At 41.0% G+C, this 288,358-nt stretch overlaps 6 protein-coding genes, 3 long non-coding RNA genes, 3 other non-coding genes and 1 pseudogene across 19 annotated transcripts in view; 4 read left to right on the top strand and 9 right to left on the bottom strand.

Annotated features, from left to right (window-relative positions):
• Nucleotides 1-1,268, top strand: part of CHST4 (carbohydrate sulfotransferase 4) — a 9,611-nt gene extending 8,343 nt beyond the window's left edge. For all 3 annotated transcript variants that reach the window (XM_032325308.1, XM_032325306.1, XM_032325307.1), the window contains exon 2: nucleotides 1-1,268. This exon is cut by the window's left edge. In XM_032325308.1, the coding sequence (XP_032181199.1) occupies nucleotides 1-262 (262 nt within the window). In that variant the 3' untranslated portion in view covers nucleotides 263-1,268.
• Nucleotides 1,269-35,646: 34,378 nt separating this feature from the next.
• TAT (tyrosine aminotransferase) lies at nucleotides 35,647-48,210 on the bottom strand. Its single transcript, XM_032326313.1, has 12 exons — nucleotides 48,086-48,210; nucleotides 47,233-47,479; nucleotides 46,976-47,080; nucleotides 43,642-43,709; nucleotides 42,135-42,293; nucleotides 41,799-41,937; nucleotides 41,333-41,385; nucleotides 39,971-40,123; nucleotides 39,220-39,348; nucleotides 38,799-38,882; nucleotides 37,734-37,832; nucleotides 35,647-36,833 (listed from the first exon to the last, which is right to left on the bottom strand). Exons 2-12 carry the CDS (start codon nucleotides 47,465-47,467, stop codon nucleotides 36,693-36,695), a joined length of 1,365 nt encoding a protein of 454 aa, XP_032182204.1. The 5' UTR covers nucleotides 47,468-47,479; nucleotides 48,086-48,210; the 3' UTR covers nucleotides 35,647-36,692.
• Nucleotides 48,211-54,969: 6,759 nt separating this feature from the next.
• On the bottom strand, nucleotides 54,970-55,073 carry LOC116580347. The gene has a single exon (XR_004281605.1). It is a non-coding gene; the product is annotated as a U6 spliceosomal RNA (small nuclear RNA).
• Nucleotides 55,074-74,263: 19,190 nt separating this feature from the next.
• Nucleotides 74,264-84,712, bottom strand: LOC116579267. 2 transcript variants are annotated; one of them, XR_004281198.1, is made up of 3 exons: nucleotides 84,443-84,712; nucleotides 79,878-80,031; nucleotides 74,264-75,396 (listed from the first exon to the last, which is right to left on the bottom strand). It is a non-coding gene; the product is annotated as an uncharacterized LOC116579267 (long non-coding RNA). The 2 variants fall into 2 exon arrangements; XR_004281199.1 differs by lacking the exon at nucleotides 84,443-84,712 and adding an exon at nucleotides 81,858-82,003.
• MARVELD3 (MARVEL domain containing 3) lies at nucleotides 84,669-97,188 on the top strand. Of its 2 annotated transcripts, none has more exons than XM_032324379.1 (3): nucleotides 84,669-85,185; nucleotides 87,794-87,927; nucleotides 91,538-93,663. In XM_032324379.1, exons 1-3 carry the CDS (start codon nucleotides 84,800-84,802, stop codon nucleotides 92,146-92,148), a joined length of 1,131 nt encoding a protein of 376 aa, XP_032180270.1. In that variant the 5' UTR covers nucleotides 84,669-84,799; the 3' UTR covers nucleotides 92,149-93,663. The 2 variants fall into 2 exon arrangements, with proteins under 2 accessions (XP_032180270.1, XP_032180269.1); XM_032324378.1 differs by lacking the exon at nucleotides 91,538-93,663 and adding an exon at nucleotides 96,360-97,188 and having other exon boundaries at nucleotides 84,713-85,185.
• A 3,526-nt stretch (nucleotides 97,189-100,714) lies between these two features.
• Nucleotides 100,715-176,015, bottom strand: PHLPP2 (PH domain and leucine rich repeat protein phosphatase 2). 3 transcript variants are annotated; one of them, XM_032324375.1, is made up of 19 exons: nucleotides 175,848-176,015; nucleotides 167,746-168,014; nucleotides 157,142-157,275; nucleotides 140,312-140,502; nucleotides 134,071-134,196; nucleotides 132,434-132,588; nucleotides 130,238-130,384; nucleotides 129,634-129,864; nucleotides 128,256-128,458; nucleotides 124,359-124,419; nucleotides 121,090-121,185; nucleotides 119,135-119,290; nucleotides 116,334-116,534; nucleotides 112,577-112,739; nucleotides 112,231-112,361; nucleotides 111,495-111,605; nucleotides 110,500-110,694; nucleotides 108,378-108,609; nucleotides 100,715-105,595 (listed from the first exon to the last, which is right to left on the bottom strand). In XM_032324375.1, exons 1-19 carry the CDS (start codon nucleotides 175,944-175,946, stop codon nucleotides 104,441-104,443), a joined length of 4,056 nt encoding a protein of 1,351 aa, XP_032180266.1. In that variant the 5' UTR covers nucleotides 175,947-176,015; the 3' UTR covers nucleotides 100,715-104,440. The 3 variants fall into 3 exon arrangements, with proteins under 3 accessions (XP_032180266.1, XP_032180268.1, XP_032180267.1); XM_032324377.1 differs by lacking the exon at nucleotides 119,135-119,290; XM_032324376.1 differs by lacking the exon at nucleotides 134,071-134,196.
• On the bottom strand, nucleotides 131,001-131,128 carry LOC116580393 (annotated as a pseudogene).
• Nucleotides 176,016-179,722: 3,707 nt separating the features above from the next.
• On the bottom strand, nucleotides 179,723-262,646 carry AP1G1 (adaptor related protein complex 1 subunit gamma 1). Of its 2 annotated transcripts, XM_032323353.1 has the most exons (24): nucleotides 262,543-262,646; nucleotides 237,035-237,238; nucleotides 225,387-225,511; nucleotides 218,406-218,547; nucleotides 216,776-216,872; nucleotides 215,556-215,632; nucleotides 214,691-214,699; nucleotides 212,277-212,372; nucleotides 211,721-211,801; nucleotides 211,421-211,519; nucleotides 208,315-208,370; nucleotides 207,089-207,202; nucleotides 203,563-203,703; nucleotides 202,745-202,799; nucleotides 198,873-198,995; nucleotides 198,606-198,695; nucleotides 197,005-197,132; nucleotides 195,424-195,528; nucleotides 194,598-194,739; nucleotides 194,280-194,406; nucleotides 189,356-189,463; nucleotides 189,094-189,254; nucleotides 185,552-185,650; nucleotides 179,723-183,927 (listed from the first exon to the last, which is right to left on the bottom strand). In XM_032323353.1, the coding sequence occupies exons 2-24, from the start codon at nucleotides 237,233-237,235 to the stop codon at nucleotides 183,826-183,828; spliced, it is 2,478 nt and encodes an 825-aa protein (XP_032179244.1). In that variant the 5' UTR covers nucleotides 237,236-237,238; nucleotides 262,543-262,646; the 3' UTR covers nucleotides 179,723-183,825. The 2 variants fall into 2 exon arrangements, with proteins under 2 accessions (XP_032179244.1, XP_032179243.1); XM_032323352.1 differs by lacking the exons at nucleotides 214,691-214,699; nucleotides 262,543-262,646 and having other exon boundaries at nucleotides 237,035-237,261.
• On the top strand, nucleotides 196,269-196,402 carry LOC116580368. The gene has a single exon (XR_004281621.1). It is a non-coding gene; the product is annotated as a small nucleolar RNA SNORA70 (small nucleolar RNA).
• LOC116578821 (60S ribosomal protein L10-like) lies at nucleotides 196,306-196,840 on the top strand. The gene has a single exon (XM_032323354.1). It carries the CDS (start codon nucleotides 196,463-196,465, stop codon nucleotides 196,763-196,765), a length of 303 nt encoding a protein of 100 aa, XP_032179245.1. The 5' UTR covers nucleotides 196,306-196,462; the 3' UTR covers nucleotides 196,766-196,840.
• Nucleotides 206,723-206,807, bottom strand: LOC116580379. Its single transcript, XR_004281632.1, has one exon. It is a non-coding gene; the product is annotated as a small nucleolar RNA SNORD71 (small nucleolar RNA).
• Nucleotides 219,023-225,042, bottom strand: LOC116578822. The gene is made up of 3 exons (XR_004281061.1): nucleotides 224,190-225,042; nucleotides 222,450-222,452; nucleotides 219,023-219,035 (listed from the first exon to the last, which is right to left on the bottom strand). It is a non-coding gene; the product is annotated as an uncharacterized LOC116578822 (long non-coding RNA).
• Nucleotides 262,647-267,357: 4,711 nt separating the features above from the next.
• Nucleotides 267,358-282,717, bottom strand: LOC116579186. The gene is made up of 6 exons (XR_004281165.1): nucleotides 282,683-282,717; nucleotides 280,394-280,480; nucleotides 279,386-279,469; nucleotides 275,810-275,998; nucleotides 273,817-273,862; nucleotides 267,358-267,834 (listed from the first exon to the last, which is right to left on the bottom strand). It is a non-coding gene; the product is annotated as an uncharacterized LOC116579186 (long non-coding RNA).
• Nucleotides 282,718-288,358: the final 5,641 nt, after the last annotated feature.

Genomic DNA, 288,358 nt, shown 5'->3' with positions numbered 1-288,358 from the left:
ATTCTTGCCTCACCTCCAGACCTGGGTGTACAACATCACTAGAGGCAAGGGCATGGGTAGTCACGCCTTCCACACTAATGCCAGGAATGCCCTCAATGTCTCCCAGGCCTGGCGCTGGACGCTGCCTTACAAGAAGGTTTCTCGACTTCAGAAAGTCTGCAATGATACCATGACTTTGCTGGGCTACCACCTTGTCAGATCGGAGCAAGAGCAGAAAAACCTCTCCCTGGACCTTCTGTCTGCATGGACTCCCTCCAAGTAAGTCCACCAAGAGGGCGGAAGAGGCTCTGTTCCCAGCGGGCACCAGCCTCAGGCGAGTTAACTGAAGGTTTCTGAGCCTTAATGACATCTCTGCCGGTGTACGTGGAAGCTTGAGTCGGTGTACGTGGAAGCTTGAGTCGCACCCACAAGCTTGAGTCACACCCACAAGCTGCTCAGGCTGAGAAATGTTCGTGTCTCTACTCAGGCCTAGAAGAGATTCGGCAGCATATTCCGCCCCTGACAAAGGAGTATCGCCTTTTTTCTCTTTTTGGCCTTCCTCTCCATGGATACCTCAAAGACCTGGTGGCTTGGAGTCCTATTCGGCATCACACAGATCAGTGGAGTAGATCCATAAACTTTTCTGTCCCCATCTCACCCAGTGGGAAAGGGAAGAGGCAGGAAAACCAGGGAAATGGGTCTCCTGCCGAAAAGCCCACCAGCACATTCCACAGGGATGAGAACTCTGAGCCCACGGAACTCCTGGTGGATTCAAAAAGGGGACAGAGAACAGTATTGGCAGCTTACGACGAGCCAGGCCGTCACAGCTACCCGTTATTGCAAATACAAAATCAGATCCCTGCACAACAGAGCGAGCTCTTAAATTCACGGGGGTGGCTGTCCCTGATGTAGACGTCATTTCCCCTCAGGGTTTGCCTAACCCGTGGAAGAGTTTGACTTGTGAAGCTGCCATCCGTTCACGCTAAAATTCCAAACAGGATTCTGTTAGGAGTTCCCCTGGTTATGCTTTCTAATTACTTAGAGTAGTAAATGCTAACTAATTCTTATAGGATCCTAACCTGATAGCATAAGCATCTTTACAGATTTTTTACACTTTTGCTATTAGATATTACCTACACATAAAAAAATTGCTAAGACAATATTTGGTGTTAGCTGTTAGACTGATCGATAACTGACTATCACACTGTGCTTTTAAGAATCTGTAGAAATTAGGCAACTAGCAACTAAGCCCTTTCTTGTGTGAAGTGTGAGTTGTGATAATAACTGTATGTATCACCCTAGAGTCTGGGCAAAGGGTTCTTTTTTTTTTTTTTTTTTAATTATTTATTTATTTATTTGACAGACTGAGATGACAAGTAGGCAGAGAGGCAGCAGAGAGAGAGAGAGGAAAGCAGGCTCCCTGCCGAGCAGAGAGCCCAATGCGGGGTTCGATCCCAGGACCCTGGGACCATGACCTGAGCCGAAGGCAGAGGCTTTAACACACTGAGCTACCCAGCCGCCCCGCAAAGGGTTCTTTTAATGTGCTCCTCAGCCAGAGATCTTCGGTCTAGTGGCGGCTGGCACTGTGCAGCCCTGCCGGGTCACCTCTCCAAATGTCTTTGCAGCATAGGAAGTCTTTGCAGCACTCTAGGTCTAGTGATGCATCTGAATCTACAGTTAGAAATTCATTTTGCCATGCCCCACCTCAAGTCAGCTGGAGTTGGAGTCCGCCAGGGTGGGAGCTGGGCTTCTTTGTATTGATCAAGCGACCCTGGTGATCCTTTCATGGCCAGCCCGGCAAGACCACACCCTCCACCGGGAAGCAGCACTGTCTGCCTTGCTTCTCCGAGACAGGATGCCCTTTTCGGGACATGCCAAGTACCCACGCGGCTGACCCCTGACACTAGCGCGGTCCTCAGGGTAGAAGGAATAGGAAGACAGTCCTATATTGTCTGGAACTCCAGGGACCTTTGAATCCAGGCTTGCTTAATATTTCACTTTGTTCCAGACCTGAAGGATACTACCCCTTCCTCTTCCCTTTTGTGCCTACTCCCACTTTGGACGTGGTCCTCAACCTCATTAAAGTGGCCCTCGGTGGCAGAGGGAATGCTCACGCTTGATTCTGCAGAGGAGCTCCTGGGCTCTGGCGCTACCTGAGATGCGTGGGTAGCTACCTTGCCAGCTGGATCTAGCAAAGTTCATGTATATGTGGCTCTAAAGGAGTGAATTTATTCTAACATATAAACCTAAGCCACTCTAGATACACCTCAAGAGCCTAGCTGGGATCTCCCAAACAAATGCTTGCTTTTTGCCTCTATGAACCTTCCAAAACCAAGAAAAGTTTCCCCAACATTGAAAATAAGGCCAGGGCAGTAGGTGATGGTGCAAAAAGAGTGAAGAAGTCCAGTGAGGGGGACAGACAGTGACAGACTCAACTTCTTCCGATTTTCCCTCTGAAATTCCGCCTCCACCTGAATTGTCTTAATGTTAGCAAACTTCCTTAGGAAGCATCTCTACAGGATGCTGGAGTGCAGAGCTGCTTGCTTCTCCTTCTCCAAAGGAGTCATTACATGCTCAGAGCCCATGGGCTCTGGAGCCACAGCCACCTGGGTGACACTGCTATTACCAGCTGGGTGACCTCCAGCAAGTCCCCTAACATTTCCATGTCTCAGTTCCCTCAACTGTAGGGTGGGCAGAATAATGGCGGCCCTGACTTCCTGGAGTTACTGGGAGGGCTGATGAGTTAATAAATGGAACACGTGTAGCAAGCATTTGGCACACGAGCTAGCACTAAGTGGTAGCTGTGACCATCTTGGTAACAAGGATGGTTTTAGCGCTCCCGGGAACATCTTCCATCATTGCTGTAACATCTTCATCAAGGCGATGTCCAACAGGATCACAAGCCCTTTGTGGCGTTTCTGATCACATTGATAGGATCAGAATTATAGCTTTCTGATAGTCTGTATTATCTATATCAATTGTTCTCAACCCAAAGTGATTTTGTTCCCCAGAAGACATTGGTCAATGGCTAGAGACATTTTTGGTTGTCCCAACCGGTGTAGTGCATATTCCTGGCGTGTAGCAGGGAGTGGCCTGGGATGCTGCTAACCCTTCTGCTATGTACAGGAAAGCCCCCACCCCCCCCCCAGCCAAAATTCTCTGGTCCAAAATGTCACTAGCACAGCTGTTAAGCAACCCTACTCTGCACTTGTCAGATGCTGAATACATGCAAGATGAAGAGCCCGTGATTCAAACGGATTTCTCTTCTCTCCTCATTCAGTCACATCCAGTCTTATTCAAATAGTACTCCCCCAGGCCAAGCGTCCTGACTGGGGAGATATCGCAACCCCCAGGGCTCAGGCACTCGCTCAAGTCATCTCAAAGGGAGTAAGTAGTGCTGTGGGTGTTTTAAAAACAGAGCAGCATCACAAGGGTCTGATGAGAGGGAAGTGAGCAAAGCCAGGCTTCCTGGGATTAGTTATGCACTGGCCATAACTGGTCTTGGCTTATATCCACCCTAATTCCATCAGCTGTGGCCAGAAGACAAGAGCTTAATGGGGGCAAAACAGGGTCATTTAGGGTCTGGGGGAAGATGGGCAAGACAACTGAAGCCAGAAGCAGACACTGTGCTAGACAAATGAGCTGTCTGACATGTCTGGGAACAGAAGAATCATTCATAAATGTCAAAAATTCCACAGGCACTACAGGACTTAAACCATGGCTCCCCAATCTTTTTTCCATTATCACCCCCGCCAGCAAGCCTACTGTAGACATTTTTGTTCTGATCGTCCTCTACCATGAAATGTTAGTACCACAAATATATTGCATATTTTATACAGTTTTTGTGGCCATCTAAAAGGCCACAAATCATTGTAATACCTACATTTGTTGTCCCCCACAAACCACTTTTACCCCATCGGTGGCAACAGCAGCTCCACTGACAATGCACGACCCAGACCACTGTCCCTGACACTTCGCTCCCTCCCCAGCTCCTCTCCATTTTCCTCAACATGTCTTTTGTCACCCCCCTAAACTATGTTCCCTGCTCTCACCAATAAGATTTGTACCTTGCTCAACTGTAATTAAATGTGATTATGCAAAGTAACACACATGAGAGCAACTTGTAAGGACCTATGAAAATGTTTCTCCTTCTTATTAGAATAATGATAATTAAACAGGTAACTCGCACTGCCACCCTCCCTGCCAGCACTAATCTTAACTATTTGGGATGGCTGCTGACCCTGTTTGCCTTGCCACGTTTCAAGATGGCTTCTTATGGTCCTGGAAGAACATACTGTTTGTTTTTAAGTTTATGACAAGAATGGAGAACAAGTGCAACAGGTACATAGCCCTGCTGTTCATGAAGAATGAGGTGTGTTTCAGGAAAAGTAAGCTATTGTTCCACCCTAAATCAATATGGATTTAAATGGCTAATGACAGATAATGTAAACATGTTGGACGAATGGGATAAAGGCCCCCCCCCTGTAGGGGTGAGGTGAACTCCTGATTAGCTGATGAAATGATGAGATAAACCAAACAGGAGATTTTAACAAATGCCGTACATGAGCCCAGGTGAGTGCACACGCGCGCACACACACAGCATTCCGAGAGCAAATAAGCTTGAAAAAGTTGACAAAACTAAATTTAACCAGGTTTTCAAATGCAAGGCCCTCAGAACTTCAAATATGTCCATGTGCATATTAAAAAGGAAAAGAGCATTTAGTGGTTCTCCCAAACTTCTTTGACCAAGGAAGCTTCTTTCCCCCTCAGTATACCTAGTAACACCTGTCACGGGAATGTTTCGAGAAAGGCCAGTCTGAGAAATGCTGAGCTGTCTTCAGCAATCCTAACCCTGGCTGACCCCCAACACTCTGGCTTCTTTTTGCTGCCTCCCGAGCCCAGGCCGGCAAATGCTGAACAGAGGAGATCACACGGGGTTAATTCACGGGGGCTTTATGATCACCCACATCAGTGTACGATTAACCTCAACACTCACAACTCTTTCCCCTTCAACGTAAGAACTTTCCCTAGTCCTATCCTGGCTGCATACCTCCCCCTCCTCCCAGAGAAAAGAAAAGCCATCTGATACCCGACTTCTTCCACTCCTCACTGTGAATGTCTGAAGCTCCCTAGCATTCTGTCTCGCTCCTGATACTGTTACAAGATAGAGACTGTTCTGTCTCCTGTGGAAGGCTTAGCCTCCCCACTACCAGAGCTTTGGATTCTATCTCCTCACCTTTTCAAGCAACTGTGTATTTTCAGTATTCACTCCCTCGTCGACTCAACTTCTCAACTGAATCCTCCTCTTTTTAACCTCTGTACATACTCACATCTTGAAAAAAATTTTCTGTCCTTCCCATATCCTTACCCACCTACAGATCTTCAATTTACACTGGGGTTAAACCCATCCTAGATCAAAACTATCCCAAGTCAAAAATGCAAGTAATACCCTTAACTGAGTATCACAGCTTAGCCTGGCCTACCTTAAACATTCTCAGAACATGTACATTAGCCTACAGTTGGGCAAATCATCTCCCAGAAAACCCATTTTATAATAAAGAATTGAGTATCTCCTGCAATTCATTGAACACTGTATTAGAGTGAAAACTGGGACAGTTGTATGGGTACAGAATGGCTGGCTGTGTATTAGCTCTTAATGCCCGTGACGGTGTGGCTGACTAGGAGCCACAGCTTGCCCCCCATCCAAGCTCACGACAGAACTGAACCACTTATCCCCAGCTTGGGAAATGGTAAGAATTCAAACTCTGATGTACGGTTTCTATTGTATGCATATTGTTTTCACACCATGATAAAGTCATAAAGTCATTAGCCTGAGCCATCAGAAGTCGGTGAGTCACCAGTGATACTAGCCTCTCCTCACCTCACAGCCAGACTGCTTTGACTAGTTGTCTATAATCAGTGGCTTTTTATTTTCTCACCTTTTACTTCCTCCTCTACCCACTTCAGTCTGGATTTTTCCCCCTTCTCTAAACTGCTCTAGATAGTAAAATTCCATATTATTCATTCACACAATGGACATTTTCCAATTCTCATTTCACCTGAACTCTCAGCAACAAACTTGATCAAGAACTTCCTCCTTCTTGAGACACTGTATCCTAGTTTTCCTCCTATTTCTCTAGCCACTTCTTAATTTTTTATAGAATTATTCTCTTCTACCCTGCTATTAAATGTTGGCATTACTTAAGGCACAACATAGAACCTCTTCTTTTCCCACTCTATGCTTTCTCTCTAGACTATCTCATTTATGCCCACAAACGTTTTCAAAATCACCTACATGTAGATGATCCACAAATCTGTATCTTTTTTTTTAAGATTTTATTTATTTATTTGACAGAGACACAGCAAGAGAGGGAACACAAGCAGGGGGAGTGGGAGAGAGAAAAGCAGGCTTCCCGCTAAGCAGGAACCCAGGTGCGGGGCTCAATCCCAGGACCCTGGGGATCATGACTTGAGCCAAAGGCAGACGCTTAATGACTAAGCCACCCCAAGACCCCCCAAAATCTGTATCTTTGATGTATATCTTCTCTGAGCTCCAGATCTATAAATCCAATCACTGACTGACATCCCTTGAACAACTCAAAAGATGTATCAGACTCAATTATGTCCCAACAGCACATCATGATCTTCCCCTCCTTCCCCCTAGACCACGCCAAACATCTTCATCCCTTCTGGGTCTCTTCCCCACTTTTTCAACCTGTTGCCAAATCAAAACACTGGACTTTGCCCTTGACTTTTCCACGGATCAATCATCAACAACTGTCGATTCTATCCCATCAACATTTAAGTACATGTTTTCCCTTTTCCATGTCCCTCCAAATCTTCACCCTGTTTTGTTCATGCCATCACCTTCTCCTGAAGCATTGACCGGTCTTCCTGCCTCCAAGCTTCCCACTTCAGTACAATCTACACTGTACTGAAAATTCAGAAAGTCCAAATTTCTTAATATAGTTTAAAAGATTTTTATTCATTTATTTGACAGACAGATCACAAGTAGTCTGAGAGGCAGGCAGAGAGAGAGCGGAGGAAGCAGGCTCCCCACTGAGCAGAGAGCCTAAGACCCAGGACCCTGAGACCATGACCCGAGCCGAAGGCAGAGGCTTTAACCCACTGAGCCACCCAGGCGCGCCCCCCCCCCCAAATTTCTTAATACAGTTTAGATAGCCTTTCATGCTCGGGCTCTCGCATCCTTCCCTTGTCACTCCCTCTTAGACTGTACCTTCCTACCATCTCAAATTTGTAGTTCTGCCAGTGTGCCACATACATGTCTGCATCTTAGATCATCCTATTTCTCTCACCGAGAATATGCTATTCTGTCCCATCCCCAACTTCTCTGATCATTTTTTTTAATTCCTTCTCAACTAAAACATCTCCTCTGGGAGTTTTTCCCAGCTTGACCCTTAGGTCTCTGTTCAGTGTCCCTGTACTGGCTTTCTACTATCACAGCACTTAATACCATATAATAAAACCATCCAATGTTTGCATCTTTGAGCTCTTTGAAGGCGGAAACTATCTTGTTCACGTGTCATAACTGATGTCTGACACAGTTCCCTGCCTCAGTTCCTGACACTCATTAAATGTTTAACAAATGAAATCTTGACCTTATTTGTATTATAGGTAAAGAGCTCAGTCTTTATGTAATACTTAAAAAAAAAAAAAAGGCTAATCACAGAACCGTCTACTATGAGAAAAACAGTGACATGTTTAAAGATTCATATAAGGGGCACCTGGGTGGCTCAGTCAGTTAAATGTCTGCATTCAGCTCAGGTCGTGATCCCAGGGTCCTGGGATTAAGCCCTGCACTGGGTTCTCTGCCTATGGAGAGCCTGCTTCTCCTCCTCCTTCTGCCCACCACTCTGCCTACTTGTGCTCTCCCTATTTATGCAGATAAAAAAGAATCAACATTTAAAAGTTTCCTGTTTGAGAGAAATAAGGGAAGTTGAATCTCAAAGCCAGTAGCTCAGAAGTGCTGGGTCAAGTGGGGTGGCAGATGGGAGGTAGGGGCTAAAGCAGAGATTCATAAATTAAGGTGACATATATTTCTAATAGTGATATCACTGTGGCAAGAGGAACTACAAATTATGCTGGTTTCTGAAGAGTTGCATGTGTTCACAGGGTATAGCATAAGAACAAATCAGGTGCCACCTGGAAGCATATGGCAAATACTTGCTTAGTGATTGCCTTCCAACTGGCTTTTAGCCAAATCTCCAAGCAGAAATTATAAAAAATTATATAAAAAAGGAATTATTTAAAAAGAAGCTAAAATTACTAAAATCGAATAAACTATGACAGAATTTTTAAAAAGGAGGGATATAATTACAGAAAATCAAGAGACTTGAAAAATAGGAACCTATCTTGAACAAATATATGATACTTGAAAATTTAGAGAAAATGGGCTTTTCAGTTTATTTAAGTGGGAAGGGGCACAAGGAAAAGGAGAGAGAGAATCTTAATCAGGCTCCACACCCAGCACAGAGCCCCACAGAGGCTCTCAACCCTGGCATCATGACCTGAGCCAAAAGCAAGAGTTGGACACTTAACCTTCTGAGCCACACAGGTGCCTGAGAAAATGGATATTTTAAAGAAAGATGTAATTTATTAAATTGACTATGGAAGAAACAGAAAATATAAGTAGGCTTGTAACTTACAACCATGAAAGAAATTGAATCAGTGTCTTAACATCTACCACCCACTGTGGTCTGATTTCTCATGCAGCTTGACTTCTGAAAAAGAATAAATGCTGATTACACTTGCATTACCATTTCCAATCAGTGAGCTATTCAGTTTTTCATCAGAAATGAATAAAATGACATTCTGATATCTAAACTGAATAAGAAGCAAAAAATCCTGACTCATGGGAGTTGAATCCCTACTGAGTCCTACAGGTGGTCATGGTTCTCTTTGTGTTTAAGCCTTACATCCTTTATTAAGGGAATTTCCTTAGAAAAAGAAAAAAAAAGTTCTTTCAAAAATTTTCCTGAAAGGATGTGCAAAAAAAAAAAAATTAAAATAAGCTGAACAGATATCTAAGGGAAATGGAAATGAGTAAGAAAATATCAAGGCTTAAACCTTATTAAATGTGCTTCTTAAGAAAACCCAGAAATTTGTGAATTTTCAAAAAAATGATGCATAGAAGGAAACACCTTGAAACTTTTAAACCTAAGTTCTCATGAAGCTTATTTATCAAAATCTCAATTATAACTGAAGAGTCAAATTAATACATAAAAGAGTGATTCTTAAACCTAACTAGATGGTTCACTTTAATTCCATATATGAATTAGAAATAACTGGAAAATTTATTAATAATTTTACTGTGTATTAAATTGAACCATATAAAATTGTATGGAAACTGATATTTTACCATTTGAAGATTTAAAAAAATGGCAATTCTATATGACCCAATGTGTTTATTAAAGGAGGGGAAAAAAAGGTGTCCAGACCATGCTGAACTATTTTTAGTTGTTTGGTTAAAATTCATTTGTTACTAATTATTATTTTTATTCTGTTTTAATACTCCCTGCAAATAATCAAGAATTGGTGGAAATGGTTTATGAGAACATTGCAGGAGACATTTAAAGTGGACAGAATTCTATTTACTGGAATTTGGTTTATTTAAAATTGAGACAAAGATCACCATTACTCAAATCTTGCATTATTCAAACATTATTCAAGACTGCAGTTGCAGAACACTGTACTGGGCAGGAATGTAGTTTGGTGCCCAAAATTAAAGAACATATAGTCAAGTAATATGAACTTCTACGAATGTATTAATTGGAAATCAAGGAAATGTCAATAATTAGAACTGGTTTTATGGAAGTAGATGAATTGACATTGGTATTGAAGGTCATCTGAGCTTTGGCAGATAGGTGAAAGCCATTAGCAAACATAAACACAGGTGAATAAATATGGCCAGTTTGAGATCAAAGAGCATCTATCTAAGACAAGTTGCTGGAGAGTATTGATAGAAAAGAGTGACCATGAAAGGAGGGGCCAGGTGGTTTTTTTCCAGTGCCTGACTGTCTAAAGATCTCTAGGAAGGTAATTATACCAAGAAAGTAATGTTTTAGGGAGACTACTCTGGTAATGGCAAGCAGGATAGCTTTCAACAGAAGAAGAGAGGAGCCGGTGAGTTCAGTTAGGACAGTCCTGCCATGATCTGCATAAGAAGATAAAAAATTGGGGTGCCTTGGTGGCTCAGTGGGTTAAAGCCTCTGCTTTTGGCTCAGGTCATGATCCCAGGGTCCTGGGATCGAGCCCCACATCGGGCTCTCTGCTCAGCAGGGAGCCTGCTTTCCTTTCTGTCTCTCTGCCTGCCTCTCTGACTACTTGTGATCTCTGTCAAATAAATTAAAAAAAAAAAAAAAGAAGAAGAAGATAAAAAGTCCAGGACTAGGGTGATAGATGGTAGTGTAAATAAAGGGGAAAAATGAAGCCAATAGACATTTTGGAAAGAAACCTGGCAGTGTTGGTGGCATAAGGGGTACAAATCAACATTGCAGGCTTCTGCCTTAGCGGATACCTTCACTAAGAAGTGATATCTAATGTAAACATTTTTTGTTTTTATTCAGCGCTATATGTATATTTGGTCCTCAGTACATAAATAAGTTCTCATCTTTATATCAGAGGCCAATCATTTGTGTTTTCAAGGCTTCAATACTTTCAGTACGTTCTATTAATGTCTGTTTTGGAATAAAACCCAAACTAGTCTTTTAAAAACATTAGTAAATAAAATAAAATAAATAACTAAAATCGAGAATGAAAGCAGGGATATTACTACTGACTTCACAAAAATAAAAAAGATGATAAAGGAGTGCTACGAACAACTACATGCTAACAAATTAGATAACAGACAAAATGAACAAAATCCTAGAAAGACACAAACTACCAAAAACAACTCAAAAAGAAATAAAGTCTAGAAAGACCGATAACAAGTAAAGAGATTGAATTAGGGGTGCCTGGGTGGCTCAGTGGGTTAAGCCTCTGCCTTCGGCTCAGGTCATGATCTCAGGGTCCTGGGATCAAACCCCGTATCAGGCTCTCTGCTCAGCAGGGAGCCTGCTTCACCCTCTCTCTCTGCCTGCCTCTCTGCCAACTTGTAATCTCTGTCTGTCAAATAAATAAATAAAATCTTTTAAAAAAAGAGAGATTGAATTAATAATTTTAAACTTTCCATAAAGAAAACCCCAAGCCCAAATAGCTTTACTGATAGATTCCACCAAAAATTTAAAGAATTAATATGAATCCTCTTGAACTCTTCCAAAATAAAGAGGAGGAGGAAATACCTCTCAACTTGTTATACAAGGCCAGTGTTACTCTGAGACAAAAACCAAAAAACATGTTACAAGAACCCCTACTTAACAATATCTCTTATAAATATAGGTGCAAAAGCCTCAACAAATACTAGTCAACTCAATCCAGCAACATGGTACACCAGAGTAAGTAGGAATTATCCCAGGAATATGAGGTTGACTTTACATCAAAAAATCAAATAATGCAATATATCATACTAATAGAATATAAAAACAAAAACCAGGGCATCTAGGTGGCTCGGCTGGTTAAGCATTTGACTCTTGATTGTGGTTCAGGCCACGATCTCAGGGTTGTAAGACTAAGTCCCAAGTTGGGCTCCATGCTGAGCATGGAACCTGCTTAAGATTTTCTCTCTCCCTTTCCCTCTGCCCTTTCCTGCCAGCTTGTGTGCACACGGGTACACGCTCTCTCTCTAAAAAACCAAAAACACCCACAAAAAACAAAACCCTTTTGATAATCTCAATAGATGTAAAAAAAAAAAAAGTACTTGATAAAATCCAAAAACCTTTCATAATTAAAATACTCAATAAACTAAAAATAGTAGGGAACTCCTCAAACTGCAAAAAGGGCATCTGTTAAAAACCCACAGATAACAACATACTTAATGGTAAAAGAATGAATGCTCCCTCCACCCCCAAGATCAAGAACAAGATAAGAAAATTCATTTTCATCCTTTTATTTCGTAAGGTATTAGAGGTTCTATGAAGGTCAAGTGGGCAAGATATAAAAGGTATCCAGATTGGAAAGAAGACATAAAATGATATCTATTTTCAGACAACATGATCTTATATATAGAAATCCTAAGGAATCTACTAAAAAATAATAGAATAAAGGAGTTTAGCAAGGTGGCAGGATACAAGATCAATAAACAAATACCACTTCTATTTCTGTATACTAGCAAACAATCCAAAACATCATCTGGCTTCTTTGCAGAAATTGACAAGCTGATCCAAAAATACTGTGGGAAAGAAGTCCCAATTTCACAACTTATTACAAAGCTCCAGTAATTAAGACAATATGAATGGCTCAGTCAGTTGAGCATGCAACTCTTGATATCAGGGTTGTGGGTTTGAGCCCCATGTTGGATGTAGAGATTATTTAAAAATAAACTCTTAGAGGGGGCGCCTGGGTGGCTCAGTTGGTTAAGCCTCTGCTTTTGGCTCAGGTCGTGATCCCAGGATCCTGGGATCGGGCCCCGCATTGGGTCCCGCATAGGGCTCCCTGCTCCACAGAGGAGCCTGCTTTCCTTCCTCTCTCTCTGCCTGCCTCTCTGCCTACTTGTGATCTTTGTCTGTCAAATAAATTTTAAAAAAAAAATTAAAAAAAAAATAAATTCTTAGAGATGCCTTGGTGGCTCAGTTGGTTAAGCATCCAACTCTCAATTTTGGCTTAGATCATGGTCTCAGGGTCATGAGATTGAGCCCTGTGGAGGGCTTTGCACTGGGCATGGAGCCTGCTTAAGATTCTCTCCCTCTCTCCTTCTGCCCCCCCTCACCACTCCACTCACATGTGCACTCTCTCTAAAATAAATAAATAGATAGATAATAAAACCTTAAAAAATGACAATATAGTACTGGTGTAAAGATAAACAGATCAATGGAATAGAATAGAGAGTTCAAAAATGAACCTTTGCATATATTGTCAAGTAATCTTTGACAATACTTTGACAAGTAATCTTTGACAACCCAAGACCAATCAATAGGGAAAGAATAATCTTTTCAACAAATGGCACTGGGACAATTAGATCTCCATATGTACAAAAATGAAGTTAGACCCCCTACCTCACACCATATACAAAAATTAACTCAAATGAATCAGAGGCCCATATATAAGAGTTAAGACTAAGATGTGGTCCATATACACTGTGGAGTATTATGCCTCCATCAGAAAGGATGAATACCCAACTTTTGTAGCAACATGGACGGGACTGGCAGAGAGAGTCAATTATCATATGGTTTCACTTATTTATGGAGCATAACAAATAGCATGGAGGACAAGGGGAGTTAGAGAGGAGAAGGGAGTTGGGGGAAATCGGAAGGGGAGGTGAGCCATGAGAGACTATGGACTCTGAAAAACAACTGAGGGTTTTGAAGGGGCCGGGGGTGGGAGGTTGGAGGAGCCAGGTGGTGGGTATTAAGGAGGGCACGTATTGCATGGAGCTCTGGGTGTGGTGCAAAAACAATGAATACTGTTACTCTGAAAAGATATTTTTTTAAAAAAAGACTATATAGCCTTTAGAAGAAATCATAAATCTTCATGATCTTTGGTTAGGCAGTGGCTTCTTAGATATGACACCAAAAGCATAAGCAACTAAAGGAAAAAGAGATAAGTTGTACTTCATCAAAATGAAAAACTGTTTTGTTTCAAAGGACACCATCAAGAAAGTGAAAAGATAACCCACAGGATGGGAGAAAATATTTGCAAAGCATACATCTGATAAGGAACTTGTGTCTGGAATATACAAAGAACTGTTACAATTCAACAATAAAAAGAAAAATAATCCAATTTAAAAATGGGTAAAGGATGCAAACAGACATATCTCCAAAGAAAATATACAAATGGCCAATATATACATGAAAAGATATGCAAAATCATTAGTCATTAAGGAAACACAAATCAAAACCACAATTAAAGTGCTCGCTTTGGCAGCACATACACAAAACCACAATTACATGCCTACTATGATGGCCGACATAAAAAAGGCAAACAATGTTTTGCAGTTCCTCAAAAGGTTAAACATATGACCTAGCAATTCCACTTACAGTTATGTGCTCAAGAAAAGTGAAAACATATACCCACACAAAAATTTGTACCTGAATGTTTATAGCAACATTATATTTTAAAAGAGTTTCTTTATTTGTCAGAGAGAAAGAAAGAGAGCACAAACCAGGGGAGCAGCAGGCAGAGGGAGAGAGAGAAGCAGACCCCCTGCTGAGCAGGGAGCCTGATGCAGGACTTAATCCCAGAACCCTGGGATCATGACCTGAGTGGAAGGCAAATGCCGCACAGACTGAGCCACCCAAGCGTCCCTATAGCAACATTATTGATCATATCCAAAAAGGGGAAACAACCCAGATATTCATCAACCAATGAATGGATAGAGAAATTAGTATAATTTATATAGTGTAATATTCTGCCATAAAAAAGAATGAAGTACTGACATGTGCTACAACATGGATGAACCTTGAAAACACCATGCTATAGACATGAAAAAGACCACAAAAGACCATAAATTGTATGATTCTGTTTCCATGAAATGTCCAGAATAAAAAAATTCATACAGACAGAAAACAGATTAGTGGTTGCCTAAAACTGGGGGTGAGAATGGGATATAGAAGTAGAAAGTGAATTTTAATGGGTATAGGATTTCTTTCAGGGGTGATAAAAAGTGTTCTAAAATTGACAGTGGTAATGGCTGCATAATGTTTTGAACATACTAAAAACTACTAAATTGTATAATTTATCTTTTTAAAGATTATTTGAGAAATAGCGCTCACAGGAGTCGGGGGCAGAGGGAGTCAGGGAGAGGGAGACACATACTCCCTGCCTAGCAGGAAGCCCAACAAGGACAATAACACAAGCCGATCCCAGGATCCTGAGATCATGGTCTGAGCCAAGGCAGATGCTTAATGCTTAACGGACTGAGCCACACAGGCGCCTCTGAACTGTATACTTGAAATGCATGAAACGTTTAGGAATTACATCTCAATCAAGAAAGCCACTGAAACAAAGAGAAGAGAAACCTCCAGGGGTTTCCCAGACCACACAGTCCTTCCCTCTCCGTTCACTCACTCCTATTCATGTTCTCTTCTTTCTACCAATTTTCTGGCCTTTGCACCTGTGGTTTCTGTATCTCAAGCCCATCTCCTTCTCATTATTTAGTCTCAATTCAAATCCATCCTCCTCAGAGACAATTTCCCACAAGTCTCTCTCCCTTCAAATGATGTCTTCTTTATTTTGGCAAGGGAAAAAAATTAGTTGAAGTGACTCAGAGGTTAATGTGACTCGGGTACTTAGCTGATGTGTATCAGGCAATCCCTCAAAATGACAAAGCTCCCTGAGCTAAAGCAGGATGCGAGTTTTTATACATAGGGCACAGAAGAGAGTGGCCCATGGCTAGGATCTCATCCCAGCTGCAATTTTCTTTATCTGTAACTGCTGCAAAACTTTGCAGCTAGAATGGAAGGGTTATGTTGGGGTTTCCATGCCTCTTTCTCATGACTGTTGGTGCAGTCTTAACTTTGGTAGCTGTTGAAACAGTTCTTTTTTTTTTTTTTTTAAAGATTTTATTTATTTGACAGAGAGAGAGAGATCACAAGCAGGCAGAGAGGCAGGCAGAGAGAGAGGGGAATCAGGCTCCCCGCTGAGCAGAGCGCCCGATGTGGGGCTCGATCCCAGGACCCTGGGATCATGACCTGAGCCGAAGGCAGAGGCTTAACCCACTGAGCCACCCAGGTGCCCCAAAACAGTTCTTTTGAGAGCTATCTTTGTAAGCCCTGTGAGTCACGCTAGTTAAGGTCCAAGGGAAGGGGAGGTAGAAAGGGAAAATGGGGAAGGAGAGGAGAGAGAAAGAAAAAGGAAAGGAGGTAACGATCAAAACAAGGAAAACCAGGGTCTGTTTTAATTCTTTCATAATTTTTTATAATGCTTCTCAGTATGGTAATGGTGTCTTAGTTATTTGCATGTTTATCTTAGTTATTTGCATGTCCATCCTCTGACAGGATGTTTCCACCCCTTGTTTGTCCACATAGTAGATGCTCAATAAACGTCTGATGGCTGACTGGACAAATTCTACATCCAAATGGTAAAACCAGAATAAAAGCATGAGCAAACTCTTTGAGGCTTTCTAACCATGCATCTCGTTTCTCATGAACATAACTAATATCTAAGGCAGCTATGGGCTGAGCCTCCACTACCTGGGTGCTTATCAAAGTTAGGAATTCTTGGGCAGCACCCTCCACAGACTGGTTCATCTGTGCTTTTAACTGCACATCTGCTTTGCCTAGAGAAACAAATGTATATAACAATAGGTAAAAATCAAAGTCTGGTAACATTCTGTGTAGTGCTTCCACTTGGGGACCTCTGTGTTAAGAAAAAGAAGAGAGGCTCAAAAAATAAAACTCAAAAGTAATTCCAGAGCTCTGAATATGGTTTGTTTTTAGGTAACATTAAGGGATTATTTTTCATTTCGTTAGATGTTACAATGTTATCGTGGTTGTGTGGGATGTCTGTGTAAATCTATGTATGGGGGCACCTGGGTGGCTCAGTGGGTTACACCTCTGCCTTCAGCTCAGGTCATGATCCCAGGGTCCTGGGATCAAGCCCCACATAGGGCTCTCTGCTCAGCGGGGAGCCTGCTTCCACCACTCTCTCTCTCTCTGCCTGCCTCTCTGCCTGCTTGTGATCTCTGTCTGTCAAATAAATAAAATCTTAAAAAAAAATAAATCTATGTATGCATACATGTAAGTACGTGCATATATACATAGTCTCTGTTACTGATGTACCGTACTTCAGTACTTACGGATGAATTACGTATCTTGGGTTTGCTTTAAAATGTACCAGAAAAGAAAAGGAGGAAGCAAACTGGCAAAATGGTGATTATTTAGAGAACTGGATGGTGAATACACTGAGATTCATTATACTACCCTCCCCACTTCTCTGTATGTTTGGAAGTTTCATAATAAAATATTCTTTTAAAAATAGTCTCAACTTAGTGAAAGCTACAGTCCCCCCAAGAGCATTTGTGGTGGTGAAGTACAGTCAGAAATATGTATTTGCCCCAAAGTCATCCAAAGTTGAAGGGGAATGGGCAAGAGGTAAGGTTTATGGGCCAGACCTTTTGGGTACGTTTCTTCATATAATCCCCCCTTCCCCTGCCCCCAATTCTGTTAGGTTAATGCCACCTTATCAGTGTGACTGAATTTAGCATCCCTAATCATGAGACAAACTGGTATTGCATGCCTCCTGGTGGAGGCAATGGGACCTACAAATCATCTCTGAAGTGGTCCTCCTGCCCAAAACTGTTCAACCTGAATCTAATCACGAGGCAGCAGTTAAGTGCTGAACATGGATGTTCTACCAGACAATGGGCCCGGACACTTCAAAATTGCCAGTATCAAAAAAGAAACTTTTTTAAGGAAAAGTGTATTGAGGGCGCCTGGGTGGTTCAGTTGGTTAAGCAACTGCCTTCGGCACAGATCATGATCTTGGAGTCCCAGGAGGAGTATCGCATCGGGCTCCCTGCTGAGCAGGGCGGTCTGCTTCTCCCTCTGACTTTCCCCCTCTCAGGTTCTCTCTCTCTCACTCTCTCAAATAAATAAATAAATAAAATCTTAAAAAAAAAAAAAAAGACAAGTGTATTGCATTAAAGAAGACTAAAGAGATAGGACATCACAATGCAATGGCTGAACTTTGATTGGATCTTAGATTCAACAAAGGCAGGCTGAAAAAAGACACTATGGAAACAATCAAAAACTTTCAAAAGTGGACAGTGCGTTAGATAATATTTTTAGCTACTGTAAATAGTGCTGCCAAGAGTATTTATAAACAAAGTTTTATTTACATTCCTTTTTGCAATTATTTTGGATATATATAAATCTCGAAGTAGAATTGCTAGTAGTTGTATGTTTATCTTTTCAAGGAATTAACAAATGGTTTTCCACAGCAACCACACCATTTTATATTCCCACCACCAACATACAAGAGTGGCTATTTCTCCCCGGCCTTGCCAACACTTACTACTTTATTGTTTGTTTTTGTTAGGGTCATCTCAGTGGATGAGAAGTGATACTACACTGTGGTTTTAATTTGCATTTCCTTAATGACCAGTGATGATGTCGGACATCTTTTTATAAGCTTGCTGGCCCCTGCACGTTTTTTTCTGAGAAATGTCTCTTCAAGGGCATATGATTTTTTTTCAAGATTTTATTTTTAAGTAAACTATACCCAACGTGGGAACTCACAACTGTGAGATCAAGAGTCACATGCTCTACTGACTGAGCCAGCCATGCTCCAAGGGTGGATGATTTTTAACTGTATCTTTAATGATGCATTTTAAATTAAAATAAAGGGATTAAATTTTGTGTTTCTGTTTCTGAATAGAATTTTCTCTAATTACTGATGAAAATTAAAATATCAAAATGCGGGGGGCACCTGGATGGCTCAGTCAGTTAAGTGCTGGACTCTTGATTTCAGCTCAGGTCGAGATCTTGGGATCATGAGATCGAGCCCCATGTCAGTCTCCATGCTGAGCACAGATGGAACCTGCTTGAGATTCTCCCTTCCTCTGCCCCTCCCCCCATTCACGTGCTCACGCCCCCTCTCTCAAATAAATAAATAAAATCTCTAATAAAAAATTTCAAAATGCGATTTCATTGCATTGATTAAGCTAACTGTAGCTGCTTTAACAAATGAATCCCCAAATGTTTGATGACTCAGACACAAGTGAAGTTTCTTTCTTGTTCAAATAAAGCCCAACATGTTCAGTAAATGGCTTTCTCAAGCAGCAAGGCAGACACTCAAGCTCCTTTTGTATGTGCTCTGCCATCTTCAGCTCAAGGCTTCCAAGGAGTCATTGGTCCAGCATTTGTAAAAGGGTTGCTGACACGGGGCTGAGAGCCCAGTGAGGCTGGAGACCATGCACCAATGGCACCAATTTACCATATTTTTAAGTATAGAGATGGAGAGGGCTCACAGTTAGATTAATTCCAGGTAAAGACTTTGCGAGGTAAATGCTATAGAAAATTAGAAGGGGAGAGGCTGAACTGGCTGGCAAGAATGTGAGTATTGCACCGGGGGGTACACACATAAAGAAGCAGAAGAGTAACAGTGCGAGAGAGTGAATGGACCGAGGGGAAAGGTACAGAGAGATCAGAGGGCTGAACAAAGTCAAGGTGTAAAGTCATGAGCAAGTTGGAGGGCAAGCAGATTGAGAGGAGTATACGATGCATCAAGGTTTAAGATTCTTAAAACTGTCTACTTCAGGATGACAATGAAAAAACAAAGGCGTGGCTATGGGAGTGGGCGGCCAAAAGGGAGTAGGATTTATAGCGGCTCAAGTTTAAGACCAGCAGGAGGCCTTGAGGTTAGGGTGTTGGTTAGTCAGTCATCTTCAGAAATGTTGAAATGTCCCACAGGTCAAGGCCCTAAGTAAACAAAGGAGAGTGTATAATGTCAAGAAGAAAAGGTATAATGTAAAGAAGCCTCTATGTTAAAGAAATAGAGTTACCGCAGGACTCTCTCTGAGAAAGAGTTCGAACTGGCTCTAGGCAAGACAGTGTCTCTGGGGGAACAGCCAAGTTACAGTTAAGACAAAGAGGAAAGGAACTGTGGAGAGCCATGCAGCAGGAGCAAGGAGTCATGTACTAAGCAAGGCATGAGAGGCCAAGGCTGTAGATAGTTTGCCTAAGGAATGCGAGCAGATGCAGGGAGTCTCGTACTAAGCGAGGCCTGAAGAGTGGGAGGAGTGAGAGATTAACCCAAGGACTGTGAGTGCATTCGCGGGTGACGTTTGATAGATACCAGGAGTCAAGGGAAAGGCGCATGATCTGTAGAACAAAGAAAACCTATGGAGTCACATACGTGCTCACGAGCACGATGCGTGCACATAGATAGTCCTTCTGATTGGTAGTTTTGTTAGTCGTGGTATACTCTGATTGGATATAGTTCGCACTTGGTGGAGATATACTTGGGGGTCTTAGACTGGGGGGGGTCCCCGGCTGAAGATTGTGAATAAAGAAGTTTGCCACTCACCTCGCCTACGGGTCGTTCTTGCGGGTCGAGAGCGACAACTGGTGCCGAAAACCCGGGGACCGAGACGCCGGACGTGGAGCGAGGATTGGGGTAAGAGCAACGATAAGGAAAGTGTGCACCCATTTCTGTCTTTGGACAGGGAAGGTTCTCTGGGGACGATCATAGACAAAGCTATTTAGGCTCCTCAGGGACTATAGTAACAAAAGATTTCCGGAATGGGAAACGAACTTGCTAGATATAGGATAGAGGGCCCCTTAAGAGACATCCTTAAGGCAAACGGCACTCCTATGAAGTCAAAGACAGCTCGTGACTTCTTAAAAGAGGTAGGGGAGATTGCCCCCTGGTTTATAGAAGAAGGACTTTTGAATGTCCCTCAGTGGGAACACCTGGGCGAGGACTTAAAACTCTGCCCCTCTACATCCCCGGGGACTCTCGCCGTGTGGTCCCTGGTGAAAGTATGTTTGCATTCCCCCCGAGAGCCCCTGCAGCGAGTACTACAGGGAGGGGAAGTTTTTTTGCAAGTGAAAGAAGAATCCCGTAAGGGCTCCTCCCGAGACCCTGACTCCGAAAGCGAAAGCTCAGAAGGGATGTCAGAAAGCGAGTTGCAGGAGCTAGGAAAGATAGAGGCAAACAACAAGAAGGAGGAATCTCCCGGTCTCCAGACAGACTTGGAAGCCATGAGGCAACGATTTGAGGATAAAGAGGCGGAATTGCAAAAAGCATTAGGAGAGTTAAGAGTGCAGGGAGAAGTAATGGCGCAGCTGAGAGCAGGGGCGGAAGCCGCAGTTGTAGCGCAATCGAAATTAAAAACGAAAGTTACGCCGCTTCCACATTCTAGCTCCACGGCGCCACCCCATGAGTGGCCCCCGCCTTATAAGCCCAGCTGCACCAAGACGTGCTATTGTTCGGGCTGCGCCGCGGAGAATTGGAGAGAGGTCCTTGGCCCGGGAAAAGGTTTTTTTCCAGTGTTAGAAGATCAGAATCAGCAGAGGTACCACCAGCCACTGGATTTTAAGTTGGTAAAGCAGCTGAAGGAGGCAGTTACCGGCTATGGGCCCCAGGCAGCCTTTACGGTCTCCCTTGTGGAGTCGCTGGGAGCACTCTACCTCGCTCCCGAGGATTGGGCCAACTTGACCAGGGCGATATTAAGTGGAGGACAATATCTAGAATGGAAAATCCAAAATCAGGACAATTGTCTGGACACAGCACGGAGAAATGCAGCCGCGGGTAACCCGCAATGGAATTTGGAAATGCTGACAGGCACGGGGCCATATCTCGGGGCCCAAGTGCAGAGTACATACCCCCCTGCGGTGTATTAACAGATAGCCACGGCGGCCCTCAGGGCTTAAAAGACTCTGAGAGGGGCAGGAGACTTGCAAGGCCAATTATCCAAACCCAACCCGGTGCTTGGGTGGCACCGAGGTTCCCTTTGTGTTTTCCCACAGGATGTGCCTGCTCCACTCTGGGTGCCGGAACGCCTCACCAGGCTGGTGGCCGTGGAACCTGTGGAGGATGCTGCTAATGATGATGATAGCAACGACGACCGTCCTGCAACCTGTCCCCGTGAAGGCGGAGTCAATTCAACTGTGGCCGAGACAAGAGACTGCCCAGCTTCAAGCCCTTCTTCAGATGGCTCAGCATAGAGTGCAATCTTCTCACCCTAACTCATGTTTGTTACTGACGCTTATTTTAATGCAAGCTTGCTAATAGCTTTATGAGCCCTCTTCCTGTCTCATTTCCCCTCTCTGACACATGCATGGTATGTTATAGGATCTATTATAGGTGTGCTAGTAGTGGTTGTTATTTTTATGTGCCTTTTACCGTGTGCGGCTAAAATTATACTTGTAGAAGTTTACAAGTTGAGAGCCATCGTGCGTAAACAACAGCAGGTCCATCGTGGGAAGCTCAAAGAGCGACCTTAATCGCCACATAGGTGCCCTCTGACCCTGGTATTATAGAAAGTGTTTGACATTATTCCTCCTCAGGCTGGAAAAACAAACAAGCCTAATGAGAGTGACTCTGATGCTCTTAAAGCTGTTGCTGCTAAAACACATGGCAGACTTGGCCATGGTGGCTCCAGAGACTAGCCATTCCCCCTCAAAATTATAGCTGGCAATGCTGGGTCGGTAGCCAAAGACGGGTAAGACTGATCCCTCACCATAGCAACCTAAGACAGGGGCTCCTCGGCTAGGGGGAGTACCCGATGACGGGTAAGCATGTGTGCAGAGGATTGGCGACCTAAGACAGGCACGATCCCTGCCATATAAAAATACAAAAAGGGGGAGCTGTGGAGAGCCATGCAGCAGGAGCAAGGAGTCATGTACTAAGCAAGGCATGAGAGGCCAAGGCTGTAGATAGTTTGCCTAAGGAATGCGAGCAGATGCAGGGAGTCTCGTACTAAGCGAGGCCTGAAGAGTGGGAGGAGTGAGAGATTAACCCAAGGACTGTGAGTGCATTCGCGGGTGACGTTTGATAGATACCAGGAGTCAAGGGAAAGGCGCATGATCTGTAGAACAAAGAAAACCTATGGAGTCACATACGTGCTCACGAGCACGATGCGTGCACATAGATAGTCCTTCTGATTGGTAGTTTTGTTAGTCGTGGTATACTCTGATTGGATATAGTTCGCACTTGGTGGAGATATACTTGGGGGTCTTAGACTGGGGGGGGTCCCCGGCTGAAGATTGTGAATAAAGAAGTTTGCCACTCACCTCGCCTACGGGTCGTTCTTGCGGGTCGAGAGCGACAAGGAACATTCTAAAGAATTTGGGAATGACAGGGAATTTTATCTGCATTGGAACTCAGATTCCTGGGGGAAAGGATCAGATTGGAGGGAGCTAGAAGCACGGGAATTTCTATCACCATATCAGAAACTAGATAATGTGAAACTGTTCGGCCTTCAAAACACTGAGATATGCCAAGATATGCCGGATAAAATCTAACAAACATTCTCAGATTCAGAGCTAAACTTGCAAGACAATAAGGCAATCTCCCAAGAAACACAAGTAAAGAGGGACTGAAAACTAGGACAGTAATAGTACACTTAAGCTGGGCCTACCTCAGCAATCCAAGAGTTTGGATTTTAACACTAGGAGGGGAGCCCATAGGCCCATGTAAGGCAGGGAGTTAAAATTTAGACTCTGCATGAAGTCAGGGCCCTCCCAAATGTTAAGCTTGAATGAAAAGATGGATTTTTTAAAATCCTTCTTCGTCTGACTTCTAAAGAGAAACAACAACAACAACAACAACAACAACAACAACAAAAACAAACGACTCTCCCCCTGAGAATCTGTAACCATGGGCATTCCTTCACAGGGGTTTGGTGTTCAAATGTATTCCCGGACTATCTCAATAGTCTGGGACCTCAAGTGGAGAAATTACATGAAAAGGAGTTTCTGTCCAGGCATTCCAATACTGGAAAAGATGGTCCAATGGGTGTTAGAATACTTTGCAATCTGCCACTCCAGTCTATATTTTTGTTAAAGAGAAATATGATCAACACAACACTTTCAAGGATAATAAAGGATTACATTAACATAAAATTGGGGGGGAAACATGGACTTGAAATACAAGATCAAGAGAGAAAAGGAATAATGTAAAATTTCTAATACCATCCCTGTTGAAATGCACGTTCTACAGCTAAATTCCACTTAATGGACATTTGGGATTTAGAGGAACCAGTTAACTGAGACCACAAGGAAGCAAGCACATTTAGAGCGTGGGACAGTTCACAGGACAACAATTTCTGCAACACATCAGTGGCATGAAAAGATTAAGAGAGATTTAAGAGCCCTAAAACTAAAAGTAAGGCGCGCCTGGGTGGCTCAGCTGGTTAAAGGTCTGCCTTTGGCTCAGGTCGTGATCCTGGGGTCTTGGGACAGAGGCCCACATCAGGCTCCCTGCTCCGTGGGAAGCCTGCTTTTTCCTCTCCCTCTGCCCCTCCACAACTGCTCCTTCTCACACACACTCTCTCTCTCTCTCTCCCTCTCCTTTTCTCCCTCTCTCTCAAATAAATATTTTTTTAAAAAGTAGTATTTGAACCTTGTTTGGATCCTAATTTTGAATATAACTGAAGAAATCTGATTATTTGGTTCAATGTGGCACCATGATTAAGCAATCCGGTTTTTAGACATGTATACTGGGTATATAGGAAAAATGACACATGCCTAGGATTTACTTTATAATCCAAAAAGGAAACAAGCAGGAAAGAAAAAAATATAGCAAAGCCTTGATAATGAACGATGGGTATATGGGTGTTAATTGTACTCTTGTTTCTACTTTATGTATGTAAATTTCAAGGTCAAAATTCAAAATTATTTAGAGAACACATGCTTAAAGAGCACTAGTGTAGCATGTAAGTTACACTAGAAATTTCTTATTCTTCTCAATGTGGAAGCCCAACTGATGTTTTTCTGCTTCTATTATAAAATGCCAGAATGAACACAACCTAACTCTACACCTAAAGGAGCTGGAGAAAGAACAACAAATAAAGCCTAAACCCAGCAGGGAAGAGAAATAATAAAGAGCAGAAATCAATGAAATAGAAACCAAAAAACAGTAGAACAAATAAACGAAACTGGGAGTTGGTTCTTTGAAAGAATTAATAAGATTGATAAACCCCTGGCCAGACTTATCAAAAAGAAAAGAGAAAGGACCCAAGAAAATAAAATCATGAATGAAAGAGAAGAGATCACAACCAACACCAAAGAAATACAAACAATTATAAGAACATATTATGAGCAACTCTATCCCAGCAAATTTGACAATCTGGAAGAAATAGATGCATTTCTAGAGACATATAAACTACCACAACTGAACCAGGAAGAAATAGAAAACCTGAACAGACCCATAACCAGTAGGGGATTGAAACAGTCATCAAAAATCTCCAAACAAACAAGAGCCCAGGGCCAGAAAGCTTCCCAGGGGAATTCTACCAAACATTTAAAGAAGAATAAATTCCTATTCTCCTGAAACTGTTCCAAAAAATAGAAATGGAAGGAAAACTTCCAAACTCATTTTATGAGGCCAGCATCACCTTGATCCCAAAACCAGACAAGGATCCCATCAAAAAAAGAGAATTAAAGACCAATATCCTTGATGAACACAGATGTGAAAATTCTCACCAAAATACTAGCCAATAGGATCCAACAGTACATTAAAAGGATTATTCACCATGACCAAGTGGGATTTATTCCAGGGCTGCAAGGTTGGTTCAACATCCACAAATCAATCAATGTGATACAATACATTAATAAAAGAAAGAACAAGAACCATATGATATTCTCAATAGGTGCTGAAAAAGCACTCGACAAAGTATAGCATCCCTTCCTGATCAAAACTCTTCAAAGTATAGGGATAGAGGGCACATACCTCGATAACATCAAAGCCATCCATGAAAAACCCACAGCGAATATCATTCTCAATGGAGAAAAACTGAGAGCTTTTCCATTAAGGTCAGGAACATGGCAGGGATGTCCATTATCACCACTGCTATTCAACATAGTACTAGAAGTCCCAGCCTCAGCAATCAGACAACAAAAAGAAATCAAAGGCATCCAAACTGGCAAAGAAGAAGTCAAACTATCACTCTTTGCAGATGATATGGTCCACTTTATGTGGAAAACCCAAAAGACTCCACTCCAAATCTGCTAGGACTTGTACAGGAATTCAGTAAAGCGTCAGGATATAAAATCAATGCGCAGAAATCAGTTGCATTTCTAAGCACCAACAAGAAGACCGAAGAAAGAGAAATTAAGGATTCAATCCCATTTACAATTGCACTCAAAACCATAAGATACCTAGGAATAAACCTAACCAAAGAGGCAAAGAATCTACACTCAGAAACTATTATAAAGTACTTATGAAAGAAATTGAGGAAGACACAAAGAAATGGAAAAATATTCCATGCTCACGGATTGGAAGAACAAATATTGTGAAAATGCCTATGCTACCTAAAGCAATCTACACATTTAATGCAATCCCTATCAAAATCCCATCTTTTTTTTTTTTCAAAGAAATGGAACTTATAATCCTAAAATTTATATGGAACCAGAAAAGACCTCAAATAGCCAGAGGAATGTTGAAAAAGAAAGCCAAAGTTGGTGGCATCACAATTCCAGACTTCAAGCTTCTATTACAAAGCTGTCATCATCAAGACAGCATGGTACTGGCACAAAAACAGACACATAGATCAATGGAACAGAATAGAGAGCCCAGAAATAGACCCTCAACTCTATGGTCAACTAATCTTCGACAAAGCAGGAAAGAATGTCCAATGGAAAAAAGACAGCCTCTTCAACAAATGGTGTTGGGAATAATGGACAGCCACATGCAGAAAAATGAAACTGGACCATTGTCCTTACAAAACACACGAAAATAGACTCAAAATGGATGAAGGACCTCGATGTGAGAAAGGAATCCATCAAAATCCTGGAGGAGAATACATGCAGCAACTTCTTCCTAGGAACATCTCCAAAGGCAAGGGAAGCAAGGGCAAAATGAACTACTGGGATTTCATCAAGATCAAAAGCTTTTGTACAGCAAAGGAAACAATTAACAAAACCAAAAGACAACTGACAGAATGGGAGAAGATATTTGCAAACAACATTATCAGATAAAGGGCTAGTACCCAAGATCTATAAAGAGCTTAGTAAACTCAATACTCAAAGAACAAATAATCCAATCAAGAAATGGGCAGAGGACATGAACAGACTTTTCTGCAAAGAAGACATCCAGATGGCCAACAGACACATGAAAAAGTGCTCCACATCACTACGCATCAGGAAAATACAAATCAAAACCCCAATGAGATACCACCTCACACCAGTCAGAATGGCTAAAATTAACAAGTCAGGGAATGACAGATGCTGGCGAGGGTGCGGAGAAAGGGGAACCCTCCTACACTGTTGGTGGGAATGCAAGCCGGTGCAGCCACTCTGAAAAACAGCCTGGAGGTTCCTCAGAAAGTTGAAAATAGAGCTACCCTATGGCCCAGCATCCCACTACCAGGTATTTACCCTAGAGATACAAAGGTAGTGATCCAAAGGGGCATGTGCACCTGAATGTTTATAGCAGCAATGTCTACAATAGCCAAACTATGGAAAGAACCTAGATGTCCATCAACAGATAAGGATAAAGAAGATGCGGTATATAAATACAATGGAATACTATGCAGCCATCAAAAGAAATGAAATCATGCCATTTGCTACAACGTGGATGGAACTATAGGGTATTATGCCCAGTGAAATAAGTCAATCAGAGAAAAACACTTATATGATCTCCCTGATATGAGGAAGTTGAGAAGCAATGTGGGAGGTTTGGGGGGTAGGAAAGGAATAAATGAAACAAGATGGGATAAGTCATAAGAGACTCTTAGTCTCACAAAACAAACTGAGGGGGGCTAGGGGAGGGGGGTAGGGAGAGGGTGGTTGGATTATGGACATTGGGAAAGGTATGTGATATGGAGTGCTGTGTGGAGGCCAAGAAAATTAAGGCCATCCCACCTCAAGCTTAGCATTAGCACAAGTACAGTCATCTTAGCTTTGGTAGCCATCTCAGGCCCCTGTGACCAAGGGCTGAATTTTCCCCCACCCTGCTTTAGTTCCAGAGACCCCCCACCCTGTTTTAGTAACAGGAATACCTAACCCTGTGAACACTTCCAGGAAAAATCTCTACACCTAACCCTGTAAACACTTCAATAAAGTACCTAACCCTGTAAACAGCCCAGCAACAGCTAATCAGCCTAAGGCAGAAAAGTCTGAAACTTCTCCCCCCCCCACCCCCCCACCCCCGCCCCAAGCCTCTTGTAATGACCCATAAAAACCCCTGCCTTAACTAGCCTCGGGGTCCAAGTCCCTACTCCGCTGTGTTTTGTATACTTGGGCCCAAGTTTAAGCTTGTCGAATAAACCCTCGTGTGATTGCATCGGTGCTTGGCTCCTTGTTGGTCTCTTGGACATGAAAACTCAGGCACTACACTGTGAAGTGTAAACCTGATGATTCACAGATCTGTACCCCTGGGGCTAATAACATATTATATGTTAATTTAAAAATTTAAAAAACAAAATAAAATAAAATGCCAGAATGAGGAAAAACACTGTGTACCCTGAGATGAATCAGCAATGATGAAGTCACCTCACTAGTTTCAGTCCCCAAGAAAAATTATAAAACTAAGTAATATCTAGTGTGGATTCCCTAATAAAAAATGGTATCACCCCTTTTAGAATACTAATGTCTAAAAAAAATGTCACAATCTTTGTGGATATGGCTAGCATGAGAAAAAGTTACTATTTTCCACCATTAACAGATAAATGAAGCTGGTAATTTTATTCTTACCTTTCTTTCAAAAACCTGAGATTCCTTTAAATGCCAGACAAATACTCGATCTTCCTGAAATCTGACTCCCTTGCACCTTTAAAAAAGAAAAACAGCCTACTGAAATACAATTCATACTATAAAATTCACCCACCTAAGTGTAGAATTTAATGGTTTTTAGCATATTCAAATTTGTGCAACCATCAACACAATCAATTTGAGAACATTTTCATCACCTCTCCCCCCAAAATCCTGTACCTGTTAGCAGTCACTCTACACCTTCCACCCACCAAATATACCCTCACCCTCACCTCCAGGCAATCACTAATTTATTTTCTGTCTCTATCAACCTGGCTAATTTAGACATTTGACATATACAGAATCACACAAAATATAGAGGTTTTTTTTTTTTACTCAATTCTTTCACTTAGTACAGTATATTCAAAGCTCATTGTAGCATGCATCAGTACTACATTCCTTTTTTTACTGCCAAATAATAGTCCACGGTATGGCTATGTCACACTTTATTTTTTTAAAGGTTTTATTTATTTATCTGACAGGCAGAGATCACAAGTAGGCAGAGAGAGAGGGGGAAGCAGGCTCCACACCTAGGAGAGAGCCTAATGCGGGGCTCAATCCCAGGACCGTGGGATCATGACCTGAGCCGAAGGCAGAGGCTTTAACCCACTGAGCCACCCAGGTTCCCCTATGTCACACTTTATTCATCCATTCATCAGCTGATGGGTATTTGGTTTGTTGGCTATCTTTTAGCTATTAATGAATAATGCTGCTATGGACATTCTTATAAAAGTTATACGTGGACATAGTTTTCATTTCTCTTGTTATCTTTACTCTAGGAGCAGAAATGATGATCATATGGTAACTATATGTTTAACTTTTTGAGAAACTACCAAACTTCTTTCCAAAATGGCTGAACATTTTACATTCCTACCAGCAGTAGATAAACATTCCAATTTCTCCACATCCTTACCAACACTTGTCTGCTTTCTTAATTGTAGCCATCATCAAGGATGCCTGGCTGCCTCAGTTGGTAGAGCAAGCAACTTTTTTTTTTTTTTTTTAAGATTTTACTTATTTGATAGAGATCACAGGTAGTCTGAGAGGCAGGCAGAGAGAGAGAAGGGGAAACAGGCTCCCCACTGAGCAGAGAGCTCGATGCAGGACTCCATCCCAGGACCCTGAGATCATGACCTGAGCCAAAGATAGAGGCTTAACCCATTGGGCCTACCCATGTGCCCTGAGCAATCAGCTCTTAAGCTCATGGTCACGAGTTTGAGCCCCACCTCAGGCAGAGACATTACTTTAAAAGAAAAAAAAAAAAAGTTAAAAAAAAGTAAATAGCCATGATAGTAAGTGTGAAGTGATATCCTATTGTGATTTGGAATAGCATTTTCCTAAAGGCAAATTATGTTGAGCAACTGTTTGAGTGCTTATTGACCATTTCCTTGTTATCTCTTTGAAAGTAAACTTTCTAAATGTCTTTGTCTCTGGGTCTTCCTTCTGCCCTACTAATATTTTCAGTTAAGCTCAATAACTACTTGTAGTTCACATAACAAGAAGATTAAAAAGTAATGGCAATACGCTGGTCTTTGCATTTTCTCATTCACTCATTCATTTATCCATCCATTCATCCAATATCGATTGAGAACTGATTATGTAACAGAGGCTGTTCTGGGCACTGAGCATATACAAGAAAATAAAACAAAAAAGTCCTTGTCTTTGTGAAGCTTACATTTTTGTGTCTTTCTTTTTTTTTCAGCTTTATTGAGATATAATTGGCATACAGCACTATATAAAAGTTTAAGGAGTACATCGTAACAACTTGACTGACATATATTTTGAAATGATTTGTAAGGGGCATCTGGGTGGTTCAGTTGGTTAAGTGACTGCCTTTGGCTCAGGTCAGGATCCTGGGGTCCCAGGATCAAGTCCAACATCAGGATCCCTGCTCAGCGGGGAATCTGCTGCTCCCTCTGACCATAACCCCCATCCCCACCCATCCTGCTCTCTCTCTCATTCTCTTTCAAATAAATAAAAGCTTGGACACCTGGGTGGCTCAGTCAGTTAAGCCGCTGCTGCCTTCGGCTCAGGTCATAATCCCAGCGTCCTGGAATCGAGTCCCACATCCAGCTCCTTGCTCTACCTCTGCCTGAACTCTGCCTGCTTGTGCATACTCTCTCTCTCTGACAAATAAATGTATAAATAAAATCTTTTTTTTTAATGTAAAAAAAAAAAAGCTTTACAAAAAATGATTTGTGCAACAAAACATCCATCATCACATAGATACAACAAAAAAGAAAAAAATTGTTTTTTTTCCGTGATGAGAACTCTTTTTTTCTTTAAAGATTCTATGTATTTATTTGACAGAGAGAAATCACAAGTAGATGGAGAGGCAGGCAGAAAGAGAGAGGGAAGCAGGCTCCCTGCTGAGCAGAGAGCCCGATGCGGAACTCGATCCCAGGACCCTGAGATCATGACCTGAGCCTAAGGCAGCAGCTTAACCCACTCAGCCACCCAGGCGCCCCCGTGATGAGAACTCTTAGTGATGAAGGAGCACCGGGCTGGCTGAAGACAAAGCAAAAGCTGGCGCCTTGCACCCCCCTCTCCATCCGCTCCCCCTCTGTCATATGTGTAGCATCCCTCAGGCAGCCCTGACTACCATGAACAATAAGCAAATAGTTAACTTGCAAAGCTCACAATCCTGCTAGACAGGAGTCTCCAGTGGCTTACAAATGTCCTAAATCTCACTAACAAAGACGATTGATAGCAGGATTGTGACACCCCACCAAAAAGTCTCCCAACTATCTTAATGTTAATGGCTGGTCTAAAGACAACATTGATCCAGCCGCAAGGGCAAGGCCTCTGGTAGGCCTGGGACGTCCTGGCACCTTGTAGGCCCTCTTTAGCATATGAAAACTCCACTGAAACCTCCCTTCCCCTCACCTTCCCCCAACCGCAGGGTACATAACCTGCCATCCCTCACAACCCGGGGCAGCAGCTCTTCCTGCCCACGGGGCCTGTCCCCGTGCTTTAATAAACCACCATTTTGTACCAAAGATGTCTCAAGAATTCTTTCTTGGTCATCGGCTCCAGACCTCAGCCCACCGAACCTCACCTAGGTTCTAGAACTTCATCATTAGGATCTATTTTATTAGATACAAAGGAAACATGGCGTAAAATTTACCAGCTTAATGATTTCTAAGTGGAAGTGTACAGTTTAGTAACGTTCAGTATATTCACACTGTTGTAAAACAAATCTCCAGAACTTGGTTCATGTTTCAAATAGGAAACTCTATACCCACTAAACCAGAAATCTTTTTTCCCCTCCCCTCAATGCCTGGTAACCACCATTCTACTTTCTGTTTCAATGAAACTGACTACTTTAGATACCTGGTAGAAGTGGAATCATACATTATTTGTCATTTTGTGACTGGCTTATTTCATTTAATATAATATTCTCCAGGTTTAACCATGTTATAGCATTTCCTTCCTTTTTAAGCCTGAATAGTGTTCTGTTGTATGTATATACCACATTTTGTTTATCCATTCATCCATCAGCGAACATCTTTGGATTGCTTCCTGTGACTACTACTTCTATGAACACAGATTTACAATATCTCTTTGACACCCTGCTTTCAATTCTTTTGGATATATGCCTGCAAGTAGCGTTGCTAGATTATACGGTAGTTCAATTTTTAATTTTTTGAGGAACTGCAATGTTTTCCATTGTGGATACATCATTTGACATTCCCACCAAGAGTGAACAACAATTCCAATTTCTTCACATCCTTTCCAGCATTTTTTTTTTCTTTTCCTTTCTTTCTCCTTTCCATCCTCCCTGCCTTTCTTTTTTCTTTGTAATCATCCTAAAGGACATGGATATCTCATTGTAATTTTGTTTTGCCTTTCTCTGATGATTAGTGATGTTGAGCATCTTTTCACCTTTCGTTTCCTTGGTTAGGTTTATTCCCAAGTATTTTATTCTTTTTGATGCTATTGTAAGTGAAATTAGTTTCTTAATGTCCTTTTCAGATTGTTGATTGTGTATAGAAACACAACTGATTTTTGTGCATTGATTTTGTATCCTGCAACTTTGCTGAATTCAGTTGTTAGTTCAAGTAGGTTTTTTTCATTTTTGCTTTTTTTAATTTTAATTTTCAATTGAAGTATGGGTGATATGTTCTAACAGATTTTTTTTCTTCCTAGTAGTTTTCTTGGGGGAATATTTAGGGTTTTCTACCTATAAGATCATGTCATCTAATAATAGACATAATTTTACTGCTTCCTTTCTAATTTGGTTGCCTTTTTCTTTTCCTTGCATATTTGCTCTGGCTAGGACTTCCAACATAATGGTGAATAGAACTGTAGAACTTGCCAGAGTGGGAATCCTTGGAAGAGCTTTCAGACTTTCACTATTATGTTAGCTGCAGGATTTTCTAGAGTGGCCTTTATTATGTTGATGTCATTTCCTCCTATTTCTAGCTTGCGTGTTTTTATCATGAAAGAGTGTAGAATCTTGTCAAATGCTTTGTCTGCATCAACAGAGATGCTCGTGTTGTTTTCATATGTTGAACTATTCTTGGATTCCTGGAATAAAGCCCACTTGATCATGGTGTATAATCCTTTAAATGTGCTGTTCAGTTTGGACTGCTAGTACCACCTTCACCTTTTCTGTATTGTTCCAATTTTAGTATACATGCTGCCAGAGTAAGGACTTCTGTGGCTTTTTAAAATGTGGCATGATGTACTCTGAATTCCATAATGTACTTTATATTTCAGTGCAATTACTGAATTACTCGTTACCAAATGAGTAAACGCCTCAAAGAGCAAGAATTCTTTTCCATGCTTGAAACGCTGAGAGAAAATTCGGAGACGCTTACTAGTTCATCTCACTGCTTCCTTTGCAGAAATGGCATCACCTCCTACATAATCTACTTCAGCTGGAATGTCCGAAAGCGACTGCTTCTTTGGAAGGTGCGACCCACAGAAATCATCCCGATTTGCAGGTTCTAGGAAACCCCATGAAACTTGCTTACAAAAAATATACCCAAATGGTTTAAAATACTCAGACTATGAATAAGATGTACCGGGAATTCCGTTCTTCTCGAACTACGAAATCTGTAATTCAACCTTTAAGGTGCTTAAAACACAGCCCCTCCCGACGGTAATGTGCGGAGTGTGTGGAGCAGAGCGGTGGATTCATTTTTTTCTGCCTGAGTAGAGATCCGAACAGAAACGCCAGATACTTGGGACCATGAGGAACACAATTCTTTGGAGTAAAGTTTCAGGGACCACACAACTGTTGTCAGCTAACAACAGCTACGGGGAATTTCTGCTTCTGTATCACAACTCATCGGACTTGTTGGGATTGGCCCAGAGGGAGGAAAAGAAAAATGAACATTTCACTTATTTAACAGGTGTTTACAATACCTAGAGATGTGTCAACTTCCGGGACGTCTCCCGCCAAATGTGGCCCAGACAGGGGACAAACGAAGAAGAGAATCTCTCCACAGGGCGCGGGTCCCAGAGAGAAGCTGCAGGAGGAAACACCGAAGCCCCCAAACAAGAAAAAGCCAGCGCCAGCTAAAGTCCTCTCAGCGTCTACGCCTGCGCCCTGTGCGACGCTACGGAGCCCGCGATGGCGCATGCTCCCTGAGCTGCACGGCGCCCCGCACGTGCGTCGGCGCCTGCGCAGCGAGGGTTTCTCCGCACCCGACTCCACTCCTGCCGGGTTAGGGCGTTGTTGCTTTTTAGGGTGTGGGGTCTGGTGTGTTGTGGGACCAGCTGTGTGGTACTTGACAGTTACCCGATAGGCGGTGTTCTGGCCTAGCATGAAAGGTGAATTCACAGACTTTTTTAATGCAGTGTTTTTTGAGACGCTCCGACGCCTCCGTCTCTCCTGCGGCCCTCCGAGAGCGCACTGGAAAGCTGTTCCTGGGGGAATTTTAATCTTGTTTGGAAGCAGCCCCGCCCACGACTTCTTTTTATCTAAACATCCAGGAGGTGTCGGACACTTCAGAAATACCCCTTACTTGTCTTCCATAGGAAGCTGAATTACAAAGTTGGGTAATACTTTGAAGAAAGGAAAACTTAGCGCGCGCACGTGCACACACACACATATACACACATACGTTTACCTATACACAGAATAATCTCAAAGAATTGGCCAGCAACTGCTAACTGATTACCTCAGGGGACACGAGACTGGGTGGGTGAAGGACACGGGCAAGAGAAATGTTTTTGGCTTTTTGTTTGTTTGCATCCTCTGAAATTGCTCAGTGTGCATGTATTTTTTTTTTTTTAATGTTTTGAGTATTTCCTTGACTCCTCTATCAAAATGTAGACACTAAGTTGGAAGTTTAAGACGTCTGAGTAGAAATCAGTAAACTGGTTAGAATTATATGCACATGTTAAAATAAAACGTCTTGTGTAAACCACCAAGTCTTCCTGTATAGTTCTGGACAGAGATCTTTTGGGGGTTGGGGCCAGGGGGGTATAGAAAAAGAGGAACCGGCTACTTTAAGAAAATTATTGGCATTGGTGGCATACAGGAAACATATCTTTATCATCTCAATTGTTTTATGTTCCCTTTGGATTTGACAAATTTATAAGGTAAATTCTAGTGGGAACTCACTAAATATGGACTTTTGATGTTTTATTTTTGTAAAGGAAATTGAACGGGTGTGACTGGCAGGGTTGAGACCTGAAGTTCCTCTTCTAGATAAGGAAAATTTCTCTTAGTGAGTAATCTCCAGATTGATTATAGTATGCCCCTGCCCCCAACCTTGCAAGATAATTTCATGCTTTTTCCTTTAAGGGAGGTCATGAGGAAAAAAACTTGTCAATAGGGCATAAGAGGATTTGCAGGCAAGAGGTCCATAATGAAAGACATCTCATACCTCTCATTCCCTGGGTCAATAACCCCTTCAGTTTCATTCAACAGTGAGTGGTTAGTGGATCTAGAGTATAGGAATTCAGCACCAGAGATTGGGAGTCCAAAAAAGTAGGAAGTGGGAAGTCAAAGGTCAGAGGTTTATAATGTTGCTTCTTGGTTTGCCTTGTTTTTAAGTAGGAAGCCAAAAGTTGAACTCCCAAATAAGATGTTTCAGGAATAGTGTTTCTTAAGTAATTCCCAATGTCAGAACATGGACAAAGAAATAAATGAAGCCTAGAATGCACCAATCAGACTGAACAATGAACAAGCACCTGGAAATAGGAATTCCCCACAGAGGAGAATAACCACATCACAAAAGAGCATACTTAGTAAAATTTATTTTTTTAAAAAAAGAAAACAATAATTTATGCTCTTGACAAAATAAAGGATCTTGTCAATATAAATGTTTCTTAGAAAACATATGAAAAGATAATATAATATATATATCAATAAATCAATATTAACCTTACAGAAAAAGCAATGATTCCATAAAAATGATAAGTGAGGATCTTTCTGGCCCTTACACCACAGTATTTTGGGAAGGTCCTATGATTCCTCCTTTTTTTTTTTTTCCATATAGATGTGCCCTCATTTTAAGAAACCCTGATGTACACACATCTAAATTTAGAAAGTTCATTGATTACCTTTAAATCAATAATTCTACTTATTTACTTATGTATGTAATACACTCCAAGTGGGGCTGAAACTCATGATCCCAAGATCAGGAGTCACATGCTTTACCGACTGAGCCAGCCAGGTGCCCTGTACAATCAATAATTCTTTTAAAAAATCAACAAGAAAGTTTCTGTAAGGGATCCTTCAAATTAGAAAATTTTCCTACTGTGTTTAAAATGTAATTAATGAAATATATGTGTCCCCAACTTCTTTCGTTTATAGTTCTATTGCATAAAGCAAAGTATACCTGAAGTGAAGCAGTAACAGAGTTGGGCCTCAGACCTGACTGGAAAGAGTGTGCTCTTACTTATAGCATGAGGAGATGTTTGGGGGCACAAATTCTCTCAATCTTTTATTTCTCTCATCATGAGCATTTTTTACTTTTCTTGTCTCTACCAGTTTCTGGTAAATTTTGCTCACCTAGTACTCTCAGGGAAAAAGGAGGAAGTCATACAGGAGGGGGCAGATTCCTGAATTAGTGAGTCACTCCAGCAGAGCAAAGTGAGAGGAGATTCTGGGATTCGGTGTGTGTACATGGACATAGTTGGGGGGAAAGCAGGAGCAATTCTGAACCCTTGATCTGCTTTTGAGGCCCCTCTCCCAGTAGGGGCATCTGATTCCACTTTAGGAATAGCAACGCCCAGTCCAGCCCTCCCTGAATGGGACACATACTCAAGAGAATGAACTTGGGCCTATTTGTCACACTCCTCCTGGCTCCCTTCAGCACAATGGTAGTGCAGCTCACAAAACTCCTGGATCCGGCTACAGGCCTCCAGCATCATCACTTTGGGGATCGTGATTACCACTCGGAAGAAATTCGGGTACTCGAAGCACTGCAGAAATAAGAGCCTGTTATTTTTGTAGCAATTGAATCTGGTACTAAACCTCCCTAAAATGATCAGGGTCCTAATCAGCAGAAAGCAGTGACGTCATTGACTCAGAGCTGTCGGTTTGCTCAGTTCCACCATGGAAGGTGAAATGAAATGGGGTAACTTATGTCAGGGGGTTTTAAAATGGACCCAGGAGGTTATTAAGAAGATGGACTTTAGGCACCTCTTCACTGGTGAATCCATGAACTTTTGAACTGGGCCAAACCACCAATCTTACAAGCACTCAGCCAGAATTCTTATTTACTCCTTCCTGCAACTTGCTGTATAAGAGTCTTTGCTCAGTGATAGCCTTAGTAACAAATTATATTCAGCCAAGATTAGTTTTCTGCCACCAATCAAAATTCTATAAACAATAAATATAAGCATTTCCTTTTGTCTTTAAAAACCCTTGACTTTTGTTCCGGGGGGATGGGGAGGGTGGGGAGTGGAAGGACACTATTTGGATTGCTGTCTAAATCTGTGCTCCCCGAATTCCAATTCTGAGACACCAAATAAATGCTTTTGTTTTATTTTGGTTCTGCTTCTTTTCTCAGTTGACACCATCATTGAGGTGCTAAGTCTATAACAGTTAATTCGTCTTATAAAGGGACTTGTGGGACAGGCTTGTCTCCCCTCACCTAAAATGTTCCACCACAACTTTTCTCCCCAGTACAGATGGGATAATGATGGGGGAGAAACACATCTTAAAATCGAGGCCACGAGACACATCAGTTTAAATCTTATCAAATGAGAATACACTTTGTTGGGGGAGGGGGGGAAATCAGGTTAAAGACCAGCTCAGGGAGAGCTCCTGAGGCTCTAGAAACAGTTGAGAATGTCCTGAGGAGAGACACAAGCACTCACCGTTGCTGGGAGGCAGTGGACTGATTGCTCAGCAACTAACCGCTCCGTGAACTCCACATCATTCTCAAATTCTGGGAAATGTTCCATCTCAATTCCAACCTATACCAGTAACAGGGAGAAGCAAATTTATCAGAAGGAGGGAAAACAGACCAACTCCCTATGCTAGAAATTAAGGTAGGGACTGCTCTACAAAGTATCTTGGAACGCCACTACTGAAAACTAAGAGTTCTAACACTTATGAGGTCATGGAATTTTTCATAGGGAAGAGAGAATTATATTTATATTAATATTTAAGTTTTTTGAAGAGTTCCTTCCTGGATGATGATAAATGAGAGCTGCAAATAGAATGCCAGTATTTCTCTAAAAAGCATTACAGGCCAGGCAGTTCTTGATTGCATGGAACAATCCTACCTATTGCAAGATACAGTATCCCCAGTCCACAAAAATGCCAAGAGCATCTCCCCACAGCTGCCATAAGGCATTCTGCAAACAAACAAAACTCCCATATATTCCCACACACTCCTAGGGAACCAGTACCATTCCTAGTTGAAAAGTACAGTGGTGTGGAAAGCCTCTTATTTGTGTCTTTTCTTTTTCTTATTTCTATCTTCTGTCTTCCCTGTATCTACCCATAAAATGATTTTCTGAATCAAGGAATTAAGAAGTCATTTTATTTTTTTTTTAATATTTTATTTATTTATTTGACAGACAGAGATCACACGTAGGCAGAGAGGCAGGCAGAGAGGGAGAGGAGGAAGCAGGCTCCCCGCCAGGCAGAGAGCCCGATGTGGGGCTCGATCCCAGGACCCTGGGATCATGACCTGAGCCGAAGGCAGAGGCTTTAACCCACTGAGCCACCCAGGCGCCCCAAGAAGTCATTTTAAAGGGTGTTTTGTTGTTGTTGTTGTTGTTGTTGTTTAACACTGAGGTTAAATCATGTTAGTGGGCAATTCAGAATAAGGAATTCCTAAACTGCCTGGCCCGGAAGCTCAGTTGGTTATCTCTGTGAGTGCTGCAGACTGGCTTGTTTGCCCTATACCAACTACCCGCCACCCACATACTTACCATGAGGTACATGGCCCCGGAAGGGCGGACTGGCTGGAGTCCAGGGATGGCAGCCAATGCCCCATAGCAAAGATCAGCATTGGACTGTAACAGGAGGCAGGAAGATGTCAAGGGACAAAATTTAAGTGAAAGAAAACCAAGTCATTAAAAGTAGAACCCACACGGAAGGCAAGGAGCCTAAGTTTGCTCTCCTGGCATAAAGGGTCAACAAGAAAAAGTCTTATCCCCGGAAGCTTTCAACCAGGAGCTGAGTGAAGTACCAGAAATGAGAGAAATGTCAGGTGGCCGGTTACACTGATGCCATCTCCTGATTTGGAAGCCCCGTCATGGAACACTGCTCCAGAAATGAGGACCCATTATCCCTAATTCCTCTGGTGACTTTCCCTGCCTGTCAGAGTGGAAGGCCACAGGCTGCGCTTACCTTCAGGAGGCTCAGGGTGTTGTGGTAGAACTCCTGAGGGGTGCGATGCAGGATGCTTTTCAGAGCTCCCTGGACAATGGTGCAGGGTCCCAGGATCCGCTGACTCAGCTTCACCAGCCCATCTCGGATCTAAAGTGCCCCGGCAAACAGATTATTTAGCCTTCCTTAAGCATTCCAGCTTTGGGGATTCTTGTTCTGACCATTCTTTTTATCAGGCTTTACATCTCTGAAGAAGCAATGGTGCCTAGTGACATTCTTGGATTAGAACGCTTGGGTTTTAGCCCAGCTCTGTCACATACCTCCTGTATGACTCTGGGCAAATGATACAATGTCTTAGTGCCTCACTTTTCTCAGCCATAAAAGGTAGATGATACTAATCCTGACCTCATTGGGTTGCTGGGAGGATTAAATTAAATGATGTATTTTGAACACTGGCACATCGTAAGCCTGCAAATAACACCAGGGATCATTGCCGCTATTGTTTCCTTTTTTGCGGTCTGAAAACTAGAAGCGGATGGAACTTCTTCACAGAGCCAGGTACAGGAAAACTGAGTTTTGGAAAGGAATAACCAGTACTCTCTTTACCAGCATTTTTCCAGGCACTCAGAACTACAGGACCAAGGAGAAAGAAAAAAAAAAAACCCAAAACACTACAACAACAAAAAAAATCACCTCCCAACCACTATGCATGCAAAGTAAATATATACATATATACTAAATTAGAAGTACCATTTCACCAAATTGTTCTTACCTCGTTGCCAAAAATGTCTCTTCGGTCATGAATGAGGATCCAACCCAACCTCCAGCCAGGAACCAGCCAGCGCTTGGCCAGACCTCCACAGGACAGGATGGGCACGTTGCTGCTGAGGGTGGCCAGAGGCTCAAATGTGGAATCCGAAAACACCTGAGGAGAGTAGATGCTTTTTAGAGTTGTCTCCTGGCTTACTTTCCTCCAGATCCCATGCCTCCCACCCTTTACTTTGTATAATTAGGGACGGGGCCTTGGATTCCTGGGCTCATCCTACCCAAAGCATGAATGGGAGCCCAAGAGGCTTCAAAGGAGACTGTCCCAAGATATTTAACCTGGTGTCTGGTCTGGATTAAAGGAAGCCTACAGTGAGGACACTGACCCCGGCCCAGGAATATGTATATGTATAACTCAATGAAGCTTGCTCTAGGGAATGAATGCCTGTTGGAATTAGAAATCTAAAAGTAAAATTGGGGGGTGCCTGGGTGGCTCAGTGGGTTAAAGCCTCTGCCTTCAGCTCAGGTCATGATCCCAGGGTCCTGGGATCGAGCCCCACATGGGGCTCTCTGCTCAGCAGGGAGCCTACTTCTTCTTCTCTCTCTGCCTGCCTCTCTGCCTACCTATGATCTCTGTCTGTCAAATAAATAAATAAAATTTAAAAAATATATAAAAGTAAAATTGGGGCCCACAACTGTTTGTCTGAAATTCCTGGGCCCATATTTGTTGCAGAATGCAGAATTTTTTGGATTTTGGAGACGTTATGTAGCACATTTATCATATATTACGTTATGTAGCACATGTATCATATATTACGTAACACCCCAAAGGCAGTCGGGAACAGCACTCCTAATCAAGCAGATTAACATCTCTGTCCCTTTCCCTACATTTTTGACAAATATATAGATCTGTAAGTGAGATACATCAAAAATCTTCAAATATCTTTGTATCAGGTCAAGTCACGTTTTTCCACCAAATGAATTTCAAAAATCTTCAGATTTCCAGCTTTTTGGACTTTGGAAAATTGGCTAAGGTGTCGTAGATCTGTATGTATGCTTTTTTAAAGTGTGGGGGGGGGAGGAGTAGAGGGAGAGGGAAAGAGACACCCAATGTGGAGCCTGACAGAGGACTCCATCTCACAAAACTGAGATCACAACTTGAGCTAAAATCAAGAGTCAGATGCTTAACCGACGGAGCCACCCAGACACCCCAATCTATGTATATTTTTAAGAGTGCAGGGATACTGATTTGCTGTACTGAAATGATTAGCAATTATAGAATTACTTCTGGTTATTCTAGATGCTAAAGGTCCCATGAAATAATTTGGAATTGAGATTACTGTAGTGATATATCCTGCCCAAGACTTACCATGTCTCCATAGATCTCATCAGCTAAGATGGGTACACACTGCCTTGCAGCCACTGAAAAGAAGAGAAATGGGCTGAAATCATTTACTGTGAATTGCCTTAGCAATTAATATTCACCTGGACTTGTTTTATTTTGCATTCCATGTTTGTGTGTTTTGTTTTCCTCTTTAAGAACTATATACTCTTCTTATACTCTTCGAGGGTACAGAGCCTAAATTTTCCATTTAATCAACCGGATATTTCAAACCCTCTCTTCCGCAGAGGGGAATGGTGCAGGGGCAAGTGTTGCCTTCTTCCCCTTGTAGACAAGTCCTACCTTTCCAGTGGCATGTTATTCACTGGGAAACCCCGTGGAGCTCCCCCATTTCCATCCTCAGCTTAGAATGGACTCTTTTCTCATTCCAGGAAACAGTTAAAGGATTCTATTCCCATATCTGCTTCTGTCAAATGAAGTCTGATGGACTTACCAGCCAGAATTTTCTGGAGATGACTTCTACTGAACACTGACCCACAGGGGTTTGATGGGTTGTTAACGATGAGACAAGCTGTCTTTTCATCAATCAAAGATTCCAGTTGTTTCAAGTCGATTTCCCAAGACTTCTCTGGCTAGGGAGGAAGAAAGGGTGAGACCAAGATGATTCTGAAAAATTCAGGGGTAACATTCACCTAACACTGTCTTCTAAATAAAATGTGTTTGTGGCCTCCACCACCCACTTCCAGATCTTTCTGTGCTAAGATGATTGTCATATATTATTACGACATAATAATTGAGCACTTGGGTCTAAAATTAAAAAGTTGTTTACCAATAAATTGTAGAGTTTGACCTCAATTCCCATCGATTCAGCCAAAGTCCTGTAGAGAGAGAAACCAGGTCTCGGAACTAGGATGTTTTGTCCTGGGTTGGCCAACACAGCTAAACAAAGTTCAATAGCCTGACTGCAGCCACTAGTCAGAATGACATCCTGAAAAGAAATAAAAGGCTCACTTTGTTAGGAGTTCCAACAGCAATAGAAGAAAAGAGATTATCCAATGGGTGAGTGGCAAGCAAGAATAAACTGAATTTTACAAGTTCTAAGTGAAGTAGTAAAGGACTATACTAAGACAAAATTAAAAGAAATTAATGTTTATGTATATCTATATCTAAATGTTGAAAATGTTGACCACTTAAAAGACGTAATTTACGCCCAGGGGGCACCTGGGCGGCTCTGTTGTTTAAGCATCTGGCTCTTGATTTCAGCTCAGGTCATGATCTCAGGGTCATGGGATCCAGCCCCAAGTCAGGCTCCACACTCAGCAGAGAGTCTGCTTGAGATTATCTCTTTCCCTCTTCCTCTGCCCTTCCCTGCTCTTTCTCTCTCTCTCTCTCTCTCTCTAAACTAAATAAATAAATCTTAAAAAAAAAAAAAAAGGAAGTAAATGACTTTAAAATGGACATAGCAGCTGTGACTCAGAGATTTCCATGAGAGATCATTTTGACCTTGGACTTTTTCACTTGGCTAGTTATTTTGACCAAAAATTTAAAGCCTGACTCTTCTCTGAAATATAGACTGAGGGCACCTCTTATGTTAAGAAATATCAACCACACAGAATAGACAGTAGAGGGAGAGGGACATTTAAACTTGGCACAGCCATCAATTTGATATGCCATAGTACATTGATCTTCCCAAATGAGTGGACTTCAGGAGAAAGAGGAAAGTTACAAACTTAAGAAAAGATCCTATTGGTAAAAATTTTTTAAATGTTACTTATTTGGTGTTCATGAATTATTGTTTTTTAATGAACTTTTGTGAAGAATCAAATGTAGGGGGAACTCGGAGTCCTTTGAGGCTCCTTAAGACAGGAGACCACATAAGTTGTATGCAACATCATCATCATATTGTAATGACATTAAATATAATCATGGATTAGGGGATGCCTGGGTGGCACAACCAGTTAAGCATCTGCCTTTGGCTCAGGTCATGATCTCAGGGTCCTGGGATCAAGCCCTGCATCAGGCTCCCTGCTCAGCAAGAAGTCTGTTTCTCCCTCTCCCTCTGCCTGCCACTCCCCCTGTTTGTGCTTGCTTGCTCTCTCTCTCTCTCTCTCTCTCTCTCTCTGACAAATAAATAAAGAAAATATTTAAATATATATGTATATAACCATGGATTGGCAGCTTCACTATATGAGAAGTCCTCAAATTGCCAAAGGGAAATTCTCCACACCTTCCCCCCACCAAACCCTCATTCCTTGTGGGACAGAAACAAGGAAGAAGATACATATTGTCCAATACTGCAGTACTGCTTCAGAGCTGATGCATTGTCTAAGACTTACCTTAGCTTCCAGGGGTGCCTCTGGCCGGTGGTAGTAAGAAGCAATCTCCTCCCGACTGGATAAGTAGCCTGAAAGTGTAGATGGGAGAAGCTGACCACTACGCCTGAGAGCCAAGAGGGCTTCCTGCGACCTTCTGTTCCTGCTTAGAGTACGTGCTATTCAGGTTAGCTCTCAGCCACCACAGAGAAAGGAGATTGACTTTATGTTTTACATTTTTATAATAAGCTGAAATGTATGGGGGCTCCTGAGTGGCTCAGTCAGTTAAGCATCTGCCTTCATCTCAGGTCATGATCCCAAAGTGCTGGGACTGAGCACACATCAGGCTTCCTGCTCAGCAGGGAATCTGCTTCTCTCTCTCCCTCTGCCTGCTCCTGCTCTCTCTCTCTCTCTCTCTTTGTCTCAGTGTCTCTCTCTCTCTCTCTCAAATAAATAAATAAAATCTTAAGAAAAAAAAAAGCTCAAATATGTGATTAATAACAAGGAGAACTCTCCAAACCATAAAATACTCTGTACCATCTTGGTTACTGTGATTATGTTTTAAGCAGGATTCAGATTATTTCTATATCCCTTCCAGGCACTATATTTTTTGAAAAGTTACAATCGATGCATTCAATACACTGGGTCCCTTTTAAGTTTTTTAGATCATATGATATACCTATTTGTGGTTTTGCACAATATTTTTCTTTTACATTCTATTCTTGAACAATATTTCCAAATGTTGGCTTACAAACATGAAGTAGAGTTACCATGATATAAATTATCTTTTACAAAATTGCTTTCCATAAAGATTCCACCTCCACTCAGAAAGTCCAGATGCACTATTTCATAATGTTCCACTTAATAAAAATAAATGTTCTTTTTTTTTTTTTTTTTTAATAAAGATTATTTATTTATTTATTTATTTGACAGAGAGAGATCACAAGCAGGCAGAGAGGCAGGCAGAGAGAGAGGAGGAAGCAGGCTCCCTGCTGAGCAGAGAGCCCGATGCGGGCCTCGATCCCAGGACCCTGAGATCATGACCTGAGCTGAAGGCAGCGGCTTAACCCACTGAGCCACCCAGGCGCCCTAAAAATAAATGTTCTGAAGTTATACAAATCAGCACTTCCTTAAGTATTCATAAGGAAGAGCATTTTCTTATATATACATTATGATCTGTATTTCTTTTGGCATGAAATGTTCACATCCTTTGAATATCTGTCACATGGAGAATTGGTTCTGGTTTTTCAGGTTGAATCAGTTCCCTAATACTTTGGGTATAAAAGTTATAAACTTGTTTTATAATCACATTTTAGTCTTTTTTTTTTTTTTTTAGATTTTATTTTTTTATTTGACAGAGAGAGAGAGTGATCACAAGTAGGCAGAGAGGCAGGCAGAGAGAGGAGAAACAGGCTCCCTGCTGAGCAGAAAGCCCAACATAGGGCTCGAGTCAGGACCCTGAGATCATGACCTGAGCCAAAGGCAGGGGTTTAACTGACTGAGCCACCCAGGCTCCCCTTTTTTTAAATTTTTGTTGTATGAAACTTTAAAAAGCGTAAAAAACAAACCTAAAAGTTTTGTCCCTCAGACCTCTCTGAAGTATTTTTAAAATTCTATTTTAAGGGGCACCTGGGTGGCTCAGTGGCTTAAAGCCTCTGCCTTCAGCTCAGGTCATGGGATCAAGCCCTGCATTGGGCTCTCTGCTCCGCAAGGAGTCTGCTTCCCTCTCTCTCTGCCTGCCTCTCTGTCTACTTGTGATCTCTCTGTCAAATAAATAAATAAAATCTTTAAAAATAAATAAATAAAATAAAATAAAATAAAATTCTATTTTAGTGGGGCATGGGGTTGGCTCAGTCGGTTAAGCCTCTGCCTTTGGCTCAGGTCATGATCCCAGGGTCCTGGGATCGAGCCCCACATCAGGCTCTCTGCTCAGCAAGGAGCCTGCTTCTCTCTGTCCTTCTACCTGCTGCTCCCCTGCTTCTGCTCTCTTTCTGTCAAATTAATAAAAATAAAATCTTTTAAAAAATTCTATTTTAGCATGAAACTGGATTTGTATTCTGCATTAGAAATATGTAATTATGGCTTGGCTCTGTGACAACAAGGATGGACCCTAGAGGGTATTAGGTCAAGTGAAATAAGGCAGGCTGAGAAAGACAAATTCACTTACATGTCAAATCGAAAGAGCAAACAAATGAACGAACAAACAAACAAACAAAAAAGCTAAATCAGACCTATAAATACAGAGAACAAACTGATGGCTGCCAGAGGGAGATGGGCTGGAGGATGGGCCAAAATGGACAAGGGGATCGAGTTATGAAATGAGTAAGTTATGAGGATAAAAGGCACAGCACAGGGAATACAGTCAATGATAACTGTAATGCCGTATATGGAGACAGATGGTCGCTATGCTGTGGTGAGCACGGCATGACATACAGAGACGTTGAATCACTATGTTGAACACCTGAAGCTAAGGTAATATTGTATGTCAACTGTATTCAAACAAAAAATAAAAATAATTTTAGAAAAGAATATGTTGCTAGGTGCACATAATAGAGAGATGGGCAACACTGAAATAAGGCCAAAGGATCACGGATTTTATTACAATGCTTGATGTGGAAATGTTTAATAGATGGAGACAGTTAAACATAAATAAGAATAGGAATGGTTTAAATGGGTGAAGAGGTCAACTGTATGGTGACGGACAGTAACCAGACTTGTGGTGGTGATCACTTTGTAGTATATAAAGTTATTATATTATATAGCTGTACACCTGAAACTTATATTTTAAAACCACCTACATAGAAATATTCCATAGGAATATTTCTTTCTGTCAGAAAGAACCTTCTCATCTTCAGGAGGAAAACCCCTTCTTTATATTCTAGTTTGTTTTTATCTCTTTCACCCGAGACGATTAAAACAGCATTTGAATGTGGTTAGAACTCAAGTTAAAATAATCGTCATATGTATGGAGAAGGGGAAATAAAGCCAAGAAGCTATTTACATATGCATTAAGTAAATTAATTTAGGACCTGGAGGGTTCAGTAAGCAAGCAGCTGCAATGACACCCCAGGCCTTCCTATTAGAATTAGCAATGATAGGATGGGAGTGCTATCTGAGAAAGAAGGAAGCTTGGAGGAGGGCTCCGTGTGCCAGAGGAAGCGAGGAAAGAAGCTGGACTTTGCTGGCTGTGTTTTAGCATTCTGAGATCGCGTTCCCCAAATCCAAACGACCACTGCATTTTAGCCTTTCCTTGGGAACTGTGCATCAAGGAAGCAAGGAGAACCGCTAGAAATTTATTCCTCATAGAAGGGCACTAAAGATTTGGAAGCCACTGGTTAGAGTCTCAGGAGAAGCTTACCAATGGAGGGGGCATAGCCGTTATATTTCCCCGAGTCCAGGGCATCTTTCATGGCTTGGGTAACTTCAGGGTCTGTAGGCAGGTTTCCAAACACAGTAGGGTCACCTTTTCATGGGAGAAAAGAAAAAGCCCCCAAGATGTTACTTTTCCACGCCCAGTGCTCAGACTCCCCCTCTGCTCCCATGTTCTCCAACCAGCTGTAAGGACGGCGGTCAGAACAACAGCGATCGCCCCTCACCCAAGAGCCCCCAACTCACCAATCGACAGAGCAATCATGGTTTTGTCTGGATTTGGCTTCACCTTCATGCTGTCCACGATGGCCCGGATGGGATTGAAAGTTTTGTTGGACATGTCTGAAGGCTTCACAGACCATCTGGCCTTCCTGCCTTTCCTTTTTTCTGGTAAGGAGCTTCTCCCACCAATGTTGACATGCATATCCAGAACGGAGGGGAGGCTGCTGTTGCCGTTCATCTGAATCACATACGGGTCCATCACTCGTGGAGCCTATGGGAAAAAGGAGGTCCCTGTGACTCTAGCAACAGAGCACCATCCCGAGGGGCCATATTTGGACCTACAAATCAGAGTGCTTTCACTAAGCATCTCTTTTCAAACTGCCTTCTTTTGCCAAATTTCTCATGCTTTCTTGTGAATGAGGGGAATTTTAAGACCTGCTGAGATAGAAGACAAAGCAAGAACCCACTGTATAACATTAGCAAAGACCGTTCCATTGAATACTTATCTACTGTGAGATTTGCTGTGTGCAACCCTAATGCCTGTAAAATTTTAACAGCTCTCGGTGCAACTGAAAGGAAATGACATGAAAACTGTGAAACCGTCAAAGATTATGTGTTGCCTCCTTTCCAAGCAAAGCCTACCCAAGAATCTCCCTAATGCTTCAACAGACCATGTCTTGCCCTCTGCAGAGAAGAACCAGGAAAAACAATTCCACGTGGTTAGAAATTGAGCATTAATCTTGTCATCAGTAAAAATAAAGCCCTGTCCCATAAGCATCTTACTGCCCTGTGGAAAAAGAAGTCAATACACCATAGAGGGAAAAAAAGCTTACATCCCAATTACCACCCCCAGATTAGCTGAGGCTTGAGATTTTACCTTCCAGCTAAAGGAGAAACAGCCTCTAAGTAGAGAAACCTGGAAGCTCTCTTAGTGTCCTTTCACAGGTTACAGTGACAACGGCCTCAGGTGCAGTTCTTGACTCCTGAAATAGTCTGCACATATGGGCGTTGGGCCCAGAACTTTTGTGCTATTGGTTAGGGTGCGATGGAGGTGGCCAGCCCTGCCGCCACTCCCCTCCTCATTTCTGAGGCTTCTCACCTCGAACCCTTCCCCCACCCCACCAGCAAATCAGGAGTTTGTCCTCACTTCACACATCTGGAATTTTCTGTGTTAACTCTTTCTGGACACTTTGTGAGACTGTCAGAGGATCCGTGACGATTACAGTCGGCAATTTTTATTAAATCTCTTTTGATCCGAAACAACCCAGTAACAAGTTAACAGCACAGAAACGTGTAAGGTAAAAAGTGAGAGTCGTTCCTTGTACCCTGGTCTCTGTATGCTCTATTCTTTTTTTTTTTAAATATTTTATTTATTTATTTGAGAGAGAGACAGTGAGCGAGAACATGAGCGAGGAGAAAGTCAGAGGGAGAAGCAGACTCCCCATGGAGCTGGGAGCCTGATATGGGACTCGATCTTGGGACTCCAGGATCATGACCTGAGCCGAAGGCAGTCGTCCAACCAACTGAGCCACCCAGGTGCCCCTGTATGCTCTATTCTTGCTTCCAGGGGTCGGGAGTGGTCATGATTTGGCCATTTCTATCATTCACCAAGATGGATTCATAGGTAGGTATGCAGACGACAAAATACATAGATACAAGATAGATACACAGATACATAATTTCAGAGGTTTTCAAAACACTGAAGGGATCAGGTTTACAATTTGTTCTGCAACCTGTTTCTTTACTTCCTACATCTTGTCTTCCTTTCCTGGTCCAGGAGGTTCTACTTCAAGTCACAACAAACTGTGCAGTTGAAGCGAAATAAGTCCCACTCAACAAATAGCTTAAACGACAGAAGGGTTCAAGGCAATTAAAACCTGAGCAATGTCAACTTGTCCTCTGAATTCTCCCTCATGTACTGGTTAAGGAGTTACTGGAAGAAAAAGATGTCAGTTGAGGTCTAAACAAAACAACTTCCCTAAGCACACACAGCGGAAATCTCAGCATTCTGGCAAGCCTATGGAAAATACTGTCCATTCAAGGGTTAAGAGAAGCCTGGGGACTCCATGGCTCGGCTCCTATCTGTTTATTTATTGGAAGACAAAGAGTTGTTACATAAGTTCTTTCTTCTCCATTTACTTTTGGGTGATTCCAGTCTCCAGGGGAGTTGAATAACCTTTCTTCTCTTAGTGCTTTGAAGAACTTATCTAACACATTCCCTTCCCCAAACCAAAGAAGCAAGCATTCACTACCTCATCTTACCAGGGGAGCAGCAGAAGCATAAAGCAAGGACAGGAAGCCTGCCAGGTCAAAGAGAATTTTAGTTCTAAAACTGGAAGCCAGGCACCCTGAGCTAGAGACCTATTGCTGCTCTGTTTCAAAAATGCAAACACACAGCCTGTTCTTGCGACATCCAAAGACACAGGGAAGGAAAGACCTGTCAGTTCTGTTATTTGGCACCCTATAGCAAAAAGCAAAGCCTACTTTGTTTTACTAAATGGTGGTTAAATATGGCACAGATAGATGTATACTTCACAGGATGGACAAGGGTTCAAATTTGCATACTTGCCAACACAATGAGAATATAGCATTGTTCCCAAAGCACACAGATTTTGTCAAGGGAGAAGACCTTTCTCTCCTAAATGCTTTTATTCCTCAACCACCTCTATTTGAAATACATACATGAGGACCAGAGAACATAAGAAAAAATTAAAAGCATTTAAAATCCCATCACCAGTCCTAACACATTAGTCTTATTCCTCCCCCCCCAAAGTTGGGAATTGTGTTCTATACCTTTTTTTTTTTTTAAACTGAGATAAAATTTGGGTAACAAAACATTCACTGGTATCTTCATTTCAGAGTATAAGATTCAGTGATTTCTGGTACACATTGGACATCACCACCATCTAACTCCAAAACATTCTCTTTTACTCTTACTTTTTCAGTAGTTAAAACCCTCATATAGTAAATTCAAATAGAGATGTTTATAAACTAATCCCCGAACACCTTTCCCCACAACCCCACTCCATAAAGATGGCTGCTTTAGTCATTTCTTGCATATCTTTAGTGTTTTCTGTTTCTTTTCTTTTCTTTTCTTTTTATAATTGAGAAAGAGAGAGGGTGAGAGAGACAGTGAGCACAGCTGGGAGGAATGACAGAGGGAGAGGGAGAAGCAGGCTCCCTGCTGAGCAAGGAACACCACGTGGGGCTCGATCCTGGGACGCTGAGATCGTGACCTGAGCTAAAGGCAGATGCTTACCCCACTGAGCCATGAGCCACCCGTGTTTTTGGTTTCTATATAATATTTATGTAGCTGGTTTTAAAGTTGTTTGAAAATCTGTTCAAATCATATTTGTTCTGCAGTTGCTCTGTCCCTTATTGCAGCCACTAGTCAAAAGCAGCTACTGAGTACTTAAAAAGTGGTGTTGGTATAAAATACACATCAGGTTTTGAAGACTTATATAAAAGTAATGCAAAATAATTCATCAATAATTTTATATTGATTACATGCTTAAATATTTTGGATACATTGGGTCAAATAAAGTACACTATTAAAATTAATTTCGAGTCGCGCAGCGGAAGCGTGCTGGGCCCATAAAATGAATTTCACCTACTTCTTTTTACATTTTAAAGTACTTCTACTAGAAAATTTGAAATTACTATGTGATTTGCATTGTGTCTATTGAATAAGGCTGTTCTTTTTTTCATAAATCATTAAATTTTTTAAAGTTTTATTTATCTTTTAAAATTCAACTAGCCAAGGTACAGTACATATCATTAGTTTTTGATATAATGTTCAATGATTCATTAGTTGAATAATGCTGTTCTATCGCTTGCCTTTTAAAAAATCTTAACATGTTGTCTTGACATCCTTTCCATTTTCATACATGGAGATCAATTTCATTCCTTTTAATGGCCATATAGTATTCATTTAATCATTCTACTCTTGTTGACATGGGACAGATTCTCATTTTTTTCTCTTAAAATAAAGCATATTAAACACACTCATTAATAATGATTGAGAAGTTTTGTAAGTATCCTATAATGTGTGGGATAGTTTCCTAGAGGCAGAATCACATTTTGAATACTGATAGACCTGCCAAACTGATCAGCTGATAGGCTACAGAAAGAAGAGACTATATAGATATGTTATCTTGACAACCTGCCACTCAAGAATTAGACTCTCAATGATCTCAGCTACACATGAGACTCAGGTTCAACTCCCCCTCCCACACAACCACACAGTCTACGGGCTTGGTGTTCAGTCCTCACCAGGAAGTTAACACAGGAGCTCCAGATTACTCAGATAATCAATTCTGGGGTAACAGCAGTATCAACCCACCTATGTCTCTGGTGTTCCATTCCTTTTCATTGTTTGGCCTCTGGGGTATTCCCTTTTTGTATCTTTGGAGCTCAGTCAGACATTTTGTTATATATTTTTAAAAATATTTTATTTACGTATTTGAGAGAGAGACAGTGAGAAAGAGTGTGATCAAGGAGAAGGTGAGAGGGAGAAGCAGACTCCCCGTGGAGCTGGGAGCCCAGTGCAGAACTCGATCCCAGGACTCCAGGATCATGATCTGAGCTGAAGGCAGTTGCTTAACCAACTGATCCACCCAGGTGCTTTTTTGTTATATTTTATCCAACATTTCTAGATATATATATTTAGATTAAACTGTAGTTGATACATAATGTTACTTTAGTTTCAGTATACAGCATGGTGATAGGACAATTCTACATGTTATGTTGTGCCCATCACAAGTGTAGCTACCATCTGTCACCGTAGGACACTATTACAGTATCATTGATGGTATGTACCCTATGCTGTACCTTCATTCTCATGACCTACTCATTTTATAACTAGAAGTCTATACCTCCCACTCCCCTTCACTCATTCTGCCCATCTTCCAATTCTCTTCTCCTACTTCTTCAACCATCAGTTTGTTCTCTACTTATAGGGCTGATTCTGCTTTTTTTTTTTGTTTGTCCATTCATTTGGTTTTTAGATTCCACATTTAAGTGAAATCATTTGGCATTTTTCTTTCTCAAAGTGACTTGTTTCATAAACATAATACCCTCTAGGTCTACCGATGTTGTCCCAGATGTTAAGATCTCATTTTTTATGGCTAAGTAATATTCCATTGTGTATGTGTGTTGTATATGTGTATCAAACCTTCTTTAACAATTTATCTATCAATGGACTTGGGTGGCTACTATATCTTGGCTATTATAAATAATGATGTAATAAACATAGGGGTGCATATATTTTTTTGAATTAGTGTTTTGGTTTTCTTTGCATAAATACCCAGTAGTGGAATTACTGGATATTTCTATCTTCAATTTTTTGAGAAAATTCCATACTGTTTTCCACAGTGGCTGCCCCAATTTGCATTTCCACCAATAGTATATGAGGGCTCCTTTCTCTTTACATCCTCACCAACACTTGTAATTTCTTGCTTTTTTTTTATACTAGCCATTCCAGCAACTGTAAGGTAATATCTCAATGTAGTTCTTTGATTTGCATTTCCCTTATTAATGATGTTATGCATCTTTTCATGTGTCTGTTGGCCATCTGCAGGTCTCTTTGGGAAAATATCTATTCAGGTCATCTGCCCATTCTTTAATCAGATGATTTGAGAGTTCTTTTGGTATTGAGTTGTATAAGTTCTTTATATATTGTATATCAACCCCTTATCATATATATCATTTGAAAATATCTTCTCCCATTGAGTAGGTTGCCTTTTCATTTTGTGGATAGTTTCCATCACTGTGCACAAGCTTTTTATTTCAGTGTAGCCCCAATAGTTTATTTTTGCTTTTGTTTCCCTTGCCTGAGGAGACATGTCTAGAAAAATGTTTCTATTGCTGATGTTAAAGAGATTATTGCCTATGTTTTCTTCCAGGAGTTTTATGGCTTCAGGTGTCACATTTAGGTCTTTAATCCATTTTTAGTTATTTTTGTGTATGATGTACGAAGGTGGTCCAGTTTCATTCTTTTACATGTAGATGTCCAGTATTCTCAAAATGATTTATTAAAGAGGCTGTCTTACCCCATTGTATATTCTTGTCTCCTTTGTCATAGATTAACCATATAAATGTAGGTTATTTCTGGGCTCTCTACTCTGTTCTCCTGATCCATGTGTCTGTTTCTGTGCCAGTACCATACTGTTTTGATTATTATAGCTTTGTAGTATCTTGAAATCCAGGATAGTGACACTTCTGCTTTTGTTCTTCTTTCTCAAGATTGCTTTGGCTATTCGGGGTCTTCTGTGTTTCCATACAGGTTTTAGAATAATTTCCTCTAGTTCCATGAAAAATACAACTGATGTTTTCATAGGGATTGCAATGAATCTGTAGATTGCTTTGGGTAGTATGGATATTTTAACAATACGAATTCTTCTTATCCATGAGCATGGTATGTCTTTCTATTTGTTTGGATCATCTCAGTTTCTTTCAAAAATGTTTTGTAGTTTCCAGAGTACAGGTCTTTCATGTCCTTGGTTAAGTTTATCCTAAGTATTTTATTCTTTTGGTACAATTGTAAATGAAATTATTTTCTGAATTTCTCTTTCAGCTATTTCATTATTAGGGTATAGAAATGCAAAAGATAGCTGAATATTTTGCATCTTGCAACTTTACTCAGCTTATTACTTCTAATAGCTGTGTGTGTGTGTGTGTGTGTGTGTGTGTGTGTGAGAGAGAGAGAGAGAGAGAGATCTTAGAGTTTTCTATGTATAATATGTCGTCTGCAAATAAGGATGTTTTAACTTCTTCCTTACCCATTTGAATGCTTTTTATTTATTTTTCTTGTCTGATTGCTGTGGCTAGGACTTTCAGTAATAAGTTGAATTAAAGCAGTGAGAGTGGACATCCTTGTTTTGTTTCTGAGCTAAGAGCAAAATCTGTTTTCCACTTCTGAGTATATTAGCTGTGGGTTTGTCATATATTGCCTTTATTAAGTTGAGGTATGTTTCCTCTAAGCTCACTTTCATGGAAGTTTTAATCATGAATGAATGTTTAATTTTGTCAAATGCTTTTTCTGCATTTATTGAGATGACCATATAATTTTTATCCCTCATTTTGTTAATGTGGTGTATCACATTGTTTTCTGGATATTGAGCCCTCCTCTCATCTCCAGAATAAGTCATACTGAATGGTCCTTTTAATGTATTGTTGAATGTAATTTACCAGTATTTTGTTGAGGATTTTTGCATCTATGGTCATCAGGAATATTGTCTTACAATTTTTTTTTTTTTTTTTTTTTTTTTGGTTTGGGCTTTTTTTTCCCAGTGTCTTTGTCTGGTTTTGGTATCAGGGTAATGCTGGTCTAATAGAATATATTTGGAAGTTTTCCTTCCTATTTTTTTTTTTTTGAGTAGTTTGAGGAGAATAGGTATTAACTCTTCTTTAAGGTTTGGTAGAATTCAAATGTGAATCCATCTCGTCCAGGACTTTTGTTTGTTAGGAGTTTTCTGATCACCAATTCCATTTCATTATTAGTAACTGGTCTGTTTTTCTGATTCAGTTTTGGAAGGTTGTATACTTCTTGTTATTTTTTCATTCTTATAGGTAATTTATGATCCAATCTGTTGGCATATGGTTTTTCATAGTAGTCTCATATAATCCTTTGCATTTATGTGGTGTCAACTATTCTCCTCTTTCTTTTTTTTTAAATTTATTTTTATCTTTTTATTAACATATAATGTATTATTTGTTTCTGGGGTACAGGTCTGCAATTCATGAGTCTTACACAATTCACAGAAAAATATGGAACACTTCATGAATTTCAATGTCATCCTTGCACAGGGCCCATGCTAATCTCTGTATCATTCCAGTTTTAGTATAAGTGCTGCCAAAGAGAACACTATTCTCTTTCATCTATTATTTTATTTGAGTCCTCTTTCATTTTTCTTTGATGGGTCTGGCTAAAGGTTTATCAATTTTGTTTATCTTTTCAAAGAATCAGCTCTTGGTTTCATTCATCTTTTCTTTTCTTTTTTTTAATCTTTCTCCACTTTATTGTAATTTTAAAATTTCTTTTCAGCATAACAGTATTCATTGTTTTTGCACCACACCCAGTGCTCCATGCAATATGTGCCCTCCCTAATACCCACCACCTGGTTCCCCCAACCTCCCACCCCCCGCCCCTTCAAGACCCTCAGGTTGTTTTTCAGAGTCCATCGTCTCTCATGGTTCACCTCCCCTTCCAATTTCCCTCAACTCCCTTCTCCTCTCCATCTCCCCATGCCCTCTATGTTATTTGTTATGCTCCACAAATAAGTGAAACCATATGATAATTGACTCTCTCTGCTTCACTTATTTCACTCAGCATAATCTCTTCCAGTCCCGTCGGTGTTGCTACAAAAGTTGTGTATTCATCCTTTCTGATAGAGGCATAATACTCCATAGTGTATATGGACCACATCTTCCTTACCCATTTGTCTGTTGAAGGGCATCTTGAAAGGGAAATTCCACAGTTTGGTAACTGTGGCCATTGCTGCTGTAAACATTGGGGTACAGATGGCCCTTCTTTTCACTACATCTGTATCTTTGGGGTAAATACCCAGTAGAGCAGTTGCAGAGTTATAGGGAACCTCTATTTTTAATTTCTTGAGGAATCTCCACACTGTTCTCCAAAGTGGCTGCACCAACTTGCATTCCCACCAACAGTGTAAGAGGGTTCCCCTTTCTCCACATCCTCTGGAAACATGCTGTTTCCTGTCTTGCTAATTTTGGCCATTCTAACTGGTGTATGGTGGTATCTCAATGTGGTTTTTTTTTTTTTTTTTAAGATTTTATTTATTTATCAGAGAGAGAGCGGGGGAGAGAGCGAGCACAGGCAGAGAGAATGGCAGGCAGAGGCAGAGGGAGAAGCAGGCTCCCCGCTGAGCAAGGAGCCCGATGCGGGACTCAATCCCAGGACGCTGGGATCATGACCTGAGCCGAAGGCAGCTTCTCAACAACCGAGCCACCCAGGCGTCCCTCAATGTGGTTTTGATTTGAATCTCCCTGATGGCTAGTGATGATGAACATTTTTTCATGTGTCTGATAGCCATTTGTATGTCTTCATTGGATAAGTATCTGTTCATATCTTCTGCCCCTTTTTTGATATGATTATCTGTTTTGTGTGTGTTGAGTTTGAGGAGTTCTTTATAGATCCTGGATGTCAACCTTTTATCTGTACTGTCATTTGCAAAGTCGATGTACATTAATCAGTGGCTTTCTTATACACTAACAATGAAAATACAGAAAGGGAAATTAGAGAATTGATTCCATTTACTATAGCACCAAGAACCATAAGATACCTGGGAATAACCTAACCAAAGAGGTAAAGGATCGGTACTCAAGGAACTACAGAACACTCATGAAAGAAATTGAAGAAGACACAAAAAGATGGAAGACCATTCCATGCTCTTGGATCAGAAGAATAAACATTGTTTAAATGTCTATACTGCCTAGAGCAATCTATACTTTTAATGCCATTCCGAACAAAATTCCACCAGTATTTTTCAAAGAGCTAGAGCAAATAATCCTAAAATTTGTATGGAATCAGAAGAGACCCCGAATCGCTAAGGAAATGTTGAAAAACAAAAATAAAACTGGTGGCCTCACGTTACCTGATTTCAAGCTTTACTACAAAGCTGTGATCACCAAGACAGCATGGTACTGGCATAAAAACAGACACATAGACCAGTGGAACAGAGTAGAGAGCCCAGATATGGACCCTCAACTCTATGGTCAAATAATCTTCGACAAAACAGGAAAAAATATACAGTGGAAAAAAGACAGTCTCTTCAAGAAATGGTGCTGGGAAAACTGGACAGCTATATGTAGAAGAATGAAACTCGACCATTCTCTTACACCGTACACAAAGATAAACTCGAAATGGATAAAAGACCTCAATGTGAGACAGGAATCCATCAGAATCCTAGAGGAGAACATAGGCAGTAACCTCTTCGATATCAGCCACAGCAACTTCTTTCAAGATAGTCTCCAAAGGCAAAGGAAACAAAAGGGAAAATGAACTTTTGGGACTTCATCAAGATCAAAAGCTTCTGCACAGCAAAGGAAACAGTCAACAAAACAAAGAGGCAACCCATGGAATGGGAGAAGATATTTGCAAATGACAGTACAGACAAAAGGTTGATATCACTCATCTTTTCTATTTCTATTTCTCATTTAGTTCTACTCTGATCTTTATTATTTCCTTCCTTCTGTTAACCTTTTTCTTCTTTTTCTAGATTCTTTAAGTATAAGGTTAGATTATTTGAAATTTTTCTTGATTCTTGAGGTAGGCCTATATCACTATAAACTTCCCTCCTAGAACTGCTTTCACTGCATCCCAAAGATTTTGGACCACTGTGTTTTCAATTTCATTTGTCAACAAGTATTTCTTCTTTTCGTCTTTGATTTCTTTGTTGACACACTTGTTGTTTAGGACCATGTCATTTACCTTCCAAATATTTGTTTTTTCGAGTTTTATTATAGTAATTGATTTCTAGTGTTATACCATGAGAGCTGCTTGCTATGGTTTCAATCTCCTTAAATTTATTGAGACTCATTTTGTGGTCTGACATGTGATCTCTTCTGAAGAATGTTCCATGTCACTGAAAAAGAATGTATATTCTGTTGTTTAGAGGGGATGTTTTATATATGTATGTTCAGTCTATCTGGTCTAATGTGTCATTCAAAGACTTTTTTTTTTTTCAAAGACTTTAGTTGACAGACAGTGATCACAAGTAGGCAGAAAAGCAGGCAGAGAGAGAGGAGGAAGCAGGCTCCCTGCTGAGCAGAGAGTCTGATGCGGGGCTCAATCCCAGGACACTGGGATCATGACCTGAGCCAAAGGCAGAAGCTTTAACCCACTGAGCCACCCAGATACCCCTCAAGGACATTCTTGATTGATTTTCTTTTCTTTTTTTTTTTTTTAAAGATTTTATTTATTTATTTGACAGACAGAGATCAGAAGTAGGCAGAGAGAGAGAGGGGAGGAAGCAGGCTCTCCGCGGAGCGGACAGCCTGATGCGGGGCTCGATCCCAGGACCCTGGGATCATGACCTGAGCCGAAGGCAGAGGCTTTAACCCACTGAGCCACCCAGGCGCCCCTTGATTGATTTTCTGATGGGTGATGTAAATAGGGTTCTACATTTGTTTCTGTTTTAAGATTTATTTATTTAATTTAGAGAGAGGGGGAAGGGGTGGAGAGAGAGGGAGAGAGAAACCTAAGTTTCATGTGCTCATCATGGAACCTGACACAGGGCTTGATCCCACCACCCCAAGACCAGACCCAAGCCAAAACCAAGAGTCCCATGCTCAACCGACTGTGCCATCCAGGGGCCCCTAGATTTGTTTTTAAGTTCAAGTACAGTTGTCACACAAGGCTACATTAGTTTCAGGTGTACAACATAATGATTCCACAAGTCCTAGATATTTTTGTAACTGAAGATTCTCTAGGCCATTCTGACCTTAATATTGCCAAAAATGGAATTCTGTCTCCTAGTTATTTTGAAATTGTCACTTTCATTTTGTACCTAATTCCCGTACCTTTCTGAACCTTTGATGAAATGTTCTATTCTAGAACAAACATTTTTACAGTTCCTGATGTGCACTGCCAGCTTGCTTTCAGAAGGGCCAATTACCTCCCTACTGGTAATTGTTTGCAAATCCTGGGAGTTGTTTTCTAAAGAAATCTTTGCCAAATAGATTGCCAGGTGGATAACGAAAATGGCTTTAAGGTGTTGCTGTTATTTCTGTCCCTTTTTATTTTGATGAGGGTGGTCATTTTCATCTATTTCTTTAGTTCTTGGTGTTTTGTGAGTTACCTGCTCATGTCCACTATCTGACTTAGAGGGTGACTCGTTTTTTTCTTAGGTGAGAACCAGACCTAGGAAGTGACTGCAGGGGAACAGCACAGCTGCTCTGAGATCACCTGCCCGGCCTCCTCTGTCTCAACCCAGCTGGCTCAGATTCAGGTTTACAGATCAAAGAACAGCCAGCAGCACAGGATTTTGGTGGGTGGTCCTGCAAATAGTGCAGCTGACGCAGAATCTGCTGGGTTACGGGGGTGTGAAGGGGGCAAGGGCTGCTCTATCAGGTCATCCACATGGACACGCCCTCAGACTCAGTAGCTGACAACTGAACCTAGATCAGAAAGAAAAACAGCCAAAGCAAACAAGTTTTGGTAATTTCCCTCTTCTGTAGCTCATGTTTTCTCTCAGTAGAATCCTGAGGGTAAAAACAAATCAGAGGAACCATGTCTATTTAGGAAGCCTTACTATTCTGCTCCCGGGCAGACAGGTTCCAATTCACTGTAGACATACTCAGATCAGCCATAGTTATGACTTTCATTTAAAACCTAACAACTTGGGGTGCCTGGGTGGCTCAGTGGGTTAAAGCCTCTGCCTTTGGCTCAGATCATGATCCCAGGGTCCTGAGATCGAGCCCTGCATGGGGCTCTCTGCTCAGCAGGGAGCCTGTTTCCAGGATCCCATCCAGGAGCCCATGTTACATTTAGCAGTCATATCCCCTGAATCTAATCTGAGATAGCTTCTCAGACGTTCCTTATTTTTCATGACCTTGGTGTATAGAATATTCCTCAATTTGGGTCTGTCTGATGTTTTTTTTATGGTTAGAAGGGAAGATCAGTTGAACTATTGTTAATGTTAAGGGCTCTAAAAGTGAAAAAGAAAGTAAACTGACATCTATTTGCTGACCGAAATGCCTGCTGGCCATTCTATTTTGGCTTGTTCTCTGCATAACTATTAAACCATGCTCCACTAACTCAGTCATTTTTCTTTTATGAGAACTTGGGTTTTTTCATTTGTGGATGGCTAGAACCTCAATCCGACACCAATTATTAGCATTCTTAGGAAGAGTGTCATTTGTACTTACAGAGAAAGCCCCTAAATAAACAGGCCCAGATTCCTGGGAAATAATGTGTGTTCTTCACATTCTGATGTTCAGAATAATCCAGAATTTATTTTTTTAAAAAAGATTTTATTTATTTGACAGAGAGAGACACAGCAAGAGAAGGGAACACAAGCAGGGGGAGTGGGAGAGGGAGAAGCAGGCCTCCCACCAAGGAGGGAGCTCGATGCAGGGCCGATCCCAGCACCTGGGATCATGACCTGAGCCGAAGGCAGACGCCCAATGACTGAGCCATCCAGGCGCTCCTGGAATAATCCAGAGTTTAAACTATGCTCCAATTCCTCAGTCTTTCTCTAGATCACGATCACTAATTGGTTTGTAATAATACATTATTGTTTTCTAAAATTGAAACATAATTCATATACCACAAAAGTCAACCAAGTGTACAATTCACTGGTTTTTAGTAGATTCACAAGGTTTCACAATCATCACGACTATTTAATTCCAGAACATTGCCATCACTCCAAAAAGAAACCCCATACCTATTAGCAATCCCTGCCCACTTCTCACCGCTCCCCACCCCACCCCAGCTCCAGCTGCCCTTGCCCGGCAACCAGTAATCTACTTTTTATGCCTATTCTGGATATTTTCTATAAATGGAATCATATATATACAATGTGGTGTTCAAGAACCCTTTTTGGAAGTCAGAAGCTGAACCCAGGTACTTTCTCTGCCCTAATAGTGCTAGTCTCCCCTGTGAAATGGTGCCTCTGCTTGAATGGCAGAGAAAAGTCACAAATGAAGGAAAAGGAAAGCACTCTAATGCCCCTTCAAGATAATATTTAATGACTCATTACGCTAAATTTAATTACTTTTGTGATACTAGTTGCCACTTCTTGAGACAACCATAAAGATAACAACTTTGTCTGGTGTTCTCTTTCTAAATGAGTCCTCTGAGTTGGAAAGCGATTTTCTTAGAAAATTACACACATGCAGGGTGCCTGGGTGGCTCAGTGGGTTAAGCCTGTGCCTTTGGCTCCAATCATGATATCAGGGTCCTGGGATCGAGTCCCGCATCAGGCTCTCTGCTCAGCGGGGAGCCTGCTCCCCACCATCTGCCTGCCTCTCTGCCTGCTTGTGATCTCTGTCTGTCAAATAAATAAACAAATCTTAAAAAAAAAAAAAAGTTAGCTCCTCCAATTCTTTTTTTTTTTTTAAGATTTTTATTTATTTATTTGATAGACAGAGAGAGATCACAAGTAGGCAGAGAGGCAGGCAGAGAGAGAGGGGGAAGCAGGCTCCCCGCTGAGCAGAGAGCCCGACGTGGGGCTCGATCCCAGGACCCCGAGACCATGACCCGAGCTGAAGGCAGAGGCTTAAACCACTGAGCCACCCAGGCACCCCAGCTCCTCCAATTCTTACAACAGGAGACAGGTACTATTACACAGCATAGAACCCAGGCACAGAAAGGTTAAGGAACATGCCAAAGGTCACACAGGGACTGAACAGCAGAGTCAAAACTTAGGCCATGGTAGCATTCTTACCCACCAGGCTATACTGCCTCGTAGCCACTAAAACACCCCACCCTGTGTTCACGGTACTTAAGTGACAGTTAAAAAAAATCTATAAAGGCAATAAAAATCATTAACTTTTGTGACTAATTAACCCGAGCCCCTGGTTAATTAGGCCATTCGGTTTGCTGGCCAGTTATCAAATGACGAAAGGAAGGCAGAGCCAATCCTCTCTGGTTGGCTTTTGTTCTGTTAACATTTGCTGAGTGCCCTTGACGTGACAAGCACTGTGATGGGCACTGGGGATAGATAAATAAAGAGGCTCCTAGACAGATAATCACCGCCATGGAAGCCTACAGAAGATTCACAATGCACCCAGAGGAGCAGAGAAGGCTTTTTTGACCCTTGTGTTGCAACTTGAAGAAGGAGTCCATTTGCCAACCAGACAAGCAAAGGAAGTCTGGACTCACTGTCTGGCAAACCTCCTACCCTCCAGACCTGAGGCCAGGCAGATTCCTTCCCCTCTCTTTACAAACTGATTTCAGTCCCCTAGAACACAGGAGCAGCTCTGGCTCCCTACATCTGCCAGAGCAAATATTGAGAAATGTCCGGCTCCGTGACTTCAGTGTTGCACCTTATTGCGTGTGCCACAGGACGGATCCATTCCCCCACCCCTGGCCACCCGAAGGAGAATCATGTGGATTGAGAGGCAGAGGAAAGTCCCAGCAAATCCGGGAAAAACGAGAGGCTACTGAGGAACGCAGACGGTGAGAAAAGAACAGAAAGAGAATGACCAGAGATTGATCCTGCTAAGTTTCCTGCACACCGGGGCACGGGGAATGCAGAGATGGTGATGGAATATTGCCTGACTTCAGGACAACAATCCACAGCGACAAGGCATGTGAATGCCAACTCTCTCCCAGGAACCCTGTCTCCTTTCTTAAAAAATAAATAAACTAAGAGTTACAAACATACCCATGAACATACATCAGTATTTTCTCGAGAGATTTTATATATGACCAATCTATCAAAGTGACCGGTAAATTTGCTCACAAAAGTTATAGATTTTTACTTCTCTACTGATTTTTTTTAACTACCATTAAGTTCCCACTTAGGTGTCAGTGAGCCCTAAGATGAAAATTATTAACTGCAATGCTTATGTGTCTTGTGAATATTTGATCAATGTATTCTTGGCTTCTTGTGCTTGTGCCAAAGTGTAGACTCTGGGAAAGTGTATGTATCTCTAGTTCTTTCACATTTGTGCATTTCTGAGGGCAGGGGCCATATTTATTTAACTGGTTTTAAGATTTTCTTTTATTCTATTTGTTTGACGGAGAGGGAGAGATCACAAATAGGCAGAGAGGCAGGCAGAGAGAGAGGGGCAAGCAGGCTCTCCGCTGAGCAGAGAGCCCGAAGCAGCCCAACCCTCTGAGCCACCCAGATGCCCCTATTTAACTGGTTTTATACAGCACTAGTTTCACGCACAAGGGAACACTTAATTCAATTTAATCAAGAAGCGGATGCTTATTCCCAAGAAGGGGTTAAAGTAAGAGCACATTCACACGTCTCAATTTTTAAAAACTCATAAAACAAATGTAATTTACAAGTACCAATTTACAAGTACCAAATAAATGAGACCAAAATATGCATCCTAATTAATAAAAATGACTCAGTCATTTGGCTGAGTCAGTGGCTCAGTTGGCTAAGCGTCTGCCTTGGGCTCAAGTCATGATCTCGGGGTCCTAGGATGGAGCCACATAACCAGCTCCCTGCCGAGCAGGGATGATCTAGCCTCAGAAGCCACCCTTTGTCATTTCTATGGTATCCTACTGGATACATAAGATTAGCACTATTCAATAAGGAAGGACATTCAATCAGAGAAAGACAATTATCATATGATCTCCCTGATATGAGGAATTTGAGAGGCAGAGTGGGGGGTTTGAGGGGTAGGGAAGGAAAAAATGAAACAAGATGGGATCGGGAGGGAGCCAAACCATAAGAGACTTTTAATCTCACAAAACAAACAGGGTTGCAGGGGGTAGGTAGGGTGTGGAGAGGGTAGTTGGGTTATGGACATTGGAGAGGGTATGTGCTATGGTGAGTGCTGTGAAATGTGTAAGCCTGACGATTCACACAGACTTGTACCCCTGGGGCAAATAATATATTATATGTTAATAAAAATGTCTAAAAAAATAAGGAAGGACATTGAGGGGCACCTGGGTAGGTCAGTGGTTAAGCATCTGCTTTTGGCTCAGGTCACAATCCCAGGGTCATAGGATCGAGCCCCACATCAGGGTCCCTGCTCAGTGGGGAGCCTGCTTCTTCCTCTCCTACTCCTCTGCTTGTGTTCCCTCTCTCGCTGTCTCTCTGTCAAATAAATAAATAAAATTAAAAAAAAAAAAAAAAGAAAGGAAGGACATTGATGTCAGGAGGCAGAAGTCACTGTGGGCCATTTGGATTATGGCTACCCCATCATTCATCAAGTTATACAAACCAGATACCTAAGGTCATCTCTCCTCTCATCCTTATATCTACTACTGGTATCCCTTTCCTCTTTTTTTTTTTTTTTTTAAGATTTTACTTATTTATTTGACAGAGATCACAAGGAGGCAGAGAGGCAGGCAGAGAGAGGAGGAAGCAGGCTCCCTGCTGAGCAGAGAGCCGATGCAGAGCTGGATCCCAGGACCCTGAGATCATGACGGGAGCTGAAGGCAGAGGCCCAACCCACTGAGCCACCCAGGTGCCCCTCCCTTTCCTCTTTTGATTCTGTCAGTTCTGCTTCTTATATTGCAGGGTTCTGTTGGGTGAGTATGTACTTAGAAGTGTTATACCTACTATACCCTTTTATGATTATGAAATTTCCCTTTTTGTGTTTAATAATATTTTTGTCTTAAAATCTATTTTGTCTGATATTAGTATAGCCACTTTGGTTCATGTAAGGTTACTCTTTGCATGTGTATTTTTCTCCATCTTTTTACCATCAGCCCATTTGTGCTTTTGAATCTAAAGTATGTCTCTTGGGACACCTGGGTGACTCAGTTGGTTGGGCATCTGCCTTCAGTTCAGGTCATGATCCCAGGGTCTTGGGATCGAGTCCCACATCAGGCTCCTTGCTCAATGGGGAGCCTGCTTCTCCCTCTGCTTGCTGCTCCCCCTGTCTGTGCTTTCTCTCTCTCTCTCTCTGACAAATAAATAAAATCTTTTTTAAAAATTAAAGTATGTCCTTGTTGTTATCATATAATTAAATCTTTTTAAAAAATATTTATTTATTTGAGAAAGAGAGTGAGTGTGGGAGGTAGGGGCAGAGGGAGAGAGAGAATCTCAAGCAGACTCTGCACTGAGCATGGAGCTCAATGCAGGACTCTATCCCAGGACCCCGAGGTCACCACCTGAGATGAAACCAAGAGTCAGATGCTCAAGTGACTGTGCCCCTCAGTCACCCCAAACTGAATCTTAAAAAAAAAAAATTCAGGGTGCCTGGGTGACTTAGTTGGTTAAGCGGCTGCCTTCAGCTCAGGTCATGATCCCAGGATACTGGGATCAAGTCCCACATCGGGCTCCTTGTTCAGCAGGGAGTCTGCTTCTCCCTCTCCCTCTGCCTGTTGCTCTGCCTTCTTGTGCTCTCTATCTCTCTGTCAAATAAATAAATAAAATCTTTAAAAAAAAAAAATTCAGTCTGACAATCTCTGCCTTGAATTTGGGTAGTATCAATTCCTCTAACTTTGCCCTCTTCCAATATTGTGTTGGCTATTCTAGGTCATTTCCTTTCCAAATAAACTTTAGGATATGTTTGTCAATAGTCATAAAATAACTTACTGGGATTTTTGGGGGGTGGGTCATACTGACTCTATAGAAGAACTTGGGAAGAAATGACAATTTGACACTATTGGCTCTTCCTATCCAAGAACATGAAATATCTGTCCATTTATTTAGTTCTTTGATATTTTTAATCTGAATTTTATAGTTTTCTATATATATATCTACATATAGATAGATATAGATATAGATGTATATATACATATATATATATATCTTGTACCTACTTTGTTAGATTTGTGGCTGTTTCATTTTTTTCAGTACTAATGTAAATGGTATTATGTTTTTTAATTTCAAATGTCACTTGCTCATTGCTGGTATATATAGGAAAGTGGCTGATCACTATATCTTAACCTTGCATTCTGAAACCTTGCCATAATTGCTTATTTGTTCCAGGAGCTTTGGGGTTTTAAAAAATTTTCTATGTAAATGATCATGTCATCTGTTAACAAAGACAGTTTTCTTTCTTTCTTCCAAATCTGTATACATTTTATTTCCTTTCCTTGTCTTATTGCATTAGCTAGAATTCCAAGTATGATGTTAAAGAGCAGTGATGAGAAGGAACATCCTTGCCTTCTTCCTATTCTTGTGGGAAAGCTGAATTTATCACCATTAAGTATAATATGACCTATACGTTGTTTTACAGATACTCTTCATAAAGTTAAGAAAGCTCCCCCTTTATTCCATGTTTACCAAGAATTTTTATCATGAATGGCTGCTGGAGTTTATCAAATGGTTTTTCTGATTCTATGGATATGATCATGTGGCTTTTCTTCATTAATCTGTTGATGTGATAGATTACATTAATTAATTTTCAAATGTTGAAACAGCCTTGCATACCTGAGATAAATTTCATTGGGTCATGTTCTATAATTCTTTTTATACATTGTCAGATTTAATTTGTTAATATTCTGTTGAGAATTTTTACATCTTGGTCTGTAGTTTGTCAGGTTTTGGTATCAGGGTAATGCTAGACTCACAGAATGAGTTAGGAAGTATATTCTCTGGTTCTATCTTCTGAAAGAGATTGGAGAGAATGGATATGCTTTTCCTCCTTAAATATTTGGTAGAATTCACCAGTGAACTCATGTGCGCTTGGCACTTTCTGTTTTGGAAGGCTATATACTGTTGAGTCAGCTTCTTTAGCTGATATAGCAGATACAGGCCCATTCAGATCATCTATCTTGTACTGTGAGTCTTGGCAGATTGTGCCTTTCAAGGAATTGGTCCATTTCATGTAGGTTATCAAATTTGTGAACAGAGAGTTGCTCATAGTATTCCTTTACTATCTTTTTAATATCCATGGGATCTGCAATGATATCCCCTCTTTAATTCCTGGTATCAGTAATTTGTGTCACCACTCTTCTTTCTTAATTATCCTGGCTAGAGTTACAGCAATCTTTTCAAAGAACCAGCTTTCAGTTTTGTTGATTTTCCCTATGGATTTCCTGTTTTATATTTCATTGGTTTCTTTTTTAAAAAAGATTTTATTTAGTTATTTGAGAGAGAGTGAGAGAGAGCCCAAGTGCGGAGAGGGCCAGAGGGAGAGAGAGAACCTGACTCTGCTGAGCAGAGAGCGCGATGTGGGGCTCAATGCCGGGACTCTGGGACCATGACCTGAGCTGAAGGCAGATGCTTAATGGACTGAGATACTTGGGCACCCCTATTTCATTGAGTTCTGCTCAAATTTTTATTATTTCTTTTCTTCTACTTACTTCAGATTTGCTCTTCCATTTCTAGTTTTCTTTTTTTTAATTTTTAAAAGATTTTATTTATTGGACAGAGAAAGACAGCCAGAGAGGGAACATAAGCAGAGGGAGTGGGAGAGGGAGAAGCAGGATTCCTGCTGAACAGGGAGTCCAATGTGGGGCTCGATCCCAGGACCCTGGGATCATGACCTGAGCCGAAGGTAGACGCTTCACAGCTGAGCCACCCAGGTGCCCTCATTTCTAGTTTTCTGGAGTAGAAACTTAGATAATCGACTTAAAATCAACCTCTCCTTGTGAATGTTCCATGTGAGAATGAGAGGAATGTGCACTCTGAACATTGGTTGGATGAAGGGGTTTATCTATGTCTTTTATATTCCTAATCCTCTTCTTTGTACATAAGTATAAATACAGACAGTCTCTATGTGTATATATACATAGGCATTCAAATGATAAATACAGTTTGCATAAGGTCCCTTGAATATATAGGTATAATTTGCATGGATATAATCTGATGGTATACTTTAATAATCCAAACTATTGATATATGCTTGGAAAATTTTACCTCTGCCTTAGTACTACCAATCTCCAAAGAGAGGAAAAAGGAAGCCAGAATCACCAAAGAGACTCTAAGCCCCATGGAGAGCATTAATCTTCCCAGAGTCTATGACTTCTTGAGGGCCTACTAGGGGGAGTGTACTAGTTTACTAGGGCTGTGGTACAAAGTACCAAGAACTGGGTTGCTTAAATAACAGAATTGTAGTGTTCCAGAATTCCAGAGGCCAGAAGTCTGAAATCAATGTATCCACAGGGTTGATTCCCTCTCAGGGCTGGGAAGGAGAATCTGTTTCATGCCTCTCCCCAGCTCATAGTGGTTTACTGGCAATCTCAGGCATTCCTTGACTTATAGGTACATCCTCTTACTTTCTGCCTCATCTCCCTGTGCACTCTCTCTATGCACCTGTCTGTGTCTAAAATTCCCCTTTTAATAAGAATGTGAGTCATATTGGATTGGAGGCCCACTCTACTTCACAACTAATTACACCTGCAATAACCCTATTTCCAAATAAAGTCACATTCTGTGACTGGAGAGGGAACATAATTCAACCAAGAACAAGGAGCAACTAGGAGGGTTGGTGTGACAAAATGGAAATATATAACAGAATTTGAGCTCCAGTCTTAGGCTGTGAACACTCTGTTGTTGACCCTGAGCAAACTGGGCAAAGGGGGGTCCTATAGATGATACCAATGCTTATCTTCTGGTTCTGTTATTCTCAAAATAGCACAGAAGAAGAAGACTTAAACATAAAGTTTAAGGGAAGACTTAAAACATAAAGTTTTAAATTAGATGGATTTAAAACAAGCCATCAACGAGAGAGAGAGAGAGAGAGAGATCTTTTGAGAGGACTGTAGAATGAAGAGGCCCAGGACACAAGGGGCAGGGTCCCTGGGACTGGTTTGCAAGAAGAGCTGCCCTCACCCCACACGGTATCACAGGACCACTGCCTTCAGGCTGTGATCATTTCCAGCCTTTTCGGAGTTGCAACACCAAACACGTTACAGTTGTTTATTTGATTTTGTGACATTGCCCGTCACTCTCTACCTCCCTGCGGCTTCCCTCTCCCCCAAGCCCAGCCCAAAGGAACTGCCAAACATGGACTTACTTTTAAAAATCAACTAGGTTGGGCGCCTGGGTGGCTCAGTGGGTTAAGCCGCTGCTTTCAGCTCAGGTCATGATCTCAGGGTCCTGGGATCGAGCCCCACATCGGGCTCTCTGCTCAGCGGGGAGCCTGCTACCTCCTCTCTATCTCTGCCTGCCTCTCTGCCTACTTGTAATCTCTCTCTGTCAAATAAATAAATAAAATCTTTAAAAAAAAAAATCAATTAGGTCTTGCCAATTTTGTCATACCCTAAGATAATTCTATCCCCTTTGTCAAGGATATAAACAAGAGCAGATGGCCACTGGGCACAGAAATGGATGGAGGAGAGAACACTCTGGACTACCCAAAGGACCATATTTAGGAAATTATAAATTATTATTTTTTAATCACCTTACATTATTTTATTTTTTTAACAGATTTTATTTACTTATTTGACAGAAAGAGAGAGAGGCAGCAAGAGAGGGAATACAAGCAGGGGGAATGGGAGAAGGAGAAGCAGGTCTCCTGCCAAGCAAGGAGCCCGATGCAGGGCTCTATGCCAGGACCCTGGGATCATGACCTGAGCCGAAGGCAGACCCTTAATAACTGAGCCACCCAGGTGTCCCCACCTTACACTATTTTAAAGCACTTTCACTATAGCAAGTACATAAATTTGGATGTCCAAAGTTACTGGAAAAAAATATTAAACATTAACATTATTTGGAATAAGAGATTCTAGACTTATGGGTGACTTTTTTATGGGTGATTTTAAGTTCTTCTCTACATTTTTCTCCATTTCAAATATTTCTACTATAGTAAGTGCTTCTAATAATCCAAAATAATAATATTGACATTATTTATTTATAAAGCATTTTCATTTCTTTATTTGACAGAGAGAGAGAATGGAAAAGCAAGGGGAGCAGCAGAGGAGAGGGAGAAGCAGGCTCCCTCAGCAGGGAGTCTGATGCAGGGCTCAATCCCAGGACCCTAGGATCATGACCTGAGCTGAAGGCAGTCACTTAACCACTGAGCCACCCAGGCACTCCAATAGTATTGACTTTAAAAGATGAAGCTTATTCCTCTAGTTAGCAAATGTTTATTGAGCATTTACTACATGCCAGGTACTGTTACAGCAGTCAAAAAACAACAGCTCCGGTGGGGCTTCCATTTTGGCAGGTCAGGGGGTAAGAGATATTATTAGGCACAGATCACTTATTCCTCTGTGTAAAAGTTCACTCTGAGCATATTTTTTGGGGTAGCAGATATAGGGAATAGGGGATAACATGAGCCCCCTAAGAAGGACATGATGCAGAATGGAGAAGTCAGAAGGTGAGCAACACCCTTTGTCTGTGTCCAGATTTTACTGGAAACTAGCTCTTGAAGTCAGAGCTTCACCCTCCCCAGTCCCAGGCTGCTTCTTGTACTCAACTGCCTTCCCAGGGACATTGTGAAACCTGAGTTGGGAATCACCCACAGCTGGGTGCTACTGGTCAAGGTGGTGCTAAGAACAGGACAGGGCATTCTGCTGACGTCAGTGTGCAGAAAGCCAACAGGACCCACACTTATCAGCTGATGCAGGTGCTGTTCCTGGGCAGGCCAGTGGGTTCTCTCTGAGTCACCTTTGAAGGCAACATTCTGGACATTTAGTGAGATGAAAACATTGAAGGAAACTGTTTTTGTTATTACTGATGTCCTAAGATTCTGAGAACTGCTAGTGTTTGCTAGCACCTCGCAGACTTTTTCACTGAACACTATAATAGAAACGATGATACTCCTAGAGGGCAAAGGGCATTACCAAGTGCATGAAGTCCTAGAGAGACCAAGAACAGAGACAGGTAATTACCCAGGACTTTGATTTGCTAGGACCATGTTTCAGAATGGACCACCAGAGTGGCCCTTTAAGAAAATGAAGGCACATCAAGATATAAAAATATCCATATTCCCTGACCCCAGAAATCCCACTCCTAAGAATTTATCCTAAAAAGTAAATTATTTCCGCACTCACTATAATATTGTAACACTGAAAACATCCTAAGTGCCCCAAGTGGGGGAAAAGCTAAATAAATTGTGATAACATCACATGTTTAATGAATACACATTATAATTAGTATAATCACAATTGTAAAGGTATATATTCCATCACAGAAAAGTGTATTAGTTTTCAACTGCTGCTATAACAAAATGCCCCAAAGTGGGTGTTTTAAACAAGAGAAATTTATTGTCTCACATTTCTGGAAGCTAGATGTCCAAGACCAAGGGGTTCATAGGATCGGCTCCTTTTAAGGGTTGTGAGTAGAGTCTGCTCCAGGCCTCTCTCTCAGGCTTGCCAAGGGCTTTCCCCTCCCTATCTCTTCACATTGTCTCCCCTATTTGCATGTCTTGTCTGGCTTCAAATGTCTCCCCCTCTTTTTTTTTTTTTTAAGATTTTATTTATTTGACAGAGAGAGAGACACAGCGAGAGAGGGAACACAAGCAGGGAGAGAGCGATAGAGAGAAGCAGGCTCCCCACTGAGTAGAGACCAATGTAAGGCTTGAGCCTAGGACCCTGGGATCATGACCTGAGCTGAAGGCAGACGGCTAACGACTGAGCCACCCAGTTGCCCCAAATGTCCCCTTTTTTTAAAAAAAATTTAATTTTTTAATAAACATAATATATTATTAGCCCCAGGGGTACAGGTCTGTGAATCGCTAGGTTTACACACTTCACAGCACTCACCATAGCACATACCTTCCCCAATGTCCATAACCCAACCACCCTCTCCGTACCCCTCTCCCCCTGCCCCCCTCAGTCTGTTTTGTGACATTAAGAGTCTCTTATGGTTTGTCTCCCTCCTGATCCCATCTTGTTTCATTTATTCCTTTCCTACCCCCCAAGCCCCTCCCCATTGCATCTCCACTTCCTCATATCAGGGAGATCATATGATAGTTGTCTTTCTCTGATTGACTCATTTTGCTAAACATAATACCCTCTAATTTCATCCACGTTGTTGCAAATGGCAAGATCTCATTTCTTTTGATGGCTGCGTAGTATTCCATTGTGTATATATACCACATCTTCTTTATCCATTCATCTGTTGATGGACATCTAGTTTCTTTCCATAGTTTGGCTATGGTAGACCTTGCTGCTATAAACATTTGGGTGCATGTGCCCCTTCAGATCACTACGTTTGTATCTTTAGGGTAAATACCCAGTAATGTGATTGCTGGGTCATAAGGTAGCTCTATTTTCAACTTTTTGAGGAACCTCCATGTTGTTTTCCAGAGTGGTTGCACCAGCTTGCCTTCCCACCAACAGTGTAGGAGGGTTCTCCTTTCTACAGATCCTCGCCAGCATCTGTCATTCCCTGACTTGTTAATTTTAGCCATTCTGACTGGTGTGAAGTGGTATCCCATTGAGGTTGTTTTTTTTTTTTAAGATTTTATTTATTTATCGGGGGGGGGGAGAGAGCGAGCACAGGCAGACAGAATGGCAGGCAGAGGCAGAAGCAGGCTCCCTTCTGAGCAAGGACCCCGATGTGGGACTCGATCCCAGGACGCTGGGATCATGACCTGAGCCGAAGGCAGCTGCTTAACCAACTGAGCCACCCAGGCGTCCCTCCCATTGAGGTTTTGATTTGTATTTCCCTGATGCGTAGTGATGTAGAGCACTTTTTCATGTGTCTGTTGGCCATCTGGATGTCTTCTTTGCAGAAATGTCTGTTCATATCCTCTGCCCATTTCTTGATTGGATTATTTGTTCTTTGGGTGTTGAGTTTGCTAAGCTCTTTATCGATTTTGGATACTAGCCCTTTATCTGATAATGTTGTTTGCAAATATCTTCTCCCATTCTGTCAGTGGTATTTTGGTTTTATTAACTGTTTCCTTTGCTGTGCAAATGCTTTTGAACTTGATGAAGTCCCAATAGTTCATTTTTGCCCTTGTTTCCCTTGCCTTTGGCAATGTTCCTAGGAAGAAGTTGCTGCGGCTGAGGTCGAAGAGGTTGCTGCCCATGTTCTCCTCAAGGATTTTGATGGATTCCTTTCTCACATTGAGGTCTTTCATCCATTGAGTCTATTTTAATGTGTGGTATAAGGAAATGGTCCAATTTCATTTTTCTGCATGTGGCTGTCCAATTTTCCCAACACCATTTGTTGAAGAGACTCTCTTTTTCCCATTGAATGTCCCTTTTTTAAATAAGGACACAAGTCACATTAGATTAGGGGCCCACTGTAATGACATCATGTAACTTGATTACCTCTGTAAAGACTCCATCTCCAAATACGCTCACAGTCTGAAGTACCAGAGGTTAGGAATTCCACATATCTTTTTTTTTCCTCCCCAGAAAGTCATGACACTGGTTTTTTTTGTTTTTGTTTTTTTAAAGATTTTACTTACTTATTTGACAGAGAGAGAGATCACAAGTACACAGAGGCAGGCAGAGAGAGAGAGGGAAGCAGGCTCCCCGCTGAGCAGAGAGCCCAATATGGGGCTCGATCCCAGGACCCTGAGATCATGACCTGAGCCAAAGACAGAGGCTTTAACCACTGAGCCACCCAGGAGCCCCCATGATACTGTTTTACAACAAAACTGTGTTCTGTGACATAATGCTAAGAGAAACGTTAACAATGGCAAACTCTCACTTGGCATTTAAAGTGTTTATAACACTGCCTAAGACATAGAGTCTTAGGCAGTGTTATAAACACTTTAAATATGTTAACTCATTCAATCCTCACAGCTATGATGTATTAGTATCCTCATGTTGCCAATAAGAAAAATGAGGCATAGCAATGTTGTTATTTTCTCAAGGTCACATAGCTAGTAAGTCATGGAATCAGACTTTGAACCCAGGCAATTTGGCTCCACTGACCAAACACTCAACCTCCTCATCATATTGCAAAATGGTATGTGTTATATTTATAACAGTATTAAAATATATTTCACATATTTTATAAGTATACACATATATGTATATATTTCTGCAAAGTTTTAATAGACTGTGCAAAAAAGAAAGTTTATAATTATGAAGGGTTATTTTTTATGATATTGCATTACTTTTACAATTAATACATATACATGCATTTATAGACTTTTCCTAAAATCAAAGAATGCTTTGAAAATGCTTCCACAATCTGAGAAAATTCTTTTTTTTTTTAAATTTTTTTTTTAAGATTTTATTTATTTGACAGAGAGAGAGAGAAATCTCTGTCAAGTAGGCCGAGAGGCAGGCAGAGAGAGAGAGGGGAGGAAGCAGGCTCCCTGCGGAGCAGAGAGCCCAACGTGGGGCTCGATCCCAGGACCCTGGTATCATGACCTGAGCCGAAGGCAGAGGCTTTAACCCACTGAGCCACCCAGGCGCCCCTGAGAAAATTCTTAAGGATACCGTACATCAAAAGATTCGTGATGGGGCACCTGGATGGCTCCATCAATTGGGCATCTGCCTTCGGTTCGGGTCATGATACCAGGGTCCTGGGATCAAGGTCGGCAGGGAAAATGCTTTTTCCTCTGCCTACTGCTCCTCCTGCTTATGCTCCCCCCGCCTCTCTCTCTCAAATAAATAAATAAAATCTTTAAAAAAAAAAAAAAAAAACCAGAGATAACACCCATTAGGGATAGTCAGCCTCCACAACAGCCCAGTGATCCTTGCCTTCCAGTGGTCATGGCCTCACATGATCCTTCCACAGGCAATAAGTGCTGACCTGCGTAACCAATGATTCCACTGAAGTGGTGATAGCATGTGACTCCCAAGGCAAAGGTCAAAATAAAAAACACTGCAGCTTCCACTTTGGTCTCATGGATCTCTTGCTCTGGGGAAAGCCAGCTGCCATGTCTTGATACCCAAGCAGTCCTTTGGACAGCCCCAATGAAGAGGAACTGAGGCCCCCGCCCCCAACAGCAGCAGCGATAACTTGTCCACCACGTGAGTGGCTGACTTTTGGAGCAGATCCCCGAGCCCCATTAAAGCCTAGATAACTGCAGCCCAACCGAACTCTTGGCTGTAGCCTCACAGGAGGCTCATGAACCACCCAGCCAAAGGACTGCTGAATCTCTGTCCCATAACACGCCCCTCCAAGAAGTCCACGGCCTCCTCCCTGGCAACTGTGACTATGCTGCCTCATGTAGCAAAATCAACTTTGCAGATATGATTAAGAATCTTAAAATAGAGAAATTATCCTCGATTATCTGGGTGGGCCTAGTCCTGGAGCCTGAACTCTATCCTGCCTGGGTTCTAAAACTTATTTTTTGGGTAGGGGCTTGAGGGGTTGAGCGCTAAACCTTTTGCAGCCTTTTGAAATGGTGGCTACTGTAGGGGGATGATTCTTAATTATGCATGGGGACAGCTTACATGGAGGGAGGGGTATCCCTCAGGCTCTGATGACTCAACCTGCCCTTGATAATTTTCTTTCTTCTAGAGGAACCTTGGGGATAAGGTATAGAAACTACTTTTTGTTTTATTTTGTAGAGTATTAAGAAAAGTTATTCAACACATGGAAATGAGACAAGAGATAACTGCGTGTCTTCAATGTTCTAAGAAGCACTGGGAGACAGGCCCACACCGAAAGTACTGATTCTCTAGGAGTAGAGTCCTCTTGTTTGATTTATCACTGGCTCTTGATAGGGGCTCAGGTTCTACAAACTTCGATGCTCTTCTGGATTGGTCGACTGCAAATGCTTTTTGGAAACAAAAGATTAAAGGGATTTTTTGTCTAGTAGAAAGAATAACTTTAAAGTTTATAGCTTATGGTCCTGCAGCTTGGGTGACCAACTGTTCCCATTTGCCTGGGGATGGAGGGACTTCCCAGGACAAAGAACTTTCAGTACTAAAAGCAGGACTGTCCTGGGCAAACCGAGGCTATTCCTCACCTGCTACAAGACAGCAGCCAGTGTGGGAGCCCACTTGACCATCTTCTTTTGGTGTGTTGTCTTTCACTAGCTGGAAATACTTTGGTCTCTCCCATAGGCCTCTGGACCAGTTTTCTCATACTGCTTTTCTGTCATTAGTAATAAACAATCCAAATAAATAAATTAAGCTAAATAAATAAAAAGGGCTAAATAAAGCTTTGACACACACTTCACCATTTGCGTAAGAGTCATGCTTGTTTGGGGTGCCTACCTGGCTCTGTCAGTGGAGCCTAAGACTCCTGATCTCAGTTTTGTAGGCTCGAGCCCCAGCCTGGCTGTAGAGATTATTTAAAAATAAAACTTAAGGGGGCGCCTGGGTGGCTCAGTGGGTTAAGCCTCTGCCTTTGGCTCAGGTCATGGTCCCAGAGTGCTGGGATCGAGCCCCGCATCGGGCTCTCTGCTGAGCGGGGAGCCTGCTTCCCCCTCTCTCTCTGCCTGCCTCTCAGCCTACTTGTGATCTCTATCTGTTAAATAAATTAAAAAAAAAATTAAAAAATAAATAAATAAAACTTAAGGGATGCCTTGGGTGGCTCAGTCAGTTGAGCATCTGCCTTCGGCTCAGGTCATGATCTCAGGGTCCTGGGATAGAGCCCTGCATCAGGCTCCCTGCTCAACGGTGAGTCTGCTTCTCTCTCTTCCTCTCCCTCTGTGATTTCTCTTGTTCTCTCCCAAATAAATAAATAAATAAATCTTAAAAGGTAAAATAAAAATAAAACTTAAAAAAAAAAAAAAGATCATGGTTTTTAGCCATTTTAAATAAGCAGTACAACAAGAGAAGGGGTTTCTTTGGTGAGAAGAAGTGGAGTAATACTGCCAGGGGACCAGGCCCTGGGGAGGCTACTGGGGAAGCTGTTTCTTTCTTTCTTTCTTTTTTTTTTTAAGATTCTATTTACTTATTTGACAGAGATCACAAGTAGGCAGAAAGGCAGGCAGAGAGAGATAGGAAGAAGCAGGCTTCCCACTGAGCAGAGAACCCGATGCGGGGCTAGATCCCAGGACCCTGAGATCATGACCTGAGCAGAAAGCAGAGGCTTTAACCCACTGAGCCACCCACATGCCCCTGTTTCTATTTTTCGGTCCATTATTAATCCCCTCTTTCTTGAGCCTATAGATATGCTTAAGTCTCTTCCTTCTAGGAAAATTTTCTCCCCTTCCTCCCTCCAATGGTCCTGCCCCCTATCTTCTCACCCGAGTGCAGTCTGGCTCCTTCCTAGCAAGAAGGAATCATCCTCCTCCCAAGATCTAGTGAAGGTCACTTACAGTCCAGATACAACTGAAAAGTTTCTAATCTTGGATTTACTGAATTCTCTGTAATAAAAAAAGTAATAAAAAAATTTATTGCACCAATATCTGGTAGTCATTGGGTACCTGATGTTCTGTGAGTGTTTGTTTTTCATCGAGCATTTGACATTCTGTTCCCCAAGTTCTTGGCCACCTGGCCACTTACAGATCACCTGCTCCTCATTGGCTGATGGAACTAAACACCTCCTTCGTATCACTCAAGTCCACGCCTTGTCGTCTCCAGTGCCAAGGCCTCAGTGTGGGCTAGCTCGCCTTCTAGGACGTTCTGGAATATTATTACTATTGCTTCCATGATTAAAAGACATCTCTGGTGGCTCTGCAGGACCTGAAGTCATAAAGCTAGCATGTACCCCAATATACAAACACAGCTGACCCTTGAACATGGGTCTGACCTGTGCAGGTCCACTTACATGGGATGTTTTTCAATAAATATGGTACATCCCTGTAAATGTGTTTTCTCTTCCTTATGATTTTCTGAGTAATATTTTTTTAAAGATTTTATTTATTTATTTGACAGAGAGACACAGCGAGAGAAGGAACACAAGCAGGGAGAGTGGGAGAGGGAAAAGCAGGCTCCCCGCCAAGCAGATAGCCCAATGCAGGGCTCGATCCCAGGACCCCGGGATCATGACCTGAGCTGAAGGCAGACACTGAACGACTGTGCCACTCAGGCACCCCTTCATAACATTTTCTTTTCTCTCGTTTACTTTATTGTAAGAATACAGAATGTAATACGTATAACATACAAAACATTTGTTAATGCACTGTTACGTTACCATTAGGCTTCCAGTCAACAGTAAGCTGTTAGTAGTTAAGTGTTAGGGAAGTCTAAAGTTATACGTAGATTTCCAGTGGGGTAGGGGCTTGGTACTACACCCCCCCATGTCATTCAAGGGCCAAATATACTTATTTAAAATTATACCATTGTATTAACATGTTACTTAATATTATAAACCAGATACAGAGAAAAAAAATTCCCCAAAAGATAACATTCACACATTAAAGTGCTAATATGTCTTTCCTACCCCACAGTGGAGGTTGTACGCCCTTGCTTGGAGGCCCCAGACCCACAGCAGTAAGTGCAAGTCTATAAGGCTGATTTTCAAGACTGGTCACGATTTGGTCCCTGCCCCTATTTCCCCCTGACTTCCTCCCTTGTTCCTTGTGCTGGTCCAAGTGGAAGGAATGGAAGCTGAAGCTACCCAAACCTGCCTACTTTCTATTCACTGCCCCCCCACTTTGTTTGGAATGCTGCCCCCTGCCTTTGTTCCCCAAGCCCAAACCCTTTTGTCTTATTTATTCCTAAAAGCACTCCTTCTTCTGGCAAGCCATTTTTTGGTTGCTTCTGCCTCCCTCCATACTCGGTACACTCACGCACAGCTTTTCTTTTGCAATATCGTGTATTTCCCTCTCTGCCTTCTAGAGCTGTGAGCTTTCAAAGACAGTCCGGGCGGCACGGGGGTAGCTCAGTCAGTTAAGGGACCGACGCTTGATTTCAGCTCAGGTTATGATCTCAGGGTTGTGAGTTCAAGCCCTGTGCAGGGCTCCATGTTCAGTGGAGAGTCTGCTTGATACTCTTTTCCCTTTGCCCCTCTCCCTACTTGTGTGCATGTGTGCACACATACCCTCTCTCTCTGATATAAATAAATAAATCTTAAAAAAGAAAAAAAATCTCATTTACTTAGGAGTCCACAGTACCTGATAAACAGTAACAGCGACAGTAATGACAGCTAGTACTTTTGTAGTATTAAGTATGTCCAACCACTGCTTCAAGTGTTTTACCCATATTTACTTGATTTAAACATCAAACATCCCTATTCTGCCAACAAGGACACTTGGGCACAGAGACGTTGAGGGACTTCCTGAAGTCATTTACATAGTATGCAAAGTTCAAGGAATGCTGAACTAAACTGAACTGTGTGTTTTCTATCACACCTGTGATCGGAGAAACAGTCACCCACGCTCAGGTGAGCTGGGAAACGCTCAGGCTGAGAAAAAGGGAGATGGCGCAGACACCCCAGCCTGAGCCTGCGCTGCCCCCTGCTGGCCATCTCTGCCTTCGCGGCTGACTTCACTGTCTGCAAGTCCCTGTCACCTGAGTTTGAGCCTGGAGTCTGGCGCCCAGCACGGAATACTCTAAGAGGGAGAGGGGCCAGGAGAACGTCGTGAGAATATGCAGGGGTAACCCGTGGATTCACACACCTGAAGGGCTGTCTTCCTGATAGGGACGGCTGCATGAAACCACTCAGAATTAAGAACAGAATTGGGAAAATAAACCCTCTGCCCCCAAATGCCATAGAATGTACCCCAAACCAAGAGGAATGTTTATTATTTTAAAGAAAAAACTTAGGTGAGTGTCTGGATTCGTCTCACATTAGGTTCCTGTTCAGTTAGGATAGAAAACGAATTTACATGAATACATTAGTTCTCAAACGGGGTGCCTCAAAGAATTATTAAAAAATGCAGATGCACAGGCTTCACTGAGAGCCTGCTAAGTCAGAAGAGGCAGCGCATACTATTTCTCCTCAGGGAGAGCCCCTCACTACATTTCCCCAAACGCACAAATCTCTAAGACCGTTAAGCATGCAGCTTTCCCAGTTTAAATGACGGCAATGCCCTTCTGTTTGGGCCTCAGCAGAAAACTGTGTTATTTTTGCAACACCAAACTGTAGATGTTCGATCGCCATGAAAACAAAAAAAGTTCTGCCTATAGACATGCAAATTCTCTCCTGTCTGGTGACGGCTCAACTGATTGTCCTTTCCCTCATGACAAGCAATCACTTTTGCCTCCTTCACACACTCATTATTCCCGACCTATCCTGGGTGTGTTCTTCAGATTTTCTTTTGAAACTGTTGTAACAGCTGCCCGAGTCCCTCAGTGATGACTGAGTTAAATAAGATGTTTAGCATGTGTCCACTTTATACCTGAATGAGAGTTCTGATCTTACCTTTCAGGAAATTTCTCTTGAACACACCCCTTCCATTCTTTGGCCATCAGCTATTGGTGCTCTTTATTTTGGCTGAACATTCAGGGGTTTCATCAGAAAAGGGTTCCTGCCCTTGGAATCTTTCATCATATGCATAACGTCCGTCCGAGGGTTCCTGGAAGACAGTGGAATAACCAGAAGAATTTATACTTCCAACGAAGGCAAAGGAGAGGTCAGAGCATTGGTTCCTAATCTTTTCTATAAAAATGAAAAGAACATACATTAGACTAAAATTAAATAAGCCCATCAAATTTTCACTGGGCTCTAACTTAGCTACCTTACTGACTCCTTCCTTACTTGTGTAGTTCATTGATTGATCAGAAATTACACATAGTTGGAAACTTTTCTTTTGAATGCCCCTTATGCCGTCCTGTACCTTATGCAAGATATGGAAGATATAAGGTCCCTGTCATCTTTCTCAGAACACAGATTCACCAACAAGAACTAATGTAATTTATCCAACAATTAGTTATTGAGCACCTTTTAAATGCCAGGCCATTATATTGTCAAAAACATCATTCCAGGCAGTCGACAGCCTAGAGAGACACCGACAAATCAATACAAATAAATGTAAATTTTTCAAATATTGGGACCAATAGATAAACTGCATGTTTTGAACCAAAACTGCAATATATTTTGCAATTCAAAAAATTTCCCTACTCAGAAAAAGGAGAGGCCAAGGTGAGCTCGAGTCATGGAAGGTACTATCTTTTGCTGAGTAGCTAATCCAATCCCCTGCTCCCCGGCCAACTTAGAGGCATAAGAGAACCATTTACTATGCCCATGGATTCTGTGGGTCGGGAATTTGGAAAGGCCCAGTGGAGACGGTTTATCTCTCCTTTGTAAGAGTAAGAACTGAGCAGGAAGATCCAATGGCTGGAGGTGATTTGAAGGCTAGGGTTGGAATCATGAACTTGCATTCCCCAGCCTTTGGCAGGTGACATGGGCTCTCAGCTGAGACTGCAGATCACCCACACGTGGCTTTCTCATGTAGCCTGCTCACATTACTGTGACTGCAGTCCAAGAGAGCCAGGGGGAAGCTGCATGGCCTTTCATGACAGGCCCTAGAAGCCATTTTGTCCCTTTTGCCACATTCTGTTCAGGGCTAGCTTCAAAGGATGTGACCTGTGCAGTCACCCAGGACCCCTTGCTTAGAACATCCTATACTTGGTTTAATACTCTGCCGTCACCGTCTTGAAATTCCTAATAATATTTACACAAAGGGCCCCACATTTTTATTTTGCACTGGGCCCTACAAATTATGTAGCCAGCCCTGAATCTCTTCATCCAGACAATTGCAAAGGACTGCCCATGCTCCCAGTGTTGGGGATAAAGACTCTCCGTCTTAAAGGGGCAGTGGGAAGGTTCTGGAAGAGTATGTGGGACTGGAAATTTTATTGTGACCTGTTTTAGAAAAGGCAATCTGCCCTAGACAGTTTGTGGCAAAGTTAAGTCATCACTTGGACTTTGGAAAGACTTTCTTCCACAGCCTCCCACAAAAATATATCCAGATCCCCCTTGTTCCACAAGGCATCCCAAAGGGAGTAAAAAAGCAATATGTGGGGTGCCTGGGTGGCTCAGTGGGTTAAAACCTCTGCCTTTGGCTCAGGTCACGATCCCAGGGTCCTGGGATAGAGCCCTGCATCAGGCTCTCTGCTCAGCAGGAAGCCTGCTTCCTCCTCTCTCTCTGCCTGCCTCTCTGCCTACCCTTGATCTCTGTCTGTCAAATAAATAAATAAAATCTTAAAAAAAAAAAAAAGCAATATGTATCTGTCAATCCTTCCATTTAGCAAATCCTGACTAAGCACAGAATGGGGAAAATTTACAGATGACTCTCAGACACCCAGCCCGAGTGGACTTGGTGTTCAGAGTGATGGAGTCTGTGAAGGGAGAAGAGAAAGCAAAGGGCGAACTACTGTTAAAAAAAGAGAAAACACTGACCCTCAGCCCTGGGTCCAGGGTCAAACGTGCTTTTGACAGGAAGCTACACCCTGGGTGTCCCGCAGTGTTCTGCTCAGGGGGACAGCAGACTGGAAGACCACTGATCTGAGTCAGGGCAGGCCAGTGTCACATAAACAATGAATCTTGGAACACTGAAAAAATAAAATTAAATTAAAAAAGAGAAAACAATGTGGTGCCTTCGGGGCATCTGCCTTCAGCTCAGGTTATGATCCCAGAGTCCTGGAATCAAGCCTCATGTCTGTCTCCCTGGTCAGTGGGGAACCTGCTTCTCCCTCCCCCTCTGTGGCTCCCCCTGCTTGTGTGTGTTCTCAATCTCTCTCTGTCAAAAAAATAAATAAAATCCTTAAAAAAGAAAAGCCCCAAATGGAGTCATTTGTACCCTTTAACAGCAAACCAGTAAGTAGTGGATCGAGGTAAAGATGCCAAACAAAACAAAAACAAGGGAAATAAAAAGGTAAGATGGTAAGGGTGTTGGTTTATTCAAAAAAGGGGTTCCAGGAGCCCAGAGGGAAGGTCTGAGAGAAGCAGCGCTTTGCCATCTCACTAACCATACCGTGTCTGCCTGTTCACCATACTTCCTGGAAGGCCACAGCTGTCCCAGGCTCAGAACAGGGTGCTGCTCATGTAAATATCTGTGCAAGGCCCGAGGATTTGGCCCACGGTGTTTCTGCAGGATGATGTTTGGCAGGTAGGCCTGTTGACTTCACCCGGCAGCCCTTCCTCCTACCGCAGTCACCACTTCTTAATCCTTTTAGAGTTAGCTCTAAAGGTTAGATTTCCCTGGGGCTCAGCCCAAGGTCCTCCTGGCATTTAAACGTCTCCCTCTTTAGGTAACCGCCTTTATTCTCACAGAGTATCTCTGCCCCCTCTTCCTCCAGACTCATTCATCCGTCCCTTTGCAGCTGGACGTCTACAGTTGGATGAATCATGGCCACCTCAAACTGAGCATGTCTAAAATGGAACTCTCTACTTTGCCCCACACCCCGTTCCCTCCAGTCTTCCCATTTCAGTAAGCACTTGCCTCCACCACCCTCACCCCCCTACATCCAATCCATCCTTTAAGTTCTTCCTCCAAACCACAACCCGGATCCACCCACTTCTCACCAGCAACGGAGCCACTAGCTCCCCTGGCTCACGTTGCTTTGGCAACTTCTTAATTTATCTCTTGCATCTCCTCTTGGCTCCTTGTCCTCCACCCTCTACAAAAAAGCCACAGTGATCTTTTCAAACCATGTATCAAGGGTGCCTGGGCCACTCTGTGGTTAAGTGTCTGACTCTGATTTTGGCTCAGGTCGTGAGATCAAGCCCCTTCAGACTCTATGGTGGGTGTGGAGCCTGCTTAAGATTCTCTCTCACCCTCTGCCCCCTCCCCTTGCCGCTTTCTCTCTCTCTTAAAAAAAAAAAGAAAGAAAGAAAAAAAAGAATAGTAACAATAATAAAAACCTAAATCAGAGCAAGCCACTTTCTTGCTCAAACTGTTCAATGTTTTCCCATTACTTTCAGAATGAAAACAACCCCTCACTGTGGAGACCCTACAACACCGGGCTGCTCTGCCCCTCAGCCTCATCCCACATCCCCACTCTGTATTACCTAGCTTCTCTTTCTGGCACATTCTTTCAGCTATCCCCAAAGCTGCATTCCGGGACTCAACTCAAAGGTCCCTTCTGAGGTCTAAGGAAAGAAACCTGCCTTCCTCATTAAATTTTAGACATGGTCTCTTTCTTCGTTTAGTGCCCTTTCTCTCTTTTCCCACACGTGCTAGAAGGGAAGCGCCACACAATGGGAGTTCGCCACTGTCTCCACGGCCTGCCAGGGTAGCTGCTCACGTGTATTTCTCTAATGATGGCAGTTTTTATGTTTTTGCTTTTTAAGATTTTATTTATTTATTTGACAGACAGAGATCACAAGTAGGCAGAGAGGCAGGCAGAGAGAGAGGAGGAAGCAGGCTCCCTGCTGAGCAGAGAGCCGGATTTGGGGCTCAATCCCAGGACCCCGGGATCATGACCTGAGCCGAGGGCAGAGGCTTTAGCCCGCTGAGCCACCCAGGCGCCCCCGTTTTTATGTTTTTTTTTTTTTTAATATTTTATTTATTTATTTGAGAGAGAGACAGTGAGAGAGAGCATGAGCGAGGAGAAGGTCAGAGGGAGAAGCAGACTCCCCATGGAGCTGGGAGCCCGATGCGGGACTCGATCCCGGGAATCCAGGATCATGACCTGAGCCGAAGGCAGTCGCTTAACCAACTGAGCCACCCAAGTGTCCCCGTTTTTATGTTTTTAAACATCTGTACTTGGCAAAGGAAAAGCTGACTATTCTGTGCGGTTACTTTAAAAAACGTTTATAAATCCGAAACTGTTGGCAGTAGATGAACTGGCCTCAAGCCCCCTGAACAACGCCGTTTTAAGGAGAGCGGGAGACGGAGGAAGCGAGAGAGGGCAAGTGCAGGGGGGCACGGCTGGGTGGCTGGAGGGGCAGGAAACATGGGCGAGTGACTAGATAGGCACGCGACGGGAATGCGCACCCAAGGGGCTGAGGAAGTCCAGAGCTCGCTTCCCTATGCCACCCACCTTCCGGGGTCACGGAAAGGACGCGTCCGGCAAGACTAGGCGCGGCGGGCGCAGGGGTATCCGCTGAGCGGGGCGCAGAGCAGCGAGTCACCCCCTTCCCGGGCCCTCAGCCCCGCACACGCTCCCCGCGCGCCTGCACGCCCGCCACGCACAGCCGCGCCCCCTACCGGCGCGCGCGCTCAGGTGAGCGCCCTCCGAGCCCGCCGCGCGTGCGTGCAGGTGAGCGTCCCGCCCCGCTCCCGCTCCCTTTCCCGCCTCCGCCTCCGCCCCCGCCCCGGTGCTTGGCCACCTGCCCGCGAAACTGGTGGTAGATTGTTGCCCTCGGGTCGCTCCGGGGCGGGGACACGGAAACTGGCCATGGAAGGTACGTCGGGGGCTCGGGAGCCCCGGGCCCGGCCGAGAGAGCGGGACCCAGACCGGCACCCCCGCCCGGACCGAGACCGCCACCCCGAGCGACACCGGGACCGATCCGGGGACCGGCGGAGGGAGAGAAACGGGGGCGAGCGGAGGGACGGGGACCGGGACAGGGGAAGGCACCGAGACCCTCGCCAGGACAGACACCGGGTCGGGGACCTTCGCGCCGGTGAACAGAGAGTCTGGGAAAAGTCCCATCAAAGTCGGACGCGGGACAGACCCCGGAGGCCGACCTGGGACGCAGCCCCGCCCCCCTGGCCCGCACCTTGGGAAACCCCGGAGCTACCGCCCCACAGGAAGGAGCGCTTCGGAGCCAGTGGCCCGGCAAGGTGAGGTGGGGCTGCGGGGCGCCCTGCGACATGGAGACCCGGAAAGCCTGGGTCTGAGACACTCCCCCTTCTCCCCCGCTGCGGTGCTCCAGCGCCCGACTCCATGGTCTAGGAAGGCGGCTTCAAGGAAGAACGTGCCATTCCCCCCTTTTGTGGTCTTAGAGGACACCTGGGAGGGAAGGAAAACCTTAAGGTGCCCCACTTCTTGATCCGAACCCGATTAACAAAGCAGAAACCACCCCTGTTGGCAGTGGCAGGGCCGGGGACCAGATGAGGAGGAAGAGAAAACTTCAGGAGCGGAGAGGGAAGGAGTGGGAAGGAGGGTAGGTAGGTGGGGTTAACCTGAGGCTCCTCCCTGACCTCTCCCCACCCTTCCGAGACGGGCCCACAGGACCGCCCCGTGGGGCTTCGGACCCTTGTCCTGTGTTCCAAAACCAGCCTTCCAAAGTCCCGTCAGGGTCTGATGAGGTCAGCCCAGTGAAGGGTTAATAGTTAAATCTGTAACCTCTTGTAGGGGTATATGTATTTCAAAACAGACTGCTGGGAGAAGCTACCCTTATACCCAAAGAACTGAATCCACCTAAAACTCCCCCCCACTGAAGGGCAGAGATTGCCCACCGTTGTCAGTGAAGTCTTCTGGACAGCCTCCTGCAAATCCCCTGACTGTTTCAGATCCCACCTCCCTGAATGAACAAACTGGGCTGGCCCTGCCTTTTAGAGCACAGATGATTCTGGTAAGGTCTTGTGAGGTGAAAGCCTCATGCTATCCTGGAAGACTTAGGGAGCTGCGAGAGGGAGTGGAAGGGAGGAGAGGAGGAAGTCAGCTCTAGACTCCACAGCCCCGTCAGGAGTTGGGTCTTTTTTCCATCCAACATTCCATCCAGCTCCACAGATATTACTGAATTCCCAGGTTGTGTGCCAGGCCAGCAAGGAGACAAGTAGGTACTGGAGTGCCGACTGCCTTCTGGTTTTGGACACCTGCTCTATTCTCTAAGGTAGAGTCAAGCTCCTCTCTGCTGTAGGATTTGAAGGTTTAAACTCAGTCCCCTTGCCAGTTGTGTCCACATAGCGGGAAAGCTGTTATCCTGAGCTTTTGTTACATTATCTAAAACCAACGAGCCAAACTCTGACAAAGGTTATACCCAGATACAGTTCGAGGCACGAGCTGTTGTGTGTTCCTGATCAAAACCACATTGCATTGGTAGCTCCCGAGCTTCATTTTGGGTTTCTTTTTAAATCAGTATCCTTGTCCCTCACCATGACCCCCTGCCCCCCGCCCCCACACCCAAGGTGAGTGAAGGGATTACTTTTGCTTTTTTGGCTCATAGCCAGCTGGTGGTTTGAAACCAAAAGACTATTTCTGCCTTTCTTCCACACAGTAAACTTTGATTTAATGGGCAGGATGGAGGGGCCAGGGCTCCATTACTTAATGGGTGAGATCTACTGACAGTGTCCACAGTCTGGTAGGAGACTGACAGGTAAATCTGCCACTGCAGGGGAAACAGATTTGGAGAGAACAGACCCCCTGCCTGAGATCTGGAAGGTTTCCTGGAGGACATTGACCTCGAAGCTGAGTCCTGGAAAAGGAGCAAGAATGAGGGGACTTGGGTGGCTCAGTAGTTAAGGTTAAGCATCTTCCTTGGCTCAGGTCATAATCCCAGGTCCTGGGCAGCCTGCTTCTCCCTCTTCCTCTTCCTCTGCTCCTCCACCGCTAGTGTTCTTTTTCAAATAAATAAATAAAATCGAGAAAAGAAGAAAGAAAAGGAGCAAGAATGGTAAGGCTGGGAGAGGAAATGAAAGGGGTTCCAAGCAGAGAACTAGCTTCCACGGTGACCTGCAGAACGGGAGTGCAGGTCATCTTTTGGGGGGCCAGGGGAGAGGAGCAGTTCACTATGGTTGGGTCTTTGAGTGTGATGTTGTAAAGAGAGATGAGCAGGGCCTTGTGTGTTGTGCTGAAAGTTTGGACTTTATCCAAAGCCATGAGAGTTTAAGGATTTCAAACCCCAGAGATCCATAATGAGAACACTGGAAGGATCCCTGGCGCCCAGCAGGTAGAAAGCTCGGGATATGCTGGAGAAAGCTGGGGAAGGAAAGAAAGTGCCAGAACTAGCAGAGGAAAAGGGAGAGACAGGAAGACACACAGAGTTATCTGTATTACCCATATGCCTAGAGGATTATTGTGGATTCAGCCCTTTGCAAAGTAACAAGAGAAGGCAGAGAATGCCAGCCTGGGCATCAGAGTCTTGTGAACGTAAATTAGCTTTAAAGAAGGCCTGGTCCATGCTGAAATGGAAAGTTAGGCTCACAAAGGTGGCTCCCAGCTACCTGGTTAGATAGCTCCTGCAGGTGGGCAAACCAGCATCCAATCAGTGCTCAGAATTATAGGGATGTGTGGCATGGTGGCTTAGCAGTGTTGGGCCAAGTGTTTGGATACCCTGTGGGGCCCCTAAACCAGAGAATTCTCTGGAATATGAAATGCTGCAGCAAAATCTGTTTCTGTTCTGCACATCTCTTTAATGTCTCCTTAATGCCAGCGTGAGATGTTCAGGGTTCTAATATTGAACAAGCTGTTGAGTTTGAAGCCTCTAATGGCCATGTATGTTTTCAGTTACAGTGAACCCACTGCAGGGAGATACCTGCCCTCGAACCCCAGGTCTGGACTAGAGGAAGTGGAGTATTACCAGTCAGAGGCTGAAGGACTCCTGGATTGCCATAAATGCAAATACTTGTGCACTGGGAGAGGTAAGCCATTTGGGAGGCATTGTGACCGTTTACTGTTTGCTGATGGTTCTGGAAGGGGTCTGAGCTGGTGAAGTGAAAATTCAAGCAGACTTCCCTTTTGGGTTCCTAACATTTTCATTTATACAACTGCATGAGGTTCTCATTCCCCCAACCCCCCAATAAAGGTAGGCACATCTGAAAGGTACAGCGAGATTTCCAGTGCTTCTCTTCAGATGTCTGGCGGCCAGGCGAGCAGCCATGCTTGGGGTGTCAGGTAGCAGGTGGAGCCGCAGGGAGAACCAGCTGTGAGCTGCCGGCCGTGGGAGGGCTGGGTTAGAGACAGAAAGCCACCTGGAGGGGGCAGCCTGGTAGCAGTTCATGCCACAGGATGTCTTTTAAAATTTGTTGTCTGAGGGGCGCCTGGGTGGCTCAGTGGGTTAAGGCCTCTGCCTTCGGCTCGGGTCATGATCCTGAGGTCCTGGGATCGAGCCCCGCATTGGGCTCTGTGCTCGGCGGGGAGCCTGCAGAGAGAGAGAGGCTCTCTGCCTACATGTGATTTCTGTCTGTCAAATAAATAAATAAAATCTTTTTAAAAATAAATAAATAAATAAATGAATAAATAATAAAATTTGTTGCCTGAGATCCATAGGAAGAAATAGATCTTCCTTGAAGGCCCAGGTTCACACACATACACGCACGTCGTGAAACAGTACTTACCTTATTAGATATCAGCTATGTGAGCAATTTCTGTTCTACCCTGTTTTACTGAGAACAAACCGGGGAAAAAAATGTTATAGAACATGCAGTTTGCAGAATATGTAAATAATATGTGTCAGCTCCAAGTGTGGTGCCCCGAGTTCCCATCCAAGCATTCGTCCTGGCCTTGCCAGTAATGAAGAAAATCTGGTTTGCCACGGTGAGCCCTTGTAGCTCACGTGATTTGGTGAGAAATTCTTCTAGGCTGCCTATGACTAAGGGGGAAAACTTCTCAGCCTAAGGGAGAGAAATCAAGGAACTTGTACCTGAAAGTGTATCATAGGGTGATTCCAATAATGCACATAATTATGGGGTTCTCTGGAACTTCCTTTAAAGAGCTCTAGGCAATCCAGGTATAAGAATCGACACTCTGGTTTACATGTATTGGCACAACCTCGTTGCTTCTAATTTGCTCAATAATTCATGAGACTCAGAGAGGTATAGTAAGATAACAAAGCCACACAGCTGTTATATAAAAAAGTTGCAGTGGAAACTCAGAGCCTAACTCTAAGGCCTGAAATGGTTTACTTGCTTGACCTTTCTTTCCTTTGTGATTATTTTACTAAGAGGAGAGGGCAGGACTTGAGCCTCCCGACCAAAACACACCTTGATTTAGCTTTGACTGCTTCCGGCTGTCTGGCTTTGGACCTAGAGATCATTTCTGAGTCAAGAGAGTGGAAGGCTGGTTTAGAAGTCAGAACCCTTGAGGGCTTATAAAGATCTCTGGATATGCAGAGGCCCACATCAGTATATAATTCTTGTATGTAGAGAAACAGCCATTGAACACCAGGAACTTGTCTCCAGCAGGCAGTGCAGGCCTGGATAAAGGTCACCCGAAGATTTCCACCCCAATCTTCAGAGTAGGTCTCTTGTGACTGCTTTTCCATATCAGTGAACTCATCTCCTCCCTCAGCAAACTGGTGGAAGTGGGAGGCTGCTATGGCAAGACATTGGGAAAACCCTAAATGTCCTTTACACTGGAATTTTTTAAATTCATTGTGGTATTCTCTACACCTTCTAAAAATACAAAGTAGATTGGGCGCCTGGGTGGCTCAGTGGGTTAAGCCGCTGCCTTCGGCTCAGGTCATGATCTCAGGGCCTGGGATCGAGTCCCGCATCGGGTTCTCTGCTCCGCGGGGAGCCTGCTTCCTCCTCTCTCTCTCTCTGCCTGCCTCTCTGCCTACTTGTGATCTCTCTGTGTCAAATGAATAAATAAAATCTTTTAAAAAAAAAAAAATACAAAGTAGATTTATATTTGCTGAGATAGAAAAAAAATGTTCCTCCTATATTCTTAAGTGAAAAAATAGGTTATATAATAGTGGCTAGAGTAGGACCCTGTTCTTCACCTAAAAGCAAGTAACAGAAAAAATGATGAATGTATGATAAAAGTCCAGAAGAAAAAATAATGGTATTTTTAAATAGTTGGATTTTAGGTAATTGTGACATTATATGTTTTTGTCTTTACTTTTTCCCATCAGTATATAGTATTTTTATAATTAAAGACAACAGTCTTTAATTATACTTACTGCCTTTAAAGACAGTAAGGCCGTCTGCATCTTGGAGGAGAGTGAAGAGCGTAAAGACAATACTTGACAGTCTGTCATTCCCACTGGAGAGTGTGTAGATAGAGGTACCATGACTTCATACATAAACCAGCTGGACCCAGGCACAAAATCCCGTTCTCTAAACACCCACCAGGGAGCTGCTGACCGTCTGCTCGTAGTCAACTGACCTACCAGGACTGTGCCAGCATATACAGTTTCCAGCTCAGAACACCTAGCTTTATAGAATCCTGAGGAAAAAGAAGCCACACACAAAAGAGTACATAACTGTATGATTCCATTTACATGAAATTCTAGAAAGGCCAACCTCGTTCCTAATGGCAGAAAGCAGACCAGTGATTGTCTGAGGAGGATGGTGAGGCATTGACCCCAAGCAGTCTCTTGGGGGAACTTTCTGGGCAGATGAAGATATTCTGTATCTTGCTTCGGAAGACCTGGCATTTGTGTTTGTCAAAACTCACCAAGCTGTACACTTAACATGGGTCGTTTTGTTCCGTATCCGTTATATCTCAATGAAGTTGATTTTAAGGAAAGCAGCCAGTTTGGGCAGAAAGGCTGGAGCTCTTTCCTTGTCCAAGACAGAGAAGCCAAGGGTCCCCCAGAGAACCTAGCCCTGGGAAAAGAATCACAGCCCGGATTTGCTCTTGAGGGAAACCAAAGAAAACCAAGTTAAATTGTAAAACAGACTTACTGAGTTGAAATCTAAGACCAGGGAAGCCCATTACGTTTCTTTAATTCAGTAAACCTTGTGGGTTTAATTAACTTGATCTTTGCTCTTTCCAATATATGTGAACCATGGTTAACATTTTGATGTATGACTTCCATGCTTTTTTCCGACTTCATTGTATTTTTTAAGCTCTATGTTATTTCCTTCAAACTTGGAGAAGTTTCCTCTTTCCAACTGAAGCAAGCCACAAAACGTATCTAGAGAGGAGATCGGTCTTTCTTAGTCTCTTTGGCAGGGAAGGGCTGGGGCAGAGAATGTTCTCGCCTTCCATGGAGGATGCCTTTCTTTCCGGTCGGGAGCTGGCCTGATTTCTCCCGCCATCTTCCTGCACCCCGGCAGCGGGAGGCACCCTTGAGGGTTACTCTTATTTTTAGCTCTGAGCACCTCCGACAGCATTTCCAGAGCCCACAGTCCCCCGCTCCCATCTCATGCCCCTCACGCAGCTGGGGCAGCTCGGGCCTCCCGGGGCGGAACCCAGAGCCCGCTGCGGCGGCGTGAGCTACCGCGGGGAAGAGGAGCATCGAGGCGGACGTCTCCGAATACGAAATAGCAGCTCTCAAAATGGTAACACACCCTTCTTTTGCAGCCTGCTGCCAGATGCTGGAGGTGCTCCTGAACTTGTTGATCCTGGCCTGCAGCTCTGTGTCTTACAGTTCCACAGGGGGCTACACGGGCATCACCAGCCTGGGGGGCATTTACTACTACCAGTTCGGAGGCGCTTACAGTGGTTTCGAGGGCGCCGATGGGGAGAAAGCACAGCAGCTGGACATCCAGTTCTACCAGCTGAAGCTGCCCACAGTCACTGCGGCGATGGCCTACAGCGGAGCCCTCATGGCCTTCTGCTGCCTCCTTGTCCTCCTGGGCGTCCTGCGGGTCCCGTGGCACTGCCCCCCATGGCTGCTGATTGAAGGCTCGTTGGACGTGCTCATCGCGGGGGCCTATGTCCCCGCTCTGTACTTCTACTTCCACCAGCTCTCGGCTGCCTATGCGTCCCCGGTGTGCAGAGAGAGGGAGGCGCTGTACCAGAGCAAAGGGTACAGCGGCTTCAGCTGCACTTTCCACGGGGGGGATATAGGAGCTGTGGTCTTCGCCGTCCTGAGCATCGGGCTCTTTGCTCTGGGGGCTGTGCTGGCCATCCGAGGTTACCGGCAGGTCAGGAAGCTCAAAGAGAAGCCTGCAGAGATGTTGGAGTTTTAGGCCTTTTAAGCCAACCCGCCAAATGTCAGCGGTGGAAGTTACTCCGAACCACTGTCTTTCACGGAATACTTGGCCATGGGACTTGCCTGCAGTTGAAGAGGGTGGGGCTAACATCAGTGTCCTGGGGGGGCCAACATCGGTGTCCTGGGGGGGCCAACATCGGTGTCCATCGGAAACTCCAGGTTACACGGAGCAGCGTTCTCTGAGGTTATAAGTTCTCGAGTCCTCTGCTGGTGAGCAAGTCAAAGTTACTGAAACAGACCAAAACTGGAAGTCAGGACCCATGAGGAAAAGGCCCGGGCTGCAGCAAAATGCACTTTTGATTAGCTCAAGGGAGATAACCCCGTGAATCTGAAGAACCATATGTTCCAAGTTGGTGGAAAGCCCCATACACCGGAGACAACATTCCGGCTTGAACTTTTGTAAACACAGCTGTCTTAAGCAGATGAGCCCCAAAGTTTTTCCACACTGAGGGCTTCACTTCCTTGATGCTCTGCAGGCAGGGTGTAGGGAAGCTGGGAGACTCCGCCTGTAAGTTGGAGGTAGGCGTGGGCCAAGCAAAGAGGAATCAGATTCATTCAGTGGGCTGCAAAGAAGCTATTCTAACAAGCCCCTTCCAACGGCTTTGAAAACTCAATAAGTGTTTTGTACCTCTTGTAAATGTACCATTGTACGGAGAATTAAACCCAACATCTGGAATTCAGGATCCATCCAGAATAAAAGAATGTAAAATCTTTCCCAACAGAAGAATGCACTTTTGGTCAGACGGCTTCATGGGTTCTTACTGCATGTTAAATTGTGACTTCAGGAACATTACAACATATTCTGGGTACAAGTGAATATGATCTTTGCTTTACATAAATCCAAAAAGAGTCCAAAGAAAAATTTTAACTTGGAGGTGATGCTTCTCTTTACAGCACATTTTTAACAGTATACCCTTAAACACAGGCAACTCGTCATATTTAAAAGGGGAGTTCCATTTCGGTTTAGAAGGTGAAATAAATGCTTATCTATGATTAGACAGTTTCTTGAAGAATACATAAGAAAGCATGAAGAGTATTGGCTTCCGGAGAGAAGGAGATTTTATTTTCCATTTTAGCATAGCTTGACTGCACGTTTCAGTTTTATTTCAGAGAAATAAAAAACTTGATTTGCTCCCCTCTTTTTTCACATTTACAGTGCAAACACAGAAGTAGATGTCTAATTAAGCGGGATATTACATGATCAGCCACGAAACCAGCCTCCCCCCAAAAGACCCCATAATGAATAACAAAAATCTCATGTCTGTTTTGGTCTCCACGTCCCTCTCTAGAGCCCTCACTCTGCTCTCTTTCCAGAGACTTGTCCCCTTCTACCATCAGAATAAACTGCTGGCTCTGGCAATCACCCTTGTTCTCTTTTGGGAGCTGTGAATCTTAATGCCCTAACAGCAAGGTTAGAAGTACATGAGCCTGGGGGTGCCTGGGTGGCTCCGTTGGTTAAATATCTGCCTTCAGTTCACATCACCATCTCAGGGTCCTGGGATGGAGTCCCTGCTCAGTGTGTGTGGGGGGAGTGTCTGCCTTTCCCTCTCCCTTTGCCCCTCCTCCTGCTCGTGCTCTCTCTCAAATAAATAAACAAAGTCTTTAAAAAGAAAAGAAGAAGAAGAAGAAAATACATGAGCCTGTTTGATATTAATAGCTAAGTCAGGCCAGGCCTGCCTGGTCTGTGATGATACTCAGTGGCCATATTCCTTCAGCAGACCCAATAGCACTGGACCCGGCATCAGACCATTATTCCTCTCAACTGTCCTATCCAGGGGGGGTAGTTGACAAGATCTAGATTTATTTCATTTCAGCCCAGCAGATACATGCATGGATCACGACTGCACTGTTTTGGCCAAATCTGCCCCAGGAGGAAGCGTTCAGGTTTCTCCATCTTGTAGCAGGACAGTATTCCTGTCTCCCTTCAGGGGTAAGATGTTAACCTGCGTGCAGAAGGAAAACCAAGGCAGAGAAGGGTATTGGATACAGGGGAAAAGTGCTCCCGCTGAAGTAGAGCGATGTTTGGGCCAATTCACTTGTTCTACTCCGGGGAGCAAGTGGCCAGTCCCTTACAGCGCCTGGGTGGTGAGTGGGCAGTTCTGATCTGATGTTATTTTCAGATATAAATTAGAGGAATGTAGCTTGTCGACTGTCGGAGACTTTGGCTGCTGTGTCCCGCGGACATCCCAGGAATTCGTGTGGGCCCGGCAGGAGTTAGGACCACCCGGCCCAGGAGATGGTGCCTCAGTCTGTTAGAGAGACTGGTACTTCGCTGCCCAGTTTTTAAATGTTACGGTACTCCCCAGTGTACTAGCGAGGCTTCCCGATTTCTGGGAAACCACACTTCTCATCATTTGTCTCATTTCTTAAATCTCTCACTAAGCCCCTTCCATTGTCTAAACGTTACTGAGTAGCATCACTTTCCATTTGCATTCACATTTTATGACTTTCCAAATATTTACATGTACTTGCTTTCACCGGGGCCTCAGCCCAGCCCCGCGGGATAAGACAGGCCGGCACCACTTTCCCTTGTCAGGTGAAGTGTGGGAGGCTTCTGGTCAGGCCACATCGCCTGCAGCGGAGTGTAGGGACAGGAGCCTGGCGTTCCCACTTTAGGTTCACATGCTTCTCTCTGAGTTCTATTCTCTGTACCCTGGGGCATGACAGGTGACATTCTTCCAGAAGTACACCTAAGCAGAAGGCAGGGCCTCTGTTAGTGATGAATGAAAGCTGATCTTGGACGAGAAGATACTCATTGTTCAGTCACCTCTCGTTTCCTTAAATGCATAAGAAACCCCCAAGTGAACAGCCCACGTGTTGGTCAGCTGAACAGACCGGTCTGTCCCCACAGTGGCATCGGAGCCCACATAACGAAGTTTGTGGACGCCGTGGGAGCAGATCTGAAAACACCTCCTAGAATAGTAAATGAACAAGACTCAGAACAGTGTGTGGGGTATGCTTCCTGGTGAAAAAAAAAAAAAAGAAAAGAAAAGCAGGGAAGGGGGGAATGAAAGGCAGATTTGAGTCAGCTTTTATATGCATGAAGGAACACTGGAAAGTTATATTAGGAAATAATGAAAGTGGGTGGGGGCAGAGAACAGGATGGACAGGGACAGGAGTGATTTTTCCCAGTGTATTCCTTTTTATGTCATTGTTTAGTTTTAAAAAAAAAAAACTTTAAAATTTTAACTGTAGATTCAGGAAATGGTAACAGATGCGCCCTCCACCCAGTGTTCCCCGGGGCTCCTGTCTTGCGTCACCGGAACGCGGCACCGGCAGCAGGACACTGACGTTGGAGAGCTGTGGATTTGACCGGCTGTACTGCACTTGTGTCTGTGTGTGTGCACACTTCTGTGCCATTCGGTCACACATATCTTAACGTCACCACCACCACCATGATCAGCGACAAACTCTCCCGTGCCGGACGTTGCTGGGGCTCCCCCACATCTCCCCATCTGCCCACAAGCACCTGTGCTCACTCTCCAAATTGTGTGCTTTGAGACTCACATAACAGGAGTCACACTGTGTATAACCTTTAACACTGGCTTTCTTCTGCTCATCGTAATTCCCTGGAGAGCCGTCCAAGTGGTCGTGTGTTTCCGCAGCTCCTTCCCTTGGACCGCTGAGTGGAGTTTCCCGTGGTATGGATGGATCCGACTGCCGACCCTTCACCTACGGAAAGACATCTAGGTTTCTGATAGAGGCAATGACAGATAAAGCTCCTGTGAGCTTTCAGGTGTACAGTTTTGTGTAGACTTTCAGTGTTTCTTTCTTTAGGATAAGTGCTCTAGGAGTCTGGTCTTAGGGTCACACGGTACGTATATATATAAATATGTTTTTTTAAGAAACTTGACAAAATTGTTTCCAGAGTGGCATTTTGGGTTTTTGAACATGTGAATATTAAGAAAAAAAAAACAAACTGGGGTTCCTGGCGGGCTTAGTTGGTAGGGTATACAGCTCTTGATCTCAGTGTTCATGAGTTCAAGCCCCATATGGAGCATGGAGGCTGCTTAAAAATCCATCCCTCTATCCATACATACATCAGTTTAAAAAACAAAAACCAAGGATGTTAATACTGAATCAAATCGTGTCTTTAAAAGCAGGGCACCGGCGGTACTTCTCAAGTCTAACCTAGACTTTTCTGGGTGAGTGATGTCGGTGTTAAATCCCAAATCTCTCTCCTCCTAGGTGTGGTACAGATAGTGGAGGTGATACTGAATGGCATGGTTCTCATGTGTGTCGTGTCCTCCTACTTTGTCCTTGCTGGATTCACTGCCACCTTCACCAGTGGTGGCGGCTTTGGGAACAACTACTACTCACCATTCGAGGGCACCGAGCTGGAGCAGGTTCGGCAGCTGGACCAGAAATACACAGTGCTCCGGGCACCCCTGATCTACGGGGGCGTGGCTGTTTCTCTGGGGCTGGGTGTCCTCACTATGAGTGTTTTACTCCAAGGAGCCAAAAGTCTCGAGGAACTGTCGGGGAAGTGGCTCCTCCTAGAGGCCGCCTTCAGCCTCCTGGCAGCGGTTAGCTACGGCGTGGGCACCGGCATTTACCTCCACGTGGCCTTGCAGATCAATTCCACGGATACTTGCAGAGCGCGAGAGAGGCTCTATGCCCGCAAGGGTCTCACCTGGATGAACTGCCAGCTGGCGGGCACGGACGGGGCGGCAGCCACCTTCGCCTGCCTCCTGGTGCTGCTGTACGGGGCCGGCGTGGTGCTGGCCCTGCGGAGCTACCGGGAGCAGAGGGTCTGCAAGGAGAGCCAAGCGCAGCGCCGCAGTCACAGCGATGCGCCCGAGTACCTGTGGTCAGGAACACTCTGAGACCCTCTTCTGTGTGGGCAGTCCACATCCCTGTTTCTCTCAAGAAGAGGTGTCTTTTCAAACGACACGTTAGACAACGGTGGTTTTCACATAATTGATTTTGCAAATGGTCCTGTCAGGACGCCTGGGTGGCTCAGTGGTTGGGCATCTGCCTTCAGCTTAGGTCATGATTCCAACGTCCTGGGATCGGGCTCAGCAGGGAGTCTGTTTCTCCCTCTGCCTCTTGCCCTGCTTGTGCTCTCTGTCTCTCTTTCTCTGACAAATAAATAAACAAAATCTTGGAGAAAAAAAAAGTCCCATCAGTACCAGCGCAGAGCTCGATGTTCATCTCAGTTTTCTATCGAGAAGTCTTGTTGGCTGAGAACTTGGGGAAAAAAAAAAAAAAGAGAGAAGAAAGAAAGAAATCACCTTTTGCAGCAAAGAACAACATCCAGAGTCTGCGGTGATGGTAGGATCATGACGATACGGAACTAAGGAGCCAGAGAAATTCAGGAGAGAGGAGACCTCCACGTCCAGGGTAGCAGGCCCAGCGCTACAGCAGAAATACTCTTGTCTGGCATGACTACTTAGTCACCGAAAGAAACCTGTCTTTGCTCCCCGTATTTGGTCCCTGGGGAACGATTTTAAAGCAGCTGTATGACTGAATCCTAAATGAGTAGCTACAGTCTGATTCTCCTAGAAGGAAGCCGCCATGACTGCCTGGGTCCCAGGAGCCATCCTCCCTTCAAGGCGGGAGGTGGGACTCCCAGTACACGAAGGCAGATGCCCGTAGTGTGCGAGTTCCTCCTCACAGTCGGGCTGAGAGAAAAATGGGTTTTTGCCAGCATTCCAAGTTCCTTGTTTTTGTTGTAAGTCATTCATTTGGATTTCACATTCCTAAAATATATTATAATTTTCTTAAATACAAGCCTTTCCAGAGAGAAATAAAATTTATGAACTTCTTCAAAGCGTTATTCAACTGATTCAACTGAACTGTTAATTTTACTAGACTAGGAGGGTTTTTTGGAGGCTTCCCCTTTTCTGCCTTCCCTGATAGAGCTCTCCAGAGTAGGCCTTCAAAGGCAGCTTGTCATCTCTCGTGACCCTGGACTGTTTTCATAACGTAATATAGATCATTAACACTGAATATTAAAAATAAAGTTTTCAGTTATTTTAATCTCAAGTTTTATGGCTGTTCTTATACTTTACGACCGGCCTAAGACTTTCAGTTCATGTCAGACACACCTCGAAATACACATGCCCTTATCATTAAGTTTTTCCCTAATTGCCCTCTTGCTTCTCCACAGCTAGTCCTTTTTTTCTGTAACATCACAGTTTTACTTTCATACTATAAATGAGGTTAAGCTATTTATAAATTAAATCTTTAGTACACTTCTAAAAACAACTTATTTCCACAATGCAATTCTGACATCAATTTCCGATTCTTTAATTTCTACTGAGTAAGAAACCAGCAAACATGAGCCTCCTTCCGCATATACCAAAATGGCTGTTGGGAGAAGCTTCATTTTCCTCCTCCCCTTTCCAGCTGCTGTCCTCCCTGGAACATACTCCTTTTCCTCTCCTCTCAAGTCCCTTCAACAGTTACTTCTTGTAGAACCGATCCAAGCTGAAAGGTCAAAACTAAACCTCATACAGAAATGCGAAAATACCTCATTCTCATTCTCTGTGGAAGTAACGCTTGGAGGAAAATAATCAGCCGAGCATCCACATTCTTAGGTTAACGTACAAACGCGGTGCCACAGGAAGTTGCTTCCCCGTCACCCTCAGCCTTGAGGCCATGGCCAGAGCCCCGTTTTCGCCAGCTGATAGGATGTTTAACAGGAGCAAAAGTCAAAAGTCAAAAGAACTCGCTCCTTCCTCACACACCCCCCAGAAGATTCCCGCCCTGCCCCCCAAACCTAGTGTTCTTCCCCGAGACATGTCCCTGTGAGAGTTTTACCCATGTCTGGGTCTTACTCTTGATAAAACGGGGACTCTGGCCTATCTAGACCCCAGCACTGTGCCCCGGGCGGCTTCGCTACTGCTCCGGAGAGTCCCCTCCTGCTGAGGGATCGGAGTCCATCCGTCACTGCAATCACAACTTTCCACCTGTGCAGTTTCATCATGTCCAAAGGCTGGAGCCAACCCAGCCTTATTTACTACCGCTTGTCTGATAGGCAAGTCAGGGTTCATTGTTCACTTGCTACAGATGAGGAGATGAAGGTTCGAGAAGGTTTAAGTGGCTTACCTGACGGCTGATGTTTTGTTGACTGCCCATCATAGGCCAGGCCTGGTACTGGGCTAAGGCAGCATTTGCACGGTCTCGTTCAAGCTCCTAAGTTACTGCTGGGAGAGATGGGTTATTTCCATTTTTAGCAGGTGAGGAAAACAGTCTTAGGTGATTTAACTTGCCTAATGTCAAATCTTTTTCTTTAAGAGTGGGAGGGAGAATCTTAAGTAGATTCCACACCGAGTGTGGAGCCTGATGTGAGGCTTGATCTCACGACCCTGAGATCACCATCTGAGCCAAAATCAAGAGGTGGTTGCCTCACCACCAACTGAGCCACCCAGGTGGCCCTAGTCAAATCTTTTAGGTAGTAGAGACAAAACTTACCCAATACATTCAGAACATGTTCTGAGAGACTAACGCACTCTTGTGTGTACCAGTGGCTGACACAGGAAGCAGAGAACACATTCAGAGGACTTGACTTCTGTTGTTGACTTCTCCATGGAGTAGGGAGGGGAGAGTCTCAGAGAGCCGAGGCACTAGAGCATACAGATGGTGGCCCTGAGCCCTGCCCGTTGAAGGTGCTCAATGAACAGCTGACACACCAGGGTTTTAAAATGTTCATTCTGGGGCGCCTGGGTGGCTCAGTGGGTTAAGCCGCTGCCTTCGGCTCGGGTCATGATCTCAGGGTCCTGGGATCGAGTCCCGCATCGGGCTCTCTGCTCAGCAGGGAGCCTGCTTCCCTCTCTCTCTCTCTGCCTGCCTCTCCGACTACTTGTGATTTCTGTCTGTCAAATAAATAAATAAAATCTTTTAAAAAAGTGTTCATTCTGCCAGATGAGGAGGAAACCTGCAAAATGACTTCAACTTGCTTTTATTAGAGAAACGTAATTTTGCTTGGAAGTCCAGAGATTATGGAGGACAACCAGTGGGAGGGAGGGTGGTGAGGAGATAATTTAGAGGCTGAACTGGATTTTAAGTATTTTGTGAGTCAAAGCGCACTCCTACAGCTAAGGTTCTGACACCAAACCCTCACCTTAGGACAAACGCAACGGCTAGGTTATCCAACCGGCCCTTCTGTGTCATCACCAGCTCTGTGATTTGGGAGCTATCAGTTACCGATTCTTCTAGTCAGCTAACAGCCCACATGCAAATAAGGACTGTTTCTGGTCTTTGGGATTTATTTAAACATATAAGTCAAGTCAGAATATGTTTCTTAACATAAAAAAATCTTTATTGCTGTTTCAGCTTAAGAGGTGAGCGAAAATATTTATTCTTGCCTTAACTCATTGCTCCATAGTGTCACGGAATGTGGTTTCATTTGTTATCTTCCTCTAAAGCAGTAAATAAATAAATAAATACATGGGGGGGGGCAAGAAAAATCCTAAAGATGCTTTTGGTTAAGAAACTAATTCTATATACAAGTTAGAGAAAATTACAGTTTCATGCCAAAATAAAGTATTTATAAAATAACAGGTATTCCATTTTAAAACAAAGCCATGAAAAAGATATTCCATTTTATTTTATTTATTATTACTGTTATTGTTATTTTTTACAAACAATAGATTTGCTGCAACATGCTCTGGCTCATATTATTGAATTAAAAAATTTAACACATTTCAAAAATATCAAAAATACACTATAATGAGTCTTAGGACTACAATACAACAAATGATTGCACAAAACCATAAGATATGAACTCACTGTCTGGATGACATCCACTGGCAACAGTGAGAGAAAACCCTAGAGCATCTGGGAGAAGTGCGTGAAATTCAGAATACAAGGAGCTTCTGTGTGACTGAATGATCACCAAATGAAGGAAATAGCAGGATTTATTGTAGCTGCTTTTCTCAATCTAGGAAGTGCTTGCCCAACTCCGGGGCAAAAGACACTAACTGGAGAGAAAGATGAACTCGCCTCCATGACTGGGGGAGTCTGAAAAGGCCCCGCCCGGAGGGAAGTAAAAAGTGACGCGACACAGTTCTCTAGTGATGCTGCAGGCATCACTGAATGGCTTGGAGGCTAATTATTTAATAATTGGTACATTTATCGGTAACAGCCAAATGCTCCCTTATGGAGGTCTCTTCATTAATAATTATTGAGTAGATAGAGAAGGTGAGCCTGTGGCTTCCAAGTACCTGCTTTTGCTGAAGGTCTACGTGGGAAGAAGAGCAACGTTTGAGATTCAGTAGATACGCCTAACCAGCTCTGTCTCCCGGAAAATAGCACTCGCTACAAACAACTGTAATAGCACCCAGTGATTACCAAGCTCTTGTGTTGGCTCTTCCGTACACCAAGGAATGAATTCATCAGCTTATTGCACACAGACACTCTACAGTAGTATAATAACGCCCTCACTTGCATGAGTAGTGCCAACTCAATGACTCTACAGTAGACTCGTAATGACATAGTGGCATTCAAATGTTCAAAAAATGAATTTCCAACCCATTAGGATAAAAATAAGAATACCATGGCTGCCAAGACTCATGGATTTTTCTTTCTTCCACGGGACTCCTGAACTGCTCCCAGAAGCAGGAGTGATACCCTTTCACAAATCCTCTTACAGTTCTCTATTAAATGGGAGGTACACACAGAGACCTGAGAATCACCCAGAGGCCAGAATCTCCGGGCTAGAGATCAGTGGTACTCTGCCCACCTGGGGAAAACATCCTCTGGGTAAAGTCCTGGGCAGTAGATTACATTCACCTGGAGACAGATTCCTGGATTTCACCATGTGACAACCTAATCAGATCACACGACGATAAATGACCTCATAGGTCAAGAATTCTGTAATCAATTTTTGGTAACGGACTATGGCCTTCTTACCCTCTATTTTAATACAGAGCAATTATAGAGGGAAATGAATGAAAGGAAGTCACAGAAAAGAGTAGTTTGGTACTAATGATATGAAAGCCTGTATGAAAGGTTTTCAATGCAACCTAGTGTTTCCTGAAAATGAATCTACCATGTAAAAAGAACATATGAAATTTTAGAGTTCTTCTGATGAAAAAGTAAATACATTTACTTTGGGTAAAGTCATTTCAGAACTGGGTTTCATGGTGGTTCCAATAAGTAGGGTGGGAAACAAAGATAAGAAAAGGGTTCACAGAGATAAAGAACTATTTTTAAGAAGCTATACTATGAAAGTGGTATATTCCCAAAGTAACTTTCTTCTGCAGAGAGACAGCATCAGTGTTTTATAACTCAAAGATTCTGCTGTCCGGGTAGCAAGACGTTTCACGTCACCCATCACTATTATTTTGGGCTTTTTCTTCATTTTCATTTCTCCTTCATCTCCCCCCGCACCATTTCCCCATATAAAAATAGGGCAGCAACACACAATTCATTCCCCCTTTTCTAATAGCATCTAAACTTTGCATGAATTTTCCCTACATCAAATTAAGACCTGAGTTCTGAAACTTTTTAGTAGCTGACCAGTAGTTTGATACAGAGAAGTCAAGTTTTTCTGACAATATGGGGACTAAAACTCGGATTCTTGAGGGGTTGAATTTCAGAAAGCCACTGGCGTGGTATGGAACCCCCCAAGAGTGAACCCCACTCTCTCACATACACACACACACACACACACGGATGTGGGGCCTCTGAGAAGATGAGGACACATAACCATTTGTGGACAGGTCATCTGGTTTTCTACTATTGCTTTAACAAAAACTTCAAAAACTCCCTCAAAGATATAAATAGATGGACAACCAGATCTATATATATCTCAACCCTATCTTTAACATTTTGTTTCTCATAAAGCAAATTCATGGTTCCGCACTATTATCTTTTTAATTGTTAAAGTATTCTAAAAATTCAAAGCACATTCCCCATCGGGTGAAATCAAGCAATGTCAAAATTTTATAGGAATAAGTAGGAATTAGTTTCCTAAGTAAGTCTTCTAATGGAAAAGGCAATAGAACAGAAATATGGAAGGAACTGCTATTTGCTAGGGTTATGTGGAATGTGCAAAAATACAGTAAACCAGGTTTTCTGTAAGCTTAGGATTTTTCTAATTAAGTCCTCCTTCCTCCTCCTATTAATTGAGCCTCGTACTCCGAAACCACGTGAGGTGGACAAGCAGTTTTCAGAAGCGTACTCTGTTCAACATTAAAGATGTGAACTCATTTCTGACACTTTAGGAAACAATCCCTCTGCTCTAGAGTGAGAGAGGGACCATGTCTAACCCATGAGCTCCGTCCACCCGTCTGCTCTCATTCAGCCTCAGTCTGTGTAGAGTCAGCTGCTACACTCAAGGTTACCTGGAGGCAAGCAGCATCGGCCTTGGCCCTACATGTGAGGAGGCTGGCTGCCAACTCCATCACACGTCGTGGGAAGAGGCCAGTCCCCAAATACTTCTCTTGTGATCTCCTGGGCAATTCCTGGCAGGTGTCAACACGTGTCAAGGAATTAGATCTCTTTTTCTGACTGACGGGGAAGCAGCCTTAATTCTCTTTCCTTCCCGATCTTCATCCCCGAAGATCCTACTCCCCCAAGTTTCCCAGGAGCTTTCCCAGCCTGCCCTCCAACAGTTCGAAGACTGCCCAGGGCCCTTCCTGGTACCCTCACAGAATGCTCCAACACCTGATGATCATTCTGTCTACAGACAAAGGTGCCGGGCTGCCTCTAAGAAGATTGGCTCGAGTGCAGATTCAAAAATAAAAAGTTCACAGTCAATGAAAAGTGCTCTCATTACATTACATACATAAATTATCGGTTTGATTGGTTCTACATTTCCAATAAACATCATTTCGAAAGGCTGTATTCTCGTAGAGAAGAATGAAAAGCCATGTGACTAGTCACATCACATCCCATCAGTTAGGCTGAGATATAAGGTGATTTCTCTGTCACAGAGATCCATCAGCAGCAATTAGTAAAGAGAATCAATCTTCAGTTATTTCCTCCACAGAAAAAGTCCCTTTCCTGCCCAGGCAGGCAAATTCTCAAATTATCCTAGGAGAGAAAGGGTTAATGGCAGGTGGTAGGACTGATACAGAACCACATTGGCTTTCTTCCCAGTAACTCTGGGAATTCCAATGCAGGTTAAATGTGAAACTTAACACTGATGGTGTTTATTAGCTTATCCCGGAGCAGGACCCTGATAGCTCTTACCACGTTTGGCTCCAAGTTCTACCCCCTCGGCTACGATTTAGGAAAGCAAAAGCACCATGCCTCCGGTAGGATCCCTACCCTGACACGGCGCAGCCTTGCCCAAAGCTCCGGCTCCCGGGGGAGGGTTACAGGGCCGTGTCAAACTCCTCCGGGAGCTCGGTCCGATCCTCTTCGTGGGGCTCAGGCTCGGGTCTGCTTTCCTGGTGTTGCTTCATTTGCTCTTTGACTTCTTCCTCCAGGTCACGAGGTACAACAAACTGATCCTCCGGCTCCAGCTGAGTCGGAGCAGCGAAGTAGCCAGTCTTCTTCTTGGGTGCTTCTGTGGCCACTTCAATGAGGTTCAGGCTATCTTCTAGGGGCACGATAGAGCCATTCGAGAGTTTCTTTCCATACAGACAGGAAGTGGAGGGGGACTTCTGTAACTCCATCCTGTCCTTGCTCCCTGGCACAAGTATGCCACTATTCACACTGTTCTGTCTTCGGATCCCAAAAAACGATCCTCTAGCATGTTCCTCAGGACACGGGGTAGGAGAATTCTCTCTCAGAGTGGGAGAGTTCTCGAGATCCCTTCCCCGACAGCAGTGGATATCTACTTCGACTTCTACTTTGCTGCCATTTGTTATGACACCTTCGACAGGCTGGTCGTCATCACTGTCCAGGCCATTGTCAGACTGGTTACTTGAGAAAGTCGCACAAGAAGGCTGGCGCTGAAAGAGCGCGGAGGTGGGTGTTGGGTGGAGGCTGCAGCGCCTCTCCGGCCTTGGAAGCAAGCCAGCATCCAGCCCGACAGTGTTGTGTTCGTCAGAAGCGGTGGACCCCACCTCGCTGCTCACCTCTGAGGTGGACATCTCGCTGCCGAACTCAGAGGCAATGCCACTGCTGGAGGAAGGAGTGGTTGGCTTGGGGGGGTCCTTGAGGACAGTGGTTGAAGCAAATCCCACAGGACCTGGGAGAGTGAGCCCATTCATTTCACATGTGCACCCTTCCTCTCCAATGTTCAAATAAACCACCATTGCCCCCACATTGTCCTGACAACCATAGCTCTGGGCTAACGTGCACAACTTCTTGGCAGCTGCTAATGGGTCCTGTACATGGCGTACTGCGTCGACAGCTTCTGTGTATGACAGGTGTTCCCATAATGCTTTGTTTCCCAGAATCAGCAACTCATCTTGAATGGTAAGTGGAGTGGCAGATATGTGGGGTTTAGGGAGGATCCAAGGGTAGAGGTATGTACAGCCCAGCATCCGGGTACAGCAGGTTACCCCGTTCACTTTGTTGTCCTAGGAGACAAGCAGAATGCAAAATTCTGAGTAACAAGCAACGACGATACACAATTTCTTATCTTTCTAGATCACAATGCCTAGTGCTCTACAGTAAAAGAGAACAGACAGGTATGGTTTTTCCTCAGATCTCTATAATTTAAGTGGACTTACAAAAATGAATGTACAGAATTCTTAAAGGACAAAGTATCATGTGATTATTATACCAAATAGTTCACAGGACTGGAGTTAAAACCAATTAAAATTAAGTGGCGAAAAATTTAGCACCTCCATCTCAAAAGATACTGGCTCTCATAGAAGTACAGGCCTCAGCATGTCCTTAAACAGAGAAACATCTGTCAGGAAAACAATAAGCAGGGCTGGTATTAACCCTCCATCACCAGTATCCTCACAGAGGTGGGTCACTAAAAATGGTTTCACATTAAAGACACAGCTGGGACAGAAAAGATTGAGTTAGATATTAAACAGCTAGGAGAATCTTTGTAGTGCAAGCATTAAATGACCTCTAAAGCTATTTAGCCTAGAAAAGTCAAGTCTGAATTCCATGGCATAATTTACCTCATCTGTAAGGGCTATACCCGGAATGAATAGCAGCAGATCAAGTCACAATGGATAGAATTCTAAACTTAGAGGAAAAAGAATAATCCTCTTTTGCTGGTTGGGAATGGTCATCTGCCAAATACTTTGTACTGATTTATTTTTAAGATAAAATCAAACAAAACCTCTAAAAAGTCATCAATATATTTGTTTCAGAGCTGTGGTCATTCTCTGGGTAAAAATCTTGGCTGTCTCATTTACCAGAATCTGTCACAAACTCTACATTTTATTTTCCTCATCTGTAAAATGGAAATAAAAGCACTTCTTTCATGGGGATTATTGTGAAAAGTAAATAAAACAAGAGTCAAGTGCTTAGCAAACAATAAATGCCTGTGGTTTAAAAATAATTCCTGCCTGCCTCTGGCGCCCCAAGAAAAACCAAAACATTATCTAAATCCTGGGAAAAGAGATTATTCAAACACAAAGTTATCTTTTATCTTTCCTTTGTTTTGACTGAAAGACCTTCCTGAGACTAATGCCTTGGTCTACCAGAATCTCCTTAATATCAACGCACACTGTAATGGCCATTTTTATGTTTTTGTGTTCCTCGGGTGGAATCTCCTCTGGGTAATCCTTACACAGAATTCTGACAGAACAGACAGCCCAGAAATGGACCCACACAAATATGGTCCGTTGATCGCTGCCGAAGGAGTAAAGGCACTTCAATGGAGAAAGGACTTTCTGGTCAATGAATACGGCCACAACAGCTGGGCATCCGCATGCAAAAAGCAGAAAGGACTCTAGACACTGAGCTTACATCTGTCATAGAAATTAACTAAAACCAGACCCACCTAGATTAAAACATGAAACTTCTAGAAGATAACACAGAAGAAAATCTAGGTGACCTTGAGTTTGGCAATGAATTTGTAAACACCAGAAGCATGAACCCATGGAAGAAAAAAAGGTAAGTAGGACTTCATTCTCAACTAAAAACTTCTTGGGATGTGCCTGGTTGGCTCAGTCAGTAGAGCATTTGACTCTTGACCTTAGGGTCATGAGTTCAAGCTCCACATTGGGTGTGGAGCCTACTTAAGAAAAAAATTTTTTAAAATTAAAAAAAATTCGTACTAAAACTTCTGCTTTTGCAAACACCACCATTAAAAGAGTGAAAAGAGGGGGCGCCTGGGTGGCTCAGTGGGTTAAGCCGCTGCCTTCGGCTCAGGTCATGATCTCAGGGTCCTGGGATCGAGCCCCGCATCGGGCTCTCTGCTCAGCGGGGAGCCTGCTTCCTCCTCTCTCTCTGCCTGCCTCTCTACTTGTGATCTCTCTCTGTCAAATAAATGAGTAAAATCTTTTAAAAAAAAAAAAAAAAGAGTGAAAAGAGGAGCGCCTGGGTGGCTCAGTGGGAAAGCCTCTGCCTTCACTCAGGTGATGATCTCAGGGTCCTGCGATGGAGCCCTACATTGGGCTCTGCTCAGCGGGGAGCCTGCTTTCTCCTCTCTCTCTGCCTGCTGCTCTGCCTACTTGTGATCTCTGCCTATGTCAAGTAAATTAAAAAAAAAAAAAAAAAGACTGAAAAGACAGACACAGACTGGGAGAAAGTATGTGCAAAACACATGCTGATAAGGACTTGTACCCCAAAATACACAAAGAACTCTCAAAACTTAACAACAAAGAAACAATTAAAAATGGGCAAAGCATCTGAGCAGAATTCCACTTTTGCAGTAAACAGTGTTCTCATGCAATTACTAAAGTCTCTTTGAAAGCAAAAATGTGATGCTAATTACTAGAAAAGGAGACAACTATAAAACAGTAGAGATACTGATGCTTCATTATTAAAAAGCAAAACCAAACCACCCAGAGCACACTAAGCTGGACACAATATAAACAGTAAAAATATCTTAAGACTTTGCACTTCAGAACAGTGATGTCAAACCGCAGAATTTTTTCTTCTTCTATTTGGAATAACAAACCAGAGGAGTTGGAAATTAACCAAGGGAGACATCTGCATTCAGTTTATGTGCTAGCTATCAGCTGAAGGATCACAAATTAGGATTTTTCATTTCTAATTTGCCTTTTCTTTTTGTTAGTCATTAACTATTCATTAGATCTTCTAGTACTATTATCTGGATTGGATACAATTTACCAGACTTGATGGGAAGAAAATGGACCTTCACTGCCTGTATGCAGAACAGCGTTCAGTAGATTTGGGAAGCAGAAGCAACTGGTAGAGAGTGAGATTCACCTCTGTTATGATGGCTTTCTGGTCCTTCACCCTTTGAGCCTCCTCCGGGTCCTGCTCCAGGCTGAAGACTTTCGAGAGGGGCACTGGCTTCCCACTGCGGCACAGGACCGCTTGGCACGTGCCAACGTTGGCTACAGTCAGGCTGAAACTACTTGTTGGGTCGGCAGTGTCGGGGCGGATGTAACAAAGGAGAGCGGAGGAGCCCAGCTTCTGGCCAGCCATTCCCAATTTCCTATTGAGGAGAAAAAAAAAAAAAAGAATGAAAGAAAATGAAGTTGTCAAAGTAAGAAGCAGTCCTTTGTGTCCACGTGTTCCACGTTTCTCTGCCGCATGACTAAGAGCCAGCTGCCCGGTGTTCACCTGAAGGCAGACTCTTAGCTACAGGACACAACTTCCACGCACAGCTGACTGAGAAAAGAGATTTTACAAACAGGTTGAGGGTGGGGGAGCTGGTGAAGCTACATCTTTGTCTACAGCTTCTGCTTGTGTCTGGTCATAGACTGTTTTTTCATTCGGTCACTTTTTTTTCCCCCCCAAAGATTTTATGTATTTATTTGACAGAGAGAAATCACAAGTAGATGGAGAGGCAGGCAGAGAGAGAGAGGGAAGCAGGCTCCCTGCTGAGCAGAGAGCCCGATGCGGGACTCGATCCCAGGACCCTGAGATCATGACCTGAGCCGAAGGCAGCGGCTTAACCCACTGAGCCACCCAGGCGCCCCTCATTCGGTCACTTTCAACTTCAGCCCATCAGAAGTCACCTGGCGGCGGGCTCATTAGAACAGATGACTGGGCTCCCGCCCCAGAGTTTCTGATGCAGTGGGCAAGGGGCTGGCCCAGTAATCTGCTGTTTTAACAAGTTCCTAGTGGTGCTGAGGGTGCTGCTCCTAGCACACCACTTTGAGAACCACTCACTTAGGCTGTGAGGTCCTCCAAAGAAGGACCACAACACTCTCCCTCCGCTATGTCCTGTACACATGGCATCCATCCCCTCGCACCATCCCCTGGCACACGATGCTAAGCACAGAGCAGATACTTTGAGAAAGATCCAGTTGCAAACTCCAGCTTTGCCATTTGCTCACTACAGATCCATAGCAAGATATTTCTCTGAGAAATTTTTCTGAGCAAATACCCATTTCTTTGGCTTGTTTGGAAAGTTAAAGATATGGTAGGAGAAAGATAGACTGGTCTTCTGCCTGGCTCTTGGGGGTGCTTCATAAACCGAGTTCTCTTTCCCAAACTCTTTCTTTTGCCAAGTTCCTAGCTCAAGTCCATTACTGAAAAATAAACTCCTTTCCCAACATCTTTGCTTTGTGTTATAATGAGAGGTAATACCAGCTTGGGCTCCAGGCTATTCCGTCTCAACCTGGATGATACAAGGTTATAACCTTTCATTTGTGCACGGCCTTTCCACAGCCCACCTAATGTACATGAGGCTATATTAGCTACTAAGAGATTTTCAATAGTTTGGTTATATAGTTTTTGCCCTTAAGTGGCTGATTAACTGGTAAATCCCCAATAAGAAGTATTCTAAACACACAAATCTGATCAGTGCTTATTAACTTTTTGTAGGTCACTACAAAAAGAAAAAAAAGTCTGTGAAGAATCTTACAAAAGCTTACACACCACCCAATGTATAAATGCACTTATACACAATCAATCTTCTACACACGATTTCTGGATTTTCCAGATCCTCAGCAGCCTCTGGGTTCAACAGGGAAAACAAATGGCTCCCCAGGCTCTTCAAAGGACCAATGTCCTCAGGCTCCTGGGTGGCTCAGTCAGAAAAGCATCAGCCTCAGGTCAGGTTGTGATCTCACAGCCCAGGGATGGAACCCCACGTTGTGTGTGGCTCCACACTCAGGAGGGAGTCTGCTTCTTCATCTCTCTCTGCCCCTCCCCATGCTCGTACTCTTTCTCTCAAATAAAAAAATCTCTAAATAAATAAATAAAGGACCAAAGGCCCCACATTTCTCCACGCTGGTCCAGAGAACAGTCGTAGCAGAAGGATCAAAGTGAGATCTTGATCCTGTACCTATAAATTTAGACCCTGCCCTTCTGGCTTAGTGAGATTTACATTCCAAAAGTAGAACCGAGTTAGGGATTATTCAACCCACCTGCTTACCTGTGAGATACCAAGAAGGTGTTAGCCATGAACACCGTGTCATTTGTTGACTGCTGCACTTCTTCCAAAAGCACGTCCGCCATGGTACACTGGAGCAGGCGAGGGAGCTCCTCGTTCCGGTCCCCGTCAAACATGCCGTATACCGCGCCCACCCCCTCTGCAAAGTTATCCACAGCCAGGGCAGAGACACACAGCCTGTAATACAAACAGGAGAAAAACAACCATCAAAGCAAGTTATGGTAAAAAGGAATCTTCTCCAGGTAGCCTTCTTTGAAAAGTATGAACTGCGGGTGGAAAAAACAGTAGCAAATTCTAATCTACATGTGAAAAAAGTATGAGGTAATTAGTAGCACCTGAAAGAGCTGATGTCCTAAGAAATGGGGGAATTCAGCCACACTCATGGGCAGTACATACTCGCTTTGCGGTGCTGCCAAAGGCTGGGAAGAGTCAACGTTTTCCTTTAGTAGTGATTAAGAACCAGTGTGGTCAACATCCTTCAGCCAGAGACCCCCAGGAGCACAACTACAGCGGAGCAAACTAGGCTTCTTACACCTCACAGCAAGGGACAATGCCCACCACGGAACTCTGGGGTGAACAGATAAGGGCGTACTAGAAAAAAGCCACAAGAGGGTTTGGGCTTTCGTTGGGTCATTTTGGGAAAGGGCTGATGAAGTGAACCAAGATTAGGTGCTGTCGGAAAGTGGGGTCGTTCTACGGCTGGGTATCTCAGTGAATCTGATCTATACGGAAAGATTAGCGTGAGGAGAAAGTAGCAATCACCGTTTTAGCCGTGAGAGGGGATGTTTAGTATTTTGTGGACTGTGCGTTCATCTTGGTTTTGTCTCACTGCACCGTGCTCTCAGAGGGATCTTCTCTCCTGCTGGCATTCTAGGATGTGTTTATGTCCCACAGGAATCAACTTGGCCCAGCTTTCAGCCCCAGATCAGATGTCAGGGGCTGCCTTTTTAATTTTTCCCCATGGCCAAGATACTCACTTATTTCTCTGCCCTGCCATCTCAGCCAGTCCATGGCTCCAGAAGGTTGATGTAAGTGTAGCATCAGTGGTTGGCAAAGGTTTCTGGTCAATTTTCAAGGTGGTGATATGGCTGTGGAAAGTGCACGAAGGGAAGATGAGACCACACAGGCGTCTGTGTTTCACAAAAACTATCCCCAAAGAACACGTGTTTTTATAAAATCATTTGCTGACAGACAAGACTCATCTCCAGAGAGAACGAGGAAAGTAGTGTGCTGACCCACGGGCTAAGGAGGAGGAGAAAGAAAAAGGGTTGGAAGAAGATATAGGGGCCAAATTTTGTGGCAATTGGTACTGTTCATTTCAATGAAAAACCAAGCACATCCAAAGATTTCCAAGCCTTAGCCAACTGTCTACTTAAATATTCTGATACAATGAAGGCTTGGTACAATGAGTGAGGTTGCATCACCTCTTAGATGATGTAATGCAGTGTAATCCAAACCTAAAATGTCTATGTACAGATATTCAGCGTGTGGCTGAGCAGTACCCATGACGCTGAATTCCGATATAAATGGGCTGTCTACTGGATAGAATATCTATGCATAACTGAATTAAGTAAAAGAACAGAGGGGCTCTATGGCCTAATTCATTTTATTTCCTTTAATGAATCAAGATCCCTACAGACCTCTACAGGAGATCACCGGCATGGCTGACGGAATTAAAAGCACATGTGGATTCAGTTTCAAAATTTTTCCTACCTAAATGTGTCCAGCGTCTTGTGTTCCAGAACCAGATTTGTATTTCCAGTCAGGTCAAGGTCTTGTAAAGTAGCAGGCAGAGCCTCGGGAATCAGGATTTCTGTCAAGTCATTGCAACTTAGGTCTACAAACTGAGAGGAAAATGGGGAAATCAAGAGAAAATACATCACAGACAGTGAATTCTTAGATCCCTAAAAGTCCCCTACCATACCCTCAAAGGAAATAATTTCTTCCCAGGAATCGATTAAATTTGTTGTGATCCCAAACTGCCACTTTCTTCTCCTCTACGAGAAGAGAGTGACCTGCCGTTTCCCCAGCAGGACACCGCTCCGTCACAGAAAAGTACCTGGATCTGAGGCAACTGCAGTATCTCTGGGAAAATACTGATGTTGTTGGAGTGCGCCACAAGGGTGTGAAGCCTTTTGCAGTTGGCTATGGTCGTGGGAATGGTTTTAAGCTTGTTGCCACTTAGGTTAAGTTCTTCCAACTGCTCCAATTTATTTAGTTTGCTGAAAAAGAAACAACCACATAGCACACTGCATTCACAGGGGGCAGCCACCAAGCCAGTGTGACGGCGGCGGCCTGGTCCGCTGCCAGAGAGCTGCTCAGAATGAAACAGCCAGACGCCAGCAAAGGGTGACTGCTCCCCAGATCTCAGCCTCATCTGTCTCTCACTGGGTTCCAAGGCCGGAAGCTTCCCTTGCTTCTCTTACAGCTCTTGGATCTGGTGGGTATGAACATCTTTCTGTTATCTGACTTATAGGGAAGAGGCTGAATCCGCGCTGGCCTGTGGTGAGTGGATTACCATGGGACTAGCTTGGCTTTTGCTAACTAGCTGCAAAATACCACACAATCTAATGTCAGCGGGCATCCTCAGCAATGAAATGAACAAGTTGTACTAAATCATCGCTAAGATTCCTTTCAGGGCTAAGTCTCTACAGCTAGCTGTGCGTCACATAATCCACCTTCAGTAGACATCTCAGGAGGGCTTGCTCTGCACGCCCCAACGTGCCAGGGACTATGATGTGAGTGACTCACTGTTCTGCGGGCCTAAACAAAGCTTTTACACAGCAAGCAAAGTATCTTCAGACAGCCTAACATCTTTACCTAAATTATTACAAACTGTTCTGTTTATAATTAATTAAAAAATTATAAAAATAAAGTCCTATAATGTGAAGAGGAAGTTTATAAAATAAATAAAACAATAATACCACCAATCTGAAATTACTATTTCTGCTAAATGAGATGCATATGCAGAATTTTCATTTGCATATTTGTTTTACATAAAATTTATCTCCTGCCCTTTCCATGTATCATAAATAATTTCTATTGCTAGAAAATTCATAGATACTTTCGAATAAGTTCAGTAAATTCAAATTGTTTTCTTTCCTACTATAATAGTAATACATACTCATTGAAAAAAAACTGAAAAGTAGAGATAAACAGAAAAAAAATCTTTTAATCCTAGTACCAGAGATAATCTCTCGTAACAGTCTGGTGGAGGGTATTCTTTCTTGTCTTTTTTAATGCAGTAAACTATATTTTTCAAAGTAAAAAATGTTATATATGTTTAATAATTTGTTTTTTTTTAACTTAACAATTTAACATTTTAAAATTAACAAATTAACATTTTAAAAATGTTCTCCTGTCCAAATCTCATGCTTTACTTTTATACTACTCCCTGCTTAGATCTAATTTGTAAATAATAATGTAGCATTCCTATTTCAGCCAGCCTCTTACTGGGCACCCAGAGCTACATTAGATTCTGAAAAAGCAGTCCAAAAGAAACAGAAGATTTGGACTACGCCTGTGTAATTAAACACTGCTCAGGAGATGACTTGTTAGTGGGTTTATGATTCAGTATAGAACATTTTCTTTAACATACTGCTCCTAAATTCCATTTAGTTTTATTATCTGTATTCAGAATACTCTAATTTTGTGTAATCTCCTATTACTTTTTATCTTCTAACCTATTTTCGTAATCTTTGAGGTATTTTAAGTTCTGTATCAGTCTGCTTTTAATGCGTCCAATAAGAATGTCATCAAATTAAGAGGAATTCATCAGCTTCAGAGCATTCCATCCGCTATCTCCCAAAAGCTTCAAAAAACCAGTATGACTTGTCAATGGTCTGTTGTTTCCACTTTACAGGAATGTATCTGAGGCCAATGGAATTAATCTGATAGGATTTCAAGAGACCTCTCACATGCTGAAATTAAGATTCTGCCTTCACTTTTTTTTTTTAAGATTTTATTTGAGAGAGAGAGAACCAGACTCCCTGCTCAGGGGACGTAAGGCTTGATCCTAGGACCCCAAGATCATGACCGAGCTGAAGGAAGATGCTCAACCGACTGAGCCACCCAGGTGCCCCAAGATTCTGCCTTCACTTAAAAAGCCATTGTTCAAATTCTTTTAGGAAGCCATCAAGTTCATCCTGTTTGTCTTTTATAAGCTGCAAATACCTCATTTCATAAACATTCACAAAAACTATGATCTCTATGAGTTTTTTGAAGTTTATCACATTTCTCTCTCTCTTTTTATTTTTTTAAAGATTTTATTTGTTTATTTGACAGACAGAGATCCAAGTAGGCAGAGAGGCAGGCAGAGAGAGAAAAGGAAGCAGGCTCCCCACTGAGCAGAGAACCCGATGCGGGGCTCGATCCCAGGACCCCGAGATCATGACCTGAGCTGAAGGCAGAGGCATTAACCCACTGAGCCACCCAGGCGCCCCTCTCTCTCTCTTTTTAAAAAGGATTTTATTTATTTATTTGACAGAGACACAGCGAGAGAGGGAACACAAGCAGGGGGAGTGGGAGAGGGAAATGCTCCCTGCTTGGTAGGGAGCCCAGTGTGGGGCTCAATCCTAGGACCCTGGGATCATTACCCGAGCTGAAGGCAGACCATTAATGACTGAGCCACCCAGGCACCCCAAGTTTATCACATTTCTAAGAAAAATCTATAAAATAAAATTAGAGTATCAAAATAAATAGTTTGGTTTTCAAATTATATCAAACATAATTTCAAATTACAGCAAACATAATTTTATATGATACATATAATTTCATTCAAATCAAACATCATTTCCCTATTGGCTTCATTTTTGAAAACATAATTTTGGGGGCACCTGGGTGTTTCAATGGGTTGAGCCTCTGCCTTTGGCCTGGGTCATGATCTCAGGGTCCTGGGATTGAGCCCCACGTCAGGCTTTCTGCTCAGAGGGGAGCCTGCTTCCCCCTCTCTCTCTGCCTGCCTCTCTGCCTACTTGTGATCTCTCTGTCAAATAAATAAACTCTTAAAAAAAAAAAAAAAAGAAAACATCATTTCTTTAATGACGACTTTCATGGTATAGATTCTTCTGGCATCAAATTTTCCAAAATCTTTTAATCAAATATACTTTGGAAAATATTGATTTCTCTACTGATACTGTTTAAAACTTTAACAGCATTAAACAGCTCTGTTATGTTTCCTTGTGGGTAGAGTCTGGCTAACTACTATTCATCTCTTCCTCCTGGAGGGCAACGCCATGCCCAGGCACCGTCCAGTGCAGCAAGCTACCTGTGTGTAATCTTGACATCCCGCATTTGTTACACTGTACTGCAAGTGCCCATTACTTGTCTGTGTCCCCAGCTTGACAGTAAGTTACTGTAATGATGACAGAGACTGTTACCTAACCACTGTTTCCCAGTACTTATGGAGAACTTGACATAAAGTAGATATACTATATATAATATACATATAATATATTATATATATATAAAGAATAAATTAATGGACTCAACAATATATTATAAAACAGAGCTGACAAGGGAAAAGAAAACATTGTTTTCAGAATATATTTCTTAGGCCAATACTTTTAAAGGTTGAAAATTCTGAGACCATTATTAAGTACTTAGAACAAAGAATTAAATACATTTTATCTACAACTTCTCTTGTTACTGATATTTAACAACTGGATACAGATTTTCTCATTCAACTAGTAGAAACACAGCACCAGAAAGTTGCTCAACACAAAGCAAGAGCCTCCAGTACGATAACTCTAAGGTAGACTGGCAAATCCAGATTTCACCCTAAGTGTCTGAAATGACCAGCGGGTACACTTGCTCACCTTGCAGGAAAGGTCTGTAGCTGGTTGTTGGCAAGATGCAGGATCCGCAGGTGCGGGTGGCCCACTAGAACAGGCACACACTGGTCTGTCAGGAGGTTGTTGGTCAGATAGAGCAGCTGCAGAGCACTCAGACTCTCCTCTCCAGTGCCAGCAGATGGCAAAGATTCCAGACTGTTTGCAGATGCATTCAAGTATCTGAGACTGACACAACACACAGAAATCACCGTTTCCTTTAAGGCTATTTGTTACCATCATCCCATCTCACTGCGGGACACTGCTCCCAAACTTCTGACACAAGTCAATTCCTCCAGGGTTTTTTTCTAATTGATTCTATCCACCGAACCAAAGTTCCTTTTATTCAACTCATGCAAGCCAAGCAGAGAGCAAAGAATTTAGGTTTGCTTATGTTCCCAGGCTTCTGCAGTGGCCTGATTCTAACCTAGTTTCATCTTTTACTGTCTGTTGTACACAGAAAAGGTGTTGTTGAATCTCATGTTTACAAATTTATCAATGGTGAAGACACCCTTCAGGGAAGTTTTGGTCTGATTTTAATAGGATCGTATTTATTTAGAAAATTCCCCGACAGTCCCCTAATGATGGGCTTATAGGCTGTTGGCACCTATTTGCAATTATAGGCATCATAATGAGCAACTTTGTGTCCTTATCTAATTATTTCTTTAGGCTATATTCCCAGAAGCAGAATTTATAGGGTCAAAAGATACATTCACCTTTAAGATTTGGGATATATGCATTGTCAAACTGAGCTCCAGAAAAGCTTTATCAAGTTATACCTTCCACAAGAAGGATATAAGAAAGTCAGTTTGCTCAATCCTTTGTCATCACTGAGTATCATAATTCATTTTAATCTCCACCAATCTAACAGATAACATATGGTATGATTTTTTTAAAAATTTGCCTAGCATGGTGTTTGATATATACAGAACATGCTTAATAAAAGACAGCTATTATTGTTAACCTTGTTGTGTGTTAAGTCTTCTTCATATTATGTGATTCACATCCCTAATTAGCTTTTTAGCTATTGAGGGTACTGTTAATATGTGTATGTCTTTATATGTCCCGAAAATGCTCTGTGCAGAGTTAGTATTAAATTAATATCATTGACAGTTTGCTATAGCTACTAAGTAGCTTCCTTACTACAGATTCTAAGGCTGTAAACTAATTTTATTCAGACTGTCATTAGAACTAAATGCAACGGGGAGGAAAAAAAAAAAAAAAAGAACTAAATGCTGTGGGGCGCCCAGCTGGCTGTGGCATGTGCGATTCTTGATCCTGGGGCTGTGGGTTCAAGATCCATGTTAGGTGTAGAGATTGCTTAACAATAAAAACTTGAACAACAACAACAATCACAACAGCAACAACAAAGAGGGCACCTGGGTGGCTCAGTCAGTTAAGCATCTGACTCTTGATATTGGGGTTGTGGGTTTAATCCCCACATTGGGTACAGAAATTCCTTAATAATAAAATCTTAAAAAAAAAAAAAAAAGAGGGTGACTCAAGTCAAGTTAAGCATCCAACTCTTGATTTTAGCTCAAGTCATGATCTCAGGGTTGTAAGATCAAGCCCTGTGATGGGCTTATGCTGGGCACGGAGCCTGCTCAAGATTCTCTTTCCCTCTACCCTTCCTCCTCTTGCTAAAAAAGAAAAGACCGGGCACCTGGGTGGCTCAGTGGGTTAAAGCCTCTGCCTTTGGCTCAGGTCACGATCTCAGGGTCCTGGGATCGAGCCCCACATTGGGTTCTCTGCTCGGCGGGGAGCCTGCTTTCCCCCCAACTCCACCACCTGCCTCTCTGCCTACTTGTGATCTCTCTCTATGTGTCAAATAAATAAACAAAATCTTAAAAAAAAAAAAGAGCTAAATGCAGTGTTATGCATTACTAACAAATATTTATTAATTAACAAATTAAATGTTACTGCAGTAAAATCCCATATAAGCTTTCCAAAAAGAAAATGCCCTCAAATATTTTATAGAATTTCCAAAGATTTTTTTTGACGAAAATCCAAACAAGTATATTATACATTTACAAATACATAAACTGCCAAAGATAAGCCAGACACTTGTGAGCTAAACGCTTTTCATATGTATCCTATAGCTTTATGTTAAATTACTAATGCTCATCTCTGTTTTCTCGATCTCTAAACTAAAGACAATAGAGCAGAAGACTATAATTAAAATGAGTTTTCACTTAATGGTAACATATGCATAAAATAAACCTGATTATAGGAAGTAATAGGAAGACACACTATCTACTTGTTAATTTACAATGAAAACCCAAAAAAACACCTTTTGGAACAAAGTTACCTTTAAATGCACAGTTTTCAAAGTAGGTAGTAAAAAAGCACTGCACATTAAGAATATAACTTGATGATAGCTTGGTAAAGCAAGAAGCAAAAACTAAATTAACTTTATTGATATGTTCTTTTCTCCCATATGCAAAAGCTGAAAATTGCCCAAGAAAGCTTTATCAGAATGCTGTAATTTTTCTTTAAGAGGTCATAAATGTATTCATTTTCGGAGATGAAAGCCTGTTTGAAATTTCCCAAGCTGCTTGAAATTGTTTGCAACACTAAAACTTCTTCACCATTTGATGGTTATTTCAACTCCTGAGTTAAAGAATACATGCCATGTTTCATTTACTATAAATTACTCATATAAGTCAATCCCCACCTATAGTTGGACCACATGGCAACCACTGTAAATAGAGTTCCAAAGGTCACGCCAATGACAATTCAATACTGTTTGTATTGATGACTCTCTTTTCAATAAACGCTGTGGCACTTACTTTAAGGCCTTGGAGAAGAGCGTATCTGGCAGCCTGGTGAGCAGGTTATGCTGAATATCCAGCGCCTCCAAAGGGATGTGCTCCGCCAGCACCGGGAGGCTCTGCACCTGGTTGTGCCCCACCATTAGCTTTCTGAGACTCAAGCTACTAAGGATTCTAAGGGCAACAGTACAAAGAAACAAATGAAAATCTTTCTTAAATCACAGTTTCTGAGTATACCGTTGGCCATCTCCCTGAAATCAGTAAACTAATAGATGCCAATTCTAGACAGTCTCCTCACTGGCAAGCACCTGAGCCAAAAGGACGGCCACAAGCATATGCTTACCCACCACCCACCAGCAAGTCATTTTAAGGTCATTTTGGAAAAAGGTGACTTAATGAAAGCAAACAACACAGATCTAAACAAACAAACAAAAGCAATTTCTAGAATAAATTGATTCATATTTTAAGTCTAGACAGCACCAAAATTCAGTGAGTTTATTAACACAGTTTATTCTTGAACATCATGGATTTGAATTGCATAGATCCATTTATGTACAGATTTTTTTAAATAAAGGCAACAGAGTACTGTAAATGTATTTTCTATTCCTCATGATTTTCTTGAACGAGGTTTTCTTTTCTCTAGCTTACTTTAAGAATAGAGTATAAGATACATATAACATACAAAACACAACTGTTTATGTGATCAGTAAGGCTTCCGGTCAACAGTAGGCTCTGATTTTTGGGGGGGTGGGGAGTCAAAAGTTACATGTGGATTTTCAACTAAGCAGGGTCCAGGACCCATAACCTCCACACTGTTCAAAGGTCAACTGTAACTGAATGTAATAAATAAAAACATTTATTATAACAAAAACTACTACTTATTTAGAGTTTAAAATGTGCCAAGCCAATTTAACTATTAAGTTCAGAAGGGTTAAGGGACTTTGATTTCCCAAAGATCTCACACTGAATGTGGGAAATCGTATCGTCGGGACTAGAACTAAGGTCTGATTCCAAAGGCTGCGTTCACACCTACTATGCTGCAAGCCTCTAGTTTATTTTAAAGACTCCACTAGGTACAACTACAAATTTTACATCTCAGTGCTTCTGAATATTCCATTTCCTCATTCCTAGTATCTCCTCCTTTCCGGCTCCACATACAGAAATCTTACCATCTTGTAAAAAGGTCTTCCTGAATATGCAAATCTCTCATGAAGCATTCTCTAACCATTGAAAGTTGTGAATTTCTAAAACATTTGATTCATACAGCGTAATGATGAAGAGTGAGGGCTTCAGATTAAGAACAACTACACTCAAATGTCAGCTCCCATCATTTCCTCGTCAAGTGTGACCTTGGGCAAGCTACCGAACCGCTGCAGGCCCTTATTCCCTCATTTGTGCGATGAGAATAAGTGTCTATCTAATAACGTGGTTAAAGGATTAATAAGATAATAAAATTGAGATTCTTAGAATATTACTCAGCTCCTAATAACTTATCCAATACAAATGATCTATTATCATAATCAAGTCCCTGATCTATGCCAATAACTCCTGTTACATTTTATCACAGTTATCTGTGCACAAGTCACCCCAACTATCCACTTACCAGTTCCATGCAGGCCAACACTGTGCATTAGCCATCACTGTATTCCTTACCACACTTCACACTGCCCTGCACTCAGAAAGTACTCAATATTTAACAACAACAACAAAAAAGAATGAAAAACCTTTGAAAGGCAACCCAAAGGGCATCTGGGTGGCTCAGTCGATTAAGTGTCTGACTTTGGCTCTGGTTGTGATCCCAGGGTCCTGGGACGGAGGCCCAAGTCGAGTACACTGCTTGGGGAATCTGCTTCTCCCTCTGCCCCTCCCCTTCTGTCTCTCTCTCAAATAAATAAATAAAATCTTAAAAAAAAAAAAAAAAAGGGCAATCCAAACCTAGGAAAAGAATTACAGATGCATACAAACACACGTACCTCAAGGGAACCTCTGTCAGAAGATTATAGCTCACATCTAATATTTCCATCTTCTTTGCTTCACAGGCCCAGTCTGGGACACACTCTAGCAGGTTTCTACAGAAAATAATTAAAAGGCATCGCTGAAGATGACAAGTGGAACTCATTTCACTAGTCTGTAATATATCTGTTAACCAGCCTGTGAGTGCCTTGAGGGCAGAAGCACTCTCCCCAAAGCATCCCTAGCATGCCACCTGGAATATGGAAGGCACTCAATGAATGCTGCTGATAGGAAGAGAGAGACAAACACATGAACATGTATTATATTCCATCAATTATGCTACCTGTTCAAAGAAGACACTGAGGCTCCGAGCACCAAGGAAAGCACAGAGTAGAGAGATGGGCGAAGGTAAGACAATGAAATCAGTGGCATTCTAAACAAACTTTCAAAGATGAGTAGGATTTGCACAGGTAATAAATGACTGGAGGAGAAGAGAAGGAAAACTGTAGAGAAAATGAACCAAGTGAATACACAGGTGAGGAAGTGGGGACAGAAGGTAAGTGGTGGCAGAAGCTTCAAGTCATTTACAACGTGAGTCCAGGCCACCCAGCAGATAGTCAGCACAAGGAATTCTATGTTCAGATGATACTTAGCTTCGCAAAGGCTCAAAGAATCTACTGAAGGACAGATCACAGCATGAGGCAGGAAGAAGCAGATACTGCTACAACAGCCAAGCGAAGGGAGCACTCTGCCCGACGTGGATCAGGGCCAGCTCCCCCAAGACACATGACATCTGGGTTAGAATGTGAAGAATGTTGTACATTGACCCAAGATGACAAAGACATACTAAGCAAGAGGTGACAAAATGCGGTAGAGCAGCAAGAAGAAAAGAAAGGGCATGGTGTATGTGAGGAATAATCGGCAGTCTGGTGAGGCCAGCAGCAAATATGGAGCCAAGGGGGAGGAAACAAGCTGGAGAGATGTAAATCATGTCTAGAAGATTGTGACTTTATCCTGCAGGGACAGGAGGATCACTGAAGGGTCTGTAAGCAGTAGAAAGACACAGTCCGTGTTGTACCTTCAAGAGCTCACCCTGTGGCTACTCAGAGATCTGGCTGAGGTGCTTTTTTTTAGTAAAAGGAAGCTGCTACAGATTTCCAGACAAGACATGGTATGGGCCCAAGTGGGTGGTAAGACAAAAGGAAAGGAGGGGAGGGATTCCAGAAATATCTAAGAGACAAAAATCAAAGCAACTGGGAGATGAATTAGACATGGGAGTAGAGCAGAAGAATAAAAAATGATTTTCAGGCTTTTCATCTAGGGAGAAAAATCATATCCTGAGAAAGGACTGGTAGGCTACAAAAGAGGTTGGAAATATAAGTTGCAAGTGGTGTCCATCTGATAGGACTATCTTATGATAATCCCAAAAGCTGAAGCAGACATAAGACAACAAGCTAAGCTAGGGTTGGAGGAATGAATAAGGAGTTTCACTTGGCACATGTGTGAAGTACTTGTAGACGGGCAGGTCAAAAATCCCTAATGCGCAACTGGACACATGGATCTGAGGCTGGAAGGGGCCGGATAGGCAATCTAGGTGATGTTGACACCAACTGTAGCTGAACTCATAGAGTAAATGAGACTCTGTCGCATGAGAACGTAGCAGGCAAAGGCAGAGCCCATAAGGAACCTGTAAAAGGCTGGCTGAGGAAGAAGAGTGCGCAGGAGACAGGAGGGGTCGAAGCCGCATGAAAAATATCTGGTTGTATTAGCCAGCTGAGGAAAAAGCATGCTTGAAGAAAAGAGAGCAGGAATGACAGTGTCGACATAAAGTAGTTCCACATGAGAAGGCTGAAAGCAAGCTGTGACGGAATAAACGAATGGGAACCGAGGAAACTGAGCCAACAAATGAACATACTTACTGAGAAATTTGGACAAAAAGGAAATGTGAAGAATTAGGTAAGACCTAGAGGGGCTGCAAGTAGCTGTGTTTTTTAAGACAGACGAGGTGTGAGTGTGAGTGGATGGAGAAGAGGGAAGACCACGACCACACACGACGGGGGAGGAAGTGGTCTCACAGAGCCAGGTGTGGAGCAGGGGAGCGGCTGCTGGTCCGGGCCCGAGAGGCCGGCCTGGACTCGAACAGAGGAAAGAAGTGGAGAATGGATGTCAATCTACATGCCTTCAAGCGAGGTGGGAGGAAGCTGAGGGAGACGGCTTAAGATGATCTCGATTTTCCCAATCCAGTGAGGAGCTAAGCTCTGGAGCACAGGGGGGCAGAGCAGCGGAGGGAAGCCAAGCCACATGGAGCAGATGCCCAGGACACTGGAAGGACCCGACAAGAGAAAAGACTGATCAGCTCCAGCTGAGGTTGGAAACTGTGACTTTACAGTGATGTCCGTATGATTTTCTTTAGCGATGATCAAGCCCGGAAGAGAAGGTAAATCTTAGTATTGACCCATGCTGTGGTTTTGCTGAGAAGATATGACAGAAAGAAGGGGATGGAAAGGAATCTAGAACAACAGCTTAATAATAATGGTAACAAAGTAACAACAAAAAGAAACCTGGCTCTAAGAGTTACTATTTCCTGAAAGACTATTTTGTGCCAGGCACCATACAAATCTTCTGCATTTAGTATCTCATTTAATCTTTGACGCTAACCATATAGGACCCCGTCCACCTTCTGCCTGCTCTATCACTCCATGATCACAGCATTTAAGAAGCTACCCTGTAATTGTCTGTTTGGTTGTCAAACTCTCCACCAGACCATAAAACTCAACCACTGAATCCTGAATGCCCAACAGTGTTAAAAATGAAGGGAAGGAAGCATACCTCAGTTATATTTGTTCTTGACCATCAATAAAATATAATTGATATATAATTAATATTTCTCTGACCATCAGACCAACATGAGTCATAAGAATACCAAATAATTAAGAGAAGAAAAATTTTAAAATAAGTCACTAAAAATCAAGAATTATCTGATTTCAATCAGCAAAAAGGAAATCATTGCCACAAAGAAGATAAAAGATCTTCTTTGTTTGCACCTCATTCTAAATTCTCCAACTTTAAGAATAACTCACAGGCACCTTTCTGTTTCAAAAGGACCTTTCCTTGAAATAGGCGGTATGGCAATTAACAGTATTCCTCCTCTCATCCATTCTCCCCTCTCCAGGCTATCCCAAATTTCCATGTACTTAGATCTCTTATACCTCAAAACCACCAAAGTATCCACATCTATCTCTTAAACATTAAGAATCAAACAAACACCACTCTCATGCAACACACTCACCGGGAAAGTTCTAGAGAAGTGAGTTGACTGGGTACTGGATAGACATTCACTGCTGTCAGTCCTAATAAAGAAACAAACAGGTGTTAGTGACACTCTCCAAAGAAGAAAGTAACTGCGAGTAAACAAGGGCAAAGCGGCTCCGTGAGATCAGCAGGGAGAAAACTGATGTCATCTACTGAGAGGGAGTGAAGACAAAAACCTGGGTAACTTGCAATGACTAACTTTGACTACCTGATCCTGATCTTAAAACCAAATAAAACAACTAATAGAAGGATCCTGTGTACTGGTCTGAATTCACATTAGCTCAGGCAGTTGTTAAATGTCAACAGGGACTACTTAGCTCTTAAACTTAAAAAAAAAATTAATAATTGGATTTTTACTGGCAATATTTTAACTTTTAAAGTAAAACATAAATACAGTAAACTGCAACAATCTTAAGTGTATAGATCAACGAATTTTTACAAACAGAACCCAATGGGGTAACCAGTACCCAGATCAAGAAACAGCACCTTACCAGCTGCCCCCAAGATCCCAGCTAAGGTCACTCCCCAGCTGGGCAACCCTACCCTGACTCCAAATACCACAGATCATTTTTACGTATCCATATAAATACACACAGTCTGCATAATTTTCTGTCTGGCTTTATTTCCTCCACATCGTGACTGGGAGATTTGGTGCTATTACTACATATGGCTGTAGTTCACTCATTCTCAGGGCCATATCAAATTTTTTATGTAAGTATACCACAAATTATTTAACCGTTTTAGAGTTGGTAGGCATTGAAATCTTTTACAGTTTGGGGTCACTATGAAATTATGAATACTGCTTCCATGAACATTTTTATCCATGTCTTTTGTGGACACAGACATACCAGCATTTATGCTGGTATAAGATAGGAGAGCAAGAGAGAGAGTAGACAATTCTTTGGTTTTCCAAAGTGGTTGCACTGATTTACACCCACAACAGCAGATGCTGGCATTTTCAGTCTTTTCTGTTCTAGTCACTCTGGTAGGTGAGGAGCAGTGTCACGCTGGGGTTTCAATTTGCATATCCGTGATGGCCAGTGAGGCTGAGTGCCTTTTCCTTTTCCTAAGGGAACTTGGATAACCTCTTTTGCAAAGCTGAGTTCTTTACTTTTTTTTTTTTTTTTTTTAAAGATTTTATTTATTTGACAGACAGAGATCACAAGTAGGCAGAGAGGCAGGCAGAGAGAGAGGAGGAAGCAGGCTCCCCGCAGAGCAGAGAGCCCTATGCGGGGCTCGATCCCAGGACACTGGGATCATGACCTGAGCCGAAGGCAGAGGCTTTAACCCACTGAGCCACCCCGGTGCCCCGAGTTCTTTACTTTTGAGGCATCAGAACTGCAAGTGTTGGTATAAATTCTTCCAGGTTGTAGAACTTAAGGGTTCCTTAAGTTCCTTAAGTTGCTAACTTCAAGCAAGCCACATTTAGTAGGGCACCGTGAGAGAAAAATCAGTCCCTAAGTGTACATCAATGAGTCCTTTTCCAGCAGGGCCACTCATTCAGATTCTCTAGATACATTGAGAATATAGAATGGGCCTGAAAACAAGTATTTACATGACAAAAGACAGACTATCATCTCACAGTAATATCTATAAACAGCACAAGTGGACACTCATCAGCTGTGACACTGTTTGGACCTAAGCTATTAATCTAAGCTTCAATTTGAAACTTCTCTAGCATGATAAAGGAAATGAAAAGAGAAGTCCTTATCTTTTATCCTAAAAATGTATTTTAAAAATTCAGAAAAGAGAATAATGAACAGTCATCCACCCACTATCCAGTTTTTAATGGATCTTCACATTCTGCCTTATATACAGACTTTTCAAAGAATTAAAATACTGCACATACCAAGAGGTAAACATCATTTTGAATAGGATTTTTCTCTCTCCTACGGGTACTTTTATACTGTTATGGCATACATATAGCTAAGGAAACAACATTTCTGTGTGTCTGAAAATCTGATAACAACTATCTTAGTATAAATATAATCATGCTTTTCTTCCCCCCCCTCAAATAACGTTTCTAAGATTTGCCCAGATTAACACAGAGAGCTTCAGGGCATTCATTTCCATTGCTGTGCAACATTCTATTGTATAAATAGTCTTCCTATCAATAGTCATTTTTTTTTCCTTACTTTTTTTTTCACCATAAGGAACATCACCTTATGCACATGTGAGGACTTCCGGGAGATATCCCAAATGGAGAAACTGTCAGAATATGGGCTACATGCATCTTTGACTTCTTTTAACACTGTCTAATTGCTCTCCCAAGGGGTTTTACCAAATGACTCTCTCACTGACAATGTGTGAGAGCTGCTTCTCCACATCTTCAAAGCACTTCGCAGTATTTTTTTTTAACTTGTTGAGTATACAATGGCATTATCAAAATTTGCACTCTTTGATAGTGATACTCAACATTTTCCCCCATCCCTTCCTTAGTACAGAAAAAGTGATTATAATTTCCTTGGTAAAGAAAACTCCATAAAAAGAATGGCCCCAACAAATATGGGGTCTTTTACACCTAAAAATATTCCTGGAGCAAATCACTATTGAAGTGAGTGGCTTCTCATTCTAGAACTGAAGCAGCACAAAGTTTTAGACTAGAGATGGGCAAAAGTAAAGGACTAAGCCTGTGACAAATATTTTAGGCTTTGCAGGCATGCCAGTCTCACTTACAGCAACTTCATTCTGCCACTGTCTCGTGAGACCAGTAACCTGTAAACAAATTGACAGTGGACATGTTCCAACCAAAGTCTATTCACTGAGATTTGAATTTCATAGAACCTTCCAAATCAAAATTACTCTTTTGATCTCTTTTTTTTTTTTTTAAAGATTTTATTTATTTATTTGACAGAGAGAAATCACAAGTAGTCAGAGAGGCAGGCAGAGAGAGAGAGAGGGAAGCAGGCTCCCCGCTGAGCAGAGAGCCCGATGTGGGACTCGATCCCAGGACCCTGAGATCATGACCTGAGCCGAAGGCAGCGGCTTAACCCACTGAGCCACCCAGGCGCCCCATACTCTTTTGATCTCTTAACCCTGCCACTAAAAAATGTATAAAACCCCTTCCTCGTGGGCCCTATAGAAACAGGTGGTGGCCAGATCTAGCCCCTGGGCTGTAGTTTGTCAACACTTTTTCTAGCCTATTATTGATACTCTATTTTGAACATGCTTGCCCACCCTCCTACCCCTCGTTATTTTGCAAAATGCCCATTATACTTCCTTAGTGAATATCCAAGTATCCTGCAATGCCTTTTTACGCATATCTCAACCACTTAAGTGTTGACAGCAAACTTGAAAGACAAAGCTGGTCTCCACGAACCTCAAACTATACTTTGCAGAGTGGTTGAGCAACAGCACAGATGCCACTGTTCTTAGAAAACTCAGATGAGGGGTGCCTGGGTGGCTCAGTCATTAGCATCTGCCTTTGGCTTGAGTCCTAGTCCCCAAATCCTGAGATCAAGTCCCATGTTGGGCTCCCTGCTCAGCAGGCAGCCTGCTTCTCCCTCTCCCACGCCCTCTGTTGTGCTCCCTCTTTCACTGTGACTCTCTCTGTCAAATAAATAAATAAAATCTTGGGAGGCCTGGGTGGCTCAGTCAGTCAAGCACTTGCTTTCAGCTCGGGTCATGATCCTGGGATCCTGAAATTGAGTCCTGCATGGGCTCCCTGCTCAGTGGGGAGTCTACTTCTCCCTCTGCCTGATGCTCCCCCTGCTTGTCCCCTCTCTCAATCTCTCTGTCAAATAAATAAATAAAATCTTTGAAAATAAAAAAATTAATAAAATCTTAATAAAAGAGGAAAAAATATATATATAAAAAGAAAAAACTCAGACATGATCTCCATGAGAAAAAACAGGAGGCTGGCTGGAGAACTCACTGTTGGAACTGGCGTAGAGCGTTCGGAGGGAGAAGCCACTGAGCGTCAGCTCTCGCAGCTGGTTCCGTTCACAGTGCAGCTGCTCCAAGCTACACAAGGAGCTAAGATCTAAGTCAGACAGTTGATTGTCCCGCAGATCCATATGAGTGATGTACTTATTTCCCTCCAGATTTTCCGTAACCACAGTTTTCAAATGGTTCATCCTTAAATATTCAGAAATAAGGAAATCATTAGAAATAAATTCTACTAAATGTGCTTACCAAAATAAAAATAAGAGAAGTATTATCCCTTTCTCTTTCCTAAACAACTCAAAAAGTTAACTACTTGTTTCATTTTGCACAGACAGATGTACCCTGAATTCTCTATTTATAAACTTAAACGACCCAGACTTGCAAAAACATATACAAGTTAAAGAGAAAGGGAAAAGGGACCACGCTTACAAATCATTAAAACCTTAGTGAAGTTACGCAGGGATGAAGAAGCAGGCCAAAGGAAAAAGAAGAGGAACATAACTTTCAGGTTAGTGAGAAACAAAGCAGTCGTGGTGTACCATGTAGAAAACAAGAGGAAGCAGCCACACTTTCTCTCGGGGCTCTGCCTATTCCTCCTTGTAGTAAGATTCACATCACATTAATTATAGCAGAGGAAAATAATCTGTATCTATATGGAATAGTTCAAGGGTGAATTACAGAAAATGGCTTCTTAGTTCTCTTCTATGTAGAGAACACACAGACATGTTCTCATTTCCTTGTATTTCAATAAATTTTTGTGTTACTATTTCTTTACAAGGGACATCAATGGCTTAGTGTAAATGAAAGTACATTTACACTATGCATATGTGTCTTTTATATGTACGTGTCTTTTACCAGCTTCCTTTAGGAAAATATTATAGCTAGAAAATAAACCTACAAAAAAACTGACAGGAAGACCTTTAACATTTTAATTTTAATACAATGGATATTAAGAAGAAGCCCAATGATTCAACAGAAAAATGGTCAAGTGTAAGGAAAAATACAAACTACCAATTAGCATATTAAAAAGATGCTCAACCTCACTCATAAATGCTATTTAAAGAATTAAGTACTATTCTCTCCTACTACACTGACAGTAAGGAAAAAGACTGCTAAAATCTAACACTGACAAGGACATGAAGAAGTGGGCTGCTGAAAGGGTAAGTCAGAACAACCTGTGCCAAAGGTACCGTGAAAGTATCGTGTGGTACACCCAACTCACTCATAATCTCTCCGCTACTGAGCGAAAAATGAAGCTTTACTATAGTTTGGACAACAGACACTGTCCTAAAATCCTGATGTTTTGCAGAAGTGTTCATACAGAGCAAACATAAGAAAGCATCCGAGATCCCTCTGAACGGCCTCACCTGAAATCCACGTGTCTGATATGGCTCATCCTGCTCAGAACCCCAAGCTTTAGGACTTCCAGGCGATTTCCCGCCATAACCACTTTATCTAACATACTGAGTTTCTCATAAACCTCTGGAATTTGACTGAAGTTGTTAAAGGAAATTCCCAGGGAAGAAAGCTGTTGCAGATTTCCCAATTCTTCTGGTAAAGTCGTCAGAAAGTTGCCATCAAGACAGAGGGTTTGAAGACTGTAGTAAGAAAACAAAGAACAGACTTTAGGAAAGGTTTTAACAGGAATGGATAGCACTAGAGGGATATATTCTGACTGTATCACTAATTTATTATGAATCCAATACAATAAAATACACCACCTATGGAGACTCAATGACCCACATAACTGCCATGGACGGTCCCTCCAACATCAAAAATAGAGCTTCTGCTGTTGAAACTGAGGGGCTAAAGAGTTGCCCCTGCAAGCTAGTAACAGCTGCTGTCTAGAATCCTCATAATTACATGATTTACTTCACTGCCAGAGCTCATGTGACTACCTTCACTCCGAATGCCAGACAAGCTCCTTATGCTGCCAGTAAAAAACGAGTCTAGCAAAAGTCAGATACTCACTTTAGCAGACTGCCAATCTGACTCGGCAGGTCATGAATTCCGTTACAGGAGAGGTTGAGCTCAGTGAGGGTAGAAATCTCACATAACAATACAGGAAACAAACCAAGTTTATTATGGGACAAGTTTAGGCCCTTCAGCTGAGAAAATCTAAAAAGCAAACATACAAATTACAGTAATGAATGAAAAAGCCATCTGTTTTAAATGTCCACAGCAGAATCTGTTCCACAAATATCTACCGAGTACTCACTACATGCCAAATATCGTGCACAGCACAGAACGCTGAGATGCCTAATCCCAGCTCCATACCAACAAGGAACTCAGGTCTAGGGCCATGGAAGTTCCTTTCCCTTCTCCTTAAAAAGGTACAAAATCTTGGCGAGCCCATGCTGGTGTAAGTATTTTATATCAAGTCATACTGATATGCTTGAAATCTCTTCCTTTATCAAATTTCCATATGCAATATAAAAAACCTTGTAACAATTCACCAACTCATGGACACAGGAAGAGCTAATGAAAACGCACATCAAATCTCATTATAAAAGCAACGTTTTACATATTGAAATTATATTGACTCAGATGTCACTTGAAATGAATGGGCCACTTAAAACTTACAAATGCGAATGTGATATGGAGTCTGACTGCAATACGATCTGATAATAATTTTCAGTGCTTCTGTTTTGTTCCTAGAAGTGCAAGTATCTACACTATCTTACCCAGAGACTGTATCATCACTCACTGGATCCACAGGCATCACTCAGGCAATTCTACTCAGAAGGATTAATGATTTTATTAGTGTAGGGGTAAGCCTGACGTGGTGCTCTCCACAATGATGGTCTGTATCACCTGCTCCTAGTAACAAACTATAGAAATGATCCCTGAAAGTATAGTCTTTATATCACCTGCTCCTAGACTGGAGTCTGGTACTTCACTTTAATGCTCCTCTTTCAAATTTTCAACTTTTGATTTCCAATTGTCCTGACCTTGAGTACTGATTGTTCCTTTGGCTTGGTGCCTTGACTTCAGAATTCCTAATGCTGCTCTCAAACTTCATTAACCCTATTTTCATAGTGACTGAGAAGAAAATACTAGAAACCCACTTCCTTAAAATTATTGCTTCTGTAGTTTTTACATACTAATATAATTAAAACTATTATCTCATTACAAGATAGAGGCTTGCTTATACCCAAAAAGCTTCGTAACACATCACACGGGATAAAAACCACAGTGCTTTCTCAAAATTATTCTAGAAATATTAAAGTAAAATATGCCATTTCAAGGAATATTATCTTTTTTTTTAAAAGATTTTATTCACTTATTTGAGAGAGCACGCACAAGCAAGAGAAAGCATGAATGGGGCAGGGGCAGACGAAGAGGGAAAGGAACAAGCAGACTCCCCGCTGAGTGGGGAGCCTGACACTGGGCTCAATCCCAGGTCCCTGGGATCATGACCTGAGCTGAAGTCAGACACTTAACAACTGAGCCACACAGATGCCCCACAATACGTATTATTTTTTTAATCACCACTTAGTTTAAATGCTTTAATTTCCAATTTCTTCCTTGTTCACTAGAAGCCCACACAATTACTTATAGTAGGTATTTATTCACTTCCACCCACTTTTAAAGGGTAGAGGGTTGGAAGGGGGAATATAGTCTAACAAAGAAACTGGGCCATAGTCCCTTAGAAGTAAAATGATTCCTTTATCAGAAGAGAGAGGTTTCACAGCTGTCAAAAAGCTTAGAAGCTAGCATTAGTGGGTACACAGGAAAGATAAAAGCCCCAACCTGAAAATGGAATTCTTGAAATTAGGCCTATTTCTTAAAGCTATTTAAGTTTGATACTTATGATTCAAAAACTTGCCATATACTCAATCTCCCAATTTATCCTGGCTTCAGATCATGCATCACTGTCAGTGACTTACGTAACAAGATTATTCAGATCAATGGCAGCTCAACATTGCCTCCGTAACAGAACAATTGCATCTATCCTCTTGCATGGAGGGGAAAGGTCGGGGGCAGGGGTGGTGGTGGTGTAAGAAAACTGTATGGATAAAAAATTTTACTTCCTCTTCTAAATGGAGGGGAAATTTTCAAAAATATATACAATGGTAAGCATGCTCACTTCCAGGTACAGATGACTAAGACGGTGATCATGATTTGGTTTGAATAAGTTAGTCGGGAAACCCATTCCTCACATACCTGTATAGAGTGTCAAGGCCCCCAGGTCTTTCCAACTGCATAAAATTATGTCGCAAATTGAGGTAGGTGATATCTTGACTGTAGAAGAGATGCTCAGGAACCTCCTCAAGGCTGTAACATGACAGGTCAACAGTGCTGATTCGCTGGGACACCACCTGAACAGGGTCAAGGAGAAGAGCCATCTGAGCTAGCACCAAATGTCTCTCACCCAGCATAGGAACGAATCATATTTACATAAAAAGGCACTGATTTTAAAAATGCGAAGTAGAAAAAGGTAATGAGATCCAATTAGTTATTTATAAAAACCAGTTCATTTTTGCTTTTTCTTAAAACCATAAACCATAAACTGCTTCAAAACACACAACAGTGTGTCTATAAGTAAAAAAAAAAAAAAAATTATAAAGACAGAAAGTTAACATTTCATACAAGAAGTTGAGATGATCCAAAATAACTATACAAAACTCTAACAGACAGGGTGAAATTTAAAGCCATGGCCTTTTGTATCCACACGGGCTTCGCTACTTACCAGAGCAGTTTCTTCATCTGTTGTGAGGATAAAATTAAATAACCCAGTACACAGCACACTAACTAGTATGCAAAAGGGGCTCAAAAAATATTAACTTCTCTTTATAAGGTCAAAAGAATGGAATAGCTACTTAAAATTGAAACTAGTTTTATTCAGAAGAGATTTTATTACAACTACAATGTATGTATAGAAAATTCAATAAAACCAAAACAAGTTTATATTTCTATAATAGAATGCTAATAAAAGATGGGTTGTGAAAATTGGTCTAAAAACCAAACAAAATGCCACTGGAAAAGTCACTCATGTTTTATGGCATCTCATTATACGAAAACCATCCTTTATGCAACTATTTAGCTCCACAAGAAAAATGTGCTAAAATTCTGCAAATAGCTAGAACAAGAGAATTTGGAAACTGCAACACAGTTTTAGAGCACTTCATCTTTAAAGACTAAAAAAGCAGAAATTATGCTGAAAAGCTAATTATCCTCAGCATACAGTAACAATACTTTGTGACAGGAGCACAGGTCACATCCCATGGTAAGTTCAAATTTAAAGTGGTTCATCACAGCTGTGCTAAATACATACAAGACCAAGAAGCACTAGGCTAGAAATTAGGGAACGGCACCATCTCTCATTCCTTCAAGGCCATATTCCTCTCACGAGATGGTAGAGGGCACCTGGGTGGCTCAGTCGTTAAGCAGCAGCCTCCGGCTCAGGTCATGATCTCAGGGTCCTGGGATTGAGGCCCACATCAGGCTCCCTGCTCAGGGGGAAGCCTGCTTCTCCCTCTGCCCCTCCTCCTGTTTGTGTTTCCCCCCTCTGTGTCTCTCTGCCAAATAAATAAATTCTTTAAGAAGGAAAACAAAAAGAGAGAGATGGTAGAGAGGTACATGCACCTGCAAACACTTCTGAAAGCTTTTTCTACTATACAAATAATAAGTCAAGGACCTGCTGGACTTTCATTCTTCCGTTCATTATATACTTAGAGGGGCCTAAAGTAAGATACATAAAAATTATAATTCACTCTCCTGGAGAGAGTTCAGTTTCAAATTACACCTCTCATGGGATTTTACAGTCCTATCCCACATCGGGACGTCCGACAGCTTATCACCTTGGATGCCTGTCGCTGCCATCTCTGGCACTCGGCCAGCGTCTCAAAGCTGACGTGATAGGTCTGAGCTTGGGCTCCGGCTGAGCTGAACGCCAGGGAGTGCTGCCGTCGCTTCACTTCTTCCACCTGAAGGGGAGGAGGGGCGAGAACCAGAACCAAGAGAAAAAATCCCAGTCAGAGAGCAAAGGACAACAAGACAAAGAACTCAATTTTCTAAAACAGGCAAAAGATTTGCATAGACATTTCTCCAAAGAAATGTACCTCAATAAAGCCGTTTAGAAAAAGCAAAGGAGTACTTCACTGAAGTATGTTGAAGGAATAGGACTCGGAGCATACTCCTACTTAAATCTATTTATTAATTCCTCTGTAAGTCACAACACAGTCCCCATTTGATAATTAAAGATTTGTTGCATGAATACATTCTACGGTTCTGCGCGCTGGGGGCAAGCCGGGGGAAAACACAGAGCCCCTGCCCTTAGTGTAATCTGTGTTTGAGAAGGGACAAACACTCTAACACCGAAATGGTGACAAAACGTAGCATAACACAATATAGTATATAATGAATAATATCAAGAAAAAGAAAGCAGGAAAAAAGCATGGCGAACAGGGTCGGTGATCTGAATTAAGAAAGGGCAGTCAGGGAAGGCCTCACTGAGGTAACACGTGAGCAAAGACCCTAAGGGGGTGCAGGCATGGGAACCTCCTAGGCGAGGAGCATTCCACATACAGGAACACCAAGTACAACTCGCTGCGATGCAGGGCTGCATGCCGTGTTTCAGAACAGGAGTCTCTGGACTGCGTGATAAGAGCCAAAGTCTCCACTGCAAAGGTAACCCAGTTCCAACCCTTTCCACCTACACTGGGGCACAATGGAGGTAGCCGTCTGCCTGCAAAAAGTGCCATGGCCTGCTTTTTGGAGTCCTCTCCTTTCTCACTAAGCCCTGGGCTAGCTCCCATTTTGACCCCCTCCAGGGCTAAAGTAGAAAGGGAAGACCAAAGGTTATTACTAGACAAGAATCATAATCTGATTTCACAGTCTCTGGGCCGAGGAGATTCTAAAGGGATGCTTTTCCACAATGGGTCCATTTAAGGGTTCTTTTGGTTACCCCCACCCCACCCCAAACAATGACAGTGTCTCACAGATCACTTGACCTCGCTAATGCATACTCTTCCAGCAGCTGACCACTCCCTCCTCAGACAGGAAAGAATCCTGTGGTCCACTGTCAGCCTATCCTCAAGGGAAGCTTATCTGACCCTCAAGATGGCCCTGCCAGGCAAGTTCTAAGAGAATCCACCCACTCATCCATCAGTCTACCCACTGGCTTTTCCTCTCTCAACCCATCTGGGTCACAAACTAACAAACCCAAGGAGACACAATGATCCCAATGCATGACCTAGGCTCTTAGGCTACCTGGCTGCTCTGGTGACAGACTCATTTCTGTCCTCAAGACTTCTTGGAGGAGGCAGGACACCAATCCACTATGCCCCTCTTACTGCAAGGGACCCATATTAAGCTCTCTTGAATCCTGCTGAAACTTCTTTCATTAGGCTTGAAGAAAAAGGCAGAAGTCATTCCCAGCTAGGAAGGCTGTAGGGATTCACAGCACAACAGCAATTCTCTTCAAAGCAATTCTCCCCCAAAATCCAACAACCCAATTCACATAGCTTTGATGAAGACGAAGTCTCTATAGTTATGGAACCACTTACATCTTTGTCTGACATCTCACTTTGATATGTCATAACTATTGAATCTTGGTGAGTCAGCTGGAAACTTCCAAATTATACTCGTAAATCATTAGGTTTCTAGTGCCAAGTAAAGACTGAATCGAATGGCAAAAACACAAAATACTTTAAGCAAAAAAGAATCATATTAAAAAGATCCCAATAAGGGGCACCTAGGTGGCTCTATCAGTCAAGCATCTGCCTTCAGCTTAGGTCATGATCTCAGGGTCCTGTGATGGGGCCCTACACTGGGCTTTGCGTTCAGTGGGGAGTCTGCTTGTCCCTCTCCCTCTCCCTCTTCCTCTGCTCATGCGTGTGCATGCTCCTCCTCTCAAATAAATAAAATCTTTTTAAAAAAAAATTTAATTATTTCTTTGACAGAGAGAAATACAGTGAGAAAGGGAACACAAACAGGGGGAGTAGGAGAGGGAGAAGCAGGCTTCCCGCAGAGCAGGGAGCCCAATGTGGGGTTCAATCTGAGGACCCCTGGATCATGACCTGAGCTAAAGGCAGATGCTTAACAACTGAGCTACCTAGGCAACCCTCAAATAAATGAAATCTTTTTAAAAAAATCAATAAAATTAAATAATATTTATAACACTCAACTGTGATCTCACAACAGGATCATTTTTTACTAGTAATAAATCATGCTAATGAATACATCAAAATAAAGGATCTTACTGAAATGAAAAACAGATATTAATGATTGTTTTAGAATAATCTTTTTAAAAAGATTTTATTTATTTAACAAAGAGAAAGCGAGAGAACACACATAAGGAGGGGGAGCAGCAGAGGGAGAGGGAGAAGCAGACTCCCCGCTGAGCAGAAAGCTGGATGTGGGACTCAATCCCAGGACCCTGAGATCATGACCTGAGCTGAAGGCAGATGCTTAACTGACTGAGCCACCCAGGCGCCCATGTTTTATTTTTTTATTTTATTATTTTTAAAGATTTTATTTATTTATTTGACAGACAGAGATCACACGTAGGCAAAGAGAGAGAGGAGGAAGCAGGCTCCCCACTAAGCAGAGAGCCTGATGCGGGGCTCGATCCCAGGACCCTGAGATCATGACCTGAGCCAAAGGCAGAGGCTTTAACCCACTGAGCCACCCAGGTGCCCCGCTCATGTTTTAGAATAAATTTTAAATATTTTACTATGGGGTATCTGACACAGAAAAATATACTCACAAGATGCCAAATACCGAGAAAGGTTTGTAAATCTGAAATTCTCTTTCTGCCTCTCCCTCTGCCCTCCACCTACCTCCACGCTTGCTGGCTTGAGCACTTGCTTGCTGTCTCTTTCTTTTTTTTTTTTTTTTAAAGATTTTATTATTTATTTGACAGAGAGAGAGATCACAAGTAGGCAGAGAGTCCAGCAGAGAGAGAAGGGGAAGCAGGCTCCCTGCTGAGCAGAGAGCCCGATGCGGGGCTCGATCCCACAACACTGAGATCAAGACCTGAGCTGAAGGCAGTGGCTTAATCCACTGAGCCACCCAGGCGCCCCGCTCTTTCTAAAATATATAAATAAATCTTAAAAAAAGAAAGAAAGAAAATAATGTTTTTGAGATTCATCCTCATTTTGGTGTATATCAGCAGTTCATTCCCTTTTACTGTTCAGTAGTAGTCCACTGTGTGGAATGTACCACATTTGTTTATTAATTCACCAGCAGTCAATGAATTTTGGGTTGTTTCTAGTTTTCGACAATTATAAATACAGCTGCTACGAACATTCATATAAAGCCTTTGTAAAGACAGATGTTCATTTCCCAATACCTAGGAGAAATGCTGGGTCATCCGATATGCATATGTTTCAGTTTATAAGAAATAAGAAAACTGTTTTCCAAAGTGACTGTACTCCCACCGATGATATGAGAGCATTCCAGTTGCTCCTCATCTTTGCTAAATTTGGTATTCATCAGTCTTTTGATTTTAGTCATCCTAGTGGTTTGCAGAATCTGTGATAGTGATTTGCATTTCCCTAATGACTCATGATGGTGAGAATCATCCTATGTACTGATTTGCCATCTGTAGCTCTTCACTGGTAAAAGAGCTGCTCAACCCTTCTGCCCAGTTTTTACTAGGTTATCTGCCTTTCTGTTGCTGTGTTGTAAAATTTCTTTATAAATTCTGGAGAGAAGTCCTTTGTTGCAGATAAGCTTTCATAAAAATGTTTTGTATGTTGTTAATATGACCACACCAATTCTCTTTTGGTAGCTATTTGACTAGCATGCTTTTCCCACCATCCACATTCAACCTTCTAAGTGTAGGGTCTCTTACAAACAGCAAGTACTGGGGGTATCTGGATGGTTTAGTAGGTTAAGTGTCTGCTCTCAGCTCAGGTCATGGTCCCAGGGTCCTGGGATTGGGCCCCACGTTGAGCTCCCTGCTCAGCTGGGAGCCGCTTGTCCCTCTCTCTCTGCCCCTCCCCCGCTCATGCTCTTTCTAACAAATAAATAAATAAATAAATAAATAAAATCTTATAAAATAAACAGCAAGTACTGGGATTTTAAATGACAACTTGTATCACAATTATGATTACTGATATATTTCTATATGTTTCTGTCAATATAATTTGTGATAATCTACCATGCCAATCATTTCGTTCATTTCTCTCTGCTCCTTTCCTAAGATCTTTTAGCACTACAGAATGTTTTATGTTTTCTTTCCCCTCTCTACTTTTAGTGGCTTTCCTTAAAATTTTTACACTCATACTTAAGGTTTTTCCTAATAAACTTAAACGTTATTTGGTATTTCTATTCTCTTATTCCATGGCTGTATCACATGTTACTTAACAGACATACCACTATATCTTAAATATCATTCAGGGCAGTTTGAGCTTTAAGAGGTTATATTCATATTTAAAATATTTTAAAAATTTCAACTTTTTAAAACCTATATATTAACTTTACTATCATATTTTGTCAATGTCTGCACTTATCATTATTTCTTATTTCTTACAACTTCCCTTTGAATGTCCTTTCCTTTGCTGTATTCTTTTCTCTTTTATTTTTGGTGGGGTTGGGGGGTGGAAAGGGCTGTCATTTTCTTTTAACCTGTTTTCTTCATTCTGTCCTTCAGCCCCCAAGACCAGAACCAGGTCTCACATCAGTAAGTGCTGGGCTGCTGTCCCCGGTTAAGAGTGGAGCGCGCACATTCATTCAGTGGGGACGTGTTCACTTCCTGGTCACAGGGCACATAACTAGTTCCTTCCACTTTTCTAGGACCACAGCGAGAAAAAGACTTGGTTCCAGTCAGTGGTTAACAGCTGTTTTGGGATGTTTTTTTGTTTGTTTGTTTTTTCTTTCCAGCTTTCCTTCAGGAGCAGAGTACCATTCGTCTCCTGCTTCAAGGAAGAAGCCTGGGCCAGGTTCTTCTTATGAGCAGAGGACTTTTAAACCCAAATACTTATAGGAGCTGAACTCCTGGGCTGCCACAACCTTTCAGGCCCAGAACCCAGCAGGCCCTCAGATTCAGACCCTCTCACAGCATCTATTGTACATTCCATAGCACAGCTATGTCTTTTTATATATTTACCTTTTGTATATATCTATTTTACTGATATTGCTATGCATCTGGGCCAGACTGGACATCTCAAAGCATGAATGCACTAAGTTATTTCATCTGGAAGTTCTCTAAAATTCAGACTGTTTTATGATACTCAAGATGGAAAATAAAGAAACAAAATGATGTACAGCTTCATATAAATATTAACATATACCTGTTTCTAGTCATCTGTCAGTCTGTTTTAAAGACTTGCAAATGAACTCCTGCCTAGGACAGGGAATTCTCCAGCACAAACCAGAAATGGTATGCCTCCACTCCCCTTGCTGCTGGAGAGGCGCTTGTGACCGCCCACGACTCTGAATTTAAGTCAAATGGGAAAAAAAGGAGAAGCTGGAAAGAATCTGTTTTGGGGATGGATGTGGCCGGAGGCTGCAGGAGGCAGCATTGTCGGTCTCCTCGGGTGTTATGGGGGCCCAGCAGGGGAGGCAGATGCATCATCAACAAATGGGTTCTGCAGCAGAATTTGGGGGTATGAACAGGCTTTGGACCTCCCAGAGAACCGGTGATATAAATAAACCTGCTTTATGCTTAGCCTGAGTAAAGCTGGGGTGCCTGGGTGGTTCAGTCAGTTAAACGTCTGACTTGGTTTCAGCTCAGGTCGTTATCTCATGGGTCATGAGATTGTAAAATCATGAGATCATGAAATCAAGCCCAATGCTGGGTTCCAAGCTCAGCAGGGAGTCTGCTGCTCTTCTCCCTATCCCTCTGCCCCTCCTCCTGCTTGCACACTCTCTCTCTCAAATAAATGAATCTTAAAAAAAAAAAAAAAAAAAAATTTAGCCTAAGTCGGTTTCTTCTGGTTAAAACTAAGAACTCTAAAAAGCAAACTTTGTAATGCAATCTTTAATAATGCTCATATTGGCTTCTTTAAAAAGATGTGGGGAAAATGCCAAAAATTAAATGTGATTTTAATTAAGATCAAACAAATGAAGAAAAGTCATTTTTATGAGTCTTACCTTTCCCCCAACCAGAGGCAAAATGTGCATCTTCCCAGTCTGACAATCCTTCACCGAGGAAACGATGAGGCACGTCCCACAGAGAACAACTAGGCGTTCAGCCCACTTATGCAGCTGGGTCTTTCCCTTGCGTACATTATAGATGCCAGACAGAAGGATTCGATCCAGATGATCCATCTGGCATGGTTTTTCTAAAAGAAAACAGGAGTCAGCATTCAGAAGTCACCATTCAAGTATATGAGACTCTTACAAGGAAGAAGAAAGTATTATGTGCCAATATTCAACAACCTCGTTTACAGATTTAAGTTACCAAGCAATACATGTATCATAAGCTATGATCTCAGTTCTAAAATGTTATCTATCACTTCAGTTTTACAATGGGGGTCCTGTGGATGTTGGGCTGGGGAGGAAGATTTTATTTTGGGTGCAATTGTTAATTCTTCTTCCAACACAGTCCTATCTCCGTGTACACAGAGAAAGGCAATCTGGCAAGTCATTTAGATCACAGACTTTAGGGCCTGGCATGCAAACCTGAGTTTGAATCCTGGTTCTGCCACTTTGCTTCTTTGAACTACTTAATATAATCACTGAGGTTGACTTTCCTCATTTATACAGTCTGGATCGTAATACTACTTATCTTTAGGGTTTTCTTTTTCAAAAATTAGCATAATTAATTTAAAGTCCTGAGCATACTTTTGGGTAACAAAAAGGAGTACTGAGTAAACGATAGCCACTTTTACAATGAGTCCATTCTAGATGGAAGAAATTAATAAGTATGGGAGCACACTAGTTCTGTACACATTACTCCATTCTCCAGTTCCTTGTGAGGAAGAGCTTATGGCCAATACTTCAATCAACTATCCCAATCTTGGTGGCAGAAGCTCCTACATGCATACAAGAGTTTCTTTCTTTTTGTACCTTCCCTCCCCATTAGAAGTCTTCCTAAGGCTGAGACACCGTGAATAAAACAGCACATTATGACAGAAGACAGATTCTTGATTAAAACACGGCTAACACCAGACTACACAAAAATGAACAGGAGCACCACTAGTATGAGGTGCTGCAAAGAGCAATCAGCTGGGAAGAGAGAAGACTGAATTATACTTGATATTGTCACAGGATTGATTATGGAACCTGGCCATCCTGCCGCCCTTTTAACTATGTATTTCCCACAGATGATCTGAGGAAATGGGTTAGATCACTTCAAAGCTTTAAAACTTTCTATTTGACACTAGCTCTGGGGGAGACCCATCCCTCCTTCTATTTGAGGCCAATCCTTGGATCTATATTCCAAACCCCACCTTTCTCGGGGAGTTTGGTTCTTCTCTCTTCTCACTCTTCAGCTCCACCCTCCTTACTGTTCCTGTCAAAGCTACAAGAGCATTCCCATTTTCTCGCGTGCCCTCTCGGTCTCAACTGTGGAATTTCTTTAGTTCAGTGACTCTCCGATTTGGGAGTGTCCAAGACTTACTATGTAAGTCCAGTTTAAAATGTGGGACGCTGACACCCACCCACAGAGAGTCTAATCCACAGGGCTTGGGATGGAACACAGGGAAATGCATTTATTTTAGAAAGATTTTATTTATTTATTTGACAGAGATCACAAGTAGTCAGAGAGGCAGGGAGAGAGAGAAGGGGAAGCAGGCTCACTGCTGAGCAGAGAGACCAACTTGGCGCTCGATCCCAGGACCCTGAGATCATGACCTGAGCAGGCAGAGGCTTAACCCACTGAGCCACCCAGGCACCCCCCCGGGGAAAATGTATTTTTTTTTTAAGATTTTATTTATTTATTTATTTGACAGAGAGATAGAGCACAAGTAGGCAGAGAGGCAGGCAGAGGAAGAAGGAAAAGCAGGCTCCCCACTGAGCAGGGAGCCCAACATGGGGCTCGATCCCAGGACCCTGGGATCATGACCTGAGCCGAAGGCAGATGCTTTAACCCACTGAGCAACCCAGGCACCCCGGGAAATGTATTTTTAACAACTATTCCAGGTAGTTTAAGTGCAGTTGGTCCACAAACTGTATTTTGAAAAATTGTAAGTTTACCCTTCAAGACTCTTTTGTTTTCATTTGTGCCTCTATATGAGCTATCTCTGCTACCTCACCTCCTATTTACTCAATTTTCTTCAGTCTGGCTTCCAGCCTTCAAACTGCCCTATTCATATGATGATCATGGCCCTCAGAATCCTATCTCCTGCCCCAATCTTCCCTTGGTTCTTTTTTTTTTTTTTTTTAAAGATTTAATTTATTTATTTGACAGAGAGAGATCACAAGTAGATGGAGAGGCAGGCAGAGAGAGAGAGAGAGAGAGAGAGAAGCAGGCTCCCTGCTGAGCAGAGAGCCCGATGTGGGACTCGATCCCAGGACCCTGAGACCATGACCTGAGCCGAAGGCAGCAGCTTTAACCCACTGAGCCACCCAGGCGCCCTCTTCCCTTGGTTCTAATCGCATATCTAATTGTCTGCTAGACGTATCCAAAAGATGTCCCCAACCACCTCAATTTCCAGTATCAGACTAGAAAGAAAATTATCTTTATTTGCAAACTACAAGATCTTGTATATAGAAAACCCTAAGTGAGCCACAAAAAAGATAATTAGAACCAATAAGTGAGTTCAGCAAAGCTACAGGATACAAATTTTTTTTTGAAGATTTTATTTATTTATTTGACAGATCACAAGTAGGCAGAGAGGCAGGCAGAGAGAGAGCCAGGGAAACAGGCTCCCCGCTGAGCAGAGAGCCCCATGTGCGGCTCGATCCCAGGACCCTGGGATCATGACCTGAGCTGAAGGCAGAGGCTTTAACGCATTGAGCCACCCAGGCGCCCCCCAATTTTTTATATATATATATATATTTAGGATTTATTTATTTTGGGGCGCTTGGGTGACTCAGTCAGTTAAGTGTCTGCCTTCAGCTCAGGTCATGATCCCAGGCTTCTGGGATCAAGGCCTGCATCAGGCTTCCTACTCAGCAAGGGGTCCTCTTCTCCCTCTCCCTCTGCCTTACCCCTCATGCTCCATCTCTGTCTCTCTTTCAAATAAATAAAATCTTTTTTTTTTTTAAGATTTTATTTATTTATTTGACAGAGATCACAAGTAGGCAGAGAGGTAGGCAGAGAGAGAGGGAAAGGAAGCAGGTTCCCCACTGGGCAGAGAGCCCGATTTGGGCCTCGATCCCAGGACCCTGAGACCATGACCTGAGCTGAAGGCAGAGGCTTAACCCACTGAGCCACCCAGGCACCCCACAAAAAAATAAGTTCCTTAAAAAAAAAAAAAAAAAAAAAAAAAAAAAAAAAAAATTTACTCTTATTTGAGAGCAAGAGAGAAAGAAAACACACAAGAGGGGGAGGTAAAGGGCAGAGGGAGTAAAGTCCTCAAGCAGACTCCCTGCTGAGCAGAAAACCCAGTGCAGAGATTCATCCTGGGGCACTGAGATAATGACCTGAGCAGAAATCAAGAGTCAGACAGACGCTTAACCAACTGAACCACCCAGGCACCCCAGATACAAAAACTTTAAAAAAATCAACTGTATTTTCATGCATAAGGAATAAATAATTCAAAAAGAATTAGGAAACTTACTACATCTAAGATAACATCAAAAAGAATAAAATGAAAATAGTATAGTGAAAACTACAAAACATAGTTGAAAGAAGTTGCAGACCTGGGGCACCTGGGGGGCTCGGTGGGTTGAGCCTCTGCCTTTGGCTCAGGTCATGATCTTAGGGTCCTGGGATCGAGCCCCACATCGGGCTCTCTGCTCAGTGGGGAGCCTGCTTCCCCCTCTCTCTCTACCTGCTTCTCTGCCTACTTGTGATCCCTCTGTCAGATAAATAAATAAAATCTTTAAAAAAAAAAAAAAAAAGAAGAAGAAGTTGCAGACCTAAGTAAATGGACAACATTCAGTGTTCATGAATTAGAAGATATAATATTGTTAAGATGAAAAAACTCCTGAAACTGATCAACAGCCGTGTAATCCCTACCAAAATTCCAGCTGCCTTCATGGCAGAAACTGACACATTAATTCTAAAATTCACATAGAGAAGTACGGTAGACTCAGAATAGACAAAACAATTTTAAAACAAATTTTAAAACAAAATTGGAGAACTCACATTCCCTAATTTCAAGACTCAACTGTGGAGTATGGAGTATGGAGTTGGCATATACAGTATAGTACTTAGGGCACCTGGCTGGCTCAGTTGGTATAGTATCTGATTCTTGATCTTGGAGTCATGAGTTTGAGCACCACACTCATAGATATTACTTTAAAAAAAAAAAAAAAAGCACAGTACTGACGTAAGAACAGACATAGAGCAATGGAACAGAGTTCATAAATAAACCTCTACATTTATGGACATTTGATTTCTGAGCAGGGTGTCAAGATAACTCCATGGGGAAAGAAGAGTCTTGTCAACAAATGGTGCTGAACAATTAGAAAGCCACAGGCAAAAGAATAAAGTCAGATCCCTTACCTCATATCATACACAAAAATTAATTCAAAATGGATTACAGGCCTAAATGTAAGACCTAAAACTATAAAACTCCTAGAAGAAAACAGCAGAATAGATCTTGTGGTCTTAAGTCAGGCAAAGGTTTCTTAGGCATCAACACAAAAAGTAAAAGTGACATGGGATGCCAGTCGTTGAAGCATCTGCCTTTGGCTCAAGTCATGACCCCGAGCCTTGGGATCCAGTCCGAAGTCGGGCTCCTTGCGCAATGGGCAGTCTGCTTCTCCCTCGGCCCACAGCCCTATTCGTGCTCCTGTTCTCTCTCTCACACTCTCAATCTCTCAAATAAATAAAAACCTTTAAAAAATAAAGTGACAAAAAAGAAAATATAGAAAAATGGTCTTCATCAAAAGTAAAAAACTGTCATGCTTCAACAGACACCATCAAGAAAGTAAAAAGATGACTCACCAGCTAGGAGAGAATAGTTGCAAATCATGAACATATTTAGAGACTTGTATCCAGAATAAAGAACTGCTACAATTCAGCAATAAAGACAAATAGCACAATTAAAAAATGGGCAAAGAATCTGAATAGATATTACTTCACAGAAGATATATAAAAGGCCAGCAAGCACATGAAAAGATGCTCCATCTCATTGTGACCAGAGAGATGCAAATCAAAACCACAATGAGATAGCGGTTCACATCCACTAGAATGACTATAATCGGAAAAGACAAACACTAGAAAGCGTTGGCAAAGATGTAAACCAACGCCACTGAAACGATCACGAAATGGTGCAGCCAATGTGGAAAGCAGTCTGATAGTTCCTCAAAAGTTTAAACAGAGACCCACCACACGTTCCAGCAATTCCGCTCTTACATCTATATCCAAGAGAACTGAAAACACATGTCCACACAAGAACTCATACACACATGCTTGTTCAGAGTAGCATCATCCGTAAGAGCCAAAAGGTAGAAACAACCAAAACGCCCAGCAGCTGAGCAATGCATAAACCAAAGGTGGCACTGTCTGTCTACACAATGGAACACTGTTCAGCCATAAAAAGAAATGAAGTACGGATACCTACAACGACATGGATGAGCTCTGAAAACACTAGGCTGAGTATAGGAAGCCAGCCACAGAAGGCCAGGAATGTATGATTCCACTTACAGGAGCTGTTCATAACAGGAAAGTCCATAAGGAGAGAACGGAGATCTGTGGTTGCTAGGTGCTGTGGGAGTGGGGAATGGAGAATGATGCTAATAGATACAGGGTCCTGTTTTACAGTGATGAACACATTCTAAAATTAGACTGTGGTTATGGCTGGATACTTCTCCGAATATACTAGAAGGCACTGAATTGTACACTTTTAGAGCATGAATGTTATGAGATGTGAATTATACCTCAATAAAACTGCTATTTTTAAAAAAAAATCTCACTATTCTCCCCAAACATGCCAATGGCTTCTATATCCCCCACCCTGGTTAACAGTATCACCTACTACAAAGTTGGCTAAATTATGTAAAAATGGGACTTCATGATCGTTATCATGTTTTCAAATTGGCTAATAGTCTTTTTAAAAGTTTACATAAAAAAGATGTTATATCAATTGATATATAATTCTGAGTCTGTTCTTACTTGGCTTTATTTCTTTATATTTTATTACAGATAAATCTATCTACCACCACTCTCATGTTTTGGATAAGTCATTTACATATGAAATAACATACTGTTTTATTAATTTTGGAGTGTTTGCTAGACATTCAGTCTCTGATCTGAAGTGATTATAAAAAAAAGAAAAAAAATGAGGAGTGCCTGGGTGGATTAGTTGGTTTGAGTGTCCTACTACTCAAGGCTTAATCTCAGAGTTTTGAGTTCAAGGCCACACTGGGCTCTATGCTGGGGGTGGAGACTACTTAAAAAACAAAAAACAAAAAACAAAAAACGAGAATGAGAAAGTTCTAGTAAGTACTCAGAATGTTTAACAGTTCGAATTAAAAAATAGTTTTACAATCTCAAAAGCCAAGGTTCTATGTGGAAAATTACAGATAATTTTAACTTCCTTATATTTATACATCTAAATGTTCTGTAAAGAAAATGTAATGTTTTTATAATTTTAAAAAGTTGCTTAAAAAAACAATCAAGGGCAACCCTGTAGCAATGAGTTCCTCTCATATAATATAATATATAATATAATCTCTAAATATCATTTTTCATTAAACTGAACCAGGAGTCCTTAGAAAAAGAGTTTATTCCTGGTCTGAGTCAGACAATGAAAAGATGAGCTTAGGACATCTTGTTGTGCCAAAACTTAATGGAAAATCCAGAATGCTATCATAAACTCCTGGGGTCATGCTGAAAGGACAGAAGCCAACGTAAAGAGCTCCCACTAGCTGAAATGGGACAAAACGAGCAACAAAAAGAGTAATGGCTGTAATGAGTCAAAACAAATACATAGAAGCCCTGAACTCACAATGATAGACAAAAAGAATCATACAGACTGTGAATATAAACTGAAAAACAAAACAACAGAGTTTCTAGAAAATAATAAAGGTAAATTTAGACTGTTCAATTGGACTATATTAAAATGAAGTAATCAAAAGACACCATTAAGGTTCTGGTTCTGAGTTAAGATGAAGAAGGCGCACTCCACCCTGTCTTTCCCACTAAATGCACCTATAAGACCTAGACAGAATGCACGGAGCAGCTATACAAGGAAGCCGAAAAGTAAAGAGCAGCATGCAGATTAGGGAAGAAGAACACAATCTGAATTACCACCCAAGCAGTGGCAAGTTTGTTTCCTCCTGTGACATCTTCCAGCCCAGGACTCGAGAAGGCCCAAGATCAGAGGCAGGTGCTGGTGTGGACAGAGAGCTCTAGGAAATGCCCTCAGGTCCTATCTTAAGGAGGAGAAAAGGGGTCTCCTAACACTCAGAGAGAGTGGAAGAAATTCCTCATCCCTTTCCCTCTTTTCATTTTCTTAAGTTCCAGCCCCCCAAAGTGGGGACACAGGCACCTAAAACTCTGAGGGGTGTGACTTCCTCTCTGGTTGGAAGATCTGCAAGCCCACAGTGAAACCTGTTGAATTTTTGGTCTCCCTGTCCCACTGGGAGTCCTGCAGTATGGATGCCCTTGCAGGACGTGTCAGGACGTGTCCAACAGGGCAGGTTAAGTAAAACCCCAGGAAATAGCAAAGAGGAAGGAGATCTAGAAAATGCCCCCCCTAAAGTTGTCTATGAACTCCAGGCTCACCCTTGAGGTATACAAATGTGAATGTGATCCCAAGCAGCAGGCCAAAATCTCTGACAACTGAACTAAGGGATGGAGCGAAAGGGGGAGAAGAAACAGCTCAATGCTGAAAAATGGTTTGAAGAAATACAGGAAAACTCCTCGAGTGAGAAAGATTATAGTGAAACTTATGGATTCAAGAAGTTCAGTGAACCCCAAACAAACCCAATGAAATTCTAGCTCAGATACTATATAATCAAAGTGCTGAAAATTAAAGACAAAGTCTCAAGAGAAGCTGGAGAAAATGGAAGTACTATTTATACCGGAACAACAGTTCAAATGACGGCATGAAGTGTGAGCAGGAGGAGCTCTCTGTACTAGCCCTCCAACTGCTCTGAAAATCCGAAGTTAGCTCCAAAAAAAAAAAAAAGTTAAACCAAAAATTATTGGCAGATATGTAAGAAGGTAAAAATGAAATATTTACTTACATTCAAAGATCAAAATAGGAAATCTCACAACAAATTTCAAATTTGCAACAGGCTCTCATACCACACAAAAAACTTCTATTTGAAGTATTTCACTAGAAAACTTGGCAAAGCAGTGGTGGCTAAAGTAAGTCCACCATCTGGTTTCATGATCCCAAATAAATCTTACATCTTCAGGCCTTAGCTTCCTAATATTAAGACCAAGGAGCTGGATTGGGTGTTCTCATTGATGGACCCCTCATCCTCCTCTAAACTCTCTCTCCAACAACTGAACAGCGGAGTATCTTAGAAGTTAAAAAGATGAAATTTAAAAGCAGACAGATGTATCTGCTTCCTGGCTCTGCTATTTGACTGGGACATATGACAGTCTCTCAGGAATAATCACATCTACCTAGAAGGTTTTAAGGGTTACATGAGACAAGATATACAGAGTGCTCAGCACTTGAGAAAGCACTTGGCACACAGCAAGGGTATAAAACCAAAGCTAGTTATTATAACGAAAATTCTGCCTGCGTTAAGCCTCCTTTCCCCATGTTTAAGAATTCTTTCCGGGTATCGTGACAATTTCCACAGTTTTAACATCCCCACCTACCCTACCCCCAGATCTGTATGTCCTAAGCTCTAGTTTCACATTGTCAACTACCTGTCAGACATCTCACCACCACTTAAAATGAAACATTCCCAAAACCAAGCCATCACCATCCCTATGAAGCAGCTCCTTCTCACAACTCAAGCCCTGACATTCTCCTGAAGTAACCCCGGCTTAAAACCTCAGTGTCAGCTTCAGTTCTTAGGTTCTCTTCCTCACTTCCCCTTTTCAGTCAGCCATCAACTCTCACCGATTATCCCTTCAAAAAGTCTCTCGTTTGAATAATTCCTTCCCATTCTCCACTCCAGAACCCTATTAATTCACATCTGAATTATTCTCCACACTGGGGCCAGATTCACCTTCTCTGGCTCGCTTGGATCCTCTCCCTTCCTGCTATCATCTGCCAAATGAAGACTAAACTCCTGATACTGCCCTCAACACCCAGAACAATCTGGAATCGAATTCTCTGTGATTCACAGGACATATACTGAGGTGTCGACCATCCCAAGCCCTCCTTTTCCTTTCTGCTTAATGAAATTCTGTCTATTTTTAGAGAACCAACTCAAATACTACTTCTTCACAAAGGCTTCTCTGATTCCAGAGAGCTCCCTGATTTTTCAGAGAAGAACAGTGATATGGTACTTCCCTACCAGCTATCAAAATGTGTTATACAAGTATATTATTTAAAATAATTTTGGCATTAGCACGAGACAAATTGGTCAGCTCTATCGTGTCCAAAAACAGAGTCCAAAAATAGAACACTGCCTTTATAAGAACTTAAGAATAATAAAGATGATATTTCAAATCAGTAGGAAAAGGATGATGTATTCCATAAATGTTGTTAGGACAAAACACTATCTACCTATAGAGAAAAAGTAAAGCTAGATCCCTCTCTTATGCATACTTCAAAAATCTAGAGTACTGAAAATACAGAATGCCTTTATGACCTAGGTTAAGGAATATAAATGCATTAAAGGAAAAGACTCACCAAATCTGACTAAATAAAACTTCTGCACAAACAAACAAACAAATAAAAAAACAAAAAAACTTCTGTACAATTAAAAACAATAAACAGGGACACTTTGGTGGCTCAGTGGGTTAAGCCTCTGCCTTCGGCTCAGGTCATGATCTCAGGGTCCTGGGATCGAGTCCCACATCATGCTCCCTGCTCAGCGGAAAGTCTGCTTCTCCCTCTCCCACTACCCTCTCATGCTCTCTCTCTCTCAAGTAAATAAATTAAAAATCTTAAAAAAAAAAATCAACAACATTCCAGGATGCCTGGGTTGTTCAGTTGGTTAAGTGTCCAACTCTTGCTTTCAGCTCAGTTCATGGGCTCATGGGTCCTGTCCTGAGATGGAACCCACGTCCGGCTCCACCCTCAGGAGGGGGTCTGCTTGAGATTCTCTCCCTCTGCCCTCTCCCCACTTGCACGTGTGCTCTCTCTCTCTCAAATCTTTAAAAAAAGAGTAACAACAACAAAAAACTCTTCTATCATCCTTACACAATTATGTTTATGATTATGCACATCTTAGTCTTAGTTTATATGCATATTTCACATTTGTAATCACTGTGTCCATATATTTTTCCTCTGTAAAAAATGTAGTTTTAGGGGTACCTAGGTGGCTCAGTGTTAAGTTAAAGCCTCTGCCTTCGGCTCCGGTCATGATCCCAGGGTCCTGGGATGGAGACGCGCATTGGGCTCTCTGTTCAGCAGGGAGCCTGCTTCCTCCTCTCTGTCTCTGCCTGCCTCTTTGCCTGCCTGTGATCTCTGTCTATCAAATAAATAAAAATAAAAAATCTTTTAAAAAAACTTGTGAAATTAAAACTTTTTTTTTTTAAGATTATTTATTTATTTGTTTGACAGAGATCACAAGTAGGCAGAGAGGCAGGCAGAGGCAGACAGGAGGAAGCAAGCTCACTGCGAGCAGAAAGCCCAATGCAGGGCTCGATCCCAGGACCCTGAGATCATGACCTGAGCCGAAGGCAGAGGCTTTAACCCAATGAGCCATCCAGGCGCCCCTACAGTCTCATTATTTATTGCATTTCAGTGTCTTACAATCACCTCCCAGGTCCATTCACTGCTATCAACTTGGTGTATATCTGTTCAGAATTTTCTAACTTATATTCATACCTAATACGTAATTGTAGAAATATATTTTGTGTACGTAAGTGGTATTATTTGCTGTGGTCTTCATGCTTTTTCACTCAACCATATGTTTTGGAGATCTTTCCTTAGCTGTCTTCTATATGCAGTTCTCTAAGTTGCACAGTATTGAATATCATGTATTATAATTTATGTAACCATTTTGCTAGTGATAGACCTTTACAGTATTTCCAGTTTTGACTACTGCCAACAGCATTACAGTAAAATCGCCTCCTTTGTGCCCCTGTGTTTCCTCAGAGTAGATCTGTAAACATGAAATTAATGGGTCATAGAGTATTTGCATTTAAAATAATGCAGAACAAATGTATAGCCCATCAGTATATCAAAGTACCCCTTTACCCACAATTTCACCTTTTAATATTATTAGCATTTGTAAGTATTACTAATGTGATAAATAAAATGATGGTGTCTTTGTTTTCATTTTCGTTTCCCTTAGTACTACTAGTATGGTTGAATGTTGTTTCGATTTTTATTGGATCTTTAGATTTCTTCTTCTTTGAATAACCCATTGATATTTCTGTGTAAATTTTTGTCTTATTTTCATATTGAACCAAAGAATATGTGCATGTATTCTAAGTATACATCCTTTGCATACTGTTATTTGTAAAAAACATGTTTTCTCAGCCTGTAACTTGCCCTTAAATTTTGTTTATTTTTATTTATTTATTTTTAAAGATTTTATTTATTTGACAGGGAGAGAGAGCACAAGCAGGGGAGTGGCAGGCAGAGGGAGAGGAAGAGGGAGAAGCTGGCTCCCGGCTAAGGACCCAATCCCAGGACCCTGGGATCATGACCTGAGCTAAAGGCAGGCACTTAACTGACTGAGCCACCCAGGTGCCCTGGGACAAAGATTAACTTTAACAATAATACCTGATGTTGGCAAAGTTACAAAGAAACGAGCATTCTCAAATTCTACTGATGAAAGCACATATCGGTATTGTCTGTGCAATTTAGGAATATTTTGAAAAATTAAAAAAAGATATATATATATATATGTATTGACTCAAAAATCGTATTTGTAGGGTGCCTGGATGGCTTAGTCATTAAGCGTCTGCCTTCGGCTCAGGTCATGATCCCGTCGTCCCGAGATCAAGCCCCATATTGGGCTCCCTGCTCAGCGGGGGAGCCTGCTTCTCTCTCTCCCTCTCCCCCACTGTGTTCCCTCTCTCACTGTGTCTCTCTCTGTCAAGTAAACAAAATCTTAAAAAAAAAAAAAAAATCATATTTATAGCAATTACATCCTTGTCCCTCCACCCTAGAGATCAGCCACTCTCCTGACTTTTAGAATCATTTCCTTGCTTTCTTCATATTTCTGCCACTTATATATGCATCCTGGATCAGTTATAGCAGGTTAAACTACTGCAACGAAAAGAATATAATGGCGCAAACACAAAAGAATTGTAATCCTCTTAGGGTAGACACTGCAGGTTTCTGAGGTCAACACTATCAAGAAACTCAGGCTGATGACAGCTCTGCCATTTCAACACATGACTTCTAATACTGCTTTGATGAATGCCATCCTAGCCCATGGAAGAAGACAAGGGCACTAACCAGATACAGAGGGACACCTGGGTGGCTCAGTCAGTTAAGTGTCTGCCTTTGGCTCAAGTCATGATCCCAGGATCCTGGGATTGAAACCTACCATCCGGCTCCCACTCAGCAGGGAACCTGCTTTTCCCTCTGCCTGCTCTTGCTCTCTCTCTCTCTGACAAATAAACAAAATCTTCAAAAAAGGAACCAGGTACAGAAGCAGCACAACAATTCCACTCCATACCAGGGAAGAAAACTGAGTCACATGTGTGCAAACCTAACTGCAAAAAAGGCTGGGAAGTGACATGTAGCTAGGCAGTCATGTGCCAACTGTAACTCTATTATTACGGAAGGAAAGAACAAATTTTGACGGATTGATGGTAATACTGCCACACATCTGTAAACAATATGGCTGAATTTTGTCTGGTTTTGAACTTTAAATGAATGGAAACATACTATGTGATTCTTCTGTATCTGGTTTCATTTTATTATGCTTATGCTCTTTGGAAAAAACTGTCTTGGGGTGCCTGGATGGCTCAGTGGGTTAAGCCTCTGCCTTCGGCTCAGGTCATGATCTCAGGGTCCTGGGACTGAGTCCCACATCAGGCTCTCTGCTCAGCAGGGAGCCTGCCTCCCCCCCTCTCTCTGCCTGTCTCTCTGCCTATTTGTGATCTCTCTCTGTGCGTCAAATAAATAAAAAACTTTAAAAGAAAAAAAGGAAGAAAGAAAAAAAATGTTCAGGCTGGGACTTATACTACCTGAGCCACAGAGTCCCAGAATTACAACTTCACTAGTAAATCATACCTTCTAGACTCCTTTTCCTCATATACAAATAAAGAGTTCATTAATGTGCTTTCTTAATCTCTGTGACTGATCATGCTACCTACTCATCTTTAGTCAATTATGTTATTTCCACAGCTTTTATCATGAATTTGCACTGAGCCAGTCATTCCACTAACTCCCTTTTCCCTAGAAGTCCCTTTCCAGCAACACTACTAATGAACATTTGCATAATGGCTGCTTGGGGTACGGGGTACCTTTTAGATCCAGCAAGCACAGCAACAATAACTGGTTTGAACTTAGGCCTTTATGACCCTGGCCTCATTAACATTATATGCTAACTAAGCTAAATCACCAAAGATACTCTATATAAAATATTTAAAGCTGATTACTAAGCTATTTGCTTCTAAGAGAATATTTCAGATATTTTTTTTCTTCTCCTATCAGTGGTTGTCTCGGGATTCAGGAACTGAGTGGATGGAGGAAAAAGGTGAGAGGGAAGCATACTTTTTGTGATCGTTTTAAGACAGGTCCACAAATTCTTTGGAGAGTTCTCTCTCCAAAAGGTGGGGCCTAATTTCCCTTTCTATTGGATAGGCTGTATAGGGTGGCTCACTTCGACTAAACAGAAAGTGGTAATAATGTAGGTGACTTATGAAGCTCGATCATAAAAAATACCGAGGCCTCTGTGTGTGTGTGTGCGCGCGCGCGCACACACGTGTGCATGTCTGTCTCATCACTGACAGAAGCTAGCTGCCTAATCAGGAAGACACTCAGGCAGCCTTAGAAAGAGGTCTATAGAGTTAAAAACTGAGACATCCTATGAAAGCTGGGTACCAACTACTGAGACCTACCAGCAGCCGTTTGAGTGAGCCATGCTAGAAGCAATTCTCTCAGCCCCAGTCAAGCCATTGGATGACTATACCTTCAACCAAAAGACTGACTACAATTTCATGCAACCCAAACCAGAACCATCCAACTAAATTACTCCCAGATTGGGGTGCCTGGGTGGCTCAGTGGGTTAAAGCCTCTGCCTTCAGCTCAGGTCATGATCTCAGACTCCTGGGATCTAGCCCCACATTGGGCTCTCTGCACAGCGGGGAGCCTGCTTCCTCCTCTCTCTCTGCCTGCCTCTCTGCCTACTTGTGATCTCTCTCTCTGTCAAATAAATAAATAAATAAATAAATTACTCCCAGATTTTTGACACACACAAACTATATAATAAATACTTATTATCATTTTAAGTCACAAGTTTTTTTTTTAATTAATTAATTTTTTTTAGTAATCTCCACACCCAGTGTGAGCTGCATGGTCTACCAAATGAGCCACCCAGGCGCCCCCTAAGTTACTAAGCTGCTCTTTTTCTAAGATTATATTTATTTATTTTAGAGAAAGAGCACATGACTCAGGGGAGGGGCAGAGGGAGAGGAAGAGAATCTCAAGCTGACTCCACACTGAGCCTGGAGCCCTGGCTGGATCTCACAACCCTGAGATCATGGCCTGAGCCAAAACCAAGATTTGGACACTTAACCAACTGGGCCACCTGGGCACTCCCGTAAGTTACTAAATTTTGAGGTACTTAATTACATAGACAAGAGATAATTAATACATATATATATATATATATATATATATATATATTTTTTTTTTTACTTTTGGTTTTGGTGCCATATATACATATTTTCTAGTTTCAAAAATAATTAGCTTTAAAAACCTCTTTCCCAAACATAATTTTCTCACTCAAATTATACTAGCTTCTCTAAATTAATAGAGGCCATTTTTGGAAATGTTCTCTGTTAAAGACCCCCTCCCCTCAAAAACACAGTAAGAAATACAAACTGGTACTCTTTTAGACTCTACTAGAAATATTATCTTAAGGGTATATGAAGATCCTGGGCATGCTATCATGCTCATCAGGTGCTGGCAAAAGGTTACTGTATTAGGGCCAATACTCCTGCAATATACAACTGGGTGCAATGCAATCTCAGTGGTTCAAAAGGAGCTCGCTGACACTTTCAGGCTCAACTCTCACCTTAGAATAAAACACATAAACAGAACTCATGTTCAACCACAATCACAAAAGGAACATGTTACTGATCCAAGTTGTTCTCTTTTTTAACCCAAGTTTTATAGGTTTAAATGGGCTGTGCTCTTCAAATTAATCTAAAGAATTTTCCCCTTTAATTCCTTTTTTTTTTAAGGAGGGGTGTGGTGGGAAGAGGGAGAGGCAGAGAGAATATTCTAAGCAGGCTCCATGCCTAGCACAGAACCCGACACAGGGCTCAATCTCACCCTGAGATCATGGCCTGAGCCAAAATCAAGAGATGGACCCAGGCATCCCATGGATTTTTCCTATTCAATTTCAATCTAGCAACTATTTTCCTTTCATGAACTAGCAATGAATATAAAGCAATTAAAATAAAATAAAACAAAACCAACTTTTAAGGAATATGTCACAAAATAGTGTTATGATAAAAAATTAAACATAAAATCTTTTGTGAAGTGCATTAAATAAAGCTGTCTTGTGACATTATGTCACAAGAGTTGTATTATGAAGTATACACAGGGGCACCTGGCTGGCTCAGTCAGTAGACCATGACACTCTTGATCTCAAGTGGTAAGTTCAAGCCCACACTGGGTATAGAGATTACTTAAAAATAAATACCAACCAAAAAAAAACGAAGTATACAGAAATTTAATCAACACTTTCAGGAATGAGAGCAGGGAATTTTAGTAAATAACTTTGCCTACTATATACTAATCATTCAGTTATTAGTTCAACTGTTTGATAAGTGGGTCACACTAATTCAAATCTTTCAAAATCACTTGGTGTTAAACAGCTCTGTCACTTAATAGCTGTATGACCTTGAACAAGTTGTTTAACTTCCCTACCTCAGATTTCTCATCTGTTGAAGAATAGTCCCTATGGCATAAGGTGGTTGTAATAAACCAGGTAATTCACAACCATAAAATCACACAGTAATAATCACACAATAGTACTCAACAGTCATAGTATTAGTAGACTATATTTGGAAAGCAATATTCAGAAAGTAATTAGTTTTATTAAGTCTAATTTTATTATTGAAGTGATCAGGTGAAAAACAGATGATAGGGGGGAAAATGCACCAAAAGAGAAACAAGAGTTAAAGAAATCCCAGATTTCAAGCCCACTAAATTTAATAATATATAGATTTGACAAATGTATTCATCAAATGTCAAGTCTTATCTGATAATGACCACCCAGCTCTCAACATTCTTGAGCTATCCAGAACGCCATGGTTTTTATAAGGCACCCGAAAGTAAAACTGATACTGAAAAGCATGATTTGATCAAGATTTTGACAAAGAAATAAAATGATTCTAGTTTTAAGTCAGCAAAAACATGAGAACAAGAAGAACAAAAATAAAGATGGGAAGGTGTTTTGGCTAATACTTCTAAGTCTCTCTTAAGTACAACTCACCGGCTTCTTTTTGTTGTTTTTTTAACCACACTAGTTAAGTGGCTTAAAAACACCTTTTGTTAAAATGCTTTTAAAAAGCTGAAGACAGAGAGGGGCAAATGATCAACTAAAAGCAAATTAAACACATTCAGAAAGCCACTGATGAATTCTTACCACCATAAAATCGAAGCATACAGCCAAGGTCAGGATCTGTTGCCTCCTCCTGTATACGCACAGGGTCATCAAATCCCAGCCTGGATAAGTAATCATACACAATCTGAAGAGGTCGTTCAGTAGGTTCCAGTCTCCTGCTTACACAATTCAAAAGAGAAGTATTTAGTAAGAAATAAAAATGCTTCACTTAATATTTATAATCTTTTAATATGTTCTAGATTTTTACTTCTGTATCAAGATTTTCTTTAATATCATATGATACAAATAATCTAAACAGGAAGTGCTCAGAGGTTTTGGTCTCAGGACCCCTCTTTAGTCTTCGAGGACCCCCAAAGAACTTTTGTTTACATGGGGTATACCTACTGGTATTTACTCAATGGAGCTCAAATTAATGATCTCCAAATAATGGGGATGCCTAAGTGGTTCAGTCGTTTGAGCTGCCCACATAGTCAGAGACGCAGTCATGGAATTGCCTACTGCGTCTCAGGTACTATGTTTTCCACTGGCTTCAGAGATGATTCTTGCATAAAAATTAGGAGTGAATAATTCCCCAGAAATCATTCTACCATGTGGTCCCAAATGAAAACTAAATTAAAGTCAGAATGTCTAGTAATTATTTGTGACCTCTGGTGACACTGCACATTTTAAATCGTATAGACCTAAAACACTTAAAATATGTAAATATTAAAATTTTTAGGGGCATCTGGGTGGCTCAGTCATTAAGCCTCTGCCTTCGCTCAGGTCATGGTCCCAGGGTCCTGGGATGGGGCCCTGCATCAGGCTCCCTGCTCAGCGGGAAAGCCTGCTTCTCCCCCTCCCACTCCCCCTGCTTCTGTTCCCTCTCTCACTGTGACTCTGTCAAATGAACAAATAATATCTTAAAAAAAAAAAAAAAATATATATATATATATATATATATATATATATATATATATCACAAAAACCTTCCAGGCTTATTTTGATAGAAGGGGCTACATCAGTAATAACACAAGTCAGCCCTTTTACAACTGTTTTATCAGAAAGCAAATAGTTATAAATCAATACAGTCACTAAGAGTATAGGCTCCAAAAGTCAGACTGCCTGGGTTTAGTCTTAGTTCTGCCATTTATTTATCAGCTGCATGCCCTTGGACAATTTATTCAACTTGTCTTAAATTCCTCATCAGTATAATGGGAATACAATAGTACTTAACTCACAGAGTTGTTATTAAATATATTTACTTACAAGATATTATATAGTAACTGAAGTGTTCAGCAAGACATCTTATATATAATAGTGTTTAATAATACACTGATGACTTAAGTAAAAAAATTCTTAGAATTTTAATTTTCAATTAGAAATTTTACTTAATTAGAATAAAAACAGAATTATCTCCCCCATCTGAAACAACCAAGAAACAAGTATAGGAAACTACATGTGTGCTCAAAAGCTCTTGAAGAGGAGCGCCTGTGTAGCTCAGTGGGATAAGCATCTGCCTTTGGCTCGTCATGATCTCAGGGTCCCATGAGTCAGGCTCCCTGCTCAGCAGGGAGTCTGCTTCTCCCTCTCCCTCTGCTCCTCCCCCTAATCATGTTCATGCTATCTTCTTCTCTCTCTCTCATAAAAAAATTAAATCTTTTAAAGGACCATTCATCTTTATGTCTTAAAAGGATTCTGTTTAGAAAACTTAAGGAGCACCTGGCTAGCTCAGTCAGTAGGGTGTGTGATACTTGACCTCAGGGCCATGAGTTTGAGTCCCATATTGCGTGTAGAGATTACTTAAAAATAGAATCTTAGGGGCGCCTGGGTGGCTCAGTGGGTTAAGCCGCTGCCTTCGGCTCAGGTCATGATCTCAGGGTCCTGGGATCAAGTCCCGCATCGGGCTTTCTGCTCAGCAGGGAGCCTGCTTCCTCCTCTCTCTCTGCCTGCCTCTCTGCCTACTTGTGATCTCTCTCTGTCAAATAAATAAAATCTTTAAAAAAAAAAAAAAAATAGAATCTTAAAAAAAAAAAAAAGAGGGGCACCTGGGTGGCTCAGTTAGTTAAGCTTCTGCCTTCAGCTCAGGTCATTATCCAGGGTCCTGGGATTGAGCCTTGCATGAGGCTCCCTGCTCAGCAGGGAGTCTGCTTCTCCCTCTCCCTCTGCCTCTGCCTCTGCCTCTCCCCCTCCTTGGGCTCTCTCTGTCTCAAATGAATAAACAAAATCTTTAAAATAAATAAATAAATAGGAAACTTAAGAATTGTATTAATTACAAGAAACATGATACACCTCCCATCACTGCAAAAAGATATGAAGGACATCTCTGTTTTACGGTGAAAGGAGTAGAAAATACTGTTGGCAGTAGATTTAAGTAAAACTAACATGAAAATAGTAATACTACAAAGCTGAATGTAAACAACTACCAAAACTGTAGAGACTACTTTTAGGCAACAGGCCTCAGCAATGGAAACTTGGAGCAAGGCAAAAGGGCCCACAGCCACTACCAGGCTAACACTAACAGGCTCTCATTAAGCCACAGGCCCTGATCGACCATAGTAACTTCCAAGCAGGCATAGTTCTTAAGATCACCAAAAAAGGTAAAAATCCATACATCTCATATTCTGTCATTCCAACCTATAACTACAACTTCTGCCCATCACCTGTGGCAGTCTGTCCTTTGCCGTCCTGCCTACTACTTCATTGCAGCGTACTCGATAAACTTCTACCTCTTTTGCTCTGCCTTGTGTGACTTCTTTCACTGGCCACACCACCAGCCCCCATCCAATCAGAATGGCCCACAAAAAATGATAATTTAGGAATATAAATCATACTGATGAGCACAAAAACACAAAAATGAAACAACTTCTTGGCCCCTCCTGACTGCGCAGTGCAGACTTTTATCCATAAACTCAGAATTACTACATGAGGTATGACCAAGAACTAAAACCCTACAAACAAATAAATACTGAGTTTAATAGAAACAAAAAATTAACTTTTCAGAATAAAAACTTCATCAATTACAACCAATCTCTAGTCAAACAAAATAAAAATTCACAAAGGATTACAGTGATATTAAGCACTTTCCCAGTACACTGGTAGAATTCTTCTAAGGAGGATGTATTGTAGGGACTTCTTTTTTTTTTTTAAGATTTTATTTATTTATTTTTCAAAGAGCGAGCGAGAGTGAGAAAGTGAGCGAGCACAAGCAGGGGGAGTGGCAGGCAGAGGAAGAAGCAGGCTCCCCGCTGAGCAGAGAGCCTGATGTAAATTCTACCTGAATCCTGCTATTATTTTTAGATACAGAGTTCAATGTACTTAAATATCATAATTCCATATAATGATCACATAGCCAGGATCAAGAAATGATATATTCAGGCTAAATCTCACTAGCTCCATTTTTCAATTTCTGTCTAGAAAATCAAGAGAAATGGAAACATCCTAATTCTGCATTTTTTACATGATCAAATTTCCTTCCAAAAGGGGCTCTGTAGACTTTGAAACCCTGTTTATACATTCCCACCTAAGGAAAGTCATGATCCTGGGGACTTGGGATCGAGTCCCTGCGTCGGGCTCCATGGTTGGCGGGGAGCCCATTTCTCCTTCTCCCACTCTCCCTGATTGTGCTCTCTCTCATTCTGTCAAATAAATAAATAAAATTAAAAAAAAAAAAAAAGAACAAGAACAACAAGAACTCAACCTCTAGCTACCTATAGAGGTAAAATCTGCAAATGTTATGATTAATAATACAGATAATACTAATACAAACAGCAATACTAAGGATACTTCAATGAATGTCTACTCCATGCCTGACTCAATGCTGAAAAGTACTTAACATTTTATAAAGTTATGTCTGTTCTGCAAATAAGGAAAGTGAGATTCAGAATCACACAATGACTACATAGTGGCATCAAGGTGTGCTGGTTTCATTAAAAATCCTAGTTACTTGGGGCACCTGGGTGGCTCAGTGGGTTAAGCCTCTGCCTTTGGCTCGGGTCATGATCTCAGGGTCCTGGGATCGAGCCTCGTATGGGGCTCTCTGCTCAGCAGGGAGCCTGCTTCCTCCTCTCTCTCTGCCTACCTCTCTACCTACTTGTGATCTCTATCTGTCAAATAAATAAAAAAATATTTTTTAAAAAATCCTAGTTTCGGGGCGCCTGGGTGGCTCAGTCGTTAAGCGTCTGCCTTCGGCTCAGGTCATGATCCCAGGGTTCTGGGATCGAGCCCCGCATCGGGCTCCCTGCTCAGCAGGAAGCTTGCTTCTCCCTTAGGAAAAAAAAAAAAAATCCTAGTTTCTTTTGGGTAAACCACATTATTTTATATAGTTAAAATAATTTATGCAGAAGAGAGCTCAAAACACTTCATATGTTAACTTACACCAAAGAACCTAAAGAGTGATGTTTTAAAATTACTGTATTCCAGGCTATAGGGCACCTGGGTGGCTCAGTGGGTTAAAACCTCTGCCTTCGGCTCAGGTCATGATCTCAGGGTCCTGGGATCAAGCCCTATGTCAGGCTCTGCTTGGCAGATAGCCTGCTTCCTCTTCTCTCTGCCTGCCTCTCTACCTACTTGTGCTCTCTGTCTGTCAAATAAGTAAGTAAAAATTATTGTATTCCAGGCTAATACATCATTTGAAAGATACACTACCTTTGTGTGCATCATTGTATAATACAGAATCTTACACTAGTCTTCCATCCCTGATTCTTGGGGGGAGATTCTAAAGCCTTGTAATTTCCTGAATAATAGGAATGTCTTAGTCATTCTTGAGCCTCTGGCATCACCCCTCACAGATGAGATGACTCAAGATGCGGGCTGGTCACCATAAAGACCATCCAAGAGAAGAAAAGGCTAGGGTTTGGAGCTAGCCTGACTATAAGGAAGGAAAACATGGCTGGAGATTGAAGGCCAAGCATGAGGTCAATGAACCAAACAAGCCTACCCAATGAAATGCTAATAAAAACTGTACTGAAGTTCCATGGATCTTTCTGGTAAGTGACAAGAGGAGACATGGTGAGAGGATGACAGGGTGAGGGCACGAAAGTTCTATGTTCATGACCCTCCCAGACCTCCCTCACCCTATGTGTCTCTTTATTTGGCTAGTTCTGATTTGTATCTTTTACTATCCTTTACTAAAACTGTAATCATAAGTAGAACACGTTCTTGAGTCTGAATCATTCTATTATTATTAAACCTAAAAGGGTCATGGGAACTCCCAAATTTATATCCAGTTGGTTAGAAGTGTGGCTAGAATCGGAACAGTAGTCTTACTGTGGAGCATGGCCTTTAACTTGTGAAGTGTGTGAAAAGTCTGGGTGGTTAGTACCAGAATTGTACTGCAGTAAACCAAATGGTATCATAATAACCATTATGAAAGAAAAAAACATTGCCAATTAAACTATGACCCATCAACAACTATAGAACACAAGCTGATATCAGCAGTATTATGATGTAAAAACAAAAACAAAACAAAAATGAATTAATGTATAACAGATAATTTTTAAGTTTTAAAATAGCACAGAAAAATGAAGCAAAAAACAAAACTAATCTTTTCCTTCCTCAGCAGTAATCAACTCAGTATGTATCCTGAAAGAGAACTGTTCACACTACTTTTACATCATCAAAATATGGTAAACAAGGTTTTAGTGACCTGTACAAGGTCACCCAGCAAGTCAGTGACAGAAAAGTTATTAGAATACAGGATCCCAAACCCCAAGGGTATTTTCTGTTATAAACATCTTACTGCCTCCTAACTTATCTTAAAAAGATAGTCTATCAAACTTAACAAGCTCCCAGAAGAACAGAAATCTTACTCAATTTGATGACTAAGAATAAAAGTAAAGATATGATCATGAACCAAGGGGCACTCCACTTTGTCATAAATGATCTTGTTACAACTTCTCAGGCAGAAGGCAATAACTACACTAAACTTCACTAGTGAGTCAGTTCTCACTTAAACGGTTCAATAAAAAAGACAAACCAAGTGTCGTCATGTAAGAGCAATGGAATGGGACAGCGGCAGACCAGGCAGCAGCCAGAACGTGCTATCCACCAGCCCTCTCCAGGCCTCAGTTTCACATTTATGAAACAAAGGGAAATGCTCTCAGTTATTCCCACTAGGAAGTTACTGGTCTTTAGGGCAAGACAATTCTTGGTTGTACAAGTCTATCCCGCATACTGAGGACATTAAGCCTTTCTGGCCCTTCCCACTAAATGCTGGTTAACTCTCCCTAGTAGTTCTGACAACCAGCAAACACTACCCCCAAATATATTTCTAAATGGAGAGGGCAGGGGATGAGGGGGGCCGTTAAGTTGGGTACACTTTGTTTCCTTAGTAGATGATCTCTTTCAGGCTCCTTCAAGTGCTACAATTCTATAAATTAGTAATCCTTCAGTTTTACTGAAGTGACAAATCCGTGACTAAAAAAAGAGAATGAAAAGAAGGAAGTCATGGATGGTTTAGAAAAAACACAAGGTAATTTTCGACCCAGCAATCCCATTTCTTGCATTGGAGCCTAGGGAGATCAACAATATAAGGATTCTGGGGTGTCTGGGTGGCTCAGTCATTAAGCGTCTGCCTTCAGCTCAGGTCATGGTCCCAGGGTCCTAGGATTGAGCCCCGCTTTGCTTCGGGCTCACTGCTCGGCAGGAGGCCTGCTTCTCCCGCTCCCACTCCCCCTGCTTGTGTTCCCTCTCTTGCTGTGTCTCTGTCAAATAAATAAATAAAATCTTTAAAAAAAACAAAACAAAACAAAACAATATAAGAATTCATGAGCTAAGGTTTAGTCATCACAACACCACTTCTAAGAGTTGAGTGATTTGAAACAACCCAAGTAGGTAACACTCACTGAGCACTTACTGGGTGTCACAGACTGGGTGACAGACATAAACACTTCCTTTCCACTCTAAATGAAGCACATCACTTAGGAGCTTAATACACAATCTCAGGCCCCATCCCAGACCTTCTGGATCAGAATCTGTAACTTAACAAGCTCCCAGGTGAACATTAGAGTTTACGAAGCACTACTTTACAAGTATTAATTTATTTGATCTTCATAAGGTGTAGTTAATTTTCATCATGACAGCTCTATAATGTAAATAGAATCATCCTCCATTTTACACATTAGTAAATTAAGGCATAGAGAGCACCATACAACTTGCATAGTGACTGTAAGAGCCAGGATTTGAACCCACACACTATGGTTCCAGAATCCAAGCTCTAAATCATCATTGCCTATTATTTCTCAATTTTTAAACAAGTTATAGTAGCATTTCTATAAAATGTAATTTCCTGTCGAGATTAAAACCGATGTCTAAGCTCATTAAGTGACCCACCCTGAATTAACCATAGGCCCTAAATGAACAATTACAACCAGGCACAGTTCCTAAGATCAACAAAAAGGAAAATTCCATTTGTCCCCATACTCACTCCACTCTATACCTGTGGCCCCTCACCACGGCCTTCTGGCATACAGCCTCTCCTTTGCTAGTCTGCTCACTGCTTCCTTGCCGTGTATTCAATAAACTTTTATCTCTTTTATTCTGCTTAGGGTGAATTCTTTCACCACCAGCACTGCCCGCCTCTACCTCATCTGAGTGCCCCACATGTGGTGTCCCCCCCCCCGACACCCCACAAGTGATCTTAGGTGAGAGGCTGAACCTTTTTAAGCCTCATTTTCTTGATCGATGAAATGAAAATAGTACCCTACCTCCCAAGATCATTGTGAGGATTAAATGAGGCACTCTACAAAAAGCACAAGCACTGAAGGTTATTTCTCTTTATACTATTTCATTTGCCAAAATTTCTACAGTGACTACATGTTACAATTCAGTAAAGAGAAAAAAAAAAAAGATAGCACCTGAGATTGTCAACTGTCTCACGGGCTATTCCAAAGCAAGTACCTATTCCTCTGATTAGATAACAGAAGACTGAACTCAAGCAGTAACAGTTGAGTAAGATATCCAAAAAAAGATCTCTAAGTATGATTAAATACCACCATTTCCTCTCCAGGAGGGCCTTTCCTCGAACAAAGTCCACCACCTACTTTAATGAGACATTCCAACTGCCTGGCAGTACCTGCCTGACCTTGAACAGGTTACTGGACCTCTTGCAAAGCCTCACTTTTCCTCATCTGAAAGGAAGGATGCTACCGCCCTTGGATCTACTATGAGGATTTAATGAGAACATGTACGTAAAGAACTAAGCACAGAGGACTGGCGAAACAAAGCGTGATGTCAGCCCAAATCTACCCTCATCACCAGAGGCGTTCATTCTTTGGCTGAGTGACACCTCTTAAGCTGCTCCAAGCAATGAAAACATACTCATTCTTTCCAATGGAAGTTCAATAGTATTTCCATTATTTTCTAACCATTTAGATCTATGAAGAGCTATTTCATTACAAAATTATCAAGGCCACTCTCCATTTTAAGTAATTTAGATTGACTAAAGTAGATTATTTCACATGTGGATTCTTCACTACACAACTAGTAGTAGCAAGCTAATTCAGATGGGGGTTTCTCCACATTTCTAGTACCTCTCTATACAAATACATTAGTATACAACTGAGTAGGTCTTGGGCTTAAATCCACGAACTCCATCAATCACTACCAGCTATAATGTAGGTCAAGGCTTTCCACCTGATAAAATTAGATCGGAATCAGTGTTAAGATTTAGAAAAGCCTAAGGATCACCCAGTCTGATCCTTTCGTTTTGCAAATGGATTTAGGAAATGTAGTTAACTAGTGAACAAGGAAAACATTCAAATGCTAATCTACTTCTTCAGGAATTAGTCCAAATCCTAAAAGGAACACATAGTAAACCTCAATTTAGACTTTTAAAATGACATCAATTTTTAGCTCAGCTGAAGGTGTTACTATTATTACCACATTCTGAGGTGTAAGTGGGAGCTTCCTTTCTCACTTTCAAGAGTACTGAGTCTACGGCTCTGAATTGTTTCAAGACATTTATTTATTACAGGGAAGAGGGAAGAGGGAAGAGAGAAAGGTCAGTCACCTTAAACTCTTATTTGACATCTAATTCAAAGAACTAATAGTCATTTTCTTTTTAATTGAAGCAAAGAGTTCAAGCACAGTTTAAGCACAGTAAAAGATTCTATGAGAATACTCTCCTTCACATTCATATAAAAGATTTTAAAGAAACACAAATGGCAGCTGAATCTACGAAAACATGCTCTGCTTCACTCATTAAGATAAGTGAAAATTAAAATGACAAAAACAACAAAATTCTATCAGATTTGCAAAAATCTAAGTCATTAGGCTTGACAAAAGATTTGTCTTTGCAATGCTGACTTTGCAATTCCCTAATCTAAAAATCGGTGACAATCATTTCTACTCACAAGCAAGTATGCACTCATGCATGGGTATGTGTCTATACTTATATATAAAATTTAATGCTAACATGTTCTGGAGAAACTAAGGGGAAATAGGCTTACTTTTATATTATTTGTTGAAGTTTAACTTCTATAAAGAGAAATCTGAAAATATGCATCAAAATTATAAATGTATATATCCTTTGACCAGCAATCCCACTTCTAGGAGTTCATCCTACAGATTACTTCCACATAGAGAGATATCATAGGCAAAAGGATGTTCACTACAACACCGCTTGCAGAGTGAAAAACTGGTAACAATGCGAATGTCCCTTAATAGGAGATCAGCTAAAACGATGGTAGGCTCATGAAACAGAGTATTATACAGCCATTAAAGAAATAAAATTATATAAATATTAATATGGAAAGATCTCTAAATGATTTCAAGTCAATAATGTGCTGCAAGTCAATAATGTGCCTGGGTGGCTCAGTGGGTTAAGCCTCTGTCTTCAGCTCAGGTCATGATCTCAGGGTCCCCGCATGCGGCTCTCTGCTCAGCTCCCACTCCCCCAACCCCGGCCTCTCTGCCTACTTGTGATCTCTGTCTGTCAAATAAATAAATAAAACCTTTAAAAAAAATATTAAAAAAAATAATGTGCTGCTTATAGCACCATTAATTTTAAAATTTACATATAAATAGAAACATACTTATTCATGAGCATATATCCTTCTCATTCTATTTCCTTTTATACATTTCAATTTCATTCTATTGACATTCATAACCCCGAGATGGAGACCTGACGAAAATCAAGAGTCAGACGCTTAACCGACCAAGCCACCCAGGTGCCCCTATTTTTTTAAATGACTTTAAAATATTTATTTTAGGGGCGCCTGGGTGGCTCAGTGGGTTAAAGCCTCTGCCTCAGCTCAGGTCATGATCTCAGGGTCCTGGGATAGAGCCCCTGGGGCTCTCTGCTCAGCAGGGAGCCTGCTTCCCCCCTCTCTCTGCCTGCCTCTCTGCCTACTTGTGATCTCTGTCAAATAAATAAATAAAGTCTTAAAAAAAATTACTTATTTTAAATTTGGATATCTGACACATGGTGTAATCCAAATGAAGTAACTATCAAATTTTCCTTCATGCACTGCTTTTAAATTCAAGAATCATAATTTCAGCATTCCAAAGACAAAATCTTATTTCAAGCCAAGTGATCCCATAACCATTGTCAGTTCTAAGCAGCAGTCAAATCCTACAGCCCACTTCCAAGCAGAAATGCAGATTATTTACATTATAAGGGAGTTAGAGGGGTAAAACGCAGACCTCACCTGACCAGGTCCCCATGAAGCTGTAAATAAAGACTTTCCCTTCCCTCTCCGGCACAGATCTCTGATGCTGGCGTCTCCACAGTGCACAGAACCAGGTGCAAGTCGGAGGAGGCGGAGGCGGAAGCGCTGGCGGTGGCAGTGGCGGAGTCCGCGCCGCACAGGTACACACAACCTCTCCTGACATCTTCTCTCAGCCAGTCTCTTTCTCGAGAACCAAACCTACTCCGCCTATTCAAACAATTCCTGCTCCCATTGCGTTTCATATTTCTCTAAAAGACATCAAGAGAAAGAAATTATTAGCTAGAAAGTCTGGCTGAGTTCGCCACGTTCGGGCCTCACCCCACACTTCCACTCTCTATTCACCGACCACACCGGCTGGCCGTGGGGCCTTCTACACCGGCCATGCCCATTCCTAAGCTGGGAAACAATTTCCTCTCCTGCCAACTGTTCATGGCCTGTCCATCACTCTGTCTGACCCTTTCTTTTTCTTACGTTTTCATAAAAATGTAAGAATAATAAAATATCTGTGTACCTACTACCTACCTATTTGCCACAAATTTTAATATCCTGTCAGATTTATTTCAGATCCTTATTCTAAAGAACATACATTCTTACATCTAAGACTTACATGTCTCACACACATATAAGAACATGTATATATATATACACATACACAGCTGAAGTCACCGGATACCTCACTTCAATCCCATCTCCTTCCCTCTCTCCCCAGAAACACTCTAGTGTACTTCCTATTCGCCATTCCGTGCATTTTTATGTCTGCCCTATTTGTACATATCTATAACCGAATACAATTGTTTTCCATGATTTAGAACTTTAAATCCTAACATACTTTTTTTTTTTCCTAACATTGTTTCACACTGACATTTTTTTTTTAATTTGGTTCAACACTGGTCATGCTAATACACCCAGCTCATTCATTTAAGTAGTATCTCATTATGTGAATATGCTGCAATTTTTCCATTCTCCTGCGGATGGCATTTAGTTTCTAATTTTTTCACTTTTAAAAACAATCCTGCATTAAACATTTTTGTATATGTCTCTACAGTGCAAACTGGAAGCGTCTCTAGGGTCCTGACCCTCTGCCTCATATCACAACTAACACAAGGTTGCACATATATTCTTTCTGTTCTAATGTTTCTAAAAAATTAGTGCTGCGTTTGATAATTTAGGTATGTGAAATTCACACAGACGGTGGTTACTTCAAAGCAAAAACAAATGCTACAGCAATATGACAAATCTCTAAAGATCAATAGTGACTTACTCTATTTTCATGATGGGCCAGTTCTGTTCCCTTTTTTAAGATTTTATTTATGAAATTATTTGAGAGAGAGGAGGGAGGTGGGAGGGCGTGGCAGGGAAGAGGAGGGAGAAGGACAAATAGACTCACCGCTGAGTAGGGAGCCCTACACCTGTAGCCCCATCTCACAACCCTGAGATCATGACCTGAGCTGAAATTAAGAGTCGCATGCTTAACTGACCGAGCCACCCAGGCGCCCCTGTTCCCTGACATAAAGGCATTTCCATTAACACACTGCCATACCTCTTTACCATCATTCTCTGTTACCTGTCACTGTTTCAGTCATACCCAGCTTCTTGTAACTCCCCAAACACATCATGAGTCCACAATTCTGTGACTTGTCTGAAATGTCCTTCCCCATCTTGTCCATCTGACTAGATGGCCTTCAAAACTCTACTCACGGGATGCCTTGATGGCTCAGTTAGTTAAGCAGCTGCCTTCAGCTCAGGTCATGATCCCAGTGTCCTGGGATGGAGTCCCACATCGGGCTCCTTGCTCAACAGGGAGCCTGCTTCTCCCTCTGCCTCTGCCTGCCTGTGCTTGCTTTCTCACTTTCCCTCTCTCTGACAAATAAATAAATAAAATTTAAAAAAAAAAACAAAACAGGGGCGCCTGGGTGGCTCAGTGGGTTAAGCCGCTGCCTTCGGCTCAGGTCATGATCTCAGAGTCCTGGGATGGAGCCCTGCATCGCATGGGGCTCTCTGCTCAGCAGGAAACCTGCTTCCTCCTCTCTCTCTGCCTGCCTCTCTGCCTACTTGTGATCTCCGTCTGTCAAATAGATAAATAAAATCTTTTAAAAAAAAACCTCTACTCACATCACCCTCTCTTGTGTTCCATATGGAGACTTCCATGTATCCCATCCCCATTTTCTCTGGACAGCTAGAATTAATGACTCTACTCTCTTCATAGGAGAACCTCTTCATCTTGAATGTATGCCTTCTAGTCCTTTGGGGGTTACAGTGGGGTGTTTTTTTTTTTTTTTAAAGATTTTATTTATTTATTTGACAGAGATCACAAGTAGGCAGAGAGGCAGACAGAGAGAGGAAGGGAAGCAGGCTCCCCACTGAGCAGAGAGCCTGATGTGGGGCTCGATCCCAGGACCCCGAGATCATGACCTGGGCCAAAGGCAGAGGCTTAACTCACTGAGCCACCCAGGCGTCCCTACAATGGGTTTTAATCATGCATTTGATATTTCTTCCTCTCTTCTACACTGAGAATCTATTATAGTGCCTTAATACCTGAGTGGCATGCAGAACTCACAGAAATCACATCACAGCACAGAATATATTATCAGTCTGTAATGTAGCCCAATTTGCTCTGGCAAGAAGTTGAACAAACTTGAGAAGAAGAACCTCCTTTTTTTACAGGAAGCACTAAAATCTTTTTACCAACCACAAAGTAAATACAAGACTTTTGCTACTATTCCTCATTCCAAGTCAGAAATACCTATAAATAAAGCAAATATTACTGTTGTAGTTACTGAAATGAAGTATTTGAGGGTAATTGTGGCACCTAAATTTAAATTTCTAAGATGATAAGGAAAAGTGAGAAGGCATTTCCACGTGGAAACAAAGAAAATTATGAGTGAGAATGGCTTCATTGTTTAAATTAAGGATAACAGAGGGCGCCTGGATGGCTCAGTCTAAGCATCTGCCTTTGGCTCAGGTCATGATCCCAGAATCCTGGGATTGAGCCCTGCATCAGGCTCCCAGCTCAGTGGGAAGCCTGCTTTTCCATCTTCCACTCCCCCTGCTTGTATTCACTCTCTCACGGTCTCTCTCCCTCTGCCAAATAAAATCTTTAAAAAATAATAATAATAATAATAACTATTAAATTAATTAATTAAGGATAACAGGTAAATCCATCATTTTACAGATATTAAGGATTAGAATATAGCTATTCAAAACCATAAGGATTATCACTGATTCTAACTTTAGATAAGTAGGATAAGCCCCAGCTACAAGTAGGAACTAGGTCTCTCTCTCGACCACAAGAGCATTTTCTCAAAGCTGAACATCTCAGAATTAATAAAGGGATTTCAAGTACTTATTTTATAAAGACAAAGACCATCATATTTGTATCAGTAATTTCAGCCACTGAATACAATTAATCGCTGATTAATTTTAAATATCCCCTATTTTTTAGTCTTTGGAAAAGATCAACTGGCCCATCTAAAAATTGTATTCTATAAGGTACAGCAACGTTTATACAAAGAAGCTCTGCATTCTGCACTGACTGGAGAGAAATTTTGCTCCCTGCTACTAAGAGAGTGCAAGTAGATATGATACCACAAAACCACCAAGAAGCTTTTTTTTTTTTTTTAAGATTTTATTTGACAGCTATCACAAGTAGGCAGAGAGACAGGCAGATAGAGGGGGAAGCAGAAGCTCCCTGCCGAGCAGAGAGCCTGATGTGGGGCTCGATCCCAGGACCCTAAGATCACGACCCGAGTGGAAGGCAGAGGCCCAACCCACTGAGCCACCCAGGCACCCCTGCCACCAAAAAGCTTCTTAAAAAAAAAAACTTTTTCAAGTCAAATAATAGCCCAATGATCTTCTCAATCCTAGAAAAGTCAAGAAAATCCCAGGAAGTTATATTGATTCATCCATGATTTTTCTTCTGGGAGGATTTTTAAAAGTCATTTTTAGGGGCGCCTGGGTAGCTCAATCAGTTATGCAGCTGCCTTCGGCTCAGGTCATGAACCCAGGGTACTAGGATCCAGCCCCACATCAGGCTTGCTTCTCTCTCTCCCTCTGCCATTCTCCTTGCTTGTTCTCTCTCTCTCTCAAATAAATAAATAAATAAAATTTTGGGAACAAAAAATTCTTAAAGTCATTTTTAAATGTATTTATGAGGGGCTCGGTTGGTTAAGCATCTGACTTTGGCTGGGGTCATAGTCTCGGGGCCCTGGAATCGAGCCCTATGTCTGGCTCCCTAACTACCAGGGAGTCTGCTTGTCCCTCTCCCTCTACCCCTCCCCTGCTCATACTCTCTCTCTCAAATAAATAAAGTCTTAAAAAAGAAGTGTTTATATATTTCCCTTAAGACTATAAATCCCTGGCAGCTCTTTCTGCCCATGGGTTCTGTCCCTCTGCTTTAATAAAAACACTTTTTGCACTGGGGGGAAAAAAAAGACTATAAAATTTCTCATTGAAACACATGTGTTGTTGGTCAAAGAATGTATCTCCTATTTATATGATATATTCCAGACCCCATGCAGATAAACTGCTGAGTTAGACCTTTAGTAGGTATCATTCCCTTAAACCTGTTCAATGGGCATTTAAAAGGCCTAGACACCAAGCAAGCATAGCCTTCCAGCCACAATCTAGATGGACTGTTCTGCTATTATTAGCTATTGCTGAATTACTTGGTGCTTCCTTCTCCATTGCGAAAAGCATCAGATAACTGCTGGAAAGGCCAGTCTGTCAGGGTCCGCTGATAGACTCTCAGCTTTTAGAATCACTTTTCCACTAAAACTGCTAGATTAAGAACATTCTGTTGCTTCCCTTACTTTTACGTAAATCTGTTGACAAACTTTTCTAAAAGGGAACAGATCTACAATCAACTCTCACATCAAACAACTGTAAAGGAGCACATTTCCGATTTAAATAGGGGACCCTGGGTGGCTCAGTTGGTTTAAGCGACTGACCTGATTTCAGCTCTTCAAGATCCAGAGTCTCCCAGATCTTCAAGATCCAGAGTCTCCCAGAGCTTGAGATTCTCTTTCTCCCTTTGCCCCTCCCCCATACTCTCTTGCTTCCAAAAAAAAATTAAATTAAAAAATTTAATTATATTCAGAAAGTGCAAGTCTTTAAAGTAAGCCATGAATTAAGTACTCACTTCAGTTTTAAGTTTTTAACTCTCTAAAAATGAAAATAACATATGAGGGCTGTGATCAATTCAAGGTGATAAACTATTAAACGCCCACATACAATTAACTCTAAGATATGTATGGGAAAAACAGAGTCTGGTCAAGTAACTCTCCCTACTCCCTGAGTTCTATGAGAATGTGAAATACTGTAACATAGGAGATTTGCTCCAGCATTCAAAACTTTAAAACAATATGGGCTCATCCTTAGGAATATATATATTAAGAATATTTTGCAAAAGGGTGGGATGAGATAAGGAGAAGAATATTTCCTTTCATTAAAAATGAAAGGAAATATTTTGGTGGGGCGCCTGGGTGGCTCAGTGGGTTAAAGCCTCTGCCTTCGGCTCAGGTCATGATCTCAGGGTCCTGGGATCGAGTCCTGCATCAGGCTCTCTGCTCACAGGAGCCTGCTTCCCCCTCTCTCTCTCCCTGCCTGCCTCTCTGCCCACTTCTGGTCTCTATCTGTCAAATAAATAAATAAAATCTTAAAAAAATCATTTTGGTATTCACTGATTTTTTTTAAAAAACCATATAAACACATTACTAAACACATTATATATATATATATAAACACATTACTTGGATAAAAGTAGTACTCCCAATAATCTTAAGAGTATCACAAATATCATATTCCAACAACAGTAAAGGGGTACATTCTAACTAGCAATTTGCTAAAAAAATCTGGGAGCAGATTTTGAATCAAACTCTTCAATACCACATACTGATGGACTGAGATCTAATCTGGCTAAATTATACTGGTTTCATTGTATTAGCCTTTTTATGAAGATCTGTATTATTTGACAATAATAATGCTCATGACTTCGTAGTAAAAAAGCATCGCAAAATAGAATAAGCCTTTTTCAAAGGGTCTTCAAAGAACAAGTAGGAGATTATGACTTTTACCTAGATATTCTTTTCCAGTTTCACTTAGCACAAAACTCAACAACTCAGCTATTTAACGTAACTTCTGTATGTAGAACACACAGGACCTATTCTCCAAAGCCAGTCCCATTTACATGCAAGGATTACTTAAGTGTTGACCATGTGCAATAAAGCAAGAGACACAAGGGCATTTGTGGGCCTCCCATACCACCAACTCAGTACCATACTCAAGACCAATTTTTGGTATCTTTCTAACCATCCCCAGATTGGAGCCCCAGGGAAACAGTGGTAAATCTGACCACTTAATAAGTCTAGGAAGACAGGACCCTCGAATCAAGAGCCTCCTATCTCAGTTCCTTCCATCTCACAATTCACTCCCTCCCCCACAAAAAGTTGTTATAAAAAATGCCAAGGTTGTTTATCTTCTAGGCCAGAGGGCATTACCTATCTCTCAGACCTGCCATTTCCCGATAAGCCAGAGCAGCACAGCATTTTTTTAAAAGCTCATTCACAATTTACATTTGATGGCCTTACAGTTTTAAATAAATATCTAAAAGCCTTAAAGTAATAAGACTTAAAACTTATGGCTAAATAAGTTAAAATAAATATGTACAAGCTTTATGCAGAAGTAAAGGTAAACTATGTAAAGTTATTGCTTTAAGTCATTGCATTAAGATTGGGAGGTAAGAGCAGAAAAAAAAGTGTTTTATATTTCACGGAGTTCTATTTTATGTTGTTTCATGGATGGATTCACCAGATCCTTCACATCTATTTTTTTTTTCAGTGTTTCCCTCTTAGCAAGCCCTCTTAGCAGTGTCTTGCAAATAATCTTAATATACAGCGCTCACCCTTAATTCCAATGAACAGCTATTACTTAATGTATTTTTTAACATCATGTATTTTCACTGTTGCAAAGTAGTTTTGAAAGACATCAAAACCTCTTAATTTTCTTTCTTCTCTTCCGTCTCGCTGGCAACTTTTAAATCCCGCTGATTTCCTCTTCTAAAACTCTAGAAGGAATTCTATTTCATCTCCAGAAGGACATCCCGTTTATATACTTGACCTAGAGAAAAATTCCTCTGCAACTATTTCACAGGCCAGTAGAAAACTCCATCCAGTTAGTCTCCCAGAACCTCTCCTTTAAACCATCTTCACTGTCCCCTGCCGACCCTACATTCCTTGTGCATTTAAACTTCTTGTCATTCCCTTCAAGGTTCCACTCCCCGCCTTGCCAGCATCTGCTTTCATTTTCCTCCTACTCCCCCCAATTCCTGCCCCAAAACCCCGCTAGCTGCCTGTTGCATAACCGCTCCCCCATTACCGTCTCCCTGGATTGTTAGCCCGGCTCCCGCAAACGGGAATGCCCTTTTTGCCAAACCCCTCCTCCCTGCTGCAACACGCCCAGAGATTCCCGGAGATTAAGCTCCTCCGGGGATTCTCTGTCCGGGCGGGCAGGTGGAGCTTACAGGCCGGCGCCTCGGAGCGGGGAGCCGGGTGCTAACTTCGCTGGGGAGCCCCGAGGGCAGAGTCGGCCCGCTCCACCCGGCGCAGCCCAGAGCACACGGCAGCACCCGGCCAATCACCGCCGCCATCCTCCCGCTGGGGTGATGTCTTCAGGTGTCCGGGGAGAAAGCCCTGCGTACTTCCAGCCACGCTCTCGGGCCACGGGCGACCGGCCGCCGGCCCCCCAGCGAGGCCGAGGACAGCCGAGGCGGGCCCCCGGGTCCCGGAGGAGCCGGGTGGGCGGCGGCGGCCGGGCGGACGCCGGACCGAAGGCGTGGGCCTGCGAGGCGGGTGGCGCGCGGCCAGGGATGGGCAGCGGAGGGGAGACGGAGGCGGCCGAGGCCTCGGTGGGGGCCAGGCGCGAAGGCCTCGGCGGGGGCTGCGGCGCCCCCAGCCGGACTGCGGGACAGCCGGGCGGCGAAGCGGACAGACTGACGCGTCGCGGGGGTCGCCGGCTGCCTCAGCCACCGCGCGGGGCAGGGGCGGCCTCTCCCCGCCCTTGCTCTCTCCCCAGCCCTCTCGCCTCACCTTCAGGACCCGGATTCCGCCCGGCCGGCGGCTCGCGGGCGCTTCGGGCGGCTCCGGGGGCTCGAGCGGGCCCGCGGGCCCCGGCTCCACCTCCCCCATCGGTGGCGGAGGCTGCACAGGGACGCCGGGCCGGCGCGACGGCGCGCGAAGCCTCGGCGGCGCGCGCGAGCAGCCTGCGGCCCCGCCCCTCGCGGCCGCCCGCCCCGCCCCGGGCCCCGCCCCTCCCCTCCCCTCCCGCAGCCCAGCGGGCCCTGCGTAGCTGCGGGCTCGGCGCGGCCCAGGCTGTGCGAGCCGCATCCTGGCTGGGCGGCTGGGTCGACCCCACGGGCGGAGCCGGCCGCCTCCGAAAGCCTGGGCCTGCGCCTCCCGCCCCGCTCCCTCGGTTTGAAGCACTGAGGCGCGGGGATGGTTATTTACTGCTATCCCCGCCTCCGAAGTACCCGCTGGACTAGGGACAGGTCGGGGTCTGCACCTGTTAGTAGTGACAGGGCGCTGCCCTCCGCTCTTGTAACTTACCTCTCCCAGACGTTTCCTCTTTCTGCTTCAGAACTGGCCTGTCACCTTCACATGCAAAGTCACTGAATGGGTTGTTAATATTCACCTTAGCAAGGCCTTTTCTCTTCCTTATTAGAGATGTTCACAATGTTCTTTAGCAAATTCGACCAAACCTCGTGTACAAAATGTCAACTCACCTCCCAGCCACATTTTAATTCCCTTTTCTCCTCCGTTAGTAGAAGTATCAGAATTCTTTACTCTGCCTCAAGCCACAATATAATCTAAGGCCATTTTATTATTTGCAAGGCTAATTCAGAAAATCTTTAATTCATTCTTTTAATTCCTGCAGTGATGGTACTTTGTGGCTAGCCAGTCAGCCAAATTTGGAGTCGGGCAGCCTAATTCCAAATCTGAGCTTTACCTCTTACTCTACCCTTGTGCAATTTATTTGATTTGAGCCTTTGTTTCTCAGCTGTGAAATGGAAATTAGTATCTTTCTAGCAGTTACTACCTAGATTTTGTGAATGCATACAAAGTGCTTAGTAGGGATCCATAATAGCCGTTATAATTCTGATTTTCCAAATCTAAGATTCACTCAATTCCTCAGTGTTCTCTTCTTGTAAATTCTACTTTAAATTTTCCCAGGATACCTTTTAGACTTCTGGATTTTAGGGCCTTCCCTCTTAAAAAGGTGTTAATGAATCTTCAAGCAACATGTGAGGAATTAAGCAGCAAAAAATCAGTAATTCCCTGAGCTTTGAATTGGTAAAAATAGTATCACCTTATCCACTGCTCCAGCTTGCCTGGTCTATAACAACTATGTTTAAAACATTTTAATTATAGGTTTAGGACAAGAGAGTTTGAGATCTAACAGTACAGTCCATGCCCTCTCTACTGTAAGATATGTAACCACTTGGAGATTTTTCAGATTACTAGACAAAATCTGACCCTTGTAGATTCTGACTCTGTACAAAAGTTTAGTCACTACTTTCTCCCTTCACATGAGCTACTTTGCATATACCAAAACTCCAATCTCCAATAGTCTTCATTTGTCTCATTTTAAAATTAAAAATGACTTCTATGAGTCTGGTATAAAGTGTGAGAAAAGCTCTTAGATTGACTACCTCCTGGGTCTTCTATTTGAAACTACTTTCAAGGAAGCTACTCAAAGTAGTTGAAATCCTATTTCCATGCTTACTGGGTAACTTCTTCCAGCAAGAACACTGGTATATAAACTATAGGCACCCATATGGGGAGAGAACTGGACTTTTGACAAAGGACAGAGAGACAGTGGAAAGACCAAAATGTGGTTCAGAATTAAGTATTTCTAAAAGCCTGTTTCTTGAGGTTTTATACATTACATTTTCCAGAACTTGTAACTTTTTTTTATTGATTAATCACCTGAAGGGAAAGGATTTTATCTCGGGGCCAGCATCTTGAGTTCATGCTAGGGAACAGCAGTGGTAGATCGGTGTTTTAATGAATGGAATAAGAGCTAATGCATAAATTCGGAATACAAGTGTATGTTAAAAGTTATGTATTTACTACTTCATCAAAAACAGTAGTACCTCTTTCAAAAGGAAAACAAAAAATAAAAAAACTACCAACCCAGATGTTCCAGGGAATTATTTACAATGCAACTCTTTAAAGGTCCCTTGTGTTTTAAGACCCAGTTCGGTAATCAACCAACTGGATTCTCCTTTTTCTTTCCAAATCGTGTACTGCCATTAACATTTTATATTGTTTCAAAGGTCACATATTCATGTTCTTCCCCAGTTCAAGGCAGTGTGCATTAATGTATGCCAAGGGTTATGTAACTACAATTTCTGGAAATGGTAAACAGCTGAGACTAACCCTAAAAATAAAATCCTCTGGGAATTTCTGTGCAAAAATCCATCTGCCCTCACTGCAGGTTCATCATTACACAAAAATCACTGTTTAGATCAAGCCAAGAGACAGAGAAGTCATTACTGTCTCCTCTCTGTATCCTTCCTATAAGCAGCTGTACACGTCTCTCTCCACCTGAGGGAAGGACACACATACACACATGCTTTATCCCAGAAGCTTTTCCTAATCCTCACTACAAAATCAAAAGAAAGTCTGGAGAAGAAAAGTTTGTCAGAATGTGGTAGAAGAGCCATAAGGTCTTATTACATTCACGTATTTATAGCTAGTTCCCACTCCGGTAATGACCACAAAATCATCCTTAGGCCTATTTTCATTTTACCACAGGTTGAACAAATTTAGATATTCTTTTTTAAGATTTTATTTATTTGAGAGGGAGCGAGCACAAGAGTGGGACAAGGAGCAGAGGGAGAAGCAGACTTCCCGCTGAGCAGGGAGCCTGTTACAGGGCTTGATCCCAGGACTCCAGGTTCATAACCTGAGCCAAAGGCAGATGCTTACCTGACTGAACCACCCAGGTGCCCCAGTTTTAGATAGTCTTTATTTTAGTTCCAAAGAAACGGGTAGTATTTACCTGGCCTCAGTGTTTGATATATTTTCAAAATATGGGGACAACTGAACTAGGGGAGGAAAGAGCACAGAAAACCCTTAAAAGTGATAAAAATTCACTCAGTTCTTCTGGACTAAAGTTCAATTCTGAACATTATTCACTGTATTGTTGACTAAGTGCCTGAAATCTACTACTGGCTAAACTTTTCTACTGTAGCTTTTATATTTTCCTCTAACAGGAAACTGCATGCAGATGAACATGTTAATTAAATGTAATATTAGAAACAAAGATGAATTTTAACTAAACCACATATAGGATTACAGAAATGTCACTTATCAGTGCCAAAGGGCATTTCTGCAAAAACTAGATTAATGCTGAGGCTTCTTCTCCTTCTCACTTAGGGGGCTTTCACGCTCTCCCCCTTCTCAAATCAAGGGAGTATCAGGGATCACCCAAGTAACAGAAAACGCATAGCTTCCAACATCCAACCACTCTCCCGTCTCCAGAAGAATTCGTTTAAAATAGATCCTGAAATAGAATTCATTTTGGCTGGTTAAACCTTGCTCTTCCCAGTCACAGATACACTTAAAACAATTTACAAATAGCTTATAACTAAAACCCCATGACCAACTCTAAATACACATTTCACTTTGATACGATTTCTTTGCTTTGCTTGGTAATTCACCCATGTGGAGCAGCATGAGCTAATAATCATTAGTAAAAACTTCCAATTGCACTTTTTGACTGGTATGGACTACAAGGTTTTTTTGTTTTTTGTTTTTTATTTTTTACAATGTTCAAATTCTTCTTGGTGGGATTTCTGTGTTTAAGAAACATTAACGGGTCAGTAAGTTTAGCCCAAAGCTCTGGAATAAGAATTCATTCAAGGCTTCTCTAATCTACTTGTAAGAAGCAAGGAAGCAAATTTTAAATCATTGAGTATTGACTTTTTATTATTAGTCACTGTTCATAATTTGTTTCAACCAAAAGACAATACACACAGCAGAATTCTAATGCATCCCATGTAAATGTTTACATCCATTTTATTCCTCACTCGCCTCTAAGACTTATCATTTAATTTTAAATTTCTTTTTACATCTCAAAAATATGTCTGCAATAATTAGAATTAGCCGTCCCACTTAGAAACAGCCTTTTAATATTTTTACAGTAAAGAAGATGTGATGGGGCTTAATGAAAATGTAACTTACAACAATTATGAGAGAAAAGGGACTTTACAGGGACACAGTGGGAGTTCACAAAGGAAAGAGTCCAGAAGCTCTTTCCCATGAGCGAGCCCCCCCAAACTGAAAACGAAAACAAAACACACAAAGCGCAACAGCAGGTTCCAAAAACAAAAACAACAACAACAAAAAACTTGGATGCTCCATCCTGAAGCCAGAATCAGCCTCACAGAAGTTCACAAAGCAACTGTGCAAGCTGCTTCAGCACGTTCTTCTGTTTAAGTGTCCTGGGTCCTGGATCCCCGCAGATGGAGCCCACTCACTACTATTGCTTGAAAAAGAGTGATTCACTTCCACTTCCACTTCCACAAGCAGCCCCACCCTCCTGAACCAAAGCTGGTCAATGTGTTTTAAACTTCAGGACTTTCCGCTCTTCAGTGACCCTCCCCACTCCCAAACACATGAGTATACAGTCGTGGACCACCTCTCCACCAACCACCAATTTGTGAATATCCACTTTTTGCTCTCTAGCTCTCACTTGGTTTAGGACAATGTGGATAAAATACATTCACTAGAAAAAAAAATAAGACACATTCAAACTCTTTCTTCCCCCTCGTTCTCATGGCCCAAGTATTTTCCAATGAGGAAAATAATAAAGTTGAACCTCAAAAACAGTATTTCCCTAACTTCCAAACTCTTCTAGAAGAACGTTAAAATGAAAAGCATGTTATACAGTAGATGGAAATACTCAAACCGTTAGTGCTGAACAGTTTTTAACTGTCTATTTTCTTATATGAATGGGACAAATAAAGGGTATGAACCACATCTTTAAGCTAGTTGAGAGAAGAATCCCCACCCGAAAGTTACACTGGGGAATGTTTCTTTAAATGAAAGAGACCTTCAAATGAACAGATGATCACTACACACAGCATAAAACATTCTATGACTGTCCCAGTCACCTCAAGGTAACAGTACCAGAGCATTATGGGAGAAGCTTCTCAGGTAGAGCACCCTTCTTACAGTTTTTTGAGATTACTTAGATGAGTTCTCCCTTAGGATTGCTTGGGTGGAGGGGGTGGGAGTGAGAGGATACACTACTCTGAAAGGGGGGGTGGGAAATGAGGTCAAAGTGCACATGAAATTGTCCGAGTATGTGTAGGCTCACTGCTCATCACCCTGGGGTTATTAAGACAGCCATGGGAATCACTCTTTCCTCACAATGGCTCTGACCTTGAATAGCCATCCAACTTTGCTCCCCCTTGCATGGTCATCCCAGGGAAAGAAATTGCTGAAATGTGTAAGTATTTATAGAAAGTAAGAGATTTCTCCTTTTAGCAGCAAGGCCAAGTATGAGGAGAACTAATTCTGATCCTAGAAACTAAGGCACGCTGAAGCCTTCAAAGATCCCATCATTTGAAAGAGTCGTCACAACCGTCAGGATCCTAGGCAGCTTTCTGGCCGCGAGTTCTTCAGTGTGGTGCTCAGCTTCAACTCTCCAAAATCACTTCAAATATTCTAGGCAGCACCCTCTGCGTTAAGGCCATGATTTTTATCCCGTCTAGACAAAGCAATGGAGAACCACATCACTCCACCTCAAAACTACAGTCACCCACGGAGACGCTTTGTTCCTAGAGCAGACCCTTTCCAGCTCCACTAGCTAGCACGGTCTCATAGCACGGACTCTGGCAGGTTTCTGAGATTCAATTCAGTCCAACTAAAGAAACTTGAGCTGGTCAACTATTAACGTGAGAGAAAAATAAAGCCTCTAACCCAAAGAGGAATGTTAGATAAATTCTATTCGAGAAATCCACCAATATTATGTTAATCCTATCATGTTTCACAGCATTAAGTATCCATCCAATGAAATCAGTCGGCAAAGAAACCTTGAAAGGCTACTCTTCATTGCACAGGCAGAGCAAGTTGTCTGAAACACTCTCTAATCCACAGTTGCCTTTACTGAAAACTGTGCACCAAATAATATCCTGTTGTTGACTCAACCATTTATCCAGCAGAGTAAGTTTTAGCAAATCTTGCTCTTGTTTACAAACAAGACCAGAAAGTTTCCCCTTTGGAGCCTTTTAGTTCAACCCCGGTTTGTCAAATGTTAGGAATAATCTAGCATCTGATACAGAGCTAGATCTGCCAAGACACTGAAGATTTTAAGTAAAGGCTTGGTGAAATGGGGTGGGGGGGGGAGAGATTTGTACCCAGATTTTAAGACCAAAGCCAAAGTAGTCCTTCTACTGTACTCAATACAGTAATGATTGCGAACATTCTAAGAGCAAGGCGGACCTGACTCTTCCTCTCTTCTTGAGTACGTCAGACATGGCACCCGTGCACCCGAACGTACACAGTACATTCACCATGTGCCACAGGAGTCACCTTACCTCATTCCAGCAACTCAGTGTTAAAGGTCTGAGAACACAAGGGTCCTTTCTAAAAAGCACTCGGCACTCTCCCTAGTGTAAAAAAGCTCCAGACCTCAGGTCTTTCATGCTGATATTCACGAGACCAACTTCTCAGACTCAGGAAAGGATATGCCTACCCTGTGGTGTTCATAAGACTTCCTCTCACACAGGGGGCAAGGAAGCTACAAGGCTTCATTCCAACACCATAAAGTACAATATAGGAAAGATTTCTTTAACCGCGTGGTCTTTATTTCAGTGCCAGTGTTACAGATACAACACAAATGTTCCAGTTAGAAGAAGGAATTCAAACGGAATGCCAAGGTCCAAGCCAGGCTCAGGAAATAAAAAGGAAGGTGTGGAGTAATGGAGAAGATGACTCCAATATGCTCTAGGATGAGTCTGATACTCACTCTTCCTATGGGCCAAGGTGCCTTTGTTAAGGAGTCTGATCTTAAAAAGCGAACTCCTCTTTCCACCCATTTACCATAGTTCAACAGGCAAGTTACGGGCTTAGGAGAAACTTCAAAATTTGTGGCGGGGATAGGGGCATTAATAACTATTAATATATCTTTTAGAAGTTGTTCACTTTGCACGTTCAGGGGAATCCATTTTTGAAAATCAGGGAGAGTATTCATGACTACAGCTAAAGAATTGAGAGACAGGGGAGCTGGAAGAGCCTTGGGAGTTTCTGTTACAAATAGAGCACCATATCCTTCATGCCAAATCTCAACAAAAGCTCTTTTGAACTGCATCTGTCCAGTGTTTACAAATAACCTCTCCAGGTCTGCCCAGGTCTCGGTAACAAACATACATACATACACGTGTGTGTCTGTGTGTATACAGCAATGCACAGAAAAGGCTACCAGGAGCCTAATGCCTCTTTCAAACATTGGGGGAACCAGTAGAAAAAGGCAGGGCTCCCTAATGTCCACTGTTAACATTTTCATTCTGAATGCCTGATGTAAAAAGCGCCTGAAGATGGTAACCCAGCTAGTGAGGAGTGAATACCCCCACCTCGCCCAGTCCACAGAAAAACACAGTAGAAGGAAGGGGAACTCTTTGCTGCAGAGACAGAGTGAGTGTTTTCTTGCCATGGATTCCAGTCCTCTCCTCCAGACCAGCTGCTTATTTCCTCAGGAGCCCAGGGAATGTTGATTCTGGCTGTAAATGTGGGGGGGGAGAAGTGCGGACAAAGGAGAAGAGGAGGAGGAAGAGTGCAAAACAGCCTCCGGAAGCAGCCGGCCTCGACACTGGAGGAGCGCAGGTTCGGGTTTGACAGTGCTTCAAGGTCAGCAGTAACTTCAGGAAAATCCTCCTCAACAGTTCTCTTCAGCTCCTCATGCCCATGGTACAGTTGGGGGGGACTTGCCAGCAATCACAACCTCCTTCCCAGAGTTCCTTTGATTGAGTGGGACAAGAATGAGAATGGTGCCGGGCCCTCACTGCCAGGACTGAGGGGGAAAGTTGTTCACCTCTGCTAGATCTTGCATTGCTGAGCCCTTGTGGTTGTATGTGAGCTTGATCCGCATTCGCAGCTGTTGCTGTAGGAGAAAAGAGAATCGCAAATTATACACTGAAAGGAAATCTCTAGAACTTGTGTGGTCCACAGATAGTCTTTTAACCCAGAGAAAAGAAATTTTTTTAGAGGAAAGCTGTCTCTTAAAAATGACACACGGGCAAATAACCACTACCATTATCATTCCTGCCTAATCCTCCAGCCAACATCACGCAGTAGAGCAGAGAAAGTGCCCCTTCAGAACACGTCATCGGCTTCCATCCTAGAACCGCATTAACAGGACAGAACCACTTGGGAGCGTTTTCAAAGTAACACTGGCTAAGTGCTTCTCAGAAAGATTCAACCCTTGCATCCGACTTCCCAGAAAAATGAGGTAAACATATTCATCTTATGCTCTACATTCAGAGATACTGTTGCTTTGTGTATAAAAACAATAGTAAATGTGAATATAAACTTGTTTTGTTCCCAAGACATAAAAGGAAAAAAAGTTAACTATGGGAACAGAAGTCATTTTAAGAGAACTCAATTATACACCCTTTTTATTTTATGTGGCAGATTTCAAATATTAATGCACTAAGAAAATTTTTACTCTTTGTCAGATCATCAAAGGAATCTGGGCTATAGGCAGATACTCAGAATCCAGTGAGGAGCGGAAGAAAGGCAAAATGTTAGAAGAAATCATCATACTGGGATTATGAGACACTGCTAGAAATCTTTCAAGGTGAAGAAATCCTCTGGGCCATTTACAGAAACTGTACAAAAACTAGCCAACTGATTACTATTAAAAATGGAGTCAATTTACTTCTTTGAGAAGATGTAATGAAAATACTGCTTAATGTCAGTTTCTAAAGCTACTTTTCACTTGGCTGCTTCATTAAAAATACCTCCACTTATACTGGCATTCTTAAAAATCACAGTAGTAAATATGGAGAGACGGGGTTCTACAAATACTCTTACACCGGACTGCAACTTGTGTAAAAATTAAGGGGCACATGGGTGGTGCAGTCGGTTGGGCACCTGACTCGTGGTTTCTGTTTAGGTCGTGATCTCCAGATCATGATATCGAGCCCAGAGTCAGGCTCTGTGCTCACATGGAGTCTGCTTGAAATTCTCTCCCCACCCCCCACTCATACGTTTGCTCTCTCTCTACAATAAATCTTAAAGTAAAAAAAAAAAAAAAAAAAAAAAGATTAAAATGTCTAAGCTTTCCCTCTTCTCTTGCAAAAAACTAGACTTTGAAGCCTCTAAATAAGCAACTCCTTAAAACTATATTTTAGGGATGCCTGGGTGGCTCAGTCAGTTCAGTGTCTGACTCTTCACTTCAGCTCAAGTCATGATCTCAGGGTCGTTGAGATCGAGCCCCTCATCAAGCTCGGTGCTAGCATGGATCTTCCTTAAGATTCTCTCTGCCCCTTCTGTCCCCTCTCCCTCAAAAAAGAGCTGCATTTTAATGCTGCCACTAAACCATTTCAAGTGTCTAAGCTACATTTATTATCTAATCTACAAAAGAATGAGGTTAGACTAGACATTTTCACAGATTTCTTCTACAACTATGAGTCAGGAAAAACCCTAGAGAAACAAAGCAGAATTTTATTTCAGGAAATACACTTTCACCTCACTCAGATACTGTCTTCAAACGTGCTACTCACCTTCTGTGGGTTCAGAACTTTAATGACTTGTGTGATGGTCCCTGTATTAAATGCTGGGACAATGCTGCTGCTGGGAGACAGAAGCTGCAGCTGGAATGTCTGGGGGGGAACAAAGGGCACTCTTCAGAAAAAATAACACATTCAATACCATGTAAGAGATGTTAACAAATAAAAAAGCCAGACACCTGGATAATTATTCAAGTAAGTAACAGATTCACCTACTACTACATTCTGTTTGTTTTCCAGATATCAGCAATTCACAGTATGTGGGCTGACTATAACCTTCACGTTATTTTAAAAACCCCACGGTTAGGTCTTTGATCATGAAAACTAGCAATGAGCCACTCTCCTCTTTCAGGCAAAAGGAACTTTAGCCTACCACTTTTCAAAAGGTGACCAATTCTTGTTTTGGCAACCTCGCTTAATAGTAACTGATCAACTACGCAGGTGAAAAACGGGTGTATGTGGCTTAAAAAAAAAAAAAGCTATAAAGAAATGAAAAAGAAAAAACACTTTCTAGAAATAACAAACCAGAATACTAATCACCAACTACAGGCCTTTATGCTATTGTTGATTTCCACAGTTGGGAAATGGAGACTTAAACATTTGTTTTCTCAAGTCTACATAATCCGGAATGTGTCAAGGGCTACATGACAGAGGTAAGGAAAAGCTGTAAAGAGCCAAGCTGTTAATATGTATGTGGAATACATCAAGATCTCCCCCACTGGGGTCACAGGTCTTAAGAGAACAATTTCGTGCAGAGGTAGCCTATACAACAAAAGACCTGGAAAACCCAACTATCATAATTTGTAGTGTTGGTGGGTTTTATTTGTTTACATAGGAGAGAGTTAAAAGTGTTATCAGCAAGACAGGGAACCCATAATTGTTAGCACAATATAGTATGTATGTAGCTATTCTACATACTAGGATTTTACTTTATTTTTAATTTAAGTAGGCTCCATGCCCATCGTGGAGCCCATTGTGGGGCTTGAACTCATGACCCTGAGATCAAGACCTGAGCTGAGATCGAGAGTCAAGACACTTAACTGACTGAACCACCCAGGCACCCCATACTAAGATTTAAAAAAATCTTTCCTGAGGGGCGCCTGGGTGGCTCAGTGGGTTAAGCCGCTGCCTTCGGCTCAGGTCATGATCTCAGGGTCCTGGGATCGAGTCCCACATCGGGCTCTCTGCTCAGCAGGGAGCCTGCTTCCCTCTCTCTCTCTCTCTCTCTGCCTGCTTCTCCATCTACTTGTGATTTCTCTCTGTCAAATAAATTAAAAAAAAAAAAAAAAAATCTTTCCTGAAAGTGTGGCCTTCTAAAATAATGGAGAGTGAGGAGAGAAAAGAGAGAGGTAAAGAGAAGCAGAGGGAAGACGACAGAGGGAGAGAAGGGGGGAGGGGAGAGAGAGGGCAAAAAAAAGGGAAAGGAGGAGAGACACAGAAAGAGACAGGTAGGGAGCAGGGCTGGCAGGAGACAAGAGGAGGAAAGTCTATCCAGCCTTCTCTTAGGACCAAAATTGTAAGAGTAAAGAGATTTAGTACCAACTCAAAGACTTACTATGTTGAATCTTATTATAATTCTATTGTCAAGATAATTATGTAAGCTGAAATATTATTATTTACATTTATTTCATCAAATAGAACATGCCATTGTTTTTCACACCATTATTTTATATAACACAGAGAAGAAATTAAAGGCCATCAACTAAACTATGATAAAGTATCAATTTTAGGGGCGCCTGGGTGGCTCAGTGGGTTAAAGCCTCTGCCTTCAGCTCAGGTCATGATCTCAGGGTCATGGGATCGAGCCCCACATCGGACTCTCTGCTTGGCAGGGAGCCTGCTTCCTCCTCTCTCTCTGCCTGCCTCTCTGCCTACTTGTGATCTCTGTCTGTCAAATAAATAAAGAAAATATTTTTTTAAAAAAAGTATCAATTTTAAAATGCATCTCATTTTCAGAGATAATAAAAAGCAATGGTAGAATCTATGAAATGATTATTTTGAAGTTCAAGATACATCATGACATGCAAATAGGTATTAATAAATAAAATAAGGCCAAAAATAAGGCCATGCTTTAGTGGCAGAGATGCTATGTTGCTAGAGCACAGCCTAGAATAACAAGTATAAAAGCCAAAGTTACAGCAGTTAACATTTACTGAGCGATGAACATATGAAATGTGCTTATAACAGTACATAGCCCATAAAACTCATCTATCCCTCAAATAAACCCCAGGAAGTAGATAATCACTGCCACCATCCTTTTTTTGTAAATGAAGAGACTGAGGCACAGAGTTTAGGAAACTTGTTTTAACATCATATAACTAGTACTGAAACGACCCCAACTCTACTGCTTATAAAAACATCTACATGACTCTGGCTCCTAAAAAATCCAAGTAAAGGAGGCTGTAAAGTCAGTAGTAACCACAAACAAAAGAAAAGTTTTTAATTTCCAAAAATGTATCATTTGAATGCCATATTCCCATGTCACTGAAAAGATTAGATTACTTTAGCCTAAAACAAGGGCTGGCAAACCATGGCCCATCACCAAGAATGACCCAACATCTGCTTTTGTAAATGTTTTATTGGAACAGAAACACACTCTTTCATTTATATATTAACTATGGCATTTTCTCCCCACTGTAACAGCAGAAATGAATAGATGCAACAGAAACCATACAGCCTAAAATACTTACTATCTTGTCTTTGACAGAAAAATTTTGCCCACTTTTCATTTACAATATTTCTTTATACAAAACTTTTCATTATTCAAAGGACATAAATATTCCTTAAACTAAGATTTGGTATAAACAAAGCTTCAATTCACAAAAATAGCCATTGTATCAATACTAAACTACATGTTAACGAAGAAGGAAATGTTTCTTTCACTTAAATAAATAACAAGAGATGGGGCGCCTGGGTGGCTCAGTGGTTTGGGCTGCTGCCTTCGGCTCGGGTCATGATCTCAGGGTCCTGGGATCGAGTCCCGCATCGGGCTCTCTGCTCCACAGGAAGCCTGCTTCCCTCTTTCTCTCTCTCTCTCTCTCTGCCTGCCTCTCTGCCTACTTGTGATCTCTGTCTGTCAAATAAATAAATAAATAATCTTTAAAATAAATAAATAAATAAATAAATAAATAACAAGAGGTGAAAACTTTAAATTCTGATCCAGTAACTAGAAGAAAATACTAAAGAGATAAATTCCTTCTTCTTAACGAATTTTAATTCCGTGTTAGAATTTGTGTTTTTTAGGTTTTTAACCACTGAATTACTGAATTCCAGTCATCCTCCATGGCCTGAGCATTCATTACCAGACCACCTTGCAGAATTCTGCTGTAAGTCTCACTAGCTATTACAAGAATGTCCTTTCTTTATACTGTAAGAATATTTCTGACCAAGTAAAAGCTTTCAAAATGACATGCTTCAATGAACCATAACACACTATTGTTAATTTGGGTTAGATCTGTAAATTTAGTTTAACGTCTAAACATTAAAGTATATCCCTTATTAAATGTATGGAAAAGGAAAAGAAGACACTGTAGTACCTTTGGTACTGCAGCCTGGAAAACAAAGTCTGTCATGTCCAGCTCTGTGCTGTTGGAGGCCTGTATCGTTATCACTGTGACGCTAGGGTTGGTATTTGACCGTTCAAAGGTGAATTCTATCTTCAAGCCATTCTTACTGTATGCTGTGATGGAGGGGATGCCTGGAAAGCACAGGAAGATCAGTCTAACTGCAGTCAGGTTAATGCTCACAGAATACTCTTCTTCAATAACTACCTCTCACTGAGGATGATAATACCAGTACCTGTAGTGATGTCATTGAAGAGAGGCTGTGATGAAAGCCCATCCAACAAGAACGGGGGCTGGGATATCTGTGGGACAGAGGCAGGGGCAGGAGCAGCAGCTGGAGCACCTAAATGAAACATTCCAGTGGTAAGTCAATCTTAACCAGCATGACAAAGCTCACCAAAAAAACACCCAAAAACCCCAGGAGAAGATTATTACATCTCACATTAAAAGAAGGATTCCTTAAACAAGCTGCGAAAAGCATAAACCAGGGGTGCCTGGGTGGCTCAGTCAGTTCAATGTTCCACTCTTGGTTTCACCTCCAGTCAGGGTTATGAGATCAAGCCCTGCCTCGGGCTCCATGCTAAGTGCAGAGCCTGCTTAAGATTTTCTCTTCCCCTCTCCCTTTGTCCCTCCCCCTCCTTGCACTCTCTGAATAAATAAATAAGTAATGTATTTCTTTAAAAAAAAAAAAAAAAAAAAAGAACAAACCACAAAGGGAAAGAATGAAACATTCAAATACTTTAAAAAATACTATAATAAAATAAAAAGAGAGACTACAGGTAGGAGAAAATGTTTGCTACAAAATGGCAAATGAATGAGTATCCAGAACTATAAGTATTTTCTACAAATCAGTGAGAAAAAAGATGACCCAACTTAAAAAATGTTAAGAGATATAAACAAGAAATTCACAGACGAGGGAAACTGAGTAAAAAGAGAATCTACTTCTACTCTCTGCTATAGAGATGGCACACTAGTACAAACAAACCTGGAGAACAATCTGGCAATAACAGAGTTGAACATGATTATACCTCTAAACTAAAGCTCCTGAACCTCAGAAGTAATGAAATTTTAGGCTAATTATGTGCTGTAGGGGGCTATCCTGTGCACTGTAAGATATTTACCAGCATCCCTGGCTTCTACCCATTAAATGATAGCAGCATCCTCTCAGCTGTGACAATCAAAAATATCTCCAAACACTGCCAACACCTGGCAGGCAAAATGATATTTTAATAATAATTTAATAAGATTTTATTTTATAAGCGAAGTAGATCAAGACATTTATTAAATTATATAGATGTTAAATACCGCATAGTAAGATTTTAACACACATGCACAGACACCCTGGGAGAGGTGGTATGAACTGGAGGAAAGAAGTCACGAAATTACCATCTTCATTTGATCCTTCCAAATAAGAACAATCTCAGGATCATGCAAGTGATAGAAAATGACCATGAACTGAGAGAAATCAGGATTCCAAGAAAAGGCATAAGAAAACAGTGAAATAATGGGGCGCCTGGGTGGCTCAGTGGGTTAAAGCCTCTGCCTTCGGCTCAGGTCATGATCCCAGGGTCCTGGGATCGAGCCCCGCATCGGGCTCTCTGCTCAGCAGGGAGCCTGCTTCCTCCTCTCTCTCTGCCTGCTTCTCTGCCTACTTGTGATCTCTGTCTGTCAAATAAATAAATAAAATCTTTAAAAAAAGGAAAACAGTGAAATAAGGAGTTTTAGGTGTAAACAGATTTCAAACTACTTATGAAATTATCTGAAAATATACCATTTCAAAAAGGATTAACAAAGTGAAGGAGTTAAAATCTTAAAAAAAAAAATACCTAAGTACATGAGAAAAAAGTGACATTAAAATTTAGCAAGGAAGGTAAAAATATATATTGTTAAGTAACCCTTAAGAAGCTAAAACAAATGTTAACACCACAGCAAGTATAGTCAAGCACATTACTAATAAGGTATACAGAGAAATATTCCTATAATTCTCCTTTTATAACTCCAATCTAGTAGTTTTCCCATAATTTCCATTTTCAAAACAATTTCAGAAATGCATTCCCATGGAAAAATCAGAGGCTACTCAAAATATACAGGCAGCATTATGGGTCCCTAAGTCCCTCAGACATTAGCTCTTTTCTCCTGTAAAGGAACATTAAGTAGTTTGGGGAAACAACAAAAACTCACTGCTCCAGTTCCCCTAAAAAGACACACTAAATTTATTTCCCAATTTCCACTTACTTAAATGATTATGCATTACAATACAGGACTATAATTAATGGGGGCTTAAAGAATATAATCCTCAAAAATGTCTAACCTAAAAAAAAAAAAAAATGTCTAACCTAATAAAGAAAATGGGAAAATACATTTAAAAACACATTATAAGTAAGGAAGATCCAGGCTCTTCTACTGTTTTACCAGTCTGCTTTTTCATGTAACACTAGGAAAGAAAGTAAAAACAAAAACAAAACAAAACATTAAACCCCCACCCCCGATAAATGAGTTTAAGATACAAAAGGAATATTCAAAAAAGAAATCCATGTGCAGGGATGCCTGGGTGGCTCAGTTGGTTAAGCAGCTGCCTTCGGCTCAGGTCATGATCCCAGCGTGCTGGGATCGAGTCCCACATCAGGCTCCTTGCCTGGCGGGGAGCCTGCTTCTCCCTCTGCCTCTGCCTGTCATTCTGTCTGCCTGTGCTCGCTCTCTCCCCCTCTCTCTCTCTGATAAATAAATAAAATCTTTAAAAAAAAAATTCTTTAGAAATCCATGTGCAAAAATATAGATAGATATAACTATCCCTGTGATGGAAAAAATTAAAATTTAACAAAATAATAGGGCCAATCTTTTACCTGGTAGGGTTTTTTAAAAAATGAAAATCCACAATGCTTATGACTATACAGTGAAACTGGTAGCCACATGCTACTGAGGAAAAGATACAACATTTACTAAGTGCCTACTATGTGTCCTGTATGTACTGAATAAGCCACCATTCCTCACAAAGAGCTCATAAGGTAAAATAGTTATCATCCTTCTTAAATTATTTTTTTTTAATGTTATTTATTTATTTGACAGAGAGAGCAGAAGCAGGGGGAGAGGCAAGAAGAGGGTGAGGGAGAAGCTGACTCCCTGATGAGCAGAGGCCCATGCTGGGCTTGATCCCAGGACCTTGGCATCATGACCCTAGCTGAAGGCTAATGCTTAAGTGACTGAGCCACCCAGGCACCCCCATCCTTTTTTTATTTTAAAAGATTTTATTTTTTTGGGGCGCCTGGGTGGCTCAGTGGGTTAAAGCCTCTGCCTTTGGCTCAGGTCATGATCCCAGAATCCTGGGATCGAGCCCCGCGTCGGGCTCCCTCCTCCGCAGGAAGCCTGCTTCCTCCCCTCTCTCTCTCTGCCTGCCTCTCTGCCTACTTGTGATTCCGCTCTCTCCGTCAAATAAATAAAATCTTTAAAAAAAAAAAAAAAAAAAAAAGATTTTATTTTTAAGTAATCTCTACATCCAAGCTGGGCTCGGACCCACAATCCCAAGATGAAGAGGTACATGCTCTACTGATTCAGCCTGCCAGGCACCTCCCATCTTTACTTTAATCAGAACCAGAAATGCTGAGTAACCTGATCTAAGTATGTAATCCAAAATAAGAGAAAATCAATGTAATGATGACATTTGTTGAGGCATTCGTTACAAGAAATATCTGAAACAAAACATCTAATAGTAAGGCACTGAGTAAATAATGATGCAAACCTTTTAAAGCAATATTGGACAACCATCTAAAATTATAATTGTTAAGAGTATGAACTAACACAGAAATGCTAATACGTGAATAAGTAATTGAATCATCTACATACTATGGTTGTTGTGTTTTTTTTAAAGATTTTATTTATTTATTTGACAGAGAGAGATCACAAGTAGGCAGAGAGGCAGGCAGAGAGAGAGAGGAGGAAGCAGGCTCCCCACTGAGCAGAGAGCCCAACTTGCGGCTCGATCTCAGGACCCCGAGATCATGACCTGAGCTAAAGGCAGAGGCTTACCCACTGAGCCACCCAGGCACCCCTACACTATGTTTTAACTAAGGGGCTGTTTTTGCTTTTTGATATATCCAGTAGAGCTATGGCATCTGAGGATGTGGAACTATCTGGGAATGACTCAAAAGTACGCATCAGTAACATTTTAAAATTTTGTTAAGACATAAATATAAACTGTAAGCTCTGGGAAGAAGCTGTGTTAGGAAAAATCATTTAGCCTCTGGTAGCTTGTCTAGATGAGCAGCCAAAATCCTCACCCTATGGCTACTTTCTATTTGAGGTCATATATGCAGTAACTCACCATTATACTTTTAAAGAAATCACTTGAGATAGAAATTATATGCTACAGTAACACGTTTGGACTCAGGGTTCATAATGTTATGAATACATCAACAATCACTAATGTTTACTACATACAAACAAACAAGAAAAAAAATGTGCCAGGGGCACCTGGGTGGCTTAGTCATTAATCATCTGCCTTTGGCTCAGGTCATGATCCCAGGATCCTGGGACAGAGGCCCACATAGGGCTCCCTGCTTGGCGGGAAGCCTGCTTCTCCCTCTCCCACTTTCCCTGCTTGTGTCCCCTCTTTCACTATCTCTCTCTCTCTGTCAAATAAATAAATAAGATCTTAAAAGAAAAGAAAAAAATGTTCCCAAATGAAAAGTTATGTTTGAATATTATCATCATGGACAATTTTCTCCCTCCATTGTTCTAAGAAGGTGAGAGGAAAATAGGTTAACATCTCTCCACTCTCTACAAATGGCCTTGGCTACTGAAAGCTGATCATGAGTAGAAAGAAACATAGAAAAAGTGATGTCTTAGGACACTAAGTAAAAGCAGAAGTGACTTGAAATATATTTCTTTTGTAGCCTGAAAGAGAAAGTCCTTTCTATCTTAAATACTAGGAGAGCAATTTATCCTCCCAAAATTAAAAATTGGACTCTTTATTCCCTGTGAATTAGCTCTAGAATACTAGCCTGGCAGTTTACATCCCAGATGTTAAGATTCCATTCCTACTTCTCACTTAGCTTCTCCCCTCTTTAATTGCTTCACATGCCAGAAAGTCTATGTTCAGTGTAGTTTTTCCCTAAGGCCTTTAACCCCAGCCAAAGCATTAAGTAACTCCAGTCTGGTCTCACCTGTAAGGTTGATGTCTCCCAGCAAATCAAGAAGTTCTCCACCAGCAGAAGCTGGTTTGCTTGTAGGTGCAGTTGGAATAACAGGTGTTATGTCATTTCCTCCCAACAAATCCAGTAAATCATTGGCCTATACAAGGAAATAATACCTCAATTCATTAGTCATTTGTCTAATCTACAATGAAGGCAAAGCTCTTTCAACACTTAAAAATAAGGAAGAGAGCCATCAATCAATCCAGGAACACTGAAGGGAATCAACTGAGAGGCTATAAGGAACTGTTAAGACCATGAGGATTCCCAGATAAGCAAGTGAAAAGCTACCTGGCTGGTGGGCTGTGGCCCAGAGGGTGGTGGTTTGGTCTCTAGTGGAGCTGGTTCTGTCTCTCCATTTGTCTGCACAATCTCAGTAGGGCCATTTGTGGTTACTTTTTCCATGACAGGCATTCTCTCAAGGAGGGCAGACCTGGAAGAATCTGAAGTGGTTAAATTCTAGGCAGTTAACCTAGATTCCCTACCCAAGACAATCACTGTTACTATATTGGAGTCAAATATGGACAGCCATCTCCCCTCCCCACTCTGTAACACACACACTAAAATAGAAGGTGGATTACAAGAATACATGACCTAAATTCCTGGCTGGATTAAGGGCAGGCAAGAAACCTTGAATAGACAAACTGTCTACTTAAATCCTGAGAGACTGGGATTTCTCGGTGGATAGAGAAATTGGAATGAAAGAGAGGTAAATAAGTAGGAATTAACAAGTTCCAATCAAGAAGACACTGCATAACAGAAGTGGAAAAAAAAGATCGTATGTCACAGAGTTAAATACTGGAATGAGATTCCGTTGGAAAAAAAAAAACAAAAACCCAAAACTCCTATTTCTTAACCCAATAAAATGGAACATGAAGCAAACATTTCTCGCCAAAAGAAAGGGGAGAAGGTGAACAGGAGGACACGGCTGACTTAAGTCTTTACAGAGCAGGCAGAATAGAGGACAGACCAATAAAAGCAGTCAAGCAATTAGGACTAAACAGCGTTGTGAGGTCCAGGTAATCAAGCACAAGGAATGAGTCTCCTTTGTGGATTATCATTACAATGTGTTCAGGATGCTAACAGCCACATGCACTGCTCAGCTTCTTTCACTTACCTCATATGGTCATATTTCTTAAAAAGTGCATTATATTCTACTGCCCTCTGCTGGAGTTCCACATCAATGCTGCTTCCATAGATTGAAACCACTTTCTTAATTCGGCTTTGGGATAAAATGACAAACAAATTCAAATACCCAAAAGAAAGTTCATAAACAAGCAGAGAGAACAAACAAACCAGAGTTTCCATTCCTCTTTCCTTAATTTACGTATCTTTTCAAAAACAAAACCCCTTTCCTTTGTCTTCTTTTATCCAACACACACTTCAACACCATCATGTACCACTGTACTTGTTCTAACTGTAATGTTAGATTTTGTCTGTTAAATGTCCCATCCCTAAAATTTCCTAGAAAAAAGTACCAATTATTAATCTGTTACAAAAGAAGCATGTAATTAATGTTCATTCTCTCAACACCTTTAAAATAAGCTTTTATCACCAAAACGTTATTACCTAACAATAAATTCTTCTAGTTTACAATTTAAAGAGTTAGTAAAAAATACCCTTTTTCACATGGCCTTACAGAAAATCTAAGAGAACTAAGTTTGCCTTAAGATACCTGGCTGGGAAACTAATCCAACTGACTTTTATTCAAAATAGTGAACAGCAGAACGTAAAGTAAACATTTGACCACCAAAACCTTTGTGATTTTCTTCCTCTTCAGACATCTCAAAATACTATAATAAACCAGAGCCCTTATATAGGGAAGTAACTTCTCTACTTTAAACAAGAGAAAAGGTATTAGAAATCAAATTTTAAAAACACAACTTTTTAACTTCAAAAAAATAAGTGGTGGGGTGTGAGGGTAACAGGGAGCAAAGTATAGATAAAATAAGGATGAACCATCTGCAGCCAATTAAGCCGACTGTGCTCTTTGTCTGTGGGGGCCCAGTGTGCCATGGCTGCAAACAGTAGCCTCCTCGGTAGTGTATGCAGCCTGTTGATTGTATGGGTTGCCCTAAGGGACCTTGGAGACAGCCCTTTTGGTGGATGCTGGGGTCTGACCTCATGGCTATCTCCAATTTAGGCTGCAGACAGGTATGCGGGGTGCCTTTGGAAAGCCCCAGGGCACAGTAGCCAGGGTCCGCATTGGCCAAGTCATCATGTCCATCCGTACCAAGCTGCAGAACAAGGAGCATGTGATTGAGGCCCTACGCAGGGCCAAGTTCAAGTTCCCTGGCCGCCAGAAGATCCACATCTCCAAGAAGTGGGGCTTTACTAAGTTCAATGCGGATGAATTTGAAGACATGGTGGCTGAAAAGCGGCTTATCCCAGATGGCTGTGGGGTCAAATACATCCCTAACCGTGGTCCCTTGGACAAATGGAGGGCTCTGCACTCATGAGAACCTTAGCACTACCCCTTCCCGTCATATTCATGCCCACCAATAAATCCAACTTCCTGTCAAAAAAAAAAAAAATAAGGATGAACCACAAGTTAATGATTACTATCATGGAAAAACAGGTATATAAAATATAAAATTCATTTTACTATCCTATTTTTGCCTTTGCTTGAAATTTTCCATAACAAGAGTTTTTAAAAATTATAAATAACATGTCCATTCTACTTTTTCTCCATACTCACTTTACAGTACAGGTGAATCGAGTAGAAAGCTTCATAATGGCAGTGAGGGCATAACCTCGGGTCACAGAGGTGGACATATTAGAGATTAAGACACTTTCTAAAATATCCAACACTTCATCTTCTGTTACCTGGGGAAGGAAAAAAAAATAGGATGAATTCTAACAGTAGATAGCTAAATCTGATTTCAAGTCACAGGATGCCACCAGAAAGACAACCCTACCATCATTACCAAAACTTCTAACACAATCTGTGCTTCGCCACCATTAAATGTCCACGCTGATCCATCAATGAGAGGCAGGTAGGAGGGAGGTTTTAAAAAAAAAAAAAAAAAAAGAGTGGAAAATACCCAATGGGGGCTGCGAGACATATTATATTATTTTCAAGGGGCAGAAATAAGGGAAGAAAATAAAAGGATAAATAGAGTTCAAGTGCTGTTGTCACAACTTCTCCTAAAGCCAGTTTTTTTTTTAATTTTAATTTTTTTTTTTATTTTATTTATTTGACAGGCAGAGATCACAAGCAGGCAGAGAGAGAGGAATGGAAGCAGGCTCCCCACTTCGATCTCAGGACCCTGGGATCATGACCTGAGCCAAAGGCAGAGGCTTTAACCCACTGAGCCACCCAGGCGCCCCAATTTTTTATTTTTTTAATTTCCTTTCAGTGTACCAGAATTCAATGTTTATGCACCACACCCAATGCTCCATGCAATACGTGCCCTCCATAATACCCACCACTAGGCTCACCCAACTTCCCACCCCCCGCCCCTTCAAAACTCTCAGATTGTTTTTCAAAGTCTACAGTCTCTCATGGTTCACCTCCCCCTCCAATTTCCCTCAGCTCTTCTCTCCATCTCCCCATGTCCTCCGTGTTATTTCTTATGCTCCACAAATAAGTGAAAGCATATTGTATTTTTTTTAAGATTTTATTTATATATTTGACAGAGAGATCACAAGTAGGCAGAGAGGCAGGCAGAGAGAGAGGGAGAAGTAGGCTCCCTGCTGAGCAGAGGGCTTGACCTGGGGCTCTATCCAGGACCCCCGAGATCATGACCTGAGCTGAAGGCAGAGGCTTAACCCACTGAGCCACCCAGGCGCCCCTAAAGCCAGCCTTTTAAGAAGCAAATGCAAACACAGATATGTCTCATTTCTTCTCATCAAGTCACAGGGTAGGAGAAACAATGTGTTTTAGTCGGATGGAGCGGAGAGTCAGTCTGCAGGTGGTTTAAAAATCTCACATAGGGGGGCACCTGGGTGGCTCAGTGGGTTAAAGCCTCTGCCTTCAGCTCAGGTCAAGATCCCAGCGTTCTGGGATCAAGCCCCGCATCAGGCTCTCTGCTCAGCGGGGAGCCTGCTTTCCCCTATCTCTGCCTGCCTCTCTGCCCCCTTGTGATCTGTCTGTCAAATAAATAAATTTAAAAAAAAAAAAAATCTCACATAGGGCTAGTAAGTTCCATCTCAAAAACTGGCAAGTTTCCCAATATAATTCTGGCATTACCTTCTTTAACAGGTTTTTTAGGAATGAACCTCAACTCCTCATTGAACACTATCCTCCTCTAACCAAAACTACTATTTTCCCCCACCTGAAAGAATAACAAGGAGTACCTGAATAGGTTCTTCCTCTTCACACTGGCCTGATACAAGAAGATCTCCATATTCACCTATACACCACGCAGCCACTTGTACCAAAGGTTGCTGTCAAAAGAAAGTCACCATGTGTCAAAGGCTTTTAATCCTTGCAAGGATTAATGCAAATCACACGTCATCTAATCATAAAGGTCAAAACCAGGAAATATGTATCTGGAGCGTTAGTAGTAAGAACACACCAGGAACATAATGCGTAATTTCCCCGCCAAAGCAGAAAGTACCTACTTGAGAATAATCACCAAGAATTGCTTTGTATAAGCGCTGGACAGTATAGGCGTGCATCTCCACACTATTGGTTATTAACTGGATCAAGTTGGGGACCGCATCATCACGAACATAGCTTCCTGCCTAAAAGGAAACGCAGTTACCCTTAGAAACACACCGTAATGATCATAAAAGCTATTGCTTTTATTCAAAGGAGACGACTACAGAGCATCCTCAGAGATAAAGCTGGTTCCAATTCTCAGGTGTATACGCAGCTCAAACTTCAATTTTAATTATTCAAATGACTTACTTCTTATTTAAATGAATATTCTCATTTTATTAATTTTATTAAAAATTTAAAAATCTCTTCTGCAAAGTAAAAGTAAAATATAAAGGACCTTTATCAAAACAGATTAGGTTTAAGAGTTCAAAAACGTATGAAGTACATTCACTGGGAACTTAACTACAACAATCTGTCCCTCTCACAACTCCCCAACACAGTTAAAATCATATGGGCTAGCTAGAGAAGCCACATTACTCTGGGGGACGGAGAGGGGAGTATATATCAGCAGTCCAGAAAGGCAGCATTTTTAAAAATTTCTTTTAAGATTTTATTTATTTATTTGAGAGAGAGTGTGTGCCTGCATGTGAATGAATGGGGGATGAGGCAGAAGTAGAAACAGACTCCCTGCTGAGCAGGACCCTGGGGATCATGACCTTGAACCTAAGGTAGATGCTTAACTGACTGAGCCACCCAGGCACCCCCAAAAGGCAGCATTTTATTTTATTTTATTTTATTTTATTTTATTTTATTTTATTTTATTTTATTTTTTAAAAGGCAGCATTTTAAATAAGAATAGTAATCTTTCTGCAATTTATTTAAAATATCACACTGTCCTTTGAAAACTAGAGTTTATAAAAATTAAAGAACCATTCGTCCCAGAAAGGATAAATATTTTGTATTCAATCATGCACACTAAAAACAAAAACAAACCTGGTCTCTCCAATGTCCTCTTGACTAGTAGAATCTGAGGTACTGTTCGCAACCATGCAACAAAGTAAAGCTATTTAACCTCTGAGGAAACTAAACCTTGGCCTTGTCAGAGGATTATGATAACCAAGCTGTGCAGGACATATAAACAGTGGAACCTGTGCCTCGTATCAGCCCACCTTGATCAAGGACAGAAGACCAGATCTGACCTAGAAGAATGAGACCAAGGAAAGGAAGAAAGAGAAACAAAGAGAAAGAGAAAAAGGGAAAGGAGAAAAAGAGAAACAGAAACAGAAACAGAAAAAGAAAAAAAACCCAGATGATTGGGATACCCACACCTGCTAAAAAAACACAAAGCCAGAGGAGAGAGAAGTTTGGGGAAATAGTCAAAAAGGAATGGACAGAAGTGAAAAAATAAGTAACTGTTTTACACTCTTCTTTCCTAATGAAAAAAAGTAATGTTTTAAATAAGAGAAAGCATTAACATGATCTAACTGACATTTATACACCACTTCATCCAACAGCAGAAAACACATTATTCTCAAGCTCAAATGGAACATTCACCAAGACAAACCATATTCTGGGCCATTAAAAATCTCAAATTTATTTTTATTTATTTATTTATTTACAGTAGGTTCCAAGTCCAACTTGGTGCACAGACTCCTGACAGTGAGATCAAGAGACACGTCCTCTACCAACTCAGCCAGGCAGAGGCCCCAGAAAGATCTCAAATTAAAAAAAAAAAAAAAAAAAAAAAGACAGGGGCATCTGGGTGGCTCAGTTGGCTAAGAGCCTGCCTTCTGCTCAGGTCATGATTCTGAGGTCCTGGGATCGAGCCCCATGTTAAGTTTCCTGCTCACTGGGGAGTGTGCTTCTCCCTCTGCCCATCTCCCGCCACTTGTGTTCTCTCTCTCTCAAATAAATAAATAAAACTTTTTAAAAAAATAAATAAATAAAGGAATAAAAGTCATATAAGATTTAACTAGGAATCAGTAACACAAAGATAGCTAAGATATCCCAAAATATTTGGAGACTACACAACTAAGTAACACAGAGGTCAAAGAAAATTACAGACCAGTATCTCTCACCAGTAGAGATGCAAAAATCCTAAAAAATCTATTAGCAAATCAAACATAGCAATGTATAAAAAGAACTACATACCACGACAAGGTTGGATTTATTCTAGGTATGGAAGGTTAGTTCAACATTCAAAAATCAATTAATGTAATCCAGCACATCAACAGGTTAAGGAGGAAAAATCATAGGACCATAATAAGACTATAGAAATCAATTGGAAAAATTAAAAGAATGAAGCACTGAGAACATATTTCTTCAAGAGCTTTAATTTTCTCTTCTCTTAAGCCTTATAAAAACTAAAAAATGTGTCCTGATTCACAGTTTTTGTTAAAATATAATTTCTTCATTAGTGCATTAACTTTTCATGAAGTTAATTCAAGTAAACTAGCAAACCAGCATGTCAAAACAGAATCCCACAGCAACAAATATATATATACACACACGGTAATTTTAACAATCTCATTCCTTCCTACAGACACGTTTCATAACTTGCTTAACCAATGCCCATTTGGAGACTTGTATTTATTTCCAGTTTTCTCCCATTATAAATAAGATTGAGATGAATATCTTTGTATATATGTTTCTGTACACTTGTCCTTTTATTTTTCCAAGATAAATTACTAAAAAGACAATGACTGAATTCAAAGGTATAAACTAGGGGTGCCTGGGTGCCTCAGTCAGTTAAGAAGCCAAATCTTGATTTCTGGAAGTCTACTCTGGAAAAATGGCACCATTTTATACCCAATACAAAGTGGAGGGTACTGCCTATTTCTCTATTTTCTAACTACCACTAGGAATTTGATTAAAAAGTAAGACAAGTGAAAAATGATATCTCCCTTGTAATTTTATAAGTAAAATTTCTTTATTAGTAAGTAATATTAACTAGCCATTTCTTTCTTCTTTTGTGAAATGTCTGTTCAAATGCCAATCTTTCCATTACAGTGTTTGATTTTTTTCTTATTAATTGTAAACTATTCATAGATTAAAGCTATTAACATGCTGTCATATGTTACAGTGTTTTTCTCCACTTGTCATTTGCCTTTTAACTCTGTAGATTTTTTCCCTTTTGCCTTACAAATTTTGAATTTTAATGTGATTAAACCTGTGGAAATTTCCCTTTATGGTATCTATTTCTGACACAGCAATTAAACATAGGTAGTTATGTTTTCTTTATTTGCCACAACACTTTCATTTTAACTGTTAAATCTCTGATTTCTATTAATTGAATGATAAATAGAGATGCTCCAAAACTCTGGAAGACTGCCAAAGAAAGAACAACTTATAAATCTGTAATTTTAAAACCAGAATAAATGTAGTCATTCAAAATCCTCCAATGGCTTCCAAACTCCTCACAGGCCCTACATAACCTAGCTCCTGCTTCAGTCCTACCATTCTCTGCCTCTCATGCTACTGGCTTCACTTGCCGCCTTCTTGCCTCCAAGCAGGCCACACTTGCTGCCACTCAAGAGCTTTGCAACACTTGCTGTTCCCCCAAACCTTGGCACGGCTCCTCCTTTCACTGCGCTCTCTCCTCAAGTGTCACCTCCTCTGAGTGACCTGCCCTGACTACTCTATCTAAAAAAGAACTGGCCCGCTGCCCCCATATTCCACTCTCTCCTGCCATCGCTGTAGTCCTTCATGCTGCTTCACTGTTTCTCATAGTATTTTTTTCTTGCCTAACAGGATAGTACGTATTTCTCCATGAATTTCTCATCTCTCCCACTAGAACTAGAATGTAAACCCTCCTGAGAACAAGAGATTTGTCTGCCTCATTAATCAGCACATCCTGCACCTGGTATATGTTGACTAAAAAAACAGTACTTACCGTTGTCAGAACACGCATAATCGTGTCTATGTGCCACCGTTTGGAAGGTGCATACCTGGGGAAATAATGGCACCAGATGAAATTACTGGAACCTGTGAACTATATTCTGTGCTCAGTGACTTTCAAAAATCCCGTCCTATAATCTTTTTTAGGTTTACTGGTAAAGTGATTATTTTGGAGGCAAATCTTACCTTCGAATCTAGCAGCTACCCCCATTTCAAAGGGTAATGAAATGCTACACAAACTCAGATGTTTCCCCATTAATAACTGTAACACGAGTTACTGAGCTGAGACATGGGACTCCATCTCCAGTTTTTCAGAAAACAGATCACGAAGACAAAGCAGGAGGACAGAGAAGAAAGAAAAGGGATCCAGGCAATACCAGGACTAGAAACTCATTTCCTTAAATTCACAGTGCAGAGAGGAGAAATAACCACACTACTAAAATTGAGGTATTTCTTCCTAAAAGTTTTACACAGAATCACAATTTAGATGCTGTGACGCTATAGTCTTTCTATTCTCTACCCAAAACCCACAAAGAAACAAACAAAAGCTTCTCTATTCTCTTCTTCATAGATGAGAAGTTGAAGAACAGATATAAGAGGACATTTTATAAAAGTGGGCTGGTTTTGGTCTTAGCATACTTAAATACTGGCTAGAATCACCTTCTAATGAAGCAAATTTCCAACTGGGAGGTTGAAATAAACATTACACATTTTAAAGAGGTTTACAACATACAACATTTTCCCCAAGTTGTAAAGATGCTTTCAAAAAGTTCTAAGCATCTTTTATCAATGAATGTAAAAATTAAATCTTACTTCTCTGCAGCAAGAAAGATTCCAGATGCACAATCTGCTTTAAATTCTGGCTCACAGGAATCCAGAAAATAAAGTAATTCCTTCATCATGCCTCGGATATTATTCCCATTTACCAGGGCAAAACTCAATTCCATTGCGCGCCTTGCAGAGGGAAAACATTTAAAAAAAAAAAAAAAAGGTTATGATATTTATAGCAGGAACAAAACAAAGACCCAGGTGTATTGTTTCTGAACATCAAGTACTGGCAGATATACTGATGTCCTTCCATGATCTTGTAATTGCAATCTTTGTACACAAGACAACTAAGTCAACAAGCTTAGTTTTAGCATTTTGAATCTTCATTCAACACTTTTCCTCAAAAAGCTCTAAAAGATACACTACCTATGACCAAAAATGCAGTTTGGGTTCAACAATCTAAGAAGCTAAAATTCAGAATACTTAAAAGGCTCAAAAAGAGAAACAACAAAAGTATTACCGAAATATACCCCTTTGCATTATTCCTTAAAAATGTGATAAAGCCATGACATTCGCCTTTTATTACATCCATTTCTGTTCAAAGAGGATATAACAGTCTACATCAAAAGATATACAGAAAATTGGAATAAAAACACACTTTGAAGGTATTATGATAAGTGAAATAAGTCAGAGAAAAACAAATACTGTACGATGTCACCTACACCTGGAAGCTAAAAAAGTCAAAAGCATAGAAACAGGGGCGCCTGGGTGGCTCAGTGGGTTAAGCCGCTGCCTTCAGCTCAGGTCATGATCTCAGAGTCCTGGGATCGAGCCCGCATCGGGCTCTCTGCTCAGCGGAGAGCCTGCTTCCCTCTCTCTCTCTCTGCCTGCCTCTCCATCTACTTGTGATTTCTCTCTGTCAAATAAATAAATAAAATCTTTAATAAAAAAAAAAAAAAAGCATAGAAACAGACTAGAATGGTGGTTACCAGGGTCTGGGGTGGGGGGGGACAAACTTCAGCCATAAAATAGGTAAATTCTGGGGATCTAATGCAGAGCATGACAACAAAAATTAATAATTATAAAAATGGATTATATACTTGCAAGTTGCTACAGGAACAGATCTCAACTATTCTCAGCACAAAAAAGAAATGGTAACTATGAGTGTGACTCAGGTGTCCTAATGCCATGGTGGTAACTATTTTACAATATGTATCAAATCAATGCACCTGTAAACATCAAACTTACACAATGTTTATGTTAATTTTTTTCTCAATAAAGCTGGTAGGGGCTGGGGGGGCAAAAGAGAATGAGGGCCATGAAAAAGGAAAAAGGGCATGTGCTGTGGGGGCAAATAAGAGTTTCTGTAACTGCCTATCAAATTTGGCAACCAAGGCAAAATGGCAGTGTTTGACATGCAAAAGTTAGAAGATTACTACATGCATCTTCTCATATTTGGTCAGTAATTTCAAACATGGTATATAATTTACTTTCAAAATACCAATTTAATAAGTAAGAAATACTTTCATCTTAGCTGATCTATGAACAACATTCAGTCTTTACAGGGATACAATAGCTAATTCTTGTACACTGCTTAAGTACTTTACATATAATCCAGTTAATCCTGCATAACCCTTTGAAGTGGGTGCTCACAGAGAGAGAGAGAATGAGGGGTGGGGAGGGGCAGAGGTTGAGGGAGAGAGAGAGGGAAAAGCAGGCTCCCCACTGAGCAGGAAGCCTACCGTGGGGCTCAATCCAAGGACCCAGAGATCCAACCTGAGGCAGGTTAAGACGCTTAACCGCTTAACCAACTGAGCCAAACAGGGGCCTCTGAAGTGCATGCTCTTGCATTTGCATTTTACATATGGGACAACTGAGGCAGAGAAAGGTTAAGTGACCAAAGCAAGTTTAATAAATACAGAGCCAAAATTTGAAATGAGGCATTCAGGCTGCAGAGTCTGAGCTCCGAGCGGAGCGTTAAACAGCCTGTCAAGAAGACACAGTTTTTACTTTTGAAATGCAAATCCCAGTCAAAAGCAATAGAGAAACAACACAATAGGAGTCAGAGGTCTAATTTCTATTCCCAGGGGCTCCTGAGTGGCTCAGTGGGTGAAAGCCTGTGCCTTCAGCTCAGGTCATGATATCAGGGTCCTGCAATCAAGCCCCACATCGGGCTCTCGGCTCGGTGGGGAGCCTGCTTCCTCCTCTCCCTCTGCCTGCCTCTCTGCCTGCTTGTGATCTCTCTCTCTCTCTGTCAAATAAATGAATAAAATCTTTTAAAAAAAATAATTTCTATTCCCAGGTCTGCCCCTTATAGGGGTAGGGTTAGAGGAAATCATTGGATTCCTATGGGACTGTATTTTAACTAATTTGTTAAGTGGGGATAGAAGTAATTGTCTAGCCTGTCTCACTGGCTTGCTCTGAGAATCAACTGAGAGGGTGCTTATAAGCCCTGTGCAAAGCACCTCCCCGCCCCCAACCACAATAAAAACCCTGGGGTGCCTGGCTGGCTCAGTTGGTGGAGCATGCAACTCTTATAGGGTTGTAGGTTCAAGACCCACACTGGATACAGAGATCACTTAAAAATAAAATCTTTAGGGGCGCCTGGGTGGCTCTATGGGTTAAAGCCTCTGCCTTCGGCTCAGGTCATGATCCCAGATTCCTGGGATGGAGCCCCGCATCGGGCTCTCTGCTCAGCGGGAGGCCTGCTTCCCTTCCTCTCTCTCTGCCTACTTGTGATCTCTAACTGTCAAATAAATAATAAATTAAAAAAATATTAAAAAAAAATCTTTAAAAGAAAAATTTTTTAATTAAAAAAAAATTCCTGTGCAAAGCACTAGGTGAGTTATGGTGGCTGAGTTTAGGTCTATCTTAACATTGCTCACGCGCTTAGCATCTGCTCTCTGAAAATAAAAGGAACTTAATATCAATAGATATTTGTTAAATGAATGGTTTCAGAGATCACTTCAAATCTGATTTATTCTGGATTTGAACAGACAACCAAAAGTTCACTGAGGCTAACTCTAACTAGGTTTTACAAACATCCCTCAGTTCTTCCCATAGATTCAGTCGAGTTACTCCACTGGGGAAAAGAAATTATGCTTTTTCAAAGTGCTATCTGCTGCCTAACAGTCATTCTTAGATGCACTGTTCTAAAAAAACACAGCTGCTTCTAGTATCTCAGGGCATAAGTACCGTGGGAAAATGTGTGCTGTCAGCAACTGAGTTTCAGCATTGTGATAAAACACTTAGCCGATGGATCACTCCGCATTTTCATCCTCCAGCACACATAGCACAGTACTTCTGTTAAGCAGACCTCTCCCCAGCTCATAGGTACCTGTCTGTACAAAAAACCAAGGAGAACCGCAGTGTGCACTTCAGTACTCCTTATTGGCCTCTCTCACTGATCTAACCTTCCCTCTGCCGATCCTCTCTTAAAAAGGATTTCCTCAGCAGAGAGTTCAACTGTGAAAATAATGACTAAATAAAAAATAGCAACATACTCATTCTCAGATCTATTATGAAGTTATCAGGTAGGGGGTAGAGCAGAGAACGATCAGTAATCTGTTACCGTTTTATTGAGACATCCAAATCCTTTAAGCAGTCCACAATTGTGCTTCTGTGCCTCTGTACTGCGTTATGATCTGTCTGCACCGTCTTCAACAAAGATGTCAAAGCTACGTATCTGGATGAAACAAAGTTGCAGAAAACAGAAATGAAATGTAAAATTCAGGACAGTTCCTCCTCTACTTAAATAATGACAAAGAAGATGTCTAAAGACTATGTATCTTTAAATATTTAAAAGTCAAGACAGAATTAGTGTAATAGTAACATCTTAAAGACATAAATGACACTACAATCTTAAGTAGTGGTAATCAAGAGAATTTATTAGATTTGCATTCATGGTCAAGTCCACTTAAACTTCTAAAAGTGACTGATTCCATTCTTCCAAATTCTTCCAAATGGTACAACAAAACAAGCATATAGTATGCCTTTTCTTAGCCCCCAAACACAAGAGGAAATGATTTCAATGTTACCATTTGTATTTTCTTTGTTTTTATTTGATACTGGTACCAAAACTGTCCCTATAAAAATCTGAGTTTAAGATTCAAATATTTAAAAATTCTTTTGGAAGGAGGAGATAATTCAGGGTACCACAATGATAATTTACACATTTTTAAATGCTCACATGATAAGAAAGAAATTTTCTCCTGATTAAAATGGGGAAAAGGGCAAGAAGGACATAATACATGAAAGAAAGTAACAAAATAAAATACTTATAAATTCATCTACTTAAAAAAATTAGCTGGAGTTCACAAACACATTCCAGGTCTGCAGTGCAAAATGTTACATTTTTCTTCTTAATTTAGAGCAGAGGTCAGCAAGCCACACTCTAGCCCTATGCTGCATGGTTCTATAAATGAATTTTTATTGGAACACAGTCACTCATCACTTACATAGTCTATGATTGCTTTCATACCAAGACACAGAATTTTGAATACTTGCCAGAGAGACCTAAGGCCCACAGAGCCTAAAATAGTGACCATCTGATCCTTCACAGAAAAAGTTTGCTGACTCCTAATGCTGACAATGTAAACCAAAGTAAAAGTTAAGTCATGAGCCAAATCCTCAAATTCTTTACAAAATAGTAGCTTTAAGTTTTAAAATTTAAAAATAAAAATCCTGAGTTGAAGTTCTAGAAAAGTCATTCAGTACATATGTGATCTTGAGCAAAATCACTCTTGAAAACACTGAGTTTCTAATACCAAGATACAAGATATTTTCCAGTTGACTTACCTAATATTCTTGTCATTGTTCAATAAGAAACGACCAAGGATGTTTATGGCTAAGACCTAAAGAGAAATAACACAGGTTAAAAATCTAATAAAATTAAACATTTACGTTGTATAAGGATCACCTCCTGACCCCTGATGGTGCAAACTATTTAAAGGTGATAGTGGATACTTCTATAGATGGCTAGCAAAAAACAAAAATGAAACAGAACAAAAACCTCAGGGCAAACTCATAAAATCATACTCTTTCAAAAGTAATTGCTAGAAGATTGCTAGAAGATTATGTTTTAAAGTTTTTATATTGTTAGTGGAAGAGTAATACTGGCACAGCCTCACTGGAGAAAATTCTGGCAATTATACATATTTTAAACATCTCCTCTGCTTCAACAATTCCACTTACAGAAATTTATCTGAAAAACACACTTGCACATATGCACAAGAATCTACTGCAACACTATCTGTAATCACAAATGACTGGGACATGCTAAGTGTCCATTAATAGCAAATTTGCTAAGTACACTATGGCAAACCCACACAACAGAGTATCACGCAGCCATTAGGGTTCTGACAAATACTATAACATGGATGAACCTTGAAGACATTATGTTAAGTGAAATAAGCCAGCTACAAAGGGATAATACTTTATGATTCCACTTATATGAGGTATCAAGAATAGTCAAATTCAGAAAAAGAAAGTAGAATGATGGTTGCCAGGCACTGAAGGTAGGAAATAATGGAAAGTTATTGTTTAATGGGTACAAAGTTTCTGTTTGGGAAGACAAAGAAGTTCAGAAGATATATGGTGGTGCTGGCTGCAAAAGTGAATTACTTAATGCCACTGAACTAGACTTAAAAATGGTTAACTTTTATATTATGTATATTCCACCATTTTAAAAAAAATGAGAATGGTCTCTATACATCAATATGGACTAATTCCAAGATAATGTTAGGTGGAAAGAGTAAGGTGCAAGACAATCATTTTGCTTGAAAGGGAGGGAGAGGAAGAGAACTAACTTAAATTACTTTGGTTAAGTTATCTAGATACTGGAACGGTAAGGACAAAGAGAACTGTATACATTTAAATACTGGACTGTATTTAGTAAACCTGTTTCTTACAAGGCTATGAACCAACAATTCTTGTATCATTAAGTGACTGAAAAAATGAATAAATTCATGAATAAATTCCTCCTTACAGAGGAATTACAATTATTTAATGAGGAAAAAATGAGGCAAATAGAAAAGTGTCACTGGAACACCACCCTAATAACTACTGTAGAAAAGATTCTCTGATGGAGGGGTGCCTGGGTGGCTCAGTGGGTTAAGCCTCTGCCTTCGGTTCAGGTCATGGTCTCAGGGTCCTTGGATTGAGCCTCTCATCGGGCTCTCTGCTCAGCAGGAAGCCTGCTCCCCCCTCTCTCTCTGCCTGCCTCTCTGCCTACTTGTGATTTCTGTCTGTCAAACACATAAATAAAATCTTTAAAAAAGAAAAAAAGATTCTTGGATGTATACTAAAATGGGTGGGCAAAAAGGCTGAGAACAGGGTATTTGCAAAGTCTCAAAGTGTCTCCCTCAAACTATTTTTTTTTTTAAAGATTTTATTTATTTATTTGACAGAGAGAAATCACAAGTAGTCGGAGAGGCAGGCAGAGAGAGAGAGAGGGAAGCAGGCTCCCTGCTGAGCAGAGAGCCCGATGCGGGACTCGATCCCAGGACTCTGAGATCATGACCTGAGCCGAAGGCAGCGGCTTAACCCACTGAGCCACCCAGGCGCCCCCCTCAAACTATTTTTAATTACAAATGAAAAAATAACAATACAGTGGAGAGACACAACAGACACCACCTTAACCAAATGACCAAGGTTAATACCACCAGTAATGACACAAACAGATAGCATGTCTCTCCTGATAGGATACTAAGAAGGGCACATCGCTTCTGTGGTAGTCTTGCCAAAAAAGCATAACCTCAATCTAATCATAGGAAAACTTCAGAGAGAGCCAAATTGAGGGACATTCTACAAAGTAACTGATCAGTACTCTTCAAAAGTGTCCAAGTCATGAAAGGCACAGAAAGATGGAGGAATTGCCTCAGACTGGAGAGCACTAAGGAGACATGACAATTAAATACAATGTAGAATCGAGGATCAGCTCCTCAAACAGAAAAATGGCAGAAGTATAAAAATTGGTGGAAGCTGACTAAATTCTGTAATTTAGCATGATACCAATATTAACTCTAATTTTGATAATTATCTCTAGTTATGCATGATGTTAACATTAGGGGAAACTGAGTGAAGGGTATGTGCAAGCTCTAAACTATTTTTGCAACTTTTCTGTAAGTCTAAAATTACTGCCAAAAGTTTCAAAAATTGCGGAAGAGAAGAAATACACGTGTACAGATACATTTTCAGATTTCTGAAAAAAATACATGAGGAAAGGGTAACCATATGCCCCACTAGGAGAACGTGAAAGCTACAGGCAAACATTTCCCTCCCTACATATCTTTGGTACTGTTTTAGCTTTTTTACTTTATTTATTTTTTTTTTTTTAAGATTTTATTTATTTATTTGACAGAGAGAAATCACAAGTAGATGGAGAGGCAGGCAGAGAGAGAGAGAGAGGGAAGCAGGCTCTCTGCTGAGCAGAGAGCCCGATGCGGGACTCGATCCCAGGACTCTGAGATCATGACCTGAGCCGAAGGCAGCGGCTTAACCCACTGAGCCACCCAGGCGCCCCAGCTTTTTTACTTTAAGTGTTCATTTCTTTAGAAAAAAACACAAATATTTAAGAAAAACAAAGTAACTCAAATATGATGTCTTATTTGGAGTGATGAATACAATTCAAATCATGGCTCTAATAAAAGCTTATTTTGAAATGTTTCCTTCACTCAACAGTATCTATATATCTAACTATACCAGAGAGCTTCCAAACTTTATTGTAATCAATATTAAAAGCCTTTAATGGAGGGAATGATACTTCAGATTCCAAAACTCAGCATTATACATTCCACATCACTTTCCTAAAGTTAATTTCCAAATGCAACTCATTTCTACAGTACTCAAGCCCAAGTTATTTATTCTAATTGAAATATTTAGAGAAAGATTTTAAAAGACTTACTCGCAGTCCACTCTCTGACTTAATATCCATGATAGTCAAAACCGTTTCATAAAGAATAGCATTTCCTACATTTTTACTAGTCTCCGTATTTGTGGCAACCTGAAAAGTCACAAGTGGGCAGTACATTAGTGATAAAATAACACTTTCAAAAAATATCCAAAGGTAACAAGAGACAGTTTGTGAATGATTACAGCCACCAATGAGGAGACACAAATAAATACTGCTCCATCTAACCACCATCGTTCTACTCCCACCACACTAAAATGAAGATTTTATACAGCGCAGACTGAGTCTACTCACCTGTGCTAATATATCATTCATAGCTTCACTTGAGTCATCATCATTTCGTCCTAAAATTCTTAATAACCGCAAAATTCGTACCTAACGTGCAAAACATGATTAGTGTCAACAAATTACACCTGGCACAAAGGAACTTACTTGGTATGAAACTCAAATAACTTAAATGAAGTCTCAGATCGCATTAGAAATGGTCAAAATTCAAAGAGAAGAATTTTAAACATTATCTTTAGAGAAGTAGTAAATATAAATACTTCTAAGTCTGAATGAAGTAATTAGACAACCCACACTTCATCATTCCACAACTAAAGGATACCACCACCTACAAAGCTATAGTATATTGATAAGTCAAGTCTCTATGCAATAGATATTAATATTACATAGTACAACTACAATTTTATTCTATTAATGCAGTATAGAACTGTCACTATTCACTTATTAATGTAATTTGTTTAACCAGTTAATTATCAAATTCCTACTGACATAAACTTAAGAGGAAAGAAACAATTTATTCCAAAGGTATTAAATTCATTTCTCCAAAATTTTCTTTCAACCTCACCTGCAAAAAGGGGTCACTGATACCAGAAACATCATGTTCTGGTGAATATCCCGACATGATGAGGTTCTTTAGAATACGAACTAACTGGGGCACAAGCTGCAGAGAAGAAAAATGCATCAAAAAACAGTGAACATCAAAGAATTTCTCATGAATAGGCAGGTAATCTGCCTAATTAAAAAGGGGTGCAAGGGTCTGAATCCAAGAAAATTCTACTGATACCATACGCTGGTATACTGCTGATGCTTGATAAACAGAACTTAAGAGTACCTAGGCCAGGAACTCAAGACAGAATATGTAAAACAAATTAAAACAAATGATGTTTTTACCCTAGAGTTATATATGCAAAGATACTACAAGTAACAGGAGGTCAGAAAGCCTGTGGGAATCAAGTCAAACAGATGCCTACAGCGCACACTGCACTTCTACTTCTAGAAAACTTGACATATCTCAGTAACACAAACATGTTCGGTTTTTACTCATTCAAACATTTGAATATAAAACATTATCACCAAAAATACTGGTGATTTTATTAAAATTACAGTTTTAAGATATACTATCTCAAACAGAGAAATAACTTAAGACAAGGCTAGTTCTATTCTTTTCCAACAAACAACAGGGAATCCAAAGGCCTCCAACACTTACCAAGTGGAAAGACACATTAAAAAAAATTGTACTTTTCACCTTAAGAAGATAGCAAGGCCGTGAATAATTTCCTTTCCCTATTCTTAACTCATAAGATACAATTTTTGGTAAAATTTTATTTCAGCACTTAATTATAAACACTTTGTTGCCTACTTTGTCTCATCTTGTTAATGAAACTATATATTCCTTATGGTCAGAATTCCCCTCTTGCGCTTCCTTTACTTTGTCCACTAGAGTCATAACACATAGTAGAGGCAATGTTATGGCTAAGCTGAACTTCAAAGTATTGTTTTAAATGTTTCAAATGTTATCATTCATTTCATTCTGTTGATTAAGCACTTAATCTTAAACCCTCTTCCAAAATGTGCGCCACAATGGGAACTTTTCTGGGCTCCAACTAAAAACTCAATTTAGCTACATTAACAACTCTAATCACCTAAAATTAAGAAAACAAGTGTCCAAAGTGAAGCAAATTACATCTCTTTTGGAGGCGATCAGAACAGCCCCAACCAATTTGCTGCAACTCAATGACTTTTTCTCACTGTCTTCTGGCTCTGTTCCTCCTTACACCTCAACTTTAAAAGGGGATCAAGATCAAAACAAAGGCCAAAGAATTCACTCACAATATTGAGGCCACTTTTCAATATGAGAATATAATCTGTATGAATTTAAAGAACTTTGGCTGTAACACTTCAGAATTGTGATTCATCAGCCATTTAAACAAAATTCTAACTTGGACAACTCCAAGATTAAAACAAACCTAAGTTACAGTGACCTGTAAATTCTAAACAGAATCCCCATTAAATCTGTCAACTGTGGACAGATTTATATTAGTGGGAAGAATAACATAAATTTGTAAACTGCTTTTAACATGTAATAAAGCCGGGATCACCTAGTTACCAAGCTCTGCACAAAAGAGTGGCTCACCCTGCATACTTCCCAATGGCCTCCTTTTTTGTACTACACATATTCCTAATTACTTATTTAACCTGATTTCTTAGAGAAGTCTTTTTTCCTTGGGCTACTAAATTCACAAATTTTTTAATTCACAGACACAAGACCAGCACACCGCGTAAAATTGCCCTGGGACAAAAAGCACAAATGCCTAAAAGTTTAGCATACAAATTCTTGGAACCCAGCTTTATTTTTCAGACAAAAATACAAGTCACTAAAACTTATGACAAGACAAACAAGATAAGATGACAAAGGGAAACGCTGCAGCCATGAAAATCAGTTGATGCCCACCCACTCTATCCCAAAATCCTTTCATGTCCCAAAACTTCCAGGAAGGACTAAGTGCAGGTAAGGGAGAAATAAAAGCTCTAAGTCTGAACTGAGAGCTCCAGAAGTACATACAGAGCTTTTTATAAAGTATGAGGTTACCCACACATGATTCTAAAATATCTACTTCAAAAAGAAGCAGTGTTTTGTGCCAAGGCTCCAAACTGATCTGGAATTGCCATCACCAAAGCCACTGGGAAACTGTTCAAAGTTTCTCAAGTGAGTATGAAGAAAAGGCAGAGAAGGAGGCTCAGAATTCAGGAAAGGCTGCAACTGAAATCCAAGGCTGACTTTGGAGTAAGGAGTTTAAGTGACAAGACAAAAATTGGACTCGGGAGTTAGCCAAAAATGCTAAAACAAATAACTCATAGTATTAAGCACAGCTTCAGCATTAGTGTATTTTTTTAAAAGCTGCATTTGTGGATGGATGCACAAAAGCTACTAAGGACCTAATGCCAGCATGCACCATCTAGAAGAGGGTTAATTCTTACCTTTTCATTCTAACATACAGCAGGATTCCAAACAGACAACAGGAACAAAACATACAAAGCAAGCATTAGGGACAGATACAGGCCTCATACTATTTTACAATAATTTAATCAAGACATGAACATCTAAGAAGGAAAAAAAAAATCAAAAAAATAAATGCTATTAGAGCCTTGTTAGATCTAAAATACAAAATAAGCCCCATTTATCGAGTGATCAGCACCTTAAAAAGGAATTAAATGCATGGAACGACCCAAAGTACAGTTTTTCCCAGGCATCCTTACTACCGTCTTCTAAAAACCAGTGAAGAAAACAAAAATTTCCACTTTAGAATGCTGTAAGAAAGAGATGGGGGAACCTAAGAGAGCTAGATTTCAGTCACCAGAGTCAAGAGTCTAAAATGAACAGAAGGTGACTCTGTTACATAAAAGTAATGTAAAACTTCACTTTGCAGTTTTCACTTTTAAAAAAATAAATTACCTGCCTTTAAAAACACACACCGCACCACCCACACCCACACACGGGCGCGCGTGCGCGCGCATGCACACACACACAATTCCTGTTTGTAATTTGACCTCAAGTTACATTTCCTGTCTTCAATGTGAAAACAGCAGATAAAGCACATGAGAGACTGGTAGGTGTGCCAACACTGAGAGACTTTTATTATGAAAGGGAAAACACTGTACTACTGCCAGTTCTTATTTGCCTAAATCTGGCTTCTAGCCCTACCACACAGCAGGGCTGGTCAAGTCCTTTATTCAGCTCCATAACTTCCTTTCAAAAGAAAATTCCTAAGTGAGGAAATGATGTACTCTTCAGGAAAATTGTTTTTCAGTCAAGAAAGGCTTAGGCATACAGAATGGTACCTACCTTTCTGAAATGTGCAAGCATGTCTGGGCTTCGTTCACACATTTCTGTGAGAAGGACTACAGATGTGTGAAGGACACCTGAAAGATAAGAGCAAATGAAAACTAAAATGAGGCTATATGTTATTCAACTCCACAGAATAGGGCTTTGAGTTCTGCAGGTCAATTCCAAAAAATAGTTGCTTCTTTTGTTTTTAATCTCCCAAAGAAGGTAAGCACTGAGGTGAATACAAAGGAAATATTAAACTGATACCTGGTCAACTCAGTTAAATCAGAACATTTCAAACTATGTAACCAAGATAACTGCTAAAAAATCATAACCAACACACGTGTCTCTCCATCTGAGCCTATCCATAAGGAAATACAGTCACTATAAGCTAGGTATCATCTGCCCTGTACTTATTAAAGAGCTGTTAGCTGAGATAGGATCGTTCAAAAAGGAAAAATCTTAAAAAAAACTTTTAAATTTCCAGATAAAATGAATCAAAACTCCAAGGTAATACACTTGTTCCAGAGTAAAAAGAATCTCACAATAGTTTTCACTAATAATAAGTAAGTACCCTACCACTCATTTATCCAACAAGTTTACTTTGAGCCTTCTAGGCACAGGACTGAATTAATCAAATTAAATATACCTTACCATTTTTTCTCTTAACATTTAGTAGGACAAATGAATTTTCTTTACTCAGAACTTGTTTCACTGACTTCAAAATAAGAATAAAAGTATGGGAAAAAATAGCCACGTTCCATTTAGTTTCTCTCAAGTTTTATATAAATATATCTAAGTACCCATTATAAATTCCTGTTACAAGTAACCTAAAGGATTTTCATAAATTTTATACTCCTACCACAAGGTAATAAAAATATAATTTCTTTCCCCCCTACGGCAAGAGAGCTAGGAAATCGAAGTGTTTTAGATATGAAAATCAAGGCTAGGATCATTTGTATATTACACTGAGTATCAGTAACTTAACATAGTATTTTTAATATAGTAAAAGAGGACTGAAAATGGAAACCAAGTTTACTATGAAGGAATCAATCTCTAATTATAAAAGTAGGATCTGAGAAAAGTGAGACTTGACCCATCAACCGTTCCTGGCAAAGTGTCTAAGCATAGCAAAAAGGCAAGTCCACTGCACTCAAAGAGAAAGCCAAAACTCCCTGAAGCCCTTTCTCTTTCCTCCTTTCCCTCAGTACTTCACAAGCGCATCCAAATCACATTACCATGGTTCTTTTCATTCAATAAATTTTTTGTTGCTGGTAAAAACATCTCCATAAGTTCAGGAACCTTCCTGATGACATGAACAGCACATAGTGCTGCCTATGAAGGAAAAGGAAAAAGATTTATTTCAACTAAGTCAGGGCAACCAGTCTTAGAAAAAATACCAACAAAAGCCTTATTATCATTTAATTCACCTAATGAAAGAAGAAAGAATAAAGAAGTGAGACATCAGATTTATTATATATTAACTGGTCAAGACTTTCCAATTTATACTATTTCATTAATGAGAACTTTTAGCTCAGCTGTCCCTTTGTTCATGTATTACTAAATAAGTGGACAAAAACTTCCTAGACTAGACCATGGTTAACATGAATTTATCAAACAAATTAAATATAACTTCTGTGTTTTTCAAAGTAAAAAATAAAGACTTCCATTTGTGATACTCATTCTTCTAAGATGACCAAAAGGTTTTATAAAAACACCATAAAATTTAAAGATACATTACTACTGTTAGTTTTAATAATACCTATTATCTTCATTCTCTGCTGATATTAAGAAAATCATTTGATAATTAGCTAGTCTCTACTGAAGAAAAGATGGTCTTGACTTGTTCGCTGGAAGAAAAGGTACAAAGACTGATTTTGACTACGCATACCAAAAGTACCCATGAATACTATTTGCTGGAGTAAAATACCACAAACAAAATAGATATAGTAACAAGAAACGATTTCAGCTAATTCTTCCCAAGTTATATTTGGGGGAAAATGGATTTTTTTTCCAATCCACAGAAGTGTTTTATTTCATGAAATAATGTACTTTTTGAACAAGAGCAGCCCACTCATACTTTAAGAGAAAGCACTGACTTTGGTTCACAATCATCATCAACAGTCCATGATTCTAGAAAACAGCTTGGGCCTTCTCACACCATTAATGTGGCGGCACAGTGAATGACAACAAGGCAATAGTAAGTGTTCGCGTCTTCTAAGTCCCACATTTTACACCCTTTGTTTATGAAGGTTACAAGGTTCAAGCACAATTTTAAAAAACATAAATGTTTACATCAACATATAAAAGCAAGTAAGAGAGTAAGATTATTGTCTTCCATTTAGACACACCAATTTATAAAGTATGTTCTAGATCATTCTCTAATAATTACGTAGGTCCCAATGGAACTGCACTTCCAGAGATTCAAAGTCACTCATACAAAGACATGGGCATGGGCACTAATTATTAGGACTAAAGTAAATTCTTAAAGTTCTGTTCATTATCACTCTATTTAATACTGTTTAGAATCTGGCAAATTAGGAAGTAATCACGTATCTAGGATTTCCTGTAACATTTGTTTGTTTATAAATCATTTTCTTGAAAAAAGGGGTATTAGGAGAAGAATTAAAGTGTTCACAGTTACCAACTGGAGTTATTAATTTAAAAAAAAAAAAAAAGACCTCCAAAATTAGTATAAAGACAGATTTTGACTTACAAACACCTGATTCATATACAATCATTTAAAATATATCTACTGCCAAGAAAGATACATTACACCATCATCAGAGCTCTCAAAAATAATTTGCCTCCCCATCTCCATAATAGTCCCTGATCCAAATGCAGACATTTGGTTTCATTAAAAGTTACCTTTTTTCTTAAGTAAGAATTGGAGGTTTTCAGGAGTTTCTCTACCTCTCCTGCAAGATCTCTGCACATCTCTGAAGAGCCCATACAGCCAAGGGTACAAAGTGCTAGCCCCTGTACATATTGCGTGCTATGATTAAGATCACTGTAAAAGAATGGAAAAAGGTAGAAATGAACATGCTTTTACTTGTGCTCCCCATACAGAAGCTTCACAATCTAATGAGGCAACTCTGAATGATTCACAATTTGTCCAGTAAGAAAAATAATTAACAAAATTATTTGTTGCAAAAATATGTTTACCTTATTACAAATTACCAATACAGTGAACTGATTTACAGTGCCTCCTACAGGCTTACAACTCCTTGTTTCCAAATACCAAAGTAACAGAAATTCAGCAATATGTTATCTGTTGAAGACAAACTACTTCAGAAAATTCAGCAAACCAATGAAAGGGAAAGCCAACGAAGACAGAAATGTGAAGCATAACTGTATGTTTAGAAGATTTGGGGAGGTGCCTGGGTGGCTCAGTCAGTTAAGGGTCTGACTCTTCATTTCCCTCAGGTCATGATCTCAGGGTTGTGAAATGGAGCCCTGCACTGGGCTCCATACTGGGTGAGGAACCCAATTAAGATTCTCTCTCTCTCCCTCCATTCCTCCTCCCCCTGCACGACACCCTATACCCCCTCTTTCCACCCACCCCACTCTGGCGCATGCACGTTCTATCTAAAGAATAAAAATTTTAAAAATTTAATATGCTCTACTAGTATTCACTTAAAAAAAATGACAAGATATACATACATCAACCAAAACCTTAAAAAAAAAAATCAAAAAGCAGTTCCCACCACTAGAGCATTTTTTTTTAAAGATTCCATTTATTTATTTGAAGAGAGAGAGAGAGAGATCACAAGTAGGCAGAGAGGAAGGGGGAAGCAGGCTCCCCGCTGAGCAGAGAACCCGATGTGGGGCTTGATCCCAGGACCCTGAGATCATGACCTGAGCCGAAGGCAGAGGCCTAACCCACTGAGCCACCCAGGAACCCCTACTAGAGCATTTAAGGTGACTTAAATATCACAACAGAAATACTCTGAAACCTCTAACCTTATGGTATAACATTTACCTTGCTGTTACATTAATTTTTACATTTTTTTAAAAGATTTATTTATATGACAGACAGACACAGCGAGAAAGGGAACACCAGCACGGGAGTGGGACAGGGAGAAGCAGGCCTCCCACTGAGCAGGAAGCCCGATGCAAGGCTTGATCCCAAGACCCTGGGATCATAACCAGAGCTGAAGGCAGATGCTTAACAACTTAACAACCCAGACGCCCTAATTTTTACATTTTTATGTATTCAAAAGAAGAAAAAAACAGTAACTAGAAAAATTAGCTAATTAAACAACCTTTAACAAACTAAACTAGATATTTACGATGAGGCCCAGTACCTGGTGATACAGATATACAAAATCCTATCTCTAACAGACATTGATTACTGTACAAAATTATTTACAAACCAGCCAGGAAGTATACCTTCAGAAAAAGCTGAAATACTAAAAAGCTTGAACCAGTAAATTCATCATATATATTACAATCAACTTCTACTATTTAGAAGCTGAATTACTATACGAGTTATGCTACTTCTACTGGCTTTAAGAGCATTTTAAACACTTTTTTTTTTTTTAAGATTTTATTTACTTATCAGAGAGGGGGGTGGGGAGAGAGCAAGCACAGGCAGACAGAATGGCAGGCAGAGGCAGAGGGAGAAGCAGGCTCCCTGCCGAGCAAGGAGCCCGATATGGGACTCGATCCCAGGACGCTGGGATCATGACCTGAGCCGAAGGCAGCTGCTTAACCAACTGAGCCACCCAGGCATCCCAAGAGCATTTTAATATTCTTTAGTTGGTGGTTCTCAAGGATTTCAGTGGTTAACGGATCTCTGGAAGGTCCCAAGACTGTTTCACAGGGTCCAGGACAGCCGAACTATTTTCATAATCCTAACTCGTTATTTGCCAACTATACTGACATTTGCACTTGATGCAAAAGCAGTGGTGGAGAAAATTACTGGCAGAGTAGTGGCACCGAACTGTACTAGCGGTCACTGTATTCACTGCCACACCTAGACAAATGAAGGAAGGGGGGAAGGAAGGAAGGCTGGATGGACGGAAGGGAGGGAAGGAGGGAGAGAGGGAAGGAAGGAGGAAAGGAATGAGTCTGTTTCACTTAAGACTGCCTGTGACACGGCAGTAAAGAAGCTCAGTTTTACTAAATCTTGACTCAAATGCATACCGTTTAATATTGTGTGAGGAAATACGAAGTATTCATAAAGAACTTCTGCATACCCAAGTGGTAATCTCCGAGAAAAGCACCTGTTCACTTGCAAGCTAAACAATGAACTTTTTTTTTTTTTAAGATTTCTATTCTTATTTATTTGAGATAAGAGAGAGCACGAGCAGGAGGGACCAAGGGAGAGGGAGAAACGGGCTCCCAACTGAGCAGGGACCCCAACGTGGGGCTCGATCCCAGAACCCTGGGATCATGACCTAAGCCAAAGGCAGACGCTTAACCGACTGAACCACCCAGGCGTCCCTAACTATGAACTTTTCAAATATATACAATATGTACTTGAAAAATAACTGACAGACAAGCATTAATTATTAGGATTTGGGCATGTAGCTGACATCTTCTGGAAAAGGAGCCAAGTTGGCTTATCAAGAGCAACAACTGACAATACTTGTTGCCAATGATAAAATCCAAGCTTTGAAGTGAGAGTTAGAATTTTGGATAATTTGTATTGCTACAGACTATGATAAACTTCATAGTCTACCAATACTTTAACTAAGCCAATTTTTCCCAAGTGACTTAGGCATGGTGTTACAAATGCATACATGAGTAAAAGATTCCAAGTGCAAGAGGAGCAATGGGTTTAATATAACAAAGTACCAAACTTCACTAATATGGTTTCAAATTCCACCTTGAAACTAATCCTTAAGAAACTACCATTTATGGAGTTTTGGTATAGTTTCATAGAAGAATATCCAGTTATCTGAAAGGCTATTAAAGTCCTCTTCCTTTTTCTAACTATCCAACTATCTGTGAAAGGCTGGATATTCTTCATATACTTCAATCAAAACAACACAAGAAATTGAATGTAGAAGCAAATATGACATCTGGCTGTCTTCCATTAGACCAGACGTTTAAAGATTTTAAAAATATAAATGAAATAATGTTATTTTTCTCATTTGAATTGTTTTTATTTTGCAAAATAATTTTTCATTAAAAACATTATTTATGTTAACATGTAAGGGGATCATTACTGGTAATTTTAAATGAAATAATAAATGGTTTTAACCTTCTCTGAATAAAGAAAGGAAAAGAAAGTAAAGTATAAATTAGCCATGTTTGCTACTTTTTAGCAATTTGAATATTTAAGATAAAAATGACTGAAAAGGGGCACCTGAGTGGCTCAGTGAGTGTCCAATTCTTGATTTTGGCTCAGGTCATGACCTCAGGATTGTGAGATAAAGCCCTGAGTCAAGCTCCAAGCTGGACATGGAGACTGCTGAAGATTCTCTCTCCAGGGCACGAGGGTGGGTCAGTGGGTTAAGTGGCTCCCTTTAAATCGGATCATGGGGCGCCTGGGTGGCTCAGTGGGTTAAGCCGCTGCCTTCGGCTCAGGTCATGATCTCGGGGTCCTGGGATCGAGTCCCGCATCGGGCTCCCTGCTCAGCGGGGGCCTGCTTCCTTCCCTTCCCCTCTCTCTGCCTGCCTCTCTGCCTACTGTGATCTCTCTCTGTCAAATAAATAAATAAAATCTTTAAAAAAAAAAAAAAAAAAAAAAAATAAATCGGATCATGATCCAAGCGTTCTGGGATCAAGCCCTATGTTGAGCTCCTTGCTCAGTGGGGAGTATGCTTCTCCCTCTCCCTCTGCCTACTACTCTCCCTGCTTGTGTTGTCAAATAAACAAATAAAATCTTAAAAATAAATAAATAAATAAGAGTCTCTCTTTCTCTCTCTCTCTCTTTCCCTCTGCCCCTCCCCCCAATTCCACCCCCTGCTTGCCCTCTCTCTCTCCCAAGAAAGTATTTTTTTCCCTGGTAAAAATAATGTTTAAGTCTTTTTTTCTTTTTTTTTAAGATTTTATTTATTTATCTGACAGAGAGAGAGAGAGAGAGCATGCACAAGCAGGCAGAGCAACAGGCAAAGCAGGAGGCAGAGGGAGAGGGAGAAGCAGGCCCCAAGCTGAGCAGGGAGCCTGATTTGGGGCTCGATCCCAGGACCCTGGGATCATGACCTGAGCTGAAGGCAGACACTTAACCGAGTGAACCACCCACATGCCTCAATAATATTTAAGTCTAACTATGACGTTCCCATTTAGGCTCCCAGTTTCCAAGAATATTTAGCTGATTTTTCCTTCATTTTTCAATGATTAATAACATTTGCATAATGCAAGCTCTTAAAATATCATATCCAGGGGCGCCTGGGTGGCTCAGTGGGTTAAGCCGCTGCCTTCGGCTCAGGTCATGATCTCAGGGTCCTGGGATCGAGTCCCGCATCAGGTTCTCTGCTCAGCAGGGAGCCTGCTTCCCTCTCTCTCTCTCTCTCTCTCTCTCTGCCTGCCTCTCTGCCTCCTTGTGATCTCTGCCTATCAAATAAATAAATAAATAAAATCTTTAAAAAATATATATATATCATATCCAATTTTTTTTAAAAGATTTTATTTATTTATTTGACAGAGAGAAATTACAAGTACACTGAGAGGCAGGCAGAGAGAGAGAGAGAAGGAAGCAGGCTCCCCGCTGAGCAGAGAGCCCGATGCGGGACTCGATCCCAGGACCCTGAGATCATGACCTGAGCCGAAGGCAGCGGCTTAACCCACTGAGCCACCCAGGCGCCCCTCATATCCAATTTTTAAAGAAAGAGCTTTTCTAGGCCAATGAACAATGAGGGAAACATTCTTTTTTTTTTTTTTTTTTTTAAGATTTTATGTATTGTCAGAGAGAGAGAGCACAAGCAGGGAGAAGAGCAGGCAGAGGGAGAAGCAGGCTCCTGGCTGAGCAAGGAGCCCAATGTGGGACTCAATTCCAGGACTCTGGGATCATGACCCGAGCCGAAGGCAGCCGCTTAACCAGGCATCCTGGAAAATATTCATTATTAAACAAAAAACCACTGGTACACAGTGATGCCCCATAATAAAAACCAAAAGCAAAACAAACAAAAACCAAAAAACCTCACAAAACAAACCAACCAATTCATTAACAAATATTTTTTGAAAAATAAAACTAAATGACCCAAAGTCCTTTAACTTGAGCTTTGACTAAGGGGCGAGATCCCCAACTATTATTTCTCTCTAAAAAAGCTCACTTGAGGCCTGGTTAGGTCTCATTAAAATTCAAAACAAAGATTTCTTCCTTGCCTATGTGCCTCATTCTTCAATTTTTTATCAAGCTATAAACCTACACTTGAGTTTGGTATTAACTCTTTAATATGAACTTGCTGCTAGGCAGAACTGCCAAATCAGGAGCATGTGACTGAAGGCTTAAGTAATAAGGGCAACAGAGCATGCAAGAACCAAAATTAAAGAAACTCTCAGAGGCCTAGCCAGAGTAAAGGTATAAACGAGTCGTGCTGAACATGAAGACTGTAACCTCTGTAACACCAAGGATCTCTGCCAATTGTTTTCACTCTCCCTCCCCAGAACTTGTAACAGCTCCTGGCATGCAGCAGGTCTACAAGTATTTGCTGAATACAGGAATCAACTCAGTATTTTCATTAGTATTTATTTCAAGACCCAAAATTAAGATTCACAGACTTAATGTATTTACATGACACCCTCTATATTTACAAGCAAATCGTAATTCTCATTTTGGGATTTTCCATTATCCACTGGGAAATTTTAAAGTAGAACATTATTGACCACATAAAAGTGTAAGAGTTCAATAACTACAAACGTGATTACCTATATCCCCTGCATCTACTTTCTGTCAAACAAATACTACAAATGCAAAAGAAATCTACAAAAGGAGATTAAACTAATAGATACACCAAAACCAAACCGAAAAGTACCTTTAACCAATAAGGCCACCAGAACTTCCACAACTTTCGAATAAACATTTGATGTTTATTCGAAAGTTAAGGATGCTGGGAAGAACTGCTAATTCCCTTGCTTAGCTACTCTAATTCCTCCGTATAGCAAGCATTCCTCAGTTTTTAAGTTAAACAAACATGACTGGACTAGTAAAGCACCCATTAGAGGGAAAAAAAGACAACATTAAAAAAAAAAAAAATTCACAAGCCTAAGTAAAATTTCATGCAAGTAAAATCTTGAATTAGACCACTAACAAGCAAGACCTCTTCTTTTACCTTTAAATGGTATTTACTCAGAACATACACCGGTAATTCTTTAATAAATGTAAAATTTCATTACTCATGGTATTCAAGGTCCTGGAAATATAAGAAATCTCTGATTTACCAATGCTTTTTCTATTCCATGTAGGTCCAAATTCTTGTTTCATTGCTAAACTGTGGTCCTATGCCTGAAGATGTTGTACATGCAATGCCTTCATTTAATTACCCCCTACAGGGGCGCCTGGGTGGCTAAGTCAGTTAAGTGACCAACTCTGGATTTTGGCTCCAGTCATGATCGCGGGGTCATAGGATGGAGCCCCGTATCAGGTTCTGCACTCAGTGCAGAATCTGCTTGAGATTCTCTCCCTCTCCTTTCCTCCCGCTGCTTTCGTGTGCTTTCACACACACACACTCTCTCTCTCTCTCTCTCAAATAAATAAATAAAATCTTAAAAGATAATAATAAATATTGCCCTACAGAAGTTTTAATCCTTTGTTTACCTTCTTTACACACGAACTATAAGAGCAATTCAAATATATTCTAGGTAGTAAATAAAGTCAATAAACAGATGCTCTCAATGTCATATTGTAAGAAAACTTTAAAAGCACAAAGTAGTTATTAAAAGAAGGAAAGGACTTACTTCTTGATACAGTTTGTCATGAGAAGATGGACATCTTGTCTTTCATCTAACAGCAGCATTGCCCCTAAATAGCCAATGCGTTTGTCTGTGAACTTTTGAGAGGCGATAAGCTTGAGGCACTCCAACTGCAAATTTTTTTAAAAAAGAAAAGAAATTAAGGAATTGCTACCACAATCAGGAAAGCAAAGTTTTTAACCCAGAGTCAATGGATGGCTGAAATAAGTAGATATCAAATCGCCTAAGATCTTGAGATATCCTGATGATAGAACACCAAGTTCTGGAATAGATCATCTCGGCAAGGTCCTATGATATAAACTATCCAAATAATCTGTGAGGTTTACCTTACTTCCACAGACTGAAGTTTAAGTAGTTATTAATAAAGTATTATAATAGAATATTAATAAACCCAATTCTTAATTTAATCCCCAGTTGTACTAAATGAGCACCTAACTTCTGGGTACATTTATGATCTTTTCTATTTTGAATATCAAAACACTCAGTAACTGGAAATACATTAAAGTGCCAAACACTATCTTAAACATCAGGCATATACAACTGAAAAAGAGACAACAACTAACATTAGTATGATGTGGGAAGTGCTACATTCAGGGCTTGAACCAAGGAGAAGGCAGAAGAAAGAGTTCAGCATATGAGGAATAAAAATACAGAGTAAAAAAAAAAGGCCAGAGGAAATTTCAGGAGTGGAATAAACCTAAAATGTTTTATATGACCTTTTCTTTATGTAATTTATAAAAATTCTAAGAGCTTAAGACTCTTTGTAGTTAAACAGATCGTCTTGATACTTAGCCTTTCTTGAATATCACAATCATTTTGATATACCTTATTACTCCACCTTGACTAACATGCAAAAGGCCAAACATCCCCTCGATAGTGATGGTTTTCAAAGCGTGTACCTAAGTTAGACACTCCAAAACTCCAAGAGGAGTTTTGCAAACTATGTTCCCATTTAGAATCACTGTATCCCAAGGAAAGGGGTTCAAATGCAGACGTATATACAACAGTCTAAAATCATGAGACTATTCCCATCTGAATTTGCCTGTAAGTTCCAAAGTGAAATTGAGGAAAATAAAAGCATTTGCAAATAAAACTGTTTCAAGCTACTTAAAAACTGCTCTTGATATATCTGCATTAAAAACACCTCAAGTTAACAGAATGACTATACTATCATGAACAAATCAAAGCCTCTAAGAATAACCAGGATCCAAAAGGGAAACTGAAATGCCTCTGAAACTGACAGATTACATAACAACCCTTCCCTTCCTTCTATGCATTCAATTTAAATTTTAAGAAACACTATCTGAAATAAAAAAATGAATAAAGTCATTTTCACAATCTCAGCACAAAAATTACTGCTGAGGTGAATGAAAAGACAGGAGCTAAAATATTATCAGAAAATCTTACTCTTTTTCAAATAGAAGGATTTTTAACCTTCCCTTTTAATAATCCTAAAAATAAATATTTAAGCAGTGAAAAAAAAAAAACAGTTCTAAAAGAGTTGCAGGTATGACTGAAATTTTTAATCATCCTTATTGAATCGTGCCTTTAACAAATACCAGGCATTAAGCAAATAAATTATCCAAAAATTTGTTATTAAGATGAACTAATGAAGACAGACTTTACTCTTAGGCATTAATATGACTGTATTTTTTAGGCCAAGTTTTAAGACAGTCACACTAAAAGTCATCAATGACTTGAGAGTACAATTTGTTACTCTTTGTGACACTTGTTTAAAACTTACCTAAAAATGAAGGAAAAAACTACAACTTAAAGGGACAAACACTAAATTAATTCTTTTTAATACTCCCCATTGGTACAGTGACTTTGCTTCAAGAATATTTGTTTTACAATGGTGGCAAATTTTGAGAGGAAAATCCAAGATTAAAGACTGGAAATGGCATTTGAAAAACACCCTCCACTGAGGATTAATTCTCATCATCCTCTAGACTTTGCTGTTAGTGTGTTTCATCTTTAAGAATATTATCAAAGTTTTCAGATATGGTAAAAGAAAAAAGATGGAGGGATGGACAATGGGGTTTTGGGGGAAATACTAGGGGAAGACATCCATTTTTGAGCAGCAACCACTAAATAGGCAACTCCAGTGTGAGTTACAGAAGAAAAATGGTAAAATCAATTATATGTTTCTGCCCCTTATGTAACAACCTCAAATTGAGTTCCACTCCATCTCACTTAAAGCTACTTGAAAATCCCACCTGAAACATTGCTAACCTACAAATCTAACATATGCTTTAAGACCACAGAAAACAGTCTAGCTTTTATATTCACACAACAACAGAGATAAAAAATAACTTTTGATTTTACTCCAAACTCCCTGAGCAAAGTAAAAAAACAAATGACAAATGTGGAAAAAATATTTCCAACCTGTTTCATAGACACGAAATGCTATATAACAGGATCCTACAAACTGATTTTCAAAGAGACCAACAACTAAAACAAACAAACAAACTAAAACAAAACAAAACAAAAAAACAAAAAGACCAACAACTCAATATAAAAATGGACAAAGAATATGGACAGTTCAAAGAAAACAAAAATAATTCAAACATAGGAAATGGAGTTCAACCTCCTCATAAAACAAATGCAAACCCAAGTAGGTAAATTTACTTAAAACAAATCACTGTACCATATACTCGAAAAGGGTGAATTATAAGATATGCAAAATATGTCTCAGTGAAGTTACTGGGAGAGAAAAAGACATGCAAATGGAAACCATAGTGAGACAGTTTTTTAACCTCTACTTATATTAGCAAAGTTAGACTGTCATTACGGAGCAAGGACATTTGTGACTGGCTATAAAGTGGCAAAGGTGTAGACAGAACAACCTGGCCTATCTAAAATACAAATACATATACCCTTTGACTCAATAATTCCACTTTTAAGAACTTACACTACCTTTACATTTCATATATATGTAAAATAATGGTGATTATTCAATTGTAGTACTGCTTTAAGCAGTAAGACTGGAGAGGCACCTGGCTGGCTTAGTTGATAAGAACATGTGACTCTTCATCTCAGGGTCCTGAGTTTGAGCTTCACAATGAGTGTGGAGCTTACATAAAATTAAATAAATAAACAGTAAGACTGGAAATAAGTGTCCATTAATAAGGCATCAGTGTAAATAAATTATGATCCATAAATATCATGGAATATGGGCACCTGAGTGGCTCAGTTGGTTAAGTGTGTGCCTTTGGCTCAGGTCATGGGATCAAGCCCCACACTGGGCTCCTGGCTCTGCAGGGAATCTGGTTTGTCCCTCTCCATCTGCCCCTCCCCCCGTTTGTGCTCACACTTGCACTCCCCCCCCCCAAATAAATAGAAACTTAAGGAAAAAAAAAGTATCATGGACTACTATGCTAGATACATTACCATGAGTATGTCAAAGAAGCTGGAAAAAAGAATGAGGACATGGGCTAATTTTCAAGACAGATTACTAAGTAGACACTGCACACATGTATTTTACAGTGGAGTAGGCATTTCCATTGCCTGGAGATGTATTAAGTATCTCTGGAAGGATAGACACAGACAGTTGCCTATAAAAAGGAAACTAAGCAGGGACGCCTCATAGGCTCAGCCAGTTAAGCCTCTGCCTTCTGCTCAGGTCATGATCTTGGGGTCCTGGAATCCAGCCCTGCATCCATCCATCCGGCTCCCCGCTTCGCGGGAAGCCTGCTCTTCCCTCTCCTCTTGCAGCTACCCCTGCTTGTGCGCTCTCGGTCACACTCTCCTTCTCTCTCAAATAAATACATAAAATCTTCAAAACAAAACAGGAAACTAAGTGTCTGAAAGTGAACAGAAAGCAGGGTTTTCATCATATATTTTTTTCTATCTTTTAAATTTTGCATTAATGAACTGTCATTATCTATTCCAAAGATAAAGAATATTGGACTAGAAGGAAAAAGTTTAAAACTGCAGGATAAAGGAACTTTTATCTAATTTGTGGTTACAAAAGTTAATATAATGATAGAATTAAAAAGGAGGGGGAAAAAACCTAGGGCAATTACTCCCTCTCCCAAACTGAGTAACATGTAATTTCAAAAATTAACAAAAAAGCATTTGAGTCTTAAAATAGTTTTATGAAAAGACTTTGAGAATTTAAGACCAAAAATCTTATGAAAATACAACTCAGTAAATGGGAACAACCAGCCTTTTTTAAATAACTTAAATTCCTAATGAACGATTATTGTGCACACCTGTAATGCTGTAAGAGCTTACAAAGTTATGTCCATTCCTTATCTCTAATGCCCTCGATGGCTATGTGTTCTTCTGCCGGCAGTTATTTTGTATTTTTCACTATCAGCTTCTTCCTTTTCAACAACACTCTTACAACTGGCTTTTCAACAGCAACCTCCTCGCTCTCCCTGCTATCTTCCATCCCAAAGGTCTGACTGCGATAATTTTTAGCTGCTCACTGATTTTCTTTATATTTACTTTCCCGTTGTTTTTAAGCTGTGATTTTTCTTCAACTTCATAAACTCCTGCTGTGTAAAAACCAATGAGCTAGACATTCTCATTGATACCCAGTTGGAAGGGCACACAAAAGAAAACCAACATGTGGATATATATTACAAGTATGATACATACATATACATCATAGTGTGTATATATATATATATATATATTATATACACACTGTGACAATTAAGCACAAGCTACTATGCAAACAAGTTAAGAAGGGCACTCATTCAAGGTGAGAAACAGTAAGAAAACATCAGAGAAAGATTCCTATCCCTTTATATAACACACTAGAACAAAAAGACACTATTTGACCTAAAAGCCCTAATCCTGGTTCTAGCTTAAGAGACCTAAGCAAGTTATTTCAACAACCTGGGCTTCAGTTTCCTCTTCACTAAGATAACTGGGTCACATAATGAAGACAACCTTAACGCTCCCCTCCACTCTTTACTTTCCAGGCAAATACAGTAGTCACTAATTCTTAACAACTGACCCTTGAAGTGGTCTAAGAATTTTTCTCAGCAGAAACATTCCAGGCAGCCATTAGCAAGCCTAGAGAGTGAAGTTACCGGCTCCCTTTGGAATAAATATAATGCCTTAAGGAAGTGGTTTCCAAACCTGACTGATCAAAAACAACTGGAAGAGTTTTGAAATACGTAGCTGAAATACGCAGGTCATCCCCAAAATATCCTGATGGAGTAGGTTTCAGGTAAAGACTGTTTTCATAAACATTTTCTGACTCAATATTCCAATTTTTTCTGAATTTCAAAGCAATTTTTTAAAAGAAAGGTTTTGGGCCTTGTTCCATTGTTCTAAAGCAAGTACAAATATTGCCCTTTATAAACATTTAATCTGGTTGCCCTTGAAAGAATCTACACCTACTTTGTTAGCTTTCAGAACAATTACCCACAAGGTCAAATGCATATTATACATTTGCTTTTAAATTTAACATCTAAGCTTTATGATGTGAACAATCACCTTGATGAAAATATGCAACTATTTTATTAATGGAACTGCAACTGATTGGTTAGGTTTTTAAAAATTACCTTTATTTCTATTTAATATTCAGAAATAACTGTCTAGTTTATACACACAGCACACATACATACACACACACACACACACACACACACACACACAAAGAATAAGCTTGGAACTGCTTTACCACTATGTAGTATGGCAACATAAAAATCTCTATGAGACCAGGTTGTTTTTTCATTCTTTTGGCAAAGGGGAAAAACAAACACAAAATACTTAACATTGCTATTGCATCCCATTTTTCCTCTTGAGAAAAATTATGAAATTATGAAATATTTCACTCAAAAATACACAAAAATCATGCAATACTCATTGAGCCACCAGCCAGCTTTAGCAAATCTTAAAATTTTAACCTACTCACTTTATTTTACATTTTTTAGTATCACAAATTCAACTGAAGCCCTCTGTATACTCTGCCTTGGTCCCATTTCCCTTCTCTCCATCCTAGGAGTAACCAGAACTCAAAATTGTTGCTCATCATTGCCATGCCCCATGCCTTTACTACATATGTTGAGACAATTATTTTTTAATGTCTTAAGCTCTATGTAACTGTCATACCATATCCCTGTTCTTTTCATTCAACGTCTTTGAGTGTTACTCATATTCAGATAAGAAATTGTAATTCAGTTATATTCACTGCTAATATACTATCCCACTTGTGAATATACCACAACTTACCTATTCTTTCTGTGGACACAAAGATTATTCCCAATGTTTTCATATCAGACACAACGCTGCAATGAGCTCTTATGAATGTCCCTTGTTAAATGGACAAGATTCTTGATCAGATTCAGGTTTTTCAGTTTTTATTTTGTTTTGACTTAGCAAATACACTTCATAGGTGGTGGTATGAACTTTCATCAAGAAGTATATAATTATTTCTGGGGGCTGTCTCTCTTTTGTGACATTAGGATCAGTGATGATCACCAGGAATTACAAAATGGTAATCTTCTAATTCTTTTATTCTTTCTTCATTTATTGGTTGGGCTTTTCCTCTAAGAAGCAATTTCTCTATATGTAGCCTTGGGTTACCAAGAGTTCCTTGGAAGGAACTTACCAATAATTCCTTCAAAAGGAACTACTGGTAAAAAAGGCAGGATAGGGGCACCTGGGTGGCTAAGTGGGTTAAGCTTCAGCCTTCAGCTCAGGTCATGATCTCAGGGTCCTGGGATCAGCCCCCGCATAAGGGTTCTCTGCTCAGCGGGGAGCCTGCTTCCCCTTCTCTCTCTGCCTGCCTCTCTGCCTGCTTGTGAACTGTCTGTAAAGTAAGTTTATAAAATAAGTAAATAAAATCTTAAAACGAAAAAAGGTAGGATAAATGTTTCTTTCCTTTTATTTACCAATTTTCAAAATGAGACCCTAGTATGCTCCAAAGATGACCAATGAAGTTTTTAAAAATTTGTTTAATACTTATAAACTCACTGGGGCCCCTGGGTGGCACAATCGGTTAGGCATCCAACTCTTGATTTTGGCTCGGGACATGATCTCAGCATCGTGAGATTGAGCCCCATGTTAGGCTCCTGGTTCAGGGCAGAGTCTACTTGAGATTCTCTCTTTCCCTCTTCTTCTGCCCCCTCCCTGCTCACTGTGAGCGCTCACTCTCTCTCTCTCTCTCTCTCAAATAAACACTTAGGATAAAAAAAAAAATTATGAACTCACTGATATAAACTTACTTGATATATTCAATTATAATTACTCATATTAATGCTCGAATTTTCTTATTTGGGGGCACAACAAAAAGCTACTTCTGGTGGCTAATAAACCTTTTACCATGACCTCTGTAGTTTTTGTTTTCTGGCACAGTAAGAGTTCAGGCTTATTCTGGGCACAATCTGGGCTTAACGGTGCTCAAGACAAAGACATCTACTATCACCATCCAATTACAGGTACAGTGTAGTAAAGAAAAAGAAAAAAAATGACTAAGGATGAAAAGTCAGAGCATTGCCAATGCTTACAGACAACAGTACTGCTTATACGGAAGTAGTGGAGTCTACAGGAACTCTCAGAACCAAAGGCAATAATGTTGCTAAGGAGATAAATATGCAAAAATGAACTATATTTCTGTATATCTAAATCCTAATTATTCAAGTTTTAAGAGTGTTATTTGCAATAGGAAAAAGAGCTCCAAGGAACCTACAAATTTCACCAAAGGTTTGTAAGACTTTATAGAGAACACTGGAAAAACTTTAAAGAACATAAGGAAGTGAAGTGCTACACTGTACTGATGAAGGGAAGACTACTATGGACCGGTAACTGAGTTCAGCAGGCCAAGCTGGGACGGGAAAGAAATAAACAATGCAAGCCCAGCCTGGAAAAGGTCACCAGCCTACAAGTGCCATGGCAAAATGTAGATCCAGTGATGTCAAATCCTACTGATTTTCTAAGAGAAACTAAAAATCCAGATTTCCATGAGAAGCTCCTTGATTTTTATGTCAGCTGCAAATTTAAAAAATTTAACATTCTGTGCAAAACAAAACCCATCTGTGGAAGAATCTGGCCCCCCAAGCCACTATATTTTACCCCTGAAATCTACCCACTCTTTTAGATACTCAACTTTACTTCTGGGTCGTGTTTAAGCCAGACACATGAAAGGTTACAAACCCTACAGGAAATTTTATCACGGCTTTTGTTGTAAAAATACTGAGTTATAGTGCTTTACATTACTAAGAGACTCCTAGATAAAAAAACCCACATAAGAAAATTTATTTTAAGGGTGCCTGGCTGGTTCAGTTGGAAAAACATGAAAATCCTGATTTTGGGGTTGTGAGTTTGAGCCCCACACCGGGTGTAGAGATTACATAATACATAAATAAATGAAAACCTATTTTAGAATTCAGTGATTTTCTTAAAAAAAAAAAAAAAGTTTGCCGTCCTTGAGGAAATGGTAAAGTCAGTAATATTTGAGTTTTTTACACACAAAACATAAACAGTTAACATTTCCTCATTTAATTTACTAATCTTCATTATAACCCCATACAGAAGTATGAAGATTGTTCCCATTTTAGAGATGAGAAAACTGAGAAAAGAAAGGTTAAGGATCCAGACACACCTGGGTTGCTCGGTCAGTTAAGTGTCTACCTTTGGCTTAGGTCACAATCCTAGCCGCCTAGGACCAAGTCCTACAGGGGGCTCCTTGCTCAGCTGAGAGTGGGAGCCTGCTTCTCCCTCTTCCTACAGCTCCCCCTGCTTGTGCACTCCCTCCCTCCTCTCTCTCTGACAAATAAATAAAATCTTTAAAAAAAAAAAGGGTTAAGGATCTTGCTCAAAATCACAGATAGTAAAGAAAGAAAGCCAGAATATACATCCAGGAATCCTGGTTCCGGTAGTCATCCTCTTAAACTCTGGTTATAACGACCACATAACTGAATTATTTTTCTTAGCTTACCTGCCTCACCAACAGCAAATAGTACAGTGACTTTGGGTTCTGAATTCTTCCTTCTCTCAACTCTTATTTTCTACTATCCTTTTTTTTTTTTTTTTTTTTTAAAAACAGATGCTGGTAATGAATGTCACCCCAAATCCTCTGTACAGTAAGTCAGGGCTAAAGTCATTAGTTAATACACTTATTTATAGATTTAAACATATCCAAAGAATGAATCAGTTTTAGAGTTATACAAAGTTGAGTTCTAATCCTCTCCCTAATATTTGCTGGCCGTGTGAATTTAAACAAGTCCCTTAATCTCTGAATCTCAGTCTCCTCATCAGCAATATGAGGATATTACCTATCTTGTGGGTATTACTGTAAAATTTGAAAGACTTTCAAATGTGACTACTAGAAATTTTTAAATTATACATCTGGCTCATATTTTTATTTCTATTGAACAGCATCATGCTAGATACTGCAGTAAAAAGTAAAAAGAAACAGGTGAAATTAGTTTGAATAATAGATTTTATTTAACCCAATATATCTAAAATATCATTTCAACATATAATCAACACAAAATTATTAGATATTATACAACTTTCTTTTGTACTAAAGCTTCTAAATACAGTATGTAATTTACACTTAACAGCACATCTCAATTTGTATACTACATATCCATCAGAAGTATTTTAACTATATTTAGATTTCATAAAATTTACAATTGATAAAGTAGATTCACATACCCAAGTTGTCGAAAACATTTAAAAGTTTTCCAGTAACTGCATCAAATACCCATCAAAAATTTATTTTCCTTGAATATTCGCCTCAGTTGAACTAGCCACATTTCAAGAGAACGGTGGCTACACATGTACTGGCTATCATAATGAACAGCACAAGTCTAACAAGTCTAATAAAATGCAATAAACGGTAGCTGTTTTTACACATAATTAAATGAAAATGATACTGTGATTCATACATGCAAGTGAGAGAACCTAGATAAGAATCTTTTTATGGGTACATTATAAAGGAAATTCTGATGGGCAGGATACCAAATTACTGCTTGGATAGGGCCCTGACTTATTCAAGTAGCGGAAATAGAGTAAGGGACTTAAAATTATGATTTCCTATCCCTATTCAGAAAAATCTTTTCTTTGGTACCAAAATTTTAGTACAGTTTCCTTAAATACTAACACTTTCCACCTAAGAATTAAATGTTTTATTAAATAATTAAATTCCAGAACACCCAAAAAAATGCCATCTAGTAAAGTTGGAAAGTATATTTTATTCACATAGTAATGACTCTTAGAAATAGAGAGTACTCTTTCACAAAATGAAATATCATAGTGTTAAATCTATCATATGATTTTAAATTCAACAGTTGGTCTTTAAAAAACTCCTTTAATTCTGTGATGATAACAATGGTTATTTCTGAGTGTAGAGATTAAAAAGTCTCCCCACCTCCACCCCTAACTATCTTTTAGAGCGCAACATAATAGATTTCCATAAATCTAACCTAAATGTGTCTACTTAGAATCAGCCAACAAAAATATACAATCTATTTGCTTTATACTATGACATTCACTAAATGTATAACCACCTGGATCGCTTTTTGATGTGGTAAAAGCATATAACGTGTTTTACTCAGAGGAGAGTTTGCCTAGTACCTGGTCCTCCTTTCCTCGGAGAGTAACACCTCAATTTTCCTTTGGGAAATTAATGCTCTCCCACTTTCAGTCATGTATTTCTAGAGAAAGTGACCTCATTCCCAGCCCTAAGATAAGCATAAAACTAACCCAAGTCAGTCTGATAGGATCCAATCCCATTACTGTTTTGTTTTAATTCAGAGGTGGGGAATCTCTTTTCACTGGACTTACTGGGCTGAACAAAAGATAAACATGTCCACCTTTCCAGGTAAATTAAATATATCAAAACATTAACAATAGTTATCTTTGAATAATGGAAACATGGGTGGTATTTTTCTCCTAATGCTGCACATTCTTTCAATTTTGTAGTCTTTTCCTTAAAAAGACTATTTAGCATGTAATACAATTCCTAAATTCAGTGAGATAAAATTTAATAGCATTAATAAGAATTAAAAAACAACCTGCTATACCCTTCTCTGTGACTCAATCCCCCTTAACATGTATAAACATGGAGAGAAGAAAGCAATTATCACCAAGAATACCCTTCTCGGAGCTTAAACTGGCTGTATCTAGTAATATGCATTTGTGTGTAGGAGAAAATCAGGAGGCAGACGTGCACAGTGGCAATAGCAATCGAATAATGAGCTAATTACAACAAAATCCACAAATGCTATTATGTGGCAACCACTTAATCTCTTTTACTTAAAAACATCTGTTCTGAGTGGTCCTCCTTATATCATTGTGCATACAGAATAAAGCTAAGGAAACATTTAGCAAATATTTCTTAAATATTCATTACAGTCTAGCCCCTCTGACTGACCAATCACAACCTACTGGTTAATCCTTAAAGCAAGCTAGTTGCCACCATCAAAACATACTCTAATCCACATAATGAGAGATTCCCAATGGAAAGCACAACTGACAGCAATATCATATCATGCCTTTCCAGGTCTACAACTTTCTCAATTCTACCTTCGGTTCCACAATGATCAGACTACGTGACTATGAAAAGTATCCTGTCTTTCCTGACAGGAAAATACTGACCAACCCTCCCTGAGCTACTGTCATTCAAATAAGATACGCTTGCTAGATGTGGTCTCAGCCCAGCCTACCTGTCCAAAGTGAGCAGGGTAGCCCAGCATGTGCATATATAGTAATTTTGCCACATTCCGACACCGGTATGTATTGTCTTCTTCTCTAAAAGATGATCGGATTGCAGCACATTCTTTCTGGATCATTTCTCGTTCTTCGGCTTGGGTTCGGGCTGTCCGGATGGTCCGGATCAGCTCCCGCAATCTGATGGGGGCTGGCATCCTCTGGATATGAAAAGACATTAAATAAAAATGTTCACTTTTTTACTATCAAAACCATTCACACAACTTCCCACAAAAATTTCTTATTTTTAAGAATTCAAGATTTTCTAAGTCCAAGGATACAAAGCTTCAGCAAAGCTATTACATACAGACTCAACTCAGTAAATATCTGGAAAGAATACAAACAAGTGTTAAGTATTAAGTTAAGCAAGATAAGACACAGAATCTACCAATATCTAAAAATCCATCATTATTATCAAAGTATCTTAGGAAATCCAAATCTTTACTCCATCCTTAAAGTAATTAAGAAAAGGTCTATATGCCCAACCTTAAAGACAAATATTTTCTGCTCAACTGTTAACTCAGTATAGCACAATAAATTATCAGATAATATTGAATATGATCACAAAGTTCAACTCAACAAAATAGAGATTACAAGACCAATTATTAGATTTAAACACTTTTTCCAAGAAACAACAATCATCTCAGTACACTGGGTACTCTCTGGAAATTGTGATGAGGAAAAAACAATAAACCAATCTCAGAGGAGAAGACTACTAGAGTCATATCCTCGTATTTTTAAAATTGTAATAGTAACGGTAATAAAACCTGTTAATAGCCAAAACAAGGAAAAAGAAAAAAAAAGGGGGGGGGAGCGCCTGGGTGACTCAGTCATTAAGCATCTGTCTTCAGCTTGGTTCATGGTCCCAGGGCCCTAGGATCGACCCCCACATTGGGCTCCCTGCTTCTCCCTCCCTCTCCCTTTGCTGCTCCCCTGCTTGTGCTCCCTCTCTCACTGTGTCTCTCCCTGCTAAATAAATATTTTTTTAAAAAAATATTTTTAAAAGACAAAGTTGGAGAAATTGTACTACCTAATTTCAAGAAATATTATAAAGCTACAATAATTAGGACAATGCAGAGATGAATTTAAGTGCAGACTCAAGAGAATAATGGAGCAAAAGAAAAAGTTTGGGAATAGACTACATAAAAGTTCAACTGATTTTCAACAGAGACCAAGGTTAGTCAATAGGAAAAAGGGTATTCCTTCAACAAATAGTGCTGGCACAATTAGATATCTGTACAGAGAAAAAAATTAATCTTGGATCCTAACCTCACATAATATACAAAAAATTAATTCAAAACAGATCACAGCCCTAATAATAAAGCCAAAACTAAAAATCTTCCATTAGAAAACATAGGAGGGGGGGCACCTGGGTGGCTCAGTAGGTTAAGCCTCTGCCTTCCACTCAGGTCATGATCCCAGTGTCCTGGGATCCAGCCCTACATCTGGCTCTCTGCTCAGCAGGTAAATCTGCTTCCCCCACCCCCGCTCTCTCTCTCTGCCTGCCTCTCTGCCTACTTGAGATCTCTGTCAAATAATTAAAATCTTTAAAAAAAAGAAACATAGGAGGAAATCTTTGGGAACTTAGGTTAAGCACCGATGTTATATATAACAAGCACAAAATACGAAAGAAATAATAAATCTGACTTGATAAAAAGTTAAAACTTTTGCTTTTCAAAAGATGCAAATAAGGCAAGCCACAAAGAAAAAAATAAAATTCCGATCTTACAAAGGACACGTATTCAAAATATGTAATTTTACAACTCAGTAAGACATCTTATTTAAAAATGAGTAAAAGATTTGAATAGACACTTCTCAAAGAAGATATATAAATGGACACAAACACATGAAAAGCATGCTTAACATCATTAGTCAGCAGGGAAATGCAAATTAAACTAGAAGATATCACCCTACACCATTAGAATGGCTAAAATTTAAAAGACTAGCCATACCATGTGTTGACAGTAATCTAAAACTTTTTTCCTCATTTTTTTTTATTATGTTCAGTTAGCCAGCATATATATAAACCATATATATAGGTTTTGATGTAGCGTTCAGCGATTCATTATTTACATATAACACCAGTGCTCAAATTTCACATGGAATGCAAAATGGAATGGTTCAACTACTTGGGAAAACAGTTTGTCAATTTTTTGTAAAATTAAATATATATTTAGTATAGGATTCAGCAAATCCACTCAGTATTTACCAAAAAGCAATGAAAATACATGTTCTCACCAAGACTTGTACACAAATGTTCACAGAAGCTTCATTTGTAATTACTAAAAACTAGAAACAACTCAAACGTCCATAAACTGGTGAATAATAAGGGTATACCCACATAAATGAATACTTTTCAGAATAAAACAGAACCAACACAACATGGAAGAGACTCAAAAACATTATGCTAAGCAAAAGAAGCAGGAACAAGAAAGTACACACTGTATGATTTCACTTACATGATACGGTAGGCTCATCTACAGTGATGCTAAAAAGATCACTGATTGCCTGGTGTTGAGGGTGGGGATGGAAATCGGCTGGGATGCAAGGAAACCTCTCGAGGGGACAGAAATGTTTATGATGGGTCTATACACATCTCAAAATTCACTGAACACCTAAAACAAATGCATTTTTGTTGTATGTATTTATACCTCAACAGTGTTAAGAAAAATGATTTTAAAAATTAGATTAAAATGTCATTACTATCATCTTCAGTACATACAATACTGTGGGATCATTAAACCGGTAAGTCTCAAAATTGTTCTAATCACACAGACCAGGAAGATATCCCAGTCCCATTAGTTCACTACAGCATCACTCCTCAAGGCAGGGATAGTATATTGGCAATTTTTTTGAAAAGTTCTCTAGGTACTGGTATGTTCCTCCCTATGGCCCTCTTAAAATCACACGTACTAAATTGTATAACGCTACCTGTACAATATTTTGTTACTTCTTAATAGAAATACCGTGGACCTAGTGTTTCAAGGTTCGTACATTCACTATCTTCATTATTTCATTTGTTCTAGTCCATTTGAAGTAAGGGCAGAGATCATTATCCCTGCTTTCCCCATGAAGAAACTTCACCTCAGAGCAATTATGCAACTTCAGATTACCAAGTGGTAAGGGACAGAGCTAGCACATGAACTCCAAGAATTAGAACTCCAAGGCTAGAGTTTTCAGTACTTCAAAAATGAACATTATCTTTAGAGATAAAATTATGTGACTGCTATGATTTGTTTCAAAATACTCCAGGGGAAAAAGTACTGAGGAGGGAAAAAATGAAACAAATTGGGCAAAACACTGATTACTTCTGAGGACATATGATGACTACATGAAATTACATTCTGTTATTCTCTATTTTTATGTATATTAGAAATTTTCACAATCAAAAGCTATTTAAAAGTCAAAAAGGTTCAATAAACAAAATATTTAAGTCCTAAAATATTTCATAAATAGCTCATTCGGTTAAACATCCAACTTGGTTTTGGCTCAGGTCCTGACCTCATGGCTCCTGATCACGATCCAGCCCTGGGTCAAAACTCTGTGCTTAGCATGAGTCTGCTTGGGTATTCTTCTCCCTCTGCCCCTTACCCTGCTCATGCACAGGCATGCTCGCTCTCTCTCTCTCTCTCTCTCTCTCATAAATAAATACATCTTTGGGAAAAAAAAATCTCATTTGGGGAGCCTGGCTGGCTTGGTGGGAGGATCATGCAACTCTAGATCTGAGGGTTGTGAGTCTGAGCCCCACAATGGGTGTAAGATTACCTAAAAAAAGATTAAAAAAAAAGAAGAAGAATCTTATTTATTATTAACCCAAATTTGGTGTGTGAAGAACAAAACAAGATTATGGAACTTAAAAAAAAAAAAGAAAATCAAGGTCAATTAACTGTTAATTAACAATTAACTGAAAAATAACTTTTCTCTATGAAGGCCTGAATGATTCTATAAAGCAAACAAGACTATTAGAGAAAGCCCAAATCTATTTCCAAAACACTTAGGCCAACAGCAGGGTAAAAAAATCATAAGAGTTTAAGCCTGCTGAGAGAAAAGTTACCTGGAGCAATTTCTCAGCTCAGCCAGAGGATCACAGACAGTTAGTTTATGCCACTGGCTTTTTATGGAGGAAATTGAGGATCCAGGCTGTTAACTACCTTGCACAAGGTCAAAGAATTAATTACTAGCCTGACTCACATCTTGTGATTCCCCCAATCAGCACTCTTTCTCTAGCACCAGGCTATCTCTAGAGAAAAGCAGTATTTTTTTTTCCCCCCTTGGCTGTGACAACTTACTTCTACTTATTTCTTTTTTTTTTAATCACAAGAAATTCTCTTAGGCATGAATGAAAAAGTTAATTTACAGAATAAAGAATTTAGTGTATTTCAAAATATAGTCTAAGTTCAAAACTAAACAAAACGTTCTAGTTCCAGGGAAGATGAAGTAAACACGCTTCATGGAGACCTCTGTCTCTCCCTCTGACCATAACTATAAATCCTGGATAAATACGCATACCATACCCAAGGACTCTGAAAAGTAAATGACAGCAGATTTGAGAAAGAGAGCAGAATTTGAAGTTCTTTCAAAATGCCAAGAAGTTGTCATTTTTCCTCCAGTACTGCCCAGCCTAGATCCAATGGCAACCCAAAACCCAGAAGTGTTCACTAAGTACAGAGAAGGAGCTCTAAGAAAAACCCTCTCATTTTGATCCAGGAAGCAGGAAAAGAAGGATGGGAGAAATTTCATTTTGGCTTATACCCCAATTACAGAGACTTCAATATGGCCCCTAAGTAAATGATAAAATTACGGAGTATCAGCAAAGACACGAAAGACCTGAATACCATCATCAACTGACTGGCTCTAACCAACAGTAATGGAACACCTCAACCAACAATGGCAGAATATACATTTTTCTCAAGTGCACACAGAACACTCACCAAAATAGAACATGTCCTGGGTCATTAAAAAAAAAAAAGTTAATAAATTAAATGAATGGGAATCATATAAAATAAAGTACAGTCTCTGACCACTAACAGAATTAAACTAGAAATCAATAACGGAAAGCTAACTGGAAAATCCTCCATGGACTTGGAAACTAATACATTCCCAAATAATCCATTGGTGAAGGAGGAAATAGCAAGAGACATTAGCAAATATATGGAACTGAACAAAAATATAAACACATGTTAAATCTGTGGTACACACCTAGATAGTGCTTAATGGAAAATGAACAGGATTAAATTCGTCTCTGTCAGAACAGAAGAAACAACTCAAGCAATCGATCTACTTAAGAAACTAGGAAAAGAAAAATAAAGCTAAGAGAAGTAGGAAAAAAGCAAATAATAAAAAATAGAAATCAATGAAATTAAAAACAGAAATTAAGGTCAAGTCAACAGCACCAAAAAAGCCAGTTCTTTGAGAAGACTAATAAACCTGATAAACCTATACAGGGCGCCTGGGGGGCTCAGTGGGTTAGGCCTACTTTCGCCTCAGGTCATGATCTCAGGGTCCTGGGATAGAGCCCTGCCTCCCGCTCTCTGCTCAGCAGGGAGCTTGCTTCCCCACCCCCACCTTGCCTACTTGTATCTCTGTCAAATAAATAAATACAATCTTAAAAAAACAAAACAACAACAAAAAAAACCTGATAAACCAAGGGCTAGAAGATAAAAGAGAAGTAACACAAATTATCAGTATCAGTAATGAAAGGGGATATCACCACAACCATTAAAAAGATAATTAGGAATAATTAGGTGATACTATGGTATCAAAACACACACAACTGGACATTCATATGGAAAAAAACTGAACTTCAACCTAAATCTCATACCTTACACTATTAACTCAAAATGGATCACAGATCTAAATGTAAAACAAAACATACAACTATAAAAAACTGTTAGAAGGGCGCCTGGGTGGCTCAGTGGGTTAAGCCGCTGCCTTCGGCTCAGGTCATGATCCCAGAGTCCTGGGATTGAGTCCCACATCAGGCTCTCTGCTTGGGAGGGAGCCTGCTTCCTCCTCTCTCTCTCTCTCTCTCTCTCTCTCTCTCTGCCTACTTGTGATCTCTCTCTGTCAAATAAATAAGTAAAATCTTTAAAAAAAAAAAAAAACTGTTAGAAGACAGAGAAAATCTTTATGACTTGGGGTTAGACATTATACCAAAGTCACACCCATAAAAGAAAAAAAATTAAAAACTGGATTTATAAAAAATTACAGACTTTTGCGCTATGAAAAACATTGTTAAGAAAATGAAAAGACCAGTTACAGACTGGATATGCAAATCCAACAAAGGACTTGTAACCAGACTATAAAAGTAACCAGACTATAAAAAGGAACTCTCAAAACACCGCAGTCAAACCCAATTTTTAAAAATGGGCATTAGGGGGCGCCTGGGTGGCTTAGTGGGTTAAAGCCTCTGCCTTCGGCTAGGGTCATGATCCCAGAGTTCTGGGATCAAGCCTGCATCCGGCTCTGCTCAGCAGGGAGCCGGCTTCCTCCTCTCTCTCTGCCTGCCTCTCTGCCTCCTTGTGATTTCTGTCAAATAAACAAATCTTTAAAAAAAATAAAATAAAAATGGGCATTAAGTTTTGAGAATCTTGAATTCAGAAAGCAGCAGGATCAAAGTCTTTAATCAAGAAAATTTAAAAAAAAAGTTTAACACTTCAGGACCCATTAACTACAGTTGACAGAGAAAACAGTATCATAAATGATATCATTTATATCCATTTCAAAGGAGGCAGGGAGAATGTAAAAAAATATGGAATCATGGGGCGCCTGGGTGGCTCAGTGGGTTAAAGCCTCTGCCTTCAGCTCAGGTCACGATCCCAGGGTCCTGGGATCAATCATCCCCCGCCACCCCATCGGGCACTCTGCTCAGCAGGGAGCCTCCTTCCCTCCCTCTCTGTCTCTGCCTGCCTCTCTGCCTAATTGTGATCTCTGTCTGTCAAATAAATAAACAAAATCTTAAAAAAAAAAAATATGGAATCAGAAGTTAGCTTCATGCATCTCTTCTTTTTCCCTCCTTATTCAATTTGTCACACTATCCCATAGATGACCTAAGAAATAGGGAAACACGTTATACCAAAAAGTTGCCAACCACTCATTCAACAAATATTTGCTGAGCCTTCTCTATGTCAGGCATTGAGATAAATGCTGGCAACAGCCAAGGTCATGATCTCTAACCTTAAGAACTCAAAGTCTACTGAGGAAAACAGATTTTTACAATTCCAGCAATATAAAAAATCAGCAAGATCTCTTTTGGCTGACCAGTGACAGAACAGAAAATTATAATTATGGTAAGCTAAAGTGTGTCATGGCCAAACTAATTCAATATATTTAGAAAATTTTTCTTTTGCAAAATTAAGTGCCCTCTTGATTAAACCAACAACTCCAAAATTCCATGCAGAAAGGGATCTACAGCACAGTACCAGTCCACAATTTTTCATCCAAAACCTTTAAGAACAAAGCTTAGAATTTTCTGAATTTTAGAAAGGTAATGCAGTGCATATATTACAGGTCCTTACTCGCCCAGTATGTCTGGGACAGCAGTTCCATTATCAAACAATATTTCTGCAGCAACATATATAAATAGTCACACCAAATGAGAAAAAATAAATACTACAGCCTCCTGTCTGGTCATATCAGATTTTAACACCAGAAAAATTAAGAAGAACCCTTGTGTTTTTGTTTCTGTTTAATTTCAGAATCCAATGACCCTAATCATTGTTTGAAATGATGACCGTGGAGTGCAATCACCTGAGTTTGAATCCCAGTTCTACCACTTGGCAACTGTGTGTCCTGAGCAAATGACTTAACATCCCAGAGCTTTCATTTCCTCATCCGTAAAATGGGGAGCGTACCCACCTCAAAGGACTGTTACAAGAATTAAATGAGAATACATTTAAAATCCTTAGCACAGTGCCAGACACATAGTATGCACTAAACAAATGCTGGACGTAATGGCTGATTATATACACTATCCTTGAATAAATTAATTCTGAGCGAAAATAAGGTAGAGAAAGATATAGTGCTAATATTTTATAAAGATTTAAAATGTATAAAAGAGGGGCGCCTGGGTGGCTCAGTGGTTTAAGCCTCTGCCTTCAGCTCAGGTCATGATCTCAGGGTCCTGGGATGGAGCCCCACGTTGGGCTCCCTGCTCAGCAGGGAGCCTGCTTCCCCCTCTCTCTCTGCCTGCCTCTCTGCCTACTTGGGATCTCTCTCTATCAAATAAATAAATAAAAATCTTTAAAATAAATAAATAAATAAATAGAATGTATAAAAGAACCTATTCTTTAGAGATACAAAACTGCAGTAAGAATAAGAACATGCACATGAAACATAGACCAAAAAGTGGCACATCTGGAAACGGGAATATGATGAGGAATAGAGTAACACACAGGAGGCTTCAATTATACTGGTGTTTTATTTGAGAGTAGGTAGTGGGTAAATGAATATTTATCCTTATCCTCCAAATATTTTATGTCCGAAATGTTTCGTATTAGAAGATTAAATTCAGGGGCGCCTGGGGTTGCTCAGTTGGTTAAGTGTCTGCCTTCAGCTCAGGTCATGATCCAGTCCTGGGTCCTGAGACCCAGGGTCCTGGGATCCAGTCCCACATCCAGCTCCTTGCTCAGCAGAGAGCCTGCTTCTCCCTCTGCCTGATGCTCCCCCTGCTTGTGCATGCACGCTCACTTGCTCCCCCTCTCTCCGACAAATAATTAAATAAAAATCTTTTAAAAAATAAAATAAATAAAAGTTAAATTCAAATACATCTAATCTATGTAGTGACTATTGTAGACCTCATAAACTGGAAAACACAACCTACTGGCTCTTAATATAATGTTGAAGATTTCCTTACTTTTTAAGAATTTTTACTTGCCTTTCAAAATACTCAAAACCACAAGATTCCTTAAAATACAGGGGCGCCTGGGTGGCTCAGTTGGTTGGACGACTGCCTTCGGCTCAGGTCATGATCCTGGAGTCCCGGGATCGAGTCCCACATCGGGCTCCCAGCTCTTTGGGGAGTCTGCTTCTCCTTCTGACCTTCTCCTCGCTCATGTTCTCTCTCACTGTCTCTCTCTCAAATAAATAAATAAAATCTTAAAAAAAAAAAATACAGTAGCTTAAACATCTATTACTAGTAATAACGACGAACTATCCTGTTTTTAAAAATAAAGGATGAATATGGTGTATAGTGATGACTCAGCTAAACAGGACATAACTCAAAACACATCTTATAACCTCATGGAGCAATACAGAGAGTATCACATCAATATAGTAGAACATCTACTTTATTCTATTTGCAGGCTCTAATTTACAAATTAGAAAACTAGAGAGGAAACAGAGGAGAGTGGGAACCAGGAGACAGAGGCTGTTTAAGGGAAGAACACTGATGGTCACCCAAGTGTCATCTAACAGTAAAGGAAGAAAGAGCAGCAGCAGGAGCAGCAGCAGCAAATGCAAACAAAACCTGTATTTAGCAGAAACAAGTATCCAAACATCACAGCAGCAAGATTAATAAACTCTACAGATTTGCTATACAAACTGTGCCTACAGATAACAATACTGTATTACACAACTGCAAATTTGTCAAAAGTAGAAATTGGCTTGCATTCTTACCATAATTTTTAAAAAGTTTGTGCCCTTTAAATCATAGATTTTTATCCTGTAAAAATTTTCCATGATTAATCAAAAGGAAAAGATCTAATCCCTTGCAAATCTCTGCCTTTGAGTTCCATAAGAATTACCTTAATTTATCATTTTTTTACAAATCCAAAATTAAAGTCTTTATCTTAAATACACACACACAACATAGTAATCTGAGCCTATTTGTATACTGGCAAAAAGCATTCAAGTCTCCCTAAAAGTCTTAACAGTATTAAATAACAAAGAGTACTGTAATTGGTTTTTATAGTAAGACCCTAATTTATCAAGAAATGGTAATAATAACATCAACATTTAGCATTTAATGCAGAGGACAGAAAAACCTTAATATAAAATTTTATCCTAACATCAAATTATATAGATTAAATATGTACATTAGTGCATTTATGTGTATTATGAAATTTATAATTCAATCCATAATGCATTTATAATCCAATTACAGACATTAAATATTGATATGCCTCAATAAATCTGTTTTTTTTAAACTAAGATGACAATCACATGAAAAAAATTATACCTGTGGAACAATTTCTAAAAATTATATAGTATAGTTCAGACACTGTCTGTTCTTACTAATTTAACGACTTGGCCCATCCAAGACTGAGAAAGATACGTTGAAGTCTACCACTACAGGGGTGCCTGAGTGGTTCAGTCAGTTAAACACCTTCCTTCAGCTCTAGCCATGGTCCTGGGATCAAGCCTCTCATCAGGCTCTCTGCTCAGCATGGAGACTGCTTTGCCCTCTCCCTCTTGCCCCATCCCCACCCCGCTCGCAATTTCTCTCAAATAAATAAATAACTAGAATCTTTTTTTTTTTTTTTTTTTTAAATTAAGGGGTTCATGGGTGGCTCAGGCACTTATGTGTCGGACTTTGTCTTGGGTCATGATCTCAGAGTCCTGGGTTGAGCCCTGCACTGGGCTCCCTGCTCAGTGGGGATTCCGTTTGTCCCTCTCCCTCTGCCCCTTCCCTTCCCCCTGCCATGTTCTCCACCTCTCCCTCTCTACTAAGTAAATAAAATCTTAAACAAACAAAAAAAAGTTTATGGGGCACCATAGTGGCTCAGTCAGTTAAGTGGCTGCCTTCAGCTCAGGTTATGATCCCAGAGTCCTAGGATCGAGTCCCACATCGGCTCCTCGTTCAGTGGGGAGCCTGCTTCTCCCCTTCCCTCTGCCAACCCCCTTGCTTGTCCTGCAAATAAATTTTTTAAAAAGAATTTTAATTAAAAATCAAAGTCTGGGTGCCTGCATAGCTCAGTTAATTAAGCGACTGCCTTTGGCTCAGGTCATAATCCCAGAGTCCTGGATCAAGTCCCGCATCGTGCTCCCAGTTCCGCAGGGAGTCTGCTTCTCCCCTGTCATGCTCTCTCTCGCACTCTCTATCAAATAAATAAATAAAATCTTTGGGGGGGGAAAAAAAACATAAAGTCTACCACTATAATTGTTTCTGTCCATTACATTTAGTATTTTTTTAAAGATTTTATTTATTTGACAGAAAGAGAAAGAGAGCACAAATAGGCAGATCAGCAGTCAGAGGGAGAGGGAGAAACAGACTCCCCACCAAGCAGGGAGACAGATGCAGGACTCGATCCCAGGACCATGGCATCACAACCTGAGCGGAAGGTAGCCGCCCAACTGACTGAGCCCTACATTTAGTATTTCAATAGTTGTATTCAATGCCTATGTGTCCATCTGTTTTATATTTACATAGTTAGTACATTTAGTAAAAATAAAATGTCCTTTTTTGTCCTAAAATACTTACCAGAGCAAAGATGGGAAAGGAACACAGAAAAATTAAAATTCTAACTTGTTAAAATATAGAGATTGTGGATAAATGTATTTATTTCATTAATGGCTATTTGTTAAATAACATTGAGGAGTTCCTGGGTGGCTCAGTCAGATAAGCGTTCAACTTTTTTCTTCTTTTTTTAAAAGATTTTATTTGAGAGAAAGAGAGAGACAGCAAGCGAGCACAGCAGGGGGAACAGCAGAGAGAAAGGGAGAAGCAGACTCCCTACTAAGCCGGAAACCCGATGTGGGGCTCGATTCCAGGACACAGTGATTATGACCTGAACCGAAGGCAGCCACTTCACTGACTGAGCCACCTACGAGCCCCTAAGCATCCAACTCTTGATTCTGACTCAGGTCATGATCTCAGGATCATGAGACTGAGCCCTGCTTCAACACAGAGCATGAAACCTGCTTGGGATTCTCTGTCTCCCTCACCTTTTGCCCCTCTCCCTTTACCCAACCTACACACACTCTCTCTCTCAAAAAAATAAAATAAAAAATAAAAAATAAAAAAACACTGAAAAATAAAAACACAAGCGAGAATTTAATTTCAAATGTTTCTATCCAAAATGTAAACAAAATTAGGTTTTGGAACTTAAGCTAAATTAATTACTTTATATATCCAAAAAATAACCCAAATCGTGAATGCTTACTATAGGGGGAAAAAAGAAACACAAAAGACAAAAAAAAAAAAAAAAAGACTGCATATGTTCCAATTCTCCTAAACTTTATCCAAAAATGGAGAAAATGGTTATTTTCCAAACTCTCCACAAATCTCTGATATTTTTTAAAAGATTTTATTTATTTGAGAAAGAGAGAAAGTGCGCATACACACGCTTGTAGGACACAGGGCTCAATCCCAGGAGAGCGGGACCACGACCCAAGCTGAAGGCAGACGCCCATGACCAACCTACTGAGCCACGCATGCACCACACAAATCTCTTTAATTGATAAAAATTCTCCTCATACTGCAATACTAACCTCAGACCATGATTACCTTTTTTTCTTTGAAATGTGTATTATCCCACTCAAATAGAAGCTCCTAAAGGCCAGATCCCTGTGAGTCTTATTCATCCCTGTATTCCCCTTATCTAAGGGCAGGAACTTGAGAAACACTGTATTTAAATGAATCCCAAATGCTAGAAGAGTCTTGAATAAAGAAAATGCACTCGTCCTTTCCAAAGCAAACAAAGAAAAGGTGCGCTGGCTACTTACCAACAGCAACGGGAGGGAAGGCATCAGGACTCAATGCAGTCCTCTATTCTACCCTCCCAGTTAACTTTCTTTCTACTTCTCAGCTCATACTACCTGGCTTTAAGCTCAGAACCACTGTCAGCCCAGTTAAGAACATATAACCAAATAGCTGGGGCTCCTGCTGTATGTTGTCCTTCTTTCCCCAAATGTGAAGCTATGTGAGCTCTAATCTAAAAAATAAAAAAATAATAAAAAATAAATCCTAAATTAAAAGCAATGTCTCAATATTAAAATTACCTCCTTTTCTAACCAACACAAAATCTGTACATGAAGTCTTTCTTGCTTAACAATGAGAAAAGATTCGAGAAATTAGACTTCAATTAATTCTGCCAGTGATTACCCTATAACATCCAGTCACAGATTTAAGTATGGCTAAGAACACTCAAGAGACCTAAGTTAACACTAGGCAAAACCCTACAGAAGTTACTGTGCTCTCTCATCCACATTTGCCACATGGCCTTTTTTTTTTTTTTTCCAAATTAATAACAACAATACTTTTATTTTTTTTAAAGGTTTTATTTATTTATTTATATGAGAGAGGGGGAGAGGAAGAAGCAGACTGAGCACACAGTCTGGTACACGACCCTGAGATCATAACCTAGGCCGAAATCAAGAGCTATTGGCTTAACTGACTGAGCCACCCAGGGGCCCCTTTCCACATATATTTATATGTATATTTAGATTATGCTCCACAGAGAAGTCTTATTTCAAATTTTTTATTGTATATGATATCTGAATTGGTTAATGCATTTACAACTTAGAAAACACTGACCAGGGACACCTGTGTGGCTCAGCTGGTTGGGCAGCGGCCTTCAGCTCAGGTCATGATCCCAGCATCCTAGGACTGAGTTCCATGTAGGGCTCCTTGCTTGGTGGGGAGCCTGCTTCTCCCTCTCCCTCTGCCTCTGCCTATCACTCTGTCTGCCTGTGCTCGCGCTCTCTCTCTAACAAATAAATAAAATCTTTTAAAAGAAAAGAAAACACTGACCAAACTAGTAAGAAAGCTTACACCAAACTGATCAACAGTATTAAGCTTTGATCAGACTTTAACTTTCCCATATATCTTATAGAGACCAATTGTCATTATTCTGGCTTAGCTGGGTTCTTTTCAACTTTTTTTTTTTTTAAGATTTTATTTATTTATTTATTTATTTATTTGACGGACACAGATCACAAGTAGGCAGAGAGGCAGGCAGAGAGAGAAAGAGGAGGAAGCAGGCTTCCTGCTGACCAGAGAGCCAGATCTTTTCACCTTTTTATGTTTCAGCGGATTCCATTGAGTACTGGGGGCAGGGAGGGGGAAGCAGTGCACATCTATCTACCCTGTATGAGGAAGTGTGCTGCTTATAGAAAGGAAATGTTTTACAGAGTGAAGAAAAAGGGAGAGCAATGTTAGTCCATCACTATTTGAATAAGAGAGACTGTATCTGGAGATAAGTATTTTGGTCACTGCAAAGGTAAACACCATGTGGGACAGGGATAGTTCCTTCAATGGGTTTCATGGGGCCTAGAATAATGAAACATTCAAGACCATTCACTTTACATGCTCTGGCTTCAGGCTCATAATGCAACTCTGTAACTATCAATCATCCTTCCAAGTAGCTTGTCTCCCAAATACCTACACATAAGGAAAAGGGAGCCCTGGAAATCACAGGTAATTAAGGATAAAAGCACAGCCCCTTGTGAATCACAACACTTATTCTAACTCACATCAGTGAGTTTGATTAGGCTAAATCACCCCAAAATAATACTAAAATGGAATTTTTCCATCTTCAAGGCTAAGGAATAGACTGTGAAATGTGTGACCACATCAATACACCACCACACTCTGTCTAGGCAGCCAGTTGGCATTCCTCTAAGAAGTCCTAAACTCAATTCTGCCTAAAATGACACAGTAATTACAGGAATCTTCTTTTTAAATTATCCAATCAAAATTCACTGAAACTGAGAATTTAATAGATGTATATAAATGCAAATATGCCTCCTGGACAATTTAATTGCATAAAATGCATGAATATAAAGTCCAAATAAGGGGCACCTGGTTAGGTGGCGAATTCTTAAAATTTTGGCTCAGCTTATGATCTCAGGGTCCTGGGGTCAAGGCCCACATCAGGCTCCACACTCAGGAGGGAGTACACTGTCCCTCCAACACTCTTTTGCTCTCTAAACAAAGAAACAAATACAAATCTTTTTTTTTTTTAGAAAGGCCAGACGGGACACATGGGTGGCTCAGTAGGTTAGGCATTTGCCTTTGGCTCCGGTCATGATCCCAGAGTCCTGGGATTGAGCCCCATATTGGGCGCTCGCTCTCTCTCTCTCTCTCTCTCTGCCTACTTGTGATCTCTGTCAAATAAATAAATAAAATCTTAAAAAAAAAAAAAAAAGAAAGAAATTTTCTACTCTCAACCCTAAAATTGGCACACACACACAAAAAAATCCTGAAGAGCCCACAAATATCAAGAATTGTAGCAAAATTCCCAAAACAAAAATTTTGTTTTTAAAGCTATGCCCCAAAGGGTACAATAAATGTTAGAGACAGACTATCTGTGCTTTGTATAAATACAGATGCCTTTTTAACTTCTCTGTATTTTCTGCTTTTATTTTTTTTAAGATTTTATTTATTTATTTGACAGACAGAGATCACAAGTAGGCTGAGAGTCAGTCAGGCAGAGAGAGAGGGGGCAGCAGGCTCCCCACCGAACAGAGAGCCAGATCCCAGGACCATGAGATCATGATCCAAACCAAAGGCAAAGGCCTAACCCACTGAGCCACCCAGGCAGCCCTATTTTCCTCTATCTTTTAAATAATAGACGTTTAATGGGCGCCTGGGTGGCTCAGTGGGTTAAGCCGCTGCCTTCGGCTCAGGTCATGATCTCAGGGTCCTGGGATCGAGTCCCGCATCGGGTTCTCTGCTCCGCGGGGAGCCTGCTTCCTCCTCTCTCTCTCTCTGCCTGCCTCTCTGCCTACTGGTGATCTCTCTGTCAAATGAATAAATCAAATCTTTAAAAAAATAAATAAATAAATAAATAATAGACGTTTATTTCAGCAATAAATCTTGCTTCAAAAATTCAAAATAATAAAAATCAGGAAAACTGTGAACTTTCAAAATAAGAAGACACTATTAGTATTCATCCTGGAAGGACATAGTCACATTTACCTAAAGGCATTTTCTACAGGAGAACATTAGAAAGTTTATTTCTAATCACCAGAAAGTGATTTCATACTAAAATAATAAAGTTTCCCTAAATATTCTTTACAAACCCAATTTCTGTTAATTCTGGATACCAAGAAAGGAGAGGAGAGGGATCTAGTCCACAGGAAATTAAAGATTCATTTTTAACCCATGTTTCTGACACTAGTTAGAAATAGATTGGGGGGGGGGGGGGCGCCTGGTAGCTCAGTTGGTTAAACAGCTGCCTTCAGCTCAGGTCACGATTCCAGGGTACTGGGATCAAGCCCCATATTGGGCTCCCTGCTCAGCAGCTTCTCTCTCTCTGCCTGTCACTCTGCTTACTTGTGCTCTCACTCTAATGCTCTATCAAATAAATAAGTAAAATCTTTAAAAAAAGAAAAAAGAAAGAAAAAAAAAGAAATAAATGGGGGGGAGGGGTGCCTGGGTAGCTCAGTCAGTTAAGCATCCAACTACTAATTACAGATCAGATCATAATCTCAGGGTCATGAAATCGAGTCCTATGTCAGGCTCTGCACTGGGCATGGAGTCCGTGTTAAGATTCTCTCTCTCCCTCTCTTGAAAAAAAAAAAAAGAGAGAGAGAGAGAAAGAAAGAAAAAGAAGAAGAAGCAGACAAGGAAAAATCCCATTAGCAATAGTATCAAAAACTACAAAATGCCTAGGAACAAATTTAGCAAGAAAGGCAAAGAACTACATGAAGAAGACTGTCAAATCGATGAAACCTTTACTGAAGAACCTAAAACTGAAACAGGACCTGAACAATGGAAATTCATCATAAGGAAAAATTTCGGTCATTAAAAATGTCAGTCCTCTCAGGATTAATATGTGAATATATTGCAATTCCAAACAGTGGGCTTTTGTGAGGTTTACTGAACCCAAAAGATTTATTTTCTGTCAATAGATGTAAAAACAAATGTTCAAGAATAGTTAAGAAAATGAAAAAGTACAGCGAAAGGAGTTTTTCTTTCTTTTTTCCCCTTAAGATTTATTTATTTTAGAGAAAGAGAGAGCACGAGCGGGAGGGGTAGAAAAGAGGGAGAGAGAGACTCTCAAGCAGATGCCACACTAAGCACAGAGCCTGATGCGGGGCTTGATCTCATGACCCTGAGATCACCTGAGCCGAAACCAAGAGTCCAAAGCTTAGCTTAACCAACTGTGCTACTCAATTGCCCCAAGAGGAGTTTTCTTAACAGAGGGTAACTTTTTATAAAATTATTACACTCAAACAGTAAATTAATAATAAAGAGAAAAAAAGAACCAGAAACAGAGCAAACATATATGGGACATAACATATAAGATGGCATTTAATTGGGGTGCCTGGGTGCCTCAGCTGGTTAAGTGTCTGCCTTTGCTCGGATCATGATCTCAAGGTCCTGGAACAGAGCCCCACTTCAGGCTCCTTGCTCAGTGGGGAATCTGTCCCTCTCCTGCTGCCCCGCCTCCTGATTGGGCATGCTCTCACTCTCTCTCACCCAATTAAATAAAATCTCTCTCTTTTTTTTTAAAGATGGCTTTCAGTTCACTGAGAAAAAGACAGTTTAATCCTCATGTAGCCAGCTCTCTATACAAAGGAAAACCATACAAGACCCACTGCTTCTTATCCTATAAAGGTTAATTCCAGGGGCACCTGGGTGGCTCAGTCAGTTGGGTATCTGCCTTTGGCTAGGGTCATGATCCCAGGGTCCTGGGATCGAGTCCTGTACTGGGCTCCCTGGTCACTGGGGAGCTGGGTTCTCCCTCTCCCACTGTCAAATGAATAAATAAAATCTTAAAAAAAAAAAAAAGAGTTAATTCCAGATGAATAAATACATATGTCATACAACAAAGAATTAATATATCATAAGATATTCCTACAAGATTTAAAAAAAAAAAGGGGGGGGAGGAAAAACAACTTAAAAGAAAAATGAACCAAGGACATGAACAGAAAATTCTCAACAAAGGAAATTCAAACAGAAAAAACAAACAAACAAACAAAAACATATCAACAGAGGCTAGCTCTAATAATGGCCAGGAAAACTGAGACAAACTGAAAGAAGATTCATCATCTGGCAGACGAGTAAAAATTAAATTATTTACATCTAAGGGTGTGATGCTACAGAAAACCCACTGCTAGGGGAGGTAGAAATGACAACCTACTTATAGAATAATCTGACAATAAAAACATTTAAAGTATATTCCCTTTAACCCAGAAATCCCATCTTGGAGAATCTATTCTGCCGCAATAAAAGTTGCAGCAAATAAGGTGACAGGTACAACGATGTTTACAAATACATAGTTTGTATTAACAAAATCTAGAAACAACTTAAATGTCCTTAAGAAAATCGCTGAGGGGCACCTGGGTGGCTCAGTGGGTTAAGCCGCTGCCTTCGGCTCAGGTCATGATCTCAGGGTCCTGGGATCGAGTCCCGCATCGGGCTCTCTGATCAGCGGGAAGCCTGCTTCCCTCTCTATCTCTCTGCCTGCCTCTCTGTCTGCTTGTGATCTCTGTCAAATAAATAAATAAAAATCTTTAAAAAAAAGAAAGAAAGAAAGAAAGAAAGGAAGAAAGAAAGAAAAAGAAAATCGCTGAATAGGGGCACCTAAGTGGCTCAGTAGGTTAAGGGCAGGACCCTTTATTTCAGCTCAGATCATGACATCAGGGTCCTGAGACTGACACGGGGCCCCAGGCTCAGCTGGGAGTCTGGGGAAGGATTCTCTCTCCCTGCCCCTCCTCTCCCCCATCCCACTCCCCACACTCTATCTTTAAAAATAAATAAATCTTTAAAAAAAAAAAAAAAAAAAACAACTTGAGTAAGTTATGTATGGTACACATTCATGTTATGAGACGGAACAGGGATGTTTAAAGAACAAAACTGAACTACATTTACTAACCAGGATGTGTTAAGAAAAGTTTGTTACAGAGTAATATAATAAGTATGATGTCACTTTTGTAAAAATAAAGCATCCTTATAAATGTGCATATTTAGGTTACTATATACAACACCTGACCAAGCATGGAGAGAAATACTGAAGTACATCCATAACCTGATAAAATAGCTGGGTAATAACAATGAAGAGACTGAGGGAAATTAATAACTTTAAATATGTTTTTAGATTTTTTTATTATAATAGAAACCTGTTATTTTATAAATTAAAAAGATAAGATTTAAAAAACTCTTAGCACTATAAAAGTATATTATTCAAACAGGAGAAGAGAATCAGAAACAATTCATTGAACTGCATCGACATATTTCCATTGGGGGTAGGGGGAGACAGACATTCTCAACTTACTATCAGCTTCCTTAGCAAAATGAGTTACATATTAAGTATTCAAAAGAAAGAAGATAGGGAAGAGTGGGATTCTTTGCTGCCACTTGAAACTTTTGCAAAAGAGTTTGAGTAAATCACAAAGAAAAAAGAATAATGCCAATTTCAAAATTAAACATTTAAATAATATTGTCAAGGACACAGATATGAGGTATCATATATGTGTTCTAAATCTGAAAATAAACTTCACTGACATCAACTCTACAGGTCATAAGTAAATGACCTGCAGTAGCTTCTCGTAACTCAGGACCCTGACTGCTTTTAGCTCTGGCATCAACCAGTTACCATATATCTGAATATGTGAATAATTTTTCTATATTATTTTCATTCATAACATCTATTCCATGGAGTAGCTACTAGGGGCCAGTCACTGTGCTATGTACTATGGATGTCATAAATTAGATAGCTCTTGTCCTCTGAAAACTCAAGGAAAGTTATTAGACAGTTGCAGTAGTTTAAAGAAAGTGCTACACCCCTTTGCCTGGGGGTAGAGAGGAAGGAAGAACACATTCACTAGGTAGAAGGGAGAAAAGAAAAGCATTCCAGGTATAGGTACAACAGGTACAAAGAAAATGAAAGAACATGAAGTATTAGAGGAACAGTATTAAAAAAAAAAAAAAAAAGTTCTGGGTGTAGGGGCAATTGGCTGGCTCTGTCCATACACCATGTAACTCTTGATCTTGGAGTCCCTGAACTCAAGCCTCACCTTGGGTTTAACAGCACTTACATTTAAAAGTTTAAAAATAAATGATGTTCAGGGGCACCTGGGTGGCTCAGTGGGTTAAGCCGCTGCCTTCAGCTCAGGTCGTGATCTCAGGGTCCTGGGATCCAGTCCCGCATCGGGCTCTCTGCTCAGCAGGGAGCCTGTTTCCCTTCCTCTCTCTCTGCCTACTTGTGATCTCTCTCTGTCAAATAAATAAATAAATAAAATCTTTAAAAATAAATAAATAAATAAATGATGTTCAGTAGGTGTAAATAAAAATAATACAACCAATTCCTAGTAAACTACTTCCCTAATTCTACTTTCTTAAATAGTCAACACCATTTACTAACTTTCATCACGGAATGTTTCTAAGGAAAACGTAAAGCCCAACTTTCACTGGTACAGACAAACACATATTTAAAAAACATGACGTATCCAAAGTACTACCAGAGAAAGAAGCTCTTGTCACAACAGCTTACCTTCAATAAATCATACCCAAAACCTACTATCTATAAAAATATTATTCTCACTTAGTTTCTCCACTCAGCTCAAACCAATGTTTTCACCATATTTAAAAAAAAAAATGTTATTTACTTATTTGACAAAGAGATACAGCTAGAGAGGGAACACAAGCAGGGGGCATGAGAGAGGGAAAAGCAGGCTCTTTGCTGAACAGGGAGCCCAATGTGGGGCTCGATCCCAGGACCTTGGGATCATGACCTGAGCCGAAGGCAGATGCTTAACAACTGAGCGAGCCAGGCACTCCTCTTTTCACCATATTTAAAAAGGATCACGTTTTCAAAAATATCAAAAAGTGGGAAGGGAACCAAATCCTTTGTGCAGACTTTAAAAATGAATTTTTAAAAATTAACTTCCCTTCCTTTTCTTCAGCTTCAAATGGGATAATTTCCCAATAGTGACATTTAGTAAATAGCTTCACTAAAATGAGCTGTAAAAACACTAATGGAACTCCTTTTAAGTTGTACAACTATATGACTATTTACTAAAGTTAGATCTTTTAACCCAATAGTGTACATCATCTATTCTATCAGTCTCATTTTTAAACCAAAGGTTTGTGAGGGGAGTGCAAATATTTTACAATCCCAAAGATCTAAAATCATGTCTTTCTCATATTTGCTCTTCCCCAAAACCCGTAACATTAACCGCAAGGCCAAACAAGCTGAAAAGCCTAGGATGCTCAGCAAAACACAAGAAAGATGGGTGAGCAAAGCAACTGCCTATCAGGTTACACTATGATTGCTGCACTGTAACAACAGAGAAAGGAGGTAAAAACTACTTGCCTTTAAAGATGTCTTAATTTATAAAGTGCAAAGGTCACGTATGTTTTCATCATCTTTTAAAAGACAATTACTTTTTTTTCTTTTGAAACCTATTTTTCACTGACAACATTTATAACTCAACTTTCTCTCTCCAATTGTCTAAGCAAGCCAAAAAACGAAACAAAACAAAACTTCCAAGTACCTAATGAAAAATCATTTCTCATTTCAATCACAGTATCTTACACCTTGACCTTTTTATACAAAAGTGTTAGTTAATGCTGACTCAACAAGTTTGGCAAGTATGAGGGTTTTTTTCACTTCTGGACCCTTCAAACTTTGACAAGAGATGTTCTAGTAACCAAGACTCACGCCAAATTAAATTATTCCTCCATGCCAAACTGTGTTATTACTCCTTCAGTGAAGGAGGAAAAAACAAAAACAAAACAAAACAAAAAAAAACTTACGTGTATTTTCAAGATAGAAATGAATGTCTTCACAGATACAAAATTTTCTATACAAAAAGGCAAATGGAAAAATCCTAATACTTTTTGACAAAGATACAACTTTATTTTTTTTTAAAGATTTTATTTATTTATTTGATGGACAGAGATCACAATGAGGCAGAGAGGCAGGCAGAGAGAGAGGGAGAAGCAGGTTCCTGGCTGAGCAGAGAGCCTGACAGAGGGCTCGATCCCAGATCCCAGGACCGAGATCATGACCTGAGCCGAAGGCAGAGGCTTAACCCACTGAACCACCCATGCGTCCCAAGATACAACTTTAAAAACCTATACACCCAGAAATATGAGAGCTTAAATAAATCTGTATGTTCTCTTAATTTTAAAATTAGTTGTTACTTTAAACCTTATCCTGCATGAAAGGAACTGAGTAAAAGTAACAGAGGGATGAAGACGTCAAAATCAAGAACTCACAACAATTGATAAAGCTGAGAACAAATGAATTTTAAGGACCAAATATAGCTAAACAAGTAGTTCCAGTTTATAGAAAGCTAAAGTAAAAGTTTTATATTCTCTGAAGCTAAATCTAAGAGCTTTAAAGTTTTGCTTTCAATTAAGTCCTGCTTTATACACAAAATTTTTAAATCCTCATCAAATGTAAATAAGGGGATTAGGCATTTGGAAAATCTGTTTTGGTATGTAGTTTCCTAATACATTTTTTTTTAATTAAAAATAATCTTTGGAAAATACTCAACTTTTTCAATACATATAGACTTTTAATAAATCACAAAAAAGCCTGGGGTGACCTGGGTGGCTCAGTCAGTTAATGGGCGCCTTTAGCTCAGATCATGATCCCAGGATCCTGAGACAGATTGCCACATCGGGCTTCCTGCTAGTGGGGAGTCTGCATCTCCCTCACCTTCTGCTCCCTCACTTGTGCACACTCTCTCAAATAAATAAGTAAAATCTCTAAAAAAAATAATAAAAATAAATCACAAAAAACCTGGAGGTGCCTGGGAGGCACAGCTGGCTTAAGATCCAACTCTTGGTTTCAGCTCAGGCTGTGATCTCAAGATGGTGAGATGGATCCCCAAGATGGGCTCCAGACACAGTGCAGAGACTCCTTGAGACCCACTCTCCCTCTGCCCCTTCCACCTGCTCTAGAGCTTTTCTTGTGTGCATGCTCTCTCACTCTCTCTCCCAAATAAATAAATCATAAAAAACTTGGACTTTTGTTTTTGCACGTCACTAATTTCAAGACTACGTTTTAAAATAAACAGGGGGCAAATTATCACCAAGGTATTGCTGACAATTTTTGTACTTTATAGTTTCACTCTAAAATTCACTATTAAGGGGCACCTGGCTGGCTCAGTTGGTAGAGCATTCAACTCTTGATCTCAGGGTTTTTGAGGTCGACCCCCAAGTTAGGGATAGAGTTCACTAAAAAAATAAACTAAAATTCATGTTTGGTTCAAATCTAGAAATGGTAAAAGGGAAACAAGGAACAAGAAATTGCTCCCAAAAGAAAATGAACTGAAGTTTCCTTAACATTATTGTTAAGTACAGTTAAGTTCTTTCAAGTATAATCCTACAACCCTAGACAAACTGGACATTCAAATATGTGATCAATCAACAGTGCACTAAACAGCATTGTGGTTATAATTTGTAAGGCAAAAGGACACTTTCCAACTGAATACAAACCACCTAAGAATGAATAATGTTTGACTATCAATACATTATACCACGAAATGAACAGAGTTAAGTAACACCTACCCGATAGCTCTTCCAATAACCTTGTTTTAAAAAATGTAACTCAGAAATGGAACATTTCAGTAACAATTACAAGGGGATATTTATTAAATGAATAAGCATTCCATAGATGTTCAGAGATGTGATAGTTCCTTTATCCAAAAGAGAAACTCCCTATCCCGAGAGTAAATACAGAAACACTAACATAATTTTGAAAAGTCTCTTTAAATAACAAGAACACTATTTACAATGAAAACATTCAGTCTCCTACTGAGACATCATATGACCAGTACAGGAATTTATCTACCTGGTGATAAGAATAATGCACTTAGACATGGATTAGAAGTATTAAAAGGTTTGATCCAAGTTCAAGTTATACATTTTTTTTTTCACTGCCTTCTTCATCCCCCTACAGGAGTCCATTAAGTTACATATTTAAATTTCAACTGTCACTAGGCTGTAATCTCAAATAAGCTCTCTTCAGCAGGTTAAAAAACCCAGGCTGAGAGGAAATAGAGGTGATTCAACCACACTCGCCTAACTTGAAATGTAGGAAATAATCAGTGAATTACTGTGAAATACTTTTTATTCAAGCATGCCATAATGCAAACATACTTTAAGAACAGCATAAAAGTTGGGGCGCCTGGGTGGCTCAGAGGGTTAAGCCGCTGCCTTCGGCTCAGGTCATGATCTCGGGGTCCTGGGATCGAGTCCCGCACCGGGCTCTCTGCTCAGCAGGGAGCCTGCTTCTCTCTCTCTCTCTCTCTCTCTCTCTCTCTGCCTGCCTCTCTGTCTACTTGTGATCTGTCAAATAAATAAATAAATAAATCTTTTAAAAAAAAAAAAAAAAGAACAGCATAAAAGTGGTGAGATTATAGATACCTGGAGAGTCTACATTTTTAAACCAAAATTGAGGTATATAGTCTGACAAGTATTATGGGAGAACAGCAGGAGTGAATATCCAAAATTCAACTAACCGCCCCCCCCCCAAATTCAACACACAGTCAACTTAAGTATTTTTCAGAATCAGTCAGCAAAGATCATAACCTGCAAGTTAAGATCACTAAGAAATCTTCACTCCTCTCCTCTGTTAAACTAATCCTTACAGGAGCCAAAAAAGTTACTTCCCTTTCTGCCGACGTCGGATTAAGATTCTTCTCGGGCAATTTTCATGCCCAGGAATATATAACACCAAGACAAATACATAAGTGTCGGTAAGCACCAAAAAGCCAAGTCTTCAGCACAAGGAGGGAATTCACAAATGAGAAAACATTTGACGGCCTCCTCCCTACACCCCTCCCCAAAGCCATTTAATCAGCTTTCCAAACATTTACTGGGGAAGCATACTCTACGCGAGTGGTTCGATGGCTCTCCTTCACCAAACCCTAACAGGGAAACATAACCAATCGTCCCGACTCTTCCAGACAGTCAAGAAAATAGGGAGAATTATTAGAAACTGCCGTGCGCAAGACCAAGAGTTTGAGAGAAGGGTAAGCAGGACACTCGCAGCTGAGTTAGGGAGTGGGGGAGGGACCCTAAAAATTAGGAAAGAAGTTGGTTGGAAGGGTAGAGAGAGGCGAGGGCAATGTCCGGTTCTGAGAGGACGGCACTGCAGAGCAGACAGCGATTAATTTGAGCATTATGAGGAGCTAAAGAGAGTTCTACGAAAGACCTGACCCGAGTACAAGATACAAGAACGCTGATACGTGGCTCAGAGAAGACACGCGGGGGTGGGACCCGCCCCGCTAACCCCAGGTCCCTGAATGAGCCCTCAAAAGAGGATCGAAGCCCGAGAAAGTCAATGGGTCCAAAGGAGGCCCGCACCGGCCGGGCAAGGCCACAGCACAGAAGACACCGGCGCGCGGAGCCTCCTGGTCCGAGGCCTCGGGTTGGCCCTCAAGAAGTCGGAGCAGCCCCTGGGGCTCCGGGCCCCTCCTGGGCCAGCCTCTGTCCTCTCTTCTCACCCCCCAAAGCCCAGCACCGGACCTCTGGTACTGACAGAAAGCTTCCGGCCGAGCGCTGCTGGCAGGCATGGGGCAAAAGAAGCAATATGTTCTTAGCGCCGCGAGTGACACTCACCGGCCCGAAACCTCGAATGAAACCAGCAGCTCCGGGGGCGGCGGCAGCAGTGGCAGCAGGAACCGAACATCCAAAATGGCGGCTCCCTCGGCCTCACCACCGCGACTGCAGGCGGAAGGATCCTTTTAGGAAGGAGGAAGTTTTTAGCTAACTTCACACAGTATAGCAGAAACTGTGGTCCCTGTCTTCCTCTTCTTGTCGATTCCGTGTTCCCTGGCTGCAACTTCTTGTGCCCCCCCCTCTCCTATTATCCAAGAACTCGGACCCCGCCGAGGACTATTTGCCAAGGAGGAGGTGACTGCTCCTAGCAGAGCGACGCAAAGCGTAGCAAGGTACGGGGCGGTCACTGATGACGCGAGACGCTGCTGCCGAGTCACCACTGCGAAGAGTCTGAGAGAGAAAGATCCGGCTGACCCTGGAAGCCTCCGAATATTGGTTCCGCTTGTGGGGGAGGAGGAGGCTGGGCATACCAGGAAGCGGCGGGGCCACCTGAAGAGGGCGGGGCTACCAAGGTGGCCGAGGAAGTGGGCGAGGCGAGGCAGGTGGCCACTGGGATTTAAGGCACAAATATCCCAAACTATTTCCTGTTGTGTTTGAGTCCTTAGCTTTCTTTCTAGGTTAAGTTCGGGAACATACTCCAAGTGGTCTCGGTTTCTCTAGATTGTCTACCCAGACAGTTCCTGGCTTGATAAATAATTACTAACACCTGACTCAAATATTTTCCACGTGAACGGTAAAGAGGGTCATGATACCTTGGCCCATTTAAGGGAAAGGTGACCTACCTAAACTAAAGTCCTTCAGGTAGATGGGCAGTAAAGTAGTCCTGAAAATGAATAAAGTACTGCACCTGGCTGGATGCCAAAAAGAACTGTACTAACCAAGGGTGCCTGGGTGGTTCAGTGGGTTAAAGCCTCTGCCTTAGGCTCAGGTCATGATCCCGCTGTCGTGGGATCCAGCCCCGCATCGGGCTCTCTGCTCAGCGGGGAGTTGGCTTCCTCCTCTCTCTCTCTCTCTGCCTACTTGTGATCTCTTGTCTGTCAAATAAATTATATATATATACATATTTTTTTTTAAAAGAACTGTACTAACCATACATCTTGAGTTTAGGACCTGTTATAGACAGGAGGTTGTGCTTTTTTCCTTAGGCACATTTATTTGGGGATTTCAAAATATTTTCCAAAAATTGAATTGAGGAGGGGCTCCCGGGTGACTCAATGGGTGAAGCCTCTGCCTTCCAATGATGATCCTGGGTTCTTGGGATCCAGCCCTTCGAGGGCTCCCACCTTAGTGGGGAGATTTCATCTTTCTTTGCCTTTCCCCACTGCTCCTGTTTCCTCTCTCTCTTTCAAATAAATAAAATCTTTTTTAAAAAACTGAACTGAGGGGTAGCCTGGGTGGCTCAGTGGGTTAAGCCTCTGCCTTCGGCTTGGGTCGTGATCTCAGGGTCCTGGGATCAAGCCCCACATCGGGCTCTCTGCTGGGCAGGAAGACTGCTTCCCCTCCTCTCTCTGCCTGTCTCTCTGCCTTCTTGTGATTTCTCTCTGTGTGTCAAATAAATAAAATCTTAAAAAAGAAAAAAAGAGTGAATTGAGGAGGTCAATCTATACAATTTCACTCCCGAACTACTAGGACTTACCAAGTGACTGGAAACAAAGTCCAGGGGCATGATAATAGTAATCACCATTTTTTATTATTAAGTATTGATACCACATTGTTTATAAAAGCATTTTCCTAATTTTCTAATTTGACCCTCCCACCAACCTGCTAAATCAGACTAGACAAGCATAGGTAACTTAGTTTTACAAAAAAGGAGACCGAGGTGCCTGGGTGGCTCAGTCAGGTAAGCAGGTGCCTTTGGCTCAGGTCATGATCCCAGGGGCCTAGGATAGAGCCCCAGGGCTCCTTGCTCAGCAGGGAGCCTGCTTATCCCTCTGTCCTGTGCTTGTGCACACTCTCACTCTCTCTCTGACAAATAAAATCTTTTTCAAAAAATGAGACTGAGGCTCACAGAAAGTGTTACTGAAAGACCTCCCAGCCCCTCCCACATTGGGATTCTGCTACATGGTGCCACCTTCTGAATTAGAAAAGAGGACACACCCACCCACCCCCATATCCACACTCAAGGTAGAATCAGTCCAAATGGTCTGAGGAACAGAAAGCTTATGGAATTCAGTTGCCTCATACCCTGCAAAGCATTACTGTACAGTGCAGCCTTGGATCATGCATCTACTCAGTAGTAGCATAAAACTGGAGAACATGGTGATGTCACTAAAAATATTCCTCTGAAGTATAGCTAGGCATGAATACATTAAGAACAGTTTGGGTGGAGGGTACCTGGGTGGCTCAGTTGGTTAAACGTCTGCCTTCGGCTCAGGTCATAATCCCAGGGTCCATTGCATTGAGTTCTGCAACTGGCTCCTTACTCGGCAGGAAGCCTCCTTCTCCCTCTGTCTGCCGCTCCCCCTACTTGTGTGCTATCTCTCTCTCTCTCTGACAAATAAATATACAAAATCTTTTTTAAAATAAAAATTAAAAAAAAAAACTTGCAGGTTACAAAGCAGCTAAGGTATTTTGTTTGTAACATCACAAAAATTTGCTTTGAGCTTGAATTTAAGTGTTTAACACTGCAAACCACAAAAGAAAAATTAAACTATCTTCCTAAGAAAGAGGCAGGAACTTTTCTAGTACCATGTCAAGTGGCAGAACATTAAGAGAACATGACAGACAGTATAAAATGTAAACTCCCTCCATGTATCTTTTTACTTATATTTATAATTACCAAACTCCTCCAATGCAACAAAAAATAAAAGCAATTGACCCAGTAGAGAGCATGGTCATCATTATCCTAAGAGCTTTGGTTTCTGTGGCTAGCCATTAAAGTTTGGGAAGACTTACTCCCTGTCTAGTCAAGCATAATCCTCCGTTTCAGATAAATTACAGCACATCAATAAAATAGAATGCTATGCTGTCAATAAAACTGAACCTCTAGTTCTATCTTTATTATCATGGTATGACAAATTAGAAAAAACATTACAAAATGGCATTATAATAATATTTTAAAAAGTGTATATGTACACAGAAAAAAGTTGAAGGACAAAACTAAAATGTGAAAATGGTTATCTTTGGATGGTGGGATTAAAGAGGATTTTACTTTATTACATTTTGGTTTTGCAATGAGCATGCTGTACTTTTTGGGGGGAAAAAAAGACTTGCTTTTGGAAAAAAAGTTCTTATAAGATAATGCAGTTGTACAGATCCAAATCCTAAAGGAGATCTTTGTTTTTATTTATTTATTTTAAATTTTACTTAGTTTTTTTAGTAAAACTCTATACCTAATGTGGGTCTGGAACTCAGGACCCTGAGATCAAGAGTCGTATGCTCTTCAGACTGGCACCCCAGGGGATTTTTGTTTTTATACAGCAACATCCTGAAAGAATTAGCAAAACCTGTAGGAAGAAAAAACAGCTGGGAGAAAGGATAATTATTTGTATAGTTCTGTTTATTACTAATAACTCATATGTTCAATTTAACAAATAATAACGACAAAAACCAAGGACAAAACCAAAGAGACACAAAACCAGCCAGGAGTCAGATCATTCGCGTGCCAATCCTGACTAGGTTACTGTCTTCCTGCTGTAAGCAAGGTGTTTCCCCTATCTGGGCCTGTGACTTCAGCGGCCCCACATGTATTGATGACCAGCCTTGTTCCAAAATGGATTCAAAGTGGCTTATTATCCCGAGAGATCAAATGTGTGAAAGCACTTTGAAAAGTACCAAGGATCATTACAATGTAAGTATAAATACTTTTTGTGCCACTAAACAATTCAGCTAAGCCGTTTATTGATTGTCCACTACAAGTAACAGTAGTGCATTGTGTCTCACAACTCACAAAAGTGTTTTCATACACACTGATTCATTTGCTCCTCGGGAGCCTGTAAACCATAGAGGCATTATACTACAGCAGTTAAAAATGTTGGTTTCTAGCACTAGACTGCTTGGGCTTGAAATACCACCCTTCTTCTCTTTACTGTGTGACCTACAGCAAGTTACTTCGCATCTGTGAAGACTTCTGAACCTCGGTGTCTCCATCTATAAAATGAAGTTAATAACAGCAGTAGCATTGGCGTCTTAAAGCTGGTGTCATTATCAAATGAGCTGGTACACTTGAACTTAGAACAGGGGTAGGCGTATAGTAAGGTCTCAATAAATATAAGGTCTTTCTAGGAAAAATCTTACCTAAATTTTAGCATAGATCTCAGGGAAGAAACTTGGCAGGGACACTTCTCACTGCTCCGTGTGCATGCTGCCTCAATGCTCACTGTGAAACAAACACTGAGTAGCATTTTCACTTTTTTTTTTGTGTGTGTGGAAATGAAAATCTTCAGATTTCCTTTGGTTAGCGAGAACAGGTACTAAATGTAGGTCATTCATAAAAGTGAGGCGGTCTAATGTGACCTTTTGAAAAGTGAGGACTAACTGTATATTTCTTTTAGTCTACATAGCAGTCATTTAATAAATGGACTGCCTGAGTCTCTTCACTACACCATACTGTCCTGGGTGCACTCTGTAAGAGACATTTTTCTTTTTTTCAATTTTTTAAAAAAGATTTATATTTCACTACACCATACTGCCCTGGGTACACAGAATCTGTAAGAGACATTTTTTTTTTCTTTAAAGATGTATATTTCTTTCAGAGAGAGAGAGTGAGCAAGCACAATCAGGGGAAGGCACAGAGGAAGAAGCAGACACTCCTGCCGAGAAGGAAGCCTGATGTGGGGCTCAATCCCAGGATCCTGGGATCATGACCTGAGCCAAAGGCAGATGTTTAACCAGCTGAGCCACCCAGGCACCCCTGTAAGGGACATTTCAAAAGAGACTGTCATACCTTCCTTAATCTCATTAAGGCAAGCTAGGTTTTTTTAAAAATCCTCTAACACAAAAATGTCAATGATATTATCACTTAGCAGATAAGTCCTAACCCCAAAAGAAGCAGAAAAATGAGAGATCATGGGGCACCAGAACAGTGAAAGAAGTGTCTTGGAAGACATGGCATGTCATTTGCAATCTTTGGTATCCGGGGGGTGGGGTAAGGGGGGATATTCTTTTTTGGGCTTAGACGCAGTGGGGTTCTTAAATGACTCAGTATCAGCAGCTGAAGCCATATGATCTTTACAGCAGATAGGGAAAGCTCTCCCCGCAGAAATGTGGTGAGCATCCTTCACAAGGAACCCTTCCTGCTTCTCCACGTGCCAGAGACCTCAGCCAAGAAAGGAGAGTGAAGGAGATATAACCCTGGAGGAAATATAGTGACAGTGACGTGAGGCAGCTCCACTCTTTTGAGTCACCCAAATCTATAAATAAGCCTGAAAGTCAGAGAGAAATTAGTCCCTCTGTTGTTTATGTAATGTTTTCACAAAAAGCATTTTTACAATTCTTTTAAGCATGGTCCCTACTCACAATTTATCCTGGCTTGAGAAAAGGGTTTAGGAATTAATTTTTCAGTTGTGACAAAAGAGCTAGAAATGATGTAAAAATTGAAACTCTAAGGGCCAACTCCATATGCTCTTTAACCTCCTACCAAAATCAGCAGGAAATCTACTACATGTTCCTTCAAAGTCTATAGGATACAAGGCTCAGCCAAGCCAATTCTTTGCTTTAGAGATTTTTTTTAAAAAGGCCGTCCACAGTGCCACTCGAGATGTTTTATGTCACAATATTTTCTTTTTTGTAGAATACTTATACTTGGTTTGTAAATGATTCTATATCTTTATTTAAATATTTTATTTATTTATTTGTCAGAGAGAGAGAGAGCACACAAGCAGGCAGAGTGGCAGGCAGAGAGAAGCCGGCTCCCCGCTGAGCAAGTATCCCAATGCAGGACTCGATCCCAGGACCCTCGGATCATGACCTGAGCTGAAGGTAGCCGCTTAACCATCTGAGCTACCCCAGCGTCCCTAAGTGATTCTGTATTATGTTGGCACTTCTGGAGTGAAAACTCTCACCAGATATGAGACTGCAACTAACTGAAACCCCAACCTGAGGAAATAGTGCCATTCTTAATTTAGGGAAGACAAAACTGTGGCCACCAGAGAGGGTTGCACTATCCAGAAACACAGCAGGGCTCTGACTCATTTCCTACTCAAGTACTTTTACTTCCTTAATATGGGCACCATCATTTGCCTACAAGATTCCATGGTAAATTGGTTTTGTTTTCCTTTAAGTGCATAGCCTTATCCTTACTCCTCTAAAATCAGGCAGATCAACAACTTGCTTTTTATTTATTTTTTTTTTGATATTTTACTTATTTGACACACACACACACACAGAGAGTGTACATGCAGGAGGAGTGACAGGGAGAAGGAGAAGCAGGATCCCACTGAGCAAGGAGCCCAATGCTGGATTTGATCCCAGAACCCCAGGATCATGACCTGAGCGGAAGGCAGACACTTAACTGACTGAGCCACCCAGATACCTACAATTTGCTTTAAAATTAGTCTGAGAAGGGGTACCTGGATGGCTTAGCCAATTGAGCATCTGACATTTTTTTTTTTTTAAATGAGCATCTGACTCCTGATCTCAGCTCAGATCTTGATCTCATGGTCTCAGGTTTGATCTCATGGTTGTGGGTTCAAGCCTTTGGGTTGGCTTGAAATAAAATACTTTAATAAAATAAAATTTATTTTATTTTAAATAAAATAAAATTTTAAATAAAATAAAATTAGCCTGGAAAGTCCAAGAAGTGTTGAGACATATACAGCAGCTGAAGCAGCAATTTCCTTGTACCCAGTTAAGGAAACACCAAAATCCTCCACCAACCTGCTCACACATTCTAGAGGATGATCCAGGACTCAAACAGGTGCCAGAGTGAGGCGCTATACTCCACAGGAGAGGCAGCCCGCTTGCTGTGCAAGTGCCTTGGATTTGGAAGATCCTCCCTCTGACCCCACAGTCTTTGAATTAAAGTGCTTTATATGAGGAGGGGGAAATCCTTCAATGAAACATTCAAGATCAAACTGATTTTTTTAAAGAGAGAAGTTGGTTAACAGGTATCACTTTGTCACCTGCAAAGGGGGCAATGTAAACTCTCCTAGACACGTAAAATGGGATTCTGAATAAAGATTTCGCATAATCAATCATTGTATTTAGAAATTAATTTGGGGGCTGCACCTGAGTGGCTCAGTCAGTTGAGTGACCAACTCCTGATTTCAGCTCCAGTCATGATCTTAGGGTCCTGAGATAGCGCCTCACATGGGTCAGGCTCCTTGTTCAGCAGGGAATCTGCTTGTCCCTTTCCTTTTGCCCCTCCCTCTGCTCGTGCTCTCTCAAATAAATACATAAATCTTTAATAAAATAAAATAAAATGAAAATTAATTTGGGGCGTGCCAGGGTGGTTCAGTTGGTTAAGCGTCAGCTTTCATCTCAGGTCATGATCCCTAGTGGTGGGATAGAGCCCCGTACAGGGCTTGCTGCTTAGTGGGGAGTCTGCTTCTCCCTCTCCCACCTCTGCTCTCTCTCTCTCTAATTTAAATAAATAAATAAATAAATATTCATTTGGAAGTACCTGGGTCTGCTGACCTCGGCTCAGGTGATGATCTCAGAGTCCTAGGATCCAACACTCTTCTGCTTTTCACCCTCCCTCTCCCTCTGCCCCTCCAGCCTTCACTCATGTGCACGCACTCTCTCTCTCTCTCAAAAAAAAAAAAAAAAAAAAAAAAAAAAAATCAGTTTGGCAAATAAAAAAAAAAAATCTTTAAAAAATAAAAATGAGGGGGCGCCTGGGTGGCTCAGTGGGTTAAAGCCTCTGCCTTCGGCTCAGGTCATGATCTCAGGGTCCTGGGATCGAGCCCCGCATCGGGCTCTCTGCTCAGCAGGGAGCCTGCTTCCTCATCTCTCTCTGCCTGCCTCTCTGCCTACTTGTGATCTCTGTCTGTCAAATAAATAAATAAAATCCTTAAAAAAATAGAATAAAAATAAAAATGGGAGGCTCCTGGGTGGCTTGGTTGGTTAAGTATCTGACTCTCCATTTCCGCTCAGGTCATGATCTCAGCTGGGCTCCCCGCTCAGCAAGAAGCCTGCTTCTCCCTCTCCCTCCACTCCTCCCCGGCCCCACTTGTGATCTTGCTCCCAAATAATAAAATCTTTAAAAAAAAAAAAAAAAAAGAGAGAGAGAGAGAGAGAGAGACACCTGGGTTGCTTAAGCAACTGCCTTAGGCTCAGGTCATGATCCGAGGGTGCTGATAATCGAGTCCCACAACCGGCTCCTTGCTGAGTGGAGCCTGCTTCTCCCTCTCCCTCTGCCTGGTGCCCCACCCTGCTTGTGTGCATGCGCTCTCACTCGCTTGCTTTCTCGTGCGCGCGGGTAAATGAATAAAAATCTTAAAAAAAATAAATCTGGCATTTTACTGTGAACCTAAAACTGCTCTAAAACATAAAGACTATTAAAAGGAAAAACAGGGGTGCCTGTGTGGTTCAGTTGGTTAAGCGTCCAACTCTGATCTCAGCTCAAGAGTGAGTTGGAGCCCCGTATGGGGCATGGAGGCTGCTAAGAACAAAAACAAAAACAAAAACAAAAACAGTTGTACAAAATACAAAATAATTACTCTGACCATTTGTTTTCTCAGCCTCTCATTTACCCAGTTTCATAGAGTCACTAATATTTAACTCACTGGAACTTAGCAAATAATAGAAATCAAAAAGGAAACTAACATTTATTAAGCACCTACTAAGTGCTAAAGGGATTTAAATAACCATATCTTTTAATTCTCATTACTGTCTCTATTTTATGGGGGAGAAAAAGGAGGTTCACAGCTAGTAGGTGACGGGCTCCAGACGCATAGGATTCCTCTGATTTCTTGATAGCTCTCATTCTCTTTACGCTTGCACATTCTTTCTTTAAAATACTCATTTTTAGGGACAGATGGGTGGCTCAGTGGTTTAAAGCCTCTGCCTTCGGCTCAGGTCATGATCCCAGAGTCCAGGGATCGAGCCCCGCATCAGGCTCTCTGCTTAGCAGGGAGCCTGCTTCCTCCTCTCTCTCTCTCTGCCTGCCTCTCTGCCTATTTGTGATCTCTCTCTGTCAAATAAATACATAAAATCTTTTAAAAATAATTTAAAAAAATAAAATACTCATTTTTTAAAAAAAGATTATATTTATTTATATGTTTGTTTGTTTGTTTTAGAGAAGGCAGGGAGGAGCAAAGGGAGAGGGACAAGCTGACTCCATGCTGAGTGCAGAGCCCACCAAAGGGCTTGATCCCATAGTCCTAAGATCAGGACCCTGAGATCACGACCTGAGCCAAAACCAAGAGTTTTGGCTGACTGACTGAGCAACCCAGGAGGTCCCCCAAATACTCATTTTTTTAAAAAAGATTTTATTTATTTATTTGATAGAGAGAGATCACAAGTAGGCAGAGAGGCAGGCAGAGAGAGAGGGAGAGAGGGAAGCAGGCTCCCTCCTGAGCAGAGCGCCTGATGCAGGACTCGATCCCAGGACCCCGAGATCATGACCCGAGTCAAAGGCAGCGGCTTAACCCACTGAACCACCCAGGTGCCCCCAAATACTCATTTTTTAAAAAATATTTTTATTTATTTATTTGACAGACAGAGATCACAAGTAGGCAGAGAGGCAGGCAAGAGAGATGAGGAAGCAGGCTCCCTGCTGAGCAGAGAGCCCGATGCGGGGCTCGATCCCAGGACCCTGAGATCATGACCTGAGCCGAAGGCAGAGGCTTTAACCCACTGAGCCACCCAGGCGCCCCAAATACTCATTTTTTAAAAAGATTTTATTTATTTATTTGACAGACAGATCACAAGTAGGCAGAGAGGCAAGCAGAGATGGGGGGTGGGAAGCAGGCTCCCCGCTGAGCAGAGAGCCCGATGCAGGACTCGATCCCAGGACCCTGGGATCATGACCCAATCTGAAGGCAGAGGCTTTAAACCACTGAGCCACCCAGGTGCCCCCCAAATACTCATTTTTTAAAAGACACATATTTCTCTAGTTTCTTTGCTCTCTCATGCACATCTGACAAAAGTATCATTTACCGAGGAGTTTTATAGCTAGTAAGTGCAGGGTTTAAATACACACCATTCTGCCTCCCTGGGAAAAGTGAGAATTATGAGAGAAATAAGGATCCAGAAGAAATCAAGAGCTTATTGACTGTAATTAATAAAATTCTTCAGGTCAGGAATCTTCATTTAAGATTTATAGAATTTTAAGGACAGGATTATGTGTATATACAGACAGACACACATACATATTATTACAGAGAACCACAGACTTTAAGAGATGGAAGGATAAAAATAAATAAAAATAAATTTTAAAAAAGAGAGATGGAAGGAATTGTAAATGAGAAAACTTCAGACCCACACATGAGTGGCCATATTAAAATGTGCTGAAAAGCTCTGATGCCCAAAAAATTAATTGCCCAATCCAAGACCAAGGAATATGTGGTCTTTTTCAGCATTTCAAGTCTCTGGTTAAGATCTTCAGATCAACTTTCTCAGAACCATGAGGGTCAATGGATAGGCTTGCCTGAGGTTTTACTTTGGGCAAATCAGGCAACATAAAGTCAACAAAACCAACCCTGGATCTTGATTCTGGCTTTGGAGAAGTTGGGGGGTTGAGTCCTGACCTGTTCATTTCAATAAATATAATTCAAAGTCACAATAATACAGTCTTCCAGAAAGAAATCCCAGACTTAAAGACAGTAGGCTATTATTACTTTCAAGAGGGCAGCATATAATCTGGAGAACTAGACAACTCCCCCAGCATGCAAACGGTGGTAGCAGTGACATTTTGTTGGTCCTTGCTTCAAGGGCAATCCGGACTTGTTTTTTTTCAAACTGGACTTTTTAAAAAAGAACACTTTTAAAAAATATATGCCATGATGATCCAGTGTGGTAATGGTTTAAAAACCTGTGTGTGTGTGTGTGTGTGTGTGTGTGTGTGTGTGTGTGTGTTAAAGATCTCTCAGAGATCTATATACACTTTGAAAACTGTTAGCTACTATAAAGGAACCCACTGTACTCCTAGTCAATCACTAATAACCTTCTCTCACCTGTGGAGGAATAGTTTTTTTTTCTTAAGTGGGGCACATGGAGTCCTATGTGGGGCTTGAACTCACAACCCCGAGATCAAGACCTGAGCTGAAATCGAGGGTCAGATGCTTACCTGACTGAGCCACCCAAGCACCCCAAGGAATAGTCTTATAACAACTGTAAAACTTCAACAGATACTAAGCAATTCCAGTTTCTACCAGCATTCCCTATACGTACTAGGAACCAGTGAAGGAAACAAATCATTCTTCTTATAGGAGTCACTCTGAAAGAAAAAAGAACACTGGGATATGATTGGTTGGAGTTCCAAACACACAATTTTTCATAGTAAGCCTTCAGTAAATATTTCATATAATTAACTTAAGTTAACTTAATCACAGTCAAGCTTCCTTTCTGTGAAAGGGAATTTTTTTTTTATGCCTTCTGGAAATTAGCTTTAGGAGTGACTATGAGTTTTGCTTCTTTTGCCACGTGTGGTCTCAAATAAGAATTGGGAAATCTTTTATCTTTAAACCTGGAGATGCTACTTGTGAAAGACGATTCAGTTTAATAAAGCCAGAGGACCCTTTTTTCAATAAATAAGTGGCGAGGAGAATAGGATAAGCAGGAAGAAGGGAGTGTTAGGATGAAAAGATTTTAAAGATATATTGGCAAATACAGTGTGTAGATCTTTTTGGATCTTTCTGGATCTTTATTTCAACAAAAAGCTGTAAAAATATATTTCTGAGAATAAATAAAATATAATGTATATTGAGTATTAAGGATTTATTAAAGAATTAATATTAAGGAATTATTTTAATTGTATTGGGCATCATAATGGCATTGTTTTATATTGTAAAAACAAAGGGTATGTGTTAGAAATATATACTGAATATATACTGAATTATTTATGGCTGAAATTATATGACGTCTGAGATTTGCTTTAAATTCCTTCTTCCCCACACTCAAAGAAAGTGTCAGGAGGAGAGAGATAGAAGAAATAAAAGAAGCAGAATGTTGACAACTGTTAAAATTGATGGGTACCTGGAAGTTCATTATATTATTCTAATTTTCTATATGTTTAAAGTTTCCATGATAAAGTTTTCTTTTTCATTTTTATTTTTCTTCTTTAAGGTTTTAGTTTCACTCCATTTAGTCAACATGGGAAGTGTTATATTAGTCTCAGGTGTACAATACAGCAATTCAACAATTTCATACAATACCTGGTGATCATCACAAGTGCGCTCCTTAATCCCCCTCACCTATTTCACGCACCCCATTTCACCTCCCCTCTGGCAACCATCAGTTTGTTCTCTACAGTTAAGACTCTTTCTTGGTTTGTCTCTCTGTCTCTCTTCTTTTTCCTTCTGCTTGTTTTTTCTTAAATTCCACGTATGAGTGAAATCATATGGTATTTGTCTTTCTCTGAATGACTTATAACAGCATTATTTACAATAGCCAAGACACGGAAGCAGCCCAAGTGCCCATTAAAAGATAAACAAGATGTGGCATATATACACAATGGAATATTGGGAATGAAATCCTGCCATTTGCAATGACATAGACAGAGCTAGAGATTATAATTCTTTTTTATTTTAAATCAGAGTACTTGCATTCCAAGACTGGAAGCTGAGCAGTACACAAGGTGTGGTTCAGACAAAAATTTCAACAAGGAAGATCAGAGCTATATTATGTCTGAAATATAAAATCTTTAAAAAAGAGTTCCATAGGGTCAGAAATGCCTAGCAAGGTAAAAAGAATAAAAACAATTTCTCTTGACTTCATACTGAAGGAACAGAGAATAAAGAATATTCATGTCGATGGCTCCTGAACTTCCTTTTATTTGATTTTTCTAGATTTATACATACAAAGTTCTGAGATTTTTATACTATTTTCAATAAGAGAGTAAACTGTTTTCATCACATATAAATTAAATATTGAAACATGAGTCTAAATCACTGTACATTAAAGACTTTCAGATTTGTCCAGCTCATAAAAATGTTCCTGCATCCATATTGTGGTATTATCAAGAGGATGATAAAAGACCGTCAACCTATGTCTCATGAGTTCAGCATAAAAACACATCAAATGCCACCTAAATGACTGTAAATATGCCCCCTGGCCTTAAAAACTTCACAAGGGTTATTGTACCATTCAAAAAGCCGATGTAGAAATATATTCTACCACTACTGGTACTAGCATTCCAGATTCAGTTTCCCATTACTGTACTGACCTGTCTTTCAGGAGGAAGGTGTGAGAAACAAGGGGCCGGGGATCTCATAGGAAAGGGCCCCAGTGCAGATACTGGCGATGCCTTGAGAGGATCACTGGTTTTTGCTAAAGTTCTACCAGTTCTGCCAAGGGCACCTTTCTTGACATCCTCAGTAAATCCAATACTGACCAGGTTTGTCGGGGCTTCCTCCTGAGGCAAGAAGGTAAGAATCACATTGGGTTCTCAGTTTATCACACATTTGTTTATTGCAATACCTACCATCTGCCAAACATTCTTGGAAACACAGGCGAAGAAGTGGTGAGCAAAGAGACATAGTACCTACCCCCATGCAGTTTAGACTCTAGTATAAGTCAATGACTGTTAAAGCAGGCTTCGAGCCTCTGGCCCACAAGCTGCTTCTTTCTCTCTTTCAATGACTACGTTTTGAGGGTCGGACCCTGTGGTACCTCAGTGATTAAGAGCTACACATAAATATGCATAGATAATCGACAAGAAGGTTCACCAAGCTTTAGCGGTGGCAGAGTCTGGATTTATTCCCTCGTTTGACAGAATCCATTGACCACCTAACGTAAAGTCTGCACAGGGCTAGGGATGCAACAGTAAACAAAACAGACAGATGTCCCTGTCCATATACAACTGATATTCCAGGGGACAAAACATATAAACAAGATCACTAAGTGAATGGTACAGTATGTTGGAGATAAGAGCGATAGAGAAAAAAAACATAAAGCAGAAAAGAGGGAAGAGGTGGACATTTCAGAGAAGGTAGCCAGGAAGGGACTCGGAGAAAAAAAAAAAAAAAAAATGTGTAGACCTGAAGGAAGTAAGCAAGGGACAGGGCAGATAGCTAGAGAACGCAGAGTACCGGAAGTACAAAGGTCCTGAGGTGGGAATCAGCATGTGTGTTTGAAGAAGCAGGAAGAGGCCCGTGTGGCTGAGGCAGAGTAAACAGAGGGGAGAACAGAGAGAATGAGGGCAGAGAGAACAGATGAGAGTGCCTATGGGCGGCCTCCTTGGTCCGAGGAAAGCTGCTGCCTGTTACTGGAAGTGAAATAAAAAGCCAGTGGAATGGGGCCTTTAAGTGGCTTCGTTGGTTAAGTGTCTGACTTCAGCTCTGGTCATGATCTTAGGGTTCTGGGATTGAGCCCCACCCCAAGTCCCGGTCAGCGGGAAGTCTGCTTCTTCTTCTCCCTCAGCAATTCAAAGGCATTACAGGGATATCCCTCTTGCCCTAAAACACTCCATGGCTACCTTCTGGAAGCTTAAACCACCCTCAGTGATGATGAAAAAAATCAAAACTTGATTGCATTGGTTATATGCCATGCCTTGCATTTAACTTCCTTATTCATATTAGCTCATTTAATAGTCTCAATGAACTTATGAGATTTGGTAATAATTATTAACTATGATCATCCCCCCCTTTTTTTTTAAGATTTATTTATTTGACAGAAAGACACAGCGAGAGAGGGAACACAGCAGGGGGAGTGGGAGAGGGAGAAGCAGGCTTCCTGCTGAGCAAGGAGCCTGATGTGGGTCTCGATGTGGGTCTCGATGGGGGGCTTGATGAGGGGCTCAATGCAGAGCTTGACCCCAGAACCCCAGGATCATGACCTGAGTAGAAGGCAGACGCTTAAGGACTGAGCCACCAAGGCGCCCCAATCATCTCCCTTCTTAAAGTTCAGAGGACTGAGTCTTTGGAAGGGTAAGGCCTTTGCCCGAAGTCTCACAGTTAATAAATGGTGAATCAAGGATCTGAATATAGGCCATTTCACTACTGAACTCAAACTCTTAGCCAACACCAAAAGAGAGTGCTTTATACTCTAGGATCTTGCAGCCCTTAATCCAAGAGCCCTTTATTAAAATGCAAACTATCTCTGGGGGGATAAAATCGAGATCTTAAGAACAAAAATGTTTAACACATTTCTGTGTGTGTGTGTGTGTGTATTTTTAAAAGATTTTATTTATTTATTTGACAGAGAGAGAGATCACAAGTTGACAAAGAGGCCGGCAGAGAGAGAGGGGGAAGCAGGCTCCCTGCTGAGCAGAGAGCCTGATGGGGGGCTCCATCCCAGAGCCCTGAGATCATGACCTGAGCCGAAGGCAGAAGCTTAACCCACTGAGCCACCCAGGTGCCCCGTGTTTTGTTTTTTATTTGTTTTTTACACAAGTACATTCTAAAGATATCTTCATCTTTATTTTCTACTCCGATGATACCAGTTTATAAGGGACATGTGACAGCAAAAGTCGAGCTCTGTTAGGAAAAGTATGTGGGCAGAGAAAAGGTGCAAATGTCACCTGCTTTACATTCCTGCCAGGGTTACTCTGAAAGCCACATTCCTAAGCAGGAAAAAAAAAAAAAATCTTGTGGTCCACAATAAAAACCTCAGCTGTAAGTCAAGTCTCCCTTTCTGAAAGTACTCACCATAATGGCTGCCTAGATTTATATGACACATTAGAGTTCTTAGCAATTTCTATCAGCTGTTGTTCTACTAGAACTTGGGGTATAATGTTCACATTTAATTTACACATGAGCTACAAGATAAAGAACACAACAGACTTGTTCACACACATATCTACAAATTTGGAAACAGAAAGAGTTTAGTTTATGTAATATGGCAGACCTCTCCTGGGATGAAAGAGCCTCAGACCAAGTAAAATAAGAGGAAGAAGATAAACATAATAAAAAATACTTTGACTCAAGAATTCCGAATTTATACTTATTTGAATTTAGAAGTGATACAACACACTCAGCAACCAGCACAGCAGGGCACCATCCAATCAGAATGGACATGCTGGGGGCGCCTGGGTGGCTCATTGGGTGAAGCCTCTGCCTTTGGCTCAGGTCATGATCCCAGGGCTCCCTGCTCAGCAGGGAGCCTGCTTCCCTCTCTCTCTCTCTCTCTCTCTGCCTGCCTCTCTGCCCGCTTGTGATCTCTCTGTCAAATAAATAAATAAAATCTTAAAAAAAAATTGGACTCGCTAGACGCTGAGAGCGTTTGCCAGCATTAAACAACACTGCAGCCAGATCTCTGTGTCTCAGCTGAATGTCAGTGCTGAATTTTACGTGTGTGGTCCTGATGGAAGATGTCCAAAAGCTGAAGCTTCTAAGTTTATTAACTTCCTTCATATCACTAGGCCAGTTTCATTTAGGAAAACCTATGCCTTCTTCATAAAGGAACCATCTCACTTGGCTTGAGGCTAGTTTTTTGATAAGCTTCTGAGTTCCCTAATCTAAAATGCTCTGCCTCCAATGCAAAACGTATTTCTAAACATCTTGCAGTCTGCAGAAAATTAAGTGTTCTTTTCCTAGATTTCTTGACATAGAAAAATGTGTCTCTGTAAGAGTACTACCTGAGAGGGCGCCTGGGTGGCTCAGTGGTTAAGCCACTGCCTTCGGCTCAGGTCATGATCTCAGGGTCCTGGGATCGAGTCCCGCATCGGGCTCTCTGCTCAGCAGGGAGCCTGCTTCCTCCTCTCTCTCTCTCTCTCTGCCTGCCTCTCTGCCTACTTGTGATTTCTCTCTGTCAAATAAATAAATAAATAAAAATCTTTATAAAAAAAAAAAAAGAGTACTACCTGAGAGCTGACAGTTCCAATCTCGTTGGTTCAACACACCTGGCCATATTCTTGGCTGCACTTGGCATGTGGCTGATTAGATACCTGGAGCAAACCATCAGCAAGAAAGAAATAAAGGCAAAACTCATCAAGTTATGGCAAATTTGCTTGAGATGAAGAACAACCAAAAGAGCAAAAATCACTTTCATATTACCTCATGGGAATTATATTCTTTTTTTTTTAAGATTTTATTTATTTATTTGACAGACAGATATCACAAGTAGGCAGAGAGGCAGGTAGAGAGAGAGGAGGAAGCAGGCTCCCCGCTGAGCAGAGAGCCCGATGCGGGGCTCGATCCCAGGACCCTGGGATCATGACCTGAGCCGAAGGCAGAGGCTTTAACCCACTGAGCCACCCAGGCGCCCCTAGAATTATATTCTTTTAGCACCAAAACAGCAGCAACAGCAACATTTAACAAGTGCTTTGTTTTGTTTTTAAATATCTGATAAACATTAAACTTAGAAACTCTAATTGTAAACACCTTATAAATTAGGATTCCTGTTCTCTACACAAAAGAAATCCAATTTCAAATTTTGCTTTATTTTTTTAGGTGAGGTTTATTTATTTGTATCTATTATTGCCATTAAAAGAAAACCATTTTTTCACTCAAAGACTAGCAGGAGAAAAAACTTTTATCGTTGTCCTTTAGGAGAAAAGAGGATTCCTCGAACTAATTCCACAATTCCAAACAAGAAGCACTAGTGATGCCCTCACCTACAGTCGTAGCACAGGCAGTGAAAACTTTTAGACTTAATATTTTCGTTAAAAAAAAAAAAAAAGATTTTATTTATTTATTTGACAGAGAGATCACAAGTAGACAGAGAGGAGAAGGGGTGGTGGGGGAGGGAAGCAGACACCCCGCTGTGCAGAGAGTTTGATGCTGGGCTCAATCCTAGGACCCTGGGATCATAATCTGAGCCAAAGGCAGAAGCTTAACCCACTGAGCCACCCAGGAACCCCTACACTTACTATTTTCAACTCAGGTACCTCTGACTGGAGGGCGGGGCTGTCCAGATTAGTGCAGACACAGATTCAGTGAGACCAGAATCCAGTTCCCTAAGAAAACACAAAGTTAGGCAACACAGGGTTTTATGTTTCTCCCCCCACCCCCGCCCCTGCTTCAAAGGTAGCCCATGGAGGTGCCTGGGTGGCTCAGTTGGTTAAGCATCTGTCTTCAGCTCAGGTCATGATCCCTGAAGGGATCTGGGATTAGGCTTCTTCTTCTGCCCCTCATCCCTGTTCCTGCACCCTCTCTGTAATAAATAAATAAATAGATAAATAAAACATTTTTTAAAAATATAGGGGAGCCTGGGTGGCTCAGTTGGTTAAGCATCTGCCTTTGGCACAGGTCATGGTCCCAGGGTTCTGGGATTGGGCTCCTCATCAGGCTCTTTGTTCAAGAGGAAGCCTGCTTCTCCCTCTGCCTGCCACTCCCCCTGCTTGTGCCCACTCTCTCTCTGACAAATAAATAAATAAAATCTTTAATAAATAAATAAATAAATAAATAAAAGGTAGCCCATGGACAATGTTCAAAATATGTCAAATAATTCCTCTTAACTGAAATTAGAATACATACTTATATGTACATATAGGTATATGTAACTATACACACACACACACACAAATTGTGTTTATACAACACAGATAAATACAGAAATACATATACAGACTGAAAGAAATACACCAAAATTCTTAGCTCCAGACTCGGTGATTATGGATTCTTTTTTTGTCTGTATTTTCCCACTTTTCTACAAGTTCAGGGGGAAAAAGACAACCATATGATTCTAAAAACAGCTCTTTGGACTGATCTAGTCTCTTCAAACAGCATTACTTCTTCCTATAAAAATTAGAGACAAAGTCCTTTGGCAGAGTATCAACAAGTTGAAGCCCACCCTCTTCCTCACTATGGGGCAGGGATGTTCTCTCATCCCTTTAGCCTAAAAGAATGGTTCAGATTCCATAGGTCTTACTTTGTGGCTTGGATCAAGCTAAACCAAGCCAGCAGCAGATCACAATATAGTTCCCGGATCTCCATGGCCTCCATGAGGTAGTCTTCTCGGATAATGTCTTCCACTCAGATCTGAGCTCATTCACCCTTCCCAGCAGCCAGATAGTCAGCAATGTCTTTCCTTGCTTTCTTGCTTTCTTTCGGTAGCAGCAGGAAGCACATGTACAGAAAAATGCATGTGCAGGGGCGCCTGGGTGGCTCAGTGGGTTAAGCCGCTGCCTTCGGCTCAGGTCATGATCTCAGGGTCCTGGGATCGAGTCCTGCATCGGGCTCTCTGCTCGGCAGGGAGCATGCTTCCCCCTCTCTCTCTGCCTGCCTCTCTGCCTACTTGTGATCTCTGTCTGTCAAATAAATAAATAAAATCTTAAAAAAAAAAAAGAAAAATGCATGTACAAAGTGGAGTTCATTGAATAAAAAAAGGCAGGTTATATGATAGGGTGAAACAGTGTTTTAATAAAAACAATAAAAAATATACACTATATATGCATATATAAAGTTATCAGTGTTTTGCACTAGGTCAGTGGTTCTCAAGGGGTTATTGCCAGATCAGTAACACCAGCATCACCTGGGAACCTGTTAGGGCTGCAGATTCTTGGGGCCCACCCCAGAAATACTGAGTCAGAAACTCTGGAAGGGAGTCCAGCAATTTGTGTTTGAACAGCTCTCTAATTCTGACACCTGTTGAAGGCCTACAGCTCTACAGGGTGCTTTGATGAGTGGTCTTTGTTTTACCCTTTCAGCTTGTCTTGCTTTTCTAAAATGTCCCACAGTGAACAATTATTATTTTTGTAATAAAAAGATTATTTAAAGATTTTATTTATTTGAGAGAGAGGGCAAGAGTGGGGATAGGGGCAAAGGGACAAGCAGATTCCCCACTGAGCGCAGAGTCCTAGGTGGGGCTCAATCCCAGGACCCTGAGATCATGACCTTAGCTAAAGAAAGACGCTTAACTGATTGAACCGCCCAGACACCCCCATAATAAAAAAGTTATTTAAAAAGGTTATTTAGGGACGCCTGGGTGGCTCAGTTGGTTGAGCGGCTGCCTTCGGCTCGGGTCATGATCCCAGCGTCCTGGGATCGAGTCCCACATCGGGCTCCTTGCTCGGCGGGAAGCCTGCTTCTCCCTCTGCCTGCCTCTCTATCTGCCTGTGCTCACTCTCTCTGACAAAAAAAAAAAAAAAAAAAAAAGGTTATTTAAAAAGAGGACGCATGAAGTGCTTTGCATTAAAAAAAAACTGTCCTCAGGATACCTGGGAGGCTCAGTCGGTTGGGCGTCTGCCTTCAGCTCAAGTCATGATCCAGGGTCCTGGGATCGAGCCCCACATCAGGTTCCTTGCTGAACAGGGACCTTACTTCTCCCTCTGCCTGCTGTTCCCCCTGCTGTGCTCTCTCTGAAAAATAAACGAATAAACTTTTTAAAAAATTACACACAAAAAATAATAAACTGTCCTCAGGGACACCTGGCTGGGTCAGTTGGTGGATCATGCAACTCCTGATCTCAGGTTTGTGGGTTCAAGCCCCATGTTGGGTGTAAAGATTACTTAAAAATTGAATCTTAAAAAAAAATAAAAAATAAGAAACTGTTTTCATATATACAGTTCCATTTGACCCCTGCAACACTTGTGCACTTGTGTGAGGCTCAAATTGCTATTTGCATTTTACAGCTGAGAAAACTGAGATACTTAGAGGTTAAATGGCTTGCCAGTGGTCACATGCTTAGGAGTGACTGAATTAGAACAAGGCCCAATCTTCAAACTGCAAGATCCTGTGCTTTTTCACCACAGTATGACAATAAAATGAACAAGTTGAGTCATGCTGGGGAGGTAACAAATGGAACCTGTCCCAGGTCAATCCACTGAGATAAGTCTTACCACCTTGTTTTATCAACTGATGACTGAGCCTGGGGAAACAGGCATTTCACAAATCAGGAAAACCTGAGCCTCCTAACAATGTAACCCATCTGTTCACCGAACCATGCTCACCTTCTAATCAGGAACAGAGCTACTCTGTCATTGCAAGCAAATCTTGACATGAGACTACTTTGAATCTGAAATAAACACAAAGCTCAGGGCTTGAAAGTCTGCTTAGCCATGTCCAAAGTAGGAAACTATTCTCTGCTTTAGATGTCACAGGGAAAAGAAATTACAGTAGAACTGGACTTGTTTCAGTTAAATACTGAATTGTTGTTACATCACTACTAATATTGGCAAACACTTATTGTGTGCCCAGGTCATAGTTTGTGTTTAAAATAGAACCCTGGAGGGCGCCTGGGTGGCTCAGTGGGTTAAAGCCTCTGCCTTCCACTCAGGTCATGATCCCAGGGTCCTGGGATTGAGCCCCGCATCGGGCTCTCTGCTCAGCAGGGAGCCTGCTTCCCCTCTCTCTCTCTGCCTCTCTGCTTACTTGTGACCTCTCTCTCTGTCAAATAAATAAATAAAATCTTAAAAAAAAAAAAGAAAAAATAGAACCCTGGAGTGATAGAAAGCCAAGATAACTGTCTCCCTTTAAAGAGTACTAAGTTTAGGTAAGACAGGGCTAATTTGCTTTATTTACCTCAAATCACTCCAGCACTCCAAGTTTACACATCATTTGTAAAAAAAAAAAAAAAAAAAAAAGGATATAATTTATTTGAATAATTATATGTTTCACTGAATTGCCAGGATCAAATAAGAGGACACATGGGCATGCAGTTGAAAATTCACAAGTTCTGTGTACACCACCAATATCATCATCATGGTTCACGGTAACAATGATGGGTACCACTGGGCTTGCCTAAATTTTCTTTGTTTAAGGTATTTTTTCTTAGGCCCCTATTTGTCTCAAGAATGCCCAAAAATCAATCTGGAAGTTTAAGGAATAGCTGCCTCTCCACCAACAGATGACAGTAATTCAATAGTAAATAGTGCTATTTGAGGGGCACTCAGAAAATTGCATGCACAAGCAAAACTTGTTTTACCTGAACCTTCCTCATAATCAGAGATCATCGGTTTTTTTTTTTTTTTTTGCAGTTTTTTGAGGTTCATGTGACCCACTGAAATGAGGAAAGAACAAGAGGCAACAGAAAATAAGTTGGATTCAAAGAAAGAAGACAACACTTGTCAGCTACTACCCCAGCTCATGGGTCTAACACTACTTGAGCTGTCACCTGACAGAGGAAATAGCTTTTTTCTTTCTTTATTGGCGTGTTAAAAAAACATAAGGAAGCCCTTCCAGAATAATTCCCCCTTCAGCTCAAACTTAATAGCACCTGCACATTTGAAACGGCTTGACTAGATAAAGTTCTCTACTTTGATGAAGAAGAGTCCAGGATTCCGGACATTGTTTTTCATTTGAAATCTTTGGAAACTTTTTTCTTAAATTAAACTTCTTATTTTGCGATCATCATAGATTGACGTGCAGTTTGTGAGTAGTAATAAAGATCCAGAGTACCCTTTCCTTAGTTTCATGCAGGGATTACATCTTGCAAAACTAAAATACTGGTACCGATACCATCAAGATACAGAACAGTCTTTGCAAAGTTTTAAGTGATTTGATCACTATAATCATCATTCCCACAAGTCAGCCACATTCCTTTGAATTCCAGAATTGCTAAGTAACATCTCAGGAGATCTATGGGGTGTGGGAGGGCAGTGCTCGTGATGAGAAGCAGCTTGTTGTGCTGTCTGAACTGTTCACTCACTTTTCCTTTTTTCCAGGAGTTTCAGGCTACTGACAACCAGTAGAAAGTTGACCTGAAGGGCGATTGCCTTGGAAGATGTTCATGTTCAGAGATGAACATGATTCCACCACAAGGCACAGCAGCTCACAAATCACCTTGCTGAGCCAGTTTCACAGAGGAAGAGTTATCAGTGTTATGGGGCATTAATTTTTCCACATCTACTTTATTCATTCAGTAGGCTCCTGTAAGGAATTCCTGTATGCTGAGCAACAGTCTAAATGTACGCCTTCTCTGTGGCCCAACTCCCCAGATAGGATTCTTACAATTCAAGTAAGGGTTAGGTTTCCTTTGGTTTATTTCAATTGTCAGTGTTCTGACTGCAAATTTTCAGAGTTGTGCAGGAAGTTTCTGATAAAAATGAAAGCCTTTGGCAAGTGTCTGAGGAAGCAAACAGCAGATCAAGATTCCCTTCCCCAAAGGATGTATTAGTCACTTACAGAGAAATTCCACGACCTCCTTGTAAATAAAATATTAATGAATTTGAAAGGGAAATCCCCATTGGAATCTGGAGAGGGTGTATAACATTAAAAGCATGTGGAAATAAGGACACAGCATTGTTCAGAGAAGTAGACAAAACAGAAGCTTGAAAATGGCACATTTCTACATTTGGGCATCTAGAAAAGCTTTTGAAAAATCTTCTAATACCAGGCACCAACACATGTCTTGGGGAAGCTAAATCTGCCAAGTATTTCTAGAACTTCAACCTACACTTGAGATTGTTGTTTCTGCCATCGGAATTCAAAGATAAAGTTCTTCCCTACAATGACACATTTACATGCTGAGCAATACAAGCGAAGAGACTGACAGTATGAAAAAAAAAAAACCTATTTCTCTTGTTATGACACACATAGTTTCCCAAATTACCAGCTCTTCTCTCTGGTTTGATCCTGTAACATTGAAAAAGAGTTGGGGTAGTTGTCTGAATAGCCCCTGCCTGTACAACAGGTGTAGAAAAATCACCAACGAGGAACTAGGCAACACAGAGAGCTGGTCTGAAACTTGTGCCTGTTTAGGGAGAAGAAGAACCAGCCCAGCAGGGTTTTGTGGTCATTGTTGTTTTCCTCTCAACAGAATAGCTAAAAATCTCCCATCACACAAATTCATTCTACACACATCAAAGGAATTCAGTGGGAATCCAAGGAAAGAGCAGAGGTGGACAAAACAGATTGACTTGCAACTTTTCAGTTCCCAAATGTCTCAGATACCTTTAAAAATCTCCTTTTATGGAGCAGGGAAAATTTTTTTTAATGAAAACAAAAACCCCAACAAATCTCCTTTCACTACATCAGTTCGTAAAACTGTGCAAATTAAACAAACAAATTTGGTGTAAGAAAATGAAGGACTTTCAGATGACAGAGACTGAAAACAGGTAACAAATAGGCAAAACCAGGTAAGAGTAGAAATGAGGACATGGGAGCAAAAAAATCATCATGGAGAGTCTTGCAGTTTGAGATATATTTGTGAAATTTCATTTAACAACTATTCATTGAGTCAGTTACAGTGAATAAGACCCTGAGTTTACTTACTATAAATAACTGATATAGGGAATTATCCAGATTCCAGAGAATAATACAGATTTTGGGGGAAATGAGGGAATTTTTTGTTATTTTAGAGTCTTTTTTTTTAAGATTTTATTTATTTATTGGACAGAGAGATCACAAGTAGGCAGAGAGGCAGGCAGAGAAAGAGGAGGAAGCAGGCTCCCCGCTGAGCAGAGAGCCTGATGCAGGGCTCGATCCCAGGACCCTGGTATCATGACCTGAGCCAAAGGCAGAGGCTTAACCCACTGAGCCACCCAGGCGCCCCCTTATTTTAGCGTCTTAAATCCGAAAACATGTTAGTTTACTTATTACTAATACTCCTATCAAACTGTCACTATGGAGCTTCCTACTGTCAATATGTACAAAGACATGAAGATTGCTTGGAGTAGAGTTCTAGAAGAGAATACAGCAGAGATATGACCCACTCTTTTGGGACTGCCACACCAAACCAGGAATCACCTGTGTCTCACCAATCAGAACATTCTGGTTTTTTGGGGTTTTTTGTTTGTTTTGTCTTTAAAACAAACACGCCTTTGCGCTATGTAATCATGTTAACGGCTGGTAGCCAAAAAATTCTTATTGCTTGCATCTACCTGTGTCTGCTCTCTCAATTATGTCTGAAACACCAACTCTCTGAGAGTATACCTTAATCTAGGAGGAAATGGTTATCCTTGAATACACCTGTATGATCCAAAGGGTCTCTATCTTGGCAGATTGTTTTATATTGATTTGAATTTATCGATATGGAAACAATTGGCAAAGACAGCAAGCAGTATGTATATCATTCTGATTTAAAAAAAAAAAAAGAGCATAGGGGCGCCTGGATGGCTCAGTCGGTTAAGCATCTACCTTCAGCTCAGGTCATGGTCCCAGGGTCCTGGGATTAAGTTCTGTATCAGCTCCCTGCTCACTGGAGAGCCAGCTTCCTCCTTTCCTCCTCCCCCTGCTTGTGCTCTCTCTCTCTGCAAATAAATAAATAAAATCTTTAAAATTAAATAAATAGATAGATAGTATAGGCTTGTTTGTCTATCCTGGCAGTTTTTTAAAAAAAAATCTTGGTAGTTTTAATGCCAATTTAGTGAGCTAAGTATTGAATTAGAAGCCAGAATTCCAGTTAGTGCTAAAACAGAATCACTGAGTAACCACAGGACTTCCTTCTTGGCCAAACTGAGGGAGAAAATGACTGTCATGACTAATACTAATTAGATGGTTACAGATCAGTAGCTTCAGTGTTTCACCCACTGGTGCAAGGCATGTGTGTGGCAGCATTCAGTGATTTTGATGATATTTGTGCCCATCCAGGTGAGAAAATACCAAAATTGAGGTCTATTGATACCCTAGAAAGAATCTTAGAGAACATAAACTTTACTTGTATTTTAACTTACTCATCTTAATATTTCTAAGGTAATATTTTCATACGAAATCCAAACAATAAGTCCCTTTTGTATCTTTTGGTCACCAATCAAGGCTACTTTCCTCTTCAGAGATAACCAGTGTTAACTAGCTGTTACATAGCCTCCCATTCCTTTTCTGTACAGATTCATAAATGTGTTTTCATTAAATGCATGATTTCATACTGTACATATTTGCTTATATTTTCACTTAAAATGGTTATAAAGAGCTCTTTTTATCTACATTTTACTCCCATCCCTTCATCTAATTTAAGC

Source organism: Mustela erminea, chromosome 19, assembly GCF_009829155.1.
Source record: "Mustela erminea isolate mMusErm1 chromosome 19, mMusErm1.Pri, whole genome shotgun sequence".
NCBI classification, from domain to species: domain Eukaryota; kingdom Metazoa; phylum Chordata; class Mammalia; order Carnivora; family Mustelidae; genus Mustela; species Mustela erminea.
Note: the sequence above shows the minus strand (reverse complement) of the source record. Positions and strands in the feature narration are given on the sequence as shown.

Coding starts and splice junctions, on each gene's coding strand:
- TAT (XM_032326313.1), bottom strand. CDS start 47,467: ATGGACCCGTATGTGATTCAGATGAACGGCAACAGCAGCCTCCCCTCC. Junction 43,710..46,975: donor CGGCTATGCCCCCTCCATTG/GTAAGCTTCTCC, acceptor CTACACTTTCAG/GCTACTTATCCAGTCGGGAG. Junction 37,833..38,798: donor CCGGGGCCATGTACCTCATG/GTAAGTATGTGG, acceptor TTACTGGTATAG/GTTGGAATTGAGATGGAACA.
- MARVELD3 (XM_032324378.1), top strand. CDS start 84,800: ATGGAAGGTACGTCGGGGGCTCGGGAGCCCCGGGCCCGGCCGAGAGAG. Junction 85,186..87,793: donor GGAGCCAGTGGCCCGGCAAG/GTGAGGTGGGGC, acceptor GTATGTTTTCAG/TTACAGTGAACCCACTGCAG. Junction 87,928..96,359: donor ATACTTGTGCACTGGGAGAG/GTAAGCCATTTG, acceptor CTCTCCTCCTAG/GTGTGGTACAGATAGTGGAG.
- PHLPP2 (XM_032324375.1), bottom strand. CDS start 175,946: ATGGGGGAGGTGGAGCCGGGGCCCGCGGGCCCGCTCGAGCCCCCGGAG. Junction 157,276..167,745: donor CTTCATGGGGACCTGGTCAG/GTGAGGTCTGCG, acceptor TTGTGTAAGCAG/GAGACTGGAACCTACTGAAC. Junction 130,385..132,433: donor GGCCTTGACACTCTATACAG/GTATGTGAGGAA, acceptor TTTGCTTTTTAG/ATTTTCTCAGCTGAAGGGCC.
- LOC116578821 (XM_032323354.1), top strand. CDS start 196,463: ATGCGGGGTGCCTTTGGAAAGCCCCAGGGCACAGTAGCCAGGGTCCGC.
- AP1G1 (XM_032323352.1), bottom strand. CDS start 237,256: ATGTCTTTTCATATCCAGAGGATGCCAGCCCCCATCAGATTGCGGGAG. Junction 208,371..211,420: donor AGTCAGAGAGTGGACTGCGA/GTAAGTCTTTTA, acceptor ATTTCTCTTTAG/GTCTTAGCCATAAACATCCT. Junction 183,928..185,551: donor AAGTTCTGAACCCACAGAAG/GTGAGTAGCACG, acceptor TTTCTCCTACAG/CAACAGCTGCGAATGCGGAT.